Raw genomic sequence first — 287278 nt, forward strand, 5'->3', positions numbered from 1 at the left:
TTGCAGCTTGTGTTCATCCCACCGCGGTCGATTGCAATCGGCACCGCTGTGTGTAACGTCAGCAGTGGTTGTTTTCCTCGGGGGAGACCGCTCGCCACAGCGTGGGAATGTGGCTTTGGGGATGCCAGTGGATAGGAGTGATACCCCCGATTGCTCCTTTGAGCAGTGAGACACGGGGGTCACGGAAGTTCTCAACGCGGACTGGTGAAAGTAGGGGTGCAGAAGTACAGCATAACGGTGGCTTGTTCTCGACTACCATCTGATGTCAACAGGACCTATAGCACCTGCTTTATCCACCAGTGGTTGACCCATGCAAGCGCTATCCAGGCTCAAGCTTGCTTACCCTTCCGAGTCGATTTGATCAAACCCGCAACTGTGGCTATACAGAAGCAGGTGAGATATGTAGCCCTGCGTGCGCCAAACAAAAAATGTAATGTGTATCCCACAAGCAAACCATAACAGTGCTTGTACTTTTAATGCATTATGCATAAAACCATTATGTTTAAACAAACTATCAGTGTTGCCTCTGTGCAACTCCATTTTTAGGACACTAAAATATTAAATTTACATTATTCTGTCCGTATTATTTCCGGGATAAGGAGGCAGAGTGATATCAATCGGTGCATTGATATAGTGTCGGTGATATTCCCTTCAGATGTGTTTTTCATTGGTGTTTTTTCAATGTGGATCAAAGGGTGGAAACTCCTTTGCAGAAGTAAAATTTCTGGAGAACGCGGTGACATTCCTGTCCCGGAATGATTGATTCTAGTTTGTGTTGAATCGGCAGTTTTCATTATAATTTTTCTTTATAATCACAAATACGTGAACAAGTTCCGTGGCTCGGAGGGCTTACAGCTTGGTCGCGAAAGTAGCGTACGAACACACCCAACCTCGAGCTCATTTTTCACGCGTGCAGATAATGCAAAATCGGGCTGATTGCCACAAATTGTCAACAAATTACGTCAAACTGTAATTGCAGGAGAAATAAAACGCAGGCGTGCAGTGAATAAAACATCGGTTAATTATAGCGCAATTACCCAAAGCCAGTTAAGTAGAGAGGACTGTATGCACAGTGTGTCTTCAAGGTCACGTGCATGCGCTGCTCGCTTACAAGAGCGCTTATTTACCGAATACCAGAGCCTCTTCACTCTCTCGTCATGACATTACTATATGTTACTATATATAGTAACGTTACGACGTTACTATATAAATATGTTAACGCGCCCTACGCATTCAAACCGGGACCCGAGGTTGACTTGTCACAGCCGTATACTGTTTATGACATACCAAAGGCGTTCCTGGAATTACATTGAGATAAAGTGGAGCACTTGGGTTGGAGAAAATACGCAGGATATTGACATCGTTCTAACTGTTAGGGAAAGTGGGTACGCTTGGGTAAGAATAGTGACGGAGTGGCAGCCAAGGAGATGGAACGCGTCCGAGAGCACGTCCACAGAGGAGATGGAGCAATGGTATCAAGTGCAGCTGCTGGACGGATTGTTACATCGCAGAAAAAGATATGTAATTGCCCTTAAAAATGTATCAATTCACTCCCTGAATTTCCACAGTTCGAGGTCGCAATTTAATTGAAGACTGAAATATTGCGGCGAATGTTTCCCCTCTTTATTGCTGTTGGATTTCTATGAATCCCCAAAAATGCAGGTGATCCCTTGGGTACGCCATTTGCCCGCCCAATGCATGCACGCATATACTTGCCCCGCAGCTTCATGTACGTTGCAATATATGCACGCGAACGTGCTTAAACGCCACGAAATGGCACGACCGCTTCCTTGCATTGGCAAGCGCGCGAGGGACGATGGGACTGTGGGGAGCCTCCGCGACTTCACGCCGACTGCACGCCGCGGTAACAACTCGCGCCGATCCGAGGGGGGCCTCTGGGGACGAATAATGACGCTGCTGCTGCTGCTGCTTCACGGCACGGAGCCTCTGCTGCACACATCGGGGATCGCCACCCCGGGGTCGGTCGCGTCAGACAACCTGCAGAAATTTCGATTTAAAGCTTTCGTGACTGCAGGGATTCATCTTCTTGGTTCTTTCGTGACTTTACCGAAAGAACCAAGAAGATGAACCTGCAGAAACTTGAGCGTCGTCCTGCGGGTGTTTTACGCAAATGGTCACTGAGCTCCAAAACTGGGAATTAAAAGATGCAGGTTCTCCGAGCGAATGTGATGGACCGATGCTGGTCACCAATACCTCGCAAAAAATCCCATTGTGTACATTTGGCTACATTATGTAATACGTTCACACGAATCCCTGAGACGCTACATTCACCACAGTATTTTAAATGATGAGATGTTTTTATTAAATTGTCACCTCCATTTCGATTTAAAGCTTTCGTGACTGCAGGGATTCATCTTCTTGGTTCTTTCGGTAAAGTCACGTGACTTTACCGAAAGAACCAAGAAGTTGTCACCTCCAGTTGTGATGTGGTTATGAAGGAACACTGCCTCAGTAGAACCATCACCATTGGAGATAGAACAGTGGGAGCTGCCAAAATGAGCCTTGGTTTGCAATGTCTAAACTACACTAAAGTATTTTACGAGGTAAAACCCACTGAGCTAGTAGCTCTTTTTCAGAGGCGACCTGGTAACACGTGATGATAGCTCATCGAAGTGGCTGATTTCATGCCTGATAATTTATAGCGGCAGCCAAATAATCTAAAGACATGTTTGTAAATGTTGAGGGCAAAACCAGAGGAACCCCAGGTGGAGATCACGCAGACTCCAAACACAGGTATACAGACTCTTAGGTTTTTTCGGTAAAGTCACGTAGGTAAAAATAAATAATAAAAATAAATAATAGAAATAATAATAGAAATAAAATAACAAATCACGACGTTTCGGAGGCAACACAAGCTTCCGTCTTCAGGTGAAACCGTCACAGCACAATTGCTGTATCAAGTGAAGAGAAGTCCCAAGAGACCCGACCTTATATACTGGTTAAGGGGGGAGGAGCCAGGATGGGCCGCGGGAAAGAAGTTGTTGTGAGATGGTCAGTTCGGCTGCTGGGACTGAGCCTTTGTAATGTAGATGGCAGAAGTAGATAAGCAAGCTAGGATTAAGCCGCCTTTTGTTATGCTGCAGGTATACAGGCTTCAGCATTGGAATCAAACCCATTGTCTGGAGGGCAGTGGCTGTGACTGTGAGCCAGGCTACAAGCCAACTTCAGTGGCGAGTGAGATGCGAACCTCTCCTGGGCTTCCCCCTTCAACCCACAATACCCACGCGATGTGGGGAGGTCTTCATCCAGCAGTGGATTGAAGTAGGCCTATGCATATAAGCCGATGCGTTACCACCCGTGGACGTGTTTAGCAGCTGTTCTCATTCGACGGCCGACCCGTCCCGGCTTCCCTGCTCCGGTTCGCCGCTCGCTTGCGAGCCCTCCCCGCAGTCGCGAATGCGCAAGTAGCGCACGTCGCGCAGCACCCTCGCCCAGTCGCCCTGCTCCGGTGCCGCCTCGCCGGCCCCCTCGCCGTGCCGACCGCGGCCCCAGAGCGGCGGCAGCCTCGTCCGCTCCGTGATGCGCTCCCTCCTCCGCCGGGCCCGCTCCGCCTTGCGGGCGCGCGCCGCCTCGTCGCGCCGCGCCCGCACGCCCGTGCGAGGCCCCGACGGCGCGCTGGCGCGGGCGGCGGGTGAGCATCCGCGACGCTGGCGGCTGCGGTGGCGGCAGGGAAACGCCAACGGGAGCTCCTCTCGTCCATCGGCCGCACGAAGTTCGTCGCCACCCGTGTACGTTGGCACCATTTCCTCAAGGTCTGCTTGGGCGATGCGGCGATAGCCGTGCTGGAGCCGGGCATGGCGGCGGTTACCACAGTGGTGGACACGGTGGTGGTCGTCGCATTGGTGATCGTGTTTCGTGTCACTGTCTTTGCTCCCAGTTGACGTGTGTTTGTCCTCTAAGCAGTCAGACCTTTGAGTTTGTTCATCACCATTGTGATTAACCGTGGAGCCATTCAGGCAAGACAGGCTGGATATTTCCCCGTGAGGCGATTGCAGTGACAACTTAGTGAGTGGCTGGCTCTGGGAGGTCAAACGATGCTGTGGATAATGATGAGGATAACGGTGATTGTGTCGATGAGGAGCTCCGTGATCTGAGCCGAGTGCAGACTCGCACGAAACACCGGGTGCACAAACAGCAGAGCTATTCGTGTCACTCGCTTCTACGACTTCGCCCGGCACGAGCGAGGATCTCTCCGCTCGGCCTCGCGGCACCGGAGACCGCGTGGTGGCGGTGACAGCGGTGGCGGCAGCGGCAACAGCGGCGGCGACGGGACCGGCCAGGGTGGCGGCCGTGCAGCGGCTCTCGGCGATGGCCGCCAGCAGTCGACGTTCGGCGTCCACGCGGCAATCAAGCTCCCGGACGCAGTGGACGCGCTGCCGCTCCAGCTGCCGCAGCAGGCGGTCGCGCGCAACCCGCTGAGCCCGTTGCAGGTGCCCGGCACCCGTGGCACGCACGGTGCCCTGCATGCCAAGCCCCTCGTTTCCCCGTGCCGGGGGTACGGTGCCTGTGAATTGTGGAATGAGTACAAATAAAACACGGGGGCGGTTGTAGGGTTGCAACCTTTTCCCACTGTAGACCAAACCCGGACCTATTTCTCATTCAAGCCTAGGTTTATGAAACCTGTGCAGTATTCTGCAATCACGTTCAAAGCAATACCGGTACCAGGTCTCGGTACAAACCAAATCCTTGCCACCCGTACACAGATGCCAATTCTGGATAGGTGGAAACCCGAGAGGGCAGTTGGGAGTGTGATCGCGGATTCTCAACACTGGGACCGTGGCAGCTGGGCAAGCTCGGAGCGTGCACCACCGTCACGCCGGTTGGCCACGGAGTCGATGCTTCACTCGTTCCAGCTGCCTGATAATTATGCGGGAAATTATAAAATTATGCCGCCTGCTCAAAAATGGATTTTTAAAAATACTGCGCACGGTGACTTCATCGTTCACGACAGTCGGTCACACCGTGTACCCGGTTCATAGCCAGAAAAACAAACTGAAAAAGAAAAAGTACACGTCAGATGGGATTATAACAAATTCATACATTTGCTTACGTAATTGTCACTGCTCAGGTCTCCCGTGAAAGAGGCAGTCTCAAATCGTTGTCAGCTTGGTAAGCGATGGACGTGCCGTGGGTTGCACGAGCCCGTGTGTACATAAGCACTGCGATGCAGCGTCAGCATCAGGTTCGTGACAACACAGACCGTCGTTAATGATAGAGGCATCAGGAACACTGTAATCCGGTGCGTGACACGCAGCTTTCACGCGTTTGAGAATCCCCAAATGTGACTTTTTGGGCACCGAGCCGGACGTGTACTACGCACAGTATTTCTCAAGGTCATTTAAAACCATTCACCTCTACGTGCATTTCCACTTTCTCCTGTAGTCACGAATGTGTGTGTTTACTAGATGCACACTGTTTGCAATGCTATGCGTATAAACACAGGTCAAGCGCATAATATATCATCGATTTGATTAGCAAGGGCAATTAACCTGCAGTGGCTGCATTTACCGCTCTTGCAAGTGCGACGCGCCTGGCCGTGTTGTGTTTATGAATGAGATAGGACGCGAGGCGCAGTCCACTGACCTTGAGAGACGGGTAGATGGTGGTCACAGCACGCCGCTGTCACCACCACTGTACACGTGGAGAACACGGAGCAGTTTCCCTTGCAAGCAGAAGCCACCTTGCGCAGCTTGATTGCTCATAACATATTTATAACTACGCGATATGATGACGGCACAGCCAACACGTGCGTCATCATCATCCCCAATGTCATTTATTTCCTTATGTACATAATAAACCATTGGACACGTCGTAAATAAACAATCGTCATTCCGAACCAAGCGCAAGCCCCCAAATGTGAAGAAGGCCGACCGAGCTGCTGGCTGGAGCCCAGCCCCAGGTGAGGACGGCACCGCGTGACAGCTGCACGTGGTGGTGGTGGTGACCCCGACCCTGCCTCTCTGTGTCCCCCCCCCCATGCCCGCGGCTAGCGAATCGCAGGCTCAGCAGCAACAGCAGCAGCATCCTGCAGGACACGGTGCGCACCTTGGCAGAGGCGTCCCCCCCCGCCTCCCTCCTGTGGTGTCAGGGTCCCAGGCGGTGCGAGTGTCTGTCCGTGGCAGCCAAGTTGGGCCCCCTGCTCGCTTGGTGGCTCACGGCCACCAACAGAGCTGGGGCCACCGCCACACGCTCGTGTGGGCAGGGAGACACTTTTGAGGGTGCGTGCAATTGAAAGGACAATAGCTACGGATATGCTAAAGTGCTGTAATTGTGGCGGTGCCTTTGGCGTTCCCTTGTTACCGTGGTCCTGTCCACAGCTGGCTTCTGTTTGCCACAGCGGATGGACTATGAGTGGCGTGCAATTATTCCCAGTCTCTCTCTCTTTGCCTCGTCCAAACACGCCATGTGGCACACTCTCTGATAAACAATTGGGCCGTTCTCTCCATGTTTCCCTCTCATCAGGTCAGGACGCTCCCCACTCAAACGAGGAGCTTGCAATTATTCAATTTTATGAAGACAATGTGTCTAGCGCTTTATAGTTCGCATTATTTATATATGAGATATCCATACCAAGGCAAGACAGAGAAAGCAACTAATTTCAGATGTGTGCTGCGTGTACTACGAGAACACCTGGGTCTGCCACATTTACCTCCTCCCAGGGAGCCGTTCCGACACTTCACGTGGCCTCACGGGGCACCTAGCCTGGCACAAGCGCCTTTGGCCACGTCACCGCCACTCAATGCTAAGCGGAAGTTGTTTAAGTGTAGCAGAAAAGTGGAGCGCCCGGAGAAATCCCTTGCTCTCAAACTACACACAGGACAAGTGGCCAGTTGCGTAGAAACCTTCGATTGATGTGATTCCTCTCAACCTCATCATCGGCCACGTTCTTATCCACCGCTGGATGAAGGCCGCCCCAGAATCGCCCATCTCTCATGGTTCTGCCGCATGGGCAGAGTTTTTGGGGGGGGAGCACGAGGGGGCAATGCCCCCTCCCCCTCAAAACTGGCCACCTTTATTAATTTATTTTCAGTAGTTTACAAATAAGATTCAAAATTAACTAATTATATGCACCCGCGATTCCTAATGTGAGGGACAAAACGAACCCTTGCCTCCCAAATACAGAAGTCAAACCCCGCATGTCGTCCCGCGATGTAACAATCCATCTCATGCCCGCGCAACAGCGGATTTGATCGCTCCATCTCTGCACGAGATCGGTGTCGTTCCCTCCTTTGACTGCCGCCACTTTAGTCTCGACCACCGGTCATCATCCCCACGAGCCGTGCCTTGTCCTGCCCAATCCTCCTTTTCCTAACAGTCAATCTGATCTCCTCCTTAACTGGCGCGTGTTCTCTTAATACACGTGTTCCTCTGTCTGCCTGGGCACGATCCAGCGATCCTGTTTGAAGTGGATGACAGGCGTACCCCACCCACCAGGTGAGTCATCCATCAGTCTGCTTGGGCCTTCTTCCAGATTCGTGGTCCCCGCCTCCATGTGTTTGATTGATTACAGCTTTCAGTTTTCTGCCAATAATTTCCAATTTTGGGGAGAGCACAGGTGCAGTGGTTATCACACAGCACGACGAACCAGGCGACCCGAGTTTGATTCCCCTCCACGACTAACGTCTGTGGTGAGTGATGACTATAGGGAACGTGGGCCTCCCTTCGCCAACCCACAATGAACATTGTGGTGAAGTATGGTCAAACACTCACCATGGCCGACACAGGGTGGAGGAGCCTGCGTCTATCAATTCATTGACAGGACTGTTATTCTACATTTCCAATTGTGCTATTGGCATAGTTTTAAGAAAGACACAGGCGCAGCCCTGCAACTCCTTGCTCAACGGCACTGCTGTCGGAAGGGCCTCCAGAGGAGTTCCAGAGATCTCCTCTCAAGAGGTATTCCGGCCTTCCTGTCGCACTGGACGGGTATCTAGGAATAAGTGGGAAGTACCCACACAGTAAACCCAGATGTAAACTAGCATAAACAATGTAACCTCGTGCCTACCGAATGCACTTCTGAACTTATACTAACTTCCTGCAACAGAGTGACAGAGTAGAGTATGTCTGTGGTGCATGCACGTGGGCAGTATGAGACGTACAATGCTGTATGTGTATCAATGCATTACCTGGGCGTCTTCAGCCTACTAGTGGATGTCTCACTTGCTATGCACCTCAGATATATAACATCGTATATAGAGTAATATAGTAATACATGACTTACCACACAAGTGTAGGGTGGCGTTCTTCTCTGGCGAATGAAGAGATTCAAATGGCAAACATTCTAACAAAATGTTGTGCTTTTTCCCTAATGTTTGTAAATCACTTATCTGTTAAACACATAAAAGTTATGTATTTATAACGAATCCAGTTAATGTCTCCTACCTCTCAGATATATATGTCCATCTGTTCTGTACAAGCGTCTTGCGACGCGGTTACATTTAGAAGACTTGGAAATCCAAGAGCATTGAGCTCCTGGCTCTCATTCACGGAGTCTTGGGCGTCTGTAACATTCTCATACACGCCTCGGTAGTTTCTGAGCAATTCGGAATGCTATATATAACTACCTAGATGAGTTACACGAAGAGCCTTGGCAAACATAAAATAACCCACTCTTTAATAAACACCTCGAGTGCCTCTGGTCTCGCTCGGATGGACCCAGCACCACGTGAAGTGTGAAACCTCTCAATGCCCCTAGTCAATGTGCACCCAATGTTACAGCTGGCCAACATGCCAGACAATTTACAAAGTGTACCCATCGGCTGGGTGTCTTGATAATGCAAAATTCGTGCCAAACCTGCAGGGAATCCAGGGTCGGTTGCAGAGGACTTTTCTGGGCAGTGGAGTTTTCAGGATGGGCCCTCATATTCGTGGGCTATCTTCAGACACTCGATTCATTTCACACTTGATAGAAATCGTAAAACCACATTCACCAGTAACACTGTCACGAAATAAGGATATTGTAGAGAAAATAGGCGCTCTGATGGGCCCCCTTAAGAGCATATTAGTGGGCTGATTATTTGCCCAGAATATGATTATATATATGATAATACAAATATATATGCACGGTTAATGTTTATGATTTGTGCTTATGCACCACTGCAATGCAGTCCTGATACCCAAATATAACTTGCCAAACATTTCAAACAGGAGCATACAAAAACATTCGGTGAGGTTCTAGATTTCGGTGAGGGTTTACTGTGATTTTTTGCCAAAGTTATCCGGGTGTATAAATTCTGGATGAAGTTTTTAATCATTCTCCTTTCCATTAGTTAAATAAATTAACATTTATAAACCAAAGAGAAAACTGCAATGGAGGGTGGGAGGAATGTTTTTGGAAAGTGCATCATTAGTTGTATTGTGACACTGTAAATGGGCACACTTTGTAAATGGTTACACTGTGTGTATACAGTGTTACACATCTACAACATGGTACACGGTGCAAATAGTGACACTGTTCGTGGGCAAACTTTGTAAATGGTTACATGGTATGTGTACACGGTGTAAATGGGTACACTGTGTCGATGTGTACACAGTGTAAATGGGTACACTGTGTCGATGTGTACACGGTGTAAATGGGTACACGGTGTAAATGTGTACATGGTGTAAATGGGTACACTGTGTCGATGTGTACACTGTGTCGATGTGTACAGTGTAAATGGGTACACCGTGTAAATGTGTACACGGTGTAAATGGGTACACTGTGTCGATGTGTACACTGTGTCGATGTGTACGCGGTGTCGATGTGTACACGGTGTCGATGTGTACACGGTGTAAATGGGTACACCGTGTAAATGTGTACACGGTGTAAATGGGTACACTGTGTCGATGTGTACACTGTGTCGATGTGTACACGGTGTCGATGTGTACACGGTGTAAATGGGTACACGGTGTAAATGTGTACACTGTGTAAATGGGTACACTGTGTCGATGTGTACACTGTGTCGATGTGTACACAGTGTAAATGGGTACACCGTGTAAATGTGTACATGGTGTAAATGGGTACACTGTGTCGATGTGTACACTGTGTCGATGTGTACATGGTGTAAATGGGTACACTGTGTCGATGTGTACACGGTGTAAATGGGTACACTGTGTCGAAGGGCGGAGGCCGTTGTCGCGGCTCCTCTTGTCATGGAGGGCCTCCCACTCACCGTGCCCGCTGCTCTGCAGACCTCTGGGGTGAGACGCTCCCCTCCTTTGAGCAAACATCACACAACACCTCCCAATCCACGCAGAGGGCCATTGAGAGCCCGGTGCAAAGTTAGTCGCTGAATTTTAAATATATAATCAACCTTTAAGCGGACATGCGCCATAGCGAACACTTTGCATCCACCGCTATTCAACATTACACAGATGGTTTTGTTATTTTTCGTGCTTACCATTGATACATAGCGACTTAGGTAGTCATATAACCAGTGTCATTTTCTTACAGCTCATCAACGACCATAATTGATTAAATTGCCAAAGTGTTGTGTACAATACATTTCAAATGACTATGCATTGTGCAATTTATTGGATTTAAGTGTTATTACAGTTGACATGACATGTTTCATGCTTTTGAGATCCGTCAGCAAGGCACAGTCACTTCTTGAATGCTGAAGTGTTCACGCGGTTTATCATTCGTGACTTAAACTACATAAAAGTACAATGCAACCATTGTCCATGCCTTACTATAGCATTACATTCAACAGCATATTTATGTTTACTGAAATTAAGTTTTATATGAGTGACATGTAAACTTTACAGAACCTGATTTTAACTATGGTATTTGTTCTGAACAAATCCTCAGTTGATCATAACATATGGTACTAATTTAAGCACTTTTTTCTAATTAATAATAGAAATACTGTACATCCAAGCATGAACATAAACATAAGGAAATCTCTTTTCAAATCCACTGCATCCTAAATGCATTCAATGTAAAATAAACATTTTATATTGTAAATGCTTAGTCTCGTCTTACGTGGGATAGTTTTCAAGGAGGTACAGTTTTGTCTAATTGATGTTCCATACCTCTTTGCATGAAGGTAATATCAGTGACATACGCAATGTCAAGTTGATTAGGACGTTAATTGTATAACCAATTTAAATGAACACACTTTCCTTCCAAATGGAAGTCAGACACATTACTCAACTTATATGACCATTCTCTCTTACTGCATCCTAAGTGTAAATCTTTAAAAAAGAGATGTCGTTATCTTGGACTTGGGTGGGATACAATTATTTTCTCCTTGGAGATATATTTAAAACATGTAAATACAATAAAAACCTTTTGTATTTATATATACACACATGAGCACAAAATGCAACTGGAAGCTAATCGAGTGAGGTGCTCGTGTGAGTAAGAGGTCAGAGCAGTGACTTAAACCTGGGTTCAAATTCGGACAGCCACCAATGATTAAACTGGGTTCTAACATACGGTGAGTATATAATCGTGTCAGCCCAGTTCACCCATTACTGCATTAAAACATCCATAAAGTTTTGGGTATAACTTGTCTCAATTTTAGGTCTGAGATTGTTTTAAATTTCGATTTAAAGCTTTCGTGACTGCAGGGATTCATATTCTTGGTTCTTTCGATAAAGTCACGTAGAAGGGAAATAAAATAAAACAGAAACGTCGTGATCATTTTTATGCTTATTTTTATTATTTCCCTTCTACGTGACTTTACCGAAAGAACCAAGAATATTGTTTTAAATGTTAACTGAACTTTCCCACAGTTATCTTCAGCGGTCACACAGGAAGGTCCTGTTCTCAGATATATTTGTTTGAAGGCATCACAGACATGTTTCTGTAACATCTTCTAACCCGAGGGTGATGCAGAAACAGGGCCACCGACTGCCGGGGCAAGTGTTGTTAGCGAGTAGCGCCGAGGGGGGTGGGTGGCCAGCAACACGCCTGCCCGGCCGCCTTTGTCTCCCGAGTGGCGATGTTTACACACCGCACCAGGTACTCATTTGAGGCTGAGTTGACCTAGGGGAGGCCCATGACCGGTTCAGATAATCGTCGTCGGTGTTGGCCGTGAGCTGGAATCCAAATCTGGTCGGCGGGGTAAGGAGCGCGCAGCGTAGCGCCAACCACGACACGACCGATGCTTGGGCAGGGCGGTTGCCACCCGTCCCGGGCTGGTTGCCACCAGTCCCGGGCTGATTGCCACCTGTCCCGCGCTGGTTGCCACCCGTCCCGGGCTGGTTGCCACCCGTCCCAGGCTAGTTGCCACTTATCCCGGGCTGGTTGCCACCCATCCTGGGCTGGTTGCCACTTATCCCGGGCTGGTTGCCACCCATCCCGGGCTGGTTGCCACCCGTCCTGGGCTGGCTGCCACCCATCCCGGGCTGATTGCCACCCGTCCCGGGCTAGTTGCCACCAGTCCCCGGCTGGTTGCCACCTGTCCCGCGCTGGTTGCCACCCGTCCCGGGCTGCTTGCCACCCGTTCCGGGCTGGTTGCCACTTATCCCGGGCTGGTTGCCACCCATCCCGGGCTGGTTGTCACTTATCCCGGGCTGGTTGCCACCCGTCCCGGGCTGGTTGCCACCAGTCCCGGGCTGGTTGCCACCCGTCCCGCGCTGGTTGCCACCCGTCCCGCGCTGGTTGCCACCCGTCCCGGGCTGGTTACCACTTATCCCGGGCTGGTTGCCACCCGTCCCGGGCTGGTTGCCACCCGTCCTGGGCTGGTTGCCACTTATCCCGGGTTGTTGCCACCCGTCCCAGGCTGGTTGCCACTTAACCCGGGCTAGTTGCCACCCGTCCCGGGCTGGTTGCCACTTAACCCGGGCTAGTTGCCACCCATCCCGGGCTGGTTGCCACTTAACCCGGGCTAGTTGCCACCCATCCCGGGCTGGTTGCCACTTATCCCGGGATAGTTGCCACCCGTCCCGGGCTGGTTGCCACCAGTCCCGGACTGGTTGCCACCCGTCCCGGGCTGGTTTCCACTTATCCCGGGCTGGTTGCCACCCGTCCCGGGCTGGTTGCCACCAGTCCTGGGCTGGTTGCCACCCGTCCAGGGCTGGTTGCCACTTATCCCGGGCTGGTTGCCACCAGTCCCGGGCTGGTTGCCACCCGTCCCGGGCTTGTTGCCACCCGTCCCGGGCTGGTTGACACTTATCCCGGGCTGGTTGCCACCCGTCCCGGGCTGGTTGCCACCAGTCCCGGGCTGGTTGCCACCCGTCCCGGGCTGGTTGCCACCAGTCCTGGGCTGGTTGCCACCCGTCCCGGGCTGGTTGCCACCAGTCCTGGGCTGGTTGCCACCCGTCCCGGGCTGGTTGCCACTTATCCCGGGCTGGTTGCCACCAGTCCCGGGCTGGTTGCCACCCGTCCCGGACTGGTTGCCACCTATCCCACGCTGGTTGCCACCCGTCCCGGGCTGGTTGCCACTTAACCCGGGCTAGTTGCCACCCGTCCCGGGCTGGTTGCTACTTAACCCGGGCTAGTTGCCACCCGTCCCGGGCTGGTTGCCACTTATCCCGGGATAGTTGCCACCCGTCCCGGGCTGGTTGCCACCAGTCCCGGACTGGTTGCCACCCGTCCCGGGCTGGTTTCCACTTATCTCGGGCTGGTTGCCACCCGTCCCGGGCTGGTTGCCACCAGTCCTGGGCTGGTTGCCACTTATCCCGGGCTGGTTGCCACTTATCCCGGGCTGGTTGCCACCAGTCCCGGGCTGGTTGCCACCCGTCCCGGGCTGGTTGCCACCCGTCCCGGGCTGGTTGCCACTTATCCCGGGCTGGTTGCCACCCGTCCCGGGCTGGTTGCCACCAGTCCCGTGCTGGTTGCCACCCGTCCCGGGCTGTTTGCCACCAGTCCTGGGCTGGTTGCCACCCGTCCCGGGCTGGTTGCCACTTATCCCGGGCTGGTTGCCACCCGTCCCAGGCTGGTTGCCACCAGTCCCGGGCTGGTTGTCACCAGTCCCGGGCTGGTTGGCACCCGTCCCGGGCTGGTTGCCACCCGTCCCGGGCTGGTTGCCACTTATCCCGGGCTGGTTGCCACCCGTCCCGGGTAGATTGCCAACTGTCCCGGGCTGGCCCGAAGAGTCTGTGCACTGGTGTGTGTTCAGTGGCCGAAATAGATTCGTACATAAGTCTGGACGTTGTTGCCTTGAACGGTGTTGCAGTTTACCGCACAGTTTTGATAAACTCAGGGTGTTATTTTATATTTGTGTGTTATTAAAAAAAAGGATGGTCGATTGAGTGGCAGGCAAAGTGTGAACCAGCCCAGGGGACCGTCCTCTGCGCAGATTATTTTTTGCGTGGCCTTCATCCAGCAGTGGATAGATCACGATTGAAGATGATGATGGTTGATGCTGATGGTCGTGGTGTTACATCTCCCCCATGACAATGGCGACTTTCGCTTACGTCACCGTCCCCTCCGCACGGCCACATCGATTTCGAATCGATGTTACGTTGGAATCGCCCCGCCCCCGTGCGCCAACACTCGTCGATCCGCGCGCGGTTATTTAGCGGCGAGCGCGAATCGATTTCTCATTCTCCTCTGCCGCCATTTCGTCTCCTCCGCTCCTCGCTACCACCACGACGACGACGATGTCGACCACCTACTACGACGGGCACGCGTCCAAGCGTCTGAGAACCGATGCCGAAGGCAACGACATCCAGGCGGGCGTGATGGTGAGCGTTGGGATTGACGACTTGACGATGTTATAACGAGAAGCCGTTTCTTTCTTCCCCCCGCGTTGTGAGGCCTGGGCGCGAGGCTTCCCTCAGGCGAGGCGGCCATTGTGTGCACTTAGTGGCCGCCGACCTCCCCCCCCCTCCGTCTTTATTGGTGATTTTTAACTTGATGGTTTAACTTGATGGTTTAACGTTGTTTAGCGACATCGCGGCGTTATAACTCGCAGATTCCAGTGCCGAGTTGTGTAAAAATATATTGCGAAGAGCCTGTTGGGGTTGTACCACGCGGCCATGCGCCCCTCGGCTCTTTGCGACACGTCGCCTGCTCACATTTAGTAAAACGCGTTTTGGTAAACAAAGATTAATGTTCATTAACTTTTGGCTGTTTCCAGTGTAGTTTAAGACGGCGTTTTCTCTTATAAGGGTGGGTATTCTCTGTGCACTGCACGTTAAAATACTAATTAAATTAAAATACCGAGATGTTAAATACCCCGTGTAATGGCGTCGTGGGTAGCGCGCGGCGTTTTCGCGAGAGACAAAAACCCCCCAATGATTGAAAACTTTGCGGAATAATAAAACATGTACAGGGTCTACAAAAGCGCACCTGGCCGTGGAGATGCGAGTTCCAGAGTTTATAACTCCAGGGCCGTTTAGATTTAAAGTTAAACTTGCGAACGTTCTTAGCGATTACTGAAATGATGTCACCGAGCAGTGGCCATTTTTGCCAAACGGATGCAGATTTAAAAGCCCTTTAATCCAAGTATCTGCTCCGATCTCACTTGCCGCTGATGTTAGCCGTGGCCCGCAATCGCCCGGTTCATAGTGGAACGCGCGTTAAAAGCACTGCACCACTTAGCCATGTCCGTCTTCTCGGTATAGGAGAAAACAACAGCTTTGCAAAATGGACGTATTGAGTGCTTCCTTGTCGACGTGTACAGGACACGTTTGAGGACCCACACAAGCCTCCACCGTCGGCTGTGGTTCACGTACGGGGACTCTCGGACGCAGCCCTCGAGTCGGACCTCGTGGAGGCCGTGCAGCACTTCGGCCCAATCAGGTAACCAGTCGGCGGCAGTTGCCCGCATGGGGGAGGAAGCTGTATTATTATTTTTCGATTTAAAGCTTTCGTGATTGCAGGGATTAATCTTCTTGGTTCTTTCGGTAAAGTCACGTAGAAGGGAAATAATAAAAATAAAACATAATAAAATACAATTCTCACGACGTTTCGGCCACAACACAAGCAGCCGTCCTCAGGTGAAGAACAGGGCCGTTTTGTTGACGCTGTCTTTCCGACAGACCTGTTCTTCACCTGAGGACGGCTGCTTGCGTTGTGACCGAAACGTCGTGAGAATTGTATTTTATGAAAATGTTTAATTATTTTATTATTTCCCTTCTACGTGACTTTACCGAAAGAACCAAGAAGCTGTATTATTGTTTGCGGACGTGGAGTGAACGTAGACCTTGGAAATTCGAGTAATAGCGATTTTCGGTTTGATAGCTCAATAATTGCATAACACGAAAATACTCGGTGGTTCTTAAGCATGGGGTGGGAGATGCCCTTTCTGGGGGTGCAAGACGTGGCAGATTTTTTTTACAAGGTAAATCATCGAAACCCATTAAGCACGGGCACATAAGTACAACTACTTTGTTTCATCAAACCTATATATGTATTAGCATTGTACGTTTTTAAACGATTGAGAACCAAAGGGGTGCAAGGCTGCAGTTTAAGCTCAGGAACCACTTCTCTAAATAAAAGCCGTGACCACGTGGTGGTGAACGAGAGGGCGGTAGCGTTGCTGTCGTCACTGCATAATCGGCGATGCCCGTGCGTGGCTTGTTCGGGGCTTTCCAGCCTTAAGTAACCAACCAAAAAACTTTGTTTTTCAATTTCCCCAAGTCACGAATTCTCTCAGAATTAAAGTGCTACTGCTGCTTTTGTTGTGCATCTGACAAAAAGCAGCACACATTCCACTGATTAGTAACCATGTAAAAAATAATCTTTTGTATTCAAATGGTGCACACATACCTTGTTTATGTATGTTTGAAAAGGCTTCGTTTATCAGTTGATACATCGACAGAAGAGGACTACATTACCGTCAAGATGTATTTTAAATCAAATTATATTGTTACAGTACATTCAATTCTAATGCACTACACTGCCAAACTGAAATGGGATGTGACATCTACCTCATCCAACCAATCTCTACTCAGTTGTATGCGTTGAAACATTTTTCGAGATCAAATAAGGTGACTTATAGCAGACCAACCTTCACTTTCCCCATTTTTTAGGCCATAATTAAACAATGAACATGGCTAATTTGTTTAAAATTAACAATAATAGTCACGTGTTTTAAAGTCAGCCATACTTTGAATAACCCACTCTTTGAATCACCCCCTGCGTATAGTTACGTGGTGATGATGCCCAAGAAGCGGCAGGCGCTGGTGGAGTTTGAAGACCTGGAGAGCTCCCGCAGCTGCGTCAACTACTCGTCCACGGGCTCCATCTACGTGTGCGGGCAGCCGGCCTATTTTAACTTCTCCACCAGTCAGAAGATTTCGCGCCCTGGCGGCCCGGAGGATAACCGCAACAGCAACCACATCCTGCTCTTCACCATCCTCAACCCCATCTACCCCATCACCACGGTGGGCATAATTACACTTATAGCAGCTGGATATTAACGTGAATAATTTGTCGGGTGTGCCACACGTGTTAATTTATACGAGTGAAATTGTCTGTTTTGGATTACATGAATGGCTTTGCTAAGGAAATTACATTGATCCTGTTTGCTTTAAAGTCTACCAATGGCATTGAATAAATTTTTTAAAAATACAATTATATTATAGACCTAATGTTGATTTTGGAAAGCATTGTCCTGTATGGCTCGATCTTAAAAATTCACTTAAAAAAGCTTTTCAAATTTACTTGCAAATATATGCAAAATCACCTCGCTGTGTTTATGGTTATCCAGTCTAAATGTGTGCTCCATGTGGTCTTTTGCAGGATGTGCTTTACACCATTTGCAACCCATGTGGGCCTGTGCAGCGCATTGTGATCTTCAGGAAGAATGGCCTGCAGGCCATGGTGGAATATCCTTTTAACGAGATGCATAACTGTAACAATGACATGTCCACTATGTATTTTATGTATTATTTTGGATATGCTAAATGTATTGTTTTTAAAATTAAATAGTTTTCCTTAATTCTTGGCCACGTTTGATTCGGTTCAAAGCGCCCAGAGAGCGAAGTCGTCTCTGAATGGAGCGGACATCTATTCTGGCTGCTGTACTCTTAAAGTGGAGTATGCAAAGGCAAGTACAACCGATACTTTGTACATTCACAAATGTGTGCACTACACCTGGGTTTTTCACCCACAGACCAAAGATGAATTTAATATTTTGAATTGACCACTTGGTGAGCAATAATGCTGAATACACATACATGCCAATTCATTGCTAGATAAGGGCTTCCGCACTCGATGCCTGCTGTGGGGTTATTTGACTTGTGTGAAGGGTAAAGGTGTGGAGCATATGTGGCAACATAGAAATACAATGCACCCAATGGATTTTACTGCATCGCTCTTTGCTGCCCACCACACAGCCCCACAACCTACAACAAACCATTATTCATGATGGTCATCCTTTCTATTGTCTAAAGTCAAACTTTTCTCAATTGATATTACCGTGAGGGTGGTTCTCATCTGAGCCAGTACCCTTAACCAGTAATGGAAATTTGCATCCAGTGGAAGAGTAGAGTTGGTTTTTAATTCAGTTTTATTTGGTGATCTGTGATTAACATTCAGAATACATAATTTTCATAACGAGGTTTTGCACTTCAACATTTGAAGGTATACGATCAAGGCTAATGCTTTACAGTACATGAGGAACACCACAAATAAATAATACTGAGTTGGGCAGAGCATGCCAAACATATTTGCAAGAAAATAAGTTTGGAATTTAAATAGGCCACTGAGGGAAGTGATTTTATCTGCAAACATGAAGGGAGCTTTTTCCAATAAAGGGGATAATCAACACATGATCTTAAAAAAACTGGTGGCAGATGATGACTGCTTAATATTTATGCTCGTATATTTTAATGGTTTTATAGTTTCTATTTTTCCGAGCATTTATGCCCTATATGTTGGTCATGAATAATGGTTTTTCCCCCCTGCTGTGTCCTCTTTACAGCCGACCCGTCTGAATGTGTTTAAAAATGATTCTGAGACCTGGGACTACACCAACCCTGGCCTCAAGCAAGGTAAGACCATAGCTAGATTGATCATATCAGAGCTGCAGTCTCTCGACATCTGTGAGCCCTCGGTGTGGGGTGACGTTTTTTGAACGCAAGGGTGTGCACGGCGTGATGAAACAAGTATTGACTTTCTAGACACAGCCAGCTTTGCTGTGTTATACTTGAAGATCCGTGCCAAGTAGGGGAAGTATGGAGCGTTCTTGAGAGGATAATGTAGCGTCTGCACTTGAGATTTTGGTGCAGAAAAATGGCACACCTGCACACACTTGGCACATTGGTGTACAGTTTACAATCTACAGTACTTGGTCGCTGTCACAGGAAGTTACTTGAAGCGCCACTCCCTCTTTTGTATAAAACATGCAAACACTGCAATTGTGTAGAGCTGGTCAAGGTATTTTCGTTTATACCTATGCAACATATAACTAAATCTTAGTTTTTTAGCCCATGCTAAGCTTGCATAGTTTACTCTGGGCAGATTGGTTTTAAACTCCTGCTCGTGTACTTTGTTTTTAGAGCTTTTTCTTCACAACAATTTGGCAATTTAAGTGGATCTTGTGAAAAACAGGATTCACAAGGCATATGGCTGGAGTGTTCAATAATCCATTGGATTATTTTTTTACATTTAAAGCTGGTGCCCTGGTGCTAGAATTGGTCCCCCCATCGCATGCAATAGACATTGCCATTAAGTTGATGGCATTTTAGACTTTGATCAGCTTTGAAGATTTTCCCAGCGTAAAGTGCATATGGCCCATAAATGGCACTCGTTTGGTCTGGGTGTGGCAAGGCTGGGCATTTTTATATATACGGCGTTACCAAGGTGTCTGTTGATCAGAAGTAGATGCCAACTTTCACTGGCATATTTGAGGTGGACATTGAACGTTGCGTAGACCACGTTTTTATATTTTGTGGTTGCGAAACCTTGACTACATTTTGTGCTCGTGGTGTCTGGTACCAAGTGGAGAAGCTTAGAGGATGTCAGAAAAGCGATATTTACGATTGAAAATATCACTTATAAAAAGTAACCCTTTCAATCTGGTACACTTGAACCTGAATAGGAAAATGGTATTCTTGTCCTGAGTACATTGTGTACACACAGATATTAGTTTCTGAAAAGGTAAGTCTTGCCACTTTATCAAGGGAGCTTTAGGGACATGGTGGTTTTGTTTTATCATCAAATTTTTGTAAGTGCTTCGAAGAGTGTTTTCGTCACTCCAACATCAACACGACAAGGAGCATCTGCGAGCATTGCCGCACACAGAAGCACACGCACGGAGGCAATTTGCAAGCAACATACAAGCAATCAAGCACCCAGCAGCAACAGCATCAACATGAACAGCAACAACAAGAACAGCGACATCAGCACTTGGAGGCACACGCACCGGGGACCAAGCAACCAACACGCTGCTGTCACGCATGCCCAACCTGCGCCCACGCCTGCAGCGCCACGTCACGGAACACGCGGTGCAGCACACGACCCTGCAGCACACTGCATCCGCTGCACTGCAACCACCACGGACGCTTGGCAGAGGCCATTCGATACCTGCATCCAGCCGCAGACACCGGGGGACACACGGTGCTACAGACCAGGAAACCAGCACTGCCATGAAGAAGCCAGGAACACTTTAAGAAAAAGGACAACAAAACCCCGCATTCACCATGAATGGACTTGGAAATAAGCGGAACGGAATGTGTGCCGATGCATTTGGGGCTTAAAATTGCTTAGTTGGAGAATTTACCTTAATACTCGTATGTTTAAACTTTTGGGACGTACTCTTTGGTTCTTTAGGTAAAGTCACGTAGGTATAAAATTTTGGGACATCTTGCTCAAGTTTTGTTTGTGACAAGGCTTTTACTTTGCAGATGCCAGAAACAATGCATTTTACATTGGTTTATAAGCGGTGATCTTTTTAATTTTAAAGGTTTATAAGGCCCTGTTGCCCACGAGTGTCCAATTTTAAGCCCCAAACCAAAAGGGTCGCCGGAGAGTGAGGTATGGTGGCACGGACAACGCGGGGTGCATTTGTAACGAGTGTGGCTGCTGTGACGCAGGAAAGAAGGCACCAGCCTTTCTGTTGCATCCTCTTGCGATGGGTTATAAGCTGACGCCCAACTCTGAGCAACTTTTTGTTCCTGTCGAAGCGTAGACTGGGTAAGAACAAGCAAGCATTGCAGGTGGCAACCACGAACACTTGCTGACGCCGCATCTCGGAACAATTTGTTGTGCATCTGTACACCTCCAATAAATTATATTTTTTCTTCTTGCAATGAGCATTTTTTTATGCACTGTATTTTGTATGGTTCTTGTTATTAATGTTGTGCCATGTGAAATCTGCATTTTAATATACTTCCGATTGTTTTATCAACAGACGCAGCACCCCCCTTATGGAGTGTGCCCAGAATTTCTTAATGTATTGGTAATATGACTGTTCTGGGTGCAGAATGAATATTTGGATTATGATATTTTGTGCAGCAATGAGCGCTTATGTTTCCTCTGGGTAGATTTGGTGATCGTTTGTGTGTTTAGGTTTTGACATTTTTTTTGTTTTCAGCGGAAAATGCAATGATGCCAGCGAAGCAAACGGCTCTCCTTGGCGACCATCCCAAAGCAAACGCTTACGGTGGTGGTGGCGAATATGGAGGTAATCCCCTTGTTGCAAATGTTATCATTTTGGTTTCTTTCAATTTGCTGTCGGATTGAAAACCTGCCTGTTGAGAACATTTCTTATTTGGAATTGGTATTAAGGTGTATCCTAAAAACCTTTTTGTGATTAACAATCGCAACATATGCTTGTGTTTTAAGAGAAGATATTGCCAACAGTTATCACATGTATTGGGTATAAAAAATATATATGCTGAATAAGAGCTCTAGCTTGGTGGGCCTCAACCTAAAATAATAAATAGTTTAGTCTATTCCCTGGGCCTTTGAGTCTTCTGGACAAATGTTTTCCGGTGTCTCCAAGAAGCAAGGAGTTAGAGTGGTTAATCCTGGGTTACTTGATCTAATTGGAAAGGGCACAAACGTGTGTAGATGATGGCTGTGGTAAATCTGGTTTTCAGACAAGTTTATAGTTTCAGCTGTTCACAACATGTTTCCCCCTCTTATGTTTGCGTGACAGGCTACCAGCAGCCGCCACCACCGGGTGTCAGCTACGGCAACGGATCTGGCGGCGGCCGTATGGGCATGGGTGGGGGAGGAATGGGTGGGGGAGGAATGGGAGGGGGAGGAATGGGCGGTGGAGGAGGAATGGGTGGTGGGGGAGGAATGGGCATGGGAGGAGGAATGGGCATGGGCAACCAGGGTGGGCCTCAGGGCCCCCAGGGCCAGCACATGCAGATGCAGGCCATGATGAACCAGCAGGCCGGCAACAAGGTCCTCATGGTGTACGGCTTCGATGCCGAGCGCATCAACTGCGACCGCGTGTTTAACATCCTCTGCCTCTTCGGCAACGTCGAGAAGGTGCGTTCGCTGGATGTTGTGCACCTGCTTTGAAATTAGTCCCGTTTTTTCCAAAGAGTGAATCGTGGTGCAGTGCTTATAAATGTGTTGCACTTATCGTGTTATATAAAGTGGGAGATTCACATGACTAAATTTGTTAACCGGTTGACAACATACACATTTGCTTTTTTTACAAAAATGGACTCTATGCTAAGTGTCTTTTGTGCATGTTTTATAATGGTTCTTCGGCCAACACTTCGCGTTTTAACAATGCATTACAACCAACTTCTAGATTTTCGTACAAGCTGCACGATGCTGAACTGTGTTACGGGTTGTATTCTTGTAGGTTAAGTTCCTGAAGAGCAAGCCGGGAGCCGCCATGGTCGAGATGGGAGATCCGTATGCTGTGGACAGGGCGGTTTCTCACCTCAACATGTCTCAGATCTTCGGAAAGAAAATCAACCTCTGGTGAGCCTTTTTGTTACGTGTTAAATTGGTAAATTTAACTCGTAATCCTGTTAATGTAATTGGATACTGCTTTCTCTTTAGAGAAGACACTTAACAAATATTTAGTGCAATCGACTAATTTTAGAATGGTGAAAAAGAGAACTGATAAATACCGTCACTAAACACTTGTCACACAGGTCATGAGGACCAATGACTTGCTGTCCCAGAGCCTTTATTCAAAGTGAAATTTGAACATGATTAAAAAAAAGTGTATTTGCCTATTCCCCTCTTCCACCCTCGTCTCGGCAGTGTGTCGAAGCAGCAGTCGATTGTGCCGGGCCAGGCGTACGAGCTGCCGGACGGCACCAACAGCTACAAGGACTTCACAGGCTCTCGCAACAACCGCTTCGCCAATGCCGAGAAGGCAGCCAAGAACCGCATCCAGCAGCCCACCACGGTGCTGCACTTCTTCAACGCGCCCATGGACATCACGGCTGAGATATTCATGCAGGTTCGTGCCACCGCCCTTCAGCCTGCCAGCAGCTCAAAAGGAGTGCATTCGGTTCTGTTAAGTTTTCCCAGATTAAGTTTATAAATATTTAAGTCCAAAGTTAGTGTGTGAAACAAGTATTGATTTTGTGGTGACTGCCATGGTCCCTATGATGGGCAAAATGTAAAATGGTGTAATGTAGTTTCCTTTCAGCAGTTGAAACATAAAATGTATAAATAATGTAGTTGATGTTCCAAAGGGACTCTTTTTTTACAGACGAGACGAACGCCTCGCATGAATTTGTCCTGTTTAATACATTACTATTCATTCGCATTCAAAAGGTTTACATTTCAGTCTTTGAACATTGTTTCTGCAAATGGTTGCATTCCCCCTGATTCTATGCTTGGTGTTAACAATAATCTGAGCACTTTGAAAGACTGCTCCAAGCTGGTGAATGTAATCTTAAAAATGGACAATGGGATTTGTGCCTGCAATTAAAATAACATCTCCCAAGTGCTTTACCAGTGCATCTTAACTGTTACCAACTATAACGTGAATGCTGCCCGTTCTGTCTTTGCAGCTGTGTGATGAACTGTCGATTGCGAGGCCCCTTTCTTTCAAAGCCTTTTCTGGAAAAAGTAAGTCCCGCAAAGTATATTTGTTTTTTATATGACATGTCATGGCACAAAATAAATCGAACGTGTACTGTATTCTCCATACAATCGTCACTTGTATTACAGCACGACACCAGATTATCTGCAATGTGTGATATGAGTCGATGCTAAAGAAACCTTGTGAGAAATTCTCTCCCAAGAGCAATCCTTGGTATTCGCTCGCGCCCAAGCTGACTGGTGCCTTCCTGCTGTGCAATTCACCCACGACTGACACCACCCTTAAACATGGCAAAAGGGTGTTGCGTTTTATGACCCAAGTGACTACATGAGTGATGGTCTATCCATGTGTCCAGGCGATAAAAGCATGTCCGGCCTGATGGAGTGGGAGAACAAAAACGATGCCATGGAGGCTCTGGCATGCATTAACCATCATTCCCTGAAGAACGCAAGTAAGTTGTGAGATGTAGACATTTGTTTGGTGTGATTAACATTTCAGTGGTGCTGCATTATCGGCAAATATTTGGCCATATGCTCTGTTGAGCACCTAATGTTAAGCTTTGGGTGTGCTTGTTACCATAGCACAATCTGTACACTGGGTGCATAGCAGCCTTGGGTGAAATTGCAGAAAGTCAAAGCAGTTTTAGATTGTTGTATTATATTAACAGGTTGTTATTTATGGTCTTTTGGAATTCGTTTTTTTTGTGCATGTACAGAATGGAATTGAAAATTGACATAGAAAGCACTTGCACTTGTCAACTAAATGTTATCTTAGCTCCCTGAACAGTTTGTCAACATTGACAAAGGCCTTCCTAAGAATCGTTTAATTGTTTTACGTTTTTGTGCTCCAGTGAAAACGTAATGTGGATGCCTTGTTTTTGTCTTCTCAGATGGACCATACCCCTACACCCTCAAACTGTGCTTCTCCACTGCCCAGCATTCATAGAAGACAACTCAACATGTTCATGCTGTATTGAACATTGGTGTCATCATTATTGTCACTTTGTATAATTTGTTAATGTCCATCACTCTTAAAAGTTAACCGTGATAGATTGAAAGTGCAAATTTACTCATTTACATTTTAGTTGTCATTTTTGGAGGATGAATGCAGATTTTTATACTGACTGCACCGAAAGGTTTAAAAGGTTGCAGTAAAACATGCATTTGCTGTCTGGAAATGAAGAATGTTGAAATAAAAATAATAAAAACGTTTTTTTATGATTTATCTCCTTAACCTGCCGAGTTTGTCTATAGTGTGCATTGCTATTTTGTCCATGAGCCCAGACCAGATTTCACTTGGCAGTACTCGGGTGCCATAACTTTAGCGGCTCCAATTGTGGCCAAAAACAGTTGTGTGATGATCATTTACAATTCGAGTGTTATCAACTTGCTCATAGCCAAAGTTTTGCTCCCACGAGTATTACTCTCTGCTGTCGCCCATGCACTAATATTGCCCATTTAATTTCATAATGGGGAGCTCTGAAATAAATGCCAAAGACCTTTTGGGGCTCGTAAAAATACGTCAACTCATTTAAAATCCCATTGAAAACATGGGTTGCCATTTTGTACAGTACATGTCTTTAGCAGGTAGTACACTTGAAAACATAAACCCCAAGAGAAAATAGAACGGTGTTTGGAAAAAAAGCATGGAGAGAGATGCATGTTTAAAATCGAACTGAAATAGATTGAACATGAGCTTGAATACATTAAGGAAGTGGGCATAGGACACCACAATGGCCTATGTTTGAAATGGCCAAAGGAGAAGGCCTCCGTAAATGACCAAAGATCCGAGGATCGCTCGTGCGTTCGCTAGATGGATTGCGGGATATGGTGATATCCTGGGGAATGTCAAAACCTGCTTTAAAATGGGTTTGGGGCAAGATTTAGATTTGGTTACATTCTCAATTTCATTCTGATTATGTTATCCGTGTCGGGTCATGAGCCAATCGAATTCAGAACTCGCAAAACGACATTGCACTGCAAGAGGTTCATGGCAGGACAGCGGCACATTTTGAAATTTAAGTGACCTACACACCAGGTGGCAGTATTTTGCCACCTGCTTTGCTACGGATACATTTCCCTCCTGAAGCGTTGATCTCAAAGCTGAAATATAATTGAATGCAAACCCAACTTAATGTTTGAGCAGTCATTTGTGACCAGGCTGAGATCCTCAACTCTACTTAAAATCTCCCAATATTTAAGTACATGTCAGCAATGACAGAGCACCTCCGTTGCATCTGGAGCGGTTTAACAAACTGATAAACGTGAAAGTCAATCGAATCCTCTGGTGGAAAGTGACTCCCCTTTGCTGACCTCCAGCCGGCGTCGCTTGGAAACCAGGTCTTCATTCCATCTCGCTTGAGCGTCTCACAAAGCTGCACACTGCCACAAAAAGCGCTGTGCTCTGTTGGTTTTAACTCGGGCCCCGCTTCCATTCTCCTACCCTCCCATTTTTCCAGCCACGTGTTTGTGAAGACCACCAATGTGGAACTCCGTGCGTGGGGTGGGGGGTAGTGCTTAATTGAGCGCGCCTGTACTTTGACAGATTACATTCCCTTCAATGTTTAAACCCACCTTACATTTTTCCAGGGCAAGGCTGCTCCTTAAACATTTCATACAGTATAACAAATCTCACTCAACCTGTATTAATGAACAGTGTTGTACTTTGTGGCCTTCACCGATGCCCGTGGACGGCACTCCTTCGGATCTATAAAGTGTAGACCTCGTGGTGCTCGAGAATGGATGTTGGCTTGGAGAGAGTACCTGGCTCACAAGATGGACCCAGGAGGGTTGACGTTCAGCCGCAGCCCACCGTGCTGCTGTCGCCCGCATCGCTGAGACCCCCTGGCCAGGCTCCGGCTCACGGTGCTCCACCGCACCGCACCACCTCGCTGTTGCTGCTGCCACCCGCTTTGGTGCTGCTGGCTGAGCGACCGGCGTCCGGCCCGGTGGGTCGGGGTCCCACCGCTGCTGCCGCACAGGACCCTGCGACCGCCACGCCAGCTGGTAACCCACAACCCGGAGTCCTTCTCATCGGCGGCGGCGGTGGCGGTGCTGGTGGAATGAAGGCAGCCATCCCTGCCATGAGCGTGCCGCTCGCGATTCTGTGCCTGCTGCTGAACATTATCCTCCCAGGATCGGGTATTTGCATCTCCGTCAACTTCGCGTACACGGCGTGCACAGGGCGTGGGACGTGACGGCACGGCTGTATTACACCTGCAGACTTTTATACAACTTGAAGTCATGCAGGAATTTGTCAGTTGTCTATTCACATTTCAGTGAATTAAGCTAGATGTAAACATGAACATGGGTTTAGCCCTGTGCAATGTTGGACTCCCTGTATATTGTTATTTTAGCGAGGTGGTAAAGTTTAGAGATGACATGGACGACACAGTCGTCAATTTCGTGGTAATACGATTCCCATTGCCAGAGAGTGGTCCATGTTCAATGTTTTTTAGGAACCTGAATGGCAGAAGGAATCCTCAAAAAGTAATTTCTCCAATGTTTTTTTTACTCGCTAAATTTACATTGAACTGCTTCACATATTCACGGTGATGTCGTGAACATTTATAAGATGGCTGAAGCCCTCGTGTTCCTTGCGAATATCTCACCACAACCAGGCCACGCAGGATCCAGAGAATACCAGATGATTTCGCTCAGTTCAGTAAGACTGCTGTTACATTGCAGATATCGCACCCTCCGATTTTAATCTGTTGGGTCGTTTGAAGAATTTTTTTTATTTTACCAGGTAAGGCCCACTGAGCTATATTGCTCTTTTTTTCAAAAGCGATCTGGCCACAAATTATTATTCGCCCAATAAAGTGGCTTATCATGTGAAAATGTATAGCAGCCAAATACTCGAAACGCATGTTTCTAAATATGGAGGGAAAAACTGGAGCACCCAGATAAAGATCCGCACGACCACGGGGAGAACATTTAAACTCCAAATATTCAGGCGCCAGGCGATATGGAACCCACGACCTCCTGCATACCAGGCGAAGGAGTTGACATCTCGCCACTGCGGTGCCCCATGGCTCCTTGAGAGTTGTAACATTTTGCTGATGAAACCGATGCAATTGAAAATGCGTACGAATTAATATATTGTCTTAAACAGCAGGTAATTGGATGTTTCCGTAAAATATATTAAATAGGCATTGCAACAATTTGATTAATTGTCATGAATCAGTCGTAATTCGATTCAAGGATCAATGGCTTTTCGTTTTGTTTGTATTTTTTCCAATGTTTTCTCATTCGTGCAGCTTTATCTCCTCCAGTAAGCCTCGATGTAATTTGTACACATTGTAAATAATAGATTCCTACACGTGATTTTATACCAGCACTAGAATCAATATTAATTGATGTATTATTAAATCACTAGTGTTCAGTACACGTACACATTTTGCATCGTCAGTAAATGAATGACGTCGGCGTTTCACTGATACTGTCAGGGGTAAACCCGCAGTGTACAAAACAAGGTGACTTACACAACGCACGCTTGTCTAACCACAATGTCCCCGTGTCGTGCTGGGTGGTGCAGGCACCGTGCTCTCAGCCATCAGCCTCTGCGGCGGTGGCAGCGACGCCGCGTCCCTCGCCTGCCTCAATCTGTGGGTGGGCGTCTCGCAGCTGCTGACCGTCACCTTCCTGCTTGTGGGCTGGCTCTGGAGTGTCACCTGGGGGGTGGCCATGGTGGTCCTGGCAGGTGACTGGAGCCTGAGTCGCACGGCAGAGGTTGTGGCCTCGTCTCTCAAAGCAGCTCATGACTTTGACAATTGGCTTCTTAGTTTCGAACTCGGGTGAGCCGTCTTGTGAATACAATGAGCAGTGGGACTGGAATGTGTCAGAGTTAACTGAATTAGCTCTTAGCCCTGGCATAATAACACGATTGCCGTCCCATTCAAAGTGGAAAGAATGAGTGTCGTTGTGTCAAGGAGTCGCTTGTTTCTCGTTGCAGCCGAGCGTCGACGCAAACGCTTGGAAAGCAAGCCGACGGCTGGGCCCAGCCTCAGTCGCCCCTCTCCACCCCGCATCGTCACCTTGGTGTGAGACGACTTCACCCCCCACGCGTGAAGACGTCGCCTCGAACCCAGGAGACATCATTCATCTCCGAGATGACAAAATCCTGGAAATAGGTCCATGGAATGAGATACACGAGATGACGTCGTGAGCTCCCCGGGGCAAGAGGACACCGCCTTCGAATGAGCTGATGAGATGATTGCGCAATGAGAATACATCAGTGGTATCACTCGTCTGTAACCAAATCACCGTGAAAGTGGCTGACATCATTAGAACTCAGAAGAAAGAGTTGAGTTTGGTTCATACTTGGATGAGAGACTACCTGGGAATACCAGGTTGGCTTGGGCTCCAAGATTGTCGGGATATGTATGGCAGACCACCATTGCCTTCTCAGACACAGTTTTTCTGTGCAGATCTTTAAGCTTTACCCACTTAGATGCCTGGGTTTTCCCTGCGTTCTCCCAGATGACAAAACACACGTACGTGGAACTGGCCAAACATCCCAATGCATGATTTTCATGAAAAAGTCTTGAGACATCGGATTTCTTGAGTCCGCCAACGAGCATTAATCGTTGTTAATTCTCATTAGCTTCGCACTGGTTTCGCTGTCATTTGGCAATATAATGCCCCCTGCTGGGCACTCTCATAGGACCCTTATTTTAACTTGAGAAGTGTGTGTGTCCTCACCATCACCACTGTATGCGACATTACTCCAATATATGTGAAGTGGTGTATTCATGAGTTCCATATGCCTTTTTAATTTGCATTCATTCGACACATATTCTTCTTTTGAAATGGTAAGATTGTACGTACAACGTTACTCGAGGTTGATTGAAGCTGATCAACTTCTGGGCAGCACTGCAATTTTTGGGGGCCCACATTTGAATATTTTGGGTATCAGATTTTTTAAAAGTTCTAAGGCTCCAATATGATTCATAATTGGTTTATTTTGGGTTAAGTCATCGCGTAAAAATGTGAGTCGTCTGTTGAGGCTCACGGCACCGGTCCGCTGAAGCAGTGACAAATGTGGCATTTTTTATTCACGTGGCAATTTTATGAATTGGCTGTGTCGAGTGGAAGATGGTTTACGACGCACATTTTTACACGATGACCTAATCCAAATAAACCAATTATGAATCATAATATTGGTCGTGAAAGAAAGCCTCCCTATATAATTAAGCTTAACTATATTTGTGCCAATATAACAATATTTAGCCTCTCACCCTTCTAGAGCATCATTCTAATTTACTTCTGTCACTGAGGCATGATTAAACATAAATAACATGCAGCCTTTTGTCAAACCAATTATGGATGAAGGCCTCCTCATGTTGTTTTAAGTATTGGAGGTTGACCATATTTCACGTTAGACAGTGCGGGTTCGTAAAAGGGCTGCCCAGGACATGATCAGACATGACAATATAGGACCACAGAGCTTGGGAAATGTTGACGCCTTTCCCGTGCATGCTTGTGAAAAAACTGTTACAATTTCTACCACTTTTAATATGCATTAATGACGCTTTATAAAACTAAAACATTATTACAATTATCACTTACCACTGATGCTATGTTAGCCATGGATGGGAATCAAGCCCAGATAAACGGGTTAATGTAGCAGTGCACTAATCACTGTGCCGCTATTAGCCCCAGAACACGATTGTCCATGTGTATGAGATGTATCGGTCACAATACGTGCCAACTACTGTACTATAATTACAGTACTTAAAACATTACAAATAATTATCTTAAATGAGCTTCAGAATTGTGCTTGTGTGTTTGTTAAATGGAAGGTGTTTACTCTGTTATGGCATTGACATGCAAACTGCAGCATAATACTGGTTCTCTTTCATCAGAGGATGGAAAGTACATCCTGTACTATTACTCAGTAAGCACAATTTACTTTCACAGGGCTTGCATGATAGCTTCATGCTTCAGGGCTCAACTCAAAATAAACTACATATCACTCAGCGAGTTACATTCTTGATGTGCACTCCTGTACACACACCAACCCATACACCTTAAATTGCTATGTTGGTGTGGCTTGCTTTTTGTACAATTTGACTTTCGGGTTCATATTTAAGAATCATTGTAATTTACAAGATGCAGATGAAATGACTGTAGCTGATTGGCATAATTAATTAACACATTGCTGTATAAGTGATACATCTGCTGAAAAACAACAGAAGTCATTGCCTATTAGAAGCATTTACAAGCCCATCCCAGCATTGCAGAATCACATTACAATGAGCTGCACGCGAATTTTGCACTTATCATATATTGTAGCAGAGATGAATTCACTTGACATGAATTCTTAAGCCATTTTTGTCTTGGGTGTGGTCACAGTGGTATGAAACCAACATTTAGTTTTACTGCGCTGTTTGTTTTGGCCACAGGAAAACACCCAATATGTGCATGCACATTGTCGATGGCGAAATGGTTACACAACAGACAATGGTGACCCCAAGAAATGTAATCGAACAATAGAAAGACAATTGTACATGGTCAAGTACGGGATGGCAAGGTGGTGGGCAAATGTTGACGGGTGGCAGTGGCCCACGGGGTCCTGAGAGGTGAGGAACCATAGATCTAACTCTATATAGAGATATATATATAGATAGATCTAACTCTATATAGAGATATATCTATCTATATAGAGATAGATCTATCTCTATATAGATAGATTTATCTCACGCTGGTAAGTAAAGTATTTACATTCTCACAAGCTAATCTGAGTTGTGTTCCTTCTGATCTGGGTTTGACATTATGATGATGTCAGCTGCTTCCAAATGTTTCCAGTTTGCACTGAGGCGTGACATTTTGTCAAATTCATCCACAGTAATTCTAGATTTGAAGCTTTCGTGACTGCAAAGATTCATACTCTTAGGTTTTTTCGGTAAAGTCACGTAGGTAATTTGCTAAGTTGTAGTTGGCTAAGTTATTTTGGGTTTTAACTTTCATTTGAAGTTACAGTATTCAGAATGCATCGCCCTATTAAATATTTACGCATTTTCACACAAAATCATGTAATTGCACACATGACATGGCCAGCATTAATGTACCGTTACGATTATTATGGTTTAATATTCAAAGGCACCTTTTTGATGTTTCCTTAGGGTTATGATGAAGGATCTTTAGTTGTCTTAGGATTTAGTTAAATGCCCTGTGGTCAGGCAGACTCAGGTACTGTTTGAGTATCATTGCCTTAGGTACCTTAAGTAATCTTATTATATATATTCAAAGGCACCTTAATTGATTGATAATGAGTCAAACTAAGGCACGTTGATGATTCAGAGTCAAACGGTAATTCCTTTAATTCAGACGAACCAGTGTAGAAGTGTTTAGAGCAGCGTTGTGTAAATCTACATTTCCTTGGCAATCTGACCAAAAAGCTATAGATGTAGGCATGGTTATTGCTAAAGCGCGACTAAAGTTTCGTCAGTCATTGTTTAATGGGTCTTGTGGTGTTCGTAAAACCACGTCAAGTGTGACCACGTCAAGTGTGACCGTACGGACGTAACAGGAGCACGAAGCCGAACGCCTCCCGCAATTTGTTATTTTCCAAAACTCCCGCCAAAAAGCAACGGCGCGCGGTGACGTCACCCAACGTGCCGGACCCGCGGCCACGCTCGCGCGAGATGACGCAATCGCGTCGGGCCGCGCGACGTCATCGCGCACGACGCGTTGGCGTCATCGCGCACGACGCGGTGGCGTCACGCGCACTGTCGGACGAGCAGCAGCAGGAGGAGGAACAGCGGCGCGATGGCGGAGGCGCCGAGCGTGAGGCACCGTAAACACGCGTCCGAGAGCTCGGGTAAGGACGCGCGCGGAGCCGCCCGCGCTCGCTCCCTCGCACCGCCGCCCTCCCCTCGCTCGGGCGCTCGCGGACGGATTTGGGTGTTGCTGCTGGGCTTGTCGGCCCGCGCTGCGGGGGCGAGGGGGGGAGCGTGCGGTGCCGGCCCTCGGTCTTTCGTGGAGGTGGTGGGGGGCCTAGGGTGGAGCTGGGCGCGCTGGGGTGGAGGTGGAGGCCCTAGGGTGGAGGTCGAGGCCCTGGGGTGGAGCTGGGCATCCTGAGGTGGAGGCCCTGGGATGGATGTAGAGGCCCTGGGGTTGAGGTAAGGCCCTGAGGTGGAGGTGGGGATCCTGGGTTGGACGTGAGGGCTGGGACCCTGGGGTGGAGGTGGGGGGCCCTGGGGTGGAGGTGGGGGGGGCCCTGGGGTGGAGGTGGGGGGGGCCCTGGGGTGGAGGTGGGGTACCCTGGGGTGGAGGTGGTGTGATCCTGGGGTGGAGGTGGGGGGCCTTGGGGTGGAGGTGGGGGGCCCTGGGGTGGAGGTTGGGGACCCTGGGGTGGAGGTGGGGGACCCTGGGGTGGAGGTGGTGTGACCCTGGGGTGGAGGTGGGGTGACCCTGGGGTGGAGGTGGGGGACCCTGGGGTGGAGGTGGGGTGACCCTGGGGTGGAGGTGGGGGACCCTGGGGTGGAGGTGGGGGACCCTGGGGTGGAGGTGGGGGGCGCGCTGGAGTGGAGGTGGGGGGCCCTGGGGTGGAGGTGGGGGGCGCGCTGGGGTGGAGGTGGGGGGCCCTGGGGTGGAGGTGGGGAGCCCTGGGGTGGAGGTGGGGGGCCCTGGGGTGGAGGTGGGGGGCCCTGGGGTGGAGGTGGGGGGCCCTGAGGTGGAGGTAGGGGGCCCTGGGGTGGAGGTGGGGGACCCTGGGGTGGAGGTGGGGGCCCCTGGGGTGGAGGTGGGTGACCCTGGGGTGGAGGTGGGGGGCCCTGGGGTGGAGGTGGGGGGCCCTGGGGTGGAGGTGGGGGGCCCTGGGGTGGAGGTGGGGGGCCCTGGGGTGGAGGTGGGGGGCCCTGGGGTGGAGGTGGGGGGCCCTGGGGTGGAGGTGGGGGACCCTGGGGTGGAGGTGGGGGGCGCGCTGGAGTGGAGGTGGGGGGCCCTGGGGTGGAGGTGGGGGGCGCGCTGGGGTGGAGGTGGGGGGCCCTGGGGTGGAGGTGGGGAGCCCTGGGGTGGAGGTGGGGGGCCCTGGGGTGGAGGTGGGGGGCCCTGGGGTGGAGGTGGGGGGCCCTGGGGTGGAGGTGGGGGGCCCTGAGGTGGAGGTAGGGGGCCCTGGGGTGGAGGTGGGGGACCCTGGGGTGGAGGTGGGGGCCCCTGGGGTGGAGGTGGGTGACCCTGGGGTGGAGGTGGGGGACCCTGGGGTGGAGGTGGGGGACCCTGGGGTGGAGGTGGGGGACCCTGGGGTGGAGGTGGGGGGCCCTGGGGTGGAGGTCCCCAGACTCGGGCACTGCACGGTGTTTATTGTTGTACAGTAACTGTAAACTCCGGTCGATTCGGTTCTCATTTGCCTGATCGCCATTGACACACACGCAGACGTGTATTGTCTCCCTGATTTCAGCCTCATTAATTACAGAATGCTCCTATTCATGTATACACGTTCAGAGAGCAAGTCTCTCTTCTATAATGAGCCCCGCGCTAAAAATTGTCTACATGGCTAAGGGTATATTTGAGAGATTGACAGTCAAGGCAAGTGTACCGACAGTAGGACCATTGTTGCTTGGCGAAAACCACACTCTGATCTCTTTTTGCATGTACATAATGCTTACTGTACTTTGTGGAATGTCGGTTGTCAAAGCCGTATTGTTTAGTGAAAAATGTAGATGATTTAACCATGGTCAAGTGACATGCAGTGAGTGTACTAACATGCTTAGCACCAGTCATAAAGTGCTGTTAGATGTACTGTGCTTTAATGAATTATCCCGCGTGTATATACCTGCGGCGTCCTGCACCTGGCAGAGGAACGGAATTAACCAAATGCTTCAATAAGCACATGCAGAGAGTCCGTACTCTACGGGAGCTTTGCCTTTTAACGCCGCCACCACCACCACCACCCATCCTGTAGATCCACGTCTTCGGGATTACGTCGTCGAGGTCAATGCCCCACGCATCTACCACTCATATTAGGTAAAAGAGGAGCATTTCAAGATGCAACGTGGCTTGTTTAATACCTAACATGGGAGAGAGAGAGAGGGGGGGGCAGCTTTAATAAAAAAAATCACATAATAATTCAAAGACTGGCCTTATATAGTGGCGTGCGTGGTATGCGGCCGGCACGAGCGAGCGACGTTGTGACTTGTAAGGCAATCGCCGATTGCCCGCGCTTGGCGGACTCCGTTGGTAACAACATTCTTTTGATAAACGAAGCAAGCTGCTGCAATAGCAGAGGCGAGTTGGCTGCCCATGTGTGTGTGTCCCGTCGTGTTGCTGCTGCTTAGAATGCTGTGGCTTGCGGGCAAACGAGAAGGAAGGGGGACAATCATCATCACCTCTGGACATGGCCACTTAAAATCCTGCGCTTCGGCCTTCTTTTACACGGTCCGCGTTTGCCGGCAGCACTGCTGATCGAGTTTAAATGTAATTTGTACGGTAACTGGTTACGTACATTGTAGGTACCACTTTAATAGATTAATTGCTTCTGATGCAGTGAACAACAACAACATCACAACAATCATTTCCGGGCGTAATGGTGTAATTGGAGAAATTAGTCCTTGGCGTGGTTACTGTACGTTACGTGGATCTCTTTGTAAAATACTTTTCGTCCGAGGGGTATATGGAGATACAATTAGACATGCCGGGACTGGTTTTAATTTTATAATGAGGAGTGTTCAGTGAAACCGCATACACCAAAGATGTTTCTACAGTGCTCCAGCCTGATTTTAGTAAATGAATGAACTTACAATGGTGCAATGTTTCCTCTTACTGGGTAGCTGCCAGTACACAACAACGGGGGGCGTCTGTTCTTTGATGACATTTGAGATGTCTTGAACAATGATTTTCATACGCGGTGATTTTTTTCACTTGTCTAAGCTAATGTTTGTGACGTAACATTAATTTCCGAATTGAATTTCAATAGCACTCAGAATGTTAGTGTTATGTTTCTCCGTTCACCCTAGTTGAGTGTTAGGTGTGGCATGTTTTAGATTTATGAAATGAGATAAACATGAGACCACAATTGACTCAGTAGTGAGCCAATTGCCAAGCGGTCAACAGTTCAGTTCCCTCACCCGCTTGGTGATTTACATGAAGTTTTACCATCGTGTGACGTCTGCCCTAGAGAGATGAACACCCTCCCCCCCACATGGGGTGCAGAGGCCTTCATCCAGCAGTGGATTGCCAAAGTGGTTTAACTCAATTGGTCAAAACTGCCAATTGGAAGTACAGTATTAAGTTGCATATGTTTATTGTCAATGTCCAGTCACCAAAGCCCTATCATTGCATTTTGTTTGTCACTTAAGGCTCTATATATTCCCACGTTGAGGATTACACATTTGAGTAAATTATTGTGCAGTGAATGTCTTGGCAGAGCATGTAACTAGGTACACCGCCTAGCGTGTATAAGAGGCTATTGGAGCGACTAATGAAGCAGTTCTGTGACGTCGTCTTCCGTGGTCGTTATCCACTGTCAGGTGGTACTCTGGACCATCAGAGAGCTCTGAATGCAGATGCATTCACCACTTAACATGATGCCAGTATATTATTATTGAAAATAATGGTGAGAAAGAAATGGAAATATTGCTGTATGAATAATTTTAAATTGATGGATAAATGTAGCCAATGTCTGCCATGTCCTGCAGATCTTGTGGTAGTGTAGTATTATCCCTCATTGGCTTATTAAATACAGCTGCTAATTTTCTGTTAGCTGCTCAAATATGCTTAATATGCGTCCGGATAATTAAAATGGCATTATTCAAGTGGATTGACAAAGGACGGAATATATTATTGATTTGAAGCTTTCGTGACTGCAGGAATCCATACTCTGTGGTTCTTTCGGTAAAGTCACGTAGGTATAAAATAAAATAGATCACGACGTTTCGGGCGCAACACAAGCGTCCGTCATGCACTCCCGCCTGATGACGGACGCTTGTGTTGTGCCCGAAACGTCGTGATCTATTTTATTTTATATTGACCCCTGCCTGGGATCTGAGCTCGCAAATTTCCCACTGTGATGGACTGTCACCATCGAACATGAGAACTTTGCTCAGCAGTGAAAACAGCCATAAGTTAAATGTCTGTCTTCAAGGAGGGGACCTATATTTCCTTTTTTGGCCAATGTGGAAGAGTAGACTGTGGCCTTCAAAGGGAGCAAACACTTCATGTGATCATGTTATGGTGTAAAAACAGCAGTGCTTAACTGTTGAAGTTATGGCTGCTCAACGAGATCGTTGCTTGTTTATGTTATGATGCCATATCAGTCGAGGTGAGTCGTATATCCTTTAGTCTGTCTGCCTTAAGAAGTGTAGTCAGTGCTTGTTGGTGAGTGGCTCTTTAATGTGCAATATGGACAGCTCCCTTCTTCTTCGACCGAACCCACAAGCTGCAGTAAACAGACGAATAAACATTCACTCTGATTCTTTAAGCTTAGTTCGAAGCTCATCTTTCTGTGCTAAGAAATTCACAATTCAGTCCCATCACAATAAAGAAATATAAGATGTTTTAAGCTGTGCATACTTTGAATATGTCATTCCTAAAGACGTTATCTCTGGTTAAAATTACAGAATTCTATTGCAAGATTTTGACTGGTCAACCGTTGCTGCAACACATATTTAGTAACAGTCTATTCCAGTGGAGCGTGGTATATACTGTGTACAGGGTAAACTTGTCATTTCCTATTTAAATGTATAAGTTATGTCGGTTGTCATCAGTCTCTATTCTTATGTAAAAAGAAGCGTCTCCCAGCGCAAACAAGTGTGGGGCATATTCTTGGGTTTTTCGGTAAAGTCAAGTAGATAGGTTCAAAGAAAATAATAATAAAAAATACCAAGAAAACTACTTATAAACAGTTTCCCTTGATGCTAACCCCTCTTTTCCTGAAGAAGACCGCTTGCGATCGAAACGTCGTAGTTTTCTGTGATTTTTGATTATTTTTTTTCAACCTATCTACGTGACTTTACCTAAAGACCCAATAATATGAATTCCTGCAGTCACGAAAGCTTTAAGTCAAGATTTTACGTGTGGGGCAGTGCTTGACTTGTTTCCAAAACAAATCATTTTCTTGTTTCCAAAACAAATGAAGTCAGAAAGAAAGTGGCCTCTGCTAAAATGTGCAGTGGGTGGGTGCTCATCTCTGTCCGTGGTCCTGAGCCAGTAGTGGAATTAATGCAATGCCCTAGTGGGGTAAAGTCTCTCCATTCTAGACTACTTTTAACTTCCCACAAAGTGTTACTTGTGTTATCAGCCCAGTATGGATTATCGGCGATATTTACTGCCATACAGAATTTAATCTCAATTGCCATTCATGCTTTCTGAGCACAGCGACTACCCAGCCAAATTGTGCATGTAAATAAACACGTATTATCATCATTACCATCATAATCACCCTTTATCACGTGTTATATTTGTTTTTTTTCCCTTTAAGCATAAACGTTCACAAGCGCATATTTTATTTGTTATCCTATCGGAGCTGCAGAGGAGTTAACCACATACCGTCAAATAATGCTCTTTAATGAACAAAAACGAAGAACACATTTGCGTCGCTGCACAATACTGGCAAGAACCACGTGTCCATGCTTGTTAAAACAATTCTCTCCAAAAACTTCCTCATGGTTTAACTACCCATGCACCGTAGTCTGGCAGAATTCATTATTCCAACAAGAAGTTAGTCTTTAGGAGAGTGCGGGGTGCACATTCAAGTGAAAAACATATCACTGCTTATAGGAGAGACGTTTCGGGTTGCTCTTTCGGCTCTAGCTACTGCAATTGCATCGCATGTAAAGCATTTCCCTATTTTATAAATGTGGAGTTGGGGAAGTATTTTGCTGAGCTGTAGTGAAAATAAAAATATTAATGCTTCCCAGTGTATCTATGGAAATAAATACATTGTAAGTAGGTGTTGAATATCAGAGTGAACTACTTTGGTTATTTACGCAAACTAACTGGCTATACTCTGACAAAATCAGCGAGGACAGCAGAAGATCAATATAATAATTTATTTGTAAGCCGCCTTCCACTAATGACCGGAGAAAATTAAAAGTTAAAAACACTGGTGTTAGAAACATCCATATTTGATCTCACAACATAGGTAGTGCAGCAGTCACCATTACCGAATAAAACGTTGATGTTTCAAATGTTATGTTTGACTATCCCCTTTGTGTCCCTGGGGTGACGATCGAGGAATAGGTGACTGAGCACAGATACATCTTGCCTCTACACTTTTGGATGTGCCATGCCATGCATCATCCCCCCATTCACTGTGCTGCTGGTGATTACGGTGCTGCGGCGCTTGGCCTGGTGACAAATTGGCCCCCGTTTCTTCCCCCAATTGTTTTACATCGCTGGCTCAAAAAATATGACAGATGTCATGAATATCTAAATAAAACCTAAACTTGACGATGCATATCTTTGTGCTGTCACATGAAGAGGTTTATTTTTAAAGCTTTTAAAATATTTGTGTATTTCTGTATATTTTAACATGCTAAGTTATGGGCAGCATATTGCAGTGCAGAAACATGAATTACTGTCCTTTGCACCTACCACGTCGATATGCTCCTCACCTGTACCATTGGGCACTGACCAGCATGGTCAAATCGTGCCCACAACTCACATGGCATGGGGGAGGCCCTCATCCAGCAGTAGATTTAGCAAAGAGCTGTTACGGGTATACGTACTAATTTACATCCGAGGTTGATCAGAATCTCATTTATGCTTGATGTTAGTTTTAAGCTTTAGCTGACAATAGCAAGTGAATCATATGCTTGTTTGTTGGGGAGCCATGTGATGGTCAGATCTGGACTCCGAGCTTTTTATGATTGGAGGCGAGAATGATATTCGGGCACGTGAGGGGTGATGTGCGAGTGCACGTGGCCATTTGAAACGCAACCAGGATTGAATAGGTCTCTTGAATTGGGGCAGTGGCGTGAGAGGATACTCCTTATCACTAAACGGCAAAGTAACCGGGGCTTGTTTGTGCGTGTGTGTGTGTGCCTGCTACAGTGGTTTGTGAAAATCGTATTTGTAGTCTTTTTCACCTTGTGATTTCATGAAGCTCGGCACATTTGGACCATAAGTGGAATTTTGCGAATGTTTTGTGTTTAATGGATCTTAAATACATCTTTAAGAATCAGTTTTGAAATAAAACACAGTCATCGAATTACATTGTGCAATTTCTGCATAACTGACATCCTATTGGCTCAATGCACCAATTGTTCTGCAACTCTGGGAACCTGGCCTAAACCCCTCTTGCAATCTGGAGGCAAAGGTATGCGATTTTCAACTGATTTGGAATCATGACTGGTCCAAAATAATTTGTCTCTAAACCAGTTATTCAGTCCAGAATGTAAAATGCATCCTCAACAATCACTTCCCGTTGCGCTTTAATTTGGCAAGAGTTTCTGCTGCAAGGCCACAGGCTCCGCAAGGTATGCAGCGTGGTGGCGGGTCAAGTATTGTTCACCTGTGCTACAGTCGACTAATTTATTTAGCGCCAGGTGAGAGCTGTTTGGCGTGAACATCACCTGCTCTCCAAGGACGGCGTGCGTAACTGACGGAAGTCATTGGCTGCTTTGCATTTACCTAAGGGTGTAATAGTTCATTGATTTAAATAAATGTTTATTACACTTATGATAACATGCATCAAATACAATTTAAATGATTTGTATAATTTTTTCCCCAACTATTGTGTTGAAGAAACATTTGTAATAATGTCCCAGATATCTTTAAGAAATTAAACTATTGCTACAATTGAGCATTTTTATTCTCTTGTCCCCCATTAACTAGAACTCTTTGCTCCTATCCTGCAGCTGGTGATGATTGCTGCCCTTGCCATTTAATTAATCACCATGATTCAGGATCACGATTTGATTCAAGAATCAATACCTTATTGCAGTGACGGATGGTAGCGCCTCTAGTGACTGCAAAGGACATGTCAACAGTGGCACAGCATATAAAGAAAATCTAAAGCAATTAAGCAAATTTTTACTCTTGGTTTGGTCCCATTACCGCCACCTGTCATTCACAATCATGTGGCTTCAGCTGCTGGTTGGTGACAGCAGCTCCACGTCTTGCGGGCAGTGCGGCGTTGTCAGACTTATTTTTCGGACATTTTAACTGCGCGGGTAATCATTAGTAATCATGATGAAGTGGCTTTTTACATAGGCATAGTAGGTCAGTCAATTATGACTGTAATTCATATCTAAATATTTTCCCCATCTGTATTGATAAGGGAGATATGTTCATAAAATACCAGTGTCGACGAAATGAGACTGACTTCACGTTGGGATGGTGAAGGTGCATTTATTTTTGTGTACGTGTTAAACCCATTAACTTCATAAATATTTTTTTCTCAAAACTGTAGATACCCAAATGCATTGTTGGGTTTATTTTGACATTTTGACTGGAGTTGTCTAATTTGTGTAACCACTGGCGGAGCCAGTGGGGGGTGGGGTGGCACGTGCCCCCCCAATGATCCGATCGAAATCCCTAATTTTGATCGGATCATTGAGGTTTATTAGTAATAAATCGTAATTTTGCGACCTCCACTGCCACTGTGTAGCATATTATGTGCCAGGGATTCTATGAGATGATAAGACAATAGTCTGAGTCCATAATTGGCAATAAGTAACGGCAAAGCAGTTATAAGTGACTTACAGAATTGTGCGCAGTTGCGTATACAGTACACGACTTCCCTGAAGGCATACCTTAAGCGAGCGCGATGCCGATCACACAACGCGGTTCGAATTCGACCCTCGATCGATGACTGCGCCATTGCCGCACACGCGTCGAATAAAAAGCAAGGGACAAGTCCTTACTTACTAACAACTCCTATCATTTTTCATTGCTGGAGGGGTTGCCCCCCCTACCTGAAAATCCTGGCTCCGCCATTGTGTGTAACTGCCCTTGAACTTCTCCTGTTGTGCATGGAAGATAAATGTATCCCCATTGAGTTGAGTGAAAATATTTAGCACCAATATATCTTGCTCTGAGAATAGAGGCTTGTTCAAAACACATTTAGGTGTAAACATACAAGGTTCCGCTTCCAGATATTCATCACGATAGGGAGGTAATATGAGGCACATTCAATAAATACTGTGCCTTAGCATGACCCTAAAAAGGCAATGACACAGTTGTTCAGCTTAATATGTCTGGCGATGATTCTTGTCATTGTGGTGAAGCTTAAATGTTCCGTCTCCTATCACCAGCAACGAGGAAAATTGCTATGAAGATATCTTCCAGTGATTTCATTAAGATGTGAATGTGGCTCAGCACCTTTGTGTATGGTGCTTTTATTTTTCATCATATGGCCATCTGAGCGTAACACCTTCGTTTGAATGATCAATGCATGTTCATGACCTTGGCTATTGTTGAGGACACTTAGGTCCTCTTGCTAGTGTTGTCAGAATGAGGGTCCCTGTTGGCAGTGCTGCTGAGGCACGTTGTAGATTTTATTGTTGGCACTGGGACCCTGTGAAGAAACTGGGGCCCTTGAAGGCATAAGGGCCTTTAAGGGAGCAGTGACTGGCCGGTTGTGGTCAAATGCGTGACGTTTTTCGGTTGCACACCACATGATCACTCGTGGATGCAAGCCTAAGTATGATCTTTATCCCAGTGGCGTGTTAGGCTGATGTAGTCATCCTGCACAGCATGGGGTGGTTGCTTCAAGTGCAATTGTTGTGAAAATGTGAAGCTCTTAGAATGGTTTCAGAGGTTGAAATGTTGTTCTTGGACATTTTTTGTGTGTTGGTTAATTTGGTTTTGTAGTACACTTTGCTGCATTCCAGTGGTCGTGACACGTATAATGAATGAACACTTGCGTGTTGCAGCTGATGTACAGTAACTAGAAATGCCACATACAGGCAGGACGCTGCTGCTGTTCGTGTTGACGCAGGGCGCAGAGTGGCGCGCTTGCGTGTGCTGCCACGATAGCTACGGGGTTTGGTCAGCTGATGGCTCGTTAATCTCGAGTGTTGTGCTCCACGGCTCTTGGTTTTTTATTTTGAGCGCATTCCTCTCGGAAAGTAACCGTGCTCGCTGTGAGCTGGCTTGGATTTCAAAACAAAATACGATCTGCCTTTAAACATAAACTTGCTTTGTGAGTAAAGTCTGAAGGCATATTATCTACCTGTTCTACCTGTGGCAACCAAGTAGTGTCGTTGTCATGAAGCCGTGAAGCCTCAATCGTACGTTCTGCAGGAAACCGAATCCATTAGATTCTGGAAATCTTCAGGCTAGGGAACACAGATCCTGCCATAAGCAGTATGTGTTTAATGCTGTTTGTTTCTCCTACTCTGCTGTTTGCCCTTCAAGGACATGGCCTCTCCGATACCGCGTCTCACTTCAAAGCTTCTCACTCCATATCTCACTCGTGCACGTGTTTGCTTTTCTCTCCATATAACTCGATACAGTGTCTCCGCTTCGCTTGCTTCATTTGTCTCCCATGCATGGTCTCTCTCTGCTTCTCTCACTCCAAACATCTCCATACCATGTAACGTTCAGCTATTTTCACTCCATATATCTCCACGTTCTTTCTGTCTGCTTTTGTTTGTTCATGCATCTCCACATGGCCCCGATGCTCACCAACGATGCGTGATAGTGTCCACATCATTCTTGAGTGCCTATCTATATGGAGAGAAATTTAGAAAGGCACAGCGTGGGAACGTGCGGATCAAGAGGCCTGAGATGTTTTGGCGTGCGAGGTGGAGACGGGTGCGGTGCGAGAGATGCAGACGCAGCACGGACATGTTACGTGAGAGAAGTGGCGGCGTATAATTAGTGAGCATTGGGGAGGTGGAGACAGACATGCCGGTCATCTGTCCAAGCACCTGTTTTGCTGATCTGCCTCTGCACACCTCTGACCATCTGCTCATTTGTCAATCCACAAACGTCCGCGCGTCCACCCTTTGCCTGATGCACGCGCGCACTTGCCGCTCTCCGTCCCGTTGGCAGACGATGCGTCGAGCCCCAGCACGCCGGATGGCTCGGACATGGAGGTGGTGCAGGAGGCGCGGCCCGTGCAAGTCGTGGTGGCGCAGGGCGACCACACCTTCGAGTTGGACGAGGCGGCGCTCGAGCGCATCCTGCTGCGGCCTGAGGTGCGCAACAAAGAGGTGGTGGTCGTGTCGGTGGCCGGCGCCTTCCGAAAGGGCAAGTCCTTCCTGCTCGACTTCTTGCTGCGCTACATGTACAGACAGGTGCGTTTCCAGCCTCTCCCCGCCCCCCGGTCCCCCACGAGATTTACCCGCAGCAAGATCCATCTATATGGAACGGCATCTGCGCATTTTGTGTTGTCGGCAATTTTGTGTGGATCGGTAGGTCAAAGCGAACGTTTCGTTAAAGCTGCAGTCGAGGCCCGTGGTCAAGCGTTCCATTGTGCCACCCCAGTGACTTCACCGTGATGTCACTCTCGTACAACGGCGGTGTATTTTAATATAGCGGCAATGTCGTTATAGCGCCAGCGCCGCATGGCGGTGTGCTTGATGGTAACTTAAAACATTTTTTCACCGTCACAAAGAATCAACCTCGTGTGTGTGACGGCTCGGGTCACGGCACAGGTGCGTGCATCGACAAGGTAGGAGCTGTTTGTTTTATGGGTTGCGTCTTCCCTTTAATTTGTGCTGTGGTTAACCTTGGACGGGCATCGTGCAGAGCATGGGCGGGAGCTGGCTGGGCGGGGAGGCGGAGCCCCTCACGGGGTTCAGCTGGCGCGGGGGCTCCGAGCGCGAGACGACGGGCATCCAGGTGTGGAACGAGGTGTTCCTCGTCGACAAGCCCGACGGCAGCCAGGTGCGTCCGGCACGAACGCACGTCATGGACCCGTGGGACTCCCTCTTCCGGCAGTATCAGCCAGTATTGAAGCGTGCCCACTGTGGGATCGGTTTCAACTTCAGTAAAGCTCGTCAGCAATCCGTGGCCGCAAACTGTTGTGTTCTCTTGATCTTATGGGGAGGCATAGGATATCCACGACCGATGTAGTAGGCCGCACAGGGTACTGTCTTGTAAGATTGTAGGCCTGAACTCAGGCGTGTGTGTGAATTTTTGATTGAATGCCACAATGAATAAAAAGTCTACAGACGAGGAGAGACTGTGCTACGTTACATGTAATGTAACTGTTTTCACATTAAGCTTTTGCTTCGTGATTATTAAAAGGTCAACGTTGGGACAGGTGTACCGTGTCAAATGCGATGCATTTTAAGGGGTTAATTTTTTTCTAAGAGTCAAATGCCTAAGGTTCTTTTACAAGACCAAATTGAGGTGAAATGAGGTGTTGCCAATGATTGGATTGTATTTTGAAATCGTTGAGTGCTTGGAGCGTTGATTTAACGTTTGTATGAACTGTTGACAGCCTGCTTTGAGTGGGACTGTGCATGTACACGGGGGTCTGGAAAATAGGTCACCGTGCACCTGCTAAGCCAAACGGGGCAAAAATGTACGTTCTTAATCCTGGTATCAGTTGTCAATGTTACAGTTTCCCAAGAAAGGCTTGATGCCTGTGCAGCTGTTAAACATTAGGATCAGTGAGGCTCCCACGCATGTTATTAATGCAAGCGATCATTTCCCATTTTGCGTGTAAACATGTTATTATCCCGTGTCATTGTCTCTTGAAAACCCGTTTGGAGTACACAGCGTGCTTGCGTGGCCAAGTAGCATAGTGGTCAGCGTGCGTGAGCACTCAGCCGGTTCACACGTGGCTAGCAGATTATTGCCCACAGTTTCAGGAACTTCGCTCGCCTTCTACAAAGGGCAAGTCTTACTCGTCAATAAATCTAATGGCCTCTTTACTTAGAGCCTCGTAAAGAATGAACGGCAGTTTCAGATAATGAATGAGATAATTGTAAGGATGATTATCAGCATAAGTTATAATGGGTGAACAATTTCTGCAGGCATGGACAGTGGGTTTGATAGCTATCCTGTGCAGTGCTTATCTCGTGATTGTCAGGCTGTGCGGTGACCTCGTGTTTAGTGTCGCCACAAACTTACGTCTCTGCACCTACCCACAGGGTCATTATCACCATTACTAAGGTCGCCGTGTCTTTTATCGTTGTTTTCATTCAGCTTCATAATTCCATTGATATTGTTTATAAATAGTTGTTGGTACGATCGTTATATTATTATTATTGGTTTTGCTGCCTTGGGTTTTTGGCATTCATCTTGTCATTGTGCGCGACTGTAGTGTCGGTTTATCATCGCTGCATTCACCATCATTGCCTTCGGTTGCCTGCCCCCGCCCGCCTGGCTGTGCCGTTGCAGGTGGCCGTGCTACTGATGGACACTCAGGGAACATTCGACAGCCAGTCGACCATCCGCGACTCTGCCACCGTCTTCGCCCTCAGCACCATGACGAGCTCCGTGCAGGTAGCGCACGCCTACAGGCACGCCGACACGCACGCCGACACGCACTCGCACGGCCCCCTTGTTCATCCACTCAGCAGCCCACCGGTGGCGTCTGGTCGACCCACATTGGTGATTTGTGGGTGCCGAGTGTTCCGGTTTTTTTCTGATGCTTCCATGCTTCTAATTATAATTCTTCTTTCAGAGCATGATGGGACTAAAAACTGGCTGTGAGTTTAACAAAATAGCATTAAACATATTCTCAACCTTGATTATGGCCCTACGATTTCAGGGTTTAATGTTAATGCCAAATCTTTTGTTTATATTCTTTTTTCCCTGCTCAATATATGCCCGTTTTTTTTTACAATTGTAAAATCAAATCGTTTTGTTTTTTTGAACGTCAAAATTGGCACCCATGCTACTGGCCACAAAATAAATTATGAAGCATCTTCACCGTCATCTCCTTCGTCACCCACAAACTTCGATCGTACATGATGAACTTGCAGTAGATTCTCGATTATCCGTACTCATGACGAGGATGACGACCGTGGATAATTGAAAATCCCGGGTTAATAAAAAAAATATCAATTTTCCATGGATCTCTTTGCCACAAAACACATATAGGTATACATTAAGTTTAAGTTAAGACAATGTAGTTTGTTAATTAACAAAACAACATTTTTTAGTAAAGAATCGACTGATCGATGCGAGTGCTCATTGTCTTGCTCCTACGCAGAAGTCTCGGCCTACTAAGTGGATGATAGCAGAGCCACGCCAATCAACATCAATCAAACTCCACCCACTGTTGTAAAGATATGCAACTACTGTACTGTAGTGGCGATTATGTGGATTTCAGATTAACCTGAGCAACATATTTGTTCGGTTTAAGCACGTGACTTGTAATAAACATTTCCAAGAATGACAGTGTATAACTGTTTTTTGATTATTAATGTGGGTTTAAGGGAAAATCCATGAGTTATTAATTTATGCCAAAATTTTAGGTGTGCAGTAAATCTGTTAATCGGATAAACCGCACGTGGATAATTGAGTCTATTCTATTTATTTGGAACGTTTGATTTGCGATGGAGCATCGCTTTGCAGAAGTTCTTCAGCAACAATCAGTGCTGCTTGAGCCTGGAGTCATGGGCGTTCTGTTTTCAGGCATTTGCTGTCAGTTACTACTCAATGAATGCCCTCCAGGGCGTATATGAGAAATATGCACGTGCTCCGTTGCTGTAACGGGAAGTATATAGACACCAAAACATACATGCCCTCTCAGTTTTGCCCTGACATGCACGCAACACAAGCCGTGCTTGTGTTGAACACGAGTGAGTAGAGCACGTGGACACGACCTCTTCTTGACTCGGGCTTCCACCGTCTGACCTTAAGTATACGGGGCATTTGCTGCTGTGATTGAAACTTTGTTGAGCACAGTCTTCGCAGGGATGCACAATCGAAACATGCCCTGCCTTTAAAATGCTTTTGCATATCAGCCTTTGTTGTTTTTCTTTGTTTCGCCGTGCGTTCTCATACGTAGGACCGATTAAAAGTAACTTTTAATAGGCAGATTAGATATAAAAGGCTGTACTTCCCTCCGTGTTATTCCGATGTTTGCCCTTTATTCGTGTTGCTGGAGCTTTCAGTGACGCTAATCATCGCAGCAAAGAGACTGCAGAATCCCACGGGTAGCTGTTGTAACACCGCCTCCCTGCAGCGGGTTTCTCACTGTACTGATGTCAGCACAGCCGGAGTCCTTTAGGTTATTTTACCAAGCGTGGCGGTAATGGTGGAAAACGTCTACAATTTGAGCTTACAAGGCTTTTTTTATTTGTTGTCGATTTTGAAAATGTGTCCGAGTGCTGTTGCACCTCCTTAAACCGTAAATGGTGAGCATGCATGACTGGTGATTATGAAGTCAAGGTGGCTGCGTGGGTAAGGGGACTGATAGCCGTGCAAGAGCGTAGATCCAGCGTTTTGCGATGACCTGGGTTCAAGCCTTTTACTGCCGTTGATGCTGAAATACTGCTCGTGTTGATGGTCTCAGCATGGATAACTGTTAACTTGCACAAAAACACTGTCATATTCACAACGGGTAGATGATGGTGCAACACCTGCAGTAAGGATATGGCAACAGTGAAAACAATTCTTTGGTAAAGAAATGCATTTTAAAATCTCTTCCACATTTCTACGGATCTTTGTGCTGCCTGCATTGGGTTCCCATTGGATGGAAGCTTCGCCCTGTAGCTATTGGTAAACTGTAAGTTTACGTTGGAGAGTAACATGACACCACCGGTCAGGGTAATGACGATGTGTCTATTTGTCTACAGGTCTATAACCTGTCCCAGAACATCCAGGAGGATGACTTGCAACACCTGCAGGTAACTTATGCTGGCGCACACAACACATGTCACACCTGGGGCCAATTACAATTTATATTTGGGTCATAGGTAATGAATTGCGATCGTCGCGTAATTATAATTGTAGCTAACAATACTGATAGAATTATAATTGACCCCAGGTCTGCCACACACACATTCGCAATGCTTCCCCCTCTATCCAGTTTCATCTGTGTTATGCAACGGAGAGCTCTCCCCGCCGTGGAGCTCATTCACATTGCTCTAACGAGTCTCTGTGGCGCGTTGGTAAATCAATGGAGTGTGGTTTATATGCGTTGCACCTGTGATTGATTGCAGTACTTAATGGAACTCAACTTACCGCAGTACACAGAGGCCACAAAAAAACAATGACAACAATTCACTTATTTCTACAAGGTGCAAGCTTGGAGATGTGAAGGGAGGCTTGAGTTTGTTTGTGCTCAAGCCAGAGCTATAGGCACCTTTAAAAGTGAGTCTGCGTTCACAAAGAAAGAAGAAAACAAAGCAAGTTGGTTGTGAATCGTTTGTGTTGCTATTGTGCTTAGATTCGCGGGAAAAAAATTAAGTAGTTTCTGATAATTTGTTTGTGTGCTCCCAGCGCTCGGCTGATTTCTCACTCCCTTTGCTCACAACAGAGCAATCTAAAGTGACATAATTCACCTTATTCAATGCAAATGTCAGGGGGGAAATTGGACGTTGGGTGGACAAGGTTTTGCAGATTTCCATTTGCTTGGCCCATGCTGTTCTAATGTCACGGCAATGTATTATTAGGAGGGCCACATTCAATGATTGAATCTGACTTACGAAGGTTCATGGGGTTTAGCTCATATTGTGAGCCCATGTGTAGCACGTCTGTTCATAATTACCCACGTGTCTGAAAATTACCTGATATTACAATTTCCCTTTTTCAATTTTTTATTAGTACAGGTTTCCTCCCAGATAAAATATCGCACAAATAATCTCACTAATGAAATTTTCATATAGTGCTATGTTTAGTGATTTTTTCTTTTAATGATCACTAAACGTCGTGTTAAAACACTTTTGGCCTGCAGGTTGCTAAAATAGGAATTCATATGGCCTGGAATAAAAAAGTTTGTCTTCATACTAAGTGCTAACCAGTTTTAGTTGACACGACCACACATACCAACATAATCTTAACGTAACCACAAAGGGTGGTTTTGCTCCACTCGTGGTTCTTGCTAATCACTTGCAAGCAAACTTTAATTCATAGAAATGTATTCATTGCTAGCAGATGATTGTTAATTTTACATTCATCGTTACACTAAAATAACGGTCTAGCATTATCTAAATTTAGTGAAAGACTTAAGTATGCTGTTCCATTTATATTTACCACAATTGGACTTTCCCAGAGTGCGTCACACTTCTATTTGGCATAACCCCTTACTCTATTGGGATGGATAATTGTGGGTACACACTGATGTCATTGGAACCGCTGAACACAATTAACACGCACGGCACAATCAGTTCAAGGAGCTGCTGCCAGACAGCAGCTCCTTGAACTGATTGTGTGAAGCCTTCTGGCCACTGGGCTGTAAAGGGACAATGGGTGAGAGGCGATTATATCGCCCAAATATAGTGAAATGGTTATTGTTGGAGCTGCCAACAATAACCATATTTCCGTTTCAGCAAAAGAAAATGTTTTGCTTGCTGGCTGACTGTGTGATTATTCAGTTTTTTTTTCACTACATCTTTAATGTTTGATCTATTTTTTTTAGCTCTTCACAGAATATGGAAAACTTGCCATGGAGGAAATCTTTCTGAAGCCCTTTCAGGTGAATTGCATTTCACTACTAACGACTTATGTCTTGGAATTCATTACTTTAATGGAAAGCCAGCTGACATAAAACACCTCTTGCAAGGGGAGACCCAGGAAATGTTAATTTGCAAGAAAGGAAATAAATGGAATGGTTATGTACATATGTGTAGAAATGCCTTTGTGTATAAGTATGCACACGCGCAGGCAGTCATGTAATTTTATGAATCTGATGCTGTAAAAAAGTTGCAGTGGCATCACAATGTCGGCGTTGTTTTGAATCGCCATATGTGTTAACTAAAAGGATTCTATCACACGTTGCTCAAAAGCTTATGATTTGAATGGCAACGATTTAACCCCTCCACGATGCAGTGGTTTGTCAGGATTTGAGGTCATAATTCCACTCGCAAAGCAATTACAGGCTGTTCCCAGGTTACGGAAGGGTTAGGTTCCCGAGAGGGATCCGAAACACAAATTTTCCATTTGTTGGAAACTGAACAATTTCCCCAAAATATCAAGATAAAATCCTATTGCCAGAAATAGTTGTGAATGACGAAGGGCTTAATTGTTAGATGAGGAAGGAGAGGAGACAGGCATTACATCGGGGTCAACATGGGCAGTCGTAGATTATAAAGGCATGGATGCAGCTTCCTCTGCACCCCTGCCTTTATGACTCGCTCCGCGGTATTCATCCACAATATCACCACGCTGCAATATTTACGCTTACGGAACTAACGCAAATATATCCGCATATTGATTTTTAAAAAATGATTTATGGGAGCATTTCCGTGAAGTCGGATTTCCGTAAGTCGGGTCTTCCGTAACCCGGGGATTGCCTGTCATCATTTCCAGTGCTTGTAGCGCACATGCAGTCTGCCGTAGCTGCAGGGTCTCCATAAACCAATGGTATACTATTGCCAATGGATTGGCGATAATAGATTCTCATGGGATTGAATACATGTATTGTGAGAATAATATAATTAATGAAACATTACATCTTGACTTGTGGCTGGGCGAACTTTTTTTACTTTGAACTTTACCAAAAAATGTTTCATGGTTATGTTTTATGAGTGCTTACACTGCATTCTTAGTTATGTCATCACATTGGCATTATATTTAAGAGGTGTGGCGATGGCTTGGGGAGTAATTCATCCAGATCCTGGCTGATAATGACCCTGATGATGTCATAGGCGCGTCATCGCTTGAGTGCTCTGACAAGATGCTTTAACGTAACTTTCAAGTATTTTTTTCCCTTTATAACAAGCTTCAAATTGACATTGACAAACCTCTGGTGCAAACGGCGTAGGCATGAATCTGCAAGATTACAGCTGGTTGTGTTTTTTTGCTTTGCGTTTTTCTTGAACTTGAACAACCTGGCGCGTTGCTGCACAGTCACTGGTGCTGCTGGTGCGAGACTGGAGCTTCCCCTACGAGTTCGAGTACGGAAGCGTGGGCGGCACCAAGCTCCTGGAGAAGCGTCTCAAGGTGACTCGTTCAGAATCAGAATTGTTATTTAGACTGGAGGAGGAATCCGATGAGCTATCAAGTTTTTTTCGCAAATGTCTAGTAGCATTGGGTCAGAAAGTTACAACAACAACAAACAATAAAAAAACACGACAGGAATACAAAGTACGTATGTGCGTATGTTGAACTTCTTTCGCGCTGTACGTAGCCAACTGTGCTAATCGGAGGTGTAGGAAAGGTAAACAAATCTCTCCCCCCGCCCTCTGCTGCCGCCATCCTCGGTATCGATGACAGATCTCGGAGAAGCAGCACGAGGAGCTGCAGAGCGTGAGGAAGCACATCCACAGCTGCTTCACGCACATGGGATGCTTCCTCATGCCCCACCCCGGCCTCAACGTGGCCACCAACCCTCACTTTGATGGGCGTCTTGCCGGTGAGCCACGCGGTGCCCAGTCAGCATTCTGCACACGGCACACACACACTTGTCTGTTCATTTGTCTGTGTTCCAGTCTGTCTGCCTGTCTGTCTGCTGCCCATATGCCTGTTTACTCATCTGCCTGCCTGCCTCCGTGCCTGTCTCTGTGGGACTGCCTACAAGCCTGCCTGCCAGTCTGCCTGCCAGTCATAACGATCATCCGTGCGTTTGGTCTGCTTGACCATCTACTTAAAATATTTTCCTCAATGCACAGTTCGGCTACAAATACAACATTTTTGTTGCAGTCTCTGTGGTAGCGTAATCCCACATCTTCTTTAGTTTTTAACTTACAGCACAATTTATGTTGCAAATCCCAAGGTATAAATAAAAAAAACCACATAGATATTGTTTACCCCAGGTAAGGTACTTTTTAGCTATGGGAAGACGACCGTGAAAAGTTCCATCATTCATGAGGGTCTTTTTTAACCTCCATTCAAGAGGGGCCACTCGCCAGTTCATCGCTGTCCTTGCCAGGTCGGTGTAGGTGGGACACGCAGCATGGACTCGGTGACCCACATAATAGAGCAAAACAATTCCCAGCCAGACCCAACCGTAATAATTCTGAGGATCCAAGACACAACTGGATTGAGGGCATCTCCTCTGTGATGCAGGGCCTGCCACCAGCCCTTGCGTTTGCTTCACGCTTCCCATTCATCTCAGCATGGTGCTTTGTGCGGTCATTGCTTGCAGGAAGCGACCCACGCTGTTGCACCAGGTACGGGTTTAGTGGCGAAGGGCTCGGGGGATGTGAGAGATCACGGCATAAGCCAACGTTTCGGAATTAATAAGCCGTGCGCGCTCATTGAAGTGTGCATACCCATGGCTCGAATGTGAATAGAAACGTCGCTAAATTCACATACGTCATCGATGTTGGCTTTTTTGCGATTGTTTTGTAAGCATTGTTTGTTGTTGTTTTTTTTCTTCCTTTTAATTTCTTCTTTGTTTTGTTACATTACAGGTGGTTTATTGACGTAGTAGTCGATATTATCCCTTGGGCGGAAATGGTTAAAAAAAACGGGGTGTCTCCAGCATTGACTGCCAAGTGAGTGAGTGGCGTGTGTGGCTCAGCGACGCAACGTGTGTGACTCAGCGTGTGTGGCTTCGGGTGCGTGGCTCAGCGTGCGTGGCTCAGCGTGCGTGGCTAAGCGTGTGTGACTCAGCGTGCGTGTGTGTGACGGCTTCCCCTTGCCGGCTGTGCCGACCATTGCCGAGTGCCGATGCGTGTTGCGAGATCTGCAGCCGATATCTGAAACTTATGGCGTGTGTATTTTATTTGTGAGTTTTCTCTACCCCCTTTGTTCTTGAAAAACAAAAATCCTTTCAGTCTGTTCTCGAGCATCGGCAACAGCCTTGTTTTACACGAAAAAAAACTCAACACATCCGTCAATAACGCCGCCTTAATTTTTTTGTTTTTTGTATGTGTTGGGTTTTTTTTGCATAAAACTCCTGAGATATTAGTAATTGTAATGTTTACAAGGACACAGTCGATATCTGTGTCATGGAACAGACCACATATACCAAACATCGTGATCCTTTACTCGCCATGATGCCCGTAGCCTACGACGTATGCACGGCTGCGGTGGTTTTGTAGCCATTTGAGGGGGAGCGTGAGAGGGATGGCTCCTGGTGCTGGTGGCTCACCAGCGTTGATAACGAGGCACGTGTGGAGCCCGGAGCTGGTGCGCCGCAGCGAGAGCGCGGAATCCCTCGTGGGCCCTGGGGAGGAGGTCTGACGACGGCATCGCTGCGCCTGCAGCACGAGTTGTGAGCGCAAGCTCCGAGTGGCTTATTTATTTAGTGCATGTGTGAACGTGTGCGTGTGTTTAACATGGCGGTTCTCAACTTGAGGGTACAAGTATCCTCTGGAAATGTTATAATGATTTTTAGATACAGGCAGGAAACTTCAAGAGCCTCTCAGCCAAAGCAATATCTGTGGAAAGAGCTCTGCTGCAGTGTTATTCACATGTGCATTCTTTGTTTGCGTTTGCCAGTTAATACAATGAGATACGAGGTTGAGAACCGCCGCACTAGCACTTTTGCTGTCAAGCTTGCCTGCAGAATAATAATAAGGTTCTAAAATATCCTACAGAGAACCACAGTTCAACAGATAATAACCACAGTAAATGGGCACAATCATAATGCTGTGGTTTCTGACTCCATTTTTCTCGGAGGATGTATGGCTTTTGTGTTTTGTCTGGCTGGGAAATAGATTTTAATGCTTAAGTACGTGTTTATGTTATTTACCGTAAAATCTGCCGGTATTGAATAACTAAGAGACACAAGCCCTTTGCGGACGCAGTAAGTTAGCTTCACGTGTGAGAGCTTGTTTGGCAGGTACTTTCAGTGGAGGAGAACATGCAGATAAAATGAACGAGGAAGGGGCTGTTCTGTGGCACCAATGGAGTTTGAATTAATTGGCCAGGTATTTTAATCACATTACAGGCGCTTGGTCATCGAGGCGCCCGCGGCCGTGTTGCGCGATGCGTGTAGACCTGTGCAGTTGAACGGGCACCACGTGCTGTTGTCGTCATGCTCACGAACCCCCGCTCAAGAAAATTGCCCACTGCTTCGCGCTTACTCGGGTGACCCCGTACTGAGTTTGTATCAATGCGCATCTCCTCGGACCTCTGGAGTTTGGTGCATGCCACGTGTACCCATTGCTCTCACGGCAACGGTGCCTACTTCGCGCATTCCACGTGCGTGTCAACGGATCAGGAGGTACCACCGTACTTGTGATGCGGCGCACTCGGCGATTTCTTCTTCACTCCCCCTGCTGGCCGGTCTCATGTTGCCACGAGTCGGTCAATCTCGCGCCACCCTCGGGCCCAACTCACACATTGCTCGTCTTCCAGCTTGAGAGGTCTGCGGTTTATGAATTTCTCCTGGAAAGGCTTAGCAGTCAAACAGCGATAGAGACTCAAGAACCGGGCAATGTTAAGTCACCCTTTTAATTACAATCGGACGATACCCTTGGGTTTTATTTGGTGAAGAAATACACAGGAATCCGTGGAAGCTGTGTGGCCTTTACAGGAAAAAAATATGAAGTCGAGGTATTGTATTTAATGAACAGGTTCAGTATTAACATGCAAATTCAAATTAGATGTACTTTGTGGATATATATAAAACTGGCACACATCAGTTAATGAAGGTTTAAATCAGCTAAAATTGACCGTACTGTATTTTTTATAGTAAAGTTATACATTTAAACAGAGGAGAAATAGTTGAATATATGGGCAGCTGAGTGATAGCCACGTTCTGTCATGTGGAGATTTACTCGAGACTGAAGGGGAATTCGTAGGAGGACGGGTCAGGGGACACAAGTTGGGACTGGGAAGTGGGTGCAGGGCTGTGAAGTGCAGGGATGTGAAGCGTAGTCCAGCTTAGCAGGGGTCTGTCAGACGCTGGCGGAGGGGATGGACGCCAGTGAAGGGATTTTGATAGCTGGTGCAGCGTGGATCTGCCGACGGGTCTGAGAGTGGAGCCGATCAGCAGTGTTGCATAAAAGCTGTACGTCGCTTGTCTTTCCGAGAGGATTTCATTGGATCTAGAGATGATTTGCGCAGGGTAGTGTTTGGTAGTTCACTAATTCCTTCCTTGCAGTGTACTTATCTACATGGGAGGAAACCAGAATATTCTGAGACGTAGGTGTGGTTTATAATTATGATGATGATGACGACGATGATGAAAATCAATTCTCAAATGAATGGGTGACACCTACCTGCTGTACTATCATCTCCTGGCCACTTTGTCGCTCGGCAGACGATCGCCGCGTTTCCTTCGCTCACCACCATGCGTCGTCTGGGCGTTGTCACCGGAGGTGGTGCAGCTGTGCCGAGTCGTGTGGCCCCAAATTCCCTGCCCCCCGCCCCCCCTGTCTGTTCCTCACCACCCACGTGTCTTGCATTGAACATCAAAAGAGACATCCCATGAACGGCCCAGCATTTAACGTTATCCCTGGCGCTCCCCCGACAGTGGGGCATTGTTCGCCGGTGTTGTGGCTAAGCTTAACCAGCAATATGTATTTTAAAGAACAGCGCCTTCCTTGTTAGTGGTCTGCATGAAGGTAAATAGATCTGCCTTGTGCATTGATTTTTATTCAACATAAGTAACTTCGCAAAAACAAAGTGTGCGTGCGTGCTGTAGAGGGAGCTGCTGTTCACAGAAAGGTTCGGCGCGCGTGATCCCCGAGTGGACGGCGCTCGTGAACCCCGAGTGAACGGTGGCTGCAGGAGCCCCCGCCACATGTGGCTGGGTTCCACCCATCTCCCAGTGCGAGGGGTTCAGCTCACTAAACTTTTTTTGCTTGTGTGTCTTTCCGCTTGTTTGAAGATTTGGTTAAATAACCTAAAAAAAATCCATGTTCGCTTATTAAAAAATAACAAAGCCTGAGGTGCAGTGACCGGGTGGCTGAGAGGTCAGTGCACTGAGCTGGCACCGCTGTGATCCCGTGTTTGAATCCTGGCAGCCGCCCGTGAGTAAGCGGAGTTCTCAAGTCTAGAGAGTTGGTGACCTCAGCCCCCAGGTACCAGTGACTAATAAACCATGACTTTAGATTCGTTTTTCCACATAATTTAGCTCAATTACATTTGCTCAGAATTAAATAAATATTGGTTTCACTGTCGTGCAATGAACAATTCTCTCTGTAGCAGACATCACGGGAAACTTTGCTCCTTAATTGGTGGACAAAGAGAGTCGCTCGAGATCAATTTTTAGAAGTTAGTTTTGCGATATCTCATTCCACAGACCGTTCTCTAACACGGTGTGGGGTGCACTGCCTTGCGAGAGGTGTAAACGGATTGTTCGTCACGCGACGTTGCGCCCATTGGCATGCAATAGAGGAAAATGATGAAGAGACTTTCGAGCGAAGTGAAACCGGATGGAGGCGGCGTGGTGTAACTTGGGGGACGTGGTCGTGCTGTGGCGTCGGGGTGCAGACATTGATCCCGAGTTCAAGAAGCATCTGCAGGAGCTCGTGCCCATGCTGCTGTCACCGACCAATCTCGTCGTCAAGGAGATTAACGGCTCCAAGATCACCTGCCGAGGCCTCGTTGAGTACTTCAAGGTGAGTGAAACCCACGAACGCCACGTGTCGCCGACCGGCAGCTGTAAACTGAGAAAAGCGGTGGCCGACGCGCTGCACGATGAGTCTGGCGACCTGGGATAGATTCTTGACCGCGGCTAACGTCCGTGGCGATTGAGATTCGAACCAATCCTCGGCCCTTCCCCCCCCCGTCTTCACCAACCCGCACTCACCAACGTGGTGAAGTATGGTTAAGCAGCCCCCGTAAACTGGCACAGCGTGAGGAGGTCTTTGTCCGGCAGTGGATTAGTAAAGACTGAAAGCGATTACTTACCAAGTGAAGAAAGCTTCGCCACGTTACAAACACTTTATCAGTTGGATCCTGCATTGGAATGTTCGGCCTGTCTACTTCACGTGACAGGAAACCAGAGCAGCTGGAATAACAGCACACGTGCGACAGGATAACGGTTAAGGTCCACAACCTGCCACGTAGGTATTCGCGGTTGTGCCATGTAGCTCAAGTGTGTTTTCGGGTTGTACCATAGAACCGTTCGATGAGCTTGTGAGGAGACAGGCTGCTGAAAAACATACTCGCAAACACACTGGGGGACCTATTTTCTGTACTGAACGATGCTGGCCTGTCAGTGGCTAGCTTATCCTTCTGACAACTTTTTTTATATACACTGCAATTGTTCAACTATGATTACATATAATTATTAATCATGGTCTTGGAATATGTAATGCTGGTCTGGAAATGTATGTATGTATGTATGTTGAACGTCTTTCACACCGTTTGTAGCCAATCGTGCTAAGCGGAGGTGCGATGGCATGAACGTGTTAAAGTCCTGGAGTACATCTGTGCATCTCAGTCCTAGTAATTAAATCCTTTAAGCAAACTCTTAAACTATCAACGTGATTGTATACATTGGCCCTGGCATGCGTATTAAAAGTCTGCCAATGCTATAGTTCTGACGTAAAGCAAGCAGCGGTCAGTCACTAAGCTTACGCATTGGCGTTGTCTCCTGGCTGCATCCTGCCCTGGCTGTGTTTTGGCTGACGACGCAGGCGTACATGAAAATCTACCAGGGTGAGGAGCTGCCCCATCCCAAGTCAATGCTGCAGGTGAGGCGCGTCGCTCCCGCCCTGCCCTCCGACCGCTTCACCCGTGCATCCTGCACGCTCCGTGCTGCCGCTCGTCGGCGCCGTGCGTCCATACGTTTGCCCGCCTCGGGTCTTTTGTCGCGTTCGGTATCGCCGTAGCCCGCCGGCCGCTTGGGGCGAGCGTGCATCATGGTCGAGTCGGTCTCTCGTGTGGCGCGCGCGGTGACGTGTTGCTCGCTCGGGAGCGACACGTCATGCTGGTGTGTGCGTGCGCGCAAAACCCGATGACCCTCTGACGTGGGTCGTGTGGGTCTTCACGCACGTGCATGTTAATAACTTTTTACTCAGACGTCGTATCGTTAAATTAGCCTTCCGTAAGTAACAAATATACATAAAAACACGTGGTGGGGCCGTTTATTGTACTGTATGGCCTTTGGTGGGGGTTGGATCCCGAGACCCATCATCCACAGCGGCGCTCCGCCACTTGGCGGCTCGCACTCTGACGGCCCCCTGTCTGTATAAAACCTCGCGATAAATTACTTCTATTGAAGAAACGTGTTGGGCCTCGCACAGTGTGCGGCCCGTCTAGGATTGTGTATTGTGGTCTGCAGTCAGTGCAACAACCTTCAGGGGCAACTATTGCCCCAACACGTTCTCACGACTCGCCACTCAGCGTTCATAGTTGCTGCATATTTTATTTATTTGCTCAAATCCCATCGCGACGAGCGAGCAGCTGTGTTTTTTTCTCCGCCGCCGTGGGCCTCCGTCGCCACGGTGCGGTGCTTCGTTACTACGACATCTCCTCTTGTCGTGCTCTTTTGGCAGCCTCACTTCACGATTGCCATCGATTGCTGATCGTTGTCGTGCGCATGTTTTGTCGGTCGGTAACCGAGCTTGTTGGGTCTCATTTCAGGCCACGGCCGAAGCCAATAACCTGGCTGCAGTGGCGCTGTCCAAGGACAGCTACGTGAAGGCGATGGAACAGGTGAGGACATCGCGGTCGCTGCCGCTGCCGTCTTGATGGGGCTAAATTCACGTGCGCCAGAGACGATGGCCTGAATAAGGAATGGGAACTTTGGATAAGAATCGCCTGATATAAGTTTTAACAAGCTCGCTGTAATGAAATGTTGCCAGCCAGTCTGCACGAGCCTGTCGTTTCATATCTCACCCCCATTTGATAATGCAGCAGAACATTAATAAATACCCTACCGATCATATCTGGATTTCCATTAACGACATCCATTTAGCCGAGATGATGGCATTCGTTGTGTTTAAGGACTCACGAGAAAACACCTCTTAGGTGGGCTGCGAAAAGACTACCGTTTCTCACCCTGAAAAAGACAAGCCACAGTGCCATTGTGGCCATGCACGCTGAGCTGTGGAACACACAGTGACCCACTATAGTCTGCACTTAGTTAATGGAGGAGGAACAGCAAAACTACACACTCTCCTGAAGCCGTCTCATCGTAGCTAGCAGACATCAACATTGGCATTTAGCTCCTTAACATATTGCTGCTATAAGCAATGCAAAAATAATATTCAAAACACCCTGTATCACCATGTGCAAGAGTTTGCCTTGGTGTTACCCAAATCGCAAATATGAAAATTACTTAGAATGAAGTATGAATTCAATAACAATCATTCCCTTATATTGGCACTTGCCTTGTGAAAAACGTCCTGTGTTTCAGCAGGCCATCATAGTTTTAAATAATGTAATTTATCAATGACCGATAGTCAAATATTGATGGAATGGTAGCCTAGAAATATAACGCATCTGAGAGCATGTCAACAAAGGAGTTGGAGCGATAAAATCGGCTTGTGTGCAGGTGAGAGGTGAATTATCACATTGCAGGATCGGGATATACGTGGCAATAGCTTTGGAAGCTCTTCATCCAGCAGAAATTTGATCGTCGCTGATAATGTTGGATTTATTATTGGACAGATACAGATGAGTAAACCCCTCTAAACTTTTTATAATTTTCAGTTCAACTGCATACTAACGATTAAACTTCCCTTGCACCTACATCTGTTCACAAGTCATTTTCCAATGAACATTTCTGTAATTATTCATAATAAAAAAACACCCGGTGGGAAAAACACCATTAAGCAATGTAGTGTTGCCTCTGGAGACAGATTTGACCGCCCTATCCATATTCTCTGTGTCCCTGCGCTCTTTTGAAAACCTCAAGCTCTGTCATATTGCTGGCTTTGTAGGTTTTTGAAAGGCATGTATAAGTTGAAAGGTGAAACATCGGTCAGATGTGTTTTTTTCCTCTTTTCAATCTCTTTTGATATTTTTATTTTTATTTCTAGTTGGGTGCAAGGGGGTGTGTTGATCAGAGGGCTGCTTTCAGACGAACAGTGGACGATTTTGTAGTCCGCCTACTAAAGAACGTTGGCGTTTTGAGCCTTGCCTTTTCTGAGTAATTCGGAGCCTTTGCCTGCAGACAACCAAGCCACTGCAAAACATGACCATCCCTGCTCGCCGAGTCGTTTGCATGAATGTTTATTTATGCATTTTTTTAATAGCTATGCAAGAATGTGCAGCACAGCTGAGTCATCTGCTTTGCAGTACAGCTAAACGCCTCCATCTTCGTCCAGCTGAAATAGCGTTCTGGACACACTTAAGGTTTTAGTAAATTTGAGCCAGACCGGTGGCACACACGCAGTGTGCAACCATTCCTTGCATGTTGTTGAACTATTTTTATTAGTTTACAATGTTGAATAACTCCACAGAAGTAAGCCTCGTAAATCTTCTTGGTTCTTTCGGTAAAGTCACGTAGAAGGGAAATAATGAAATAATAAAAATAAAACATCAAATACAAAGTTTATTATTTATTATTATTCTTTTATTATTATTTCCCTTCTACGTGACTTTACCGAAAGAACCAAGAAGATGAATCCCTGCAGTCACGAAAGCTTTAAATCGAAATTTAAGCCTCATAAAATTGTGACTTAATGTGCTCACAGGTGGAAAACGGTCATCGTTTCCAAAAGGATGGAGGCATGTTGTTGGTGTGAGTTGTTGCCCTTGCAGATTGATGCCAACCGTTCTATCATTTACGCCAGACTTTCTGATGGGGCGCTCTTTCGAATGTGACTTGGAGTTTCTCATTCAGGTTTTTATTTTTGTTGCAGAGCTCTGGGCTCACGAATGCTGCAAGCATTTTACCCCCCTTTGAGACACAGCCTCGGCGTGTCTCGCGGAATACGCTTTAAAGTATATTGCTTTAAAAAAATACTTTTCTATTTAAGCATCCCCAAAGGGAATGCAGTCACTGTCTGAGCCTCCAGAGACCCATCGCACAATGACATCCATTCAATATTCCCTGGCTCTGTATCCGATGCCCCTCGAAGCGTTTCCTTTGGGCCACCGAGCCAAAGAAAACAACCCGACACCACCACTGTCGCCACATAGCGGTGATTATTCAATGCTGGGTGTGGTGGCACATGCACACATGCGTGCGTGCCGCGTTTTAGAGGTGGAGTTGGTGGGTCACAGACATCTCCGTTTGGCCACGACTGAACCTGTAGGGCTGCAATGTGGCCTGCAGAAGACGGTACAGCAAGTAGGTTGCTGGATTTTTGAGCGTTGGTCACAGTCGCGCATCCTCCCCTGCTCACAAAAACCGCGTTGCAGTTCAACTCGGCCTGAAAATGGGTTGAAGAGTCGGGTAGGGGGGAGGGGTAGCTTCTGGGAGTGAGCGGCCGCCCACTCGTGCTCCTGGCCGTATTGTGCCGACGCAACGGAGTGTGCGGGAGATTGAACGCGACGCGTGTACCCGAACCAGACCCCGTGACGCACGTTCCTCCCGCCGGCCCTCGTTAGATGGGACCGGATTGTTCGACTTCCCGGTCCAAACAATCTGAGGTCCATTAGAGATCCCGCAAAGGGGTTTTTTGCACAAAAACGGCTCTTGTGCAGTTTTGCCAAAATGCGTTTGCCGAAGCGTGTGCCTTGCGTAGCGTGGTATTAAAGTAGTGACGTAAAGAGAAATAAGTAGAAGCAGATGTTATTGGTCGGTGTAGTTATTTATTTATATCTCAATACACGCCGTGGCCTGGTTTTATTTTGCGTGTGTGCGATTTCGCCAGGGCGCGCTGGTGCCTGTGGGGACTTTGCGTCCTCCTTGCAGGGAGATACAACCCAAAGATCCAATGGCTCTTATCTTGTGGAAATGCTCCTCGGCTGAGCATCTGGGGTGGCCCCAAAATGAGTTTAAAGCTTCATGAACGAGAACAAAAAACCTTGATATCGGTCATGTGGTCTTTGCAGCGCTCTCGTGAGGTCACCGCGAGGTCACCGGCGTGATATAATGGTACCCCTGACTGTAACTTTTAGCTTTTCTTTCTCATTAACAGAGCCACAAGCTCACGTGTGTAAGTCTAGAAACCCTCAGCCTAGGAATGTATCTATAAGCTAAGACCCAGGTTGCAATGCGTCTTGGGCTATCGATGCAGAAGGAACGATGAAGCCAATTCTTCTTACTCAATTAGAGAAGTGTGCACCTGAATTGAAGCAAAGTGCCTCGTCATATAACTACAATTGGCTTAAATCTGCTTTTAAGCAAATCCTCTAACCTGCACTGATTAGCATGGAGGTGTATGGTTAAACATCCACCATGTCATGGTAGGGAGCCCTCTATCCAGCAATGGATTAGATAAGTCTGGCTATGTTAGACGTCTGCTGGTGGCCTTGTGCGCAAGGTTTTGTAGGTTTTTTTTCTCATTACACCTTGTGTCATATATATTTTAGTTTGTCATGTATTCTGGATTTAGTATTACATACAGTGTGAAATAAGTTCAACATATATACATTTCTTAACGCGTTTTTTTAAACTTCAACCGATGATGATTTTCAGATGCTGATAACGTGACCTTGGATAGACAATTCAATAAATGAATGCACGTGCTTGACGTTGATGCCGATGATGACCATTCTTACCGATGTAATCGCGACGGAGGTGACCTTGTTGATGCTGCTGTAGCTGGTGAACTGTGTGGTGATGTTGGCAGTAGCTGAGATGTAATCGATGACAGCGATACTTTGGCCGTCACTGCCCGACAGTGCCGACGCAAACGATGCAAATATCGCTAACGACGACATTGACGGGCTTGCAGATCTGCGGCGGCGACCGCCCGTTCCTGGCACCGGCCGACCTGGAGCGCAAGCACCAGGAGTACCGGTATACGGCCGTGGCGCAATTCACGTCCACCAAGAAGATGGGCGGCGAGGAGTTCAGCCGCCGCTACCTGGAGCAGCTGGAGGCCGAGCTGGACGAGCTGTTCGCCAACTTCGTCAAGCACAACGACGGCAAGAACATCTTCCACTCGGCGCGCACGCCCGCCACGCTCTTCGTGGTCATGCTCGTGTTCTACGTGGTGTCGGGCCTCACGGGCTTCGTGGGCCTCGACCTCGTCGCGTCGCTCTGCAACATGGCGGTGGGCGCCGCGCTGATGGCGCTCTGCGTCTGGGCCTACGTGCGCTACTCGGGCGCCTTCCGTGACGTGGGCGTCTGGATAGACCGCATCGCCGAGACCATCTGGAACCAGGTGGGTGCGTGCGTGCGGGAGTATCGCCGCCATTTGCCAAGGTTCGGTCAAGGTGACTGTTGGTCGCTACCTTCGGGAGTGATGGCGGCGGTGGCGGCAGCGGCGTTATTGGCGGGAGCGGTGTTATTACCGTCAGTGAAAGTCAGTGTCCTACTGCTCAGATGACCATTGAGCATTGGTACCACTAAGCCACCGGTGGAAATTCCACATTACTTTAGTGGGGGGGGGGGGCATTGTCTGCATTAGAGAATCACTTTTGACTGCCCACAATGTGGTTCTTGTTTTATGGTGCCGGAGGGTCAGGCGTTCTGCCAGTGCAGCCCAACCTGGAGTTTTATTTTAGAGATAAAATACTTCCAATCAAAGCCCCAGGAGGTCCTAGGACCTATTTATAATAATAATGTCCTATTTGGCGTAATAACAACAACAACCGCCATTCGCCACTAAGTGGCGGTGACTTCACCACGACGCGTAATGATCACATAATCACAAACGTATAGGGAACACGCTCAAAGTACTGGTCTTCAAATTCCAGAATTTCACATTGACATTGACACAAAAGTCTCCACGCCCCTCCCCCCCCCCCGTTGTCCCTTGCACTCCTCCGTCTCACGTCGCCGCACACTACAAGGAAGTGGGGGGGGATGCTCCTCACCTCTCCCTCGTGCTTCGCCTATCAGGAGCCGTTCACTTATAGACGCGCGCCCATCGTTCAGCAGCGGCAATTGGGGTGTCGAACCACCCGTGTATCGCCGTGTAATTGAGAAGCGGGCCATGCATCTGTGTGGCTGCTTCATTAATTGTGGTCGTGGGTTCACAGTAGGTTTCGACGTCTGCATTACTCTGAGTGTGTTGCACAGCATGACCCCAGGCACTGCGGATTACCGTCCATTCATGGGCACGTGAATTCATCATCGCATCTTTGTAGAATCCATTGTGGGTTAATAGATGTGAGTTTTATCAAATCATAATCAGTCCCTTGACCATGGGGATCGTGGGGGTGCCTGTGATGTATGTGCAATCAACCCTCTCCACCTCTTGCTGTCTTTTACGATCCGGATAGCATCTGCCACTATTATCCCTTTGGAAGTCGCTGCGTTCATTGTCATCATCATCATTGTGCAGCTGCTCCTTGGCCAACCTCCGCACCTGCCATTAGCGCGATCAGCACGGTTGACTACGTATAGTGCGAAAGAAGTTCAACATAGCTGCATAGACCCTGTCTTCCTCCTCTCTTCCACTGGGCCCTACATGACAGTGTTGGGAAGTTCCTCTGGGTTTCGAGTGGCATGGCTAACCCCCAAGGCAGCTTCCTCCCTCTTTGCTCTGGCCAGTCGTGGTTCGTTTACCCCGATCTTTTTCGTCGCCTCCTCATTGATTGACTCATTTGCACGATGAGCAGCGTGTGGAGTTGGAATTGTGTTTTGGAAGTACCCCATCTCACGAGCTGCCATTCTATTATTGGTGTCGCTTGTTCGTCTCCATATTCATAGCCATGTCGGGCTATAGACAGTACACTTATTTGTAGCAGAATGTTCTCTTGTTCTTCGTAGCGTTTTACAAAATCAGATTTTAGTTTTTCCTGCACGTTAACTTGAAGTAGGGCAGAAATAGTAAAAGTGGGTCAATGGATTAATGAGTGACCAATTACGCGGATCATTTTTTTTAAGTTTTAATTTCAACGATACACTTGGGTTCACAAGACTACACACAGCAACATCAGCAATTGCATTTATATTTAAATGTGCGGTAGTGACTAAAAAAATATTATCGATTCAGCAGACGCAGTCACATATATGCATCTGATTAGGATGACACAAAAAAAAACAACCTGGAGTCCGTAATGAATCCACGAGTGGATGGGATGATAAAGGGCTCTCGTACGATGGGGTGACAGAAAAAAATGCCAAATAAAAACGAGGCCATTCAGCTTTGTCCTCGCAGACATCTCGGAAACGCAAGTCGCCAATGGGAGGGCACAGGCGCATCTCCACACATGGGAGCGGTGACTCATTCCGTGCTGCCGGTGCCGCTAATTGCTCCTGGGTGCGTGCGCCGTTCGTGCGTGCAACGTGCCGAGCAATAATTGCCGCGGAAGGCAACGTCTTAACGGTTTATTTTTTTCCCCTCCCCACTCTGAACAAGCCTCCTTCAGATGGCGCTTAAACGGCACGCTTTGTCATGATTGTCGGTCGGTTTCCGAAGTGCTGGATGACGATGAAAGGGACGCGACCGCCTGCTGTGGTGTCGCTCATCAGACCACGGCCCCTTGTACACTGGTAGCCTCTCCGTTTGATCATTTTGTCAGCGGAGCTCAAACCAGAGCTCTCGTTGCTTTTTCGTGATGATGGCCTCCGCTCTGAGGCCCCCCGGGCGATTCGTGCGTACACCAATAATGGCAGCGCTTTATATTTGCAGGAAGGTCTTTGTTAAGTCCCCAAACTCGTTTTCCGGATGTTCCCATAAAGGATTTGTGCCAGATTCCTTTATTGAGAGGTTTCTTGGCAGTAGATTAAAACTAAAGTGTCTATCAAAAGAAGCTGCACATGTACATAAGAAGAAACATTAAAACTCCAAACTATATGGCTTGTCTGTAACCTACTTACTGCACTGCATGAGGGTATCCCGCTCACTTGAAGGGCTCCATCGTTGAGCCACAAACCGTGGCTCCAAGTGTGCACGACTGTGCCAACCAACTCGAACTTTAAACATGCAGCAGTAATGTGTCTTAGTATTTTAGTGTTTAATGAGTTTCTGAATTAAAATTTTGGCCTTTGAAGGCACTGAGGTTGATGAGTAGTTTAACGGAGAGCTCGCCCGAGCGTCGCTGGTGCAGCGTCTGAATGAACGAGACCGGGGAAGATGCACACGCATAAAATCCTGCTTGGGCATGATGCACTTGAGCGAATTCATTAAAAAGCGTATAAATTTCACTTTGATCACCCTAATGGCTCGGATTACTTTAAAAAAATCAATCCCGTTGCCGCACCCTCGATGTTGTAGGTTTTTTGGTTCATTCACCAGGTGCTTGCGCTGCGGCTCCGGCAGAGGTTTTTCCCTTCGTCCGCCAATGTCTTGCGGTGAAGCCGAGTAAAGCCCGAGCCTCCGCTCGCGCATCCCGTCACCGGGTTCCTGGAGCCATCAAGTCCTGCGGCATAATGTCTGGGAAAGGAATCGTTGGGCCCATCCATGCATGCAAATCACTGGGATGGTGGCCAAATCCATGGCATTTGTCTTTGAATTTGTCGTTTTCCCACTGGAATTGCCAGAAACTGCATTTTCGTCCGACAGTTGAATTGTGCGCGATTCACGTGGTCACCCGCCCCGCTGATGTTGGTTGAAAGCCTCCCTGAGAGGAATGCGCAGGCCTAGGCCGTGCTTCCCTGGCTATTCAACGCGGGCTTGAAGCTTTGTTCATGAGCGAGAAGACTCAAAAACTACGGTCAGGCGTGTGCCACTTTAGCGCTCCGGTGACGTCACAATTGACGTTGACAACTTATGTCACGGTGACTTCACCAGAGCGCCAAAGCTGTGTGGCTAAAATAACCTTGAAGTGAATTTCTCATGTAAGGCGTTGAAAACATGCGTTGAAGAGCCTGGGATAGTCTAAAGTCCACTGAAAAATGCCATGGAAAGAGACTTCTCCAGGATTAAATGGCCCTGTGCCAAACAGAGAGAGAGGGAGACCCTCTGTCATTCGGGGACAGAAGGCGTCAGAGGTTTTACTGACACTGCACTTCTTGTTGCTCGTTAATGTGTATTTTGTTGCGTTTTGTTAACGGTAGCAAGTGCAGAACTGCCACATTAATCCGCATTCACCGCAGCATTTACTGTGAGACCATGGCAAAATACAGGTGCCACCCGTGCACCACTTTGCTGCGTGTCTGTCGTGTGTCTCTTAGCGATTGGTTTGTCGGCTCCTGCCTGGCTCCAGGGTTTGCATGCGTGCATCCGCTCTGGGAAAATCAACAAACACGCAAGTTCAGGCAAGATGCCGTGAAATTGTTCTTAAAATTTGGACATTGTGGACCAGTGTCGTTGCCAGATTTGGAGAATCGTAAGCATTTAGTATGTCATTCCGTGAATACCAGGCCAAGGCCACATAGCCCCATGCTGAGCCATGTGTCTTGCTGGCACTGTGGGCGTTTAATTATGGTTATGAGTGGTTGATTTAGTTGTCGGAGAGTGACAACGTTTTAACCCAGGCCTTTGCTTCGACCCCCTCCACCTGTCATGTGCTTTGCTCGCTGTGTGCATGCGTGCGGCGCTTTGCTAACTGCCCTAACACCGCGTGCGTGCGTGCTGACCCCCCCCCCTCCAACAGGTGTTGTGTTCGCTCTACAGCATGGCCCTGCAGTGCACGGGCTCCAGCCACGCGCTCTCGTCGCTCGCTCACGGCGGAGTCAAGCGTGCCGCCGCCAAGAAGAGAAATTAACCCTGGCCCTGGCCCCAACCCTCCTGACTCTAACCGCCGTGACATTTACAGCGCCGCCCCTTCTCGCTCTGCAGTCGCAGCGTTCGGCCCATTTCCATCTCATTCCGCTTGTTTGTTTTTTATATTATATTATAAAAAAAATTGGTGAACATTTTCGCTGCATAAGACACCGAGCTCAGAAAGGCTGCCCGCTTATTTTTCCTGCCAGGTGCCTAGAGAGACTGCCAAACGTCCAATCTTGACGTCACGCGACCCCAGTGGGCACCGCTGCGTCGAGTGTTTTCACTACGGAGGCTGTCAAGCTCTCGATGGGACTGGCGTGTGGCCGTCTAACGTTGGGGGCAGTGTTGGATGGCATGGTCTTCCTCCGCGGGGAGCGTTGTCGATCCAGAGCAGAGGCTGCGTCGGGAGAGGTCTTTTCTCTTACAAGGCTGAACACTACGACCTCGCTGAGAGGGTGAACACTACATATTATGCTCCTGAATGCTGAATGGGTGCTGTTGATCGCACTGTCTTTACCCAGAGGAATTAATGCCGTCTCGTCGCGACCCTGTACGTTTTTTTTGAGGCTTTGATTCTTAAAATGACCGCTGTGTTGTCATCACACAGGTGGCTGTGAGTGATTTTTTTCATATCATTGTTGACGTTCAACACAAAGTGGAGCACGAGCAGATCTTTAACATTGGGCTGCCTCTAGAAGTAATTTTGTTTTTTGGGCAAGGTTCGGAGGAGGGCAGCAACTTCCACAAACAACGCGGGGGTCATTTTAATGAAAGTGCAAAGTGTTGTGAAACTGACAGAATGTCATATAGATGTGGTAATACATTGTAACATCGATCATATTTTTTTGCTTAGGCTTGGTGGACACAATTAAGGCTCGGGGAGCTGTACTGCTCCAAATCTGAACTACAAGTCAGCCTTAATTTATCCAAAGTATGTACCATTGTTATTAAGTATAATGTACATATAGCCAGGTACAAATCGTGCGAAGATTGAACACTAAATTCAGACTCTGGGACACCGCTACGACGGCCGCCCACGTGATGGTGAACTCTCTCGTGGGTTTGTTTATACCCCAGCTGCTTTGCTGCTCATTACCATAATGGTGCCAGGACTGCGTTTGGTGGTGTCCAACCAGCGGCAGTTCGCCTGGCCCTTCGGTATTAACTTCGAGGCAGTGTGCAAGCGAAGCATCGGTCTTTGGCCGGTTAGCCAGTCGTGCAACGTGATGTTGAGACTGAAACGTGCACAGGAGGAACCGGCGATGGCATTCATCAACGGGCTGGCGCTGGTTTAGCTCAGGCACTGGCTATGTCGCGTTTTGGGAGCTGCTGCTCGGCGTGCCCTCGGGCCGTGCATGCGGTCCCTGAAGCAGCGGCATGGATTTGGCTCACGCGGGCTCGACTCTCACTCCACTCACGCGGACTCGACTCACGCGGACTGGGCTCACACACACTCGACTCACGGGGACTCGACTCACACTCGACTCACGCGGACTCGGCTCAAGCTGACTCGACTCACGTGGACTCGGCTCATGTGGACTCGGCTCATGTGGACTCGGCTCACGCGGATTCGACTCGTATGGACTCGCAAGCTGCTCGCGCTCAGTTCCAAGCCCGTAGCCAATTGTCAAGCGGGTGGACGTCTGATCGGCGATGCACTCCGGTCCGCACGCATGGTGTCCGAGCCTGTGGTTATTATTCGTGCGGTAGAACTGGCTTCATAGCATTCGGGGAGTGTCGTCTTTTACTGTCGCTGTGACCACTGTAGAATTGGCGGGCGGGGGGGGGGCTTCGCCAAGCGTAGCCGCACCCCCTCGCTGCTTCAGTGTTACTTGGTAACGTCCGACTGTTGTCTTCAATATTAGCTGATCACTTTTTTAAGTCAAACTTTGCCGCATGTTATTACGTAAATGTTTGGCGATATAAGCCTAGGTATGTCTATCATGGTTTCTTGGTCAAAGCCAGCTCTGTTTGAGAAACGGATGTCTCGTCGGTGTTCTGCATTGCACCTGATCAAATGTTGGCACTGCCTGGTCTTTGAAATAATATCATCTGCCTTGCGAGATCATGTCTGTTGGAATAATTATTATGTTTCTTCTTTTCTCGCATCCTCTTCCTGCTGGCGCCGATTGAGAGAACGTTTTAAACATATCGGAGAGTGCGGTTCCACTGAAGCTGTACAATGTTTAGTGGTGGAGGGTTGTGGGGGGTGAGACGGACAGTCTGAAGAGTGTGACTGTGCGGATGTGCTGATGTGTGCAATGCCGTGTTTGACCTCGTGGCTTCTGCAGGTTTCTCTTGCCAAAAAACGCTCTGTCGGCTCTTGCCCGATGGTGAAAATAAAAGAATGTATAATAAATCACGAGCAAGCCGAGCACAGCTCTTGCTGGTTTCACTCCACTGATGCTCTCGCATGCCTGTCTCTCTCTCTGTCTGTCTTTCCGTCTCCTTCCCACCGCCTTTCCCTTTCCTACCATCGCCACGCTCTGGCTTGCACTCCCCCGTGGCTTTGCTGGCCCCGTGTAAACGCGCCCTCCCCGCCGCCCGCATACTCTGCCTCGCCCTCCGTGCCCTTCCGAAACTCCGTACCGTGCGACCTGCGTTCATCTCCGCCCGCCCGCATGCCCGCATGCCCCCCCCCCCGCTTGGATACTCATCGTGCACCCCCCCCCCCTCACAACGCGCGGACATCCTGCTAACACATCTGGTTCCTCACCACCTGAACACTGCCTCCCCACCTGCCCGTCCCACGTCCCATCTGCCGCCCCCGAAACCTGACCCCGTGAGCCGTGACCCCGTCGCTGTGCCGCGTGCCGCTCGTCCCGTGACCCCTCCCGCACCACCCGCATCGTCGCCCCCTCCCCTCCCCGCCCGTGCGGCCTCCCAGGGCCTGGAACCGGTGGGCGGCCGAATCCTGTGGGGTAAGATGAAGCGCTCCATCTCGGACTCGGTGCGCCGGGGAAAGAACGGAGGCGACAACGGTGGCGGCGCAGAACACAACCCCGCCGTGCAACCCAGGGGCAGAGGCAAGGCCAAGATGAACTGAGCCCGAGGAAGGGGACGGCGGTGAGGGCGAGTTAAGGGTAAGGGAGAGGCGGCACGGTGGACGTGCGGGGTCGGGGTGGGTGGAGGGTCGATGACCGACCGAGTGGACACGCACAGGCCGCTGGCCACCGGCCCAACACGTTCGCTCGTCTCGCTGGATGGACGGCTACTGCATCGTCGACGTCGGGTTCGTTAGAAATCCGCGGAAGCACCAGCCTGCTTGTATTTACAAAGTATATGCATCGCCATCATTTGTTTCGCACGAGAGTGATCTTTGGCAGATTTTAATCCAGCTGAATGATCCTGCATAATCCCTGTGGCTTCACTCATGCACTCGCTCCAGTGTTGAACAAACCGCCGTTTAAATAAAGTTCCGTGCTTCCGTGTATTCCTGCTGGACCACAAACGTCGGCGATGGCCTCCCTGCTGGCGGTGGTGTGGTGGGGCTCGTTGATCTCCGGGCCGGAGCAGTCACCAGATCAGATCTGGGTCTCCCCGGAATCGCGATGTGAACATTCATTCAGGTAAAGCTGCAGGGATCTTCAGGTTTTGGTATTTGATTTCAACAACTAAACAAAAAAATAATTATTGGGCCAAAGTGTCGCTTGATAGAAGGGGCATCCTTCGTGTTTGCGGGGCACCAAATGATTAATCAATTATTCAAAAATGCTCCATCGCATTTGTTGGGCATGTGTATGAATTGTAGCCAAATGTTCAAAAATACCCCTCGGATGTGTATAGGAAATGTGAGTAGCTCCTAATTTACCCTTTTTTTAAATCTCCGATCGTAGTGACATTGTTTTACGAATATCGGGCATGCATGCGTTTCAAAGTCTCGACGTGTTTGCTCCCATAATGGGTGGTAGGCGGTGTTGTCATCCTGACCTGGCAACACTGAGACCACAGCCGCGCTTCCCGGCTGTCAGAATCGGTATATATATACTGCAGGAGGAATCCGATGAGCTATACAGCTCTTTTTCACAGGCGTCCAGTAGGGGCACGGGGTAAGAACCTTAAAAACAAACAAATTATCGCGTGCAGACAAACATTTTAATGACAACATCCAAACAAATGCAACTTTAATTTTGGTGCTAATTTCTCAAAAGTCTTAACTTTCACTCCCAACTCGTCGGTTGCACAGCTTTCCCGAAATTGAGGAACGCTGGGGAAACGGCGATGGGTCGCTGCGCTGTGTTCCGTCCGGTTTTGCCGACGCTTGCCAGGACAGAGACGCGGAGGGCAGCCTCGTGCCATTGGGCAGCACGTGGGGGCAGCACGTGGGGGCAGCACTCGTGCCGTCGGGTCATTGAGTCTCCATCGTGGTGTCGGTTCTCTCCGTGCGAGCGTGTTGCGTTGGCACAGTCGGCTTCACGAATGATTTGCATGTTTATTTTTGTGATTTGTTGTTTTGTTTGTTTGTTGTTCTCCGAGTGCTCGATTGTTATGCCACACCAGATTGGTTCCTAACATATTTATGGAATATGTTTGGAATCTGACAACTAGAATATCTAGAGCTGATCTGGCCGTGACATCAGTCAACGTGCAGCATTGGGGCCCATCGATAGCCAACGTCCACCCAATTTTGGGCGACGTTCAGCCAATGTCAATATCTAACCTGTTGCCACTGTTTTTGCGTGCCATTGTCGACTATTGCAAAAAAATATATAGATTATCTGTACATTTACTGCGCTGTTTTGCATTTGTATTGTTAATTTGGCCTTTGCTGAACCTTATGTCAATCTCTTCATTCAACAGAATCCGTGTTACCCGGCAAGGTGACAGTCACATTATTTAAAAGCATTTAATTATGTTCTTGCCGCTGTTATTTGTATACTGTCATGGCGGTTCTATCAGTCAAACAGATTATTTATGATATATAATATATTCAAGTCCTCTACAAGGAGTTTTGGCTACTTTATCTTTTCAAGGTTGTTCAGGCCACGCTGTTTTCTTCCCATATTACTGTTACAAATGCAAGTGGATTTCTATAGGTACGTAGTCTTTATTCGCATCCGTGTATGAAAATACTCCAAATATCACGATGAGTGTACATAAACCTGTACAATGCATTTTTCTATCTTAAAACAAAAAAATCAATACGTGGCAATTGTTTTGCAGATGGCAAATCCGTGGGTGTATTTATAAGCCTTGCCATCACTTCTGTACGTAATCGTGTAGGGAAAACCATGTATTTTTTAAAACAAGTGTATTTAAATATCGCGCACAATGTCGTAACCCCCCTCTCCATCTCCTCTCCCCCACCGCCGTCCGCTGAGCGGCGCTCCCTCCCGCGATTGTTTACAGCCACGCCGGCTCCTTTCTGTTCGCCCCGCGGGGGTTGTTCGCATGCGCTTGTGGCCGTGGTCACGCTCCGTGGACTGTCGTCGTAGTCGTTCATTAAAAGTGCGGTCATTGCCTGCCCGACCACCGCATGTGTGCGCAACGTCGGAGTTCGACGGCGAGGTTCGAGTCCCCGTTCGGTTCGAGCTGCCGCCGCCGCCGCGGGTAACGAGGCCCGCGCTCGCGGCTGGCGCAGACGGATGGCCCCGCCAGATCGAGGAATCGCTGGCGCGGCTTCGCTTGTCGCGGCTTGAGAACGCTCCACCGACAAGGGCCGCCGCCCCCTACACATTTCACACGTTCTGTTGCGAGGCTTTAACTCGTGAAGTCGGTGGTGATGTTTTTTGATTTTTAGAATTGATTTGTACATTTTAATGTTTTCTCTGTTGATGCTTATTGAGCACTCCGTGTTCTTTTTTCAGGAGGGTTCTACGTGGTTTATGTTTTCCCTTTTTGGTGGGTTGGGTTTGCACGTGGGCGAAAACTAAACAGTCTGGAGGAAATCCTGGTATACAAGCCGAGAGCACTCAAGCTGAGAACAAAAAGGTGACACGCCTACTTGCCGTGCTGCTCCGTACGGGTAATGACTCGTACAGCGTCGGGTACATCACCGCAACCACAGGAATGGGTTCTGCCACGCCTTCTAAAGAACACAATGGGATGGTGGTGGGAGGAGAGGCGCAGTGGTTGCGAGCTGTGCCATGAACCTGGCGACCCAAGTTTCATTCCTGCCCGCGGCTCGCATCAGTGGCGAGTCATATCTGAACGAGTCCTGGGATAATCCACAAAACCCGCGCACTTCACCAACCTGCGCTGACCTACGCCATGAAGTCTCGTCGATAACCCCATGACCAAATGCGGCGTGGGGGAGGCCTTCGTCCAGCAGTGGACTGCCCAAGGGCTGCGCAGTGGCGAGTGGTGTAATACGGCACGTGGCTGTAGGCGGACGGCCAAGTATGCGAGCGTCGGTTTAACGTTTGTCGTGCCATGGAGCCAGTTTGTCAGATTTACACAGCATGAGAATCATTAATTCTCGGTCTTTTACATTATTCCTTTTTCATTGGCCAATGCGCGTGATGATTGGCCGGGTCACGGCTCCACGATGAGCCTCTTGGGTAGCGACGGAGCCCTCGGCCTCGCCGTCTTTCCCCGTGCGTCTCGGGGCTCGTGCGCCTCCTCCGTAGCGGCGTGGCCCAGGGCACCGTGCTTCACCGAGGAACGAGAGACGCAGCTTGGGCCATTCAAGCGCCTCGCTGTTTTCTGTCGTTTTGCCGTTATAATGAAAATGACGGACGGGGTCGCAGAGACCCCCCCCCCCCGAGCGACGAGACTCTGCGTAGTCGCGGTCAACGGAGCCGCTCTCATCCCCGAGTCGGGCGCGTTCTCATCCGCTGCCTCCCACGGCTCGCGCGAGCTCGCTCCCCCTGCAAGCGCAGTCACGCACACGGGCGCACTGCTGCCCCCATCATGGGGGGGGGGGGGGTCGCGTTTATGGACGTTCCCACGTGGTCGCGAAAGCCCTCGTGTCAAGTCGATAAATAGACGTTCTGGCTTCAGCAGTTCTCTCAGCTCTGCGGCTCGTGCACGTTCACTCAAAATACATTTGCATTGAGAATGTAATAGCCTCGGGGCAGGCGATTGATTTAATTAAATGTTAACAGTTATGGCTCTATTGTTGACTCGATCAGGCCAATTTTTTTAATTGTCTACTACGAAAAATATAATTGACACGTTAACAACGTGCAGATATATAAAGTTAATGCAATGGTGAAACGGCAGAGTAACACGCCAACGCTATCATTGCCATAATTGGATGCTGTTTGTATGGTTACACGATGTGGCGTTAAGTCGCTCGCTTCCTTCCCCCATCACCTGTGGTAGTTTTGGTCAATTTTACTGTCGTGGACGAATGATTTATACAAGCAGCAGGGTCTATACAGGCAGCAGGGGTTATACAGGCAGCAGGGTCTATACAGGCAGCAGGGGTTTATACAGGCAGCAGGGTCTATACAGGCAGCAGGGTCTATACAGGCAGCAGGGGTTATACAGGCAGCAGGGTCTATACAGGCAGCAGGGTCTATACAGGCAGCAGGGGTTATACAGGCAGCAGGGTCTATACAGGCAGCATGGTGTATACATGCAGCAGGGTTTATACAGGCAGCAGGGTTCATACAGGCAGCAGAGTTATACAGGCAGCAGGGTTTATACAGGCAGCAGGGATCACGCTTCGAAGGAGCGGGTCTCCTCTGTAAGTCCAGCCCCTGATTGGTCATCCTTTAGAGGTCCCAGTGCAATGTCCATGGGTAGAAGACGAACAGCGTCTTTAAGACGGCAGCACGCGAAGACGTCTCAATTCATTTATTGTTTTATTTTATTTTGTAGAGCTTGTCATACATTACAAAAAACTGTCTTTAAAAATATATGAATATTAGAATGCACTTAGTCCTATAAACTGTACAAAGTGTCGCACAATATTTTCTTCATCATCATTATCAACATTGTCCTTAGAAGCCATCCGCGTGGCAAGCAACTGGAGGAGGGCCTCTGCCGAGCCGAAATCGGTGGAAACGAAAGCGAAACCGCTTCCTTGAGGAGTCGGGCAGAGACGGGCCCCGTGGGCTCCAGGAGGTGCCCGGCGCGTGCAGACGGTGCACAGCTGTGCGGAGGGAGACGGCGCTGGTGCGCCGTGCCTGTGAAGCTCACAGCCGCCCCCGACATCGTAATGTGAAGTTTCCATCAGCGGCTTGAGAGCAGTGCCGACGGTGGTGGTGGTGGTGGTCACAACGCCTTGCTCCAGAGAGCGTGGGGACATTTGATTCGGGATGTTTTGGTTAAAATACAAATCTAAATAGGTATATTGCATTTCTCCCAGGAAAACGGGCATGGAATGCGTAACACAATGTGTACATGGGATGCCAAGTGACAGACTGGCCGGCGGGATCGATTTCAAACCACTCCTCGTGAGAAGCACGTTCTGACAAGACGAGAGTTAAGTCGTATATCGCTTGGCGAAATCGTTCACCTCTGCGCGAGCGCTCGACACGGTGAAGACGGCCCGCACGGCAATTCGACAAAATGCGTCGTTGAGCTCGGACAACACCCCCCGTGCTTCCACAGGTTAAGGCAACGCCGAGCTAAGAGCGCAGTCGCTTCGTTTTTGTCAACGTTGCGGCTGTTTAGCAGCATTCAACACAAACATTTAACACGAACATTTATAACAAGTCACGTAGCTAGACTGTAGTCTACTTTGTCACGCAAAAACATGGATTAAATTTAAAGTGCTTCTGAGAAAGGAAAAAAAAGCAAGTTAATACTGCACGGACAACTCAAAAATGTTTGCGGTGGTGCCATGCCCCCTTTGCGATCGCGTCGACAGCCCCGTTCAACGTCAGGCCCGGGTTCGACTCCTGCGCTGGGACGCGCGCCGTCTCCCGCTCACGCCGATGGATCGAGGCGTCACGCAGCCGCCACCTCTGCTGCTCGCGAGTCACCGTGTGGGGTCACAGCGCGGGGTCACTGCGTGAGGTCACCGTGTGAGGTCACCACGTGGTGTCATCGTGTGGGGTCACTGCGTGAGGTCACAGCGTGGGGTCACCGCGTGGGGTCACCATGTGGGGTCACCACGTGGGGTCACCGTGTGAGGTCACCACGTGGGGTCACCGTGTGGGGTCACAGTGTGGGGTCACCACGTGGGGTCACAGTGTGGGGTCACCACGTGGGGTCACCCTGTGGGGTCACCGCGTGGCGTCACCGGGCCACGCACCACCGCGTAGCGCGGGACTCGGGAGTGTTGAAACGTCGCGGTCCGGCATCCACAACCGCGAGTTGAAGCCGTTTACCGAGGCAGTCCGATGCCCTGGGGGAACTACAACGAAGGCCAACGGTGTACGGCAAGCCGCGGGGTGTGTGAAGTAGCAACGCTGCAGTCGTGGTGTTTAGGAGACCGTGCCGGCCAGCGGTTGGACTCCGTCGATGCTGTTTGCTGCTGTTCCTCTAACAACGTGAATCACAAGCTGCAGCCCGCGTTGCCACCCCGTGGTGCACATCTTGGATAGCCATATCATTCATGATGTGCGTGTAGTATTATACACTACGCGCCCTTATGTCATGTGACGCGCGTCCCGCTCTCCTGCCCTGCGTCGTGAGATGCGGTGGTAGTTGGGTGCTCTGTGAAGGGGCGCTTTTGGCTTGGTGAGGATGGCGAAACGTGGAACAGACGGACGGACGTAGGAAAGTGGGAGAGCTGTCAGTTGTTTCCTCTGCCCTTCCACCCTGGGGTGCAGAGAACTTTCCACACTCTGTGCTCGATGCTCTGTCATCATCTTCTGTGGAAAGCTGTGTCTTTCCTCGGAACGGCTTTGTTTGTGCCGGCTGGGTTTATTTTCTTTTCCCAGTTGGCTTCTGGGAGTGTGGCTCACGAGGGGTAGCTGCACCGCCGCTGAACGCAACCCCGGCTCTGTCCCACGCGACGTGGCGAAGCGTCTCTGAAATTAACCGATAGACAGTTGACGTGTATACCACCATAAATCCCGAGGGCGAATAGCTGCGTCATTTAATCTACAGACCAGAGAGGTGCTGGCATTTATTCTTGTCGCAAAATTTTCACTCCGCCCTGTGACGGCTCTTGTGCTCAAGAGCCGTTACAGTACTCCCTGAAGGACTTCGTCTGCCAAAGTTGTTAGGGCTGCGTTTTATTGCAATCCGATCACCGGAGCCGCCTGCCAAGTGGAGGAGAGTCGTGAACGACACACACGGAACGAGGCTGCGCTGCAGAGCCATCTGCTCCCCCGCGCTCAGTCGCGTCGACCGCCCAGGCCCGCTTCGTGTTGCCACCACGCCTTCGGCTCGCGCGCCACACCGAGCTAAAGCAGCGCCGCTTCGCTGCCCAAGCGCCGCTCCGTACGTTGCTCATAGCCGAGGGGAAGAGTTTGAAGCAGACGTTGCTTCCGTGTCAAAGAGTCGGACATCTGGTGCCGTATCACTGTGGTGCAGCAGCGAGTTCCCACGTGAAGAGACGATGCTGTCCGTTTAATTGACATCGCCAGTTGCATCGGATGCAGGTTGATGAAACCCGATGAAGACTTTGTGGTCTGATTCATATGTTGGTGACGATGCCAAAATCTACTGAAAACAATGGACACGACGCAGGCATTTTCTCCCCAAACATTTGGCCCTTTTGACTTCCATGCACTCGTGGACGTTGCACCCAGGTGGGAGCCGCTTGAGACAAACGTCTCGATTGGCCAAAGGCGACCTTCCACAAGCGCCCTTTCTGCCAAGTGGAATTAGGCCCATATTCACATTTTTTGTCACAGAATAAAGATTTTTTGTGTTGCTTGTTTTTGACTGAAAATTAATTAAATCCTAGGACCACTTTACTCTGTTTGAACATTCCACATTCTCTGTGACACGGAAGCTGCAGTATTTTTTGTTGATGAAGTGAAAGGTAATATTTTATATATTATACAAATTTAGCTTTTGGCTGTGTACGGTGAGAAAGAAGTTCAACATACATACGGTACATACCAATATGAGTGGCAATTAATGATGTAATGCAATATATTGTCAATTAATGGGGCCTGGCCAAACCCCTCCATGCCTCTGGCTATAGGCCTGGGCTGTCCTAGCACTGACATTACAAACAATGCACTCGACCTACGGTCAAGTCATCACCAACCCCACCGGCTGCTAATGACACTCGTTTCACTTTGAGCGGCAGTCCTCGTGTTTTGCAGCGGCCACCGTCATTTCTTCATTTCCGCCACTCTCCGTCACGATAGTGATGATGATGATGCCGCCGTCGCCACCGAGAGCTCTCGGGGCCGACCGCGCTCTGCGCCGCGTCGCTCCGAAAGGCAATACAGCGCCGTGTTCGAGGGCTCATTCCTCCTGCTCCGTATTCGACGTCCGATCCACCTCTCCCGAAATGCAGCTGCGGGAACGCCCTCTTTGAAGTAGTCCCCCGTGTGGACAGTAGCGGGAAGAAGAAGAGCCCGCGGGGGGTTTTTTCACGCTTGGACGACCTTTGTGGAGAGAAAAGCAACCCTTTTGTATTTTTATAACTTTTTTGTTATCATTCTCTGGACACTGGCCAGGGATCGCAGCCAAAACAGAGCGCTATCCTTTCCGTGGACGCCTTTCCACGCAGCCGCTCCACGCGTCTGCGCAAGAAGCAGCGACCTCCTCGCGGAGCCGTCTCATGGCGCGCGTGACTCACCACGGCTGTGCTCTGTCATTAATAAAAAACAGCGTGCTGCCCATCTGATACGCGTGCAGATGCGGCCGGCCAAGGGGATGTGTGTTCACGCAGACGTTTTATTGGAACATCGTCTGAGCAGCCTCTGGCTCCGAGAACCCCGACGTTCCTTTGAGATTAAACGACACTTTGTGAACATTTCGCTGATGTAAAAAAATAAATGTGGACAGCAGTGACGCGCCTCGTTCACGGCGATAGCCTCGTGCGCTCCGAGCCAGCAGACGGCTGAGGCCCCCGTGGGGGACGGCTCCGTCTGGGCCGGGCCTCGCGAGGGGCCTCGCTGCGGGGCACGGCCGTTCGTCGTCTGTAGAGCCGCGCTCCCCAAGCCTCGCGCGACTCAAAAGTGCCGTCGCTCGTTCGTAACGGGTTTTTTTCCCCTCTTCAACCAATTCTCCTGCTGCCGTCGATCAACAGCAGCCACGCGGCTCTCTGGCTTGTGTGTGCACTGGCGCAGCTTCGCGTGTGCACCTAGCGTGGCACAAGCGCCGTTGTGACGTCAACGCCACTTCGTGGTGACCGATAGTTGTTGTTGTTTGCGTGTTGTGTCTCGCACTTCTTCTGCACTTTCCAATCCTTGCGTGGGAACACGCGGCTCTAAGTAGAGAGAGAGAGGGAGCAGCGTTCTCGCGCCAAGCACGGGCCTCAGGAACTCGTCCGTCCGTCGAGTGGACGCAAACTTTCCTCTCAACCCCCAACGCCGCCGCCGAGCTCCCCCTCACCCCCCCGGGGTTCCGCCGTCTTCAGGGGTCACGGCCGCCCTCCCGCGGTTTCCAGGCCCCGGCGCCTGCGGGGCCGCAGCCCTTGCTGGCCATCGCCGGCGTGCGCAGGCGGTTGAGCAGCGCCTGGCGGTAGCGCTCGTAGCGCCGCACCACCACCTCCAGCTCCTTCATGAAGAGCAGCTTGAGCATGGCCTGGAAGTCCTCCAGGTCGTCCGGCAGGAACAGCTCCCACTTGAGGATGTGGTCGTACCTGGCGGAGAGCGGGGGGGGGGGGCGTTAACCCGGTAATTGTCGTCGTCTTAATTTGTATCGCATTGTGTTCATGGATTTGTATCGCATTTTGTTCACGGAAATGTAATTATCTGGCTACCGAGCATACTGTAAACCCATTATAATGGGTTACACGATTTTTGTTCATGGGTAGTAAGTGTTATTTTCTAATTGCATATGCCTCAAAAGTATAGACTATAGAAAATGGCTATTATTCCCCACAAACTTTGCTTTTGTGACCAGGACTTTACGTGAAGGAATGACACAAATGCACACCACGTTTTCTCATTTAAAATAGGTAAATTTCAAAATATCACTGTCCTGGTCACAAAAGCAAAGTTTGTGGGGAATAATAGCCATTTTCTGTACTTTTGAGGCATAAGCAATTAGGAAATAACACTTACTACCCAGGAACAAAAACAACATATTTTTTTGTTACACAGTGAATTATCATTCACGTGAGCATAATCTCAATTCTCAACATCATCATCGTCAGCATTCCAATGACCATGTTTTTCCAAATATCACCCCACCTCTTCTTCCCCTAAAACGTTCAAGTCTTCCCCACGTTACGTCCGAGGCACCGTAACAACAAAGCCCCCTTCTCCGCTGCATATATCCTCCGTGTATCCTTTGTTTTCAGCAATGTGATTTCAAGGTTGGGAGGTCCCAAAAGACTGACACGTAAAACGAAACACATTTGTGCATACGGACAGATCCCACTCTTGAACTTCAGCGGACCGAACCAGGAAAACTCGAGCGATTGATGAGCAGTGGTAAAACAGCAGTCGGTGTCTGAGCACGCGCAGCTGGGCGCTCTTCTACTGTCACGTGCTGCCGCCAACACCACAGCGCAGTCCCGTGGCTTTCTCTCACTTGTCTTTTGCACGGCTTGTTTTTACGTTCGGCTCGTTAAACTGTAAATCCCAGGCATCCTATAATCCTGAAGCCCAACGAGGAGGTTCTTTGCCACGTGACGGTCGCCAACAACAACCTTCAAGCGAAACAACGGCAAATCGACGCCCGTCGCTGGACGGAGCGCAGCGTTGGGGACGCACGTCGGCGAGCGAGATTCACGGTTTTTTGTTGTTATTTTTTTACTCCGCCGAAATGGCATCACGTCTGTTCACAGAGTTGGCCATCTGGGGTACGATTCGGAGATTCCTAATCCGTATGGGCATAGCCAAGGAGCGGGGTCACTGCCGCGTTGTGCTCGGGTTGAGGCCGTGGCTGGAGGAGCGGAGAAGGCGGTGGGAGGGTGAACGGGTGGGTCTGGGTGCGGCCAGCGGGGCTGGCCGGCGTCCAGCGACCGAGAACCCCGTGGCGTCGGGAGTTCAACTCGAGCTGCGCGGCCCGGCGACCCGAGCCCACGCGCTTCCTGCCATTGACGGCTACGGGAGGACAATGTGCCGAGCGAGCTTGCTTTCCCACCGGACATCGCTCCATTGTGCCGCCTAATCGCTGCCCTGCGTTTGCTTCCCCGCTTACGGAACCTCTCCCTATCTCCCTACCCCCCCTCCACTCTCGATAAAGCCCTCGTGGGAGGTTTGCAGAGGGACCGTGGCGTGCGCTCCAAACGCCACCGCCGCGCTTTGAGAACTTTCCCAGATGGCACGGCTCAGCGTAGCAGCAGCCCACTGGGTGAACAGGAACACTGAGCAACACGTGAACCCAGCCCTCTATCGTTTTATTTAAAGAATGACGGTTCCTTTGTGATCCAATGAGGACGAATACCTCTCCAAATCACTCCACTGCGTCCACGAGTTATCCGTGGCCAGGAATTGACCTCACTTCTGGCGCCGTGACGGCCACAGCGCGCGCTCGCACCACCCCCTTCACTACCATTCCCGCCTTAATAGGCGCTCGCAAACAGAACTTGCACCAAGAGTCGGTACGCCCACCCAGGGGGTGTTGTCTGTGTGTGTGTGTTTAAGGCGAGTTCCTCTGTGCTGCCTGTACCTTGCAAGGAATAATAATAAGTAGGTCAATATTTGGCGAGGAAGGAAAGGACAATGGAGAGAGGTGCTAAAGGTCGCCAAGCGGGGACATTCTTGGCGTGCTCACGACGGGGTGGGGGGGGGTCATCCGCGAGGCCTCGCCGCGTGTCCCGATCGCGCGGGGCTCCGCTGCGCCGTGCGAGAGTTCGCGAGCGTTTTACGAGAGCAGCTTCCACGCCCCCCCCCTCAATCTGTTGCTTCACGCGCCCCCTAACTCAACTTGGCCAACGTCTCTTCCATCCAATTCAGGGTGATGAAACGAATGCTTATTTGTGGAATTCGTCACGATCCAGAGATTGGCACAGATTTCAAACCACGTGAACCCTTCCCCGGTGGAGGTTTGCGTAGTGGGCTGGCAGTCTTTCACGAGCGTCGTTTAAAACAAGCAAATGTCAACCAGTGGGTGGCTTTCAGGGAGAGAAGCTTGGGAGGAGCGTGGGAACCAGACAAAGACCAAGGTCCCACAGGTAGCCTTACAACGACTGTTGGGGCAAGTGCTGAGTGAGCACTTATTGAAATGGCGCATGAGGGGGGTGGTGCGTCCATCGCCGTGGTCTCCCAGGTGCTGAGGTTATACACCACAGCAAGAACTCACTTAAGGCTGCATTAACCTCTGACAGGTTCGTAACCAGTTCAGACATTCGTCACTGATGTTTGCCATGGCCAGAAATTTAATTCAGGTCGCTGGGTTCATAGCGCAGTGGGCTAAGCAGCACGATGCCACCGCTCCACGCACACACATTCGTTGTTCAGTTATAGCAACGGTGGCTGTTCCGTGGACAGATTGGGCCCTGCCAAAATGCTCGTTTGAGCATGGTGCCACTGTGGTTCACTTCAGCACTTGTAGTACGTATACTGCCCATGGCCCAGCACTCGTACACACGCGCGCTGTATCCCATACATCTATTGCTAAGTAGATCATCTATAACACTAATGATAATAATGCCATGTACTTATGCCGGAAAACCTCAATGAGTCTCGAGACCTTACCAGGATGGTCCTAAATTGCGACGTTCGGCCAACTCCATTAATAAGCAGAGCATTTGGGAGAAAACCGGTGGTCACGGAAAACACCCGTGCGTGCGGGGAGGCGACACTCAGATCTCCGCAAAAACGAATCAAGAAGCCATCTCTGTGCCGCCATCTCCTCGGCACCTCACTGCCCAAGCCTCTGACACCCTCGTATCCCCAGACAGTCGCCAGGCACTAACCAGGCTAAGCGCTTTTTGGTTGTCAAGATCAGACGGGCACTGGGCACGATCGAGGGCCACAAGGCTGGAGGATAATTATTCCCCGTCTCCACGTGCCTCGTACGCGCCAGTGGCCGGCGGTTCCACGCTCGGCGCGATCGGCGATGCCGGGCGAGCGTAGGACGCGCGACTCTGGGCGCTGATCTAAAAGGGGGCAGCCGAAGGCGACTCGCTGCGGCCGGCTTCCTCCTGGTGGCCCCGCGACTCCTCTTTGCCCCGCGCTCAAAGGGGTCGATTGTCCCACGCCTCGCGCGGTTTGCTTTAGCGACGTTCGGGAACACCCACGCCTTGGCGTGGAGAGAAACCACAAACCCGCTCGCCTTCCAGCAAACGATGCTACGGAACACGGCGGGGGGGGGGGGGGTTGGCTCTGCGTCCACACGGTGTTTTTGTTCACGTTAAGTACAATCAAATGTTTAAGTTAAGTATTTACTTAAAACATGGTACTCTCAACGAAGTATGATTTGAAGAGTATCCATTTGGAATTCTCGCAGAGCAGTGCATCTCCACATCTTTGAGAATGGCCTGCTGAAGGCGATATCGCAGAACTACTTTTGAGATGTTCACGCCCTGCTATGCAGATGCTCAGGTCAAGATATTATAGTTATCAGACATTAAAGTTGACCAATTTAAGTAAAATACGGAATTCGATACTCTAGGAGTGTGTTTGTGCCATCGCTGGTGACCAGGCTGAGATCATAAATCGACGACAATTTGAGAGCCTAATGTTACCATGGACGCTGAAACCTGGATGCACACCCCGGGTCTCTGTGACGCTAGCTCAGTGCTGAGCTCTGAGCCACCCGGCCACCTCTTTTAAGATTTTTTTTTACAGATGAGGTCAAGGCAGGATTAGTCGGAGTTTGCGGAGTCCCCGTTCGGAACGAGAGTAGAGCCTCAACAAAAGCGTTGTTCTTACACGGATTTCATCCAAGACGTTCTTCAGGGTTTGAAGTGAGGCCATGTTCTACTCAACCGTTCACAGCCACGCGGTTAACAGAAGAATTTGAAAAGAAAAGTTTCCAATTTCAAGAGCTGCTCCTTTTGCAGTTTGTAAAAATGAGAGGATGTTTATGGGAATTGATAATGTTTTTGTTCCCATTAGTGTCGATGTTTATTTGTTTCTGATCTGGCAACACGGATGCCACGGAAAGCACGTGGTGTCTCAGCCCATTACCCACTATAGTTATTTCTGGACCTTGCTCGTGAGACGTCAGGGTTTAATCCCACTCACAGCTCCACCCTCCCATCTCCACAACACCCAACAGGAAGCTGTTTGCGACCTTAATCTTTGGTACCACAGTGACATCATTTCCTTGCTTTTCCGTTTTCCCAATGATGCTACCTTTCCGGCAGTAACCTTTTAGTTCGTTTAGGATCGGATAAGCAAGGGAACGTGACCGAGAGGTTCTCCACCGTGGAGATGGAGCGAGGAAATCCGCTTGCGTGCAGGTGCCGGATACACTCTCACATCGAGGAGGCAGAAGGAGATATGGTGATGGCATGGGGAGGCCTTTATCTGGCAGAGGATTGCTCATGACCAATGACGATGGTCTAAGATTATTACTCTTGCAGATAACCGCTACATGGAATTGTAGCGTTTGCAGAGACTGCCTCGCCACGCAAGCGCTGCCGCGTCACGGCCTCAGGCTCTGCCAGAGGGGACGGCGTCCCGAGGGCACCGACGACAGCCGCCGTCTGAGACGACTCGGCCTGGACGCTGACGCTGGACAGCGCGGGGCGGGGCCCTGCGGCTTTGCCAGGGAGAAGCCCCCCACGGCTCCCCACGGCCCCCCCCCCCTCGCCCCCCCCACGGGCCCCCCCCCCCCGCCCCCCCCCCCGGCCCCCCCCACCCCGCGGGATTGCGCTCGGTCTGCGGAGGGGGCCTGCCGTGTGAAGCGGCCCGGCCCGGCCCACGTCTCTGATTTATTCACCTCGAATAAAGGAGGCGGAAGTTTTGTCCGCTGATGGCACGGCGCAAATTACAGCCTCGTCAATGTGCGCGCGGGCCCCCCGCTCCACAGTGGCCGATTTACATGCAGCTCCATGCAGCGCCTGTAGTAACGTGGGACCTGATAATTCACTATGTAACACGATTTTTGTCTCTGGGTAGTAAGTGTTATTTTTTTATTGCTTATGCCTAAACAGTACAGAAAATGGCTAATATTCCCCACAAACTTTGCTTTTGTGACCAGGACTTTATGTGAAGGAATGACACAAATGCACGACGTTTTCTCATTGAAAATAGGTACATTTCGAAATATCACTGTCCTGGTCACAAAAGCAAAGTTTGTGGAGAATAATAACCATTTTCTGTACTTTTGAGGCATAAGCAATTAGGAAATAACACTACCCAGGAACACATTTTTGTTTTGTTACACAGTGTTATGTATGTGCGTGTGTTGAACTTCCTTCGCACCGTACGTAGCCAACCGTGCTAACCGGAGATGCGGGGGAAGAAGAACAAACTAAACAGAAAAAAATAGTTCTGAAGAAATGAGTTTTCAATCTAGAAAATACAATCGCTGGTTCGTCACGTACTGCATGCCGTGAGAGCGAGGTGATGCGCGCACCACACAGTGACGATGGTGACGATGGTGATGATGGTGGCGATGGTGATGATGGTGGCGATGGTGATGATGGTGATGATGGTGGCGATGGTGATGATGGTGGCGATGGTGGCGATGGTGATGATGGTGATGATGGTGGCGATGGTGATGATGGTGATGATGATGGTGTTGTTTTGGGGACCGTGTGGGGTGCCTCGTGCGGTGCGGTGCGTTATGTTGGTGTATAATTTGACGCGGTGCAATGAACTGCAATGTGGTATAATGTAGTGCAACCAGCACAATGTTGTATAGCAATGCACTGTGGTGTAGTGCAATGCAGCGTGATGTAGTGCACTGTGGTGTAGTGCACTGTGGTGTAGTGCACTGTGGTGTAGTGCACTGTGGTGTAGTGCAATGCAGCGTGATGTAGTGCATTGTGGTGTAGTGCATTGTGGTGTAGTGCAGTGTGGTGTAGTGCAGTGTGGTGTAGTGCATTGTGGTGTAGTGCACTGTGGTGTAGTGCACTGTGGTGTAGTGCACTGTGGTGTAGTGCAATGCAGCGTGATGTAGTGCATTGTGGTGTAGTGCACTGTGGTGTAGTGCACTGTGGTGTAGTGCAATGCAGCGTGATGTAGTGCATTGTGGTGTAGTGCATTGTGGTGTAGTGCAGTGTGGTGTAGTGCACTGTGGTGTAGTGCAATGCAGCGTGATGTAGTGCATTGTGGTGTAGTGCATTGTGGTGTAGTGCACTGTGGTGTAGTGCACTGTGGTGTAGTGCAATGCAGTGTGGTGTAGTGCAACGAGTGCCGTGCAATGCGCTGCGTGTGGCTCAGCTCGTACTTGCTGGGGGCGCGTGCGTACGCGCGCAGCCACTCGGGCACGCTGGCCTCGCGGTACGGGTTGGCGGGGACGAGCGCGGCGGCACGCCGCTCGGCGGGGCGCGCCCCGCGCGACGTCGCGCCGGGGCCGGAGGTCGCGGGGGGCGGAGACGAGAGCGGGGGCGCCGGCGGGGGCTCCTCGTAGTGGGGCTCACTGTGGGGGGGCAGGGGTGGGTGGGGGGGCGCACGCGGTCACCGACGTGGACAGACGCCGAGGCCACAGTGGGGGGCGTTTTGTTGTGCTAAGTCACGTGGTGTTCAGTGAGAGCCACTGCACCGTGGATGGACTCACCTGGGCAAGCTCACCTGGGCAAGCTCACCTGGGCGGGCCCACGCACAGACTCACTTGGGCAGAGCCGCGCAAGACCTCACACGATTAGCTCACCTGGGTGTGGTCACGTGGGTGAAGCTACAGAAGAGATCACCTGGGCAACGCTGACGAGCTGACACGAATAGTGCCCCAACCCTAACCCCTAATTCCAACCCTGTCCACCGCTTCGTACCCAAACATTATGGGGCAGCCATGAATGTGCCCATTAACACGCCTATCACTGGATCATGGGTTCACTTGTGTAGGTCCGCACGCAAGCTCACCTGGGCGCCCGCGGGTGGCGGTACTGTGCGCGGCGGTTGGCGTGGTCCAGGTAGTAGGTGCCGCACTCGGGCGACTGCACGCGCTCCCAGCCGGGGGGCAGGCCGTGGCGCTCGCGTGGGTGGCTCCAGTGCGTCGTGCCCGTGTTGTGGTCGATGTAGAAGCGGCGCCCGTGCGCCGTGCGCTCCGCCGACCAGCCGATGGGCAGCGGCGGCTCCTCCGCCATGGGCCGACGGTCCTCTCCGCTCGGCGCTGCGCGCGGCACCCGCCAGGGCAGGGTGGGGAAGGGGGCAGGGTGGGGCAGGGGGCAGGGTGGGGCAGGATGGAGCAGGGCGCACGGAGCTCGGATTTTTTGCGGAACGACCGCGTCACTGGTTGTCCGCTTCGTAAACGTCAAAAGGTAATCGTCGCTGCACGTTGTGTTCGTCGCACTGCAGGCAGAGGACCCTCGCTGCCAAGGGCAATTATTCTCAGGTTCAAAGAGGCAGCTTACAAATCCCACAGTTCTTGAGTACTCACACTTTATCCCACCACCAGCAACTCATCAACTATAACCAATAGACCTATGACGAATACTGTACACCCTGAATGTGCCCAGTCTCGTCAGGAGCTAAGCGTGCCAACAGCCTCGTGAGGAAGCGTATGGGAGACTGCCTGTGAATTCTGAGTGTTGTCGACTTGGGCTGTGGGGTGGCGAGGAGATGTGGAACAACAACGGACCCTTTAACCTGTGTGCGGGCTTTGTGTGATTTTCTCCAGGTACTCTGGTTTGATTACACCTGCCACATACTCCTGAATAGAATTGGCCAAACATCCCAGGGCAGCACCCTAATGGAAACAAAGAGAGACTCGCCGAGGCTCTGCTGGATATATCAAAGGGAACGATCATTGAGAAAGTCGCCCAAGGCCGCCACTGACGTTTGTTATTGAATCATGCTCGCTGCAGGCTCCAGTAGCGGTCGTTGTGAAGTGGTTTTTATAAAATCACGAAAGGAGCTTGGAATTGTTTCTGAAGCTGGTGTTATGAGCTTAACGCTGCCAAGGAAAATGAAGCAAATTTGGCAGATGCTAAATCTCGACGGCTGTAGCCTTTGGGTGGCGCTGGCTTCGTGCGCCAACTGCGCTCGCCGTTGGCGCACAATCACACCTCGAGTTCAGCTCTCGAGTTCACGCGGGCGTGGGGGGGAGGGGGCAGTGCTTGGGTTTTACCTTTGCTCACACGCACTGTGTTCATACAAATGGCAGATGTCACACTTCCATACAGCGTCTGACGACGCGCTCAGATTTCGATGTCACGTAAGTCCAGAATCTCCGCCACGAGGAGGATTGTGCTCGAACGTTTCACCCGTGGCCACTTGACCGCTAAAATGACCCACAAAGCTGCGAGCCGTTACATATGCTTCGTGGGATAATTGTGTTAACGAGACGCAACGCGGCGGGGAGACTTTAAACTTTAAACAGGCTTGTGCCCGATCGACGTCGCAGCAGGTAGCAGGAGCCCTTTCCTGCGCTACGGATTGTGCCAAGTGTCTTGAGTTACCTCTCCCCTGGCTCTCGCGAGAGCCTCAGTTACCTCTCCCCGGCACGGGCCACTCAGCCACCTCTTGCCACCACCCCTCTGCCGCCCGGCCCCCCTGGTGAACCACAATGTGGTTTTGAACGCCACAAAGAAGTGCGAAATTCAAATGGGCATTGTCAGGCAATGCCCATTTGTTAAATTTAAAATACAAATGCGTATTCAAAGTGATCTGTCATCCCATGATTATAAGAATGGAAGCCATTTTCATATGATGCCTCGGCTGCAAAGAGATCAGAGTTTATAACGTTTACAAATTTGACACGTGCAAATGACATTGTTTTTTATCACACGCTACAACAACAAATGATATCCCAATATTATTACAAGGGAGATCTGGGAAATTATAGAGAAGCAGCAATACCATCATCATCAGCAGCAGTTATTATTTCTGCAGTTATTTTAGTTACAAAGTGCTGTGTTATACAATTAGAGTATATCACTGATTGTAAAATCTGAACCCTCAGAGGTTTGACCATCTCATTGTGCTTTCTCTTATTTTTGTTTGTCTAATTTGTACCATTTTGTCCTCAATAGCCTAAATGGAACATTAGCATATTATCTTCATACAATCTGCATGAATCGCGTAAATCTGCATGAAAAGCGTAAAAAACACACGATGTTAATAATGCGTTGTTAATCCCTTGGTAGGTGGGGCAACGATAATATTTGCATAACGCGACAACAAAAGTGTACTTGGTGAAGGTTGTTTGAGAGGCTCGCTGTGGACAACTTCTACCTGGCGCTGCCGCGGGGCCTCCAGTAAATCCTGGGGTCTACCCCCCCACCCAGCCCCCTGTCCGGGGCAGGGAGCTTCGCAGCACTGCGGGACCGTGACTCAACCGCTTGCCCAGCTGCTCCAGCGATTAAGCAACGATTTAATCGCTTGCAGCCGCCGTTTATATTAAAGCAGCGTGCTGCGGCCAGCACGCCCGAACGATCGGACCCAGCCCATCCGCCCGGCCCATCGGCGGCCCTGCCCGGCCTGCCTGAGGCGGGTTGGGGCCGGAGATGGGCGTGGTGTCCACGACAATTGCAGCGGCGCGGTCAACGACTTCGCGTACGGTGTCCACAGGGCCGTGCCCACGCGGGCTGCTGCCATTTGCAGCCGCCACGCGTGCCGCGGGCAAGTTGGACGCGAGTCTAAGGGAGCGAATTCTTGAGCGGACGATGAACGTTGGGTGAAGCTACAGCAAAGGGACGCGACAAAGACACGGACGCGCAGACGGATGCGGGCAGCCACGCGATGTCGTTGCGTTGGCTCGACACGGCGAGGACATTTGCGCCGCACACTTCCACGGATGTATAACTCTCGAGGCATTCCCAGCCTTTGTCAATATTACAATGTCCACCGGTGGAGCTGTTTTGGAGGTACGCCATCTCTCTCTCTTTGAAACGATGAAAGTGGGAGTTACCCCACCGGTCCCCAGATTCCTAGAGCCGATCGCAGTTTGCATTCTTTCCAGTCGAGGTGCAGCGCTGACGCCACGCGGTGCCCCCCTCCCCCGATTGTCTTCAGTCAAGAGCCCCGCCGCGAACCCGGCCGCTCGTGCGGCTCCAGCCAGCCGGTTGTTCTCACCGCGCAGGATTGGGAACGTCGTCGCCACGGCGAACGCACAATGCGCAATGATCACACGGCGAGTAGCCGTCGGCCTTGGGACTTACATCATAATGATGACGATGGAGAGAAAAAAAAGAGTGACATTGGCATGGCCTGACGATGACCTTGTTTTTGTGTTGATGTAGACGCGGTGGACGGACGTGGCCGTACCCCGGTGGGGTTGAAGGGGGTGCTAAGAGGGAGGGGCTAATGAGAAGCGGGGGTGAAGGGGCCACGGGGCTGTCGACCGGGCCGCGTTTCCATGTGCACGACTCCGCTCGCTCAAAACCTCCAACTATTTCCAGCTCCTGCCGAACAGCGCTCTGTGCTCTAGGACCACGGTGAACACGGTGCCAGGGCGAACGCTCTGTCGGCTGGGGTATTCGTCAAACACAACTTTCTGTTTTGTCAACAGTGTAAGGTCAGGATTCTGGTTTTGTTTCTCCACGGTCCTGGAATTTGGTCCCGTAATGTTATCGGTAACGAGAGAAGACTGCGTGTGGAAGAACAGTCAACTTGTTGTCATTATGGGACGAATGGCCCTGCCATCACAATGTGTACATTGCACCACTGGGCCAGCACCTCGAATGGATAGGAGCATGGGGACGCGTTGCTTTGTAAAAGTTTATTTTCCCAGGCTTAACTGGAATGTGGTTGTACCATTTCAAAATGAAACGAGAGTAACAATGAAGAGGAAATCGGCACCACAATTTGAGGAAGCAAGGTGTTAACGCGCACATTTGCTGGATCGTATCGGGGAACGTTCTCGCCGGAGCGTAACGCGCCACGACACGAACAATACAGCGCGCCTGCCAAGCCACGCGGCACGTGACGCGAAGCATATATCGCAGACGACTGACAAAATGTTACGTCAAAAGTTAGACGGAGTTTCGTGAGAAATCCAAAGGCAACAAAGGAAACGTTGTGAATGTAAAACAAACCTGTAAAACGTGACCGCTTGGCACGAGTCCAGCAGCTTTACGATATTTATGGATTGCTTTGCTCGATACGAATAAATGCATTTATAATAATGCAAAATAGACTTTTATTTTAAAGGTATGTGACTTTTTTTTAAATAAGTTAATTGCATGTACACTTAAGTGTATGGTGGAGGAGTAGTGCTGCAGTAGTTAGCTCACTGTGCTACTATTTTTGCAAACTCAGTTTGATTTCTGGCTGTGGCTCCGTTCACACAGATAATGGACAGCCCATATGAGGGGATACCGCTCAGAGGTCCGCAGCGCCACGGGTCACCAACCCATCTACTGCCCTGCCATCGTGTGGCCACCTGGCCAAGATTAAGAAATATCCTGACTCGTGGTGCCTGGTACTCACGGGAGCCATGCAGCAAGCCCTGGTTGTGGGGAGGCCCCGGCAGGCGCTGCTGCTGCTGCTGCTGCTGCCGCCTCTCCCTCGGTGCCAGCGCGCCTCTCCTCCCCTGGCTGGGCCCGTGCGCCGTGGCCACCGCGCCGTTAGCCAGCGGAACACTTCCTCGAGGGCCCACGGGCAGCGCTCCATTCCCAAGGCTCCGGCTCCGGGCGTCGCTCCCGGCGTCGGCGCGGCCGAGACGCGGTGACGACGACGGCCTCCCGTGACCCAGTGGAGCCATGAGGCCTGGCGGGCGGCCACACACGCGCGCGTGTCCCATCAGCGACCGTCAGGCGAGCCAAGTGACGTCTCGCAGCACTTTCGGCCCGGATTACCCGGGCCCTCCCTGCCTACACGGCTCAGCATGTGTGCATTGTGAGCGTCCGCTGGGAATTCTGCTGCAGTCATGCTGGCCATTGTAGTAATTGTTCAGCAATTATGCAAATGTAGCTATGACTCTGGTAAAAATAGCTTATTCATTTAGGTCGACAAATATTAGTTTACCACGAAAATAATAACGTGCTTCTTCTATCTCTGTAAACTAACTTTTCGGCCCATGTCTGTTCTTAAATAATGAATGGATTTGCTGTTCGTGACTTTCAGATCACACTGGTGTTGGATGGAAACTGCTGATTCCAAGAACCAGAAGCCACAGGACTCGTGGCTATATTTTTATAGGGGCAGTCTATACGTTTTGACATTAATTCACAATGTTACGGTAAGTTGATGCTGAACATCCATAGCTGTCGCGTACTTTAACTCAGAAATAAATAACCGGCATTGCTTGCTAATTCCGAAGGAGAGCAGTAGCCAAAATATTTTTTTACCATTTTCCGAAATGTATTTTTGGCACTTCAATTAACACATATAATGCTGATCGTAATACAATACATTACAGGAGTACATCTGTCAGCACAGCTTATTAAACTCTGGCATCATCCTACACAATGTCGTATTCAGCACAATGATGGTGTTGCGTATGGGTGCGTTGGGACGGCTGCTGACAATCTGCGGAACCTGTGCAGGCTTCGTGAAATCCTGTGCTCTGAACACTGCCAATGTCCCGTGTAAACGAAGTGCATTTCAAAACAGCTACCATGTGCAGGAGAACTCACCCCTCTTGTCCACAGCGACGCGGGGGACCAACATCACGGCTCGTATTCGCGGGGCGATCCGCGAATTCACTCCACTTTGTGGATAATTATTTTTGCTGATAATTGGACGCCGTTCTGCAATTAACTTTGCAGATGACGGTGGATAACAGGACGAATATATCGCGGATAATAGGGATTATGGGTAATACGTTCGCGGATAAGAGGAGTTCTGTATAAGGACACTTTAAAAAACATATTTAGACAGATATGATCCTGTCATTAATTATGTCTGCATATAATGAATGAACGCTAACTACTTAATGCTATAGTATTCGTCATACCAGTAGTTCAAAATGACACATTCATTCCGTTGATCAATGCAACACAAACTGCACATCAATTAAAAACTCTCCGGTGTGCGACATTGATCACCCAGCACCGACTATGGAACATACAGCGACTCAATGCCCGACTCACGAACACGAAGGATTTTTAGCACACCGCTGCTCATGTGGCCCATCAACCACTTCAAAGTAAAATCACAATTGTTGCTTGACTTCGACATCAGCAGCCGTACGAAGCGCACCACGGCCTCAACGACGACGCCACCGTTATTTAACATCGCTCGCCGTGTCGCGGGCTATTTCGGTATGACCACGACGACCCGTTTACCTGTCGGCATAGCGGTGGCTGCAATCGCTGCGCGCGTCCTGCTGGAGAACTGAGTGGCACCGCGGACCAAAACCGCTGGGGGGGGGGGGGGTCCCCCTACTTTTCCCGCAGTTTTGCGAAACTTTGCCGTGAGAAGGCAGAAGAAGCCGTCCCTGTCACACCTTCTGAGCTGTCACCTCCATTGGGGCGCACTAGAACTCTGGCAGCGGCTCGCGTGACGGGTCGTAGAGCAATGGGGCGGTCACTTTCCTGCCTCGCACACAATGACTATTGACTCCCTCCTGGGTGAAGCAGCAAGCCCAGCGACACAATCGCGCCGCGTGAGTGGTGTCACGCGAGGGGGGGGAGCCCTGCCCCTGTTAAACTCCCCACCACCCCGGGCCCGGCCCTCCTCCTTGTTGAGCGACGCGGGGCTCTGAGCCTTCAGAGAGTTTAGAAAGCCTGGAAAGAGGAAGCCGCCGATAAACCCATCTTGTAAAGTCTCGCAAATTCTGTCTGCAATGGATTTTCAAGGCGAATAATGATAGCTGTTTTTTGTTGTCGATACAATAACAAATGGGCTCTGCTGTAACACCACAATACCTGTTAAATTAACACTTTTTAGAATTTCCTTATGTTTAATTAAAATGTATTACGTACTTAAGCGGCTTTCTATATTTAAGTCTGCACCAATGGTGAGAGGAGACATTCATAATTGAATACTCTTCACTCATTCCCTTCATTTAACCTGTCAATGATCAAATCAACGTCAATGCACTCCATTTCACTCAATCTCAGGAGCCGAGCAGAATGGAGCCCGCATAGCGCTTGGACGTTGAGTGACCACCACGCACTAAACGGCGGCTGTCTGCTGCTGCTGTGAGCAGGTGGCAGCGCAACAAAATACACTGTTGTACTGTACTATGCTCCAACATCTATGCTTCCCGCATTGACCAGCGCACCAGTGGCCAGTGTGAAGAATGGTCGAATGACCAACATGGCGTGGGGATGCCTCTATCCAGCAGAGGATGTTTGAGGGTTGTAATTCATATTATAATGTTATTCATTCATCAGCGGTGTAACTGAGAGGTCAGTCTATTAAGTTAGTCAAAGTGTGTCCTCATACATGCCCGCTGTATTGAGTTGCGAGACAAACAATGTTGGTTGTTTTCGTAGCCAATACAATGATCAATATTTGTTTACGTGGCCAAACCCAAGAACAAATATGGATAAGTTAAGAGACACACTAACACATGCGTTATTCGGTGTTTGCTGTGTATGCGGCAATTCACACCCTAGACACCCTTGCAGACGAGTTGTTCCATCCTAAGGGATATTCCCGGTGAGATATTTCAACATAAAAGGTATTGGTCCTGTAGTTGCATTCGTGGGACACTCAATGAGGGATGGTTTCTCTTTACGAATGCAATGTCTTTGCACCTAATCTTCTGATGCAGTCTCCCCCCTTCCATCGCATGCGTGTAAATTGCTTTTTTATAAATTCTAAAACAACAACAAGTCCACTCCCTGCGATGCGGCTGAAGAGAATGCGCCGAGAAATCACGTGGTCGAGTCGTAATATTACAATCATTTCTTACGTGGGTGGGCCAGATTCCGCGCATATAAAAGTCCCAAACTTTAACGAATGTAACTGAAAGAATAGCCACGCGTGGAGCTCCCGGAATGAATGAAACCTGCTTTGATGACTCAGATCGCGTCAACACGTCGTGGACGTGGGAGGAGGAATGTCTCGCCCCAGACAAGCTGGGACGAGACGCCTGTTTCCCAAGTGTGTGTGACTTCGCATCGGTCTGTCTCATGTCGTATAATGAATGCTCCAGTTACACTGCTGAAGGTTTAACTACAAATTATGTAAGAACGACACAATCAAACAACAGAATAATCTGGATCATTATGTACTCGAATTGCAGGCAGTTGACCCCAATCGGAAAGCCACCCCTGTAAACACAGCTGTCCCGCCTCCCGGCCCCCCTCTACCCCGGGTGCTCCCATTTCGTCCCCCTTCCTGCCCTCCTCTGTCCCGTCGTGTGTCCTCGTATCTCTCCCTTTGTTTTGCTGTCTTCCTTCCCATTCTCGCTGCGCTGTTCCATCACGCCTCCCCGTGCCTCGTTCTGACCCTCCTTGTCTGCTCCCCAATCGATTCCAGCCTCTGTCCCATTGCGTTTCCCCCCCCCCTGCCCTATCCTGCTCTCGCATGTCCAGTTCTTATCTTCTCTCCCTTAATGCCTCCTCTTGTCTTCTTAATCCGCCTGTCCTACCCTCCCTCACATTCGTCTCTAGCCACAGCATCAACTCTAGCTCATTATTGTGTCACCTGCCATTGTGTCATCCTCCCTCCCATCCCAGTCGTCGGCAGTCCTGCGCCACCATATCCCACCCTCGCTCCGTTCCCGTTCTTCTCCGCTTTATTCCCCACCGCCTCTTTCTGTCTCCGGTCTGCCCCTATGCTGAGCCCACGTCTGCATCTCGTCCCCGGGACTCACCGCTCGGGATGGGGCCGGGCTCCCCTCGCTTCACGTAGCGGCCCCTCACCACCTCGCTCGGCGGGCAGATCGCGTCGTGAGCGCAGCGCGCCGCGCTGCGGGACAGCATGGGGCCGCCACGCGACCCCGGGGCAGTCGGAGGGCAGGTGGCCGAGACTCGGGCTGGCGACGCTGGCACGAAGACTGGGTTCGGTTTCCCGACGTATGGTGGAGAACGTGGGTTCCCGGACTCTTGGAGGAACTGATGGATGTGTTGGGGGTGGGGGGTTCAGGAGTAATGGGGGTGGCTAGGTTAATGTCCTCTGGAGTGATGGAGGGAATGTTGGGCAGGTCTATGTCCTGACCTGATGATGGTCTAAGCAGGTGGCTGGGTCATGGTCCCGGCGGTGAGTTCGGTCCCCAGGTCCGGGAACCGGAGGTAGTGGACTGTGCAGAATCGCCAGGCGCTGAGGCACGAGCCGCAAGAATGGGCTGCTGCCCGTGTCGCAGTCCGGGTTTGGGTGTGGTGGTGTTGTGGTGTTGTTGTGATGGTGGTGGTGTTGTGGTGTGGTGGTGTTGTGGTGTTGTCCGGAGCTGCTGCCCGGTCCAGGGCTGGATGTCCGAGCTGGCTCGAGGGAGGGTCGGAGTCCGGCGTGTGTAGTCGGTGCTGATGATGGTTGTTGTGGTGACCCCTCCTGGTGGAGCTGGCGAACACTCGGAGAGCAGGCGGCGGCGGCTGCTGCTGGTAAACAAGGGCTCAATGACGCCTCTGACTCAAAGACTGCGTAGTGACCGCGCTCCTCCCAAGTCCCCGTTATAAGCCCCATGAATTAAACCAAAACAACCGCTTCACCCCCGGCGTCTCGTTTATCGCCTCCATCGCCCTCTCCTCGCCCCCCTCCTCTCGTTCACATCTCCTCGTCTGGGGTGTCCCGAACTCGGCGGGCTGTCAGGTCCACGCGCAGCCGCGCCTCGCTCCCAACGCCGCCAACTCCTCCAGTTGGATTCCTCCTCCCTCCTCCCCCACCCCTACTCCTCCTCCCTCCCCCCCCTCCTCCCTCTCCTCCTACCCCCCCTCCTTCCCCCCCCCCTCCTCCATCCCTCTCCTCCCCCCCCTCCTCCTCCTCCCTCCTCCCCCACCCCTACTCCTCCTCCCTCCCCCCCTCCTCCCTCTCCTCCTACCCCCCCTCCCTCTCCCCCCCCCTCCTTCCCCCCCCCTCCTCCATCCCTCTCCTCCCCCTCCCCCCTCCTCCTCCCCCCTCCCCCTCCTCTTCTTTTCCCCGTCCGCACCGCGCGCGGCTCGCGGTGCCGGGTCCCGCCAGGGGGCGCCACCACGCGGCCGCGTCACGCGGGGCGGGGGGGGCGCCCTTTAAACGTGACGTCACCCCCCTACCCCCCGCCGCAAGTCAAGTTGAAGTTTCAAGTTTATTTATTTGGTATAGCCCTGTGAGCCAATCGGCTCTTGAATCTGGTGCAACCGCAACAAACAAAAAACAAAAACATGAACAAGAAAACATCTTAAAGTGAATATGTGACTAAGTGCAAACAGAAAATCCAAGAAAAGACAGCAAAATATTGCAGAAAAAAACACTGTGCGCAACAATCCCAGTGGGATGCAAGTCAAACAACAACCACAAGACAACTTAGATTAAGGCCATCAGTCTAACTCCGTACTACAACAAACAAACATGGCCAAACCAAAAAACTTTTCGAAAATCACCAAAATAAAGCCATAAAAGCAATGAAACAGTGATCATAGGAACTGTGACCGAATTTTCACAAACAACATGAACAACATGTACTACCAAAACCCTGCAGCCACAGCTGGCTGCATGAGTCACTCCACAACAGTAGGAGCATCAGTCGGAGTATCAACATTTCTCAATGCACCTTTAAGATCAGCGCACTAAATCAAAACACAGATCTTACTTTGCAGCGATCATCCGGAGCGTCAACATCGCGTCAAAGGGATTTGTTGTTGTTGTTGGTCAGATCACGTATGGACAATGAGTGTGCGTTGTCACGCAAACAGCACGTGGCTAGTTGCCGACTGCGTCAGCACGCCCGCAACAACGCTGACCATTTGAGCTGTGACGCGTCGCTGGTGATGACAACCAGCTTCATCAGGCCAATTGCCATCATTGTCCTTATTATTGATAATAAAGACAATACGTGGATAATGAAGCTTGTTATGGATAATAAACACCTTTATTATGGATAATATTGGTCGCGAAAGCCTTATTTGGTAAGATAAAGATATTTCGATGTAAAGCTTTCGTGACTGCAGGGATTCATAGTCTTGGTTCTTTCGGTAAAGTCACTCCCTTCTACGTGACTTTACCGAAAGAACCAAGAATAAGATAAAGATAGTTTAGTTTTATTTGTGTATATATTTGTAAGTGCTTTGTTTACCTTTCCTATACTTTGCACTCCTATCGTGTTTGTTGTACTGTTTGTTATCGCTGTAACGTCCCGACCCCGTGCCCATCCTGGGTCACGTGCGACTAAAGCGCTTCTTAGCTCATCGGATTCCCCGTCGACCACAGACAACCATGCTGACGTCATCCACCGCACGCGCGCCGCAGCCAATCGCGGCGCTCGACGACGGCCCCGCGCCTATCCGCGCTGGGAAATGTGAACGCGGCCGCGCCGGTCGCCTGGCAACGGCGTCCCAGCGGCGGCGGCTCTCGAGGAGGAGGTTTCGGCGACTCTCGTCACCACAAAACTCCGTCCCCCGCGGAGCCGCGTGGAGCTTTGGTGGAGGCTTTGTGGAGGCTTTGAGGAGGCTTTGGGTTCGTCACCGTCTCCGCACGATCGGCGCGGGGCACCATGGACGCGAGCGCGGCGGAGGGAGCGGCTGCGGGCACGGCGAGGCGCGGCGAGGCGGAGGAGAGCGCCAAGGCGTTCCTGCTCAAGGCGGGAGGCGACGGCGCGCAGACCTCGCTGTGAGTGGGCACAGGGGCTGCTCCATCGCCACCACCGCCACCACGGTTACCATCATCAGCACAAACATCACCTGCATCGATGAGATTACCCGCCATGTTCTATCCACTGCTGCGTGAAGCGCCCCCCTCCCCTCCCCTGTGGTGCCGCGGTTCATCTAATCGCGTCTCCTCTGGGCGCGTTCCATCCTTTGGCTGCGATTCTCTCACCAGCCTTGTCCACCGACCGTCATTCCCTGTTGGCGACGTGTCCTGCCCAATCCCGCTTGTCCGAACAGTTCACGTGATCGCTGTCATTGGTGTTTGTTTTCCTGTCCTGCAACGTGTTCCTCTCGGTGCCTGTGAAGTCATTTCGTTGCAGGACCATCGACATTTTCAGCAGGAATATTTACAAAATTACCTTAATCATAATCAGTGTCGACATTATCATCAAAATTGCCAGTGGCATAAAAATCAGTATCATGAACAAGAGAATATTTGTCATGGTTACGAGCGTTGCTCGTGTCAATACGTGCCTCGTGCCACTAACCACCCCCCTTGCACTCACCAGTCACATCACCACCCACCACTCACATCACCACCCACATCACCACCCACTAGACGTACCACCCACCGACACAACCCCCCTTGGACTCACCACCCACATCACCACCCACCACTCATATCACCACTCACATCACCACCCACCAGACGTACCACCCACCGATACAACTCACCTTACACTCACCACTCACATCACCACTCACCAGACATACCACCCCACCAGATATCACCCCCCTTGCACTCACCATTCACATCACCACTCACCAGACGTACCACCCACCCGATACAACACTCACAACTCGCACTCACCAAACAATGACACTGACAAGACGCTACCCATCACTCACCATGCATCACACACTCACTGGTCTGACACTGGCGACCCTTATAATTGGTGGTGCACGGACACTGGGTGTAGAGTAGCATTTTAATACAGTATTTAGATACTTTCAGCATAATAACATTGGCAGCGCTATCAATGTCAACACATTTAATGCATTGTATTATTAACAACGGTTTTTTAAAATCTACGTCATTAACACAACTTTGATGTGCTGATAAACTGCCAATACGTTGGAGGTAGATTTGCTGTCTGCTTCGGTTTGTGATATATCATTGCAAATGCAGCTAAACGAGACGAGGTGAAAACCACAGCCATAGCCACTTCAACGGTCTCAATTAACCACACCTGGTAATAGTGATTGTTTAGTCATGATGTAGACGGCACTCTCTGGCCATGCCACTAAAGGTTCCCCATTCCGCACGAAGGTCTGTTCTAAAGGCTAGGTAGGATGTTAATCGTCTAGATTACGTAACTAAATAGGCGTTTCGTTTCTTTAGAACTGCTTTTTGTGTTTAGTTCGTTGTCCTTCCCCGCACCTCCGATTAGCACGCTTGAATACGTACGGTAGGAAAGACGTTGAACAGACATACATACTCCACAGGAGTCGCTTGTATTGCTCTCTGGAAGGATACAGCCAACGCACACATTCCTGCTTGTGATTGATAAGTACTGCAGCTTGACATGTATGCATTTGACCAAACACTCCCACCAATCAGGTTCGATTTTAACAAAATTACAGTTCTGGAATTTCTCCCTGGTTCAAAGAAATAAAACACAAGCCCGCTGATTTGCTGACATGCTGGAGTAATAACACGAGTCATTATCGGGCATGTCCCAGGAAGAGTGCAGTACAGTATAATTGTACAAACAACTTCGGATGCCAACAGTTTCTGCAAAGTTGGATCATCATAGCAAGCGCTACCACGTGCAGACATCATTTCCTGTAATGCCTGAGTTGTAGGAAAGTTTGTACTGTTTATAGCTCACATTAGTGCTCTGCTTTAACTCTCTGTTAGGTATGAATATTTCATGTAAAAATGCGGTGTGTTTGACCAGCACAGCGAACAGTGCCTGTAAATATAGTTAAAAGCAAACTCTACCTACCATAATAGCTTGTGTAGGAAATAACTCACGTATGCATGATGTTGTTCATATGCCATAGTATGAAAGTATGCGGAGAAAAGTGATAAATATAAATACGTTAACGTGGATGCAGCCATACCCCATAGTTTCCATCGCCACTGATTGCACCTTGATGCAGGTACGATCACCTGGCGAGCCTCATATCGCGTCTGCTGGACGAGAGGCCGAATGGAGCACTGGGCATGTTCGAGGAGCTGAGCCGTGAAGTGAAGCGCTCGCGCACGGCAGGCGTGGCCACCACGTTCCGGGACGAGCGGGCAACCAATGCTCGGGATGAACTCGCAAAGCTGCAGAGAGGCCTCTTTCCAGCCACTAATGACAAGACAGACGACGACCCTGACGACGAGATGGTACTCAGGCTAATCACTCATTCATACATACATCCATCTGTAATCACATTGGGGACTCACCTGGTTATGTGGCAGCTGTAGGATATAATTTGTAAAGAGTTGCGACAAGCCGGTTGCAGTGAATATGGTGTTGGTTGTGCCATGCAGGTGGAGTCTCCGCTGCCAAACCTCCTGGAGCAGGCCTTTTACTGGGAACAAGCCGGCGTAGGGCTGGGCCGGGAGGAGACCTTCCGCATCCTGCTCGCTCTCAAGCAGCTGGTGGACGAGCAGCCACTGCAGCGCTGCCGCTTTTGGGGCAAGGTGCTGGCCACGCAAGGTGCCTACCTGGTGGCCGAGGTGGAGTTCCGCGAGGGGGAAGGTGAGGATGAAGAGGAGGAAGGGGAGGAGGCTGACGCCGAGAACAAAGAAGTGGGGGAGGAGACGGACAGGACGTCGCGGGGCAGGGGGGAGAGCACGAGCGGGCAGAGCGAAGGCGAAGGGAACGGGGCAGCCGAAGATGACGATTACCCCAAGTCCGAGTACAAGCCGCCTCCCGTCACCCCCCGAGAGGCTACGCGTTTCGGTGCTAACAGGTGGGCGTGTAGAGGGTGCACACCTGCAGGGTGGAGGTCGAGTTGGGGAGCACTGTTATTACTCAGTTGCACTGTCCTTGAGTGAATAATTGCTTTTAAAATCATAAAAAAACATTTCAGTATATGCAATAAATGCTATATAAGGGACTTATTCTAATCCATAAATTGATTTGTTTTTGGTGGAGAACACAAGCTCATGAGTATTTAATTCCTCTTCCCATTAAACAGCCATCACACGTTAGTCCTAAGCATTGAGCACGTCTAATAAAACTTCGCAATTATCCCCTACTGCTTTAATTTCCAATATACTACTTGACAGGGAAGGTGTAACTTGATCGCAACCCACACAGGTACACATACTTTGTGACCAACGAGCCGGGGAAGCCATGGGAGAAGCTGCCGTGGGTCACTCCGGCTCAAATCGTGACGGCACGTCGCATTCGCCGCCTCTTCACGGGGCACCTGGACGCGCCCGTGATTTCCTACCCACCCTTCCCGGGCAACGAGGCCAACCTGCTGCGGGCACAAATCGCCCGCATCTCGGCGGGCACGCAGGTCAGCCCGCTGGGGTTCTACCAGTTTGAAGAAGATGAGGAGGAGGGAGAGGAGGATGCAGCAGGCGGACGCGAGACCTGCATAGAGAACCCCGACTTTGAAGGCATTCCGGTGCGGGAGCTGGTGGATAACCCGGCTAACTGGGTGCACCACACCCAGCACATCTTGCCACAGGTACGAATGGCACTCGCCTAGGGAAGATATCGGCAACCTGCAGCTCCGTGACATTGACATGCAATGTGGCTCTTGAAATATTTAATTTTTGTTTTCTCGAATTCGAACAAAAATTCTACTTCTGGTTATATTTGTTCCCAACCCCTGGCCTAGGGGATGCCGTAAAAGGGTGTAACCATTAGAGTATTTTTAAGATTGATGTGATAATTCAATCTCTTTTTATTTAATATAGTGTCAATGTTATTTTGCAAGTAAATGAGGAGTGATATATGAAAATAAATTACCTTGTTGACTGACAGATGTAATAATTTATTTTACGAAACGCATCGAAATTAGTGCAACTAAAATTGTGTGATGTTCAGAGTAGCCACGTTGCAAGCTCGTAATTATTTGCTCTGTAGCTGTCATTGTATTACTGGCTGTAGAGGCACACACCTGCTCTGTAGTGCTTTGGAGGCTAGGACATCATGCAAATTAGTGAAACTCCAAAAACCTACTGATCTGCAAAGTAGCAGGAGATTGCAACACAACACATTACATTGTTAATAGTGTGTAGCCATATCCATTACGAGAAGAGAGCAGCATTGTTCATTGAGTACTCGATTGGTCAGGTGTTCACTTGGCTTAGAATACGTTAACGGAGAGACCTTCTGGTTCGGGGTTGAGAGCCACCCGACAAGGTTAATATAAAGTGTGGTGTGGTTGGTGCGTCCAGGGCCGTTGCGTTTGGATCAACCCAAAGCAACGCAGTGAGGAATCAGAGGAGGAGGAACAGGAGGAGGAGGAGGAAGAAGATAAGGAAGACCCAGATGAGCCAGAGCCGGAGGTGGGACCACCCCTCCTTACACCGCTTTCAGAGGATGCGGGTAAGTGCCAGTTCTCACTTCTGTTTCATCATCACTGTCGTCATAGTAATTTATATAATACACTGAATTCCTGACACATTGTACAGCAGGGTTTTTTAATTAGCGGCCCACAGGCCACATGTGACCCTCAACGGCTCTTGGAGTGGCCTGCCAAGCTCTGGCTCACCGAGACATAAAGAGATCCATTAGTGAGATTAGTGAGATGAAAGACTGGTTATTTTTTATTGTTACCTCTGTATGTGTCCAGTAATTTATTTCTCCGCTAGATGTCGCCATTAGATGTAGAATGAATATAAAAACGAGAGATTGAGCGTGAGACTTCCCGGTTTACCCGAGTTTGGCTTCGTGAGGTTTTACTGAATATTGTGCCTCCTTGCACAATGCTATTACTATAAAAATAGATATGCATTTGTATTCCCCAGACTGCGTCTTTGTTTTAAAGTATCGTGTTTGGGCCCTATAACAATAAAGGAAGGCAATTCTCGAGCTATCCACCGTCTTGACTATGCCCCTGCACTGAGACCATGATTCGTGACAGTCGTACAGGTGATTATATTGCGAGCATGAATCGTTGTTGCATATAGGTTAACACCGCTGTCTGCTGTGTACAGAGATTGAAGGAACAGCACCATGGACAGCCAGGCTGTCAAGCACCACTGTGCCCCAGCATGCCTTTGCTGTACTTCGCTCCAATCTTTGGCCTGGCTCCTACGCCTACTGCAAGGGGAAGTGAGTGTCAGCCTCTGCAACATGTGCTCTTGTGCTGCAGAGTTCGTTTATAAAACATATTACAACACTATGAGATCTCTTTTACCAGTGGCAAAATATGATAGTAGGTTTTTACCCTTTTAACTGGTACAAAACTGACACCTTTATTCAAGGCATCATGTTTGCAATGACCACAACACAAGTAGTCAAAAAAGCAAACAAAAAGAAGCAACTCTGATAAGGATGATAATATGCACTGTCCTTGAAGTTGATTGGCCCACACCCGAGACGGCTTTCTTTAGAGCCTAGTCCCCATTGGTGTAGGGCCAGATGACACCAGAAGGTGTACAACTCAAACACAGTGCAATATCAGAGTATTGAGAGCTCGGGGTAAGCATTTACACTATGAGATCTCTTTTACCAGTGGCAAAATATGATAGTAGGTTTTTACCCTTTTAACTGGTACAAAACTGACACCTTTATTCAAGGCATCATGTTTGCAATGACCACAACACAAGTAGTCAAAAAAGCAAACAAAAAGAAGCAACTCTGATAAGGATGATAATATGCACTGTCCTTGAAGTTGATTGGCCCACACCCGAGACGGCTTTCTTTAGAGCCTAGTCCCCATTGGTGTAGGGCCAGATGACACCAGAAGGTGTACAACTCAAACACAGTGCAATATCAGAGTATTGAGAGCTCGGGGTAAGCATTTACACTATGAGATCTCTTTTACCAGTGGCAAAATATGATAGTAGGTTTTTACCCTTTTAACTGGTACAAAACTGACACCTTTATTCAAGGCATCATGTTTGCAATGACCACAACACAAGTAGTCAAAAAAGCAAACAAAAAGAAGCAACTCTGATAAGGATGATAATATGCACTGTCCTTGAAGTTGATTGGCCCACACCCGAGACGGCTTTCTTTAGAGCCTAGTCCCCATTGGTGTAGGGCCAGATGACACCAGAAGGTGTACAACTCAAACACAGTGCAATATCAGAGTATTGAGAGCTCGGGGTAAGCATTTACACTATGAGATCTCTTTTACCAGTGGCAAAATATGATAGTAGGTTTTTACCCTTTTAACTGGTACAAAACTGACACCTTTATTCAAGGCATCATGTTTGCAATGACCACAACACAAGTAGTCAAAAAAGCAAACAAAAAGAAGCAACTCTGATAAGGATGATAATATGCACTGTCCTTGAAGTTGATTGGCCCACACCCGAGACGGCTTTCTTTAGAGCCTAGTCCCCATGGGTGTAGGGCCAGATGACACCAGAAGGTGTACAACTCAAACACAGTGCAATATCAGAGTATTGAGAGCTCGGGGTAAGCAATCAACTTCAAGGACAGTGCATATTATCATCCTTATCAGAGTTGCTTCTTTTTGTTTGCTTTTTTGACTACTTGTGTTGTGGTCATTGCAAACATGATGCCTTGAATAAAGGTGTCAGTTTTGTACCAGTTAAAAGGGTAAAAACCTACTATCATATTTTGCCACTGGTAAAAGAGATCTCATAGTGTAAATGCTTACCCCGAGCTCTCAATACTCTGATATTGCACTGTGTTTGAGTTGTACACCTTCTGGTGTCATCTGGCCCTACACCAATGGGGACTAGGCTCTAAAGAAAGCCGTCTCGGGTGTGGGCCAATCAACTTCAAGGACAGTGCATATTATCATCCTTATCAGAGTTGCTTCTTTTTGTTTGCTTTTTTGACTACTTGTGTTGTGGTCATTGCAAACATGATGCCTTGAATAAAGGTGTCAGTTTTGTACCAGTTAAAAGGGTAAAAACCTACTATCATATTTTGCCACTGGTAAAAGAGATCTCATAGTGTAAATGCTTACCCCGAGCTCTCAATACTCTGATATTGCACTGTGTTTGAGTTGTACACCTTCTGGTGTCATCTGGCCCTACACCAATGGGGACTAGGCTCTAAAGAAAGCCGTCTCGGGTGTGGGCCAATCAACTTCAAGGACAGTGCATATTATCATCCTTATCAGAGTTGCTTCTTTTTGTTTGCTTTTTTGACTACTTGTGTTGTGGTCATTGCAAACATGATGCCTTGAATAAAGGTGTCAGTTTTGTACCAGTTAAAAGGGTAAAAACCTACTATCATATTTTGCCACTGGTAAAAGAGATCTCATAGTGTAAATGCTTACCCCGAGCTCTCAATACTCTGATATTGCACTGTGTTTGAGTTGTACACCTTCTGGTGTCATCTGGCCCTACACCAATGGGGACTAGGCTCTAAAGAAAGCCGTCTCGGGTGTGGGCCAATCAACTTCAAGGACAGTGCATATTATCATCCTTATCAGAGTTGCTTCTTTTTGTTTGCTTTTTTGACTACTTGTGTTGTGGTCATTGCAAACATGATGCCTTGAATAAAGGTGTCAGTTTTGTACCAGTTAAAAGGGTAAAAACCTACTATCATATTTTGCCACTGGTAAAAGAGATCTCATAGTGTAAATGCTTACCCCGAGCTCTCAATACTCTGATATTGCACTGTGTTTGAGTTGTACACCTTCTGGTGTCATCTGGCCCTACACCAATGGGGACTAGGCTCTAAAGAAAGCCGTCTCGGGTGTGGGCCAATCAACTTCAAGGACAGTGCATATTATCATCCTTATCAGAGTTGCTTCTTTTTGTTTGCTTTTTTGACTACTTGTGTTGTGGTCATTGCAAACATGATGCCTTGAATAAAGGTGTCAGTTTTGTACCAGTTAAAAGGGTAAAAACCTACTATCATATTTTGTCACTGGTAAAAGAGATCTCATAGTGTAAATGCTTACCCCGAGCTCTCAATACTCTGATATTGCACTGTGTTTGAGTTGTACACCTTCTGGTGTCATCTGGCCCTACACCAATGGGGACTAGGCTCTAAAGAAAGCCGTCTCGGGTGTGGGCCAATCAACTTCAAGGACAGTGCATATTATCATCCTTATCAGAGTTGCTTCTTTTTGTTTGCTTTTTTGACTACTTGTGTTGTGGTCATTGCAAACATGATGCCTTGAATAAAGGTGTCAGTTTTGTACCAGTTAAAAGGGTAAAAACCTACTATCATATTTTGCCACTGGTAAAAGAGATCTCATAGTGTAAATGCTTACCCCGAGCTCTCAATACTCTGATATTGCACTGTGTTTGAGTTGTACACCTTCTGGTGTCATCTGGCCCTACACCAATGGGGACTAGGCTCTAAAGAAAGCCGTCTCGGGTGTGGGCCAATCAACTTCAAGGACAGTGCATATTATCATCCTTATCAGAGTTGCTTCTTTTTGTTTGCTTTTTTGACTACTTGTGTTGTGGTCATTGCAAACATGATGCCTTGAATAAAGGTGTCAGTTTTGTACCAGTTAAAAGGGTAAAAACCTACTATCATATTTTGCCACTGGTAAAAGAGATCTCATAGTGTAAATGCTTACCCCGAGCTCTCAATACTCTGATATTGCACTGTGTTTGAGTTGTACACCTTCTGGTGTCATCTGGCCCTACACCAATGGGGACTAGGCTCTAAAGAAAGCCGTCTCGGGTGTGGGCCAATCAACTTCAAGGACAGTGCATATTATCATCCTTATCAGAGTTGCTTCTTTTTGTTTGCTTTTTTGACTACTTGTGTTGTGGTCATTGCAAACATGATGCCTTGAATAAAGGTGTCAGTTTTGTACCAGTTAAAAGGGTAAAAACCTACTATCACATATTACAACGTTTTGCAATTCTATACATCCATAGTTTTCCTTTGGTTATATGTCTCATCTCCAATAATACATGTATTTATATCGTTATAGATTGTCCCTATGTTCAGTTTCCCATTTGTTTGAGTTAAATCATTTGTCTATACCAATTATTACAACTTGTCACATAAATGTCATATCTCCTGAAGAATGAAGAAACATGGTAAATGTGCAAATCTCAGTCACAATGTACTGGTCTAGGAAATGCACTTCTGAGCATGATCCCCATGGTCTAATCAATGTGCTTGCGTGTACACTGTGCGTACAGAATCTTCGAGAACCTGTACATGGGTTGGGGTGTGAAATACGTGGCGGGCGGCTTCAGCCCTGCCCTGGTGCCAATGCCCTGTTCGGAGTACGCGGGCGGGCCGGAGGTGGCAGAAGAAAAGGACCCAAGTGTGGAGGAGGAGCAGGCTTACCATGACGAGGAGGCCCGCCGCGCTGCCGAGAAGGAGGATGGGGAAGAAGAGGAGGAGGAGGAAGATGAGCCAGAGGAAGAGGATGACGATTGAGGCAGCAGCAGGGAGCTCGGCTCCTCTGTGAAAACAATCGCAGTCATTGTTTTCACAATGGTGATGTTCCCAGTAAAACAACAAAATAACAGCCAACAAGAGGAAACATAAATCAGCATAGAAGCAATGAAACACTTAACTTTTTGTATCACTCATGTTCATTCTGAAAGTCACTGATGTAGCAGGAAATTTTGACCAAACTAAACCACTTATGCTGCATTTTAAAACATTTCATTTGAAATATACCAATCTGGAAATGGCAAAAGCAGTTTGTGAAAACAAGTTCTATCAGAATTTTGGGGGTTTTAATGTAAATGAATAAAACAATATTTCCCGTTTAGTTCTCATATGCCCTCTTATAAATAAAAACATCGTAATTTGTGTTGAACATTCATTGCTATGTATTTTGATGTTTTGTTAAATAAGGGAAGGATATGTAATGGCATTTAAATATCGCATGAAAGATAAAAACCTGCATTTGCAGGACTGTCACGTGAGACGTTGCCATGAGACATATTTTAATTTTCTGAAACAATTCAACAGCTTATATTTGTTATGAGAAACCTCGCTGTGCATTCCTGGGTGCAAATTACCAGCTGGCCTGGCAGCATGGGACAGGTGTGATCATTGGGTGTTTGTTGTGCTGACTGCTGAGAAATGCAAATTTAATTGGCTTTGATCTAACAAATTAAACATTTAATCAGACATTCTTTTTGAAAATGCAGAAATAGCATCTGGTACTTTTTCGTAATTCTGGAAACCCGTATCTCTAGTTATTGTATTCTGTGGAATTAGCACAATTAACGGTGTAATGCGCAGTTTAAAAGTAAATGTTTGCTCTGCATTTAGTGACTTGATATTACAGACTGAAAGCCTCCCACGGTGGATAAGAGTTTGGTATTTTTTTTCACAGTAAATGTTTATAAATTATTCAGCATTACCATAATACATCTTTTGAAGAGCATTTGATATCATTTATTTCTTAAGTTATCACCAGCAGTCAATGGATGCGCACACTACATGAATAACGTTTACATTGCATGATTAATATCAACACAGAGCGAGTTCGGCTGTCATAATAATTAAAATAAGATAATCATCCGCAAACTTTGTTGACATAAAATCCCATAAAGTGCAGCCAATAAGAGGTTCAAAAACCTCTGAGCTGGCACCACGGGTGCAGGCCTCGCGGTTCGTCATCAGCCCACGCCTCGCCCCACGACCATACCACAGCAGCAACATCGAGCAGCGTAACAAACAAACATCAAGAACCGGAGCATCGTGGCAATTCACAAACAGCGACGTCTGCGGAAGACGTTCACTCATCGTCCTCCTGCACAGGCAAAGGCGGGCAGCAGCTGCTGCTGCTCGTCGTGCGGTGAGAGCTTTCGGTGCGCCACGCATTGCGCTCTTCGCTGCGGGTTAACGCGACATTTACTGCACGCAGCGCGAGTTGGGCCGCTTGCACACACACAACATGCAGGGTGGTTCAAAACGATGGACCCGAGTTGAAATCGCTACATCTCTAAAATTGGGTCCATCTTTTTGAAACACCCTACGTTTGCGTGTGCGCGTGTATGAAAGCATATCGAGCAAACACAGGTGGAACAATTCGTGAGCGGGCGTTGTTTTCACGAGCCCGTTGATGGAACCTCACTCCGTGTTGATGGTGTTGATACTGGTCACCAATTCAGAACGACACCTTATTTTATCGCAGACTTTGGAGTCAGTCGCGAATCCCCACGCCGTGATTGTGGATGCTGAACATGCAGCAGCTTCCACTCGGCCACTTGCACAGATGGAACTCGGGGTCGGCGTGGAGATCTCGCTCCAATGCCTTGTGAGGCTTAAGCGTTTGTCATTTTGGGCAAAGTCTGTTGTGTTTATATTGTACTGTGCGCGTGAAATGTGCATAGAAGTTGTGGTTGAATCCACAGACACGTCGTTATTGTGCAGTCGTGATACTAATCCACTATCGTCAGCCAACTCACTCAATATGTTCTACGGTACTATATACTGTTTGGTTCTTTCGGTAAAGTCACGTAGGTAGAGACAAAACCGGGACTAGTAGGGTATCTATAAATGGATCGTCCTGTGCTGTCCCTCTGCGTCAATGGCAGAACTTGGCCAGCGTCAATGTCCTTTACAAACTCTGTCGTTGTGGCTGTTGAAATGAACTCAATGCCTTGAATGTTGTGAGGTAGGAGAGCACGGCACCTGGGTAAACAGAGCTGTGTGCTGCTTAGTGGACATGGCGATATTGAGGAACGGCCCCCTATGGTCTATCAATGTGTGTCTGTCGGCGTGTGCAGTGCATGTGGGGAGCGGTGGTGCAGCGGTGAGCGCACTGCGCTACGAACCTGGCCACCCGAGTTCGATTCCCACTCACGGCCAACCGGTCCTGGGCCTCCCCTAGGGGAGACAAAGGCGGCCGGGATTTTTGCTGGCCACCCACCCCCTCGTGTGCCGTGCCGTGCCGGCCTTCATAGGGGCTATTCGCTAACAGCACTTGCCCCAACAGTCTGTTACAGGCTATACGGGTGGTCTTTGTCTTTGTATGCAGTACATCCCAAGTGCGAACACTACAATGGGGTCACGAACACAACCAAAAAACACCGCGGATAAAATAACAAGTGGAAACAATTCAGTACAGACGTGACAGAGCACCCAAAATAGCGAAAGCGGTGCAAGAAAACCCACAACTGGGAAACCATAAAACGTACCTATAACAGCTCCCTTCATCTGAAGCTAACAAAAATACAGCTAAAAGACGACCGAGAGGGCTCATTTGCAGTGTCGATTTATTTCTGGCACAGCTGCCGCGATGATGGAGGTGGAGGAGCTGGGCACGGAGCAGAAGTTCCAAGCGGAAGAGTATGCGGCGGAGGCGATGGCAGCCGACATGGATCCGTGGGAGACGTTCAACTCGCTCAAGAGGCCACTCGGCACGCTGGACGCCTGGCTTGACACGAACCGCCCCTCGGTTGTCAACCGCCACGGAGATGCCAGCAAGGGCTTGGAGCCCGTGGGCTGGATCTGCGTACAGGGCCCCAGCTGCTTCCCATCGAGCGAGGACATGGACGTGTGCGGGCTGCAGGAGGCCTGGGAGCAGCTGACCAGCTGCAGCGAGCACATCACATTCGGCATGGTGCGCAGGCTGGCCCTCGACCACTGCTGCCTCGTTGGGAAGTGGCTCATCCACATGGAGTCTGGCTTTAAGGTGGATTGTGAGCTCTCTTATTCATATATTTTCATCGGTTTTAGGTTTTAATTTTCAAACTATGTGAGAGCCCATCAAGAACATATGTAGTTACTGCTGATGAGCAATTAAATAAAATATCACTTAACATTTGTATTCTTTTCTACGTAAAAATAACATTTTAGTAAGCCTATCAGATGCATAGACTTTTCAGACCAATATTAAACAGCCGTATGTGTTGCTGCATAATAAATTTAACTTTTTAAAACAAATGCTGCTTGATAATGCTGGCATAGAAAGTAAAACAATTATGTAAATGTGAGACGAATCTTAAGTGTATCTGTTCACCCACGATGCTCCGCACCTCTGTTTAGCAAAGTTCATTACAGATATCTATCAACCCATACGGTTTACCCATATTCTTGTACAGGGAAATTTTATTTTCAGGTCCATATGGCGTAAAGCCATTTCAATACGGACAACATTTGTTTTCTGTGTTTCTCCCTTGTAATGGGACTTTATAGGATGAACGTTAAGATTTATAAGAGTACGGGGTGACCAATAAGGTCTGAATTGGTCTGTAATAAGGTAGGGGCACTGATAAGGGGTTGACAGGTATGGTTACGTATGGTGCGAAAGAAGTTATACATACATAACGGTGCATACAAAGTTTTTTTATTTAGTCATAATTTCTTTAAAGTCAATTATGATTATTTTTACAACCACTACTGCTGAAGATATACGACGAGTTTGGCTTCTGTTGGTATTAACATTACGTCTCTCCTACTTTACCTACCTATGTGTGTATTAAATCCCAGGTATCTTGTAACAAACATCACCATACCGTGTACAGGTGGACCACGCCTGGCGGGGCCTGGCCAAGGCGGTAGCCGAGGGATTAATTCCGATGGCCAAGGTGAGCCCGCACGACCCCAGCGGCAAGGAGAGCAAGCACGTGATCTGCGTCTACAGCTGCGACTTCACGCGCGAGGACGACGTTTACGCACTGGACACCGCCATCCGTGCCACGGGCGTCAAGGCACGGATGACGTACAAGCCGGATGTGTATACCTACCTGGGCATCTACCGCAACAACCGCTGGGGTCTCTGCCCAACCATCTACGACAGCAAATTTGACCTGGAGAGCACGCCGCGCCGTTCGCGCATCACGCGCAAGTTCAGCGACGAGTGAGGTGGCTCCTGCGGAATTTGTAAGACGATTTGAGGAAGTGAAATGGAGGCTAAAACTTTTTCCTTGTAACTTTGTATCATGAGCCTGGTTTTTACGACATGCTTCCTGGCGATATGGGAGGGTGGAACGACGCTTTGTCACTTTGAGTTGCCCCAACGTTTGTTCTGAGGCCCCACTCTTTTGAGTTTGTGGGGTTTTCAACCCTCAAATACAGTTTTGTGCAGTTTTGAGAAGACTATTAAATGTCTGAGCTGGTAATTTAATAGTAAAATGCTCACCAGCATTGAGGCTGTGGCTTCAGATGTAGGTAATGAAGTTCAGCACCAAAGCGCTATTTATTTTTGCATATTAAGCTATTAGTTCTATGTACTGAGAAACTTAAATGCCATGGATTAATTACAATGTTTCTGTTTTCATCGTGGCTTTATCCACAAGGTGGGGCTACATTGCTGCCACTGCTCGCCAATAAGCGGACTGAAACCTTCCATCACCAACATGATACAATTTTGAAATTGTCATCTTTTGAGTAATTTTATTTAAGGATTACTACTTTGAGATACTTTCCCAGACATTACTACAGTAAACGAATCGCAGTGGCTGATGTATGTTGCACGGCGATGTGTGTAATTAAAAGTTTGCATTATAATTTTGTGTTCAAGTCATTTTTGATGCAATAAAAATGGGTAATGAATTTGACAAATTGCCTCTATCGTAACGCAAGAACGTCATTCTATAGCCGAGGGAGAGGGGCGCGTGTGACAGCTGGAAAATAACAAAACATCGTTTAAAAAAAATACACGCGGGGGCTACTCGCCATGTGCTGGGAAACCAAAGAAACCGAGGCACGGCCGTTTACATTTCCTACAACGCATTAGGCCCCCCGCGCATGCTGGGGGGAGGGGGGCGGCTCCTCATTGGTCGGAGCGGCGTTCGCCAAAGCCGGGGCCCACCAATAGCGGCGAGGGTCATTGGGGGTGGCGGGCGCGTGCGTGCTGGGAAATCTAACAGGTGGTGCCGCGAGAGTCGCTGCTGTGCTGAGCGTGCCGGCGAGGCGAGGCCGCTTTAGTGTCGGAGTTGTTTTGGTGTCGGAGTTGTTTTGGTGTCGGAGTTGTTTTGGTGTCGGAGTTGTTTTGGTGTCGGAGTTGAGACGTTAAAGCGACAGAAACGTCGAGAAACCACCCCCCCCCACCCGCCTGCAGCAGAGTGCCAGGTACCCGATTGGGACGCGCGGTGTCTCCTGCTGCTGCCGCATGTGTCGAGGCAACGGCGTCTCTGTGCGTGCCGCGGTGTTCACGCAGCAGCAGCAGCAGCAGCGGCAGCTTTGTCACTCTACTGCTGGATGACGAAGGACGCCGTCCCCACGGCGTGCGGGTCGTGGGGGTTGTTTGACCGTCACCATCGCCACGGCTGCTCGGTGCGGCTTGTTGACGGCAATCCGCCCCCGTGGGCCCGAGCTCGGAAGCCAAGTCGGCTTGAGCCCCCTGCTGGACACGGGCACTTGGTTCGCGCAGCAGGGGGCAGTGCGGCAGGGGGGGCAGTGCAGCGGGGGGGGGCAGTGCAGCGGGGGGGGGCAGTGCAGCGGGGGGGGGCAGTGCAGCGGGGGGGGGCAGTGCAGCGGGGGGGGGCAGTGCAGCGGGGGGGGGGCAGTGCAGCGGGGGGGGCAGTGCAGCGGGGGGGGGGGCAGTGCAGCGGGGGGGGGGCAGTGCAGCGGGGGGGGCAGTGCAGCGGGGGGGGGGCAGTGCAGCGGGGGGGGCAGTGCAGCGGGGGGGGGGGGCAGTGCAGCGGGGGGGGCAGTGCAGCGGGGGGGGGGCAGCGGCGTTGTTTAAAAAGCCGTCCCGGGGTGGGGTGCGAACTGAGCCTTGAACAGAGTTCGCCGTGCCCCCCCCGCCCCCCCCCCGCCCCCCCCCGCCCCCCCCCGGTTCGTGGTCTTCTGTGGGCCACGTGCACGGGGTGCCCTGCGCGTGGCACGGATCCGTTTTTGTGAATCCACTGCTGGGTGAATGCCTGTCCCCACCACCTGCCCCTACCCCCCCAAGTCGTTTCCATCCCGCGATGTCACAATCCACATAGCACCTTCACAATATCGGATTGCATCGCTCCATCTCCTCACTGTAGCGTCTCTCGGGCCATTCCTTGAGCAGCCAACTCGGTCATTGACCATCGCCCACCATCAAGCGACAGTCGTATCATTTTACTACAGCATTGGCAAGTAATTCAATTTAACGTCGCTAGAATCGATTACATTGTTATGGATTCTACCCATCATGAGACATCGGTTAATACGACCCTAGGAGGCCGCTGAGATTCATGATCAATTCTTGTGTTGACCTAAATAGGCGAGGTTCTTGATTTTAGAAGGTCAAGGCTTTGGTGAAACCAGTTTAATTCGTTGAGTCTGGTCATATTTTCGATTTTCTCGGTCAGATACATTATTTCAAACTAGATCGATTTAGGTTTTTGAGTTAAAGTATTTGATCAAATCCGGTCCTTGATTTAATAAGGTGTGCTACGTTAGATTTGGCCAAGTCCTTTGGATTAACGAACGAATTAATGAGGCAATACATAATTTATATTTTTATTTCGCCAGGTCAGGTCTTGGGATTTAATCAAGATGAGCCCGTGTCGGATTTCTCCAGGATAAATCAAGATTCTGAATATACCAAAGTTGTCGTTGGTTGAAGCAGCGATATCATAAGCTAAAAACACACACGGCAACCTAATTTACAAGTACGATGAAGAAGGCCCAGTGTCCAAACAGTTGTCTGTAATACTTTTTTAAAGGTGGTATTGAATCTTTCCAGTTATTTGTTAATTAAATTGCAGGCAGCCAGCTGAAATTATGTCTCTTTTTGCATTGATGTATGTGTTGAGTTTGTTCATTTAATCAGGTCAAACCCTTATTACAGCACCGTTTGCTGTAAACAGACGTTGCAAACCCGGGGCATGATCAGCTGTGTGAGAGCAATGTGTGCAAGAGTCATAGCTTCTACGTAGTTAAATCTGAAAAAAGACTTAATCACTCGTTCACACTTGCACGTTGGAACAATTATAAACTGCAGGTGCTTCAATGAGAGGCCTTGAAGTTAAATTCGAAGGCGAGCTCAGGTTGCAATCCTTATTCTCGACACTGATCCAGTGCAGTTCTAAAAAACCCCGATATCAGCCTTTGTCCTCCTGCCCCCTTGTACGTTAATGTCTGGACTTGGTGTGAATCTTGAAGCGTGAGGGCACAGGACGGAGGTGCTGGAGCGAGGTGTGCAACGAGGGGCATGGCCCTGCTGCAGCAGTTGCCTGGCAAGCGCTGGGCGCCCGTGGTGAGCATGCTGCTGAAGGGGGGCTGCTGTCCCCGCTGCGTGCTGCGCCTCTGCAGGGTGGCCGCTCCCGCCGTCTATCAGCAACCCGAGATGGTAGGACGCCGGCCGCCGCGGCCCTCTTGATACCTTGACTCGGGACACGTCTGTGGTCTGTCACGGCACATTATTATATGTGGAAAAGATTTAGCTGTGTCTTGCGCTGAACAGCCCCCAATGTATTTCTATGATTGGCGGTATATATCATTGTTGATAACAGCAGAATTTTCTTAACAGGGCCTGAATGCCAAAGAGACTCAGAATATTGAAACTGGTCCAGAGTTTTTCCTGTTTGAACAAATGCTGCTGGCAAATATTGGTGCCGAAGGCCCACATAGCAATGGACCACAAATACATTTTATGTTATGAAGGGAGGCATATTTTGTTGGGCGGAGTAAACAGTCAACTTCTGCTTCATCCTGGCTTAGATGTAATTGTGGGCTGAGTGAGAAGGAGGAGGAAGTGGCTGCGCTGGAAACTACTGCAGTTGATGGAATATAAATTTGACGTTGGTAGCTACGTCATTGCCTGCTAGCCGGTGGCATGCTATTGGCAGTGGATTGTAGCCACACTGAGGAGTCTGCGAATCACCCTGTCACCGGCGGGTGGCGTGACGTGCGTGACCGCTTGTCACCAGGAGTAGGAGGAAGCTGTTCGTGCAGCTGTGGTGCTGACGTAAAAGGCATGATATTTAGCAATTCGTTTTTGTCGGAAGTTCAACCCACCTATCCCACTCAACTCAAGCACCTTTAACCAGTTCTCCCCCATGCCCTGACACCACCACAAACCAACATTCTGGGGACTCACTGTGCTTTTTCTCTTTGATTCACCCTCGTTCCACGCAGGAGCTGCTGGGGCAGCTGGAGAAGCTTGCTTCCAGCACGGCATTAGAAGGGAGCCCACACGAGACCTCGGATGGTGGCGATGTGGACGAGCGGCCAAGGAAAAAAATGAAAACTGACAACCTGCAAATGGGCATGGAGCCCGACGATGTGCAGTGCCCTTTGGAGAGTGAGGAGAGGAGAGAAAGGAATGGCTCGGCCGAGTCTGAGAAACAGGAGACGGCAGATGTGAACAGAGCTGCGACCAAAGTGCCCGTTTGCTCTGTGTGCCTGGGGGTCATGCAGCGCTTGTGCGAGGATCCCTTCATTGAAGAGGTTCAATATCAATAGTTTTATCAACATTTTACCCCGTCATTCCCATATACTGGACTAAATGTTGCATTGTCTGCTATCCACATGGCCAGATGAAATGTTTGAACCCGTCTCATGAACCACTACATTTATTCCAAAGAGCAGTAGTAAATTCAAATAATATTTATAATAAAACATACTGAATGTGCAGACATACTTTACATACTCTTGATACATGCCGTGATGACTTGTGTTTTGTAAAATTTTACATCCAAGTTTATTGTAAATTCATTCAGAAGCGAATACTCATTTACATGTTAGGATTGTTTGCGTACATTACCTAATCTTATAATCAGTGTGGTCTATGCAGAGCCATATTTGACTAATGTGCCTGTTATTACTCACATCTTTTGAGTGAAATTTACAATCGGGTTCATTTTACATCAATGAAAGTGTGAAATATACAAAGTCACTTTTATTATCCACCCCGTGTAGTATTATTGTATATTTTAGTCTTAAGAGTGAAACCTGGATCCAGCGAAGGTGTGCGTGCATTGAGTGCACTGTGACCTTTTTTCGAGGGCGACCTGAGCCGTGTCGCCAGGTGTGTGCATTTCCCTCTTATGAAAAAGCTATCCAATTTTTTTAATGCATTCGGTCATCTTCTTCAGATGTGCAACAAGGTGAGAGACTCCGACTACCAATTCAGCAGCATGCTGGTGTCCGCCTCCTTCCCACCGCAGCTCGCCGTGCGGGAGGTGAGTGTGTGTCTGTGTATTGCATTGTCATTGAATAGAAGTGTGTATATCAAAGGTAGCTTGTGGGTGTTAGCTTGCTCGGTTACATTATATATATATTTCAATTTACATTTTCGAGTAAACATTTTAGAAGAAAAAAGGGCTCTAACCTTTGGTACAGTAGTTTTGAATTCTAACTTTCATATTCTAAGTGTGTACTCGAAAAGTGTTCTTTTGTTGAATGAGACTTCAAAGAAAATATGTGTGAGTGGGTGGTCTTTGAATATTGTGCACGGTATGTGGAGCTGTGGTTAGCGCACTGCATGACGAACCTGGTAACTCAAGTTCGTTTCCCGCTCATCATTATCTGAACCAGTCATTTGTCGACTTGGCCTCCAATGAGTACCTAGTGCGATGTGTAAAAATCGCCACGAGGGAGACAAAGACGTGGTGTCGGCCACTTGCCCTACCCCCTCGTGTGCCGTGGCAGCCTTTATAGGTGCTCGCTAACAGCATTTACCCTAACAGTCTTTGAAGGCTATATGGGGGCATCTTTGTCTTGTTTGGATTATATACAGCATAACCCTTGTCTATGCCACCTTTATGAATATCCTCACCCCAAATAGATCTGTCAAAAATCATCTTAGCCATGTATCGATTTTTCTTGTTGTATTTGCTTACCCAAAGACATAAAGCAGTCATCTGAAAGTGATGGAAAATTCACCCATTAACGTTTTTGCATAGATTAAATATATATAAATGGAAAGTTTCAGAACATTCATATTGTCCACATTTATTCGTGCAAACGTTTTTATGATACGCACAAATGAAATGATCCACCTAGCACCCCCCACATTCATACGGATACCATAACGTTATAATCTTTGACCTGAGCCAATTCTACGCATTGTTTTTAAATGCCCAACATGCACCGTAATGCTTTCCTTGTGCGGAAAAACTTCTGTGGTTAAGGCCCTTGGGTTTTGAATGCCAACGTGTCATTAACAGCCTTTTATCAATAATACTGTGGTCATGGTGTTTTTTGCAGCATGCTGCCTGGCTGGCTATAAAGGAAAACGAAAGGTAAATAATTCACTCCTATTTTTTTTTATTGAGAATAAAAGTAACTGCACCGCATTTCAGAATTTCAGTGGTGCCGTACAAACGAAACATTCATAGTTTGAGTTGTGTGAACTTTCTGCGGGATGTTTCACTCTGGAATAAAAAAAAAAGTGACGTGGCGATTTGTATACTGTATAGTTGTGCCCTGAATTGTAGATATGTGTAAAATTTTTACATTCGAATATTCCAGGTGATATTTTCCAGCTGTTGCATGTATATTCTCAAATCAGAGTCGGTTCAATATTGACATACGGGTTACTCTTCTGTCAATGGTGTAAACTCTGAAATATTTTGCAGTATCCTGTGTTCACTGATGGTTGAGTTGAATGCATGTGCATAGATGCATAGTAATGTGAGACATTCGTGAATAACATTCTGTGCTAAGTGGAACGTGGTAAAAGAAATCTCCAAATGTGAATATATACCTTTTTGTGCATGTACTTACTGTATGGTTGGAGCGGTGGTGTATACTGGTTTGCACACTGCACTATGGACGTGGTGACCTGAGTTTGATTTCCGGCCACGGATAAAATCAGTGACGAGTGATTTCTGAATCATTCGTGCATACCTCCCATGGTCGATTCAGGCCGGTGGTGTCCAGAAAGTATGGTCATACAACCCCCATGACCGACATGGAATGGGAATGCCTTCATTGAGCAGTTTGTTGACTGTTTTATTTATATTTTAATAATTTCTTTCTAGTGATGAAATTTTCACTGTGGCCCACTCTAATTTTCTTTGTGCATATATACTTGAGTTTCCGTTGCAAGCTGGCGTTTGGCTCATTAACCTGCTTAATCTCCGCTGTCCTCCCTCTTCATCCTCCCTGGAGCCCAGCGCGCGCGGGGCCTGCTTGGAACGCGGTGATGGTAGCGGCGGCGGCACGGGGGTGCTGCTCAAGGAGGCGTACAAGTGGGTCGTGTACCCGGCGCTAGCTAAGCGCTTCAGGGTGCCCGTGGAGGGCAAGGTGCCAGTGACGTGGGGTGCGGGGTGGTGGGGTGATCGTTCAGCTGTGCCACGTTATTGTTTCTCCCGGTGCTTGAGAAATTCCACGTTTAAGTTCACAAATTGGGCGTGGAATGATTCATTGCCGACTGATTCGATGAATTGTCACCGTTTAGGGTCACAATTCATCAATGGATTTTTATATTTTTACCATGTCGTTTGAATGTTTATGTTTTTTTCTGCCTTCCCTCCACTGGTTTGTTCAGTAAGCCTAATTTTATTCTTAGAATGTCATCTGCATTAACTGTAAAAAAACTAATAATCCCGCGCATGATTCATCATGAGTCTAAGATTCAAGTAGAATAGAAAATCATAATATTCCCCTTTCGTATATATTTGGCTTCTGGGTTTTATGTTTACTCTTAATGGGATATTTTACAAAAAAAAGTGCCCAGTTGTGGCCACATGAACCTCCCATACATTCCCTCTTTTCACCTTCATGCTTTAAGGTTTAGAGTAAAGTCGGTAACATTTTGAAGTCTTGTTTAGTGACACCCAGTGCGTGCGCGAGTGTGGATATTGTGCTGTTTGTTTTGTGCTGACCGGGCGTATAACAGCAACCTTGTGTGCATCTTTGCAGAGTCCTTTTGAAGTGAGCTTAAATCTGACGCACAAGGAAACCGACAGCGAATGCCGATTTTTGTAAGTCAACCATCTCTTGGATTCAATTGGCAGTTGAAGTAACATTGGGGTTGTTAATTTTCATGCACAATTTTATTGTTTTGCTATTTTTAATTTTTTTTTTCTGTATTTTTTTTATGCAGGGCATCTGCTTGTCCAGACTGTTTCAAACCATCCAAAAACAAACAAGTGAGACATTTTGTTAATTTCTTCATTTAATTTAAATTACTTTTTTGTTGAACTTGCCTGTTCTTTTACCCTTTTATCTGTGGCTGGCTGCTATATTTGCATGTCTATTTTATTACATTTGCGGTATGGTGGTTCCTCTTTGGATCTAAAATTAACAGGCTCAAAACAAAACTGTGATAAAGTTGTGCGCATTGGACAATTAACATATTCATACGGAGACATCGACATCTTCCACCCACTCATTCAGACACTGTTGGGCTTTCCCTGTTGCAGTCTCTGTTCTCTAGAGCAGCTGTTTCAAAGGCGTTGGAAAAAATCCCTGACAACCAGTTCAGAAGGCAAGTGTTGTGTGTGTGTGCACTGGCCTCAAGCCAATGCCAATCTATTGGCGGGACATTAAGGGGCACTCCTTGTAATTTCTCTTCTTGGTTCTTTCGGTAAAGTCACGTAGAAGGGAAGTAATAAAATAATAAAAATAAAACATAAAATTATTCTCACGACGTTTCGGCCACAACGCAAGTAGCCGTCCTCAGGTGAAAACCAGGTCTGTCGAGGCGACAGCGTCTGAATGAAACAGCACACGCGCTTGGAGCAGACGCTGTCGCCTCGACAGACCTGGTTTTCACCTGAGGACGGCTACTTGCGTTGTGGCCGAAACGTCGTGAGAATAGTTTTATTATGTTTTATTTTTATTATTTTATTACTTCACTTCTACGTGACTTTACCGAAAGAACCAGTCACGAAAGCTTTAAATCGAAATCCTTGTAATTTGTTCGTAAAATTACTTCTTTCCTTCGTGTTTTTGTTGGTTTGTAAAGTACAGCAGCGACAGTAATAATTATGATTGGTTTTCAAACATTTCGGCAGTGTGGCCATGGCATTTCTGAGCTTGACCTTTTTTGCCCTCACACTCCCATATCCATAATAGAGGTTTTTTTGGGTTAGATCACGTAAATATGAATGTGTCGTTAAACCCGCCACCATCCGACACAGCCAATTAGTAAGGTTTGTCACGTAAACAGAACGTGCCAATTCATTACTGGTACACCACACCGGTGTGTCGTTGTAATTACTGGCAAAACGTCGTACTCAGATTGTAAATGTTGTGGATTTATTCTCCTAAACACCGGTGTGCTGTACTAGTAACGAATTGGCATGTTATGTTTACGTGACAAACTTACTAATTTGCTGTGTTGGGTGGTGCTGGGTTTAACGACACATTTACATTTATGCGATCTAACCCAAAAATCTGCATTATGGATAATATTGGTCGCGAAAGCCTATGTGTTAAACTGACACTCCCATTTCTTGAAAGTATTTTTTGTTGTAATTGGGGCACTTGCTGAGATTACATTTCTCCACAAATCATGCATTCACTTTCAAGCGGTAACTAAACATTACATAAGATATATATGTGTCACTACAATTCTTCGGGGCGATATTTATTCTGGCAAAATAAAAATGTGGTAACCATAAGGAATACCCAGACAAGTGTGATTGTAAGGTGGTGGTTATTTAGCAGTTTAGTTGCAGATATTTACAAAAATTCAGATAATTTCTGGGACACTTAACTGTCAGATAATTACTTTCCTCTGGAAGTGAAACAAACAAATGCAGATGGAATGCATTTAGTGCCTGATTTCGTAATGGTCATGCGTTAAATATAGAACTCTGACATTCAGGTTTGTCAGTGTGGTGCATACAGACGTGTCTTCATTTGCCCGTAGAGTGCTGAGCGAGCCTGCGGGCTGTTGTAGACCTAAAGCGGTTGTTTAAAAATGCCCTCAATGGAATTTCCCTTTCTCATTTATATAACCTAAGGGGAGAAGATGTTGCTGATGGCGTGTTCTTCAATTGGTAGAGAACGTGGGGGAAGGGCATGTTGTACTGCTGGACGTCATTGTGGTTGCAAACTGGGGAACCGGTGCAGTTGCTGCGTTTTGTTTACGTGCCATCGAATGCCCTCGCGACCGAGGGACACGCACATAACACGTGTGTGCTGAAGGCGTTGTCTCGGGCTTCGGCAATTGGGCTGACGCTGCGGGGTTGGGAGAATCCCTGGGTACGGCGAGCGAGATGTTCGTGGTGCAGCGGCGGCGGTGTCAATGAAGTTGTTCTCCCTTCCCACTTCTGTTTCAAAATCAGGAACTTTCCATGGCCCCTTCCGCCGCCAAGCCGCACGTGCTTGTGCAGCGACATTGCGTGCACTCACGGGCCCGTCTTTGTCGCAGGTGTGGTGGACGTTTCGCCTGGAATTAGTGAAACAATATTCAAGCACGGATGTGCTAATTAGTTGTTGGATTTATGGTCATTTATTCACACGCACATTGCAAAATGGTGGAGTTTTCTGAATATACATACTAAACCGAAGTTATTTGCCACTTCAGTCATTTGGGATTAATTGTTTCCTCATTCTCATGTCAGAGTGATTGGAAAGGTGCGGTCTATTGAAACCGTGCTCTTGGATACACTGATGTCATTGTACAGGAGCCATTCTTGGGTCACGTAAGACATAAAGCGCTAAGCTGCATGAGCGTAATCCAGTCGTAAGATAAGACGTGAGAATATTTGCACATTCCTCATTGAATGCGCACTCCCCACAGTCCCAAACTTTACAAGGCAGTGACCACATTACGGAGAAGCTGCCCGTTGTCCTCCGCCCCCGACCGTTAGGACGTTACAACAAGTACTCGCGCACGCTGCCGCAGACGCCGTGGGTGATCGACGGCGAGCGGAAAATGGAGTCGTCCGTTGAGGAGCTCATCGCAAACATCCTGGTCCTCGCGTTTCACGCGAGCGGTACGAGCGCACGCCAGCCTCCCTCCTGTCTCCCTCCTCGCTTCCCGTCGGAGGCGGTGTCAGCGTCACAGATGTGTGTCCTGCTGTTTTCGTAACCCGCATTCGCTTGCACGAGCAGTCGCAACAAGCGGAGCCGTCTCATTTGACGCCGTGCTCGCGTGTGCACGACCGTGCACAATTGAAACGTGAAGCGGAATCGTAACAATTTTATGCCTTTGTCTTTTCCCCCTCCCTGTCGTTTCTGATATTAGCTGGTTTTTCTCGAGCCCTATAAATCTCATCAGAGCTGCTGAGTTGAGCCCATTTGATAATCTTCCTCGTATCTCACCAGGTTTCAACTTTTCCTCGTCTGGAAGAGAGGACGTGGATGTGCGGACCCTTGGAAAAGGTATTGTTTAAAGCGTTATGCTTTTTTCACAAATGTTCCAAAACAAAACAATCGCCAGCACGCGGGTTTTACTCTGGAACTGACATCCTCGTGCTCTCGGTACAAGCGAGCTGTCAGGCGCGAGCTGATTTCCTCGCGCTTTGGTGTGCACCAGGCCGGCCCTTCGCAGTGGAGCTGATAAACCCACGCAGAGCCGCTCTCTCCCAGTCCCAGCTTAGGCAGCTGCAGAAAGTAAGTGGCATCTGCTTAAACATGTTTTTTTATAAAAATAAAATAACAAAAACTTTGTGTTATAATGATGTGTCGTATGCTCTTGTCATGCATGTTAATGATTCTTTGCGAGGCTGAGACTAACCCAATGTAAAATTATTTTGAATCTGTGACTTTGCAGGAGATCAATTCGTCGGACAAAATAGCAGTGCGGGACCTGCAGATTGTCAGTCGGTGAGGCTTTATGCTGTAATTTTTCTTCACGGACGTTTTGTTTTGGAATGGAACGATTATCCATCAAACAAACAATGATGCCTTCTTGATCGACCCATTGGTGCCCTTCTATCAAATTTGCACCTGAGTTTTGATACCAGCTGTCTGTGATGAGCGCCTCCTGGAGGGAAGCTCGGCATGAAAATAATATTCGGAGAGGGCCTCGTAGGTTTAATGAGCCCAAAATTACAGCCCTGTTTGTGCTTCTGATGGCGCCCCATCTTCTTAGGCTTGGTGTAGCGCTTCTCCATTTATTAGCACCGTCAGTTGCTTAGCTGCTGGGTAGCCCCGTGGTTGGTGTGTTTGCCGTACTTCTGATTAGTGCGTAAGCAAGGCAGCTGTTATTGTACACTCGGCAATTATCACATGGCGAACTCCAAAAACACACTGCCTGCTGCTGAGCAGCAGACAGTGTGTGACAATGTCACCACATATCCAGAGTGTGAACATTGCAGATTAAAGTAGTAAATCGTCCGGACACAACAGTGAGGAGGAAGGTCATGGGGAGCTTGGTGTGCAGGCGTGGGGTGGAGTAGAGAGTGACCGATGGTGCCCGTGTGGCCACAGGGAAGCGATGGCCCACATGAAGGAGGGCGAGGAAGAGAAGACCAAGTCGTACAGCGCACTCGTGTGGAGCGAGAAGGCCTTGGTCCCTGGCGACCTGGACTTCCTGCGGGACATTAAGGTGAGTGGAGCCGCCTCCCGGCCACAGGCCTGAACAGTCAGACTACGACTGTGTTCTAATGAATGTTTTTTTTAATACGGTTCATGTTATACTTACAAACATGGGGTGGAGTGGTGAGCGACCCTGCACGATGAACCACGTGATCTGAATAAAGTTCCCAGCCATGGCTAACATTCCTTGCGTGTGATATCACCAACCCGCACTGCGTGGGGACGTACTGTCAAACAACCCCTTTGACCAACACGGCGTGAAGAGGTCTCCATCCAGCAGTGGATGGACAAAGGGCCGTAAATTAAAGTACATTACAAACATACGCGTGTAAGGGGGTCACTCATAAATAATCACACTTCTGTATGATGCCATATTCTTTGAGAAGGACGGTAGGTGAGATGCTTCCTTTGCACTTGTTTAACACCAGACAATAAACATCAGACTAAAACGTGATCTTGTGATTTTCTATATTTAAACTGGAGCGGGATAAATGAAAGACGACTGAAAAGCCATGACAATACTCACACGCACATCAATGGAGGTCTTGCAAGGTGGCTTCTCTTTGCTTATTGTTGCTTTCGTGGCCATCATGGAGAGCGTCACGGAGGCATCGTGCAGAGCTGCGTTTGCCTTTCCCCACGCTGCCGGATTTAGTGATTCATAAAAAAAAATGATTGAGTTCTCCGAGTAGTGATTGAGCCATCACTGCCAAGTTCCTGGTTTTGAATCTGGTACTCATCTGCAGTGAGTTGATGGTCTCGGCCTGGTTATCAATATTTATTTAGGTTTTTCGCTTACCTCCAGTTTGGCATATAATGATGCCCAAAGTGTAGAGCAAGGCTATTGCGGTTACTTCACAGTATTCCGTGACGCACTGCTCAGTGTGGAGTCCAACTGGAAGCGTTCACGAAACATTCCGCAGGCAGCGCCGTTCATTATAATTTGTATTGCAAAAAGCAAAAAAAAAAGTCTTTCCTGCATGACCGCAAAACTCAGGATCTGCGCTTGGAGCAGACGACGCCCCTGCGAGTCCTGCACCGGCGCCCTCTGGCCATGCGGCCGCGACTCATCCACACGATGCGCGCCGAGCTGTGCAACGCGCACCACTTCCGCCTCGACCTGCGCACGCAGGCTGGGACGTATCCTTGCGCCCAAGCCGCCGCCGCCGATGCAGTTGCGACCGCACGCACCTCTCCTGCGGTTCCCTCCGCCTCTGTTTGTCTTTTGCACCCATCGTGGTCTAAACTGCATCTAAATGTAAAGGATTAACCGTATATAATATGATGTATTGTCGATCAACATGTATTGATGTATTAGGTCTGACCCATGTATCGTATGTGCATGTATGTTCCCTTTTATCAGTCCACTGCTGTAAGAGGTCCTCCCCCACGTTGTCTGGGTCATTGGACCATACCTCACTTCATGCTGATAGAGTCGGCTGGTGAAGACGGGAAGGATAGACGTGGGAGCATAGTTGTAGCATACAACAATGGATCTTTATTCACTTCCCCTTTCTGCTCGGAATATTGCACAGCACCGCAACAGCCTACGACAGCCGGCTTACACGGTGGTCACCTATCCAAGCACCATGCTGGCTTCACGCTGCGTTGCTTCTGATGTCTGACAAGGCCTGGCATAGAACAATGCAGTTCGGCTGTGCCGACTTGAAAAACATCCAACCTGAACATTCGTGGATTATTCCGCTCGGAGGTTTACTATCACAACTGTCAGAGTGTACAAGTCGGTGACAAGCCGAGAGCCTTCGGGGAGCGCTGAACTTGTTCGCGCGACCTTTGGAGTGTCTGCACCTTGCCGTGCCACCGGCGTAGTCGTGCAAACGTTGGCAAAATAAAAGCTACATTCGGCCACGGTGACATCATACAAGCATGATGCAACGGAGCAAAGTTGACAGAGCATGCTTGATTATTACATGAACCAAATGACTGTTATTCATTTACATGACACAATGTTTGGAGGGTTTCTTTTCCACCGAGTACAAGCCCATTTTGGGGCCATCCATTCGGTACTTACGCATGGAGGGGGGGGGGGGTGAAGCATTGATAATTTGTCATTTGGCCTTCAAATGAGTTAGTCCGGCGGTGGACTGTTTGCTTAAACATGTTAATATTATTAATCCTTGATCGTTTCTGCGTGGATTAAATATCGGTCGTTCTATAGGATTCGGGGGGGGGGGGGGGTGTAAAAAGTACGCGTGCGTACAGGGAGGGAGGGAGGGGTCAAGTTTTGACAGATTTTTGCGTCTTTACTAAATGGATGTCCCCTAAGTGGATGGCTAAAGAGGTCGATTATAATGAGGACATTGAGGTTCTGCAGTCTTTCTCAAGAGTTCTCTCTCGAGACACACCGAGTATCTGCTCTCTGCAGAATGCTTGCATTTGGAGTAAACGCAGTTCTCTTCAAAATTCGCTGACCGTGGAGAAATGGGCCATCCGTTGAGTCGGGACGCAAAAATCTGTCGACACTTGACCCCTCCCACCCTCCCTGTACGCACGCGGACTTTTTACACCCCCCCCCCCCCCCGAATCCTATAGAACGGCCGATATTTAATCCACGCAGAAACGATCAAGGATTAATAATATTAACGTGTTTAAGCAAACAGTCCACCGCCGGACTAACCCGTTTCCTATTCGCACATTGTCAGTAGACCCCCCCATACGCAAGCAAACGCATTTGGATTAACCCCCCCTCCCCCTCCATGCGTACGTACTAAATGTATGGCCCCTTGAAAGTGCGCTCTTGAGGTCGGTTTATGTTTTTTTCTGTGGCTGCTTAATTTTTTTCCAGGGTTGGCATCTTCGAAAATAATATTGGATCGATAATGCTTTACCTGAGCTGTGTTTTCAGAGGCCATAGAGGTTATATTATTTTTTCGCACTGTACGTAGCCAACCGTGCTAATCGGAGGTGTGGGCAAAGGACAACATTCGAAGTTGCTCCCCGTTTGATTGTCGCAAGACTGGGCTGGAATTGAGGATCACAGGGGATGACGGTCATGCGCTCTGGTAAACGGCCCGGCCTCGCAGACAACCTCCGTCGCTCGCGATGTTCAGCAACCCTGGCGGGGGCAGGAGTCTCGTGTCGAATGTGCGGCGGATACGACTCTTGTGGCTTACGGCCTTTAACTGGGGCGGCGCTGCCTCGCGCAGATACATCAAGGAGTTTGTGCACGGCGACTTTGGGCGCACCGTGCCCAACCTGGGCTTGCTGCTGGGCACGCAGACCGACATCCTGGAGCTCGACGTGGAGGTGAGGGGGGTCCGGCACGAACACGACGACCCCGCGAGCACAGGCGCATCTGTCCCGCACGCTGTCGGCACGAGGCAGGATGTGGCAATGTGTGATGCGAATTCCAACAAAAGGAAGTTATTGAGCGCGAGTTGAAAAACGTCAAATTCATTCAAAGTTAAGAATACTTAACACACTCGTTTTAGCTCAAACTGGTTATGTTGTAAAATATCTGTGAACTGTGCAGGCCAACATAGATTTTTTTGTTACGGTGAAATCACTTGGTTACACGTGGATGGTATTTGTTTTAGGCTGGTCTCGGCACAACATTTTGCACGACCTGTGCGTGATTTGACGCCGTTGTCACCACGGCGTGAGGAGGACACGTGAATGTGAAGGACAGCACTTGTCTTGCGCCATCTTTGCCACGTTTTGTTGATTTGGGTGAGAACCCTGCGTGGTGGACGAGCACTGCCTTGTGATGTCCCCTGCGACTGGTTGTGGCCGCCGTTCGCTGGGCGAGCTGACCGCACGGGGCACGGTCACCCTCGCTGTGCGCTGTCTTCCAGTCGGTGGACGTGGCCTGGCCGCCCCCGCTGGATGACGAGGACAGTCCGGAGCAAGCGGAGGGGGTGTAGGGGGCGCGGGGGGTTCTGGGCGTGAGGCTGCTGCTGTTGCTGCTGCCCACCTGCCCCGCCCGCCTGCAACATCATCCCCAACGTCTCTTGTGAAACTTGACCTTTTCGGTCGACTTGAATTAGCGTTTCCTTCCTGTTTAAAATCTCGTTCAATATTTATTGCTACGATTTGCTAAACACGTTGTGAGGTGGAGCAGGATCGGCGTGTGTTTGGTTTTTTTGTATCATTTTTACGAGCGAAACGGCGAACAGAATACACGGCGATTTACGATTCGCCTTGTGTGTTTTTGAGTTATGTAAATGACGATGTTAATCAGGAAAGGGCAAGTGGAACATTTGAATGAAAACATCCGATACGAGTTCGTTGACTCGTGCCAAACACGGTGTAGACCCGGCACGAGTCGCCCTCGATGACACAATCGCAAACGTCAACAATGAAACTGCGCCTGCACACTTCAAAGCGCTTCATTTGCGCCCGAGCCTCGCGGACGTAAATACTTCGTGGGGGAATTCCCCGCCGCGCTGGAGCAAGTCCGCCCAGGCAGCCGCGGGCCCGGCCCACGCGGTGGCCTGCTGTGACGTCGGTAGGTGGTGGGGGAAATACGACGAAACCGCGCCTCATTATTCACGGTGGCGTCCCACCACTCCTCCCACGCCACGCGTGACACCTGCCGCCGACCGGGGCTGCTGGGTGGGCTCGGCATGTCCGCTGCGTGTGGGTGGACATCTTGAGCCTTGGGACTGCGTACCAACGACTCGGGTTTTTTTTTCCCTTTCTGACCAAAGCCTCGTTGAATGCAATTTGGACAAAAAAAACCGACACCCGTGTTGCTCTCCATCGCCCGAGAAGCGCAGCGTCCCAACTGCACAATCACGTTGGCATCTTATCGGGGCTCTTGGCACCTCTTTTGAGATGGCTCTGTTTGTTCACGACGGATTAAACGGAGGGCTCTCTCGCGACGCGTCGCATCTTCTAAGCCACGCGTCGCAAAGCCACCGGCTGCCGTCTGCCAAGCGTTTCCATTGTCACTGAAACGCTTGCGGCAAATGACTCTCGGGACGACTTGATTGGCATAATTGCATGCAGGTAGTCGGAGAATGGCTTCCATGGACGGCGATACACTTCTGTGAAGTGCCGGTCACGTGTCGGGTTGAGGCGTTGCGTCGCGGAGTGAGATGAGGTCACTTTCACCAGCCCACGCACAACCGGTTTCGTGCAGCGTTTATCAGACGGCGAGAGCTGCCTGGCGCCCGTAAGGCCAGAGGCAACGTCGCTGCGCAGGTGCTCATTAGAGACATTTATAGCCACATGCCTCTTAAGTGGCGGATATTAGAACATTTAAGTTGCACTGGCTCAAAAAAACTGCATTGTCAGCGTGTAAAGTCCAAAACAGTTGTGTTGAAGAGTATACAATAATACTGGCAAGGGTAAATGTTTTCCTGTTGTAGATAACATCTCAAGATGGGCTGATGAAAATAACCTGCGATCTCGAGAAATGTGTTCACGAGTTGCAAGGCTAGCGCCTGTGTTACTGAAAGCAGCTTCACAACACGTGTTCATAGTTGGAGCCTTAAGTCTTGACGCGTGGAGGAATGGCATGTCCGTGGTGAAGCTGACAAGCTACAGGTGATACAAATCATTTATATGGGAGCCTATTACCTGCAAGTGGTGATGAAGTCAGCTTGCGAATTCAAATTGAAGCGCATGAGTGAAGGGCAATGTCGGAACTGGAATTGGCGACACGAGGTCCGTGTGACGATGTTAGGGAAAGAAGAGCAAAGCGTCGCATCGATGTGAAGGGGCAATACTCCTGCATTGAGGTCGCGGCAACAGTGAATACTTTAACGCGCCTGGGTTGGCCATGTGCCAAAATGTAAACTATGCCTTGTGAGTACTGTATTGCAACCCGTGATTTAATTAAAAACATTTAGTTAAATAATGCGCATTATGTCATTGCATTCCCGTGGCTGAACATTCGCAATCGTACCGTAGAACTTTCATTGTTACGGCAACGCTGTCAGGTTTGCTGTGCGATCGCATCGTGTCGTCAGATTTGAAAGTGCCAAACATAGTTAGGGAAAACGAACCCCGGCGATGTGGACGAGTGTGCTCGAGGCAGCGACTGTAACATAAACGGCGTCGACGTTTCTTATAACTCTGCTCCGGGTGCGACATCCCGGCGTGAAGACTCCCATCGCGGCCACACCATTCGCTCTGAGCGGTCACAGCTGGGACCACACTCGAGTAAATGAGCGACGTAAATAATTTCACCAGGTAAGGGGCCCACGGAGCTAGGCAGCTCGTTTTCAGACGCGACCTGGCCACAAATAACTCTGCCAAGTGGCTTCTCACGTGGACATGTATAGCAGCAAAATACTCAAAACGCGTGGCGATTCTAAATGTGGAGGGAAAACTCAGAAGACCCGGAGAAAAAGACACGAGCACGGCGAGAGATACGCAAACTCCAAATGTATAGGCGTCAGGGTCGGGATTGAACCCACGACACCTCTCGTATACCAAGCGAAGTAGTTAACATCTCACCACCGTGGCGCCCCGATCCAGACATTACCCCACACACCCCACACGGATTCCTGGCAGACGAACAGATTACACTTTGTCGAAACACTTCCCGTACACACGTCTTTCAGAATGCTTATTTTTCAAAGTGCCATGCGCTGCCGAGCATGGCAGCAACCGGTCTGCCGTTTCTGAGCGAACGCTGCAGGCGCAGGTGACGAGGGCTGCGTTCGCAAACACGGCGCGTTGCTCGTGCGTGCCTGGGCCCAGTGGCCGCGTGGGCGGGCACCCGCTTCCTACCCATGGTCAAAGGTTTCCGTGTTCACGGTTTGGGCACGGTGACTTCATGCACCAAAATGCGAGCCGTGTGCGTATGCTGGTTGGATTTTCCCCCCTCCGAGTCGTACGTATGCAGGTAGCGTGGGCAGGATCAGGTATGGCGGTGGTGACTTGTCGCCGAATCCGCGATTATCGTGTGGTTTCAGGTAGATAGCGATGGCATTCGGGAACTCGCGTGATGACAGTTTGACGATGATGTATTAAATAGTACGAACACTGCCGATCCCACAACGCGTAACGGCGTGTCTCAGAGCGCAGTTTAATAACGATAACAATCACTTTGTCAAATACCCTGCACAAAGCCCTCCTCCTGACACGTGTGGACACTCAGTTGAGGCCCTCCCGGCCAACACTTCAGGTATTGACGTTAATACAATTAATGCTCAGACTCTACATTAATGGCAAATGGATTTAGAGGCCGTGATAAGAAATTCAATTAATGTTTTCCATAAAACCCTGCACCTGCTGCTGCAGGTTCGACATCTCGACTCGCGTCGCGTGTTCAGGGCTCCCAATCGAGCGCCACCCCCTGGGGTTGCCACCCCAATGCCCACCTCAGGCCCATGCACACAACGTTTCTCATCCATCACGACGACCCCCATCACCCTCCGCATGGTCGACATCATGGGTAGCCAACCTGTACCAGACAAAGAGTCAAAAAGGACCCTGGAGTTCTGCAAGAGGCAAGTGTGTATATATATACACACAGTTTTCGTCAGACCGCGGGACACATTAGTCTTTGCTACCGTGATAGTTCTACGTTACACCCCTTCGATAATAATTATTCAAATGTAGAATGCGCATTCCATCATAGGATCCCAATGCGCAATGCATGTAAAGCCAAATAACTAAAACAGAACCAGCAGGGCAACCGAACAAACGAAAGAGGGAAGGACACTTTAAAGAGATGGGATTTCAAATCAGACTTAAATATATCTACCGACTGATTTCCAGCCGCTTGTGGTGGATTAAAGAGCCAGATGTGGCTCAGGAGACACCAGCTGGCCACTGCTGGACTACATTCTCTTCGAATGGCTTGATGAAATGGCAAGATCTCCCACCTGTAGTGATATATATAAAACGTTACTCCTACCGCAACCCGATTCTCTCACGTTAAATTCGGACCTCTCCTCTAAGCGGTTTAAATGGTTTACGTCAAGAAAACAGTCGCCCTACAAACGCAGCAGCCGTCCGTTACGAAACCTCCTTCCTGCCTTGCGCACATTCAAACACGCGGGGGGGGGGGGTCCTCTTCCCTCCTCCCTCGTCTCGCGCTCTGTGTCTGGGCGCACGCGACGAAGCGCCTCGCGCCGAGCGCACGGCGCCTGGAGGCGGCTCTCCGCACGCGAGCCCCCCCCCCCCCCACTGGGGACGGCCGCTCCGGCAGCACCAGCCTCGTCCACCGCTCAGGTCACTGAGACTCAAAGCCACACAGCTGCGCACAGTCGCAAAGATTACAACAACAACATAACCCCCCCCCCCCAACAAGTTACGAACGATGCTCGTTTGGGCCAGTTTCCCATCACTTTTGCTAACAAGTGAAAATGGATAATAAAGGGGTTTGGGTGTGATCGCGTAAGTATAAATGTGTCGTAACCCTCCAGCATTTTCTACAGTTGCAGAGCATGCTTGCCAACAAGGTCATTCAATTGATTTTGATAAGGTTGAAGTGTTGTGCAAGACTAATAATTAATTACTGGCCGAGACTAATTCGAGAATCTATTGAAATTGAGAGAAATATAAACAATTTTAACCGCTCCGACAGCTCCAGGCTTATTGCGGCCTGGAAGCGTATTATTAATACACCTTACAATTGTATTCCTTGTAAATGCAACGCATGCTAATCAACTGTCATTAACAATCTATGGTTGTATATCCATAATACACGTTTTTTTAGTTGAATCACGTAAATATATAAATGTGTCGTTAAACTCGCCACCACCCGACACAGCCAACTAGTAAGGTTTGTCACGTAAATATAACACGCCAATGTGTTACTAGTACAGCACGCCGGTGTGTTGGAGAGCAAATACACAACATTTACAATGATTCACATGAAACCTTTACAAATGTTGTGGATTTACTCTCCAACACACCGGTGTGCTGTACTCGTAACGAATTGCCATGTTCTGTTTACGTTTCAAACCTTACTAATTGGCTGTGTCGAGTGGTGGCAAGTTTAATGACGCATTTATTTTTAGGCGATTTAACCCCAAAAAACCCCTACATTATGGATGACAGTGGTCATCCATAATGTAGGTTTACAATAAACACCCCTCTGCTTTCCGCCGCTGATTGTCTCACAGCGATGACGGTCACCTTGCTGCTGCTGCTGCTGCCGCTCTCTTTAAGACCGGAAGCAGCAGGTGGAAGGCTTCACTCTTCTGGCAAATCGCCCGATGGTGCTGGCTGATGGACTTACCAGCGAACCGTCACGGTACATCTCGAATTGTAAATGTTGTGGATTTAGTCTCCAACACACCGGTGGGCTGAAGTAGTAAACTACACTATACACTACGCACCACTCTATATACGACTATACACTACACTAGTAATTGGCGCTATCTGTTTACGTGACAAACCTTACTGGCTGTGTAGGGTGGTGAAGGGTTACGACACACTAATACTTACGCGATCTAACCCAAAAACCTTAATAAATAATATTGGTCGTGGAAGCCTGCTGCGTGTTAGAGTGAAAATGGAGCCATTCGTGCAAAAATGCATGGTGAAAATATAAAATAAACACGTAAAACAGCTGTTGTGAAAAAACGTGTGTTGTTTTTTGTCCGAGCATTTCCAAAACGCACCGCATTCGTGATAAAACCAGCGAATAAAAACAATTGACCAACGAGCTAAATGTTGTATCGTGAATAAAAACTACCTGACTCACTGCATATGTTTCGCTTTGATTTTGATGAAAGCGTATAAATTGTCTGTGAGTGTAGCTTCAGCTCCTCGGACTGAAATTTGCACCAAACGCAGGCATTTCTCAGAGGGATAGAGCTCGCAGTCGAAATGTTAAACATTTGTATTATTAGGGAAAACAATAACAACAACTTTTTACTCAGTACAATATGTACATCTTTAAAATTCAGTTTCAGAGTAAAACATTAGTTCAACATCAGGCTCAGGAAACAGAAACGCTTTCAAAGTTCCAAAATGAGAAGTAACCCAACCCCCAGCCGCCCCCCCCCCCCTGAAAGCCCCACCCGCCCGTGCAGCAATGGACGTTTCCACGACGTCACAGAGACCGCGAGCGCGTGACTCGTGACTCAGAGGGCGCTTACGAGCGCCCCCTCCCCTTCCCTCTCCCCGGCACCCCACCGCCACCGCCGTGAACACACAACTGTTCAATAGAGCTTCATCGCACAAGGATGTCACATTACACAATTCAGTAACTGAATAACGGTAAATCAGGATTGCTTTGGAAGCAACGGGTAAAAATACACGTACATTTTTAAAAATCCACTTATGGTAATCATAATGAAAACACGAACATATATTACTCTTGTAATTGCAGCAAGGGTTCTTTTTAAAACCCTCAACCGGACGGCTTGGTAAGAACCTCGCACCAGTAACCAATATGCACCAGTGGAATTCGCGCGGATACCAAAATCCCATCGACATCTCAGAAACGAGTAAAAATGCCCCCTCAACGTTCTACGCAGAAATCGTGCAGCCAACGGTAAAAACTTCTACAAAAGCTAATTACATTCAAGCCGCATACGAGGAAGTAAAAAACTCATAAAGTTGAAAAATAATACGTTTGTGTACACAGAGCGCACAGCCAAGTCGAACGCCCAGACGCCGGTGGTGGCACCCAGCGCCGTCAGCCACTGTGCTCCACGTCCACGCCGCCGCCGACGCACAGCCCATAGGGCATGTCGAGCGGCGCCGAGCTCGGCTCCTGGAAGGCGAAGCCCCCTCGCACTTGCCCCGTGAGCAGCTCCGTGTACGTCTGGGGCCTCGCGTGGAACACGCCGCCGCCCCCACCGAGGAACGCCTCTCCCACGTGGTGCTGCTGCGCGTGGTGCTGGAGGTGCTGATGGTGCTCATGCGGTCGCTGCTGGCGATGGTGAAGCTGTCGGAAGACGTGCGGCGTCTCCGTGCCGGCGCTCTGCGGACGCTCGGGCGTCCCGCGCGCGAGGCTGGCGCCGGGCCCCTCCTCTCCGAGCGCGCACGACGAGAGCGGCGGGCGCGGCGGCACGCAGGCGACGGCGTACGTCGGCGTCGCCGCGCCAGCGTGCCAGCCGTACTGCTCGGCGGGCTGCGTGCGCTTGAGCGCCGCGTCGATGGTCGCGAGCGCCCGGTCAAGGACGTTGATTCCCTCGTCGCCGTCGCCGTCGCCGCCACCGCCGCCGCCGTGGCCGCCGGGAACCCCTCCCCGCGTGGCGTCCGGCCCAAAGAGGGAGAGGCTGCCCCGGTAGGTGGGCGCGGCGAGCGGCGGCTCGGGCTCGCCGGCCGGGCAGCAGCCCGTGGGCGCCGCGCCGTAGCCGGCTGGCGACGCCGGGTAGAAGTAGGGCACGAACGCCGGAATGGCTTCCGGCTTCACCGGCATCGGCGGCGACGTCGCGAGCTCCGCCGGCTTCCGTGGCTCTGCAGGACGAAGCGAACGTTTCTTTTAACGCTTTTGAAAAAGCGACGTCGAGGTCGCGTAAAAAAACACACAACGTCGTGAAAGCGGCACGTCGCCTGGCGTGCGTCGCTAGACTTGGTTCGCGTTCGGCGCTCTACCTTTGTGCTGCTGCAGCTTCACTTTGAGCCGGCGTCTCGTCTCGTTGCACGTGGCCACCGACGACTCTCCTGGGTTCGACAGCAAAGCAGAGGCGAATTTAAGTTTAAATGTTCGTGAGATAAGAATCGCGTCTGACGGGGCGTTTGAGAAAACTTTTCAAAAGTTGGCGTTTCGGCTCGACGACATATTGACGACCCGTGGGGCTCGCGATCAGAGTGGAGAGTCGAGTGATTGCCGGGGGAACTCACCGTTCTGCTCACACCAGCTTCCCTGGGAGGCCTCTGCAGCGCAGCTCTGAAAGGCCGAATGCTTCTTCTTGCGCTTCTGCTGCAGGTGGTGAGGATCTGCGATTTGAAATTTTGAGGTGTTTTAAGTGATTGATATGCGATTTCAGCAAATTAAGAGGCACATGAAAAATCCCAAATAATAAAAAATATATAAGACACGTTTTAAAAAGAAGTCCTAGGTATGGGTATATATGGCACCGCGGCCGTCACGACGCAGAACAATGGTGCCGCCTGTAGTGCAGGAGGCAACCTCATTTCTGCAAAGCGTCTGTATGCACTTTGCACGTACGGCAATTATTTCTTTGTTACTAAATCAGCAATGGTATTTAGAGCTGTGAAGAGATAATGAAATTTGCTGGCATTAGCAGAACCATTTATACACCCTGGCGAATTCCTCATCGCCGGTTCCCCTTTTGCTTGCCGTGAAAAGAACAAACGCCCAATTGTTTCCACATCGGCCTCCTCAAATGCGGTCTAGTTGCCCTCCTCTCCGACGTCCACACGAAAGACGAGGCCAACGCGTGTGCAGGGGGCGACGACCGGCTAGACGCACGATGACCGGCCCCCCACCCCCCACCCCCCGCCTCTCCCCCCCTCCCCCCACCGTACCGGCAGCTGGGGAAAGTCGGGACAGAACCGATGGGCCCAGAAATTTTATGGAATTCAGATTTTTTGACTAAATTCTATTTTAACAGGGCCCACGCAGAAATGCAATTCTCAGCCTATATAGTCAAGCGAGTCGAAAATCTGTACGGATTATATGGCTGGGATTCTCGCCACACGACTGGGATTTTCCCGTCCGATATGGATACTTTATTCACAGGTAAGAGCAATACGCGCATTTCTCGATTTCGGTTGCGCAATCACGGTCACCCACAGCGGTATTTCCCAACCTCACGACTACTCCCACGGGAAACAGGTTTCTATGATGACCACCTTCGGATGCATTCAGTGGCTGAATGTGCATACTAGTGTGGTGGGTCACATGGAGTGGAGTTTATAAACAATGACATACGGAGGGAGCTGCCCCACTAGCACAGGGCCAACTGAAAGAGATGGCCGCCACTGCCGCCACAGGGCTTGCCCGGGGCTCCGTGACGGATTGCCGAGTCTAGCACCTGGCTCGCGAAATTCCTCGGCGTGCTGCAGGCCGGGGACTTTCCCAAAAACCAGTGCTCGTGACCCATCGAGGTTCGCGACTTCACGTTTACCAATCGTCTCCAGCCAAATTCGAATGAGGCCGCCACGCACGACACGTGTCTCAAGACCATTAGACGGCAGCCTCGCGTGACGTGGACAGCACCGGTACAAATTACGAGCGCCGTCAAAGTCGAGCGAGACGCACTCGAGGCCTCCACCTTAACGTGTACGTCAAACGTGAGACGCCTTTGGTAATCATCGAGCGCGCGTGCAGCGTGTTAAAAAAACTTAAGTTTGCAATCGAAGGGAGATAATTGGTCGGAACGGAGAAGCAGGCTTGTCAACGCGAAGTAATTCGGCCTCCGACGCAGCAAACATCGGTGTCGGGTCCTCGCACGACCCTCGGCCTTCGTGTCGATGCCGCCCCCCCGCCCCCCTCACCCCCCTCACCGGTGTCGACGGGGGTGTAGTGGAACTCCAAGGGCTCGCTGGTCTCCCCGTCCGAGGGCCGCAGCAGCTGCACGCGCACGCACACAGGCGCGGCCGTGTGCCCGTCGCGGTACGGCGGCGTGCGGAACACAATGGCCACCTGCCGGTGCACGTCGGTCTGCGAGAAGACGCCCCGCGCCTCCCAGGCGTCCTCGTCGAAGAAGCGCACAGCGATGTCCTCTGCGTTACGGGAGGGAGCCAACGACGCGCGCATGCACACGCCACAGACCATGCACACACACCGCACACACACCACACACACACCACACACACACAACACACACACACCACACAACGTGCACACACACAGCACAGACACACCACGCACAAACAAGGGTGGAAATAAGATGAGAGGGATGCATAAGTGGATACATAAACTAGAATTTCATGTAAATTATAGCTCTACGTCAATGCACTGTTGGATGAAGGCTTCCCCATGCCGCGTCAGTTATGGGGGTAGTTTGACCGTATTTGCCTACACTGATAAGTATTTGGGGTTGGTCAACGGGGGGCCTGGGACCGGCTCAGATGTCACTCGCTGATATCTCAACAAATCCTGGGCCCCACTTCCCTCTGCCAACCCACACTGACCAGTGCGGTGCAGTACGGTCAAACAACTCCACGGTTGCCATGGCGCAGGCCTCGGCTAGCAGACGCCTGACAAAGAGGCTGTAAATCATAACTCGTAACTCTTATGATATGTTCCTATTGTAGATCAGCTATAAGCATCTGTAGGATTCGAGGTGATCATTGTTAATGCTCGACATTCACTAACAGAGTTGAAACATAGCATAGCTGCAGGCCGCTCGGTAGCAAATTAATCAAGATAAGGGTTTCACCGGAAAACTGCGGTAAATGTTTTTACAGTGTAAATAAAAACACATTCATAGCAGCGCTTCTAAGAACTCGTCATTTCTGCGACGTTATACGCGTGCAGCAACTCGACTTTGTTTGACATGCATTTTTGGAACGAGTTATCTGGCTGACCCGTAGCTCGGCTGTGCAGAGAGATTCACGCGAGCGGCTGAGTGGCTGAGCGAGCGATGGTCTCACCTTTTTGGACCTTGTCACACAGGATGTAGCGCTCGTCCCCCCCCGCCGCGCAGCCCGAGTGCTCGTTCAGACGGATGATCTTGAGCTCCGAGGTGTTGCACCCCTCTGCACACGGACGCCACACGGCAAGTTGACGTCCCCGTTCGCACGCCCGTTCACGCGCCCGTTCACGCGCGGTGCGGCGTTTGCTCCCGCCGGCGACCGGCTCCTGCGGCTGCCCGTCCCTTCTATAGAGCGTTCCATCTGCACTTTCTGCCGTAACGTGGCCTCGACTCCATCTCTGGCCTGTAGCATTCTACCCGCGCTTCGGATCAGGGACAGCAACCTACGGTTCTTTGACCTGAGGTCTGCGGCCGCACGAAGCCAACGAGAGCACCTCGAAATCACCCAACGAGAGCACCTCGCCTGCACTACCCAGGTTTCAAAACACGATGTGACATTTTCCTCCATGGCTGTTTATAGACGTTTTATAAATTCAAATTATAGCCTTCTAACACATTCCTACTGCTACAGGTCACTAGCACTGACACGCTGCGAGCAGTAACTCACCGCTAGAACACAACAACCACCTGCACGAAAACACCACTCCTCTTTTTATGGCCGTGTTTGCCAACGGTGGCGTTTGCGATTTCTTTTGCAGCCTGTACTGTGCAAAAATGTAATATAATTATTAATATAAAAGCTTTCAAAAGCCCCTCCTAAACTGTTGGAAGAGCGACACTCCTTGAGCCCAAACTCCAAACTGAACGCACAATTGCTTACAGGCCCCACACACGAGCACGGCACGCTCCTCGCCTCCCATCCACACGAACATTTCCGACGGCGATAAAAGCGCGTGGAGATGCACGCCGCGACACGCCTCCGCCTCGTCCCCGTGTTGTTATTGGTGTCGGTCTCGCCACCTTTTCAGAAATTTCATTTGTATGCCGAGATATACCCACACAGTGGAATTCCGGCAAGTGACTAAATGGGGCCACGAGCGCTTTCGAAGTTATCAAGATTGCACGGCAACAAATCACACATTTCAGACGGACATTTCCGCGCGGTGCCGCCACACGACGTGCACAGCGGCGCTCCGGCGTTCAAGCAGGCGCTCGCGCGCAGCTGAGAAGCAAAGCCGCGGCGTGTGCGGACAGCGGCAGTCGCCCCGCAGGCCCGGCGACGGTGCGTGCCGGGCCCGGTGGATGATGCGGCGATCGGCAATAACGACGCCCACGGGCGCCAGGTTCCCGCTCTGCCGCCCTCCTCGACGCCGGTAAATATCGCTAAGTGCGTGGGCACTTCCAGGTTTGTAATTTTTTCTCTGTAATCGGACATCACGATACATAACCGCGTGTTCGGTTTTGGCCGCAATTATCGAGAATCCGGTCATATCGAAGAACAGCCGACTTATTGTAATCGTACAGCACGTATACCGAGTGCGATGAAAAATAGATGTCAATAATTCCTATTATTGAAAGTCACCCCCACCTTCTGGGGGTAGATCATCAAATGTATCATGCAATAGTAATCCAATTTATAATGTGTGCAATATTTCACACACACACAAGTGATCGTGACGCACGGCTAAAAATTATAAGTTGTGATAAGTTGACAATGCCTGTCCGAAATACAGCCTTCTCCTTGCCATGTGAATGTGGAATTTCCACCAGTGGCTCAGGGATGCTAATGGAGAGGAGTATCGTCCTTGCCCGTTTGACAAGGCAAATGCCCCCCGGGTGCCTTCCGCACAAGAGCCGAGCATCTCAAAGTGCTCTTGTTCCAAGTGATGAATCAGAGATGGAGCCTTGAACCTCGCTCCAGGCAACACCACTTCAACAGATTTAAGCCTGGCTCATGCTCGGCCAGAGGAGCCACCCAGCAGCACCAGGGGCCGCAGACAGCCTCCAGGGAGACGCCGAGCGGGCGTGAGGGGGAGGAGCGGCCGTGAGCGACTCACTCTTGTCGTAGATCGGGTTGGAGACCACGGGCGGCAGGGCCTTCACGATGGAGCCGTGCGAGTTGATGAGGAAGGCCTCGAAGCAAAACCGCACGGCGTTGAGGTCCAGGCCCTCCATCTCAAATGCCAGCCCGCCCACTGTGAGCACAGGGGGTACATGCAGGGGGGGTACACACACAGGGGGTACACGGGGGGGTAAATACACAGGGGGCACATGTCAGGTCAATCGGAATCAGCATCGGTGGATTGATATTCACGGAACATAACAGACGGACTCGGCAAATCAACCTTCATTGGAAATGGGCGCGATGCCACAGGTCTGGAAATGTCCCCGCTCCGGTCGGAAACGCCAACCCTGGTCTGGTTTAATAAATCACCAGGGTATTATGCCTGTGGTCATGACGATGCCATTTATGATAAAAAAAAAACATAAATGAATACCACTACAAAGTATTATTACTCAGTATGCACTCCAGACATGATCAAAACCGTTTAATAAAATCTGCAATTGAGCGGCTGTGACGTACGTAGACAATCCCACCTCATTGGAATTTTATGATTTCATGGGATTTCTTGAGAGCCCAGACGTGAAAAAACGTAATTAAGGCAACGCAATACGAATTTGGACAACGTGTGCATCAGGATGCATCTGCAGAACTGTTGTTTCAGAAGCCGCTGGCGAAAACCGCAAAGGCGATTCCCGTCGTGTCGTCATCGCTCCACTCGCGCTCGGCAGGCTCACCGTTGAAAGGGTCGATCTTTTGTTTGGTGACCCTCATTCGGATGGCGCTCATGATGTCTTTCCGCTTGGCGCACTGGATGCCCAGGTTCTGGAATCTGGTGTCACAAAGCGTGGGCGGACGAGAGCACAGGCCCGTCAAGGAGCGCGACGATCGCAGCACTTCAGACGAATGAAACGCGGAAGATCGCCGAGATAACGACGCCGCGTACTTAAAATAAAACGATAAAAGTGGCGCCGCCGCCTTCACGTTCTCAGTTGAATGTGTCCCAGTCCCTCGATAAATACGGGTGGCTGCGACGGGCAATCGGACAACCGCAATGCCACGGCGCCCAGGCCCCTCCTTTGTGTAACCGAGCCGACGGCCCGGTTGGCTCGATCTCGCGGTCCGGTCCCGCCCTTGAGCCCCTGCCCTCGCCACCACTTTGCTCTGCTGCACGTGCCCAGCGTCTGCTCTCTAGCAGTTTGAGGTGGAATTGGGCAGCGAGAGCAATTTTTTTTGTTGCTAAAAGCATTTTTTGTGCAAAGTGCCATGGTACGTGTGCGTGCGCTTACACCGCTGCCTACGAAGCGGCGATTGTGGTATTTATTGTAAACGTGCCCCTCACTCAAAACTGTTTATTTTAATATATGGACATTCCCCGTGAGATGCAGTGACGGTAATAACAAAGACGATCACAGTCAGACAAGCGGCGCTACACCAACAGAAGTAACGCAGTGGCAACACGGCGCGCACGCGCGCTCCAGGACTCTCTCTCTCGCTCTTTCGAGGGACATGTCACCTTGCTTGTTCTCGATGGAAGAGATAGATGTGTACCCACGCTTTACCCCACCATCATTGACCTATCAACTCGCTGCAGTGCAATCCATTTGTTGCTAAGTGGTCGGCCGATAAACGCGCCGCTGCTGCAAGTTGGCCTTGAGAGCGGCGTTGTGACGTTGTCGGTGCCGATAGATCCCATCGTCAACAAAGGGGGCAACAAATGCGAGGCCGCTCCATCAAGGATAAACGTGTTATCTGGTAACCGTGAGCAGTGGTAACGCTAGACTCTCGTTCCCGATGGAGCTGATGCCGCAAAATAAGCGACGAACATTAATAAGGCAAAGTTTCTACTGTGGTCCGGGAGGCTTACGAGATTTTACGCGTTGGTTTTGATTTTATTTAACCTTTAAAAGTAAGATGTAAAAGTACTTATTTATGCTTCTTTTCTCTCTCCAAACTTCTTCTACCGTCCGGAGTGCCCGAGTGCGGCTCGCGTTGCTCAATTGTCACTGCCGGGCTTGCTGCCAGCCATCGCCAACTTCCGAATTCAGTTGAAGGCCCTAGGCCGTGCCGTGGTACTGCCCTCCCCTCCCCAGCAAGTCTCTGCCCCCATCTCCCCCTCTGCCCTCTCGTCGTTTTTTCGCTTATGCAGAGCGTCGTGAGATGCTGTTGCATTCGACAATACGTAAACAGAAGCTGTTATTCTTGCAATGAAGCTTCTCTGTTTGTGGCACGGCTCGTCGTTTGTGTGGACGAGCACGGTGCTTGTGGTGGCGCTTGTGGTCGTGTAGTATCAGAACACATTCACAGTATGCCATCTACAAACAGAAGTATTTCTAGAGAGCCACATCAATAATATTGACTGCTTGCAGAGTATAGATATCAAAGCTTTATTATTTAGGCCACTTTCATGCGTAGCTGCACTCGGGCAATCCATCACGGAGAGGTCGTGTTTCTGCGAGTTCAGCAAAAACTCGCTTGTGTTGGGCTGCACAGAGCTGATGCCGCTTCTGCTGCACGACCTCGTGTTTCCGAACAAGGGCCGTGGGGGTGTTTGAGCACGAGGCGCCCCCCAGCCCCGAACTCAAGTCAGCGCCACGCAGATGCGTTGGGCAGCGCTGCCAAAAAATCCATGTCGAGAGCCCACGACCGTAAAACTGCACCGAAGCCCACAGCTGTTCCATCATTCGGCCTTTCCCAGCAAGAATCCCATTTTGCTGAAACGCCACAAAGAGTCGAGGGAGAAGGAAGGCGGGGGAGTGAACACTCCACATCGACGGACGTCCTGTCTGAAAGCAATACCTGGAATTCTTCCAGAGGAGCACTTAACAGGAAATGATGAATTCCCACAATTAAAGAGCCGTTTACCATATTTACCCACAAAACTCTGCTTGTGGATGGAAGCCTCTGCCAGCAGCGTGTTGAGCACTAAAGCCACTCGTGCACCACTTTAGTGGAGAACGGCCAAAATGTCAAAGAATATTGTATTTGACAAGTTGGGAGAAAATCTGAGTGCCCAGAGAAATCACACAAATACGCGAGGGGCAATACTCAAGAATGTGCACAGCCATCGCAGAAATATTCCACTTTCTGTGCTGCCATTTTGCATCTCACATCTCAGCAGGAGTTTTGGTCTCTCAACACAAAGTCACTTTTGCAAATGAGACTAGTCTGCTCTCTTATTTATCACATAGTTAAACAAATTAAATTTGAAACAGACTATTTGCAGGGTCCAGGGACAACAAATACAAAGGCACGCATTACAGGCGGAAACCAACGTTGTCCGCCAACACGCAACTCAGACCCTGCATCCTTGAATCTTCCCCTCCATGCTGCCGGCCCGTGCGCACGCCGTGCATCAGCGTGTGTGCCCGTGACGGCTCACGATGAGGGAGATGAGCCGTGATGGTGGTGATGGGCATTGCCATGATGGGCAGCGATGGGGGTGCGATGGGGGTGCGATGGGGGTGCGATGGGGGTGCGATGGGGGTGCGATGGGGGTGCGATGGGGGTGCGATGGGGGTGCGATGGGGGTGCGATGGGGGTGCGATGGGGGTGCGATGGGGGTGCGATGGGGGTGCGATGGGGGTGCGATGGGGGTGCGATGGGGGTGCGATGGGGGTGCGATGGGGGTGCGATGGGGGTGCGATGGGGGTGCGATGGGGGTGCGATGGGGGTGCGATGGGGGTGCGATGGGGGTGCGATGGGGGTGCGATGGGGGTGCGATGAGGAGCGAGTCCTCACTGAACACGGAGGTCGGGTGGCTCGAGCGTCGCCTGGAAGATGCCGTCGTTGCAGTCGGTTCCGACGAGTGCGTGCGGGTGAGGCCGGTAGGGCTCCTCCTTGCTGACGAGCGACACGCGCAGGAGAACGCGCTCGCTGTAGTTCTGCACCTGCAGTGCGCACGCGCGGCGGGAACAAATGGACATTTGGATCTTTTGTGGAGAGCAGCGCATCGCTTTGAGAGCAGCCGTGGAATATAACGGTCACGGAACTACCGCTAAAGTGGCTTCAGTCGTCCTCTCTATCCACACAAGGGGCACATGCTGCACTTGCCCTGCAGTGTTCGTCACGTGTCTATTGCAGTATTACTCAGAGCTGGAATACCAAATCAGAAAAGGTAAATGAATGCGATGGTGTTTTATTTTGCGCAGTGATTGGTGACCGAGCTGAGATCACCAACTTGAACCCCGTTTAATCACGGGCAGCCAAAACCTGGATTTTAACCCAGGAACTTCGAGGCGTTGTTTCGGTGACTGATCAGCGGGACACCAGGCCACCTCGGCGCATTTACCTCTGACTCAACGACAGACATGTACATTACAGTTTAACACGTAGGCTTTCGCGACCAATGTCATCCATAATGTATTCTGGACATACATTACAATTGTGTTATTGACATCACCTCATGAGAGGCAGACATTCGAATAATGAGACAATGAATTATAAAATAAGAATTTTAATATTTTCGCAGAAAATGGTCCTGGAAGGGGACTTAAAATACACGATAGATGACAATTTGGATTTGCACAGCTTCTGAATGCGAGTGCATTTCAATGCACCGTGCATGTTTGTTTTTATCGAAAGCGAGAGCCGTACGCAGAGGCAGAAAGAGTAAGATCTTGGAGCCTGGACGTGATCAGGGACAGACAGGCAGTCGACAGCTAGGACTGCTGGGGGAACGGAGTTGCAGACTTAAAGGGCAGCAGAGGAGGATGGGCGCTCCGGTGTTAGTTTTCAAGAGGGAGCCCTCGTCCACCAATAGACGATGTTCTGCCACGCCCGGTGGAGTACGTTCATCACCAGCAAGACTTTACTTGGCATCCACATTTAAACACACGCGCACGCGCAGGGCTAAACCGCACGCTTACTACAGAGGTGAACACAGGTGCATTACACGCGTGAGTACATGGCACGCAAAGCACACACACACGCACAGTTGATATATACACACACAGCTTTATACACTTGCATGCGTGTGTGCGTACGTGTATACATAGATGTCTTTGTTTTTACTAGAACCAGCATGATGTAAAAATTGAGTGCCATTCCACAGATAAGAAACTCCTTTTAATGGTCTATAAAAAGTCCCTCTGTAAACGAGAGCCCTCACTGATATGACAATGATGATGACCGATGAACCACGGCCGGATTAAATGTCTCTCTCTGACGGTGCCAGATTCACGGCGCTGTCGGTTCCAACGGGGCGCCCGCCGCACAATGAGACTTCACAGCCACCGCTCACATCTCCTCCCCACGGGTTGCACCACGCGACGCAGCGCGGGAGACGGGGGCCTTCCTCCAGCAACGGAGTTGACCACCAAGGGCAGCGAGAAGCTTTGCCCAGAGCAGCGGGGGAGGCCGCGCGCACGCACCCGCACACCCGCACACCCACACTCCCGCACACCCGCGGCGCTGTGTAGCGATGTTCACCAATGGGCACGGGTGTCTTGGGACTGGCACCCGAGCGGCAATCGGCTTTGGCACCCCAATGGTTGCGGTCATTCAAGTAAAGCGATCGTCTCTGCCATTCAGAACAACATACAAATAAATAGCGTACAGCCCCATTGTCGATCCACTGCTGGATGAAAGCCTCCCCCCCGCAACGGCGTAGGTCATGGGGGTTGTTTGTCTGTACTTCACCATGCTGGTCAGTGTGGGTTGGCGTAGGGGCGGGGGGTACGGATCCGAGATCGATTGCGATATTACTCGCCACCGATGTTAGCCGTGGCCGTGAGTCAGGCTCGGTTGGCTGGGTTCATCGTGCAGTGTGCCAAACGCCGCGTCACTGCTAGATTCACGTCGACGCAGAGTGCAGAGTAGGGGGAGGGGGTCCGTGGGTGGATGTCTTGTGACGTCTACTGTGGAAGAGGACAATCGGTAAGTTTGCATGAATTTTTTAGAGAACTCCTCCGAGACCCGCTCCACCAAATTCAATGAATGACGAGTCATTGGAAAGCCTGCGATGTGTAGTTTATCCAGCGGATGACAACGTACAAAAAAATTCCCTTTGACCAGACAATTTCGCTTATCGGCCCCGGCGCTGCCCATCTGCTCGATACCAATTACAAAAGCCCGGTGCGTGAAGCAGCTCCATTTCAAAATCACACATGGGATAGGCGTTGTGGCGTTAATGTGGGGAGTGTGTGGGGGTTGGCGGAGCTGTCGATGTTAATGGGCTTCCCCCTCCATCGTATAAATGGCGGGCGGCGAGTATCAGCCAAGCCGATGAACGGCGAGGGTCGCGCGAGCGCCGCGTCGCTCTGCCCGCCGTGTTATATTCGTGAGAGGGCGCCCGCCCGCGGTGTCGCTGGAGGCGAGAGAAGGGACGCGGACGGGGAGAGGTGGGCACTGGCGAATCACCTGCACGGTAGGGTAGGTCTTGGTGCTGGTGTCGCTGCGCTCGCCGAAGATGCTGCCCGTGGCGCGGCCCTCGCACTGGTAGCGGAAGCGCATGCCCCGTTGTTTGGGCTCCTCCATGATCACCAGGGCCGGATCTGGGAGACGCGGCGAGAGGAGAGCGGCACGGCCGCGATCACCACACGCAACACAACGCCCCGTGACAGTGATGCATCGACGTCGCTCGACATCGGAGACCTGACAACAGATTTTTTAATCGGTGGCTGGGAGATGTTAACTACCTCGCCTGGTATTCAGGAGGTCGTGGGTTCAATCCCCACCCTGATGCCTGCTGCTGTGTATTTGGACTTTGAATGTCTCTCTCCCCATGATTGCGGGGATTTTCTCGGGGTTCTCCAGTTGTTCGCTCCACATTTAGAATCAACGTGATGCGTTTAGAGCATTTGGCTGCTTTACATTTCTACATCAGCCACTTCGTCGAGCTATTTCGTACAGTGGGCCTTATATGTTAAGTAAACAATAGTTTAGTTTAAATGGAATTAGATGTTGTTTGTGGTTGAACACCAGCCTGACTTACTCAATGGCGATTGTGCCGTCACTAAGCAGGCAATGTCACAATTCATCCCCCAGGCAAGTAAATTAATTGTCACAAATAGACTCAATTCCAGAAGACTCTTTGTTGTCTTGTCTTTTGTGCCCCGTTATTTGTAAATCGAAGCTAAATGTTCCCCTCAATATATCGTTTACAAATGAGATGCAAAAATAGTTATCAATTCTCACTCGAGTCGGACAGCCGCAGTAGGCCCTTGCGTGGCACACTCACACACACTCGCACCTTACAATCCATCACCGTCCTTCTATGCTCCCACACCTATGCTGCCCGCCATCACCAACCCGCTCGGGCCAGCGTGGTGAGGCACGGTCAAATAACCTGCACGACCAGCACACGGCTTGGGGAAGCCATCATCCAGCAGTGGATTGACGAATTAAAGCTCAGCAGCTGCTGCTTCTGCACTTTAGGACTCCGCGAGCCGCGAGGTTACTGCATCTCAAAGCGCCTCGACATTGGGCGGAAGAGAAGGTGCGAGAGGTTCCTCCTTCCCCTTCTTCGCAGCAGGAAGCTGCGGTGGAGTCGCATCGTGCGGCCCCAGCGTGGTTTACGAGCCGGTTTATCGCTCCAGGCGCCGTGCGAGCGGTCGTTAATCGCGTGTCAAGCGCCCCGGTGGTACGCGCCGGCGTGAACGGCGCTCTACCAGAAACAATTCATATTCTCATTATTGTGGTTGTTGTCAAGCGGCGACGAGGAGATGCGTACACTTTGCGCGCAGCACGCACACAGCCGTGCGTCTTCCGCTCTGGGTAAACACGCATCGCCACCAGCAAGAGAGTTCGTGTCGTCGGTATAGTCAACATTTGGTCTCACTAATGTGGTTACGCGTGTACTGTACTGTCGTGCAGACGCAAAACCAACACGGAACATTTTCCTATAAATTACACCCTTTGAAATGAAGAGCAGTTATTGCAGTCATCCATTGTGCACTATTTTAAATGTCATGTATTGAAGATGTTTTCACCATGCGACTCTGGATGTGGGGTTGGTGGGTCGCGCTGATATCATCCCGATGTTTTCAGCGCTCGTATCAACACTTGCCAAGTTAGACCCAGTGAACAAATGCAGCGGGAAAAACCGCAGCTAAACCACTCGTGCAGCAAATCAGTTGAACCGATCGGCTCCCTAAGCAAGCTCTGTCCCCTCTCTCGCCGACCTCCACGCTCACTACCGCATCCCACTTGGTTTGTGGCTGCGGGGGTGTTTTTCAGATCAGCGGTGGTTTTCACTTCCAAGTGAAAAAAGTGCCATCTTCACGAACTCCACATTCTCAAGTCAGATGCCCGTCTTATATGGCTCCATCACCATTGACTTGTCACAATGCATTTATTTTATCGACACCAAAGTTATGGTGGGGTGAGTAGATCCCCGCCTCCCTCTTCTCATCAGTTAGGCGCGATGCCAAATCTGAAGCGCCGTCTGGACAAATATATTGCGAGCTCATTACGCAGGCCAGATCGTCTCCCGCAGTGACAACAGGCCCCCCTGTTAGAGCGGCATACGTGCACCAAGAAGGCTGCAGGAAAGTACAGAGAGACTCATTTCCTAACCATCACGCAGGGCTTCCCGGAGGAGACTGCGAGCCGGACGTCACGGGCCCCGCGGTGCCCGGGGCACGCGAGGCCGCGTGGGCGCTGCTTGGGCCGCCGCCCCCGCCACACAAACACGGGCTGCTCAAGAGGAACTTGAGATGAGTTTCTTTCTCGGAAAATGTGTTCCAGGTATTCGTCGGCGTATCTCAGCCCTCGCTGACGCTGCATCTGTATGAGCGCCAACCGTTCTGTCTGCACCTAATCCTGACCCTACACCGGTGCCTACCGCTTGCTTAAGAGCGAGCCGTATGTTTTCTTGGAATCAAAATACTGAATTGTGCTTTGCTTGGGATTGAATTAAGGTTAGGATTGTAATTAAGCACGTGCGAGGGTTTATAATTTGAAAATTTTTTTGTTTAAATTGCTCATTCATTAATTCACTGTTGTGGGTCAGCTGAGACGCTGATTCAAAAGACGATGTAAATTTACGCCCCCTTACTACCGACTGGTCAAACAATAAGCTGAGCCGATGCTCAAACACACAGTTCATCTTGAGTCCCGACCCACACGAGACCCACGTCTACCCAGCTCACCTCTTCCGCTCGAGTCCATAGTCGACAATAAAACGCCCTCTACGCGGAATCGTTCCTTCTCAGAAAACGCTCTTCACAGGAAGCGCTCAGAGGTGGGGAGTGCGCAGAGGGGCCACCCATCACTTCCTAGCTCGCCGCTCGGCCATCTCACACGGGAATACCCTGAGGTCAAAGTCGACACCGTGAGAACGGCTTCTCGTAGCTCCTTACAACAACCGGCGGCGCTTCCGCTGCCCTTACGGGATGCGGGGGGACGCCGAAAGGGGAAGGAGAGGGCACGCGCTGGCTCACCCGGGGCGAAACCCACGCCGCCTCGTCAGGATGGGGAAGAGAAGTGAGGAGCGCGGCGCCGAGACACCCGAGCACAGCGTCCAATGCCAGCGGCCGCATTGAAGCCTTCCCGGAGTGGCGCGCCGAGATTAAGTTCCCAGCAGAGAGAGAGGAAGCAGAACTCTCCATGCGCTCGAGGGGTTCCAGAGACCCACAACCGCCGCGGCGTCGCTCTACCCAACGTGCAAACGGCGCGACAGCCCGCGGGTCGCGGCGGTCAAGGCGCTGGGTTAGGCAGAGGGATACGGACATTTCCAGGGCCCATTCCAACCACTGCGACCAACACTGTTTTCCTGGCACGGATTTTCCAACACTGAACAACAACAACAGATGCACCTGCTCCCTGTGGGGGGAGTGATGACTCGCACCACAAGTAGACTGCCACACAGACAATGATGAATACCGAGTCGGTAGCCATCAGCTCGTGTGTGGCACTTGATGGATCGCTGCATCATTTGGCTGCGAGAGATGGTCATGGCCTTGGCATACCTTCATGGCCGATGATGACCATGATTATTATCCTGTCACCACTGGGGAGCCGGATCCAATCCTGAACTCGAACCCACTGGCATTACGCAACGCCTCCGCAGATGCTGCCAGCATCTTTGCACATTGGTTGCGGGATTCTGCTCAGGCACAACGAGCAACACGTAAGGGGGCTGCTCTTGCCCAAGACGTGGTGCTCGGCTCTGTCAGCGACGCGCCATCAAAGCTGCGTGCCAAGCGCTGTCCTCAGAGCACATGGTGAATAGTGAGGTCAAGGCTGTCCAGGTCAAGACCCTCCCCACTCAAACACTGCCGCCGCTGCCGCACTCTGTACGTCTTGTGCACAAAGACAAAGATCCCCCATATAATCTTAACAGACTGTTGAGGCAAGTGCTGTTAGCAAGTAGCAGCTATGAAGGCCGGCACGGTACACGAGGGGGTGGTTGGCCAGCACCACGTCCGACCGCCTTTGTCTCCCCAGTGGCGATGTTTTTACACACTGCACCAGATACTCATTTGAGGCCGAGTCGAGCTAGGGGAGGTCCAGGTCCGATTCAGATAATGGTCACTGGTGTTGGCCGCGAGCTGGAATCGAACTCGGGTCACCAGGTTCGTAACGCAGCGGAGCGCTAACCGCTACGCTACCGCACAAGACACTAACAACACACATTTATACACAAAACGCACATTTATACACAAAACACATTCCCATTGGCACCCATACACACGCGACTCCTGAGTGCACACCATTCTACCACATCTTACATTCTTCGATACCGCCCTTCCTTTACAGGCACACGACTTCTCCTCCTCTATCACATGGACACCGGTGAAAAAGAGCTTCATAGCTCATCGGATTCCTCCAGTCTAAGTAAAGATGCTCATTCTGATCTCACACACATACACGCGCGCGCTGTTCGCATCTAATTCTCCTCGCCTCACACATCCATACAACCTCCGCGAAGAACAAGGACGCGTGTGTGTGCTGCACAGGTACACACACGCACACGGCTACCTGTGCTGCACAGGTAGCCGAACCGGGTGAGCACCCGGCGGCCTGCTACCACCTGGAGCCCCAACCACAGTCCCGCACGACGGAGGCCACGGTGGGGGGTGTGGGGGGGGCACAGCCCCGCCGCCAACGCGGAACAAACGGAGCAACAACTTCGGTCAGAAAGCACGGCGCTCGCTCACTCGCTCGGCACGCACGGACACACCGTGCGTGCCACATGCTCCAGGCAGCCTCACAACCTGGCCACGTGCTCCAAACAGCATCACAACCTGGCCACGTGCTCCAAGCAGCCTCACAACGTGGCCACGTGCTCCAAGCAGCATCACAACCTGGTCACGTGCTCCAAGCAGCCTCACAACCTGGTGCCCCTATAGACACTTGGCATCAGCAGGCAGCTCACAAGCTGGCCACGTGCACCACAGCCCTTTCACCTGCAGTCCGCTCATGCACGACGGCCTCATCGTGACGGTTGTTCGGCCATACTTCACCACGCTCGCTCAGGGAGGGTTGGTGAAGGAGGGTAGGGAGCGTTTGAGGTGCAGTACAACACCGACTTTGTGCTTGCGCTGTCGCATCCACTCATTGGCAACAGCAAGCAGCCTATAACACCTGCTATTCGCAGGGCCTTGCCGTGCCAAGTGCTGTCCAGGCTGGCTCGCTCTTGATTGAGCTTCCGAGATCGCACCGGTGATGTCGGCTTAGTACGTTAACGGGACAGATATAGTTGCGTTCAACATAGCAACTGTGGTAACAACATTTGCAATAATAATTATAATCACTTCAAACAAATATACAGTGCCAGAAACAAACACTTAAACAATGAAAACATAGTACACTACAGTATATATTTTTAACATTAACGCACCTATACGTTTACAATTTCCGATGTAAGTCTGCACAGCAATTAGTACACAACTTATATTGATCAAAGTCAACTTAATCTATACAATGTAACTAAAACAACAGCATTATCAGCAATGCATCCGCGTTCCTCGAACAACGCAGCACCGTATCGAAGACTCACCGAAGCGGCGATATTCCATTGTGATGGACAAAGCCCCTAAGCACAACTATCTTAGCTACGTAAAGGCGACAGCACGCGGAGTGCAGCAGCAGCTGCCGACGAACACCACAACAACAGCAACAGCCTCCTCCTTCCAGCCGCCTCTTATAAACCACGCGCGCTCGCGGCCCTTTTATAGATTGCGTGACGTCACTGAGGTTCCCGCACCCCCCCCCCCCGCCTCTAGACACTCCGTCAACCAATCAACAGCGAGAACGCGAGATCTACCCGATCGTCGATTGGTCGATGCCGGCGTGGCAGGGCGGGGCATTCGGCCGTGGGCGGACGGACGTCACAAGGCGCGTGAGGTCACGCTTGTTTCGGGGGGAGGGGGCGTGGGTGGAATAGACCACCCCCTCCCCCTCTCTCCCAGGGGGGGTGGGGGCGCAACAATAAATGAATCAATCACTTTGACATTTCAGTGGTTTTAAGGGGGAATTTTCGCTCGTTACGAGTTACGTGATGAAAACACCACCAATAAAAACATGTTAAAAGAAGAACTCGGCGATATCATTTTTGTTAAACTACACTGGCTGTTTAAAGTGAACGCAATGAAGCACGTGACCAGGTGCGGGTTGCCCCCCGACGCTGCCGTGCCAGTTGGTTGCGCTCACGGGGGGGGGGGGGGGCGCATGGCGCCGGAAGGGGGACCCGATTGATTGTGAGTGAATCAGAATGTTTATTGATGCTGGAGGAATCAGATGAGCTATAAAGCTCTTTGTCACGAATGACCAGCAAGAGAGGGGGGGGGGAAGAAAGTTACAACAATAAACACAACGAAAACACGATAGGAGTGCAAAGTATAGGTGAAGGTAAGAAACTCACTAAAACGAACGTTTATTTAACCAGGTAAAGTCCACGATTGGCTTCTTTTCAAGAAGCCATCTGGCCACAAATGGTAGCTCGACGAATTGTCTTATCACGTGGAGATGTCGAGCTCTGCCCAGGTTCACGCAGACACGCGGGGCTGGGACATCACCAACACGATGTCGATGATGAAGGGATTCTGGACGCCGGTCAAGCAAAATAAGGGAGTGGAAGCCCACGGAGTGGAACGCGCGTGCGGGGTGATCGTTACATCGCAGAATCGTGACGGATGGCGGCGGCTAGAGGAGGCATTCATCCAGCAGTAGATTGACCATGGCTGATGAGGATGAACACCTCTACAGTGAGCTAAGAATGATAACGTTTTGGTGATTGATGGATCACAGTAATGATGATGATGATGACGGCGATGGCAACGGGCGACGTCTCCCGAGGAGATGGAGCAAAGAGATCCTGGTCCAGCCGAGTGTGTTTGTGTGAGCAGGGTCACGAGACCACGCTAAGTCTCTTTCGCAAGGAAGACCTGGGTCAACAAAACTGCAAAATGCAAAACAAATAGAGCGGAGGAACGCAGTGAAGAGAAATGCAACAACTGTCGCACTTGTGTGGATGGATGGGTGATGTATTGCAGGATTGTGAAAGGTGGCGGCGTCTTGGGGGAGGCCTTCATCCAGCAGTGGATCGACCATAGGTGACGGTGGCTGATGATGAGCCGCGTGTTCAGGAGGCTCGAGTGGTGCCCTGCTCCAGTTAACATTGAGCTGCTCATCGCCTGCCTCACAGTCCTACGCCGTGGTGGCAATGCAACGTCCCCTCTGGACGCGCGTGACTGTGATGGGTGTGTGGCAGTGCAAGTTCTCAACTCTTGTTGGTTAAACGTCCCCCCACCAACCAAGCCCACGGGCCCCCCGCGCCCCCCACACTCCAGCCGCGGCACCCCCTCGCCCGGGTTACTCGTGCCACAAGACACTCATCAAGTGTCCACGACTCTCGTCGGACACGCCGGCAAGTAGGCGATGCGTGTCATGCCGTGCATTGGTGTGTCTGTTGGCGTGAGCACGACATCGACGTCTTGATTGTGGACGGTGTTCGTGTTGATATCGCCGAAGGTGCGGCGCAGACGTTTCCTGTGCGTTGGAAATGTCTCCTGCACGGTATCCACGCCGCAGCCCCGCACCGCCCTTGCTAGGAGGCTGTCGCGCCGGACAGGTTGACAAGTGCTGGTGTCGAGGCGACGGTGAAACAGGTCACGCAGAGCGCGCTGACACGTAAAGTTCCGCGAATGCTTGACGAGGGAAAATACCAACCGACTTAGCAAACTAAATCATTACTGCACGCGAGCACTCCGCCCCCCCACCCCCCACGCACACTCGCTCCAGCGAGACCGCGGGGCCGCGCTCGGTAAGGAGAAACCGACCGTCGTGCCGTGGTAGTGATGATAATTTCCCAACAATGCCCGATTTACAGCGTGCATATTTGCTACGTTAAATGAAGGACATTGAGCAAAATGTTGTTTCTCGGATCGTCTTGTGCCAACGCGATGCTGCTGCACGCATCGCCTCGACCAGTGCATGGAAGGCTCCACAGCTGTTCACAAAGCACGTGTTATTGTGTCTCTATCTGATGGCAGAGGTCTCGTTGTGTTGTGAGTGAACGCCTGTTGGAATGTACGACTAAAACGAACGTGCAGGAGGAGTCTCTGTTCACGGACCGATGTCTTCAGACAGTATATAGAGTACTGCGACCCCTGGAGTTATTTCGCATTGCAGAGTTCGTCAATAGGATCCGATGCAATAGAGTGGCAGAGACCAGAGCTCCGTAGCTATTATCAATCTAAACGGGCGTTTGATTCGGTGGAAAATGAAGCTGTCATCCAAACTCTCGATCCAAAGACACGTAAATGGAGAGATACAATTAAATTTAAACAACCATCCAACCCGTGTTGAAAGAAGGGATCACTGCGATGATATGGCACGGAGGATAGCTATATATTTCCTAAGATTAATAGGACAAAGAGATACACTGTTACCAAGGTTGTTGGTGTTCGAAAATAGTTCTCGGAAAGATTAAGTTGTAGATATATAAAAGGCATACCTTGAGAAATTATCAGCCAAAACAGTTTTGCTGATGACAATCGTTGTAATGTGGCCCAAGAAACTCAGATAAAATAATTTCACACTTCCTAATTCGATATTTGAAATTGAAACGTAGACGCGGACAAAGGCGATGGAGCAGTGCATCCAAACAAATGCGCAAAGATGCACAGAGAGGTACACGTTTGAAATGACACCGAGCGATACAAAAGAGGAAAACGTGGATTATGAAGCAAACGCACATTGGGAAGATCATAATGACTTAAGAAAAGTGGGCTTCGGTAGATGATATATCGAGAAGGAATGCTGGCTGCTCAGAATTAGAATATGTATCTTTCCTGGCGAAATCCGATGAGCTATGAAGCTCTTTCTCACCTGATGTCCAGTCGGAGCGGTGAAGTAATGACGACCAAAAAATGAGACCAGGTCACGTGCAGGAGCAAGAAGGTTTGTGGCATCGCAGTGGATAGTCCATGGCTCACAAATGACATGTATTTAGAGCGTAATAGGTTCACGTGACATTCTGAAGTCACGTTTAACATTAACCGCAATGTTAATAAATAATAAACACTTGAGTTGAATCGTGACCCACAATCACGATCTGAAATTGAATCGCAGTAGGGGGCCGGGCGGGCTTTGGGACAGAGTCTGTAAATTGTTTCACCTCTACAGTTGAAGAAAGCATTTTAATTCCAGAAAACCTCACCGCTGTATTGCTGGAACCCGGGGGCAGATCGAAATTACGACATGATGATACACTTTCCCAAGTTGCCCATGTCAGGTCGGTTTGATAAGGGAAACGCAACCGCTGGTTGGATACCAAATCATTTGCATTGATCATTTGCATAAGATTGTACCTGCCACGGTCTTGTAAACACCTGGATGAGACTACTTGGAGGACACAATTAGGAGGATATTTTGTGGAGCGAGGCTGCACGTGGTGAACACAGTTAAATCGCTTGTTGACGGAACGTCCGTTGGGTCTCTGGTGCACTTGCGTTAAGATCCTGGGAACACTATTTATTCTTCTTATTTTATTATCATGCCATATTCATTATTCTGGGCACAGTAACATTCTCGACACATTTGTTAAGGTCCTCGGCAAAACACGGCAACACACAGCAGTCATTTAAAAAATACTCGTGTTACTGGCGATGCAGATGCTGTTGTTATCATGTTTATCGAGTATTTGCATGAATTAGGAGTTTCAAGGGAACAATCGTAGAACTTAGTCCACACATCGGTTACTGGGATGAGATTAGCAGCATTATCATCATCTCACTCGACTTAAGAATCCGGTTTACCCACGCCTGACTGAAACCAGAATTCAAAGCCAGGAAGTCCGAAGTGCCATCTCACTCGGCGTATGTGACCCGTCTACTTTGTATTGAAACAACACGCGTTGACATTTCAAATCGTGGGTTGATGAGCACTACAGGAGTGAGGTTTTACCGGCGTTAAGTTGCACACACATCAAGAGAAACATTACAGCGATTGCCTTGAAGTGAGCACGGGGTTAACCACCTCATCGGATTCGGGGTTTTCCACTGCTCGGGCATTCGTGACCCAGATTACCGCAAAGCAAATAACCTGGCTTTTTACTTCAACAATTCGGCACTTTGCGCTCAGCCCAACGATAAACCCGAGTGTCAGTAAACCCTCGCTCGTTCAACTGTGTTAACTGCAGCTTGTCTGAGTGAACTCTTTTTGGGAAATCTGGGCTTCACTGAACACTGTGGGGTTTCCAGAAAACCAATCGCACTCACCGTTTCTGAAGGCGTACAGCTGATGAAGCTTCACCCTCTCCGCTGGCCATATCTGGTGTAGAGAATCAAAAAACCCTATGCCAGCCAGATCAGGATGCCATCCAAACATTGTCAACTCTTGACTTTGGCCATTGCTGCGTCCATCCGATGTTGCTGGGTATTTTAATGTAACTTATCATCCTTCCTCCAGCAATTTTGAGAATATTTTAGGCGAAATTGACAAATCGCAGGAAAGATTATGCAAGTGGGGAAAAGTGACCTTTTATATTTCGCGACACATTCTGCATCGACATTTAGGTATATGGATGCTCCGAGCGAATTCTCCTCTTGAACACTTCACGCAGAAGTCACGTCAGGCTGACGACAGAGTTAGCCTGATAACTTTCATATAAATTGTCTCAAGGTTGTTATTGTTTGACTTGCATCCCACTCGGATGTTTGCACGCAGCGTTGAAATACGGTGTTTTTTCTGGAAGACTTCTGTTTTTTCCAGGATTTTTTTGTTGCGTGCAGTCACTTTAAGATGTTTCTTGTTCATGTTTTTGTTTTGTTGCGGTTGCACCCGACTCAAGAGCCGCATGGCTCACAGGGTTTTCCCTAATAAATTGACTGAACTACGGGAGTTACTCTGCGTGTGTGCGTGGGCCCACCAGGAGCGGTGCAATGTTGCACTCGCCGCACAGCCAGCCTGAGGGTTTAGCACGTGTAACACGTGCCACGAGGAACACGTGGATTAGGGAAATACACACAGGTTAAAGATGTCATTCAATTGCTTTCCATATCCACAACGCCAGCATTCTGAGAGGCAGTATTCAAGCGTGGAAGCAGGTCCAACTTTTTTTGTCGCTCACAGCCGCGCTTCCCATCTGCAGTAAAGCTAAGTCGGTTCTGCGCCCATCGCCTGTCCCGACCCACAACGACCAGCGTGCTGCAGTACGGTCAAACTATCATCACAACCGACATGGTGCAGAAATAACTTCATTCTGCAGATGATTATGTTCCTATTATTGATTTTGTAAAGTTGACCTTTGCTTCTGGGCCCATTCCCTTCAGCAACCCTCAGCGCGGTGAGCAGTTGTGGTCCAACGAACCTGTCCTTCCACGCCAAAAAGCAAGCGCACGTTTGACACATCCCGTCAGGTACACGGCCCTTCTTTTTGGGTGTGCAGAGTTGAACCGATGTTGATGAAATCGCGCACTCGCAGATATCCGTGTCGCCGATGGGATGCGTCAAAGAAACTCTGATGTGACGTATGGAGGGACAAGAAGGGTGTCGATATGGTATTGCCAGCCGTGTTTATATTGTCGTTACACGTGAAGGACAGGGCGTGGGGGAAAGCCTTCAGCCAGCAGGGGATTGACAAAGGGGTGCAAATTGCAGGGTTTAAAAAAAATATTCTTTGAAAAATTACTTTCGCATTAGCAGCGACCGACCCGACGCCCTTATTTTGGTTGTACGCGTGCGAATGAGCATGCATGCGTTTGTGAGAGAGGCATGCGTGTGTGAGAGAGGCATGCGTTTGTGAGAGAGGCATGCGTGTGTGAGAGAGGCATGCGTGTGTGAGAGAGGCATGCGTGTGTGAGAGAGGCATGCGTGTGTGAGAGAGGCATGCGTGTGTGAGAGAGGCAGTGTGTGAGAGAGGCATGCGTGTGTGAGAGAGGCATGCGTGTGTGAGAGAGGCATGCGTTTGTGAGAGAGGCATGCGTGTGTGAGAGAGGCATGCGTGTGTGAGAGAGGCAGTGTGTGAGAGAGGCAGTGTGTGAGAGAGGCGTGCGTGTGTGAGAGAGGCATGCGTGTGTGAGAGAGGCAGTGTGTGAGAGAGGCATGCGTGTGTGAGAGAGGCATGCGTGTGTGAGAGAGGCATGCGTGTGTGAGAGAGGCATGCGTGTGTGAGAGAGGCATGCGTGTTTGAGAGAGGCAGTGTGTGAGAGAGGCATGCGTGTGTGAGAGAGGCATGCGTGTGTGAGAGAGGCATGCGTGTGTGAGAGAGGCATGCGTGTGTGAGAGAGGCATGCGTGTGTGAGAGAGGCATGCGTGTGTGAGAGAGGCATGCGTGTTTGAGAGAGGCATGCGTGTGTTAGAGGCATGCGTGTGTGAGAGAGGCATGCGTGTGTGAGAGAGGCAGTGTGTGAGAGAGGCAGTGTGTGAGAGAGGCATGCGTGTGTGAGAGAGGCATGCGTGTTTGAGAGAGGCATGCGTGTTTGAGAGAGGCATGCGTGTGTTAGAGAGGCATGCGTGTGTGAGAGAGGCATGCGTGTGTGAGAGAGGCAGTGTGTGAGAGAGGCAGTGTGTGAGAGAGGCATGCGTGTGTGAGAGAGGCATGCGTGTTTGAGAGAGGCATGCGTGTGTTAGAGAGGCATGCGTGTGTGAGAGAGGCATGCGTGTGTGAGAGAGGCAGTGTGTGAGAGAGGCAGTGTGTGAGAGAGGCATGCGTGTGTGAGAGAGGCATGCGTGTGTGAGAGGCAGTGGGGGGTGGGAGTTGCAACGGTGAGCGCGCTGCGAAACCGGCGACCCGAATTCGATTCCCGCTCACGGCCGAAACCAGCGACAATTATCTGAATCGGTGCTGGGCCTCCTCTAGGTCGACTCAGCCACAAATGAGTACCTGGTACGATGTGTAAACATCGCCACCGGGGAGACAAAGGCGTCCGGGCGTGGTGCTGGCCACCCACCCCCTCGTGTGCCGTATCGGCCTTTATAGGCACTGCTCGCGAACAGCGCTTGCCCCGACAGTCTGTTCCATCTCTACTACGGGGGGCATCTTTATGTTTTGTTGTGAGAGCGGCAATTGCCGCTTGACTCTCTCACACACAGAGAGAGAGAGGGCGAGCAGGGGAACTCCCTGGCCCTGACGCCTCTTGTCGCATGCGGCTCTCTCGCTCGCTCGCATCACTCAGCCTCACCATGTCATCACAAGCGTTGCGGCCATGGAAATACCGCAGAGTAAAATGTGTCATCGCCTCGAAAGGCGATGTTAGCACCCAACGTGCCCAGCGCCCTTTTGCTTTCACTCGACTCTCAGGCGGAGGTCCCATCGTCACGACGGGACGAGGCATCGACACGCTCACAGATTATCTCTCTCTCTGTGAGAGCGCAGGCATTTCCCCTTCGTTTAAATTTGGACCGAAGCCTTTTTAAAATTAATTTCAGTGTTGGACATCTGTGCTCGATCTCTCCATTTCTGCCCTGCTGTAAACAGTGCGGGCATTTCCTCAAACGTCTTTGATATTTGTTATCTGTCGTTGCGTCTGCTCATGGCTTTCCATCGCTCTTTATAAGAAGACCACTTATAGCGGACTGACTTAGAATTCTGCATTAAAATGCTGTAGTTCTGTCATCTGATTCTATTCCAATAAAGTACAGCGTTGTCTACATAATGGGATCATCAATTCTTGCATCTCCACTTAACACAAGTTAATGTGGAGGTGTTGTGTTAACAACCCTGTAACAGTGGTCACAACCCATTGTTGTAGTGCGCAGTTCACTTTTGTTTGACGCGTAGCGAACAAGACGACGACGTGACACGCGCGACTCTGGGTATGGCGGCGCTTGCTGGATGTGTTCGCGCTGGGGAGAGACCCTGACGCCTCAGCCCAAGTGTTCAGTCTGACGAGGACATTGCTGGCGGCACGGAGGGGTCAGGGCAGGGAGACACGGGAGGGAGGAGACAGAACCAGGGCTGCTAGAAGCCGCCCGCCTCCACTTGGGAGGCAAGCTGTTTGGTGCTGGGGTTTGATGAGGGTGCAGGGAGAACACGTGAACTCCACATGTGATGTGCTCGTTGAGAAACACCGTTGCCAATGTTGATATATTGAGATAAATGCCGTAGTGTGACACACACACACAGAGAGCGCGCTCACGTTCAGGATACGTTGGACTCAACCGATGATGCAGGTTACACTTTAAAGGGCATCGGGTTGTGATGAACGGCAATTTGAGTGCCACCGAGCGTGAAACTGCATCGTTGTAATAATCATCGGTGGGCAACATTTGAAAATGACCAAAGAGCGTGAAGATAACGGTAATGATAGTATTTGAAATGCATCGGTGTGGCATGACATCTCTGCTGCGACGCGACAGCTGTTTGTTTGATTGTGCACCCATCGCTGCTGCACGTCTCCCGGCATGACGATGTCGCGACAACGCGCTCGAGGCGACGGGTGTTGTTGGCACGGCGGGGCGCGTGCCAGAGCCGCCAGGCAATTACGACAGAGACACGGAAAACCAGAAGTTATACCAGAAACACGCAACCCTTCCCGACAGTTTTACTTTAAAAGCAATCGTCATGAAAGACGAGTGCGACCTTTCACTTTCAGTCGCCTGGCAAAGCACTCCGCCCGCACGGCTGCGTGGCAAGCGGCGGGGAATTTCCCCATGCACAAGGAGCCTGCCACGCCGAGCCCCATCCCGTGAAGCGGCGCCCACGAAATCGGCGGCGGCTTCCCCCATGCTGCTGCTGATGCTGCTGCTGCTGACACCGTGCGTGGGCAGCTCATAGGGCAGCGAGGGGCTCCCTTGCGGTTGAGTGGGTGGCGGGCGGGCGGCCGCGCAGGGCGTCACAAAAAAACAAGGCTGACATTTTGTGGTACAACGTAGTCGACAGATTTAAAGAAACTTGTGCACGATTCTTATTCCTGCAGGGAGCCGGTGGCGAAATTGCTCACACGTTGCGCAAAGAAGCCGAGTTCAATTCCCGGTCACGGATAACATCCGTGGGTGGAATTTGATGTCTTAATCCATCCTGGTCTACACCCCCTCACCCACCTGCACTGACCGGTGTGGTGAAGTATGGTTAAATCACCACCATTACCTACACGACACAATGGCTGTAATTACACTGTGCAACAATTTTTTTTGTTCCTGGGTAGTAAGTGTTATTTTCTAATTGCTTATGCCTCAAAAGTACAGAAAATGGCTATTATTGCCCACAAACTTTGCTTTTGTGACCAGGACAGTGATCATTTAAAATTTACCTATTTTCCAGAACATTCCAGATAGATTCAGTGCTCAGTAAACTTGGAGTAACTTCTAGAACATTCTAGAACTTTCCAGTAATATAAATAGTAGTATAAATACAGGGGACTTAAGCCTACCAGTTCAGTTTAGTTCGAGCTGCCTAAGTGGATACATATCTGCATTTTCTGAAATGGCCTCAAGAGGTTGCAAGCATCCGGCAGACGCATTTTGCTATGTCTGCGGCCAATTTATCAAGACAAGAGCGAAAAAGTCCTCTGTGGAAGCATCTGCTAAGATGTGTGAGGCCGACAAGGCATATTTCGACATGCCTGTCAGGAATCAAGTCAAACCCTGGACACCTCATTTCACCTGCGAGCATTGCAAAAAAACTCTGGAAGGTAAGATGGACAATTGTTGCTCGGAATTTTATGTTATAAAATGTGTTAAATTGTTTAAAATTGTGAAGTTTTTAATTTTAAAATGTTTAACAATTTTCAATGTTATTGAAAAAATATATCATATGTGAAAAAATTTGCGAGAATCTCTTACAGATTAGTCATGGGTGAAATAAATTTATTTTTGTAGGTTGGTACAGAGGGGAAAAGAGAGCCATGAAGTTCGTTATCCCAAGAATTTGGTGGGAATCCACTGACCACTCAAGCAACTGCTACTTCTGCAAGGACAGTATAACGAGAACATGATGGGAGACTAAATTTGGGGGCTGTTTCGTGAAAGTGATTTCCAGTATAATCGTAAATCTCGAAAAACTAGTAACATCTAAATATTTTGTAGTAATTTTTGTATTACTTTAGTATAAATACATGTACATTTTTATTCATGTTTTTTTTTACTTTATATGAACGAAAATAAAAAAAATTCGCTCGTTTTCTCATTGAAAATAGGTAAATTTCAAAATATCACTGTCCTGGTCACAAAAGCAAAGTTTGTGGGGAATAATAGCATTTTCTATACTTTTTAGGCGTAAGCAATCAGGAAATAACACTTCCTACCCAGGAACAAAAATTGTGTGACATCGTGTTATTTATAGGCATTGCTGTAATTGGTTGACAGATCCCAGCAGTGAAGATGCTCCCCCTTCCACACACACGCTTTCTTGTGAAAGAGCCAACGCAGAAGATCGCTGGGTTCATTCTTTCACGAAGCTCGCGGTCCACCCTACATCGCATCCACTGCACAAACCATGCCAGATGCGGACATCCGATGCACAAGTGGAACATTTAAAACGGTCCGGTGTGCGACTGCGGTCATCCAGAACAGAACTGTGCAACGCGTAACGACGCAATTCCCGATCCACAAATACGAAGGAGACATCGCGGCGGCGACGATGTCGATACACTTCTACTTTTCACCGCTCCCGATGCGGTGACCTGGGCTTGATCACCTGGATGTGAGATCGAAGTCGTTGCTCTCATCGACATCAGCAGCCGTGCGACAGAAGAAGCAGAATGCCAACAAGGGAGTGGATACAGAAACAAATGGAAGACCCCAAAGCGGGACGATCCAATGAATATCAAGGGGAGCGATTGGTTGGACTGTCATCCCAGACACTGCACTTTCCTGTCGAGGTGTCAAAGACAGAACAAATACAAAAAACATTCCCACGAGCACACTTCTACTGATGTGTACCAATTTTAATTCCCCAAAGTGCAAACGACCATGCATCCAGTCAACAGTTACAAACTTGCTGGATCAGATGAAATCCGAGTTGGTATTTAACGAGGCAAGGCTTCCCCGTGGCGAGCCGCTCATCGTTACTGCCGCAAAAACTTTGCCAGCAACTCCTTCCAAAGTGCAAATTGTATCGAGGCGTGTACACACGTTTGTTGTCCAGCGTTTAAGCCATTTATTAGACTTCATTTGAGAACGACTTAAAGTTGAACAATGTTGTCTTATAGTACAAGATGTGATGGCGCGGATATAGTGACCAGCACGGCGATGCGGATAACGGGGGCGTCACTCACGCGGCGGTGTTGCAGAGGTGAGCTTAGAAGGATAGGACGGGACAAGCTATTTGGTTGCTCTGTTGGGCATAATTAGCAATTCAAGGGCCGTTCCATCCCCAAACCCTCTGCGACAACACAGCAGTACATCACGGCCAGAACCTGCCCTCACCTTGTGACTTACGAGTCACTGATAGTTTATTGGTTGCAAAGAAAACGATGTTTTTTTTCATTCATACCACCAGTTCAACCTAAAGCCCAATACACGAAGACTGTTTTTTACGTGAGGTGGTAAAGAAGGAAATATATGATACCACATGTGAGTTATGGGAAATATCTGGGAGCACCAGGTTCTCCTCGGTGCTGTCAAAGCATCTTGGGGGAAACGGAGCCACTGAAACTACCCAGCCACCTCCTGCTGCTGCTGCTTCACAAGGTGTCCAAGTGTTGACGCTGCCTCAGACCCACGTGGTCTCTTGTTACAGTACATCGGGTAACATTTTTGCTTCATGAATTGGAATTGTATCCAAGAGCGCAGTAGAAGTTTAACAAAGAAAACAAAAAGTGGTACATTGAGATATCCCAGAGATGTAATAAAAAGACATCCGTTGCACCTTGTCAGGTTAAAACAGCTTGCGCAGTCTTGCTGTGAGCTTGGCTGTGTGGAAGCACTGGAGTGGCTTGCATATTATACCGAGGGATTTCGCTAATTTAACCGAATGCATGGTAAACTAAGTGGAGACAGTGCAAAATAAAGTTGATTATTTTGCACTGAGGTTAAGGTATTTAAAAAAACACATTCCTGAATGTTTCACCATGACATCGCACACACGCACACACGCACACACACACTCTGCCCTCGATGGCCTGTCAATCCGGACTAGCCACAGGGTCCACTCAAGGTAAATAAAATAAGTTACTTTCATTATTTAAACATTTTACAAAATATATACTTACAAACGACTCTATACAAAACAAAAAAACTAAAGTAAATACTGTATTTCTACATTTTAAAGTGAAACTAATATTTTTTTTTCATTTTTAGATTTTTTTTTCTCTACCCCCCCCTACCCAACCCCTTAAACCCTCACACATCGAGGCCTTTTGCTTTGTGTGCCAAACGCCTGGGGTAGTAACACAGGGGGGCTGTGGTGGTCAGGGGGGTCACCGTTTGTCTTCCTGTAGGCAGTGAGCGCCAGATGCCTGCAGCGACACGGATCACTAAAACACTTGCTGCCACCCCGTGGCGTAAAAAGTCATCGCGTGACGTTCGAGACCGCACCGACCGCGGAAGCGAGCGGCTCCAACCCGCGAAGACCGCGTACACCCCACCGTTCCGTGCGATGCCGTCAAACCAACAAGCATGGCAGCTCTCGTCATCCAATTTTTGAATGCGGGACGACCGAGAGCTGGCCCGTGTGTGTTTGGCTTTCTAATTCCCGGTTTTATATTCCTGCTTTCGGGAGTTATTAGATGTTGGCAAGTGACGGTGCGCCGGCTGGAATGAATCCGAGGTCTCCCGCGACATCCCGTCATCGTCGCACCGCTCGATTCCGTCAGGTCTCCGTCAATCCCCGCGACGGGCGGCGCTTGCGATCCGGGTGGCTCGGCGCGGCGCAGGCCGCGTGGGGAGCGAGGGCGGCGCTCCCAGGGAGGCGTCGTGGCCACGGGTGCCGGCGGAGCGGCGCGGGACGACGGCACTAGCGGTTGAGGCGCAGGCGGATGGGGTTCCGCACAAACTTCATCTGCCGCGCCGGCAGCGGGGACACGAACTCGGGGAGCTCGTTGCTCGCAAGCTGCTGGTGGTGGTGGGAAGAAGAAGAGGGATCCGTAGTGGGGCCGGAACATCTCGCTTGCTTTTCCTCTTTCTATGAACAACTCCGTGGATTACTGCACGTACGGAAGCAATATTCGAATAGCGCAAGATGCTTTCAGTTTCATCCAAGAGGTGGAGACCTAAAGCCATTAGGCTCTTGACTCGGGTGCAACCGCAACAAACCAAACATGAACAAAGAACATCTGTCGAACGTTCGATTAAAACATTGTTAATGGTTAAGAGATTACAATATGCGTGCTATAAGGGAGTGTGTGAACATGCTGCATCGGAATAGATTCCAGAGCGTGAAGAACTTCTAAAACATAAAAGGTGAAGACAATTTAAACATTTCTGTACCCATAATACACTTTACAAATGCACACAGAGTTTTAATCGAGGACTGATTTTGCGTCCCGTCTTGTAGACTGGGTACTCTCACCAATAACATCTGGCAACCCAGCGGTATTTTAATCAATCATCAGGCTTGCTAAAATACTGTAAATGTTGAAATCGATCGAGAATTTGTTTAAACAAATTCACGTATTTATACAACTTAAAAAATGTACAAAACAGTATGTCCTCTCTTTTGTTTTGCATAGAGTAGTTTGTAAGTGTTTTTTTGTTTAAAACACATTCTTCTGTTTAATATTGGTCTGGAAATCCCACAGGTAGATGGGCTTAACATATATTTATATTTTTACGTTGAAAAACAGTATTATGATGCATCTCCCATAATAATCCAGTCAAAATTTAATTCTCTATACATTGCACAATGGATTGGTGCTAAGTGTATAAAAGACGTTCATACACTCTTCCCTTCGACGTATATTGCTTGCAAGCATACAATTAGCAGAAGCAATAATATGGTTGAATAAAGTCCACAAAGTCTCAGGGGAAGATGGTCTAGGCATCACTTTTTAAATACCAAAAACTCAGTGCAGTGGCGCGTGGCGAGTTTTAATCAATCCGAATATCAACGGTCAAGATGGTGGTGGGTGGTGATGGGTGGTGGTGGGTGGTGGGTGGTGATGGGTGGTGGTGGTGGTGGGTGGTGGCATTGCTGCACTGCGACATTCACGAACCTCGCATCGCGTGGCCTTCGTGGCAGGAGACGATGGCGGGGTGACCTCCTTGCCTGGGCTTTTCTGAAATGTAAAGTGCAAAGTTTTACGTTAAACACACGTGATAAAAAGCCATTGGCTTTGACTAATAAAGATTTAAAACTGCACAACTTGTTCTGGGTAACAGCCCACAAGCTTTTTATGGCATGTATAAAACATCTTGCAGTTTTGTTTAACCGGCGATAAAGTACAGGGGGGGGGGGGGGGGATTTCCTGCGACGGCTGCAGGTAAAGTGTACCCCGCATTTAATTGTGCTTGTCCGTGTCGTCGATATATCACAGACAATATGCGATTCTACTTGTTCGGACATCTCGAGTAAGGCCACGAAGCATACATTTGAAGTTTGTGTGTCTCTCTCCCCGTGGTCGTGTGGATTTTTCTCTGGGTGCTCCGGGTTTTCCCTCCATATTTAGAAACATGTGTTTAGAGTATTTGGCTGCTAGAAATGTCCACATGATAAGGCACTTTGTTCAGCTATCATTTGTGGCCAGGTCACTTCTGAGAAATAACTATATAGCTCAGTGGGCCTTACTTGGGAAAATTTAAAAAGTTTTTTTTTGTAAATAAAAAAGTGACACTTTACGTGCTGCCCAGGAAGCTTGAAGTATTATAAATAAACTTGGGCGAATGTGCGATTGCGAAAGTGGAAGGGTATTAATAGTGGGGAATCTCTGCGCGCGAGGGGGCGGCCGTTCCGGTGAGAGCCAATCTGTCACCGTGGCAGCGATTGCGCAACACGCGGCATCCCGATTGTGCGCTCATCTCAACACAAACGTGAACAGATGACAATGGCCTCATCTTCTCCGGCGGTCCTGAGCCAGGATCGAACATTGCACGGTTACATGGCAGGGACCAGAGTCTCAGCGCAAAAATCGACGTCTGACAAAGTGACACCTATTTCATCGGGGGAACGATGGAGTCAAGGTCACGACGAGATGTTCGCAAACCTTCCGGCCGTGCGGAACGCTCTTTCAAGGGCGCCGTGCCCAGCCGAACTCGACGTGCCGCGCCGCATCCACCCCCCCCCCCCCGAAGCTACCGCGCCCAGCCCCCTGCGACCGCCCAGGCGCAAGGCGAACCTGCGGGGTGGGGAAGTCCTGCTGCTTGGGCCTCTTGAAGGGGCTCCGGGGCTCGCCCTCGGGCACGGCGCTGCACGGCCGCTTGAGCGGGGAGCTCGTGCTGACGACAGACGCCAGCGCCGACGGCAACGCCGACGGCGGCGGCGGTGGCGCCGACGGAGAGTGGCTCGCCCGGTCCGGGGAGGCGGTGGCGGCGGCGGGGCCGGGCCGCCCTTCGCGCTGGGTGGGGGGCTCCGGCAGGGACCCCGCGAGGGGCGATCTGCGCCCGGACGCAGTCGCGGGGGGCCCCTCGCGCAGCGCTGCCACCGCCAATTCGGCGCACGGGAAGTCTGACGAGGGGGGGGGGGGGGTGTGTGGGAGCACAGTGCAAACAACGGCGATGCAGGGGGGGGGGCAGCTCCATGGAATCCGTCGCGTCACAGATCTCTCGTGAGGGGGGCTCTCGTACAGGACTGCTCGTTAAGCCGTTTTAAAATAATGATGCCTACAGTTTGCATTTTGGAAATGTTTAGAAAAATCCTTCAGGTGTTATCGTCTCTTTCTATAAACTCTCCATGCCGAGGTCTCTACTGTTGTAAGAGGTGTCACAATGGCGATCGTAAGATTCTCATACATATTGGCCATCGAAAAGGATTCTTGAGAAATATTCTCAGATCGTTGGGATATCTTCACTCGAGATCTTTTCTTTTCGAATCGTCTGTCAGAGTTTGGTCATCAGCCAAACATGCAATAGAAAGGTAAAATTCAAAACAAGGTTAACATTTTAATTATGGTGTCTGGAATGTGTTTTCAAATAAACTAAGGCATGCATGAGCTATAAATATTGATGATGAAATCTAAAATACATTCTACAAAATTTAATCCAGTCAGATAGCTGAGCAAAAGTGTGAGTAACTCAGCAGAAGAGTCAGCCCATCATCTCTCCGGGGTTAATACAATTAGTACCATTTTGTGGGGAAGTCAGTGGTTGTTCTCTGGATATGTCACCTCCTCTACAGCAATGTGGTATTTCAACCACCAGCACACATGTCTGCGAATATGTGATTAGCACCCCATTAATACTCATTTGAGAAATTACTCACTGACGTTTAATCGCAAGGCACAGTAGGCGCGTCGTGTCGCAGGGCGAGTGTGAGCGGCGAGCGGTCGGCTCACCCTCGAGGTCGGCGGCGCACTGCGGCAACGTCGCGGCCGCCTGCGGGAGGCCGGCGGGCCGCTGCTGGGCGCCTTGGACCTTCGCGCGGCGCTCCTTGTCGGCACGGCGCAGCTGCTGCTTGGAGACGGACTTGGGCGCTCCACGCACGCCCTCGCTCAAACCCTACACACGGCCAGCACCGGCAGCACCCACAAAGCGGAGCCAGTCGGCAGCTGCGCTCCTCTCTCCATCTCCGGTCGCTATGTGGCGTCTGGAACGGCGTCTGTCCCCTTTGCTTCCTGTGCCCGTGGCTCCCTCCCACTGCGGGCGTCTGAACACCGATGCCGTGTTTGTAAGCAGGCAGGGGGATTCTTGTTCAACCGCCGACAGAAATTAACATTGAATCGATCGGTCCGTGGGAATTCTAGTTAACGTGTACCTGTTTTACAGTTCACCAAGGCTTCACATCTTTCTTCGAGCCGAGTGCCAACTTACCGCTACCTCTCCTCTGTCTGCCTACGCGTGTACACGTGCAACCGCTGCGTCGTAAACCTCATGAGCACTCACAGCGGCCGACACGGCCCGGTACGAGAATACCAGCCGCACCTCCTTCTGCAGGATGTGCGCGGGGAGGAAGGGGAACAGCTGCTTCCTCTTGAGGTGAGCGGCTTCGATCTTCATGTCCCCCTTGGACACGTTCATGGTCGCCGCCTGTTTGTACACTGAGACGCGGCACGCGACGCGTGGCTCCTTCGACGCGGGTCGCGGCCCGAGCACGACGGGACAAGGTGTGGCCCATTGCATGGAATGCCTTGCAAGGAGACGACCCACGCAGAATAAACGATGCGACTTGGAGATACACTCAATGCCATGGGACCCGGTGGAATTAATATCGGTTCCCTCCACCGTGTATTCCCACCTCCTTAGTTATACCCCGGGGTGAGAGGTGCAGGTTAGGCGCTAGGTTGGTTATGATAAATGTATAGATTTCGTATGAAAGACAAGATTGGAAATTATTTTTGTTGAAAACGCATGTATAGACTTTTGTGCAAAGAACATTTTTCATGACAAAAACAAGTGGCGTAAATACATACAGAACGGGAACCAACATTTCTGAGAATTGGTTTCTGGGAAAATGGATTTAATTAATGGGAGAAGAGGGGAGCGTGGATTCTGTCACCGAGCTGTCCGCACTGAGCTGAAGCTTCGTTACCGAGATAAACAAGAGACTTTAAAAGCACCGCCGAGTGCTCGCCAGTCACATTGTTAAAACGAAATTTTTTTTATTTTACCAGGTAAGGCTGCCTGAGCTATATAGCACTATTTCAGAACCGAACTGGCCACAAATGATAGCCCAATGAAGTGACTTATCACGTGGAAATTTATAGAAACCGAATACTCTAAACGCATGTTGATTCTAAATGAGGGGAAACACCGGAGCACCCGGAGAAAAATCCATGCCACCACAGAGGGAGAGAGACACGCAAAATCCAAATATACAGGCATCAGGATGGAACCCACGACTTCCTGTAAAAATATATAAAAGCATGGCACAGTGGCGCGAACATTTAATCCTCCAGCGTAGGGCAGTCGAGCACCGTCGTTCGAGAAGGGTGCAGACGAGCGCCGCAACGGCGAGAATCCGCGGGGCGGTGCGGCCGTGCGACCAACCAGTGTCCATGAAGCTGTGGATGTCCTGCGTCAGGTCCACGCTGATATTGGGCGAGCTCTCGCTCTTCTTGAACACGATCCCGATGAACCAGCGCTGCACATACTCGCCACCCCTACGGGTCACGGAAAACATTGATAGTGTTATCCACTACTGGATGAAGAGGCATCCCCCCCAAATTTTTTTAAAAATGAGAAATCAAACGAGAAAACACTGGATTGCGACGTAATTATTGCTTTATTTGTTTATTCAAATGTTTACCGAAAGACCCAAAGGATATGTTTAAGCAACGTTACAGAGATGACGTTGGGAAGGGATACACATGTGGGAAATGATGCAAATCACGGTGCTAGGCCTGGCCTTTGGCTTGCCTGAATAAATGTTCTGCAAAGAGAAAGGCAGTAATCTCATGATGAAGTACAACCATTTGGGTTTTATGGAGTAAAAAAAAAAGAGTCCCTGCGCAGAGAGTGGAGTAAAACTAATAAATCATGGCCGGATTTAAATCAAGCGGAGGGCAATTGCGATTGTAATGGAGAATATTATTTAATCGTAACGATTACATTTCAGTGTAATGGTCCCCAAACAGGAGATCTAAATCAGGCCCCGCACGAACCTGTGCTCTCGCCCAAGGCTACTCTCCGGCTAGGAAACGTCGCGTTCCACTCTCCGGCTCATCGCGGCATGCCCAGCCCTTCCATCTCGCTGGCTCCTTGGGGGCACTTGTGGAGTCTCAGCTCTGCAAGCCGATATTATATTCATCGTGGGGAGATCACTCCTCTCCCCACAGTGGCGAAAAACTGCACTTGGGACTTGTAATTGCCGCAAAATTCTGATTGCCAGATCTGGTAACGATGCCTGAGTGAGAGAGTTTATTTGACCAGGTAGGATTTCTCGCTGACGTGGGCCATGTGCCACCAAGCTGGTGAGCCTCGCATCTCGCCCTGCACTCAGACTGGCACCGTCGCCTCTGCCGATTCAAGTATGAATTATCGATTTACCATTGTACACAGATCACCTTTTCACCATTTTGTATTTTCCCAAAATTTGACCGTCATTGCACTCTAGGCAGAATGAGACAAAAAATCCATTTGCAATGCTCGCAGAGCAGCGCCTCTGAAGGAACGGTCCCGTGGAAGGAGATGTCGCACAATTACCGAGACAATATTTTTTTTATTCATCTCTTAACCCCCCCGAGTCCTGCTAAAGAGCTGAATACTGGGTGCTTCAGAAAAGACGTTAATACTGGGATCCATACGATCGTTTGAGACTATTGTGTTTAATGGAAAAAGAACGTATAATACAATGTAACATGATAATAAATGTATGTTAGTAGCTTCAAAAAGTCAAAGTCTGCACTTGTTCGCCATCTTGTCAACACATTGCCTGGAATCTTCTCCAGGTGGCCTCTAGAGCTCGGAGGCAGCACACTTCTTGTGGTTTTGTTGCAAATTCTCAGAAGTGCTAAAACATTTTGAAGCACCCTGTATTTACTGGAATGAACGAAATTTTTTTCATGAAAAACTAAACTGATTTATGGGGTTTTTTGTGTAGCAATTTCTGAATGGACTTAAAAAAAACCTGATTAAAAAAAAATCTCACGACACTTGAGAACTCGGTTTAAATCACCAAACCCTGGATTCAAACCCCGGGTTCTCAGCAGTGCCAGCTTGGCGCGGACCTCCAAAGCCGCCGCACACCACCACGTGAGCACAAACGCAAGGACGGCACTCACGCTTCGTTCTTGACAGGGTCAGGGAAGGCTTTGGGGTTGATGTGAACGAGCGAGATGAAGTCGTTCCTCTCCAGGTTGGCCAACAGGATGCGGATTTTTGACTCGACGAGGCCGATCCTGGGGTCAACGGCAAGCGACGAGGGCGGCGGTCGTTTAAAACGACGGCGAGCTCAGCGATAGTGTTCAACGCGCCCCCTGGCCGTAGCACGGACTACGAACGTTCTCGAGACGAGGGGTCATTTGAGGCCAAGAATCAAAAGCGCGCGAGGCACAACGTGAAATTGTTTGCGACGGTGAATGTTTTGCCGAATTAAGAATTTGTGCACCCGCTACGTAAACAATGCAATCGCTTCTCTTCGGATACAATAACCGATGTGGCGGGCATCGTGGGACCGCACGGCATGTCACCACTGTCGGATGATGAGAAATGGATTCCGTTCGTGTATATTTATTCATTTGTTTTAAATCAGGCGGTGAGAACTCAAGAGACCAGGATGGGAATCTCATTTGCAAGGCTGACGACCCGGGTCACCACAATGACTTGGGCTAAACAAAGTCAAGCCACGGCAACGAATGAGAGAAATCAGACCTAAAAAAACAATGCGAAATCAAATGCTAAATCAAAGCCAAACATTAAATATTCCCCGCAGCGCAAATTTGCTCGGGGATGGATTGACAGCGGCACCATGTATTTACCATTCCAAGTGCTGTTTTTGTTTTGCAGCATGCGAGGTGAGCACGATGAAATGTCTACAAGAGCAAAACAAAAACCACAGACGATGGAAAGGCAATCAGAGATCGCACATGCCACCGAAACAACGACTGGAGATGTAAAAGCAACCCGCTCGCATTCCAACGGACACGCGCCGTCGCTTTCTTACTTGTATTTCTGGAAAAAGTTGGGGATTTCGAACAGCTTGTCCCAGCCTGCTTGTCCTAGAAGGATTTGGTGAGTGACCACCAAGCCTGGCCCACACAAGAGAGTCAGTCTCAGTGCAACGACATGGAGTGACACACACACACACACAACCCCTGCAGTAACACACGCACATACACACACACCCCTCCAATGACACACACACACACCCCTCCAGTGACACACACGCACAGACAGCACCAGCCAAGGCCATCTTTGTCTCTCCAATGAGAATGTTCACATTGTCCCAGGTTCTCATTTTTAGGGGCGGTTTAGGCCAGGATCTAATTGTAATGAAGTAAAATATTTATCCAGCAGAGCCTCAAAGAGTCCAGAGATTCTCGTTCAGGAGGGCCCAGCACAGGGAGTTTGTCAAACTCTCCGCTGTTTGTGCGTGCTAGCAAACTGGGTTGCCTTGACAAGTCCCACGCCTACGATCCAAACAAATCGGTTCACCACCACACTGCTTTGCTCCTCTCCCCTGGCCACATCGCAGTCAGTTTTCCCATCGACACGATCAATCAACCCCAGTGACCGCAGAGTGCTGGAGAAAAAGACGACATGCACCACCGCCACCACCGCCACCACCGCCGCCACCGCCGCCACCGCCGCCACCGCCGCCACCGCCGCCACCGCCGCCACCGCCGCCACCGCCGCCACCGCCGCCACCGCCGCCACCGCCGCCACCGCCGCCCTCCGCACCGAGAGCTCGACTTGCTAACCACGCACGGCGCCCTGCGTAACGACCTTCCCGCAACGCCGCGGTGACGATGGCGCGGGAGGAGACGGTGACGTTGTAGGTGGAGTTCTGCTGGGGGTACGACGGCGTGATGATTGGCATCAGGTGGCAGCGGTCCGTGGGGTTCACCTGGGGGGGGGGTGGGGGATCGGGGGGGGGGACGCGGCGACACGGTTCGGGCGGCGGCCACGGCAAGCCGGCGGCCGGCCCTCGGTCGCTCGGCTCCCCGGCTACTGCGAGTTCCCCGGCTCCCACCCCCCGGCCCGCAGTAGCCCCCCGGCCCCCGCGAGCCGGGGGGTGGTGGGCGACCCCGGTCCCCTCGGACCGTCCGCCGGCTCTGGTGTTCACGCGCAGGCCACGCCGCAAAACATCTCTCGAGCCGGACTCGGCGTGTGACAGCGGCGTGTGACAGCGACGTCGCCTCGACGCGTCCAACGTATTAAACTAGAGAAATATATAAAATATACATGTGTTTTACACGGCACAAAAATACATTTCAGCCGGTCCAAAGAACATTTTTACTTTCTGTCAACGTGCCTGCCATGGGAAGGGCGGCACTCGCTGCCCGGAGGCTGCCCCGGGGCAGCGGCGCGCGGCTCCCTCCTGCCGCCCCCTGGCGCCGACTCGGAGGAGGCACAGCTGCTCTCCGCTCCTCCCCGAGCACGCACGGGGCGTGCATAAAGCTCGCACCCAAGTGGCTGCTTTGTGAGCAAAAGACACATTCTACATTGCTCTTCTAGCCATCAATTACAGCCCTGCACATCTATACCGACTCCATAAGCACTGTTGTGATTCACACTAGAGTGACAAGATTATGGGTTTGTAATCATTTACGGGTTGTTTTGTCACACAGCTGATGAGACTCAAAGTCGAAAACTGGTCCAGGATGTGCCCGTGTAAACGAGTTGATGCCGAAACACGTTGGTTCAGACGGCTCAGAGGCTGGTGGATCTAAACGCGATTTAGTTTCACGTGGTTCGTATGTTACGTTATTAACTTCATATTCAAATCGGTACGCGGTGCGAGGGGGTTTCCACGCGTCACATGACCGCAATGTCGCTGCAGCGCACGGGGGACGCGGGAGGCCCTGCGGTGTGGAGCAGCGACGCTCACCCGGGGGTCCCACACCGGCAGGTTGAGGCGGCTGAACTCCGGCTGCTTCAGCAGCACGGGTTTCGGCCACTCCCTGAGAACCGACACAACACCGACACAACAACAGCAACACCGACACAACACCGACACAACACCGAAACAACGAATCAACAACGACGCAACAACGAATCAACAACAGCAACACCGACACAACACCGAATCAACACCGAATCAACACCGAATCAACAACGACACAATAACGAATCCACAACGCGACGTCTCTCTCCCGCTTTTGAGGCCTCTAAAAATATCCAAAGACCGGTGCTGCCAATCGGTCGCGAGTCGCGCAAACACACACTCGACGGAATCAGCTGGTGCGGAGGAGCCGGATGGTCTGGTGCATTGCGAGATCGCGAGGGATGGCGCAGGCTCGAGGAGCCCTTCATCCAGCAGCGGATAGATTATAGCCGAGGACGATGATGACAACGAATTGAAGCTGAAACCGTGACCCAAAACAGAGCGGTGCTGAGCGAACGGCGTCGTCACTGAGAGGGGGGTGGGTGGCGCACCACTGGGAGAAGACAAGGAAGAACTTGTGTAGGAGCGTGGACGCCGTGGCACAGGGGTAGAGCTGGCAGATCCGGGCCACGAGCATGGACCACGAGACGCCGCCCAGGAAGCCCAGGATGTTCGAGTACAGGCCGTGGTCTGCCGGAGCACGGGCACACAGACCGCGACCCCACACGTCCACACGCTGCCACGCGCCGTGACACGCTGACGCACGCCGCGACGTGCACGGCAGCGGCTGCTGAGCGAGCAGGGGGCACGACCGATATTAGGAAGCCACTGGAGCTATGCGCTTTTAAATCATCGCGATTGAAAACTCATTTCTTTAGAACATTTAACTGGTGACTCAAAATACCCTTGAAATGATATCAGAGTTACTGGCTGGGGAAGGACACCAATGTGATCCGGTGACTGGCCGCCGGTGAGCGCGTGAGCGGATTGAATCGGCGAGTGCCAGCATCACCGATCGTCCCGACCGCTCGACGTGGATTTCTCTCACCGGTGCAACGGTGAGGAAGGAATCAAGTGCTCGACTCCAGATGGTGGCAAGATGTTACGACCTTGCCTGGTATACAGGAGGTCGTGGGTTCGATCCCGACACAGGCGCCTGTATATTTTGGAATTTGCTTGTTCTCCCTGTGGTCGCGTGGATTTGTCTCCGGGTTCTCCGGTTTTCCCCTCCACATTTAGAAACAACGTGCATTTAGAGTATTTGGCTGCGATACATTTCCACATGGCAAGCCACTTCATTGGGCTACCGTTTGTGGCCAGGTCGCTTCTGAAAAAGAGCTACGTAGCTCAGCGGGCCTTACCTGGTAAAATAAAATAGTACAGTTTAGATTTAGACGCGACAGCAGCAGGACTCCAGCTTAGGGCGAGCAGAGTCGGGAGCGCGCCCGGCACGACTTACGCTTCGCCCACAGCTTGACGGCGTGCAGGGCGAGGCGGAACGTTTCCACGTTGGGCACCAGGTGCAGGATCTCGTCCGTCACGCGGCAACCTGCGCACACATTTCCACGTTTCCACAGCAGCTCGGGGCGGGGCCCACAATCACGGCTCTCGCCAACTCTCATAACCGACTCAGCATTGGGGGAGGCCTCCATCCAGCAGTGGGTTGACAGAGGGATGAACATTTACTTTATTATGTTATTTGTGGGGAAGACCGGGAAAAGTGATGTCTTTCATGAAGCTGTGCAGGGGTGGTAAAGTTGTTTGCTACAGAAAGAGTTGCCTCCCCTCGTTTCTTTTCAGACCCCAATGCAAGAACGACTCCACCGCGTGGCCATGCTTGCATGGCCCTGCCGTGCAAATGATTTGTACGTTTGCATGAATGAATGAATGAAACGAGGAATGAATTGCGAATTAAACGGCAGGGGCGGCTCAGCGCTCACCGTTGAGGCTCCGGATGCAGCGGATGTCGAGGTTTCTCAGGATGTTGTCGTTTCGCAAGTCAAGTTTCTTGGGAATGCTCTGCATGTTCAGTCTCGCGAAGAGGAGGTCGATCTGCACAACGAAAGGGCGAAGTCACGCAGTGAAGCGTCTCGAGAACGCCCCTTGTGCGTGGAAACGTTCGCGTCGATTTGGACCACTGTGAACTGTCAACATTTTAGAATAAAGACAACATTATCGTATTGTTGACAATATGGCACCACGGTGGCTAGGAGATGTTAACTCCCTCGCCTGGTATACAGGAGGTCGTGGGTTCGATCCCGACCATGACGCCTGCTGCTGTATATTGGAGTCTTCACGTCTCTCTCCCCGTGGTGTGGATTTGTCTCCGGGTCTTCCGGTTTTCCCTCCACATTTGAAATCAATGTCACGCGTTTAGAGTATTTGGCGGCTATACATTTCTACATACGCCACTTCGTTGAGCTATCATTTGTGGCCAGGTCACTTCTGAAAAAGAGCTACATAGCTCGGCGGACCTTGCCTGGTAAAATAAAAAATAAAGTTTATTTTAAGTTTACTGTAAGTTTAGTATGCCATGACATTGTCATTGTATTTGCACAAGATATGTTTCGATTTATTTTAATCATTTGCACTATAAAAATAACTTTGGAATTTAATGGCAACAACAGAAATCCAACTGATTTGGGCTAACTGGTGCTCCCTGCCTAACAAACTCGGTCTGACGCAGTAGATGTATCGCAGCCGTAATTCATGGAGGTTCAAGGAGGAACGGGGAGTTACAAACACCGGGGTGCCTTTGTGTGCCAAAGACAAAGATCCCCCATATAGCCTTAAACAGACCATAGGAGCAAGTGCTGTTCGCGAGCGCCTATGAAGGCTGGCACGGCACACAAGGGGGTGCCACAAAGACACGCGCTCACCTCAATGCCATCAAACTGAAATCTGATGAGAGGCACAAAGGCATCTTCCACCGCCTGCAAAAGACAACAAAGTACATCAGAATACGTCGTGAATGTCCGTACGCACGTGCGGGAGAGACTGCCAATATATGGAGGCAACGGAAATCCAGAATTAGTTTTTCTATCAAAAGCAAACGCAGGACAGGAGAGCGCCCCTCCTCCTTTTGAGCAGAGGCCCACGCCACTTCCTTTAAGTCCAATAACCATTTTTATTCACTCACAATATATATACATACGCACACATATACATACACACACATATACATACACACACATATACATACACACATATAGCGACATGCAGACACAGATGCCACGTATATAATTATAATTAAAAACGGGCAGGGGGGGGGGGGGAATGAGATCCATCGGTGAGCCCAAGACTGGAGCAGCACAAGAATGGCCGCCAAGCCCGGCAGCCCGCAGGCCGAGCCACCCTCCAAGCGCCTTCTCACCGAGGGTGTTGATACACGTGTTGCAGCAAGTATTGCTTTTAGGCTGAGCCAACCTAGGAGAGACCCGAGGCACAATTATATAATAATTTATCGATTTATCCAGGAAAGGCACAACGAGTCGTGGGAGTCGTTTCCAGGAGGACCCTGCCGCTCTCTCGTTGGGCTTTTATTTGAAGATTATTCAGCCAATGGACGGTGACGAGTGTTTAGGATACACGTGTGGGAGGGAACCAGAGCCTGGAGAAGACCAAAGAGCGCGAGCGGGCAATGAGGGTGCAACACTCCAACTCCGTACAGATGAAAACCGATGGCGATTCGTCCGCTCGCTGCCTTCCTTCTGGCGAGTCAGGGTATGGCACCTCGACGTCAACATTTATGCGATTCACCAACCCTCGCTGCCTCCACAGTGCTGGCTAACAGGCCATGTGCGTAGCCACCGGCGCCCGGTCCGACGGCTCGGGACTCGATCCAGACGGCCGGGATCATCGCTCGGCGCGTGAACCACCGCACCGCCGACGGAGCGCGACGCGAGGAGAGGCGCGTTACCCGTATGCTCGTCACGCCATTCGTCTCCTTCAGCAGCTCGCAGAAGGAAGTGAAGAAGTCGGTTCGATCGACGTGCTGCGGAGCGACGCACAGCGCGTCGATATCTGCGTCTGCAGACGGTACGAGGGACGCTTAGAGAGAGGCATGCGGGGAACGGAGCGATGCGGGGAAGGTAACGACGCGATGGCGGAGTGTGCGACACGCGTGGTGAAGCACATGAGAGAGGCCACGGTGTGGAAACGCCGCCATCTCAAGCTCCGCTTTGAGTCCACCGGTCGTTACTTACGAACGCGAACTCTTTAGCGACATACACAGACCCTCCGCGGTTTAACGTCATGTAGTGTGGGGCAAGCGTCGCTCGCATTCATCAGCCAAGGAAGGTACCACAGGACGATTACAACGGGCGGCACACGGGTCACAAGTACGACACAATTAAACAACAGAGGACTACCTATTTATAGTGGATTAAGAGAGCTTCATGGCACAATTTGGCCAAACTGCTATCACATGATGCGTTAAATACCTAAGTAACTGAAACCTAAATGCACGAGTGTGTGCAACTGTGGCTACCAACTCCTCACCACGGACCACACAAACTTCGCACGCCCCCCAAATGTAAATTCCAGGGCAGTGGATGGGTGGGTCTGCAATTCCCCAACTCTCAGACCGAGCAATGGATTGGCTAGATCACTTACGACTGAACGTCCCGGAAGGGGGAGGTAACAGCGACATCTACTTTTGCCTACGCTGGGCATCGCGGCTTTTCGAGCAGGGCACCACCGTAACATCTCGCACTCTCACGAGATCCTGGGGAGGGCCTCGTGTGACGCTTGCCTTTATTGTGGACGCCCAGCCGGAACGAGCCGAACGTACAGATCTTTGCGGAAATGTTCTCAATGATGCTCGGCGAGAGCTCCTGTGGAACACGGAACAGGGACGTGGCAAATCAAAACGACGGGAACTTAAACTGTGGTCGAGCACTTTGAATAACAACAACAACACCTCCACCACCTCGTCCACAACAAACTGGACACTGTCCCACGTGACAGAGACAGCACCAACTCTGTGAATGATGGCGAGGCCACGGGAGCTGTGCGAATAGACCACAGCGGGGGACTGGAGACGGGCTTGGCGACGAACAAAAACAAAGATCCCCCTCATAGCTTTAACAGACTGTTGGGCCAAGTGCTCTTAGCGAGCACCTATGAAGGCCGGCACGCCACATGAGGTGGTAGGTGGCCAGCACCACACCCGGTCGCCTTTGTCTCCCCAGTGGCGATGTTTGCACACCCCTCCAGGTACTCATTTGAGACCGAGTCGACTTAGGGGAGGCCCAGGACCGGTTCAGATAATCATCACCGGTGTTGGCCATGAGCAGGAATAAAACTTGGGTCGCCGGGTTTGTAGCACAGTGCGCTAATCCGCTGCACCACCACTCCCCACAAACACGCGATGGACAAACGGGCTGCGACTTCGAGTGGGGGCCCATTTCTGTCGTCACGCACGGCGAGCGAGAGCCGACACCACCACCACCACCAGCGTACCTTGGCTTCAGCGAAGTCTTGGACCCACCGGTTCACCATGTGGTTCAGCTTGCCCAAGACGGCCAGCCTAAACATTGAGAAGCCATCACAACAAAAAAAGAAGCTGCTCACAAACAGACTGACGCAGCAACATTATACCCCCGGGCCCTGCCACGAACACTGCACTTATCCATTGCAAAGGTCAAAGGAAAAAAAATTACACGGAACTTTTATCCAAATAAAATCACTTTCTTGTTGTCCTGCATTACCTTCTACCCCACAGCATGCGTCTGAAATTGCCTGTGTTCTTATTGATCCGGTGTGACAAGCTTGCATCAGCATAAATAAAAATGAAAGCTGCTTCAGTGATTTCATCAGGCATTGAGGAGTTTGTCGAGATTTTCAAATGTTTGGCAGCCATGGCTGGCAGGAGTTTGACGTTTTCTTTCATCGAAATCCTCCCGTTGAAAGATTGAGCAAAAAGAAAAAAGTTACCTAAAAAAGATTACAAAAGTAAGTGGTGAAAAGTCCCCTCAAAGGCAAAACGGAGATTAAAATAGATTATTCAACCTGCAAACCAACGAGACGTTTGCTAACGAAATACTAATTCCATCACGACCATCGTGATAGAATTAATGGCGGTAGTATAAATGGACGCGGCGGTGATTGTAGGGCACGTTAATAACGAGGTAGATACAAAAACAATTGAATCTATCACGACAACGCGTACAGCCTTGGATTTCCTATGATCTATAATTTCATACGATCCATCGACCGGGATTAATACTTGCAGAAGACAAAAATAATCGGTGACCAATGGCAATCGAGAAGCTTGACACGAAGTAGGGGCTTACGCGACCAATGTCATCCATAAGAGGGGTTGGGGTTAGATCGCGTAAATATACAAATGTGTCGTGAAACCGGCCACCACCCGACAAAGCCAATTAGAAAGGTTTGTCACGTACAAAGAACATGCCAATTTGCAATTAATATAGCGTACCTGGCGGTCAAATCTGGCTGTCGCCTGATGATGCTAGCTGTAATTACTGATGAAATGTCGTACTCTAATTGTAAATGTGATGGGTGTGCTCTCCAACACACCGGCGTGCTGTACTCGCAACACATTGTCACGTTTTGTTTACGTGACAACCCTTACTAGTTGGCTGCATCGGGTGGTGGCGGGTTTAACGACACAGAAGCTTGGTGTTTACTTCACACGTCAGGGGGAGGCGATGACGATGAGGAGGAGAGTGAATCTCATGATATGCACGCTTGTTGATGGCTAATGCCTCACCGAATTAGCCCAGCGACCAAATCGCTCAAACTTTAGGGAGAATTGTGCAACGGGGAGCGACATCGCTGGGCAGCGCACAGGGCGGAGCAAAATCGTGAAGACGGCTGCATTTATTTTCCTGCAGATTATTAACTGCACTCGTGCTGATAATCTCATTAAAGCGCTGTCTCTCCATGATTAAAATATTCCGGCGATACGATTTTTTTTCCTTCTCTCTAATTTATCCAAATGTTATTTTTATTAAATCTATCAATGTTAAAAAAATTGAAGTGCACGTTAAAAGGGGGAAAAAATAAAAAACCTCGCCATAATTTAAGTAGCGAGCGTCACAAATGAGTCTAACGGTGGTTCATTACGATAGCGCCAGAGCGATCAGCGTGTCGGAGACAGGCACGCGCGCACGTGCCTCGTAATGGGTGGAATAAAGTGTTGCTTTAAAGCAGTTTTCACTTTAATTACGACAGTCACTTGAACATCGAGAGTTGAAGTTTTTTAACGAGCTCATCATCCAAGTTCGATTCCAGCCACTGTGCATGGCAGTCACCGAACACCACACAGCCATATCGCAGCAAGCCTCTTCCACGGACACTACAGTCGGTGAACAAGCCAATTATCCATTGCAATACGCATTATGAAAGCTCTGAATGTCGTGAATATGTTAATAATGCACTACCGTGTTACAATTGTGTCCTAGACATCAGATCGCGGAAGCTAAACTGGGTTCAGCCTGGAGAAGACTCGGATCTGAAGCCACCATGCACCTCAGGTTGCTGTAGGCTGCAGGTTATGCGGTTGACAGCAGAGGGCAGGGCAGGGCAGCAAAATTCACAGCCGTGCAGCATCTCGTACATCCCACACCGATGCTCCACGCGCTCGGCGAAACCCACACCGACCAGCGCGGTGAAGCGCGGTCAAATAACCGCCACGACTTACGCGGCGCGGGATGCCCTCATCCAGTAGCGGATTGATACAAGGCCCGTCGTACGAGTGCGCATGAAGAACGCGGTGGCGGTGGCGACAGTGGGGAGCGGCAGTGTAGCGGTTAGCGCGCTGCCCTCAGAATCCGGCGACCCGAGTTCGATTCCCAAAGGCGGCCGGGCGTGGTGCTGTCCACCTACGGGGTGAGTTATTGGTTGTAACTGTGGTGGCGGTGGTGGCAAGGGGTGACATTGGCGAAGGGAGGGAGGGTCACGACACGAACCTTTGCTCCAGCTCCACGACTTCCTCGAACACATTCAGCTGCTGCAGGGCCTCCTGCAGGAGGTCGCTGGAGCGCACCTCCTCCTCGGTGGGCGTCGTGAGGCTGATGGGCGACGTGATGCCCAGGTAGATTTGCCACAAGTGCGGCTGCGACTGACCGCTCCCGTACCTGCACAGGTGACGCAGCACGGAATGTCAAGGATCATCCCCCCGCCTCTTCCCCCCGCCACCGTGTGGCCGACATGGGCTCTAGGGGCAAGTGCCGTTAGCGAGCGCCTGTTAAGGTCTGGCACGGCACATTAGTCGGGTGGTGTGGTGACAACCCCCACCGCTGGCTTTTGCCGCCCCAGTGCGGATGTTGTGCACGCCATGTCGGGTACTCATTTAAGGCCGAGTCCATCTAGGGGAGGGCCCAGAACTGGTTCAGATATCACTCACAAAGTGGCTGGGAATTCACTCGCGTGGATGGGTTCCTTGCGTAGTGAACCAACCACGAAGGCCACTGCTCCCACAGTTACACGCAAAGACAAGGACCGGTTCAGTTATAATCGTCACAGATGTTGGCCGTGAGCGGGAATCGAACCCGGGTCGCCGGGTTCATAGCGCTAACCACTACACTACCGCTCCCCACAGTTATACACACACACATAAGCCCACATACACAAGAGAATAATTACCACGAGATAAACTTCAACGAAATTGAAAATCTTACATTCTATCCATTTCTGTACGCCACGATATGCCAGTATAGGGTTGAAACTCGTTTGTTTTCTCCCTGCAAATATCTGTGGAAAGAGTCAATTTTTACTTTTTCACTCACTATGGTTCGTCTTTGCTGGAGCGAATGTTCCGAATTAAATGCGAAGTTGCTACTTCCATGGACAGCGCCAACAACAGCGTTCACCTTGGACAAGTCCGTACAACAGGGCCATCTTCCTCCCAAAATCCCCTGTGCTTTGGTGACCCGCGAGTCTCCATCCCGGGCCACCTGTTGCTCTTGCCGAGATAGATTTTCCCTCTTGGCAAAATCATCTCCAGATTTAAATGTTGACCATCATAACAATGCTGATGACACATCCAGCTCTGCGTTACTACTGACCCCCTTGAACACCACCTCACTGCCCCACTCTCACACCCTGCCTTCACCTGGTCTCCTTTTGAATGGCTTCTAACTTTGTCTTGCCTCACGGCAGATGGGGAGCGTACGTTCACAGGAAGTTCCTGTTTTTTTTTATGCTAATGTTGGTCACGTGACCAGGAAGTGACGATGTTAGATTTCCACTGTACCACGCGGGCGTCAGCCATTACACAGATAAGTCAAGATGGCGGCACGCATCGCATCTCAGTGAGACCACAGCCGCACTTGTCCATTGTGGGAGCTTAAGAAGCATTATCTGTAAGTTGTTTATATTCCTATAATATTGGAAATGCTGTTGTGATGTTGGAATGACCGTTATAGCAATGTAAATGCCTTTATGGTGCCGTTAAGTTGTTGTAGTAAATACGAGGCTTAGTTAGTAACGAAGCCTGTGACTTTCCTTATTGTGGATGTTACTTGTGATTTAGTAGGTCGAGTCAGACTTGTGCCTATGTTGCGATCCTGAGAGTGATGACGAAGTATCTCATCCACAGTTTAGTGTTAAGTGTAATGCTGTACATTTGGGGTGCAGTGGGATGAATACACTATGTGCCTGTATGCAACGCACCAGCTTGTGCCTTTGTCTAGTTGTTCAGGGGTAATGTGGGGGCCTGGTCCTTCCAGGATCTATTGTTATCCGAGACAATGTTCTGATGCTGTGGTGTTCATTGTGTGGGTGTTTCCGAATTATAACAGATGCTGTATCTGTGTTTTCTCACCAGTTTTACCTGTTACAATCAATAAATGACGATCGGAGTTGGACGGTCATCCTGGCTCCGAGGGTTTATTGAACACATGGTTATCTACTCGACTAGCGGTGCAACGCAGCGCACAGCGAGGCCGAGATAGTAAAAAGATACTCTTCTTAAAGCTCCCAAGAAGTCCTGCAGCCAGCTCTGCAGCCAACCCTGCAGTCAGCTCTGCAGTCAGCTCTGCAGCCAGCCCTGCAGCCAGCTCTGCAGCCAGCCCTGCAGTCAACTCTGCAGCCAGCTCTGCAGCCAGCCTGCAACAAGCAAGGAGCTCTGCAACGAGTCTACATTAAAATCGTGCTGCAAGCATCGCAGCATGGAAAGCCACAGTTCAGCAGGGAGAGATGCTGAAGAAGGTGAATCAAGCAATCCAGGATCTCCCATCCTGCCTCAAGAGGACCAAGGGAATTCAAGGCCCCAGAGGGAGGTCAGGTTGACGCAACGGGCCTTGGAAAGCTATGAGGCTGAGAAACAGGACCTTGATGCCAGGATACAACGGGCATGGAACCGGGTTGAAGCAGATTTATCTGAAGCTTCAAATGCCTCAGACAGTGGCCTCAATTCAGCGGGCCATCCAGCGAGTGAATGTGAGCAGCTCAAGCTACAAACTCCTGGCAAATAGATACATCTCCCTCCTGATGAAGGTGAAAACAGAAGAGGGCATTGAGGGAGTGCGCAGACAAGAGTACTTCCTCGAACTGCTCGATGATAATGTGCAGGCAGTGATACAAGATGCAATGGACCGTGTGGAGGGCTTAAGAGAGACACGATCTCAGCACTGTCTCATCCAGGTCCACCTCAAAATCTAAAGCCTCAGCACACTCAAAGACATCATCTACTAGTATGGCAGCAGCTCAGGCACGCACAGCAGCAGAAGCAGCAAACGCCCGCATTGCCTACATGGCTGAAGAGGAAGCCATGCTAATTGAAAAGGCCCACATACAAGAAGAAGCAAGCATAGCAACTGCTGCCGCACGGAGGAAAGCAGAGCTCGCAGAGCAAGAAAGTATATTAGCAACTGCTGCCGCACGAGAGCAAGAGAGTATATTAGCGGCTACTGCTGCACGGAAGAAAGCAGAGCTTGAAGAGCAAGAGAGTATATTAGTGGCTACCGCCACGCGGAAGAACATTGAGCTGGATGCTAAGTTAAGCACCCTACAACTCAAAAGGGAAGCAGCTGCTGCAATGGCCCAGGCAGAGGTGCTCGAGGCAGCAGCCAACCTGGATAAGGAAGAGAATTGGAGTGAGTTTGGCACTCAGATACCTGTCAAGGACCGCGATCAACTCACCAGAAAAAATATTTTGGACTGGTCTGAACAATGCATCAATGCTCCTCCACCAAACCATACTGAACAAAGGGTGGACGTTCAGGCATCGCCATCTCCACTCCGAATGAACATGAATGCTGTCTACAGGAATGGTGGAAATGCATATCCTGCCCTGGCAGTTAGTCGCCAACTCAGCGTCGCGCACGTGGGGTCAGACGTGGATGCACCAAGTCAGACCCACATTCCAGACAGTCACATAAAGGGATCCAGCCAACGTGATCGAAACCCTTTGGGCCCACAGTCCAACGCCATCGCAAATGACGGCATGCTAGGCAATACAGCCAATAATGCTGCCTCACAAGTGCCAGTATGGACACACCCTGGATCAGCAGGACTAGGAGACTTTGCAAGGTACCTGGCTCACCGCGAACTAATCAACACAGGACTCGTTAAGTTTGATGACCACTCTGAGAACTATCGAGCCTGGAGATCTACCTTCAGGAATGCAATCCGAAATGCAGACATCTCTGCAAGTGAAGAACTCGACCTGTTGGTGAAATGGTTAGGAAATGAATCTGCAGAGTACGCAAAGAGGATCCGGTCAGCAAACATTGACGACCCCGCCTCAAGCCTGCATGCGGTGTGGGAGAGGCTCGAGGAGTGCTATGGTAGCCCAGAAACCATTGAGAAGGCTCTCTTCAAGAAGTTGCAGAACTTTCCAAAAATCTCTGGTCGAGACAATAAAAGGTTACAGGAGCTTGGAGATCTTTTGATGGAGCTTGAATCAGCCCAGGCTGATCCCTACTTACCAGGTCTCATTTTCTTGAATACCTACCATGGCGTGAACTCCATCGTAGAGAAATTGCCATTTGACGTGCAGGAAAAATGGAGAACAGCGGGTTCAAGATACAAGTCAGAGCATCAAGTTGCATTCCCCCCATTCTCTTTTTTCTCATAGTTTATCCGCAACCTGGCTAAGACTAGAAAGGACCCGAGTTTCATGTTTGGCACCACGGGGATTTCCAGTCCAGATCTCCCAAAAATGGAAAGAGCAATGGCGAAACGAGGAACAGCGAGAGTGCCAATTTCTGTACACAAGACTGAGGTCTCTCCGACGACATTCGCAAACTCTGTCCAGGCAACCACCACAAAGAAAAAGATAGAGGATCCAGAGAAGCAATGCCCATTGCATGATAAACCTCACTCCCTCCAGAAATGCCGTGAGTTCAGGAGGAAGCCATTGGAAGAGCGGAAGAACATGCTGAAAGAATTTGGAGTGTGCTTCAAATGCTGTGCTTCTACTAACCACCTTGCAAGGAATTGCAAGGCAGATATCAAGTGCGAGGAATGTGGCAGCGACAAACACGCAACTGCTCTGCACACATTTTACTCGAAACCCAGTAGCACTAAGGCTTCCGATCCCGAAGCAGAGCACGGCGGGGAGCAAGGCGAGACCGCCGCACTTACTTCGTCAATCACAACCAAATGCACAGAAGTCTGTGGAGAAGGCTTCAAAGGAAGATCTTGCTCAAAGATATGCCTCGTCCGAGTCTATCCCAAAGGACATCCTGAATGGGCAGTAAGGATGTACGCCATAATGGACGACCAGAGCAACAGGTCTTTGGCAAGGTCAGAGTTCTTTGATCAGCTGAGTGTAGGTGGGAATTCCTTTCCATACACGCTCAGAACATGCTCAGGACTGATGGAGACAGCGGGAAGAAGAGCGAGCGGCCTCATGGTGGAAACCATAGATAGCACCATGAAGCTAGCCCTTCCTACGGTGACAGAGTGCAATGAGATACCGGACGACAGGAGTGAGATTCCCACGCCCGAAGTTGCACGTCACCACCCACACCTGAAACCCATAGCAGAGTTCATCCCGCCATTGGATCACGCGGCACAGATTTTACTTCTGCTCGGCAGGGACATGCTGAGAGTCCACAAGGTTCGCGACCAACGCAATGGACCTCACGACGCTCCCTACGCCCAGAGACTCGATCTAGGATGGGTCATCGTGGGTGACGTTTGTCTCGATGGAACCCACAAACCAGACCACATTAGCACATTCAGAACGAGTGTGCTCGTGAATGGATGCACGTCGCTCTTCAAACTGTGCCCCAACCACCTCACGCTGAAAGAGAAACTCGGCGAGAGAAGTCAAGGCTGTACCATGCAGACTTACGAAGAAACCACCACGACTTCGCTTGTACATCCACCGTCTTCGCTGGATTTTGTTCCTCCACGTTTCTCCAAGCCAGCCCTGACTGACGGGAAGAAGACTAAGACGAAGTCGCTGATCGTCGCTCTGCTGGTGGTCGTGGCGGTGGTTGCTGCCGCCGTGGCCTCTCCGTTCCTCGACTCGGAGCTGTCGTCTGAGTGGGAATCCTGGAAGGAGTTCCACGGCAAGGCCCCACAACCAGAACATACCATCCCAAGGCTCGAGCTGTGTGGAGCCGTTCTTGCTACAGAGGTGGCGGAACTGATCTTAGACGAATTTGACGTCAAACTGGACGCGGTCAAGTTCTACATGGACAGTAAGGTCGTACTAGGCTACATAAACAACCAAACCAGAAGGTTCTACACCTACATCAGCAACCGGGTGGAGCGCATCAGGAGATCGACGCAGCCGGAGCAATGGAATTACGTTCCAACTGACCAGAATCCAGCAGATCTCGCAACTAGGTCTGTCCCTGCATCTCTGCTGAATCAAACCATCTGGCTGACGGGTCCAGCGTTCCTGTTACGACGTGACGTTGGCCCATGTACTACCAAGGAGACCTTTGGACTCTTAGAGCCGGAGTCCGACAAGGAGATTCGTCCTCTAGTGACAACTTTCGTAACAAATGTGCGACCAAGAAGTCCACTGAGTCCACACCATTTTGAACATTTCTCGAAATGGACGACGCTCGTGCGAGCGATAGCACATTTAACGCATATCGCAGACTGCTTCCATCGCCCGATGAGAGGCACCACTGGTAGCTGCAATGGATGGCATTACTGCACAGTGCCACGCACTGAAGACGAGCTTTCCAGAGCAAGGAAATCAATCTTCCGCTGTGTGCAACAGGCAGCTTATGCAAGTGAGATCAAGGCCATCAACAAGGGAGAAGACCTTCCTAGGGTCAGCACCCTCAGGAAGCTAAACCCCGGGATGGACAAAGACGACTTGCTCAGGATCGCTGGTCGGCTAGGGAATGCAAAATTAGATGAGAATGAACGAAACCCCCTCATAATCCCAAGCCAGAGCCACATCGCAATCTTACTCGTGCGCCACTACCACGAGAAGGTCAAGCACCAAGGTCGGCACTTCACAAAAGGAGCAATCCGATCTGCAGGGCTGTGGATCGTTGGAGCAAAGAGGTGCATCGCCAGCACAATCCACAAGTGTATCCGGTGTCGCAAGCTACGTGGAAAACAGGAAGAACAGAAAATGGCAGACCTCTCAGCCGATCGACTCAGTGTGGAACCTCCCTTCACCTCTGTAGGGATTGACGTGTTCGGACCGTGGACAGTCATCTCCCGCCGCACCAGAGGAGGGCTCGCGAACAGCAAACGTTGGGCAGTGCTGTTCACCTGTATGAGTACACGAGCAGTGCACATCGAAGTCATCGAGTCCATGGATTTTTCGAGCTTTATAAATGCACTCCGGAGGTTCTTCGCCATCAGAGGGCCAGCCAAGCAACTCCGTTCTGATTGTGGAGTCAATTTCATAGGAGCATGTAAAGAGCTTAAGATCAATACGGAGAATGTCGAAGATTATTCTGTCAGGAAATACCTTAGTGACCAAGGCTGCTCATGGATCTTCAATCCTCCCCACTCTTCGCACATGGGTGGAGCCTGGGAACGCATGATCGGGATTGCTCGACGCATTCTCGACTCCATGCTATGTGATGTCGGGTCCACACGGCTCTCTCACGAGGTCTTGACCACTCTCATGGCCGAGGTCTCAGCCATAATTAACTCAAGACCCCTGATCCCCGTCTCAACCGACCCGGAGTCACCATTCATCTTGACTCCTGCTACACTTCTTACCCAGAAGACAGATGTGCTCACAGCACCTACCGAGGAGGCCAGCACTGCAGACCTCTACAGACGTCAATGGAGACAAGTGCAGAGCTTCGCGAACACGTTCTGGCGTCGCTGGAAAAACGAGTACCTTACGACACTCCAAGTGCGCAACAAGTGGCAGTCTAATAGACCAGACATCCAAGAAGGCGACCTCGTCCTACTGAAGGACAACCAAGCCAAACGGAATGAGTGGCCAATGGGCCGCATCCTCAAGTCGATTCCAAGTGCCGATGGAAAAGTTCGAAAGGTCGAGGTTATGATTGCGAAGCAAGGTGTCGCAAGAACTTTCATCAGGCCCATAGTCGAGATAGTACTACTTCTCTCTCGCAAAGATATGGACAAATAAGTCGACCCGTTGAAGTTGTTATACACTTGTTTATGAGATAGGAAATAAATGCTGGTATCTCCTAGATACCAGACGGGGAGTGTCTTGCCTCACGGCAGATGGGGAGCGTACGTTCACAGGAAGTTCCTGTTTTTTGATGCTAATGTTGGTCACGTGACCAGTAAGTGACGATGTTAGATTTCCACTGTACCACGCGGGCGTCAGCCATTACACAGATAAGTCAAGATGGTGGCACGCATCGCATCTCAGTGAGACCACAGCCGCATTTGTCCATTGTGGGAGCTTAAGAAGCATTATCTGTAAGTTGTTTATATTCCTATAATATTGGAAATGCTGTTGTGATGTTGGAATGACCGTTATAGAAATGTAAATGCCTTTATGGTGCCGTTAAGTTGTTGTAGTAAATACGAGGCCTAGTTAGTAACGAAGCCTGTGACTTTCCTTATTGTGGATGTTACTTGTGATTTAGTAGGTCGAGTCAGACTTGTGCCTATGTTGCGATCCTGAGAGTGATGACGAAGTATCTCATCCACAGTTTAGTGTTAAGTGTAATGCTGTACATTTGGGGTGCAGTGGGATGAATACACTATGTGCCTGTATGCAACGCACCAGCTTGTGCCTTTGTCTAGTTGTTCAGGGGTAATGTGGAGGCCTGGTCCTTCCAGGATCTATTGTTATCTGAGACAATGTTCTGATGCTGTGGTGTTCATTGTGTGGGTGTTTCCGAATTATAACAGATGCTGTATCTGTGTTTTCTCACCAGTTTTACCTGTTACAATCAATAAATGACGATCGGAGTTGGACGGTCATCCTGGCTCCGAGGGTTTATTGAACACATGGTTATCTACTCGACTAGCGGTGCAACGCAGCGCACCGCGAGGCCGAGATAAACTTACTCCACCTACTACACACCTCGCTCTAGATTACTGTTGCCAAAACAACATTCATCTGCTCAAAAGTTCTCAGTCGACTCCGGCGACGCAGGAAAGAAAGTATTTATCCAGCAGTGGATAGACGAGATTTGAACACGTGTACAATCTCTTAAGGCGAGAGCCACGCACGCAACAGCATGATACTTCAATGGCACTTATTTATCCAGGAAGCTCACGCCGTTTCATCCAACTCATGCGTGTTTGTACAAGTGGGAGGAAACCGAAGCAATGGGAGAAAACCCACGCGCGCGAGGGGGTAACACTCAATCCCGTACAGACGGAAACAGATGGCGATCAGTCCACACTTGTGTGTAATGCGAGCCAGGGTGTGGCACCTCCTCGACGACCATCGACCAACCCTCGCCGCCTCCACAGCGCTGGACTACAGGCCACGTGCATAGCCACCACCCCCGCCCCGCTCACACATTGTACATTGCGTGGCCTAACAGAGCACGGTGTTTATATACTCTATGTGCAAAGACACCATAAACAAATATGCGACATGTGTGCGCCTTACCGCAGCAACAGAGGGCCGAGGACGGACACTCACAACAACGGACAGAGTTCCAGGCTGATAAAACGCAGCAAGTTGGCACAATGGGGGCACAGGTGGTTCATCTATCGACCAGTCGTCTGTCAATCCATGAACGTGGGTCTGTCCCGTGACTCCCTGCCAGTGATGAGCCTTCGACAACTACACGTGGGCTAAAAGTGCATGACGTATATTTATGTTTAACTTCTTTCGCACCGGACGTAGCCAAGCGTGGTACAAACCCAGTGGTGGCGTCACCGCCGCTGAGTGGGCGAACAAAGCAGCCACACAAGAGTTGTAAATAAATCCGTGGCTCATTGATGCGATTTCACTTTTTTTAAAACACATTTTTTTTGCGCTGCAAACAACAACACTCTGGGTATAACGTTCACCCGAATAGAGCACCTCGGGTTAGCACGGTTGGCTACGTACGGCGCGAAAAAAGTTCAACATACATACCCTGGTAAACAGACACACACGGGAACCCAGGAGTCGATCCAACATCTCCCTCTGTGCGTGCCATTCAGGCGGACGCACAGCATCGGCAACACTGAATTGTGAGTGTATAAACATGATGCACATTACACACGGACACGAAGGTGAAACACAACTCGCGCGCGCCTCTGCCTGCGCGCGAGTTGCGGTGTTTCAGAGAGCGCGTGCGGGCTCGGGGAAGCCCAAAGTCTCGCTCGCGGCTCCACTCACTTCGCCATTCGGCCAGAAAACAGCACCGACAACCACTCTCCCCCCTCTCGTCGCCTCCCTGGGGGAAGAGCCGATGATGAGCTCCGAGAGCGAGAAGCCGTGACCGCTCGTCGTGGGATCTCTTTGTCCCAAGCCAATATAGACGCCACGACGTCAAATAGGAAACGTTGTGGGGGGGTGGGGGGATCTAGGGATGCGGGGGTTGAATGGAGAGGGGATCGGTGGGGAGAGGGGGTGAGCTGGGTGCGAGTGAATCTGGGTGGAGCTGGATCGGCGAGTCAGTGATGGAGGTTGGACCTCTCCGTGTATGCGCAGCAGCGCAACGCAGCAGTGCCACGCCGCGCTGAGCAGCGGTACACGCAGCCCGGCACATGCGCCCCAGACGTTGGCATCGCATTGTTCCGAGTCTCTGCGAAGCGAGGGCTGGCGCACACCCCGCGCACCGCCGCGCACGCGTGGAAGGGGGTGGAATCGCTCGGCTTCCACCATCCCGCGGTGATCTCCGCATTCTTCGAAACGCTGCTGCGGTTGCTGCTCGGCTTGTCCCGATTCGGGATTACCAGCGCGAGGCACTAGAGTATAAGGTACGCCGATCGATCAAAATCCTGCATCGTTGTTCCCGATATTCCTAGAATCCCTAAGAACAGGTTTAGGGCAACACTAAGCACCGCTTCTCGTGATACCTGAAGGGCGGTGTTCACACGGCTCACGCGCGCAGCACCAGGAACGTGCCATGGCATTCTTACAAACACTGCCACGCCGACGGTGTGGCGAAGCACGCGGTGTAACCTGTGCAGCAGATCACTCACTTCGGCATATGAGCAGCGGTCAAAACACACAAAGTGTCTCTCTCTCGCGCGGGCGCGCTCTTCCGACGGCGGGACACAGCTGATGATCTCGGGGCGCGAGAAGTCGCGTGCGGGATAGGACGCGGTGGAGTTTTGTGCGAAGTTGCCTTCAACCCATCGCCGATATACGCCTGGATGACGTCACAGGGATGGCCACGGCGCTGCGAGGGGAGGGGGGGAGTTCTCCGGGCCTCGGGTCGAGGCCTGGCGGGAGAGCAGTTGGCGGATGGAGGTTGGGGCGATGTGAGCTCTGGGTGGGCGATGAGTGAATGGAGAAGCTGGTTTGGTGGGTGAGTGTGGGTGAGGCTTGGTGGGTGAGTGTGGGTGGGGCTTGGTGGGTGAGTGTGGGTGGGGCTTGGTGGGTGAGTGTGGGTGGGGCTTGGTGGGTGAGTGTGGGTGAGGGTGAGTGTGGGTGGGGCATGGTGGGTGAGTGTGGGTGTGGCTTGGTGGGTGAGTGTGAGTGTGGGTGAGGGTGAGTGTGGGTGGGGCTTGGTGGGTGAGTGTGGGTGGGGCTTGGTGGGTGAGTGTGGGTGGGGCTTGGTGGGTGAGTGTGGGCGGGGCTTGGTGGGTGAGTGTGGGCGGGGCTTGGTGGGTGAGTGTGGGCGGGGCTTGGTGGGTGAGTGTGGGCGGGGCTTGGTGGATGAGTGTTAGCGGGGCTTGGTGGATGAGTCTGGGTGGGGCTTGGTGGGTGAGTCTGGGCGAAGTTTGTTGGGTGAGTGTGGGTGGGGCTTGGTGGGTGAGTCTGGGCGAAGTTTGTTGGGTGAGTGTGGGTGGGGCTTGGTGGGTGAGTCTGGGTGTCTGTGGAGCCACACGTGATGTGTCGCCAGTTGCCACCTCGTGCCGTATTGCGGAACGCGCTCGCCATTGCAAACCTCGCACATCGGAGCCATGATGACGTAGGTGGGACGAAGCTTGCAACGAGCAGTAGATGGTGACGGACGATCATTTAAACACCAGTTTATTATGTTGCCACGGGGTGGTAGACCAACTCCTGCTCGAGGCCGTGGCTGACTGTGCGAGAACGTGGAGGTGATGGGGGGAGGTGATGGTGGAGGTGATGGTGGAGGCGATAGGAATGTGGAGATGAAGCTGCATCACGTATTTCGGGGCCTCTGGGTGAGTGACCTCACTCTGTTCGCCACCACCCCCCACTCGTTCTCCTCATCCCTGCCGTCAGAATTATGGAGGATACGAGTAAAGCAGGCCTGAGTTAGTTGCTTCATCAAATTGGATGACATTACAAAGCCCCACCCCGTAACCTCCCGTCCAGCGGCACACGTGGAAACGGGTGAGACGTTTGCTATTTTCGAGTTACTAGATTAGTCGAGCAAGTGGTCCGGTAAATCGGTGGAATCGTCTCTTCGATGATTGGATAGCCCAGATCCAGGTGCGAGGCCGCTGCGTGCCCCCTTCACCCGCTCTTGTGCAAAGACAAAGGTCCCCCGTGTTGCCGACCCAGACTCTTGGGGCAAGTGCTGTGTATACCCGGCGGATGGACGGCTCTCTCGAGCCCGCGATGTGAGCGTTGGGTGTTTCTTGCGTCATTGCGGGTCTCGAGTTTGTATATTATTTGCTTATTTGTTTTGTTTGACCCAGGGTCACTCTTGCGAACGAGATAGACTATCCTCTTGGCCTCTTGAGTTCTCGCCTCGTTCGCTAAAACAAAATAACCTCGGAGCTTGAGCGGAGCAGGAATCCTGGCATGGCCCGCGAGCGACGATGTCCAATCTCCACTCCCGAGGGTGCTTGCCCGGCGCGACGGACAACACCACGGGGACCCTCGCATCAGCATTCGACCACGCGTGGCTCGGCCACGGTGGTGACAGAATGGTTCATTTCCGCAAACGCTTTTGTTCGTTTCGCATCAAAAATGTTATCTCGCTCCCAAGCCCAGGCACATCTTTATTTGAAAAATAAAAGCACGTGATTGCTCTAACTTTTTTTTTACCCGCTTGCAAACGACGAGCCAATTCGTATTTAACAAGTAGTTAGCGGAATCTCTAAACAAATTACTGATCGAGAAAAGCCAAGCAAATGATGTGTGCAGGGGAGCGTGCAAGGTGCGGGTGAGTGGGCGTGCGGGGAGAGACGATATCTTTACCAATCGGTAATTATTTTCGTTTGGTGCGAACTCCCATTACGGGCTTCGCTTTCAATCGAGCGGCGGACCTCTGCTCGTTCTCATCACACCCAGTGGCCAGGATTACGTGCGCCGCGCTAATTGCTTGAACGTACGCGCCGTTAATGAGCCCCTAAGCGTGCCAAAAATCACCTTCCCACGTGCGCCCACTTCCCCCCCCCCTGCACCGCACACCCCACACCCCCCTCACACACCCCCCCCTACACCCCCCCCACACACCCCCCCACCCCCACTTCCCCACCCGTTGCTCACCCCCCAGGGTCCCCAACCCTTGCCTTAATCCTTAATGGCTCCAAATCAAACTCATTCGTTTCCAACCGCCCTTTATCACGGCAGGGGGTTTATTTGCAGCCTCCGACAGATCCACGTTTGAAATAAAACCGAGCAGAGCCATTTTCGCGAGTTTTGAGCCGAGTTCCCATTTTAACGCATTTGGCAAAAGCTGATGCTTTCCATAATTGATCACAAAGACGTTCCGCTCCCAGCGGAGTGGTTCGCGCGGAGATGGGTCTCGTGGAAACCGCGTGACCACACCCGTGGCGTCTCATCGGCCTGCATCCAGCAGTGGATTGACAGACTACTTACTGCAGACGATTATTGTTATTATCGGTTACATTGTTTCGATTGTCGTCTAAATGTAAAGACGCAAAGCTACACGCGTTTCGAAATGAATCGTGACATTGTGAAGGATGGCGATGAGGTGGGGAGGCCATCTTGCAGTGGATAAAACTCGGCTGATGATGACATTTCTTCAAACCGAATTGGCCGAACATTACAATGCAGGACCCACCTGAGCGATGAGACTCTCAGATAAACAAGTTAATTATTCCAAGCAAATATTTGGTATGAGCACCCATAACAGTTATTTCATTTAGCAGCTGTTAATGCATATAATGTAACAGTGAACCACAGCGCTCAGAGCTGATCTCAAACCAATTTCTGCACTTAATGGAATTGTCGATGTCTAATTTTAATTATTGAATATGTATGTTGAACTTCTTTTGCACCGTACGTAGTCAACCGTGCTAATTGGATGTGTGACATGTATCCATAGTTTAAAAAAAATATATATAAACGTAGCGTAAAAAAACACAGCAAACATATAGTCGTGCTATATTTGTGTCTGTATGTCCCCCACTTGGTGGATGTGTGGGGATAGTACGCGTTTGCCGGACACGTGCATATTGTTGTGTATTTGCTGAATTCAAAAACAACAAAGAGCCATTCAGTGAGCATGCCTCTTCAAGGTCAACACAATCAACTGGCAATTGTGCAATGGAATGCACCTGGGCCACTTATCGCGCTGTCTTTTGAATGTGTTTTTTATCAAACGTTATTCCGATTGTGCCTTTGGTAAATGTCATGAGACAAGGGATCCATCGGAAGAGTCGCAGCAAGGGGATTCGATCATGTTGTGCATTAGAGAACGGCGCGTGCAAGAATATATCACAGAACTGCATTTCAGAGTCCGTGAAGTCACATTGTTGTCTCGAAAGGTAGCACACTTTTCGACATGCCCTGCTGTCGAGAAAATGTCCTCGTAATACAGATGAACCAATCATTTAGAAATCTCCGATCAATTGAAAATCCATTTTAATATTCTGGTTTTTATCTTGATTTGAAGCTTTCTTGACTGCAGGAATTCATACTCTCTTGTTCTTTCTTCACGTAGATATAAAATAATGATAAAAGAAAACACGACGTTTCGGTCGCAACACAAGCGTCCGTCTTCAGGTGAGGTTTTCTTACAAAAGTACCCCCAGCATCTCAGCAGTCCTGGCTTAGTGCTGTGATATTATGAAACTACACAGTCGTCAATTGACTTGCCGTACTCGCATCTCTTGGCCATCTCACAGCCCAGCGGGTTTGGGAGTTTCGCACTTTTGCGCAATCCACCAACCCTCCGGATCGAGGCACGCGCGCCACTGCACCCGCTCACGGCTTCACAACAGCTCAAAGTGTGCATGCGACACGGCTTCGGCGATTGCACTGATAGGACATACGCTGTCTGGGCGCTGAGCAGCAGGGATGTTCTTTATCTGCTTGAACTACTTTTTTTCTTTACCAGGAAATGTGTCTCCTGGCATTGGTAAAAAAATATATCCACGACGATAAGATAAACATTTTTTTTTTATCCCCGGACAAAATAAAACCGTGTCAAGCACTCAAACACACTTCACTGGAAACCTTCACATCCCATGGGTGCACAACGCCAGATACCAAGAACCAAGATTAGCATAAGGCACTGAAAAAATATTGAAGGCTGAGTGATTGTCTTTTACGTTACGACTCTCTACCAGGTCTGCGTTGGGCATTGTACCAAGGGAACCCATGCCAACAGGGGTACCCACAAACAGCACAACCTTTCATGGCCATTGATGAGGATACCGAAGGTACTCAATCTGGGCCAGGAGCCAATGAACGTTGTGCAGTGCTCGTCTTTGAATAGTGATCCTGAGGCAGTGTTGAACATTCCACATTTCTATGGCAGAGGCCAGTCACTCTCTCGAGAATTCACTGCTGATATTCCTTGGGTTTGTCGGTAAAGCCACGTATATAGAAACATAATAAAATAAATAAAATAATAACAATATAAAGTTTCATATTTTTTCCTGCCTCAGCAGCTCTCCCGCTATATTTTTCACCTGATGACGATTGCTTGTGTTGCGATCGAAACGTCGTGATATTGTTATAATTTTATTATTTTGCTATCTACGTGGATTTACCGAAAGACCCAACGAATATGAATTCCAGCAGTCACGAAAGCTTTAAGTCAAGATTCACTGTTGACTTCCCACGTTGCGGTGATCATTTCATGGGCCCCAGAGGGACAATGGCCTGAGTCAACCGTTTCCTCGATTGGGTCAAATTTCCCAAAAGCGAAAGCTCATTTATTTCAATGGATTCACAGGCTCATGGTGGTGAACCCCAAGAAACCGGATATGGGCCCGGGGCAATGCAAACGTCTCGGGGTGCTCTTTATATGCCGATCCGCATCTGTCTACAAGACTCCGGCTCGTTACGTGACGACACACTCACATAATAAAGGTGGCGAATACGTCCAGTGAGTTGTTTTATTCTCAAGCCAACGGCGGCACGGCGCCTGCTCTCCGTTGGGCCACGCTGCGCAGGGCACTACCTGCGGCACCGATGAGCGGCGTGAGGTGGGCAGCCCGAGCGAAATGCCTGGCCGTGGCTAACGTCAGCGCTAACAATTATATTAGCCAGTGTGGTGAAGTATGGCTAAACAACCCCGGTGTGCAAGAGGACATGGGCAGGCTTTCATCCGGCAGTTGATTGACGGTGGGCTGTAACTGGTGGCGACGAGGGTTGGTGGATCGCACGAATGTTGTGAAACCCCATTCCCGTGTGAGCCGAGCTTGCCATACCCTCGCTCGCCAGGAGAAGGGGGTCTCCAGCAAATGTTTAATCCACCCGTATGGGAGAGCGTGTTGTCCCCTGTGCACGCGTGGGGGTTCTCCAGCCGCTTCGGTTTCCTCCTCACACGTATGCACACGGAGGGATTGACTGAAACATCTTGATACATAAAGGACCACTGAGCTTGGGCAATTAGCACTACCTCACCGTCTGGCTGCCTTCCAGCTTGTCTGCGGTTCCTCCTCGCGCCTCCGAGTTGTTCTCTCTCTCTCTCCGCGAGAGCGAGCGACGCGGTGACATTCTCACAACTTGTATGTGGCGATTTCTCACAGGAGGCCATTGCGCAGAGAGGGGCTGTGGGACATCGCCACGAGGTTTGCGAGGAGCCAACACAACGTCGCTCGACGACGGCTTCGCGGCGAGTCGTCGCGCAAAAACAGTTGCCGGCAGAATGACAGCGGCGCGCTCACCTGCGATGCCGAACTTCACCGTTTAATTAAGCGAAAGAAAATCGGGCGGGGGGGGGGATGGAAGAAGTGGAAAAACACGGAGATGATGACAATGCCTTGTGGCAAACACACACTCGCGCTTATAATTTGCACACCGAAACCGTGGCGCGTTAAACTGGTGGTGTAATTTTCCCAATTAGATCTGCTAACAGTTCGTTACGTTTCGAGGAGACAGGAATAACACGTAGGCCCGGAGGCAGGGGGGGGGCGCATGGGGACGCGCGCGCATGTACGCCGCTCTCCAAACCTGAACGTTTGTTAAAAAGTTTATTCCGTTGTATTTACCGCCTCTTGCCTGACACGTCGCACGCCATGGCAGTGGAGCAAGTGGCTGTGGCTTGCCGAGGAACATTGAGAATGCCGAACTCAAGGCCGAATCGCCCTGAATGTGTCCGGTCAGATTCTCAAACACAAGATGGAGTCGGGGGGGGGTTCTGGTTCATGTATGGATGGATGAGCGAGCAGGGCTTGCCAGGTGCTATAGGCGTGGGGCTGCGAGGCGGCCAGGCGCTGGCAGCTCTTGAGTGTCACTCCCTCGCGTTTGTGGATCTTCTCCGGGTACTCCGCCGCTTTCATCGCCGCATGCCACTCATCGATGGAAATGGTCAAACATCCCAGTACAGGGCCCTACCTAAAAAGGACCTTGAATCTCAGGGAAACTTTCCAGGATAAACCACGGGCATCATTTATATATACATATTTCAGACTCTAAGGACATAAATGATGTTTTTCACCGGGTTGGTGAGGTTTGTATGGTATTATTCATGCTTGTAGTTGCACTGAGGGAGGGAGAGACACACATACATGAATTAGAGAACATCTGCGTGCTGAGGACACTCAGTCAAACTGTGAAGAAAATAAAGCGGGCTTGGGCCTAACTCGTCAGGGGAAGGGGGTGATGGTCAAGACTAATGAGAGAGGCAGCTAGGGGATGGAACGCGTGTGACGGCACGTCCAGCGGGGAGATGGAGCGATTAAGAGCTCACGTTCAGGAGGGAGGTGGATTGTTACCTCGCATGATCATGAGAGAGCGCAACCCATTTTGGAAGCCTTTGTCCAGCAGTGGATTGACCATGGCTTCAGATCACGTGTGTTGTATAGGTTGACTCCCGGCTCAAATAAGCATGGGGCAGCACTTGTATCTATTTGTGGCCCGTAGCCAGCGGTGGAAATTCCTCATTCTTATGGCGGGGATCAGTATATCTATAGGACAATTACTCGATTTCTGACAAAGTGGTAGGTTTTGTCAGGACCCTGGAGAGATGATTGGCTGAATTGACTCCTGATCAGGATTGTCTCTCCCAGAGGTGACGAAAGCACTCAACATTTGACAGCGCGATAATATTTCGACCCACGTTTCATGTCGTCACATGTTGAGGCGACTACAAATCGCATCGTTGGTCAATGCATAGGGCGATTGGTGTGCCTCAAATCATCAGCAGCGTGAAGCGGCCTCGACTCACACATCGCCGATCCGCATTTCACAGTTTACCGATCAATACACCGCACGTGTGTGATGCGCGCTGTCTTACTTCATATCCGAACCGTGGTGATTGATAAAACACGACAACGGGGGGGGGGGGGGGCACGGTGATTCTAATCAATAATAATAATTATTATTGGGTGCTGTTCGCCGCCGTCTCTCGGGCGATGTTCTCAGGGCGACGCCACGCGCCTGCCCCCTGCAGAGGGCGCCAGAGGCCCGCCTCGCTGCGTGCTGCGAACCCTTCGCGGTCGCCGCTCACGCCGACGACAAGACCGCGCGTGGAGTGGGACACCCATGGCAGATCCCACACAGGCTGTTGTGCCGCGCACTGATGCTGTAATGGATGGGCGACAGCTTGGGGAGGCCTCCGTCCAGCAGGGGATAGATCATGGCTGATGATAATGTTAACCGAGGCTTGAGGTGTGTTAGGTCTACGATGATGTGTGTGCGAGGCTGGATGCGATGCGCAAGTGCAATGTTGCACAGTGGAGCAATTGCATCAAGCACACGTTTCATTTTCTCCCGGTTATGTAGCAACAGTGCTATCGGTGTCGTTCGAGAGCGTGGAGAATGCCACAAAAGTGCAGTCCCTGTCCAGTATTTGTGACGTTTCCGACTCTCTCTCTGTGATTACCGGCAAGGCGGTGCAGCGCCGAGTTTGTCCCGCGACAGAAGTGTGGGGCCTTGCACGCCAGTGGGGCCCAAAGGCTCCCCCTGCCCTCACAGCTGCCGTGACCCACATTTATATGAACGAGCCACGCGTCGTTTTTGCCGACATCACGCCTTTACGCGTGAGACACCTCACTTTATCGAGGGCGACTGGAACCTGGATTCGAACTCAGGTGCTCGGCGGTGCCAGGCTCCGTGCCGTGTGGCGTTCGATCCCCTGAGCCGCTTGGCCACCTCCTCCGCGTCAACAAGTTCGGGCTGGCGCCGTGCATTTGAATCGCAGCTGTGTCAAAATGTGCGGCCGTAAATATCCGAGGAGCTATTTGATTCCAATAATTTGAAATCACGAGGAGCCGGAGTGGAAATTAATGGCTGATTGATTAGTTCGGCGCTGGCTGGGCAACGCGTTCTTTTGCGCCACGAGACGCTCGTGGAATTTAATTGCATCGGCGTACGGTCCATATGCTGCCCCCGTGGTTTACGTTTTCTTAGCTACTTAAAAAAAAATTCAAGTGAATTCTCATACCCTAAGAGTGGGTGGGATGTGCATGTGTCACCGACGGCATTTCTAATAGAATGCAGCGTTGTTATTGTGTCACGCAATACACAAAACGGTGTGCGCAAGATTACGTGCGGTTAGAATTGATTAACTGGACAAACATCAGGGGATTAATTTAACTTGGGTCTGATCAGAAAAATGAAATTACCAGCACTTTTTCCCGGCACGCGCATTGTGTGCGGACATTTGATTTGCATTTGAATGCGTTTGCGCATAAAGCCACAGTGCGTGCGGGCACGATTTTGTTATCTTGCCTAGATGCTCAGGATCAGTTTTGGGCGAAAATAAATGAATAAAATCGGATGTTTAAAGACAAATTCAGAATTCTTCCAGATCGTTTCCATCACACGTACTCGTGTCAACAACAACAACCCACACGCGTACTTGGCTCGAGAGCCCGTTGGAAACTCCAATCGGCTCGGCGAGGAGCCTCCAGTCCAGGTTTTCTCCCGATCCCTCAGGTGTGGCCATTGCCGCTAATTGAGTAATTGATGGCTTGCCGCGCGATTCCCCTCCGCTCTGTTGGCACTCCGAGCGACGAGCAAACCGTGCTCACCATGCTCCACGGGCTCCCTGTGCTCATCGGGTTCAGCGCGGGGGGGGGGGGGGGGGGAACCGTGCTGGGTGGTTTAGGCGGAGAGCGTTTCGCTGCTGTGCCGCTCACGGCCCGGCTGGCTGGGCCACTGCGTGGAAACCAGCATCGGCACACGTTTCGCGAGTACTTTTTTCGTGACAAAGTCACGCTTCTTATCGGCCTTTGCATTGTTTTTCCATCCAAGTTGTTTTTCAACGTTCCTATCGAGTGATATAGCCAGAGGTGTGCGGTGTTGGAACAATTGGGGCATTGCGAGCGCCACGGGCTCGCGCCACTCAATTACCAAGGTCGAATGCAGCAGACTACCGAGTCCCAACTACCGAGTCCCAACCTTTCTGCACCTGCAGACCACAGCCAGCCCTCCGCGACTATAATTGCAGAGCAGCGTGCACCGACAGCACGTGTCCGCAACAGCTCCCCGCACGGCTTACCCGCGGCCTTGCGGTGCACCAGTGGGCCGCAGGGCTTGGAATTCACTGCACAGGGCTCGACGAAACTAAACCATTTTTATTTCACCAGGTACGGCCCACTGAGCTGGAAAGCTCTTTTCTTCAGAAGCGACCTGGCTATCACAAATGATTGCTCAATGAAGTGGCTCATCGTCACGTGGACATTTATAGCAGATAAATATTCTACAAACACACATTTATAAATGTGGAGAGGAAAAAACCAGAGGACCGCAGAGAAAAATCCACGCGACCACGGGGAGAACATGCAACCTACAAATATACAGACATCATGGTCGATATTGCACCCACGACCTCCTATATACCAGGCGAGGTAGTTAACATCTCTGGCACCCCAGACTACAAATAATGTTTTACAGCCCTTTGTCAATCCACTGCTGGATGAAGGCCTTCCCATGCTGTGTCGGTCAGTGCGGGTTTGTGAAGGGGAGCAGGACCAGCTGAGATGTCGCAAACAGTGGTCGAGAATGTAACTGTCTTCCTCAGGGTCCGCAGTGTAAGCGTGCAAACCGCTGCGTTATCACTCCACCCCCCTGTTTGGCTTGTGTCTACGATCTGTCATCGTAGGCCGAACACAAATTGGCATTGGAATTGGGAAATGTGTTCAAACAAGTGAAACGTGGAAGGCAAATGGCCTACCGCATTCACCTGCAATTGTATGTGGAATGTCAGCGACAGCACGCATACAACTCCCATTGATCAGCGAAGGAAATCCTGCACACAAGTGGTGACCCGCTATTGAAATCTGAGTGAGGAGGGAATGAAGCAGTTTTTTTGCTGTTGCTGTGTTACTGAGAAAATGATTTTTTTTGCTTTAGAAAATGATGATTGGAATGTGCAGGATGTGCAGTTTCATGAATACACAACCTCGGTTTAGCTCCGTGCATTTTCTATTCCGCGTTGCCGTGCGCCCACCTGTCCCCACACTCCGTGCAGGGTACAGATGCCCAACGCAACATCTCAATAAATACGTGCAGGGCTATATTCGTTGGTAATTTAATCCAATGCACATGGAGGTTGTTAGTAACTAGATTATAACAATAATATGTATATTTACATAGTGCCTTTCATCAAAGACCTCAAACAGTTGTACAAGAAACAACAGCAGACAACTTAGCACTCTAATAACTCAAGGAACACGTAAATAACCTCTTGTTGTAACAGCTCTCTCGCTGCTTCAGCAGTTCCACTGCTGGATCATTTGTTCCGCCTGAGGACGACCGCTTGTGTTGCGATCGAAACGTCGTGATATATTCTTTTTATTTAGTTTTGTTGTTCTACCTACGTGACGTTACCGAAAGAACCAAAGAGTATGGACTAAAAGCTATAAAATGGCAAAATAATGAAATAAAAACGGTATGCCATTTGCTGAGTGAACTAAAATTTGTACTTCAAGAACATTTCAGACAAGTAAAAAAAATGTCCGCAGACTCAGAGATCCTGATATCTCGTGCAAGAGAGTTCCGGAGGCTGGAGGCTACGCAGGAAACAGCTCGGCAGCCCGACGACCAGAGCCTTGGCCTGGGAACGCAGAGTATCTCCATCCTTACATCTCCGAGGCCTTGAGGGGTCTATGGGTGCAGCGCATTTCTCTGATGAACAGCAGGTGACGTGCAAACCCAGACCGCGCGGGTAAGCCACCAAAACAAAAAAAAATTGCGAATCCTCGGTGGATTGGGGCAAATCATTGGGCACCCTCTTCCAGCGCGCTCATGGGCACGGCGCAAGAATGCCTCAGCCTTTTGTTCATGGCACCGACTGCAGACGTGTGGGCACACGAGGCGTCTCTCCCAGGTCGGTCCTGCAAGGGGCCCCCTCTAATTACCAGACATTGATTTTTGCTGCGGGTCGATAGCTTCCAAAACAGCGCGGCGCTGTGTGGCCATCAATACCGGCCGTGGAGTTGGTGTGGGCACATGCGAGTCTGCCATTAAAAGTAACCTCATTGGTCAAAGGCAAATTTTTATACTGGCTGTGCAAAAATTCAATTAAAATATATTTTGTTCCCCAAATAAGTTTGCTTTATTTTCTTACGTATTTTTGTGTGCAACCTCCAATTGACCTTTTATTATTAAATAGTATTCTTGATTTTAAGAAAAAAAAGGAATTGATTTTCTTGCAAGAAAATCAAAACACTTCCTCATGGAGCTTTTCTGTTGTTGTAAAAAGTCGTATTCATTTGATTTAGTTTGTGTTTGGCACGCCTTATTGTTCTATTGTGGCAAAAGTAACACGCTTCAACACATATAGGAATAATAATAAGTCCAATTTAGCATGTGAAAATTTGAATCTGAATTGATCAACAGTTTATACACATTAGGAGTTGTGGTGAGAAGTGGCAGTACAGACGCAACCCATGGATGCATATTGAGGCTTCAGTCTTATATATTGGGAGGCTCCCATCTGCCACATGTTCTATTAACATCGTCAGATATGGTTTGTAGAGTTCAAGTAAAAAACGATTTACGTCTGCCGACGCTCGGCACATTGGTTAGAGATAGCAGGCAGGGGTAAATGAACAGCGAGCAGACGGCGCTGCCTCCACCAAAATTCAACTCTGCGCCGCTGCTCACGGCGCTGGCGTCGTCGTCGTCGTAACTCCATCGGCTCCCCGCCGCCCCCCCCTCGTCCCATGGCAAGGCCGGGCGCCCATCCTCGCGGCGTGCGCTCAAACACGACCCATTACTGCCTACAAAATGGACCCGTAATCTGCGCGAGGCTAATTCCGCAGAGCGATGCGCGGGGCATTTATGGAGGCCGCGGTCCTAACGCGGCTTCGCCTCCCCTCCGCATTAGGGGATGCGCGGGCCCGTGTCGGCTGAATTCGTATTTAGATTATGCCCAGCAGGGTAATCTATCGTGAAGGCTGCAGGCTTTGGTGGGTCATTATACTTGGGGGTCTTTAATATCTTTCATTTATTCTACTGATAGGCTTGGCAGGGGGAAATGGCCCTTACTTTATTAATTTCACAGTGCATTGAAACAGTGTAAAAATGTAATCGGCAAAATCTTTGTCTCACGCTGTGATGCTCATTACAATGAAATTGCGTCGAAATTTGATGAGTTTTTTTCATATCCTGCCTTTTGTATACCACTTAATTGACCTTCTTATTATTAATGGGATGCTTTAAAGTCCTGAAAATGTTTGTGGGAGGAAGCTCGTAATTCCCTTGCTAAAGTTGCCACCTTTAGGTGGCCTAACAGCCATTAAGCCCCACTCGGCATAAATTGACTCAAATGGAGGCGCTCGGGGGAGCGATATCGCGGCGCGAGTCGTTTGTGAAACGCCCGGGTTTCTCCTCAAAGAAACGTGACAAATATTTTATGGAAAAATTGAGGGTTCCCCCCACCCCCCCCCCCACTTTTATCACGAGGCGGTTTTGTATAATGCGCTATCCGTTCGAATCCCGGCCATGGCTAACATCAGCGGGGAGTGATATCAGAACCGGTCTTGTGCCACAAGATGACCAACACGGACCACAATGGTGCAGTCCGGTCAAACGACCCCCATGACTGCACTGATAGGGCGTCGTTATTCAGCAGCGGATTCACCAAGCCGGTAAAATATGTCGTTCGTGTAATGTGTGACATTAAACTAGTATTTACTTACTTAATTTGCCCAAATAAATGCTCTTGTTTTTATTTATGAGACATTTTTTTTTTAATTATTAAAATACATCTTCCGCAAATATATTTAAATATGATGACTATTATTTCCACATAATTCATTAATGGTAGGAATAATAGTTTATGCTTGATTGTATTACGTCAGGGCGTTCAGTCACTTATAAATAGCACATTATAAATAGCACATTATAAATAGTACGTTATAAATAGTACATTAAGGTTGACAACATTTGCTCTGTGCAAGGCAGTGGGCCGAGGATTACCGTACAGTGGGCTGTCCGTTCGCTGTGGCCTGGAGGTGCGTCCCGCGCTGCGTGGGTCACGACACTCGTGCTCCTGCAGGTGTCCTGTCATCTAGCAGCGGATCGCTTTGCAGCAGCCGGGGATTGGTGAAGAGGGGAGCCCAGGCCGGTTTCGGATGTCACTCGCCACTCAAGCTAACCATGGCTGGGAATTGAACTCGGGCCAACGGGTTTGTGGCGCAGTATCCCCGCTCCTCCCTTACCAACCCGCAGTAGCCAGTGTGGTCAGGGCGTTCGTCCATTGGTGAAGTGACATGTAGTGATGGCTGTAGACGGTTACATTAAGTTGAATACGCATCGCCTTACTATTGGCTGTACCAAATTGATTCTGCATATTGGTTGTGCCTGTTTCCAATACGTTTCCCCCTGAAAGTATGTCACGTTCTGACCTACCCCTACTCGACATCTTTATAGCTCATCGGATTCCTCCAGTATAAATACATATTATGTCCGGGTTGCACCCCGGTGTTTGCTGGCATCATGATTCTTGCTGCTGCTACTGCCTGCTGCGTGGCCTTATCGCGTGAGTTCGCGTGGCCGCCGCTGCCACTGCAGCAGCTGCACGGGGTGGCCGGCCCACGACCCAGTCCACGACCCAGTCCACGACCCGGCCCACGACCCGGCCCACGACCCAGTCCACGACCCGGCCCATGACCCAGTCCACGACCCGGCCCACGACCCGGCCCACGACCCGGCCCACGACCCGGCCCATGACCCGGTCCACGACCCGGCCCACGACCCGGCCCACGACCCAGTCCACGACCCGGCCCACGACCCGGCCCACGACCCAGTCCACGACCCGGCCCATGACCCAGTCCACGACCCGGCCCACGACCCGGCCCACGACCCGGCCCACGACCCGGCCCACGACCCGGCCCACGACCCAGTCCACGACCCGGCCCACGACCCAGTCCACGACCCGGCCCATGACCCAGTCCACGACCCGGCCCACGACCCAGTCCACGACCCGGCCCATGACCCAGTCCACGACCCGGCCCACGACCCGGCCCACGGCCCGGCCCACGACCCGGCCCACGACCCGGCCCATGACCCGGTCCACGACCCGGGCCGGTTGTGGGGCCCTCGCTCTCCGCCTCGTGACTCCGCGGCCCGCGGCCGAGTCAAGCGGAGGGCGCGTTGCGAGCGTGCGGGGCTCGGCGCGCTCGCCTCGTCCTCCCAAGGGAGCGGGGCCTGATGACCCGGCAGGCCTGGCAGCTGGGGGGAGCCACGCTTCTCAATTCTTATTTTTGTCATTCGAGTTGTAGCCTGTCGGAAGGAGTAAAACAAGATGTAACATTAAAATATTAAAGTGAAATTATACTTCTCGCTGAAATGAGCATTTTCCAGATCAGGAAATGCTTTTCTCCTGTTTTACAACTCTGAGCGAGTGGTGGAAATTCTACATTCCCATGGTAGGTGAAGTGAATCCGTTGGACAACCACTTGAATTCCCCAGAAAGTGGAACCAATTTTACCGACCACGAAACGATGATGGGCTGAGTCAACCACCAACCAGGCTTTAGATTCGTAACCTTCTGATTTCAATCAACCGCTGAGCTAGCTGGCCGGTTATCTATTGAAGGTATACTATCATGAAAGTATTATAAGGATCTTTATATTTTGTGGAAGCGTGTCAGGCATATACAGTACTAGAATTAGGAAATGTCGTGAAGAGGTTCATTGAATTAAAAGTACAAAATATGCACTAATTTAATTAGAAGACACGAGTGATTAATTTGAACACGTGACAGTGGATCTCAGTACGTGGGAGGCACTGCTCTCCGCTGCGTGTGTGTGTCCGCCGCTCGGAGTCTCTACGCGCGAGGGCTCCGCGGCACGGATAACGCGGCGGTGGCGCTCGGATTTATTGCAGCAAGCAAGCAAGAGGTAGCCGGGCGGCTTGGTGGGGGGTCTTGGTTCTAATCCAGACAACGTGCCGGTGATTTTACCTGCTTCTTAAGTGTAGTGAGGTGATGGACCCAGTTCAGTCACCAAAAGCTTGCATGAAAAAAAGACTGCCAAATAAAATTTTATTCTGCACTTAATTTGACTAAATTCCAGCGTTGTGAATTAGAAATATTGGGTTTGGTTTTACCGTCACGCGACGAACGTTACCCACACAGGATTTAATGAGAAGCCACACAATTGCACGGAGTTAAGTGGGGACTGTGTCTACGTGAGTCTGGGTCACCGGACGATGTAAAGAATTTAAATGATCGCATTGCGGATTGGGCCCAAAATATGAGGTCCTTTAACGGAATTCAAAGTCAAGTTTCAAACTCGACACGCGAAAATTGCGCGTGATCGCAACGGGGGAGGGAGACCTGCGCTGAACGAACGACCGTGGGAACGAGGCCAGAACGTGCAGGGAGGGCAGTGACGGGACCCGACTGCCGTGGCCGTGACGGCTGCAGCAGCCGCGGTCTCGAGCGTTGCCCTGCGGGGCACGGAGCGCTGCCTCCGCCGCGCGAGCCAAGCGTGCGCTCCGGTGTGTTCGTGAGCATTGGCGCACAAACGGCATCATGAGCGTCTTGCATCGGGATATATACGTACGGTACAGTTTAATAGGGAGGTCCACGCGAATAGGAGCCACACGACAAGTGGAGCCTTGCAATATTTTCTACTTTCGCAGGAGATTCCCATCATGTAAACTGACGCAATCGGCTCAATTTTGACGGACAACGTATAACACTTTAAGTCTGCATTATTGATTATCCTGAAAAATAAATGCACTTTTCTCTCTCGCTGTGTCACGGGGCGTGCACGGCATGCGATGGAGTCGCTCGCGGCACGGAACGCGGCGCAGAAGCGCTAATCGCAAGAGGGAAATAAGAAGATGAAAACTGCACGTGGCAGATAAGCTGATGATGTTGATGTGAGGATGGCGGAGGTGGCGGGGTGCGGCGGATCGGCGTGGGTGAGCACACGGCGGATGAGCCGAGAGAGAGAGAGCGCGCGCCTGGAGAGCGAGCGAGGAGGTTGCGCTTTGTAATGCGGGCGGCGTCGCTGGAGCCGCGCGCAGGATGGATGTCCTCGTGTTTAAATTACCGCCTGTGCCCGAGCACTACTCAAGTGTGACAGTCTTCTTCTTCTTGGGGGTGTTTTTCAGCTTCAAAGTGGAAGTCCGACTTATTAAATCTCTCCCTCCTGCCCGCGGGCAAGCTGAGATCAATATCGCCGTAAGTTGCTACTTAATTCATCCTGGAGTAGCAATTAATTTGATTTCGTGTAATGAAACCGGCCGCTCTGATAGTTTTGATTCTCCCCGGTGATGGCTGTTATCGCGTTTCGCTGCGGAGAGCCGCTTTGTTTAATGTCGCGCCGCCGCCTGCGTACGCACGCACGCACGCGCACACACACACACGCACGCATACACACGCACACACGCATACACACACACACGCACACACGCACACACACATACGCACACGCATACATACACACACACGCATACACACACGCACACACACACACTCACGCACGCTCGCACGCGCACACACACACGCATACACACGCACGCACACACACGCACACACATACGCACACGCTCGCACACACACGTACACACACACTCACGCACGCTCGCACACACACACACGCACACACACGGACACACACACGCACGCTCGCACATACGCTCGCACACACGCACACACGCTCGCACACACACGTACACACACACTCTCGAACACGCACGCTCGCACACGCACGCACACGCACGCACACGCACGCACACACACACGTACACACACACGCACGCTCGCGCGGTCGCGCCCAGGTGTGGTGTGTGCACCGTGTGCGTGCGCCTGGACATTGGAGCCGCGTGCGCGTTGACGAGCCACGCGGAGCGAGCGATGTTCATGAATCGCAGCGGAGTCGAGACTTTAATCCCGAGATGCGACTGAGAAGCAACATTTTCTTAACATTTGGTTCCCCCCAAAAAAATTGCGATTGCTTTTACTCGTGAACACAGGATCACCACTCTAGTTCTAAATTACTTTTATGGTCCAGCTCAACATCAGTGAACCAAGTAATCTGCCTCCCGTGGAGTGTGAAGCTGGAGCCAATAGAAAGCGGGTGAAGCCGGCTACTCGTTACTCATACTGTACGTGTCTGTGTGTCGATGGTTGCGTGCCTCCAGCTCTACCCAGCAGGCCGCACATATTATCCTATAGAGCTGTATTATATCAACAAATGTAAACGCGTGCGGGCGGGCGTGCGTGCGTTTGTGTGCGTGCGCTGCGTATATTTTTGGTTCTTCGGCATGACGCTATGATAATTATGACCTGGGGTCAACTCCTGCCCATGCACAATATTGGTGGAAATAAGCATCTGAATCTAGCGTGGCCTCGTGGAGACAAAGGTGGCAGGGATGCACGATCCCCTCGTGAACCCATCAGCCCTAATAGGTGTTTGCTCCATCGGGTTCCACGGCTAAATACGGGGTCTTGGTCTTTGTAGGAAACACACAATTATATGCGCGTTATCGTTTTAAAAGGGATTTTTTCCCCAACGAATAAAAGCCGTTTTATACAAAGCTTTGCAAGTCCTGCATATAAAATAGAGAATTATCGACGTGTCCCCAGAAACAACAGGGACAAACCCGCGTGACTGTCCACCACAAGGTTGCAATACGATTGGGAGCCGGATGTCCGTTAGTGTCAAGCCTACCAAAAGTGGACATGTCATAAGGCACCATCAGTCAGTGATAATTAGCGTGGAGCGATGGGTTTTTGTTCAACAAGATGTGCGGTTATTATCGTCGCCCGTGTTTATGTTGCGTCATCATGCGGCACAATTTCGAGAGAAAGAGGACTGGGCGGCGACTCCGGGATGGTGGCGTGGCCGTGGTGTGTGGCCGTGGTGTGTGGCCGTGGTGTGTGGCCGTGGTGTGTGGCCGTGGTGTGTGGCCGTGGTGTGTGGCCGTGGTGTGTGGCCGTGGTGTGTGGCCGTGGTGTGTGGTCGTGGTGTGTGGCCGTGGTGTGTGGCCGTGGTGTGTGGCCGTGGTGTGTGGCCGTGGTGTGTGGTCGTGGTGTTTCCGTGGTGTGTGACCGTGGTGTGTGACCGTGGTGTGTGGCCGTGGTGTGTGGCCGTGGTGTGTGGCCGTGGTGTGTGGCCGTGGTGTGTGGCCGTGGTGTGTGGTCGTGGTGTTTCCGTGGTGTGTGGCCGTGGTGTGTGGCCGTGGTGTGTGGCCGTGGTGTGTGGCCGTGGTGTGTGGTCGTGGTGTTTCCGTGGTGTGTGACCGTGGTGTGTGACCGTGGTGTGTGGCCGTGGTGTGTGGTCGTGGTGTTTCCGTGGTGTGTGGCCGTGGTGTGTGGCCGTGGTGTGTGGCCGTGGTGTGTGGCCGTGGTGTGTGGCCGTGGTGTGTGGTCGTGGTGTTTCCGTGGTGTGTGACCGTGGTGTGTGACCGTGGTGTGTGGCCGTGGTGTGTGGTCGTGGTGTTTCCGTGGTGTGTGGCCGTGGTGTGTGGCCGTGGTGTGTGGTCGTGGTGTTTCCGTGGTGTGTGGCCGTGGTGTGTGGCCGTGGTGTGTGGCCGTGGTGTGTGGTCGTGGTGTGTGGCCGTGGTGTGTGGCCGTGGTGTGTGGCCGTGGTGTGTGGTCGTGGTGTTTCCGTGGTGTGTGGCCGTGGTGTGTGGCCGTGGTGTGTGGCCGTGGTGTGTGGTCGTGGTGTTTCCGTGGTGTGTGGCCGTGGTGTGTGGCCGTGGTGTGTGGCCGTGGTGTGTGGCCGTGGTGTGTGGCCGTGGTGTGTGGCCGTGGTGTGTGGTCGTGGTGTTTCCGTGGTGTGTGGCCGTGGTGTGTGGCCGTGGTGTGTGGCCGTGGTGTGTGGCCGTGGTGTGTGACCGTGGTGTGTGGCCGTGGTGTGTGGCCGTAGAGTGTGGCCGTGGTGTGTGGCCGTGGTTTGTGGCCGTGGTGTTTCTGTGGTGTGTGGCCGTGGTGTGTGGCCGTGGTGTGTGGCCGTGGTTTGTGGCCGTGGTGTTTCTGTGGTGTGTGGCCGTGGTGTGTGGCCGTGGTGTGTGGCCGTGGTGTGTGGCCGTGGTGTGTGACCGTGGTGTGTGGCCGTGGAGTGTGGCCGTGGTTTGTGGCCGTGGTGTTTCTGTGGTGTGTGGCCGTGGTGTGTGGCCGTGGTGTGTGGCCGTGGTGTGTGGCCGTGGTGTGTGGCCGTGGTGTGTGGCCGTGGTTTGTGGCCGTGGTGTTTCTGTGGTGTGTGGCCGTGGTGTGTGGCCGTGGTGTGTGGCCGTGGTGTGTGGCCGTGGTGTGTGGCCGTGGTGTGTGGCCGTAGAGTGTGGCCGTGGTGTGTGGCCGTGGTTTGTGGCCGTGGTGTTTCTGTGGTGTGTGGCCGTGGTGTGTGGCCGTGGTTTGTGGCCGTGGTGTTTCTATGGTGCGTGGCCTCGGCTCTTTGGAAACGCTATTGGCTGCGTTTGAAGGCGAGATTTTATCGCCGCCAGGTTTGAATGTTGCACGGCCTGTACGTATGTATGTTGAACTTCTTTTGCACCGTACGTAGCCAACCGTGCTAATCAGAGGTGCCTGACAGCAGATCTTCGGTGAAGCTCGCTTACAAAACCACAACGTGGCTCCGCATTTGCCTGTCTTGAGGTTCTCGCGGAGTCTACAAAAGCCAGAAGCCATCTCTTCCTGTGCTCCTGTACCACTGCTCACGGACAGAACTTAATCCTTCCCTCTGTGAATGTTAAATAGTTTACACTGATTATATTACGTGTCGAGTCGTAATTTTGTTTTGCAAGACCACGCATTTTTTTCTCTTGAGTTGCCAGTAATGAGCAATTATCATAATTAGTACAGAATTTCCACCACCGGCCTTTATCGAAGTAAAAAACCGAAGACGATACAACCAGGCCTTATTCTGCGAGCGAGCGCGCAGCGTTCTACCTGTAATTTGTTTTTTACCCCACTTAAAAACGCAAGCTCCTACCCCAAACTTTTGCCGTGCCAAAGCTTTCCACAGCAGGGGGTGTGGCTAGCAGGCATCGCAATAATTGCGCGGCGGTGAACGATTATTTATTTATTTGCGTGTACACCGCGAGCTGTAAAAAGAGCGGTCCCTGTACGTGCGTCCGCGGCCTCGGTATCGCAGCGGAGCCCGAGAAGAGCGGGATGAGCTGCGGCTGCTGCTGTTGTTGTTGCTGCTGTTGCTGCTGTTGCTGCTGTTGCTGGTGTTGCTGGTGCTGCTGGTGCTGCTGGTGTTGCTGTTGCTGCTGTTGCTGTTGTTGCTGGTGCTGCTGGTGCTGCTGCTGTTGCTGTTGGTGCTGCTGGTGCTGCTGCTGTTGCTGTTGGTGCTGCTGTTGCTGTTGCTGGTGCTGCTGGTGCTGTTGCTGTTGCTGCTGTTGCTGTTGCTGCTGTTGTTGCTGTTGTTGCTGCTGCTGTTGCTGCCGCTGTTGCTGCCGCTGCTGTTGCTGCTGTTGCTGCTGCTGTTGCTGCCGCTGCTGCTGCTGTTGTTGCTGCTGCTGCGAGGGGAGTGGCGCCACTGCCTTGGCACCTGCGTGGCTCCGCGGCGGCTCCGAGGGCGCGCGATGCAGGGGCGGGGGGGGTGCCGCGCGCGCCGGGGATGAGCCCAGCTGGCGGCGGAGGTGGTGCGGTTTAATTACAGAGCGATAACTCGGGTGGGGGGCTGGGGGTGGTGTCGCGGGGGGGGGGGGGCAAGCGGGTAAGGGGAGAGGTGCGTGTGCGTCCGTGCGTGCGTGTGTTTGTGCGTGTGGGCGGACAGACGTGTGTTCTTTTCAAAAGTGCTTCTAATCAAGACGAGACGCTAGTCCGTTGCAAGGCGTTCACGCCGACTCTCGTTAGAGAGGAACCGTTGGGTTGAGCAACTTTGAAATTTCCGTAATGAGACTCGGATTGGCTTTGGTTCTCTGACAGACCCAGATTCCGCTACATGTAACAATACCTAATTATATTTCGATATCCTTCCCATTTGTTTCTTATTATTCACCGACATCGTAATATCTTTAAATCTATTGTATAACTTGCGTGTAAAGATGGGGGTGGAGCGATGGGACGGTTGTTCGCTTGCCGCGCTGTGAACCCGGCTACCCGAGATCGATTCCCGAACCACGGCGAACTTAGGTGGCGAGTGGCATCTCGAGCTCATCCTGCACCCCCCACCCCCCTTCACCTGCACCCCCCCCCCACCCCCTTCACCTGCACCCCCCACCCCCTTCACCTGCACCCCCCACCCCCTTCACCTGCACCCCCCCCACCCCCTTCACCTGCACCCCCCCACCCCCTTCACCTGCACCCCCCACCCCCTTCACCTGCACCCCCCACCCCCTTCACCTGCACCCCACACTCCCTTCACCTGCACCCCCCCCCACCCCCTTCACCTGCACCCCCCCCACCCCCTTCACCTGCACCCCCCCCACCCCCTTCACCTGCACCCCCCCCACCCCCTTCACCCCCCCCCACCCCCTTCACCTGCACCCCCCCCACCCCCTTCACCCCCCCCCCACCCCCTTCACCAAGCTGCACTTGCCATTGGGGCAAAGTCAACCTTCGTCCGGCAGTGGATCGACGTGACTGACGTGCCCGTTGTTGGTGCCACTTGGTGAAAACTCTGTCTCATTCTCAAAAAATGTCATGACCTATCTTATGGCATTTATATTCTAGTGCAGCACACTTAAACATATATGCAACACACACACGTCACACTTTCTGCATTCTTAATTTGCCCGGCTGCGAATCCCGGCCCTTGCCGTGTGATTTTCCTTGCACGCCGGCGCTTCCGTTGACCCACCAGCAACTTGGGAACGCCGATCCTCGCCCTCGGCCTCACCTCCCAACAGCCCCTGATTGTGCGCCGCACGGCTCGCCACGGCGACCGTGTTAATACATGTCAACAAACAGGTACGCGGAAAGTGTTTTGGCGGCATCCTAATGAGGCGCGTCGCTGCCGGTGTCTGCGGCGAGGCGTCTTCCTCCGAAAATCCACAATCTGCTTTCCCGTCGTGGCGCACGCGCGGTGACGATTTGGCGTCAGGCTCGCCGGCGCGTGGAGTGGACGTGGCTCTGCCACGCCGCTTGATCATCCAGTCACGAGAGATTGTTCGCCCCTCCCCGGTTTTTGCTGCGTGCACAAGTTGCTAGGAATTTTCACGGGAGAGGAGCGGATCAGTGGGCTGCAGGGCTGGAGGATGTGATGAATGTGTAATTAATGCCCTCGATGTGAGCGGCATCTGTTCATTATTATTATGATTATTATTAAAGGCTCTGAAAGGGCTGGGGCGCCCAGTGGGTCGTGCGCTTCTGACTTTGTGGTGCCAGAGTTGGGGAGTGCAGAACGCTTCCTTTGTCTCTCTCTGGGCAAGGTGATGGCGGCAGAGGAGGAGGAGGTGGTGGTGGAGGAGGAGGAGGAGGTGGTGGTGGAGGAGGAGGTGGTGGTGTTGGGGTGCCACACTGGAGTTAGAGGTGTGAGGAGCTGTGCTATGTTTGGGAGGGTGGCAGCTGGATCAGAACATATGGCAATAATTAGAGGCGACATGTGCCGTTTGAACGCCTCCCCTCGCCGTGTCGGTCATGGGGTTTGTTGGACCGTACTTCACGTCGGGCCAGTGCGGGTTGAAGGAGGAGCCCAGCGCTGGTTCAGGTATCGCTCGCCGCTGACGTTGTAGCCGCGGCCGAGGCCAGCCTCTGCGGCGTTGACCCACAAAGAGTGACGCCCCGCTTAGAGAAGCGACGTGCAGGCCCCAGTTCCTCAGACCGTGGACGCGGCAATGGCTCTAGCGCGCGTCAGTGATGATGATGGGACATGCGTCGCATCAGGAAATGTGCGCGTGGAGCGCACGTCTCGGTGTGTCGTGAGGTCGGTCACCCACGGCACGGGAATCTCGGCTCGCACTCGACGTGTAGCGGTGAATCGATGACTTGATTATTAACGAGTCGCAAGCTCAAGATGCGTACTTCGAATTGTTAGTCTGGGAACCGGTGTTTTATCGTTTGCGTAATTGTTACGCGCAATGTGCTCGTGTGACTCCTGCAGTGGCTCGATAGAGGCTGGTACATCCACCGCAATGTAAAAAAAACAACAACAAACATCCATTCTTGAATCGTATCGTGGGACTACCAACAGCAACCGGGGAGAGAACTGCTACACCCGTGGCTTATACAGATGCTCCGAGCTGCCTGCGAATTTCGTGTGACGCCACTTGCAACCACCCAACTCAAGCTGGCGCTTTGATCGGCATTAGCAGCCATGCATGGCGACTGGTGCTCGTAACGGACGCTAGATGGAGCCAGAATCTGAGAAATGAGAGACTTGTGCTTTGTGTTCCAGAGAGTATCCACCGCGTTTCCTTTTAAGGCTCTCCCTGCAGCTGGTATGCGTTTCATGTCCAAGCAGCCTTTTACTCGCTTCTGCCTCGGCTTCTTCTGCGTTGGCACCACTCTGCAAATGTGCTTCCTGAAGGCCGCACGCATCGCCAAACTCGCACCATGCTCATGACTTGAGAAAGAAAAGAATGGGCCACGTGGAGAATGAAATTGAGGCCATCGAATGACTGTCCCCTGTCACAAGAGGTGGAGGGCGTCCATGCAAGAGGTTGGTCTTGACGACGGCATCAAGGAGAAGGGACCTGACGGGGGAGAGCGTGGGTCTGCAGGAGCCGATTGCCACGGCCTTCTCGTGAGCCGCCAGGTGACGAGTGACGGAGGAGGGACAGGAAGAGATGCCGTGTGCATGAGCGCTGCACTTTCCTGAGATTACTGCTGATGGGTGAATTTGCCCGGCGCAGCGTTTAACATAGCACAAATTCAGATGTGCAATGTATATTCATTTGCAGACCAAGCTTAATTGGACAGTTTTGCTACTACTACTATTTTTATTATTTTCAACGAGACAAATGCACGCACACAAGAACACGAGGTCACGCGTTTCATGACTGTCAGCGCACTGCAGGCACGTGTCTGTGTGTGTGTGTGTGCGCATTATCCACATTGTTTTGTCGTGGACATCATGACAATGCCATTTGTTTACCTGGGAAAGCTTCATCGAGCCATAAGATAATTTTTCATGAGGGTATAACTTTGTGATATTTTGGCCACTTCCATCAAATGAAGTCAAGTCAAGTGTATTTGTTCAAACGGAAAGTGAGCGCTCAGGGGACCGGGATGAGTCTCATGCGCGAGAGTGAACCGGGTTACCGAAATGACAACTTTTAATGATTGCCTTCACACAGAAGGAAACCGCATACAAGGAGGGTGACACTCAGAGCTTCCATCTCCTGGCCACCTCACGATCCCGCGCCAGCAACACCTAGCAAGCCCTTGCGATGATCGCCCTGGGCCGCTTCCGAGATCTGACGAGACGGGGCCTGCGCTGCGGGGCGATTGGTTCGCACGTGCCACAGCGTCGTACAGAGGCACGGTCGCGAAGTGCGTGACCACTCTCGAAGCCTCTCGCGCTCCCTCCAGCACGCTGCGGGTTCGGGGTAAGCGCAGCTCGATCCACGCCGCCCGCGGGAGATGCCCTGGGCGGCGTGGAGTGCGGCCGCCGCCCCACGGTGCCGTGGCGCCTCTCGTCCGTGGGCTCCCCCGAGGTGGCTAGGAGATGTTGACTCCCTCGCCTGGTGTACAGGAGGTTGTGGGTTCGATCCCGACCCTGACGCCTGCTGCTGTCTCTCTCCTCGTGGTCGCGCGGATATTTCTCTGGATCCTCCGGTTTGTTCCCTCCGCGTTTAGAACCAACGTGCGTTCAGAGTGTGTGACTGCTATAAATGTCCACGTGACAAGCCACTTCGTTGGGCTGTCATGTGTGATGGCCAGGTCGCTTCTGAAGAAGAGCTACACAGCCGAGCGGACCTTACCCGGCAAAATAAAAATAGTTTAGTTTCGTTGTGTGTGCTGGCTCGTTACACCGGCCCCCCCGTCACACCGACTCCCTGGCCTGGTGCCCATCTCCATTTGTGGCCCTGAGCCGGTAGGGGAATTTGTACATTTCTATGGCAGGAAATCAGTGGCTCAATGGCACAACAACTGTTGACTTCTCGCAAAGGCCTCCGCGTTAATATTAGTGTTGTAATTTAAAAGTGTCGTAACGTGCACGGCCCCTTTGTCAACACATTGCCAGGCGAGGGCCTTCCGGCGCCTGTGCGGGTTGGTGAAGGTGTGGAGCGTGGGCCATGGAAGCATATACGCAGAGTACACCAATGTACTTTCCTGCACGGCCCTCTGCTGATCACCACACAGCCCCGAGGGCTGCGTGAGAGTCCGTTTGTGCCTGGTGGGCACCCATCCCGCTTGTGTGCCACAAACAGCCCACGGTGCTTTTGTTTCGCCCAGGAAGGCCTCGGCGGGCCTCTCAAAGACTGCTCTGAGCAGGGTCGCACTTGAGCTTTTTATCGAATTAATATTCACGTATTACTGCGCCGGTGAGAAAACCCACACTGGTGACCGGACAACTCTCACAGGTCAGCAGCCCACTTGCTGTACTGCCCGTGCGTCTCATCGTGTCTGCGTGTCTTAGGCAGGCCTTCATCTCAGGGCCTTTGTAGTGAAACAAAGCACTGAAGTGAACATGCATTTTAAGTTCTCGCTTGAAGCAGGCGAACCCACGCAGGGGCAGGTTTCTCTTCTATGCAAATAATCTTACACGTGCTCATTTTATACGCGAGCGGTCTTTGGGGCCCCGTTTTTAAATGTTGACGTGCAAATGACACATTTCGGTACACGATGTTTATCCAAATGCAGGCAATGTGCGTGTAAAGCTGGCTAGTAAATGTTTTTGACGGAATCGCTGATTGGCCATGTAAATGTTTTAGGAGCAGATAATGTTGCAGGCAGCTACAACAATTACTCCAGGCATTGTTAATTTGCATTGATTTATTACAGCTCACAGCCGTAATACACTGGGTTTACAGCCCTTTAATCCACTGCTGGATGAATGCCTCCCCCATGCCGTGTCGGCCATGAGGGTTGTTTGACCATACTTCACCATGTTGGTCAGTGCGGGTTGGTGAAGGGGGGTGACCCAGGACCGGGTCGGATATCCCTTGCCACTGATGAGAGCCGGGAACTCAGCTCCAGTGAGGGGTTTGCAGGGTAGCAGTGCGCTAACCACTGTGCTATGGCTGCACATTGTACAGCGAGGATTTTTTTCCCGCATACATTTTATTTTATACGTTTAATGTAAGGGTTTTAGAATGCTTTTTTGTTGTTGTAGCCGCATCATTTTTCGGAGGTCAATATTTCTTTACTGACGTTTGAATGTAATTGTTGAACCCTGTACCGTGGCACACGCGTATGTGCGTGTGCGTGCATGTATGTGTGTGTGGTGGGAAGCGGTAATGCAATGGTTCGCGCTACGAACCCAGCGACCCGAGTTCGATTCCCGCTCACGGCCAACACCAGTGACGATTATCTGAACCGGTCCCCCCCTAGGTCGACTCAGCCTCAAATGAGCACCTTGTGCGGTGTGTAAACATCGCCGCTAGGGAGACAAATGCGGTCGGGCGTGGTGCTGGCCACCCACCCCCTCGTGTACCGTTCCGGCCTTCATAGGTGCTCGCTAACAGCACTTGCCCCTACAGTCTGTTAAGGCTATACGGGGGATCTTTGTGTGTGCGTGTGTGTGTGTGTGCGTGTGCGTGTGTGTGTGCGTGTGTGTATGTGTGTGTATGCGTGTGTGTGTGTGTGTGTGCGTGTGTGTGCGTGTGTGCGTGTGTGTGTGTGTGCGTGTGTGTGTGTGTGCGTGTGTGTGTGTGTGTGCGTGTGTGCGTGCGTGTGTGTGTGCGTGCGTGTGTGTGTGTGTGTGTGCGTGTGTGCGTGCGTGTGTGTGTGCGTGTGTGTGTGCGTGTGTGTGTGTGCGTGTGTGTGTGTGTGCGTGTGTGTGTGTGTGTGCGTGTGTGTGTGCGTGTGTGTGCGTGTGTGCGTGTGTGTGTGTGCGTGTGCGTGTGTGTGTGCGTGTGTGTGTGTATGTGTGCGTGTGTGCGTGCGTGTGTGTGTGTGCGTGTGTGTGTGTGCGTGTGTGTGTGTGCGTGTGTGTGTGTGCGTGTGTGTGTGCGTGTGTGTGTGTGTGTGCGTGTGTGTGTGCGTGTGTGTGTGTGTGTGCGTGTGTGCGTGCGTGTGTGTGTGCGCGTCGTCGCCCTATGTGACCAGGCCAGGGCTCCCCTGCCAGAGACTTGCTGATGAGCAGGCGATACATCTCCTTCACAACTCTCTCCCTCCACGTGAAACTCTAACAATTGTTTACACGTTCCCATCAGCCGTACGGACTGTTTTCACACGCGCAGGTATAATTTTAGCGGCATTGGTTTCACGTGAGCAAACTCTGGAGCGGTTTTGACCTCCGCCGTCTCGTCGGCAGAGTCGGGCTTGACTTGTTGTGTCAATGAGCAGTCGCCCAAGAAGGTAAAATGGAGGTGGCCGACTATTTTCTGATTTATAATTTAATTTTCAACTGCACTTGCTGCCAAAGGCCCGTAATTATATGTCATATTGTAAGATCAGAAGCAGGCACACACTTGAAAGTAATGTGGGGAATAGCCTTTGTAACGTGCATACAAAGGACCCATCTTGCATGCACAGAGCTGATGTGCGCGTGAAGCTGGCTGCGGAGAGTGAATGTGTTTGTGTTCATACGCGATGTTACGTAACGACAAACTGTATGCAAAGAAAAATGAGAGGAGTTTACAACCCTTAGTCAGTCCACTGCTGGATGAAGGCTTCCCCATGCCGTGTCGATCTTGGGAATTATCTTCATACAGTGCAAAAAAAAATGTTTCTCTTATATAACGCTCTTCATGTGGAATATCCCAGGGCGCTGTACAATGAAAGCTGTAATAATAATTTTTATGTTTTTGGATCATACTTAATCACCCTGGTCAGGGCGGGATGGTGACGTGAAAGGGCCCAGGACCATCGCCCAGTACTGGTGGGCGATCCGTGGCAAGGAATCTCGGTCACAGTTTTGGTAGTGCAATGTGCTAAACCACTGCGCCACCACTCCACCAAATAAACCGTACTATTTCATCATGAACGACACTATGTAATAATACTAATAATGAACTGTACCATATAATAATTAACTATACTATATTATAATGAACTATTCTATTTGATAATATTTTTTTTTACAAAGTACTGGGAAACTCAGTAGAATGTATATATTCATGACAATTACTGAAGGCTGAGTGGAGTCTACATGATGAAGTAGAAGTGAATGACAGCAACTTACTGCCATTGTGCAATTCTCTTGTTGTTGAAGTGGCGGATACAACCCGCTATGATGTACGGATCAACAACAGGGACCCTGACAAAGGAAATGGAGCAACAACTGCAGAGTGCACACGGAAAGCACGGAGAGGAGCAATGATGGGAATCACGTGGAGAGACTGTCCGGGTAGCGGGCGTGAGAGTGGTGGACGCGCATCTTGCAAGGTTTGATGCCCAGTGGGCGAGCCTGGCGATGGAATGGCGGCCGAGGGAGAGAGCCAGCCCGAGAATGCGGTCCGCCGCGGAGACGGAGTCCACGGTGGGATCGGCTTGTGCGCGAGCGGGGGCGGGGCGGGGGCGGAGCGGGGGCGGGGCGGGGCGGGGCTTCAGCGTTGCAGGACGGCACGGGATTGGGCCACGGCGTGGGGAGATCTGCGTCCAGCAGTAGACGGAGCTCGCTCCCTGATGATCTCACTCTCTGGCCCCCGTGCCTCCGCCGGACATCTGTGAAAAATAGCTTCATCAGATTCCTCCAGGATAAATAAACATTCTGATGATGACAATGATGATATAATTATGTCAACTTGCAGGCCTTCCATCAGTCCACTGCTGGATGAAAGTCTCCCCCACACACCATGTGGGTCAAGGGGGGCTTTTTGACCCGAGCGCACCGCGTTGGTCATCGCTGTCAGAAGGGGTCAGGAGGCAAGGAGCGGTCCACGTGACCCGCTGTGTCTCTGTGTTGCCCACGCGGCGCCCCGCACACACACGCACACACACACACGCACACACACGCACCGCACGAGCCACGCGCATCGCGGTTGCTTTAATGAACGCAGGTTAATTAATGAATGAAACCTCCCCCCCTTTTTATTGCACAAGAAGCGCGGAGTAAGATATTGGTCGGCTGACAGATCCTTCTCAAGAATGCGCACGTTCCATAGGCGTACACGCACGTCAACACGCACGCACGCTCGCGGCGGCGGTGGCGGATGATACTTTCACGTGAATAATTATTTTTGTGAGTCATTGCGATGGTGGTGGCAGAGATAATGAGGGTAAGAAGGGAGCATTAATTCGATGGGTGCTCAGGTTGATGAAAACCCTCTTGAAAGGTTTATTTTCTGTCCCCCCCCCCCACCTCGCTGTCGCCGGGCGGAGGGGCTCACTCGGCAGCGGCGCCTTGCCGCTGCCGCCGTGGGTGCCGGGCTCGGCGGGGGGAGCCCACGCGCCAGATGCTCCACGTGCCGTGCAGCCGCCCGTAAATTCTCCGTGTCGGGGCCCAACCTGTAAACGATACTGTTTTATTTCCTTTTATTGGGGCGAAAGAAATCAAATCTCGCCGCCGAAATGTCAGGCTGTGACGCGGCAAAGCACGGCAGGACAATTATGCTAATGCGCAATCTGTTGAGGGGAAAATTCTCCGCTCCCCGAGGTCATTTTCACCGCAAGTGTCTATTCATTGCTCACCTTCCCTTCCCTCGCCACCGCCTGTGATGTCTCCGCAGAGTGCCACGGTGCCGCTCCTCGTGGGAAGATCAAGTTGTCTCAAAGTTGTTTTTGAAACCACAATCCTCCTGCATTCATCTCGCTTTCTCCATTATATTAATTCAATTGAAACATAAATTCGCTGCGGTGTCTTTACACGTTTGTTGCGTCCACCGTGCGACGTGATAACCCGAGGATGCCTCGTGGTCCTGTTCAGAATTTAAATTTTATTAATAAATATTTTTGAAAAATGAATCGCTTTGAATGAGACGTCCGCGCTTTGCGGCAGCTCCGTGTCCCCGACAAGACGAGCTCATGGAATTTCTTCTCGCGGGCAGCTCGTTTACATCGCGGGCAGCTCGTTTACATCGCGGGCAGCTCGTTTACATCGCGGGCAGCTCGTTTACATCGCGGGCAGCTCGTTTACATCGCGGGCAGCTCGTTTACATCGCGGGCAGCTCGTTTACATCGCGGGCAGCTCGTTGGCGAGTCGGCGCCGCTTGCTCCCCGAGAATTCTCCCTGCCGCCGTGTGGCGTCGATCGGACGAGGAGGAGGGGGCAGGCTCCTCGCCCCCCCCCCCCCGCGTACCGGGGCCCCCGGGGCGCGTCGCCGGCCGGGGTCGCGTTCCCCGGCGGGAGGGACGGGCGGGGCGGCGCGACCGGTGGGGCCACGTGGTGCCCCGGGCCGTGCCCGGCGAGCGCCATCTGGGCCGGGGGTTCGGTTTCGGACGGCCCCCTCGCCAAGTGAGAGCGCCCTACCTCGGAGCCCACCACACGGCGCATATCATTATACGCTCATTATATAAAAATCTTGAGAGCAGCCACGGTTTTGCAAGTGCTATTTTGCTAATTAAATGAACACCGAGATCTCACTAGATTATGAGCGTGACATTTAAAATCCGCATATCCCGCTGAAAAGGTGTATATACTATTTTGGTATTTTCTACGTTCTGAGGAATGGAGAGGTGGTGCTGGATTTGATGATCTCGCCGGCGCATTCAAAATCCTTTCATTTCCTTCTTCGCATCTCTCTCCTTTTAAACTTGCGTTTCGTTTGTGTGCACGCGCCCGCACCGCGCGCGCCTGCCTTTTGAACCATCCCGCCGTTTGTTGGAATAAATGTTCTTGACTGTTAATATTTTTGGAGGTCAGGGGACCGCGTGAAATAAATAACGTCGCGTGACGCTCCGCGTCCACGTGGAAGTTGCAACCTTTTGTTGTCTCCGTCGCTTTAATTTGTCCGTATAAAGCAAGCTGGATGCATGCTGACAACTCGCAGCTTCTTGAATTTGTATTCCTTCTCCCTCTCATCTTCTTCTTCTTCCCCGGCTTAATGAGCCACTTTGCGCACACGTGAGAGGTGTTATCTGGTGCTCCGCTACCGTGGCTGCTGGGGACGAGATAACCCGCACGACGGCCAGCAGCCCCCCCCCTCCTCCTCGCCCCGTCTCCCCCGCCTGTCCTCTTGCACCCCCCTCCCCCTCGTCCGCGCCCCATTCCTCAGGTGGCCCTGCTCGCCATCACCGGCCATTGAGCGGCCTCTCCATCACCGGCTCTTGCCCGCCGGAGCCATCGACGGGCGAATCGATTGCGACTGATCTGAATGAGCGCTCCGGCCGCGAGATTGCATCTCCCCGGCGTAATGAGCTGCGACTCGGCCAGGAGAGATTGCGGTTTAACATTTTTTCGAAAAAGTTTGCAAAGCGTCTTACTTTTCTCTGGTGTTGGGCCATCGACCTTAGCACGCGGTGGGCTCGAACAAATCAAAAAAGGCTGTTTATTTTGGGTCGGGTTATCTGCTTTTCCACCCTGCGCGGCTCAATACGGTTATTGGCAGCGAGGCTAAGTGATGGGTCCTGGCGTGCCGAGCCGAGGTGCCGCGCTCGCGGATTCGGCGTTCGTTTCCGCGGCCGGGGGAGCCTCCAGGCACGATCCTCTCCCCGAGACATTTCGCCGTTTTGTCCACAAATACTACCCGCGGTGTTCGTGGAGTTGATTATTTCAATCACCTGCCCCTGACTGCTGACACCAACTGGCTCACCGGCACACGTGCACGTGCCACCAGCACCGGCTGTCGGCCACCCAATTCACAGATTTGTGAATTGGGTGGCAGACACACAGAGTCCACGTGGCAGACATCCTTTGGACTCCGGTGAGCAGCTCAGGTGACTGAAGAAGCAGCAGCCATCAAAGTTGTTTTTTTGGACGGAGCACGGCACACGAGGATGTAGGCGGCCAACTTTTAGTAATTTATTTAGCGGCTGGCTGCACTACCGTCACCTTAATTATTAATAGCTCAGTGTCTGCACTCTTCAGGCTTGATTTATTCCCAATGTGATGCTGTTTTTATCATGCAGATTGCCGCGCAACGCCCGCCCGCCCGCGCTCCGCGGAGCCCCCCGCGGGACGGCTCCGCTCGTGCCAAGTCGGAGCGCGACACCAAAGTGGCCGATTCGGAGGCAGCGCCGTTGGGGCCCCAACGTGATGTCTCCGCGCCGGCCCCAACGCGACCCCCGCCGCCAGCGAGTGTCGCGTGTGGGCGGAGAGCTCCGCTGCGAGGCGGCTCGCGTCACATTCTGAAAACGAGCTCCACCCGCGGCTGCATTTTGTTGACTCGCAAATGACACTCGCATTGTGATGATACGGAATAATGAAGTTGCTTTCCACACAAAAAATATGGCACGGACTACCCAGAGTTTTTTTTTTTTCTTCTCTTGCGCAAGGGTGTTTACATTTTTTTGGCGCTTCCAATGAACCATGGTTTAAATTAACTATAGCTGTAAAATATTGTTTTAATAGTAATAATCAAACACTGTATTGTATTGCAATAAACATAGGGGAGAGCGGTGTAGTCGAACATCGCCATATGGATCTCCAACGGTGGGCTGAATGTTGCTTGGCAGTGGCCCCCTTCACCCAATGCTCTGGCCAAGAGCCTTTATTTTGGGTAGAAGGGCCACTGCAAGACAAAACCTTCCTCTCCATGTGCTCCATTCATGCCTCCTCCATTGGATTATTGAATGCATTGGATGTGTACAGCATCACTTCTGCCTAAGCGCGCATTGTATTCACATGGCTAGCATGGGAAGCGATGAACTCGCAGCTCTTCCAGCACACCAAAGCCTCTACCCTGAACCGTTTAACCCAGCGCGGCTCGACGGCCGGCTTTTATTCACGACGACAACATCAAACATCGCACCACAGGCCCGCTCGCGCCAACGCCAAACCGGGACCTGCCACTCATTTGGAACCCGCTCGGTAGCGAAGGCGCTCGCAGCTCGCCACGGCCTCGTGCTCTCTCTCGGTGGCGAGGACGGCGGCCCTGCGTGTGGAGGGGTGCGCGCGCCGTGACCCGGCACGGCCCCTTGGCGCGGGAGCCGACGGGGCGCGGCGCAGGGAACCGTGGCCTCTGAGACCGGGGGGCTCGGCGGCGATGCGGGGATCTGGCGAAGCGGGGGCGCGGGCGGTGGCGAACCGGTCGTCCGGCCGAGGGAACGTGGTGCTCGGTGCTCGGTGCGTGGTGCGCGGTGCGCGGTGCGGAGCGAGCTGCCCCCCCTCGGGTTCGGCGGCGACGCGCACGGCGGGGGAAGTGGGGGGGGGCGACTCCATCACCCGCGAGCTCCAAAGTCAGCAGAGCCCAAAGCTAACAATGGACTTGGCAGAGGTGGGGCACGCGTGCTCATATTTACAACATAAACAACCCAGACAACACTCTGAGCCCGTATAATTTAATTTTAATCAGGGAGTGGGGAAAATTGCAATTGGACCTAAGCTCATTTATATGCATAAATCTCTGATGCATATTATGGTGATTCCTTTTTTATATTTTTTTCTCGATTTCTCCCCCCCCACCGCCCCCCTTTCTTATCAGAATTGTAAGAAACGTGCCAAGTTATGAATGCAAATGTGGAGGCGGGGTAAGTTGTGATGGTAAAAACTAATGAAACATGAAGTGTGAGTGGCAAAGGCGGAGCCTGCATAATGACCAGAGACGAGAAGCTGTCCATATGGACTCTTCACACTTGGATGTACTGTTTTGTTTTCCGAAATGCAAAACAGCAAGTTTCTAATTTCCCTGCAAATGAAATGGATGCAAATGAAATGAAAGCCTCTTAATCTGTGCATAATTTAAGGGGAAAGTCATTATCCCATCGCCGTTATTTTATTAAGCAGAGAAATTCGGGCTGTTGCGCAGGTAATTTCTCACGGCTCGGTTTAATGCATATTTTACTGTTTTTAGAATTAGGGCCGTGCCGTCCTGCGGCGGGCGGCACGGCGAGCGACGCCGCTTGAGCCCTCGGCGGCCTCAAGCGCCGCGGGAACGCAGGCGACCAGCCCCGACTCTCGTCCCTGCTACAGCCCCGACTCCCCGTCCCTGCTACAGCCCCGACTCTCCGTCCCTGCTACAGCCCCGACTCCCCGTCTCTGCTACAGCCCCGACTCCCCGTCCCTGCTACAGCCCCGACTCTCCATCTCTGCTACAGCCCCGACTCTCCATCCCTGCTACAGCCCCGACTCTCGTCCCTGCTACAGCCCCGACTCTCCATCTCTGCTACAGCCCCGACTCTCCATCCCTGCTACAGCCCCGACTCTCGTCCCTGCTACAGCCCCGACTCCCCGTCTCTGCTACAGCCCCGACTCCCCGTCCCTGCTACAGCCCCGACTCTCCATCTCTGCTACAGCCCCGACTCTCCATCCCTGCTACAGCCCCGACTCTCGTCCCTGCTACAGCCCCGACTCTCCATCTCTGCTACAGCCCCGACTCTCCATCCCTGCTACAGCCCCGACTCTCGTCCCTGCTACAGCCCCGACTCCCCGTCTCTGCTACAGCCCCGACTCCCCGTCTCTGCTACAGCCCCGACTCCCCGTCCCTGCTACAGCCCCGACTCCCCGTCTTTGCTACAGCCCCGACTCTCCATCCCTGCTACAGCCCCGACTCTCGTCCCTGCTACAGCCCCGACTCCCCGTCTCTGCTACAGCCCCGACTCCCCGTCTCTGCTACAGCCCCGACTCCCCGTCTCTGCTACAGCCCCGACTCCCCGTCTCTGCTACAGCCCCGACTCCCCGTCCCTGCTACAGCCCCGACTCCCCGTCCCTGCTACAGCCCCGACTCTCGTCCCTGCTACAGCCCCGACTCTCCATCTCTGCTACAGCCCCGACTCTCCATCTCTGCTACAGCCCCGACTCTCCATCTCTGCTACAGCCCCGACTCTCCGTCCCTGCTACTGCCCCGACTCCCCGTCTCTGCTACAGCCCCGACTCCCCGTCTCTGCTACAGCCCTGACTCTCCATCCCTACTTTGGCCCCCTTTTGGAGCCACGCTCCTTCCTGTTTTCATTCGCTCCGTCTTGACGCGACGGTCAAGATGTGTTCGCGTCTCCCCCGGTGAAGCGAGCAGAGCGACGGCGCTCGACGCCTCTGACGGCCCCGAGTCGGTGGTGGAATTTCCACATTCCCATGACGGGTGTCAGTTACACCGTGGGATGCCTACATTTGACTTTTCACCCCCAGAAGGATGATGGTCTCGGTGTCACCCTGACCAGGATTTTAACGCACAATCTTATGTTTGTGAGTCATTTATTCATAGGATGAAGCAGCCCAATCACTGTGGAGCACGGAGGCCAAATCCATAAATGTTTACATGATGATGGGTGAAGCCAGTGAGCTTTGTACCAAGGTCATGAAATAGTCTCAGCGTATCTCTTCTGGTTGTCACAGCGTTGTGACCAAAGGACACCCACTTTGTAGTAAAAATACGACAAGTTTTGTTCAACGCTCGACTAAAGTGGGGAAAGGATTTCCTTTTTTTTTAAAGAGTCTCTTTGTGAAGTGGCCGGGTGGCTTAAGAGTTGAGCGCTGAGCCTGGCACCGCGAAGATTCTGGGTTTGAATCCCGGCAGACGCACGTGGTTAAACCAGCTTCTCAATAACTGCGCACAAAACACCAATGTATTACATTTTAATTTGCACTTAAGTGTGACCGGTGGGTAGTGCTGCCATCTGTTGTGAATACGAAGCCACTTGAAGGGAGCTCGGAAGTAGTTCTCCGAAATCTGATTCCGCGGACGAGTCCCTAGAGAGTCAAGATGGTCCCGAACACGCAGGGCGATGCGCCAGTGGGATTCCCCACCTCGTGAGAGGACACCGATGACGCAATCGGGATAAAATTGGGAGAGAATAAAGAGACACAAATTCTAAAAGAGAGTCCGTTTGTGAAGGGCGTTTACCAAGTGGGTGCCCGCGTCCGGACAGCGACGTCCTGAAGGCGGCGCGGCAGAGTTCCTTCTGCCCCGCATCGCCGCCGCGACGCGAGCACTCGCGTGGCCGTGCAGAATCAAAATCCAGCGGCGGTGATCTCCCCCCGCTCACCGTCACCGAGACCTGCCACCCGAGAGGCTTTAACGCCCCTTTGATGTTAGCTCACTCCCTTCCCGTGGAAGTTTCAAATGCGTTTCTGTTTCTTATCCGCGACCGCTCGCGAGCGTCGGGGCTGATTCTGTGGCGCGTGTGCGCCGGTGCTGAGTCCATGCGCATGATGAGTCCATGGACAGGATGAGTCCATGCACGTGATGAGTCCATGCACGTGATGAGTCCATGCGCAGGATGAGTCCATGCACAGGCCGCCATGTCAAGACGGCACTAAAGGCACAACCGGCGCGTGTGGGACAAATTCTCCGGTGTGAGACGGCGGGAGGCCAATACGAGCCGGACGCAACGGCTCCGAGAGTTTTGTTTTTGTAATATTTCTTTAAAATTACAATTGTACCACTCTCTTGTATGTTCAATGGTGCCCAGTGCAACCCTTCGGCCTATCGGCTTCTCCTCGCGCCGCGCCGCTCGCACGAACGCCTTGTGCGCGTTCATCGCAAAGAGACCTCCTCACAGAGCGCACATTTATTTGCTAATTTGTAAAAGTCATGGCAGGAGCGCTGCAAAGCGTGCGGCGCGGCGCCAAGCTGCGGCGTCTGCGAAACACGACGGGCTCCGAGTCGTGGTGGATTTGGCCACGGAGAAGATTTCCAGCGGGAAGTTCGGGATCGTCGCTCTGCCGAAGCGGCCCTCGGCGAGCTTCGAGCGCTGGTTGAGGCCCCGGGTGGGCACGCGCTCTGTCTGATTGAAGTGCAATGTCTGTAGGCAATGGGCATGTAACTATTCATCGTTTAAAGTCAATTTGTACGCTGATGGTGCACGCACTGAATGATGCGAGTAAGAATAGATTATTTACAATTTCTGAAAATGATATGCAAATGTTGCAGTCGGGCTAATCGAGTGAACGGGACGGCACAAGAGCCAGAGAGCGAAATGAGAAACAATGGCACACGGGGCGGTAAATGCTCAACAACAATGAGAGATGTTTTGATCGAATCGACATGCTGAATTGTGGTGATAGTTTATCAAATGGAGGTGGGGTAAATTGTTGAATGCCTCCATAATACAAGTTTTGTTGGGTTAGACCGCGTAAATATATAAATGTGTCGTTAAACCCGCCACCACCCGACAGCCAGTAAGTTAGGGTTGTCACGTAAACAGAAAATGCCAATTAGTCACTAGTGCAGCACAGCGGTGGTGCGTTGGAGAGCGAAAGCCACCGCGTTCAACTGTTGAATGCCTCCTTCCACTCTTGCCAACGAGCGCACCTTCACCTCGTCGGGCTGCGCGCTGCTTCGCACGGAGTGCCCACAAACAAACAAACAAACACACAAACAAACAAACACACAAACACACAAACAATCGCGAACCAACCTCGTCACCGCCTTGCCCGGCGTGGAGTCAACGTCAGGGATCGACGTTGACGCTCTCCCTGAATTCTCCCATTAAATATTAACGTCACGATTGCGCATACAAAGCCGCGGCACTTGCATAAAAGCTGCTTATGTGGATTAAACAAATATTTGTGTAATCATGAGAAATCATCACTTTGCATGAGCTGGCAGCGGGCACGTTCAGAACGTTCAGGACGTTCAGGACCAAGGCCGCAATCCGAGACCACGCGGTGGGATCGTGACGCTCGCGGTGGCCCCGCGCCGCGCTCGCCGCGCCCCGAGACGCTATCGATCTGTCGTCGCGTCCTCCCTCGCCTCTCCTCGACAACGCGCGCACCCCACCGCGGCGCCACCGCCCACCCCCGCACCCCTGGGCTGCGGTGCCCTCCGCTTGGCCCCGTACATTTCATCGCTTCGTGCGGGGGCCCGCAGACCCCCACTGCACACAGCCACTGAACTGTGCTTTATTGCCAAGCGGGATCCCTGGTCAATGCTAATTTCCCCTATTATTATTATTATTATAATACCATGATCTGGGTGATATATATTTGAATTAGAGTATTCCCAGGACTGCCTTTGTAAAACCCCTTTAATATTTCATATGGTAATAGATGGTGTCACTGTTGGTTTCTCTAACTAATGAAATGTATTACTGCAGTGGCAGTGTATTAACCGTTTCACCCACAATTCCCAAAACGTACAGAAGGAATTAAATTAGAGCAGTCGGAGTTGCACTTGTTTTTCCTGTTTTGCTTCAGGTGGCCCTTGCGAGAACTGCCATTACATTTCAGAAATTTCCCCTCTGGTTTTTTGGCGACGCGAATCCCTTTGCAATCCGACCGTATCCATCCACGGTTCAATTAACAGGAAAGTACAACGTGTATTCGTGTGGCCTGTGCGCGGGCACTCGGATTATTTTTTTCCTTTCAAGAGACGTTATTTACGCTGTTTTTCCGTAAAATATCTGTGGAGTTTAAACTAAATGCCGTCTTTATGCTGCTTCTTTTTTAGTCCGCAAAATAAAACCAGCGGGGCATTTTTGCCAGGTGGAGGGGGGGGGGGGCGAGGAGGTGGTGGTGCTTCCTTTCCTGCAGCCATCGGCGGTGGCGGTGGCTGCGGTGGCTGCGGCGGCGGCTCCCCGCCACCGCGGAGACGAGGGGAGAGTGAAGAAGAGGCCCCGCCGCGTTGGAGGGCCGCGCGGGCACGCCAGGCGGGCTCCCTCGTTGCCACGGGAAATTCATTTTATAACACGTTACGAATTAGTTTCTTATCCGCTATCTTGCACATCGACTTAAATTAACCCCGCGGCTGCTTGCGGGCCCTGCCTCCACGTTGGGTTGTGTGTGTGTGTGTGGTAGACAAAAAAAAAAGCTACGACAACAAAACCGCGCTGTTGTTATTTGTAAAATAATTCGCAATGTTTTTCTGTGTTTTTTTTACGGATCGCTCGTGTGCCATCTTGTTACGCATTAATGTCGGATTTCCTTTGTTTACCGAAATGTCCTGACCCCTTGCAACAAAAAAACCGTAAAGCAAAACACGTTGCGACTTAATGATTTGCGCATTATTCCAGTGTTATTAAATTGTTAATGTGTCAGTTGCCGACCTCTGCTGCTCACCGTAGTTAATTTGGCAGGTCCTCTAAAGAGATTTGGTAGATGTTTGTCAACGGTGCCCTGCTTTTGACTCTATAAATCCTGCATATAAATGCTATGATTGAACACATTCTTTTGTCTGGAGCCAGATGAGAGCCCATTTAAAATACAATATATATCTGCTGCACGGACGACTTGAGCATACATTATTAAATGAACATTGTAACTGGAAACATTTGCATGCCAGAAACAACACCGATAGTGAGACTGCAGCTTTAAAAAAAGCTATTGTTGAAAATCTATGGCTTAATTTATATTGCAATCTCTAAGAATGCTTAACACTTACACGTGTAGAGGCAAATGCTTCAACATGATATATAAAAAAACACGAAAATATGCAATTGGAAACTTTAAATTGCCAACCGTAACCTCAGCCTAAGGCGCACAGGTTCTGAGAAGCCAAGGAATTGATGATGTCAAGACAGGACACAATTAAAAAGTAATTAGTCAGAATGACCGTGAAGAAGCAATGAACATCTGCTCGCGTTCCTTTACAACTTTTAACTGCGACCATTTAAGAGCTCGGAGGTTCCTCCTGCAGGGTCCTGCTGGAGGCGGTCAATGAGGGCTCCTCTTGCAGCAGCGACCCTCGGCTCTGGGGACGGCGGCGGCGGTGGCTGCTGCTGACGCTGCCGCAGAGAGGGGGCCCGGCGCTCCGTGGCGGAAGGGGGGGGGGGCACGGACTTTGCCGCCCACCTATCGATTCGAGGGACACGGACGGGCTCAGCAGCGGGTTCGGACGTACGTCTCGGACGCTATATAAAGAAGTGGGTAATCGCGAGTGTGATCATGAAGTGGAATTTAGTTGGCATTGTAGGTCAACCAATTAGGACTGCAATTCAGATAGAAATAGTGTGTCCACCTTTCTTGATAAGGGAGATGTGCTCGTCAAGTGCCGCGGCACTGGAGGTAATGAGACAAACTTTTTCATCCACGCTGGGACGGTGATTATGAATTCACGTTTGTGCATTTGTTAAACCCGCTGACGTATTGCCTAAATAAGCCATATTATCTGAAACTAGATAATTACCTTCAACATGATGTCCCGTGTGCGTTGTTAGGATTGTGAAATGTTGACTGTGAGGTTGCCTCATTTATAGAACTGAGCACAGACTAGGCTCGGAACAATGAATGCCTCCAGCGATTCAAGGGATCGTCCCGATTGGGGAGGGGGGGAGTCGCGACTTGATTTGAGAATGGATTCGATATTGCCTCGTTCCCTTTCCCCGTCTCGTTTGTCTTGTTACTCTTTTTGCTCATATGCGCCTCTGTTGCATCCACGACCCTCAATGCAACACTGCCACATCGTTCGCGCACCTTATCGATTCTCACTTGCACGGCTGAGTGCGTGTACTGTGCATAGACTTTCGTCGACGAATCGGCGCATGACCTGACTCGTGTGCCCGAGCGCGCAGCGTAACTGCAGAGCGATCGTGACCGGATTGGCAAGTCGAGAGGATCGCTTTGGATGGACTGATCCCCATCTCAGGGCCACTGCGTGGAATGATCTCCGCTCGCTATGAACCCAGTGACCTGAGTTTGATTCCTGGCCCAGGGATATTCGGGGCACGGGGGGGCGGGGGGTGATATCTGAACCGGCCCTCCCACTTCACCAACCCGCACTGACCGGCAACGTTTGACTTTAATCACACGTCCCCTTGCGAGCAACGCGGCATGGAGAGGCCTTCATCCAGCAGTGGATTGAGAAAGGGCAGAGCGTCGCGGGGCGGTGTTGCTGGACAAGTGCCCCCCCCGCCCCCCCCCGCCCCCCCCCCCGCTAGCGTCGACTCGAGGTCAGCGTCACAGCGCGCGAGCTCGCAGGAATAAATACTCCGTACAGGACTTGCGAGTTCAGAAACAAGTTCGTTACCTCTATTTATTTAATTGAAATGCATTTAATTTGTTATTATACTCATGTGACTGTGCGCATTAGCACGTGATTGGTTGCGCTCTCCCCACTTAAATTTGCATGATTTAAGGGATAGGGTCGAGCATACACAGACAAGTACTGTATAATAATATTGGTGCAATAAAAGTAATTGGCTTGTTTTTTGTAATTTTATTGTTTTGTGCCACCGCATAATGTCACTTATACGGCGGTCATAAAACGTGTCCGCTACGGTGACCCTCAACCCGCATCAGGAGCGCGCACGGGGAAGCATCATCACCACCATCACCATCATCATTGTCATTACATCATCATTGTCATCATCATCTTCATCATTATCCTCATCATCACCACCATCATCATCATTGTCATTACATCATCATTGTCATCATCATCTTCATTATTATCCTCATCATCATCACCATCATCACCATCATCATTGTCATTAAATCATCATTGTCATCATCATTTTCATCATTATCCTCATCATCACCACCATCTTCATTGTCATTACATCATCATTGTCATTATCATCTTCATTATTATCCTCATCATCATCATCACCATCATCACCATCATCATTGTCATTACATCATCATTGTCATCATCATCCTCATCATCATCTTCATCATCATCACCAACGAGTTATCACACCTAGTTCACTGGACGCGTGTTCATCATCATAATCAGCCATGGTTAATCCACTGCTGGATGAATGCCTCTCCAAGCCGCCGCCATCCGTCACGATTCTGCGATGTAACGATTCACCCGCACGCGCGGAGCTGATTCCATCGCTCCATCTCCTCCGTGGACGCGCTCTCGGACGAGTTCCGTTCCTTGGGCTGCCACTCCGTGTCTGTTCTTGAACCGTCATCCTTCCTCCGTTCGAGCGACGCGTCTCGTTTCTCGACAATTGGAGTGATAACTTTGCGTCTTTGACCTCGACGCATGTCCCCTGATCCACGCGTCCCTGTTTGTCTCTCGCTGTAATCCCCACCACGGGCATCTCTCCCTGCTTCTTTGCGCACCTCTCAGTGTCTATCCCCTTTTGTTGTTGTTGTTGTTGTCAAAGACCAATTTTATTTCCTGAACCGTATATCACAGCGGGTAGTGCGCAAAGATGGATAACCTCTCGAGGCACGCGTTGTGACGTTACTTGCAATGATCGAGTTCACCTCAACGATAGAGCCCTACTCTCATCCACCTCTTTTTTTGCGTATCGTTTTGATCTCGGTGGCGACTTAAGTCGCTGTTCCTGCTTCGAACACGCTGCTGCGTTTCCCAGCGGTGACCCTCGGACAGACGTCCCCAGTTGTTTAGCGAACTCGTTGCCACGTGAGCTTGGTTTGGCTCACGCGTCGCGAGCCCAGCCTTGTGAAGTCTGTCCCGTGATGAAGCAAGCATTCTATTATATTTAGGATTTATATAGCGCCCATTCCAGGGTATGGGGGTGTGCTCATCTCTGCTGGCTGTCCTCAGCAAGTCGTGGAAACTCCATGTTCCTATGTTGATTGCCACAAAGTGTTACTCCGTTTGTCGACCCTGGAAGGGGGGATGATAATGACGATGGGCTGAGTTGACACCCGTCTGGGATTTGAACTGACGACCTTTCTGTTCGCTAGTTGGGTGGATGATGGTCTGTCACGGTGCCGCTTCAGCCAGACATTATTCCAACGCACTCACGAACGTACGCCAGAGCGTTGAGAGTTACATAAAACCGACCCGTACCTCTGGCGGGGGCGAGTGTCGCGATTGCTGTAAATGGGGAGGCGATGTGACGGAAGGCCCCTTCTACGTTGTGACGGAAGGCAGCAGTGACCGTGTCTCTGTGCCACTGCCAGTGTGCGCCTGTGTGTGTGTGCGTGTGTGTGCGCCTGTGTGTGTGTGTGTGTGCGCGTGTGAGCGCGCACGTTCGTGCGTGCGGCGTGCAGGCATGCATCGCTGGCACATTAAAATTTCTGAATATAAACAACGCCTCCTGCAGATTGCCAGAGAATATGATGGAATGATCGCCAAAGGTGCCGCTTGACCGGGTTCTCCTTTTATATAGATTTTATGACAGCGATAACGGGCCGCAAATGCACCATAATTTACATGTGGAAATTGTAAAATGGCACTTTCCATATGATGCACGGACCAAAATGAAATGATGAGATATTTTATAGGATATGATGAATTTGTGGGAGAGACACGATTAAAATAATATCTTTTCAACGCCTTTCCAAAATGTTGTCCCCGCATTTGGTTTCCGTTTGACGTCTGTGGACGTTGGTGTGATTATGGATGCCACCATGTCCACAGGACTCACGGCGCACTCACGCTCTGAAAGGCTGGCGATAATTTCAATTAATATCAACATGACACTGGTTCATTGATATCGATCACTGATTAAACACTTGAGCGCAGAAGAATTGCACTTTTAATTTTAAAATCCGATCCTGCAGCGAACAGGCAGGGTAAGGCTGATCGCTTGTCTGTCTGTCTGTGAGTCTCTGCGTTTCTGTCCGCATGTCTCTTTGCGTGTCTGTTTGCATGGCCGTATGCCTGCTTGCTAGACGATGACTAATTGAATGATTGTTTCATAGATTGATTTGATTTATTGAACGCTTCTTTAATTTAAAGTGTTAATTTGAAATGGATGATAATTGATGCCCTGCACAGCCAAGCTAAAATAATTAAAATGATTACCGGAAATATATATTTATATATCTTGCGAGGAGAATGGAGCAGTGGCAGAGTGGTTTGTGCACTGTGCAAGTCACGCGGCAACCTGAGTTTGATTCCCGGCTGTGGCAAACATCGGTTGTTGAGTGATATCTCAACCAGCATGGGGAAGTATGTTCACACCGGCCCCACGGCCAACACAGTGCGGAAGGGCCTTCATCTACTGCTGCGAAATAAATTATCGCGTGATACTGTGGTGACCGCTGGATTTAATTGTTTAAAAATGCAAATAAGTTATCTTTATTGGGTAGGAAAAGTTTTAAAATTCATAGAAGTACATTTAGAAATGTCCTTTATGTTATTTGTAATACATTATGTTATGATGCAGTGAGTGAGCAGGACAAATAAGCAACTTGTGACAATTTCCATCCAATCACGGACAGCTGTCATAATGATCAGGCACGCTTCTGTACAAGCGATGCATCAATCACACGACATTGTTTTGGAGGACACATTGGTAGGCATATAACATTAGGACGAAATATCATTCCCAAAAGTCCTGTTATTCCTCTTACCTCCTCCATGGAAACTCAGGAACCCAGTCACCTGGAATTATAATGTCAGCTGAAAACAACTGCTCTGTTAATTGAAATTGATAAATCAATAGGGGCAACATAGGGGGGAGGGGGTTGCTTTGGGAACACCCGAATTGGTGTGAGATGTCAAACGGACTCGATTTGAGACCGTGTCGGGCCCTGTATCCCACAGCTGGGTGGGGTCGTGAACCCGGAGCGATGTCGACGCACGGCGCGCCGGGCTCAGACTCTCGTGCACAGCTCACGGGGACCGCCGCAGCCGCTTTGACGGAGATCGCCGCGGTTCGCTCGCTCGCTCCACCGACGAGCAGGAGGAGGGGCCCGCCGGGCGGTGCGGTGCCCGAGTCGCAACCTTTTTTTTACACATTACCTTCAGCCACACAGCCCTCTGGGAGTGAAGAAATTCAGAGGAATTGGTTCAACGGAAACAAAACTCAGGACCTGTTGCAACATTCAGTGTCTCGACATCAAAGTGAGGCGTGCTTGAGCCAATTCTGGTGAACTGCTCGATGTCTAATATTCGTGCAGTAACACAGATGGCAAGGCTCTTCTCTGTTAGAGATTGGTACATTGCGGACATCACGTGACCGTCAAGGGAAGTAGTGAATGTGCTTGGTAGCTCACATTTGCAACAGGTCTCGATGGATGAGACTGCTGACAGAGTGGCAGTGAAAGGCGTGGATCACACCCGAGGGGACCACCGCCGTGGAGACGGAGCCAAGAGAGGAGTCCATGGGCAGCAGCAGCAGCAGCAGCGTGGATGGATCGTTGATGGATCGTGGCATCGCGGAGCCATGAGGGATGGTGATGCAATGAGGAGGCCTTCAGCCGATGACGGAGAAATGGAAGTCTGGCAAGTGGCACCGCGGTAATGAACTCGGTGTTGGCAAGAGGAGGGCTTATATAGCTACATATGAATTAACTAACGAGTGTGCATTCTCTTGTTATCCTGATTTTGTTGCGTGTTTATCGATATGGTAAAGTTATTTTGCCTCCAAATGTCTAATATTGACGTTTGCAATGAAACTCGATATTTTAATGTTGCGGTACCGATAAATTACAGATATTGAGTTTCAGCGGTAAACTTCATTGTTCCAATAAATTGTGCCTATAAACGATTAAGCAATTACGCGGCTTCTAAAACAATACCGCTTGTATTTGTCCTGGATTGCGGGTCTAGGATCAATAGTTGACTTCGATGCTGCTGATATTCTACAAAATGAATTGTACAAACGCCACCAGCGTGGCGTCAGTAGTGGCAATGTCGCAGTGGAAGACTCTAAATGGAGCCCCAGCCTTTTGAAGAACCCTTCTCGTTGTTGAGCCTCATTTGAAAGATATCCGCCCGCATCCGTGACGACCAATATACACACTTTGAAGGCATCTCCAAAATCTTAAATGCTATTTTATAGATATAATATAGTACCATGTTACGGATAATCATGCACGCATATATATATAAACCAAAGCAAAGTGGGGGGGGGGGGGGGGGGGGCTTTGTATATCCAGGAGATTATGAAAGGGAAATGATTCACGTGGTAAACTTGGCGGAGGTCACCTCGTGAGTGATTTGCCGGAACGTCGCCGGCGTCATTCCTCTAATTGGGGTGTCGTCGTCTGGGTAATGCTGGAGGAGGGTGACGTGCGCGTGAGTGATGCAGCACTTAAACATTTAGCACTTCGTGACGGTGGCGACAACAAACATATCCAGAAATTTACTTTTGCGGTGCCAAGTTCTCAAGTGGGAGAGGCCGAAAAACGATTCCACTCTGACGTATGGCCGCTACTCTCCTTTCTCTCAGGCTCAGGTTAAACCAACGCACGCTATGGTGAACGCGTGGGCAGGCACGAGGGGGCCAATCACGCGGTCAACCTCACCCCATCGAGGCACCAGCACGGGCTGGGTGGTGCCCACACGGCTTGGGATCGCCTGTCCATATTCGCATCATAATTCGAAGCCCTTTGTAAATCCACTGCCAGATGAAGAGCTTGCCACGTCATGCTCAGTCGCGGTATTTGTTTGACCATCATTGACCACGTGGGTCGGTGTGGGTTGGTGTAAAGGGGTGGCCCAGGACCGGGTGGGATGTCACCCGCCACTGGTGTCAGTGATGGTCGGGAATCGAACTCAGTTCGCCGGATTCGTAGCGCCCTGTGCCATTGTTGAATGCCTCGATTATAAACAAATATTTCTGTTAAGAGGTCCTTGGCCTTTACAGTGTTGTTTTTTTAAAAGTAACTTAATGCCGAGGGAAAACAACTGCGGCAAACGAAAGCTGTGGGTGAAGACAGCCTGGGCAAGTGGTGCGCGCGCGTGCGTTCTTTTATTCTTGCGCAAACAGCTAATCCTGCCCACTTGACTTTATTGGGATCAGAGGTCGTATTATTACGATGGAGAGGTGCCGCTCCAGGGTGAGAGTAGGTGAACAAGATTATTGCAAGGTGTTTACTTTGTAACCGAATGCGCCTATAGAACAATGTCAAACGCAGAACGCTATTGGTGTGCTTTTACCCTCGCCACGTGGCACGATTGCAACCAATCGTGCGCCTCCTTCGCACTCCCGAGATGTTATTTTTAGGCCAAAGATATTTTTCTATCGGGGATTTGGGTGGCGCCAGCTGTCCCGTAATGAGATGCATCTCATTCTGGCTTCCGTGAGCAAAAAAGCCGCCTGCATCAGGTGCCATCATCGCGCCGACTTCGCCGCGGGACCCGTGGGAGGAATTAAAACGTGTGCGCAAGGGGAGGAGAGGTGCGGACGTGCACTCGGAGAGACGGCCCCACGAAATCTTCGGCGCCAAGAAACACAAAAACAACGCAAAAACTAACCCCCCCCCCACGCACGCGGCCGATTTACCCATTTTGGACGCCAAAATCGATTGCAGGGTTTAATTTTTCACGTTCACATCATGAATCCATTATCCTCTCAACTTGGCCCTATTTCCAGAGTGTGTGTTAACTATATTGCCGTTATATTTTGTGTTTGCTGCAAATGGTGATAGAAGCTATGTGTATGTGACAAAGTGAACTTAAATGTGATATGTACGTACATTGCTGAATTTATTGTGTTACACGTTAAACACGGCATAGACAAGCTGGTGATATGTTTTTATTTTTATTGCCAGAGCAATGTCTATAACATAAATACAAACTACAAATATAAATAACCTATACTGCGTTGGCATGCGTTGGTAATTTGAACTGTCTGCCGAATTTTTTAAAAATAATACTACGAATAACAAAGAAGAGACCAGTGCATGCAAAAAGTGTTTTTTTACGTGGTGGGAAGATCAAAATAGGTCAATTGTATTTCTTCAAATCGTTAGAATATCCACGTAGGAATATGATGTTGCGATCGTGATTGCGAACAAGTCACCGACGATAGTGGCGTGCGCAGTCGGAGACGCTCCGATCGGCACACCCAGTAAATAGCGACAATTCGTTGCGGATAGAACGCCCTGTTATGCCTCGGCGCTTTACACGCGATAAGCGATTTGCATCGCATCTCAATACAATTGAAAGGGCACCCCCGGTGGCAGCTGTCCCTGTGCCACACAACGTGACGCAGCAGCTGGCCTGCAAGCGGGCCAGCAGGCGGCGTAGGCTTTCACGGAGCAGACTTTTCGGGACCAACATGATTCGTGCTCGATTTGTGGGTCGGATTGCGAAGAGTAAAATGTTGCGTGTCGTAAACCCTCCCTCACCCGACACAGCCAATCAATAACGTTGTCAAGTAAGCACACGTGTCAATGTATGGCGGCTTCAGCACCACCGGTGTGTTGGAGAGCGGTCCAGGACTTTTTCACCATTCTGGCAACAGCCTGATGATGCTGGCTGTAACTACCAGCGACACGTCACCACCCATGTGTTACACGTTGTGCATTGCTCTCCAACACACAGGTGGTGCTGAAGCAGTAATACATTGGCCACGTTTGCTCAAGCTATTTTTTTTTAATCGGCTGTGTTGGGTGCAGGAGGGTGTATGACACACATTTTACTCACGCGATCTGACCCACCAATCAAGTACGAATCCCAGTTGAGTTCGAGATCAAGTTTCATTTATTAGGTATAGCCCTGTGAGCCATGCGGCACTTGAGTCGGGTGCCACCGCAACAAACAAAATGGATGAATGCACCAAAATGCGCCCGTGTCGTGGGCACATTAGTCACTGATTTTGGGCTTTTGGAGCAAAGGCCACTCGCTCGCAAAGTGTGACGAGTTTCCCCGGTCACCAGGTGTCTCCGGTCACCAGGTGTCTCCGGCCACCAGGTGTCTCCGGTCACCAGGTGTCTCCGGTCACCAGGTGTCTCCGGCCACCAGGTGTCTCCGGTCACCAGGTGTCTCCGGCCACAAGGTGTCTCCGGTCACCAGGTGTCTCGGGCCACCAAGTGTCTCCGGTCACCAGGTGTCTCCGGTCACCAGGTGTCTCCGGTCACCAGGTGTCTCCGGTCACCAGGTGTCTCCGGTCACCAGGTGTCTCCGGCCACCAGGTGTCTCCGGCCACAAGGTGTCTCCGGTCACCAGGTGTCTCCGGCCACAAGGTGTCTCCGGTCACCAGGTGTCTCCGGTCACCAGGTGTCTCCGGCCACCAGGTGTCTCCGGTCACCAGGTGTCTCCGGTCACCAGGTGTCTCCGGTCACCAGGTGTCTCCGGCCACCAGGTGTCTCCGGCCACAAGGTGTCTCCGGTCACCAGGTGTCTCGGGCCACCAAGTGTCTCCGGTCACCAGGTGTCTCCGGTCACCAGGTGTCTCCGGGCGCCACACGAGCGGCAGGGCTGCCGCGGTGGCACGGCCTGCGCCTCCAAAGTTTGCCAAGCTCGCAGACACAAAGACGAAGATCCCCCCTGTAGCCTTAACAGACTGTTGGGGCAAGTGCTGTTAGCGAGCACCTGTGAAGGCCGCCACGGCACACAAAGGGGTGGGTGGCCAGCACTACGTCCGGCCGCCTTTGTCTCCCCAGTACTGATGTTTACACACCGCACCCGGTATTCATTTGAGGCTGAGTCGACCTAGACGAGGCCCGGGACTGGTGCAGTTGATCGTCACTGGTGTTGGCCGTGAGCCGGAATCAAACTTGGACAGTCGGGTTCGTAGCGCAGCGTAGCGCTAACCGTTGCACCACCGCTCCCCATACACACACAGGCACACGCACACGCACGGACGAATGTTCAGGGACATGCAACCGCAAATGACGTTTACTTGATAATTACATTATGGGTCTCATTCCTAATGTTGGCAAATAAATCGATGATGATCAACATTTGTGCGTTTTGATGAGGATAATTGAATTGTCGATGTGAGGACGTTCAGGGTTCGTTTACAGGATTGATTATGGGTTGTAGTTTGTTTGTGAAATTTCGATAATAGTCTCTGTGGTGTACGTTCAATGTCAGTGCATTTATTATCGCTCTAGAAAATCCTTTCAGCCAGGAAATAACCATTGTCGCAGGAAGATTCAGGCAGAAATTAATGCGTCGTGCTTGTAATTATAATTAAATACATGCACGGAGAATTAAAAGTGTGTAAATGATGTTTAACTTCAACTTTTGACCTTTACTCTCGCTTGAATGCGACTCTGTCTGTCCATCACAATACAATTGTTGCAGAGGTTGTAATTGTGCGGCTGTAAACAGAGCGCGATGAAAACCTTTTCCAACATTGATTTTGATGCGGACTACAGGGGGTGGGGGGTGGGGGTGGGGGTCTCTGTCATCACGGGCACGTCTCCGTGAAGTGCGCGCCCCAGGGGCTGTCGCTCGTCCCCTTCTCGTCGGCGGTTCAACTCCAGCCTCGAGCTGCTCGCGGCCGAAGCGGGCGTAGCAGACATCAGCTCGCGATGGCGCAAGACGAAAACAAAATGGCATTGAAGCGGAGCGTTTTCAGGAATTGCTGCAAATGACAGAAACCCCACTCCCCACTCCATGATCAGCCCCCACTTTCTGAAATCCAATTCCCCTGCCTCCCCACTCACACCGCCAGCGCGCTCACCTCTTGTCCGTTTGGGGCCTCCCCGCTGCGCATTGTTCATCCAAGCATCGCCTCGGAAGGTATTTAGCGGCAATCTCGCGTCACCCCGTCAAGAGAGGCGCCCACCGCGGGTCGATCCCGCATCGTCCCCGGCCCCCCGGCCCCCCCCCTCCCTCTCCCCCACTCCGAGCGAGTTCCCTGCCTCCACCCCTGGGCACCCGCTGCGCTCATCGTAATCAGGACCCATCGACAGCCCGAGCATGGACAGCAGCGGCAGCGGCAGCAGCAGAAGCGGCGGCGGCATTATAGCAGCAATTGGAAATTGACAGGGTTTGGAGGAGATCCTCCCCTTCTGACAACAGAGGCTGGGGGTGCGGGGATGCAATTTAGCCACCCACCCCTCTCCCCCTTTTCTAATGAGAATAGAATTTTAAAATAATTCCCAGCTCTGGCTTTTCATACCTCGACTTGGTAGCCCTCCGTGCGCGTCGTGACGCTGATAGAAGTGCTGTGCAAATACGCGAGCACAGAAATAATTCTTATATAAATACAAAAAAAAACATCCAAATGAGTGTTAATGAAAAAAATTCCGCGCGTGAATGTGTAATGAACGACTGATTTTGACCTGTATTTATTTAATGGTGTGAGCTTTTGACGTGTGATTTGCTTTCATATGCTTGCAAATTACTCATTCCTGGGCTTGTGCCAGGTCACACTTTCTTGTACATTCCATCTGCTTCTCCTACCCAGGTGAAAACAAATTTAGAAAAGTTGTGGGGCAGGTCCCTTGCGTCTCAAAGTGTTGCGGGGCGGGAAGGCGGGGAAGGGGGTGGAGGGGGGTGGAGAGAAGAAATGAAAAAGCGTTCGATTAGCGTCACAGAGGTTCCTCGTAGCAATTTTTCGGATTTGTCTTGCTCGGGGTGGGGTGGTTTGAATAATTGAACGCTCGCCTGAAGCTGGCACATGAAGCGCACCAAATCCGCAGAAGGCACCGCATGCCGTAATTAGGTCTATATGCCACACCTGGAGCGGGGAAATTTGGGTCTTGGTATGGAGTCGCACCACACTCGCTAATCGAAATCTGCTCTTCTCGTATTATTATTATTATTATCTCGCCTGCACAAGGAGACGGCTGATGGACGTGGAAAGCGGTAACTTTCAAACGCTCGCACGCCGGTGTGTGCCGTTTTCGTTGTCCCTTTGTGGCATTAACAACAGCTTGATAAGGATTAAATACATCGCTGGCCAATTTTGCATTACGCTGAGCTCGAATTTTAAATATGAAGGCGTTCAGGTCTTCATTTGTTTGGCGGTGAGAACGCAACACAAGATTTGATTCTTTTTAAGCTTTCTCCAGTCAAATTTTAGAAATGGACCGCCTGCGTTCTTTTTGCATTCCAAAAGGTGATTGATGCAAATGCCATCAAACGCCTCTTCTGCACAGTTAAATAGAGAAGTGAGAGAAAGTAGAAAACTTAAGAAATGTGTGGGTTTTGTCACTGGGGTTAACTTGTCAGGGCTGGAGATCGGCCGTCCTATTTTTTTGGGGAAAACGTCCGCCGCTGAACCCGGCGTGTCTGGCTAGAGCCGGGCCCCTTCCTGCCAGGTGCAATCCTAACGCGGGCCTCGGGCAGCGGAACGGAAGCTCGCGGCCGCTACAAAAGCCGCCACCGCCGTCACCGCGACCCAGGGCTGACTGGCGGTGACAGAAAAAAAATCCAAAGGGAATTCCTGCTCCAATGAGCAATGAGGCAGTGCTAATGTTCTATATACATCCCGAAGCCAGAGGTGGAAACCCTACATTCCTATAGCAGGGACGAGTCTATAGGTTCACTTCCCCACAAAAGTGGTACCAATTTTATTGACCGTGAAAGGATAATGGGTCAAGTCAGCCCCAACCACAATTTGAACTCACCAGTGAGACACAGAGAATACCATCGCCTCCTTTGCAAGAGCGACCTGGATGCAACCAAATTACGACGAGCCGATAAGTGACCATCACGATAAACGACCACGATCGATTCAATGCTAGATGATGGCCTTCTGGAGCTGTTTCGATGCAACCAGAGTTGCAGGTGACCGAGTGACGTGGATCAGGCTGCATTACGCGACCATACTTCCCCACGCTGGTCAGTGCGGGCTGACCCAGCAAAGGGGGGTGTTCCACTCACACGAGGTCGACAAGAGGGAGAGGCGCTTTGTCTGGCCGTCCACCTGTGTAGGTTTTGGCAACCGCGTCATGTGCCGCTGCCACGTGGTCACTTACTCCAGCCGCGCTTTTCACCTGGCGGCCCGTGGACCCAAAGGCTCTGGCGGGGGGCCCGCCGATCTCTGGCACCGCGGAGAGTTGTGGCTCAGTAAGACAAGGAGATAGAATCGTGAGATGAGATAGAAACAAGAGATAGGGGTTGAGACAGCTGTAGACGAGCGATGAGAATTAGTGAGGTGAAAGCGAGATAAACATGACGGAGAGAGAGAGAGAGAAAGAAAGAGATGGGAGATCTGAAGGCAAGAGGTAAAGCTTAGATGTCACGACGCCATGTGACATTACAACGCCTGTACACGCGACGTAATATGTCACGCGTCCCGCCAGCGCACGTGAATTTCCCCGTGCGGAAAGTGTGTGGCCTGCGGGCGGAGTGCAGGAGGCTCCGTCACCCCGGGGTGCCACTGGATCCTGGTGACGGAGGGCACGGGGCACTGTGTGCCAGCGAGTCGTGGGCCACCGGGGGCCTCCGGGTCATTACCAGGGCCGGCTCCGGCTGCTGCAAGGAGCAACTCTGCGACACGGCTTATTTGGACCCGCGCGCCAGCGACGCGCCACATGTGGATGTTGCACAGGGCAGGGTTAGAGTACGGATTCCATTGAGCCCGTAGCTTCGTCACATTTGTGTTGCTGACCAAGGTACACACCTGTACCTATCCTGGGCATGATGCACACGTCACAACGTTTAAGTGCAGTTAAACCTCTCTGCGCTGGACTCGAGTAATCTGGAACTCGGGCATAAACCGGAAGGTTACCCGAATGAAATGAAGATGAAGTGAACACACACACACACACCGACATGAAGAAAAAAACAATCCAAAGCAACACACAGAGTGTCCGAAGGAAAACGTTTTCACGAGGGCTGTTGAGTTGGAATCACGGGCGTGTAAAGGGAGCACAAGCTGAAGAATGTGCAAAGAAGCGTCGGGAGGCGCGCGCTCGTAATTCGACAGGAAGAGTCGGTGACGTTGAGAGCGTTGGGAATGGTGAGCGGGCCTGAGTTGAGCGGCGTCGCTGGCAAGGCTCTTGAGCAACACCAAGGAGGAGGTGACAGTCGAAGGAGGGAACGCATCCGAGAGGATTGCGACAGCGGAGATGGAGCAATGAAATTGGCCCTTGTGTGGGGGATTGATGACGGATTGTTGCCTTGCGAGATCGTGACAGATGGCGATGGTTAGGGGAGCCCTTCGTCCAGCAGTGGAAGGCATTTGTCTGTGCTTGGCGCGTATCTAAAAGTGACAAAAAAGCAAATGCGAGGTATCGTTTCCCTGACAAAAATCACTTATCAATTTATAAGAAACTTAAATTAATATAAAATGTATTTGTTGACCCTCACAGAGGAGAGCTGTTACCACCACGGATATACACGTGCGGCGATAACTCGAGGGTAACTATAGGCATCTGAAAAGAAATGTCTGTTGTGCGTAGAAGAACAAAAACAACACTGGCCAAGTTCCCTGACTTTTTGTGAACTTGATTGTCCAAAGCGTGTCGGCTGGTCACGACCTGGCATTCCGCAGCCAGACGTGATCGGTGTTCCTCACGCAGATCGTGCGACGCCCGGGCTATGAGGGAGGACAACGCGGAATGTGTTGCGCTGGACGAGGGCTCTCGGGGTTGGACTGCTGCTTTGAAACCCTGCCACCTCGGCTAATCCCTAGTGTTTCCTGCCTTGAGAGGAATGCGACCATTCACTTAGACAGACCCCACCAGTCTCCCCCTCCCACTCTGCACAGCCACAAGCACCCTGCAGCTATTGAGGGTTGTGTGTGTACGTGCGCGCGCGCGTGTGCGTGTGTGCGTGTGCGTGTGTGGGTGTGTGTGTGCGTGTGCGCGCGCGTGTGTGTGTGCGTGTGTGAGTGTGTGTGTGCGTGTGCGCGCGCGTGTGTGTGTGCGTGTGTGGGTGTGTGTGTGCGTGTGCGTGTGCGCGCGTGTGTGTGGGTGTGTGCGTGTGTGGGTGTGTGTGTGCGTGTGCGCGCGTGTGTGCGTGTGCGTGTGTGGGTGTGTGTGTGCGTGTGCGCGCGCGTGTGTGTGTGCGTGTGTGCGTGTGTGAGTGTGTGTGTGCGTGTGCACGCGCGTGTGTGTGTGCGTAGTGTAGTGGTTAGCGCGTTGCGCTACGAACCTGGCCACCCGTATTCGATTCCCGCTCACGGCCAACACCGGTGACGATTATCTGAACCGGTCCTGGGCCTTCCCTAGGTCGACTCAGCCTCTAATGAGTACCTGGTGGGATGTGTAAACTTCGCCATTGGGGAGACAAAGGCGGCCGGGCGTGGTGTTGGCCACCCACCCCCTCGTGTGCCGTGCCGGCCTTCATAGGTGCTCGCTAACAGCATTTGCCCCTACAGTCTGTTACAGGCTACACGGGTGATCTTTGTCTTTGCTGCTATTGTTTTGGGATAAATGCCTGAACAAGTCTCAGTGTCTGTCATTTTCATTTCCCCCCTCCTGCAGATTTGGCGCTGAGACTGAAGGCTGCCGAGGAAGTGAGTACTCGAGTGCGGCGAATAGCGGCGTCATTTTTATACCCAAAAATACGGTCATGAGGAAATTATGTTTTCTTCCTTGCACCCCATCCCCCATCCACAGTCACACCGCCCCCTTTCCCTTTCTGAGAAATCTCCCCGCTCCTCGCATTGAACTTGACCTCGGCCAACCCTGGGCACGGGCGCGCGAGTGAGTTTAATAGAAAGCACGTTTGGTGCGGAATGTGCTGGGGCCGCGCAGCTTGGACAGGCGCGGCGGCAGCGGCAGCTGCGCGGCCCCCCCCCCCCCCCGGGGGTGCCGGCCCGAGCGGCGAGGGCCCCCCGATCCCGGCCCGTGGTGTCCACCCTGCGGCACAGCCGCGCGTGGCTTTTTGTTTGGGGGGGGGGCGGTGGCGATCGGCGAGCCGCCTTAAGATGTCCTCGCATTCACGGCCGTAAGCGAAATCGTTGATAGCGGCCCTTAAAAAAGCACGTGCAGATGCGAAAACGCACATTTTTGCAAAAGTTTCAGAACGATTTGGTAGGCCAAAGGGCACGATCCTGCAGCAGGTAACCGCAGTGGCTACGGAGGGTTTTGTTTCTGTCTCGTGTGTAATTAGTTCGTCGTTGCGTTTGCTGAGGGGGCCTGGGGGCAGGGGTTATAATTGCGTGGTGCCACTGCATTTGACCGGTCCTTGTTGACAAACTTGTGCCAATGGGTAGATGTTACGGATAGCTTGAGGTGGATATCACGCCTTTCAGTTTTGTGTTACATCGATAAAAACGGTAAACTTTGAAAGTAAATAAAAAAAAATTCCCACTTGAATAGGGCCGTTGTGCCCGCTTGCCCACCCGCCAGGGCTCTAGTTAAGACTCCGTGTTTAATCTCCCTGGTCCCTTTATACCTCTCCTTAAACGATATTATTTTAATAATTGTAACAGAAATTATTAATTGAAAATATTTTACGGGCAAAACTCCGTTGGGAGATTGAAATCCCATTCACAAGGACATTGCTGGTTAATTATTATTAATGTATTAAATTAATTAATTTAAAGAAATGTATAGGAAGAATTCCTTTGAAAATTTGAAACAAATCCTACAGGAACTGTTAGAAGGTATCCTACAGCATCCCAAAGGCATTTTAATGTCTTCCTACGGGGCCCATTTAAAATGATCTGTTTTGTATTTCTGCATAGGAGCAAGGATTAATGGACCGATCTCCAACTGGTAGCGCAGACAAAAAATATTTTCACAAAAGAAGCATACATTTTACAGAGTCTATAGAAGTGTCATTCGTTACAACGGAGGCACAGCCCGATGCAGAGTAACGTTACACTCCAGCATTGTGGTCTATTTAATTTTCCGTGATATTTACCACAGCCTTGTAGGCTTTTCCTTCAAACGAAACTTGACTTACATGTAAACGCAGACGTTATTGCGGCTGGTGCTGCCTTTTAGGTGGGCACATGGTACCGGTGAACGGCCATTTCTGCGTGCTGTGTATGGGGTATCGACAGCACATAGACATGCACGCTTCGAGGGCCACCCCATGGTAAAACTGCGGTTTGGAAGCTTTCATTTCATAAGTGGCTCCACAAGGCGGCTGCCGCTGCTGCTGCTGCTGTCTCAGGCACTGCGCCTGCTTCCTTGCTGCGCCGTGTTGTGTCTGGCTCCGAGCTGCTGTTTGTTACATGGATGGGGGGTAGGGGGTGGAGGGGGTTGCCGAGTCGCGGCCAGACGGCTTGATTGGTGGCAGTCCCGTCTGGGGTCTGGGGCAGTTTTGGGTGAAAGTGAAGAGTAATGGGGTTTCGAGATGGCAGGCAGCCGAGGCAAGGGGCGGAGGAGGGGCGGGCTGCTGTGGAGCTGCGCAGGTTGTCGGCAGGAGAGGTCGGCACAATGGGAGAGCCGAGCAAAGATCTCTCTCACTTGGCAGAGTGCGCGATCGCAGCTCGCAGCCCGGAAAGCGCTTCTCGCGGTGATCTCCCAGGCATCGTTTTACCGGGCGGACCCTTCCACCCCCCCCACCCACCCCCAACAGAACCCTTTGCGCTGTTATTGTCGGGGTTGCCGGCTTCAGGGGTGCACATTTGATTTCAATTGTGTGGCATCGACGGCGCGATGTAGCGATCTTCAGTCGTTTCGCCAGTGGCCACGTTTTTATGAACGCCAAACATCGCTCAAATATTTATCAAATTCAGCGCGCCACCCTGGATTTCTCGGTTGACGCAGAGTCGCGCTTGTTAAAATTTAATGGTTTGGAAATTCGGAGGTTATCACTTAATAATAATAATTCTAGTTGGTTATATCAGCCTAACAAAAAAGACAATGTTTTTTACGTTTGTTACAACGCGCTTGTAAATGCCACCACTGCAAGAGTCCGGGGTTGATGTGAAATCTTTTAAAAAGCGGCAATTTAATCGCTCCGTTCATTCTGAGCTTTAACATCTGAAGTGTAAATTGCAAAAAAAAAACTTTATAATAAGGTGCTGCGCGCAGAACAGAGGCATGTAGGGGAAGTACAAAGAGGTTTTTTTTATTGAAATGAGATAGAACTGTTGCCTCAACGCCATTTATCCTCACTTCCAAATCAAGTCCGTCACACACAATACACGTGGAGAGACCGTTCCGTTTGAATTATGATACGTCAGGAATCATCATTTTATGTTTCGCTGCGAGAAAGCGCGGCTTTCCACCGCACACAGTATGCTGCACAAACGACGAATATCACTTTAATCTCGTTTAAATAGCCACCAACAATAGTTTTCAAATTCATTCTATGAAAAAAAAACCGGTACGTCAGTATGTAAATCATTTCTAAATGTGCCGGGTGCCAGCGTTAGCATGGAACATATTAAGTGCTTCTTATGATTTGTATTGTTTTATTTTTGAACCATAGCTGTATGTTTTTGTTTTTGCAGATTGTATTTGAGTAGATGTAGCAGGTGATTATTTTAATGATATAATTATTATACGATTGTTTTACAAGAAATGTATGATTCTTATTGAAATTAATGAAATATATAACAATAAAAAATCAACAAAGTGTGTTATCTCATCGGACACTGCCGTGGCAAAGGTAGGCATTGCTTGCATGGAATCCCAACCTCACGACAAAATTGCCCAAGCCAACACTGTAATTATGCAAACCACTGCGTAATTGTCTGTGCCTTAATGTCTCATTTTCCTGTCATTTGACTTGCCCCGAAGTCCACCGCTGTTTGTGTGTTTTCGTGTCACCCTCAGCCCGACGAGGGGCCACTGGAGGGGGGATGTGCGTGTGTGTGAGGGGATGTGTGTGTGTGAGGGGATGTGTATGTGTGTGTGTGAGGGGATGTGTGTGTGTGTGAGGGGATGTGTGTGTGTGTGAGGGGATGTGTGTGTGAGGGGATGTGCGTGTGTGTGAGGGGATGTGTGTGTGAGGGTGTGTGTGTGAGGGGATGTGTATGTGTGTGTGTGAGGGGATGTGTGTGTGTGTGAGGGGATGTGTGTGTGTGTGAGGGGATGTGCGTGTGTGTGAGGGGATGTGTGTGTGTGAGGGGGGATGTGCGTGTGTGTGAGGGGATGTATGTGTGTGTGAGGGGATGTGTGTGTGTGAGGGGATGTGTGTGTGTGAGGGGATGTGTGTGTGTGAGGGGGGATGTGCGTGTGTGAGGGGATGTGCGTGTGTGTGAGGGGATGTGTGTGTGAGGGTGTGTGTGTGTGAGGGGATGTGTGTGTGAGGGGATGTGTGTGTGTGTGAGGGTGTGTGTGTGTGTGAGGGGATGTGTGTGTGAGGGGATTGTGTGTGTGTGAGGGTGTGTGTGTGTGTGTGAGGGGATGTGTGTGTGTGTGTGTGAGGGGATGTGTGTGTGTGAGGGGGGATGTGCGTGTGTGAGGGTGTGTGTGTGTGAGGGGATGTGTGTGTGAGGGGATGTGTGTGTGTGTGAGGGTGTGTGTGTGTGAGGGGATGTGCGTGTGTGTGAGGGGATGTGTGTGTGAGGGTGTGTGTGTGAGGGGATGTGTGTGTGTGTGTGTGAGGGGATGTGTGTGTGTGTGTGTGAGGGGATGTGTGTGTGTGTGAGGGGATGTGTGTGTGAGGGGATGTGTGTGTGTGTGAGGGTGTGTGTGTGTGTGTGAGGGGATGTGTGTGTGTGTGTGAGCGAGGGGACGCCACGGCCACCGCCGACGTTTTCCCTACGCAGTCGCCGCTCGTCACTGTCGGCCGAGTTCGCGCTTTAATAAACTCGCGCGCGTCACATTGGGCAGCGTATCTCGGTGTCAGCCGCGCTTCAAATAAAGCCAGATACATTCCCATCTCGCTATGCAAAAGATGCCCTTTAAGCAGCGTCCCGTTGCCTTGCCTCGCCGTGTCGGGTCGTCGAGAAAATTGTTTCAAAATCTGTTGGGACATCAGTGTCACAAGGAACAGAGTGGTTTGATGCAGACAGGTGTTTTACTGCATTTGTATGCCTCTCTTCAGATGATCTGTGACAACATTTTTTCTTCCAATTTCCCCCCTCTCCCCCACCACCACACACACTTTGAGCTTAAATCAATTGTTATGGAATATTCCTTTGTTGTGGCTCTGCAGCGCACGGGCTCGCACGAGAGCGCACATTGAGGTTTCCCGTTTGTGATTGCACCCAGTTAGCAGGCTGAACTCTGCCATGGTCAGCCGAGAGAGAGAGAGAGAGCGGCCAGAGAGCGGCCAGAGAGGGCCTAGCGGGTCTGGCCGCTGCTGCGACTGCTGCGGCTGCTGCTCGTGATGTGCCGTGGTGACACAGCGCGCATGATTATTCACTAGATGTCACTGCCTGTTCAAGCTCGGCAGAGTTAGCAATTGGCGAGGCTCACGGCGGCCATGAAATTCGCTCGCGCAGTTGCGGCCCCGCGTTTGCCTCAACACACACATTTTTATTGTTTTCCCCGCCAGCCTTTGGCCAACTGAAACGCGTGTCTCTGCCACAACTTAAACTTGTCCACTGAATATTTGCCTCAGATTAATTTGTCCGTCATCACAGTGCGTCAAGTTGCATTTGCCGGATTGAAATAAACCGAGCGTCCAGAGTGGCACGTCTCTGTTAAAGCTACGCAAGGCGGCTGGCTGCAGGATTTGGTGAGGCAGCGGGGCCCACGGGTTCTGCGCGGGCCCTGGAGGCGCCCGGCTCACTCAGCGGCCCGCGGGGCTTGAGCCAGGCAGCCAAACGTTGACGGTGAGGCGTGCGTCGCAATCGGCTTTGGACCCCGTCACTGGCCTCATGCATGCCCCCCTGGGGGCCTGGCTGACGTGGCGCTGACCCCCGACCCCGGTGAGCCCCTGGCCTGAGCCCAGGTGCTTGTGAGTGGCACCTGGGCTCCGAATTCCTCGGGGAGCGCAGGTAGAGAACCATATCTCATTTAGCCACTTCATCCGTTGTTGCTATTAACTGTTACCATTTAAACATAAATTATTTGTGACAAAGGTGCCCACTTATTATTTTTTATGAATGTGATTGTTTTGCTTTAATTTATTTATAACATTAGTTAATTCATGTGTATTGTTTTTGCTGTGAGTAGAAACTTTTCTGCAAGCATGACGTGAGCGTATGAATGTCCGTAAAGTACAATTCGGAATTATTGATGGCAGAGTGAAAAAACCCCACACGCAACACAGCATTCACAATAAGTGGCTACGCAGTCGCTTCGCGATCTTGGCATCAGTGGCACCACTGTGCGCCTGAGAGTTTCGCGAGTGGCACACACAACATGTTTTTGCAGAGTTGTTCGTAAGCCCCTCGGGAAGCGATTGGCTGAATTGGCAGCAATGGGATGCGACGGAGCCCAGCCAGCTTTGTGAGTTGATGGTTAATCCAATAATTAGACCGGGTGCCCGGCAAGGGATTAGGTGCTCGTTTATAAAATGGCACTCGCGATACCAAATGCTAAATTGCTCTTTGACAAAAGCATCAGAACAAAGCTGGGCCCAGCCTGGGGCCTGCGCGCATCTCTGTCGTCATTCCTCTTCGCTTTCCTCAGAAATCAATTAATGTGCCCACATCTGCTTGGAACAGCTAATTAAGTCCCCTTTTAACATTTATCTTATGATTTAAAATATATAAACAGTATATAAATACTTGGTAAAAACCGGTATTACGCTGTCTCCTGTAACGTACTCTGTTGGTGCATCTTGCGAAAGGTACAAAAGTTAAACATTTCCCAACAAGTACATTTCCTGTCTGCGTGTTTTGATTCTTCAATTGGTAGAACACAGTATAATATATCAACTGTAATATTTAACTGTTTTGTACTGATCGCAATAATTCTACATTTACCCAGGGAAGCTTTCACTTTTTGCGTCAAGACATCGTTAGGATTGTTCTTCTGGAGACATGAAGATGGAGTGTTTTTAATGTTTAAAAACATTCCCTATTTTCAACATTTTAATGAAGAGCCCTACATGGTTAATCCTGCGTAGTGTTTCTGTCCTCTTGACAACCCGAGCACCTGCTTATTTCTCTATTTAAGTCGTCTCATCCATTTCAATCCATTGCAATGGTACAGTAGTTAGCACACTGCACCAGGAACCTGGTCACCTGCGCTCAATTCCCAGCTACAGTTGATATAAATGCATGCCTCCCTCGCATACAAAAGTTCACATTGCCAGCACGGTCAACCCAACATATTACTTCATTCATCAGTGGATTGACAGAGTGCTGTAAATAAGTCCTGTTAATGTAAATGCATTGGCAAATGGATATTTTATGTATTACCAATGTTGCACCACGTGTCCATGATATACCTGGCCGGTTTGTCATCCAATATCACAACCTCAGATGCACTTCAGCATTTTTAGGTCTGAAGCCTGGACATATGAATGTCCAAAGCCTTCGTATAATGAAATAAACTGTTTGGTGAAAAGGAGGCATCATGTCAATGCCAATTTAAATAAAAGTTGATCAATTGGGATATTTCGAATGATCGATATCGACTGCAGGCAATTGAAATTCAGGCGATGCCAGTAGTGCTTTCATCCACATCTGTGACCCTCTCTGGGGCATAACCTCCAAACCAAGGAATCTTGTTCCGTGTTCACATTCACCGCGGTTTCAACACATCACCAGCTTACAGTAGTTAAATAATGCTCATAATAGGTGCTATTTAGAGCTTGTGGCAGACCACGACTCCGTCAATGATAATGAGATTATTCTGCTTTGTTGCTGAACTGTTGATGTTCAAAGCATAGTGTTACATTGCATTGCAGAGATGGACTTGAAATACGTGAGATTAAGATTTAAAAAACAATAATCGTAAAAAGTGTCAGACTTTATCAAGGTAGCTGAGAAGCCTTTGACTCGTGTTCTTCCATCTGACTCCAAGGTTCAACTGTCCAACATCTTTATCTCATCAGCTTCGTGTTCCGATGGTCCTCAGAAACACTATCAAACAAGCGCGCTGTCCTTGGAGGGTTTGTCCCAAGTGCTACATTGCGAACAGAAAACGTCTCAGTGAGTACAACTTTAATGGATAATTACCTACATTTCAACCCCCCTCAACCCCCGAATGATTCAAGCCCTGTCCGAGATGGCGCTCTGCCGATTAACTATCCGCTGAGCTGCTCAGAATAAATGTAATGCCTCTTTGCAAAGTTGATAAACGATAGAATAAATAATCAATGGACATCAATGGTTTTCTAGTACGATGCCTCGCCATCCGTCATCTTCTGGACTCAGGGTAAATAGCCGATACGATCATCTTGAAGAACAACAGGTTTCTCAGTGTCACCAATGACTGTTTTTTGAGGATATACTTTTAAATTGCGTCTTCCCCTTCCACATACGTTGTGCTTGCGATGATCACGACAATCACAGATAGGCATGTGGGCGTCTATTATAAGCGTCCGTGAAAGTTCTTGTTTGCTCGTGACAAGGCGAGGGCAGGTTTGAATGATTCCCGGCAATCATTCGTCCCTTCCGCAAGGGCGGGCCTAGACGAGTTGTCACTCGAACAGCATCACGCAAGCAAGGCCCGGCTCCACAGCAGGCCCGTGGCCTCTTGGTGTCAATCGCTCCCCTTGTGCGGGCCACGCGGAGCTCAAGTGTAGAGGAGGCCAACGCCATTGGAGGCGCGTGGCTCGGGCTGAGAGCACTCGGCCCAGACTTTGTTCACCCACTCTGTGGCCTTCACGCGCAGTCCGCACAGAAAAAAAACAAGCCAGACGCAATCCGTTATCGACATTGATTAAATAAAAGAGATATATATTCTACCCCCCTCCCAAAGGTTATTTTCACATGCTTGCCTATGGCTGACTCCTTAACAAGGCCCTCCTGGCAGAGCCCCATTAGTCAACAGGCGGCGGTGGCCGCCGTCTCTGAGCCGACGGTGCTAAAGGTCGAGCACGGCTCGGGGAGAGGGGGGCTCAGCTCACCGGCCTGGCGCAGGGCCCAGAAGCGCCCGGAGGTTCGCTCGGCGGGGCTGCGATGTAAATGAAAGTCTATTTTTGAGTTGGGAACTGGCTTATTTTGCCGGTATCAGCCGTACAGCTTCCCCTGGATGAAGCTTATTTTTCAGTGCGGTAGTGATGTGTCATCGCAAAGGCACGTAACGCAGGCCACCTGTGCATCCACCAACGGAACGATCCCAATACTCCACCGGGTGTGTCTTTGGAACGAACGCGGTAGAGCTTGGCGGAATAGACTCGGGCAAAGGTCCACACGCAGTTGACTTGTGCGTCGCGGACGAGAAACAATCTGTGCTCGCCGAGTTGTCACGCAAGCGGCAACAGGGGGGCCAATCGGGACCGAGAAAAGGCCCCCTTCCTGCGGCGGTCCGCGAAGCTCCATCGCGTTCAAGGCGGCCGCGGCGTGAGCTGCGTCCCGCCGTCCCGTCGCCTTCATCCAACCACAATTACGCGGCGATGTCCGGGCCGGGGCACCGTGGCCTCCTCTTCCTCTTCGTGCTCCTCGCCGCAGGTGGCAGCGGCCTCCTCTGGGGGCCTCGGTGGCCTCCGGAGTGAGGGCGCAGGATGGAGACGGTTCGCGTTCTGAGGAGTGGAAATGTTCAGGGCGCGGGGGCGATTGTTGGCCCAAGGGCGTCGGGAGCAGGTCGGCATGTCCCTTCCGGGTCCCGCTCTGTCTTGGCAAGTGCCAGACGCGCACCCCGGGGGAGCGTCATCACAACCCTGGCAGAGTAATCTGGCCCTCTGCTGCTTGGATGTGATGTCAGTATGACCTTCGCTAATGGGGCGTCGTCGCTCAAACGCAGGGCAGAGTTGCAGGGGACCGGTGAAGGGCGCTGGGCTGGGGGGACGGGTGGGTGGTGTGGTCATAGTGGTGGGGGGGGGGGGGGTTGGTAAGTGTGGAGTGGCTGGGATTGAAGTTGGCCATCTCTTAGCTGGAAATCAGGGACTCTGCCCGAGCTACAAAGATCTAAAAAAGAAAGTCCCTGTTTGAGGTGTCACGCGCGTCGCGTGTGTTCACACTGCTTGGTCATTGTTGATGGAGTGGTTACTTTTAAGACTCGTCTGTGCAGAGTGTGGTGCAGGTGATCGGCTGCCGGATGTAGACAAACAGCTGCCGATGTGACGGCTTGTGAAGTGACACCCCGCATTGAAACCATCAAACAGCAACAGTCAGGACCGACTCTGTTGCTGCGTTCGGCTACGGAACGCAATGGCACGCAGTGGGGTGCCCGGCTATCCATAGCACAATGCACGAGGCTTTGTAAAATATCAACGTAAGCAAGGACATTTATATATCTGTAACTCTTATAACCTAGGCTATCACGGGTGCACAAAGTGACATTTAATTTTATTGCAGATAAATGTTCATAATGGTGGCGTTTGTGTTTGCATGCACACGACGCACACGGCGGTAGGGAGGGAGGGAGGGAGGCGTGCAGTGGTTTGTGCACCAAGCTACGAACTCGGAGACCCAAAGCTCAACTCCTGGCCACGGCTAATATCAGTGGCGAATAGAAAACCTCGACCAACCCCGGGCCCCGCTCCGTTGTCACCAAACCGCAGTGACCAGGGTGATCAAGTATGGTCAAACAAACCCCTTGACAGGTCGTGGCGAGGCCTTCACAGAGCAGTGGATTGACAAAAATCAGATGTTGACATTGCTATTCACCACTGCCAATGAATTTGCCTGAATGCTTCATGTTAATTTGTCCATTGTGCTGCCTGCAGTCGGGTGTTTTTCTCGTTTTGCGAACACATTGTGGGTGACCTGCCCGCGACGCTCCCTCTTTGTATCACGGTGGAGGGGGGGGGGGGTGAGCAGGGAGATGCAGGGTCAGCTCGCCCCGCAAGGACACGCGGCGCAGATTCTCACCCGCGGCCGTCGTGAAGCGGCAGGGAGCATGGTCGGCGTTGGACAATCTCCATCCAGCCGTGGATTGAGATTGGCCGGCGACGATCGTGGCGGCGGCGGCGGCGGTGATCGTTGTAAGTGTCTACGTCTGAGGCCGCAGACAAAGGAGATGAAAAAAAATCTGTATTGAGAAGAAACAGTGCATCTGCTGCGACTGCAACTCGAATGTGCGCGTAGACAAAGGGCACAGCTCCCCTGGGGTCCACCCTGAACCCTTCCCACCACTCTTCACCACCAAGGCTAATTAATCCCAAACTGTGGCAGCGGATAGAAGAACAACAGGTTAATAGAAATGAACGTGTGCAGAAGCTGGCCCTCCTTATTTACAGGAAGGGAGCATATGGCGAGATGAAAATGTAAAGCATTATTGCAGGTTTTTTGCGGTGAAATATAGAAGCCTGTTGTAAAGGGCTTTCAAGTAGAGCGTGTTGGTTTTCCCGTAACAGATGGCTGAAAGGGCTTCTGTTTTAAAGGTGGAGCGAGTGAGCCCAGCCACACACGGCACTTTATTAGAGAGCACGGTGAACCGTGAGCACCGCTGACTTGAGAAAGTTTCTTGAGCCAGTTTTCTCTCGTTAGAGCCGTAAGAAAAAAATTAAGCAAATTTCGCTCTGACACGTGCCCTTGGCAATCCCGCGAAAAGCACATCACTGGTCAATTTGAGCGATGTTTGCATTGGATGGGAGACATTGGCAATTTTCTTGCAGGAGACGTGCCGGGGATGTTTAGAATAAAATGCCTCCTTGCAGTGGCTCATTTCGCAGCTGCGTTTAATGGGTGGTGCGCGTTTCCACGAGCAATTGCGCCCCATCGCGTAGCGCTTTCTGGGAAATCTCAACAGCCTGCGACTCGCCTACGACACAGACGCCGGAACGACTTGAGACACCTTTTGGCACGGTGCAGCTTACAAAGCACAACCTTAGCATAGACACAACAATGTAAGGCTCTTGGTTGGCGAGGAGAGAAGACAGATTACATCTCCCTGGCCACGGACGACTTTTTATAAAAAAAAAACTGGAGGTCGCAGTAATTCTTAAGACACGATATAAACAGCTCAACATCGCTGACTTCTTTTAGTTTCTTCAAAGTTGTTGTTGTCATTATCATCGGTGGTTACGGCAACTTTGCCATGAGCACATTTGTGATGATGACTACTTTCACCATTTATGTTTGTTCCTTTATATTTCCAATCAAATTTCTTTGGAAAACATCTTCGCATGTCTCTCTGTCGGCCTTGGAGAGAGCGTATCTCCTTGCCCGACTCCTCTTCCGATGTGCATTCTCTTACTTGGTTCGTGTAATACCGGTTTTGACAATTTCTCCCTGTTTTATTGTGGCCTTGGTTCGTGAAGCTCGGATGACTGCGTCCGGTTTGACTCAATCAAGTGCCCCTCTCATGGTCTACAGCAAGCAGGGCACAATCCGTGTTTTTTACTTTCATTTGTCTCTTCTTGGGTATAATTTCCACACGCGAATTTCCGAGGAGAATGCGGATATAAGCACACGTGGTGGAAGCGCAGCTTTCCTTCACTCTCAAGGGTTGTGTTTTTATTTGGCTCCTACTCTGATGCTAAATGAGTAGATTGTCCCAATCGTGCTCCAGAGCTCAAAAAACCCTACGCTCACTAAACTTGTATCAGGCAAAACTTGGCTTAGCATGACGGAAATGATGATGATGCGTGCTCGCTTCTTCTCTTCTCTTTGAAGTAGTGAACCTGAACGAGTGTCTGCGAATGCGCCATTTGTAGAGGTGGCACGGCGCTCCTTGTTGTTTGTTTGGGCGCCGATGGCTCCAACCTTTAGAACGGTGCCACGTGGTCTGAGACTTTGCCAAGCAGATGGCTATTGTGTCTCGTTAAAAATGCCACGCGTTAGCGGGGTCCGAGGGCGGCACACCACCTCTGGAACTCAACCAGCTGTGCATGCTTTTGCTTTAATTGGAATATTTATTTATTTAGGATTTCGAGCCCACGCTATATCCGGTGGGCCGTTGTCACGCTCGAGTCTCTTTAAATTCGCCCAGGCTGATTTCAGAAAGCTTGGTATGACCGCCGTGCTGGCAGCCAGGTGCATTGAATTTATGAGGGTCAGTCAAAATGCGAGTCTACGTAACTTGCAAAGAGGGTTAGAGATTAATCCATAGCACATTTCCACGACCTATGCGCACCAGTCTAAGCCAGGCCTGTTCAGCTCGAGCTCTGGGTCCGCGTCACGTCGTGGGTTGCCGTCCCAACACCCCGCGAGCCCTGAGGCTCTTTTGGCTCAGCTGCTCCCCCCCTCCGCATCACTCCCCCCTCCCTCCCTCCCTCCCTCCCTCCCTCCCTCCCTCCCTCCCTCCCTCCCTCCCTCCCTCCCTCCCTCCCTCCCTTCCACAGTCAGGGAGTGGGGTTCACAATATCTTTGTTCATAAGTGTTATCACAAGCTCGGGTAGGATTGACCAAATGGTTACCAACTTTTCTCGGTTCTTAGGTCAATATGGGCCCTCAAAGTAGATGTTTGCATGCAGACCACGGCACAGCAAAATACACGGAGTTTAGTGAAATGCATCGCACCTGCAACAGTGATGAGGACTACTTTCCACGGCTTTGCAGACCAAGAGTGGTCAGTAGACCACAGATTTGGAACCAACGGGTCAGTCTATACTAAGTTGAAACCTATTATTTATTTTGTGTATAATTTCAAATGTTACTTTGAATCGTTTTTTTTATCAATAACTTTTATTTTATTCCAGTTGTGCTGTTGGCATCATGTAATGCGATGAAGTGTGTTTTCTAAGAGCAGTGAATCACACCGTGTTAGATCAGTACCCTTTGAAGTAGATTTCACAGAACTACTTTTGAGACCCCCTTCAATTGGCTTCTTATGTACACTACAGGTGCTGCACTCTTCAAGGCACCCTTCTGCCGAGATTAACATTATTGGTTACCCTTCTGAATATTTGCATCTTATTTTTTTAGTGGCAATATAACCCTAAACACAGCCAGAAATACATATTAGCTGGTAAGAACGTGAATTATTCCCCTTAGGGTAGAAATATTCAGGAACATACAGTAGATTCTAAATATACATCTCCTTTGGATAGACCCCCCTTGCCATTGGAATGCTGAATTCCAACCACTGATTCAGAGATTGTGAGCAGGAACTTAGCACCGCCTCAATGCTCATTTAAGCAGCAAATCACTCTGATTAAACATTACCACTGCCTCAGCGCTCTGACCCATCTGATGCGAGCCCTTTGACCCCTGGACCCACCTGGCCTCCTCGGCAGCCGTCTGTTTGTGACACGGACAGGGCCTTGAACTTGACCTGACCCAGCGATCCCGTGTGTCGCGACAGTTCCAAGGACGGCCCGGGCAACCTGGTGTGTAGAATCTTTCTCAAAGCGAGCCGCTGTCCCCGTCTGAGATGCCCACTCGCCGTTGTGTTGGCCTGACATGGCTGCTGTGGGAGTGCAGAGGGCCAAGCCGTCGAGCCCGTGAGCAGCGGCACCGGGGCTGGCTCGCTCTTGAGCGGCGGCGCTGGAAACGCAGCGCTCGCGTGCAACTTGTGCTGTGAGAGCACTGGTGAGGTCACCGCTTGATCATTTTCAGATTTCTTGTCGTTGTGCACATGGGTAGGCTATTATGTGGCATGACATGGTTTTTATATATATATTTAATTATCACTTATACTAAATTCTGCATTCGTCATTAGTGAAGCACTTGCTTTGCTGGTGTGGAGTGGGGGTATACATTTTTTTCTCTGAGGGTAATTTATAAATGACCGTCGTGGTGGTGATGATTGGATTAATTTAATTCTGCGTTGCAGCATATAAGAGAGTAAGATCACTAATACTCACAGGTTAACATAACACGCTCAATAGAGCACTTTCTCTTTTAGAGATTGCTTTTTTGATTAGTGTATCAGTTTTTATTCATGTACATGAGCTGCATTTGATAATTGTAACACTATTTTACACGATAATTGGTTCTTTACCCTTCTATCTGGCAACAAAACTGACCCCTTTTTTACAAGGAGTCATGTTTGCATAGACCGCAATACCTGCAGTCATAATACAAACAAAAGAACATTACTCTGATAATGTGCACTGTCCTTAAAGTTGATTGATCCACACCCGAGACAGCTTTCCTTAGAGCCTAGTCTCATATGGGTTGGACCAGATGACGCCAAAAGGCGCACTATTTTACACGTCAATCCACTGCTGGATGAAGCCTCCCTCCCACCAATGTGCTTTTGGCCGTGAGGCTCGTTTGACCATACTTCACCAGGCTCACCATTGCGAGTTAGTGGGTGACGGGGTGATGGGGGGACCCGGGGCTGGTTGGTGTATCCGCCGCCACTGATGTGTTGGCCATGGTTGGGGTCGTCGAGTTCATTGCTCAGTCGACCAACCACTCCACCACCCTGAGATCTGAGCTCGTGTGGCTATATTTGTCTTAAATAAAGCGTTAAGTGTTAATGCTACGTAGAGTTTTTGCCTTTCCAAGTCTTCTGTGGCAGGCATGTAAAATGAAATACCCTCCATGCGTATTCTATTCATTCTTCAAGTATTCGCATTCGTTGATATTGCAATTTTTTGATTTTGCCATTGCAAAAAAAATTCCTCCATTTCATATTTTCTTGCAGATATGTCTCTGCTGACCTGAGCTGCATCAAGGTCCCGGTGTCCTCTGGGGGAAAAGAATGAAATGAAGCCCTACGATCCTAAAGGTTGTATGTCATTAGCCTCAAACATTATGATAAGCGAATGGTGGAACTTTTCTTTGAGTTATGTTGAAACATCTCCCCTTTTGAAATATCCTTGAAAACGAATAGACAGTGGCTTTTTTAAAGACACGAAGTTCACGCCTTTGCCTTCCTTCCTTCAGTCAACCATCTGAGATAAGCTGGCAGGAGACATTTTAATAAAAATATGATGGCAAGGCACAAGCACTGTGGTAGCCTGACAATAAAACGGGAACGTGGAGCTGATTGCGCGTGTGGCTCAGTGGACTGCTACAATATAACCATAACAGCCGTGATTTTTATGAACTCGCCTTCTGAGCGGCTCTTTACAAGAATGCATCGTCCCTTTCAGTTTCTGCTCCTACGGGCCGTTGGAGGAGGATAAAAGTTTTTACAGTCCGCCGTGCGAGTCTGTTTCTGGTCCCGTGCCTTGTGATGGATTGTCCGTGGCACGTTGGCATTCTGCATATGCACGAGCCGCGGACGGAGCCAGCCGGATGGTAATTGATGGCACGCTGACACGTTACGGTTATTCCTTCGGTGGCTAGGAACGCCGGTAATGGATAAGCCCATCTCGCCAACGTGATTAAAAGATTTGTCAAAATCCCGCTCTGAATAGGTCGTTGACCAAAAACAAGGACCCTCGCCTCGACGAGCGGCAGACTGTAGATTAGTCTGCAATACGCGGCAGTATTTAGGGAAATGTTTTATTCATTCTTAATCACATTAAACTGACAAAGGGATCGATCAACAAACGTTTGATGCCGCGGCTGAAAAATGTTCACCTTGCCGCCGCAACTTCTGTCGAGCATCTCAAGGTCACTGGAAATTAACTTTCGGACGCGGGCGGAGGTATCTTGGAGCGTGGCTGGCACCGTAGGGCAGAGATCAAAGGTAGCGCATAATGGCACTGTGCTGCTTAATTAGCAGATGTTTCTGTTCATTAGACAACAAGGTTATTAATATTAAAATCCAATTAAGTTCCTTTGCACAGGTTTATAATTAAGAGGCACATTGTCTAAAAAAATTAATATACAATGTAGCGCATTCTATGGCTTGCTTTGTTTCCGTTATATTTTCGCTCTTTGAACAAAAAACAGTGATGGAAATGCACAAAGTGCTTTTTGCGTTTTATGAATTTGGACAAAAGCTACGGTTCTGAGAGCACTTAATTCTGCGTGACGGAGATGTAATCGCTCACTTATTGATGTTGTCCTTAAAGGGAAGTGCTCACGGGCGCACGTAAACACGTGTTGGGCGTCCCGTCCGCAAGCGCACGTTGCCGCACAGCGCCGATCCGCAGCGTGTCGCGGACTGTTCGTGGCAGAGAGTGGCTTGGAGCTAATCAAAGCATGTCAATTAATGTATTCGTCCGATGCGACGATTCCTGCCGCAGCCCGTGCGAAAGGGCGTGTTTTTTATCCATCAAAATACGTTTGTTAAAACATTTAAGTTGCTGAGGACGGCTGCTTGCGTTGTGGCCGAAACGTCGTGAGAATTATTTTATTATGTTTTATTTTTATTATTTTATTATTTCCATTCTACGTGACTTTACTGAAAGAACCAAGAAGATGAATCCCTGCAGTCACGAAAGCTTTAAATCGAAATTTGCTTTTATTTGTTCCACGGGTGATGCTGTTCAGCTAGCTGCCCAGATATTTTACAGGGGAGATCCGTGGTGAACGTGAGCACAGCAACAACAGGAACATTTTATAGCACGAAACATCCAGCAAAATTTCAACACAGTGTCCACGCATGCGGGCAATGAGTTAGCTTTGCTGTGCTTTCAAGTGAGAATATAGTGCCTACGTTGCCATAGGAATATAACGTGACGCTTAGCAGTAATCCTTGTAGGTTAGATGAATATATCCAAGTCCGCGCCAGCATACGGACGGACGGACGTAGCAGAACGTGCCCACATTTATTTTGTGCAGAAGCCACAGTCCACAGCTCTACGTCCAATCAGCAATGGACGAACGTTAAAATGTCAGGACGGCAAAACTGGGCACACAGTCTGCATCTCTTTGAAAGTGGTCCTCTGCGTGAGTTTACACGAGGAGTGGCGTGCTACGTCTAAATTCTAGCGGTAGACCCATTTGGCAAACGGTGGTCGTGCGATGGCAGCGAGGAGTGGGTGGAGTGGCGGCGCAGGGGGCAGAATACTACCCCACGATGCCACCGGCCCGAGTTCGATCTCCAGTTAGGGTCAACATCGGTGGCACGCGACGTCTGCACCGGTCCTGGCCTCACCTCCTCCCACCCCTTTACCAACATACACTGACCGGAATGGTGAAGTATGGTCAAACAATCCAATATGGCTCACAGGGACCTTCATCCAGCAGTGCATAAGCAGGAGGCTGTGTATTACTATTGTTGTGATGCCTATTTGTATGCAAAAGGGGAGGCCCAAAGGATGAAACCATTCGGTAGCGAAAAACTCCCCCCCCCACTCGAGACAATCCCCATAAATAAAGAAAATGGCATAATATACTTGTTTTTAATCGACCTGCTATTTGGGATGGTTTTTCTTCGTTTGGAAGTTGTCCAAAAGGCAAAATGGTTCCGAAGAGAATGATGTTCGTATACATTAAGTATGAATGATGTCACGCACAACAGGCCTGTGTTTTTCTGCTTGGAGAATGGAAATGATAGCGGAAGTCTCAAAATTGATGGCTGTATCTCCGTACCATATTTAAAATGTTGACGTTAATGGTGATGTTTATAAGTTGCCCGGGCGCGTTGGCCAAACATGTCAATTAATTTAATTTTCATGAACAAAGAGCAACGAGCAATGCATGGCCTTCTGAAAGGAAATTCCACAGATGAACTGCAAAATGCCGCCTCGAGACACAAATTGCATTTGTTATGAGCGCAAACTGTTTTTAACAACTCCGCTAAAGCGTGTTGGAGGGTGCCGTGATTTTTGCGTTGAACCTCTTCGAGAAGGCTCGCCGATCAGACCTTCCACGGCCGCAGAGAGGGGGCATGACTGATTGTAAGTGGGATCACATTACAGTTGCAAGGAACCGTTCGGTTAGGCTCGGTTCATTATCGAGCGATTTGTCATAATTTATTTATTTACATAATCTATTCGGAGAGGACATAAAGCGTACTGTACGCAAAAAAATGCAGCATTTGAAGCAAAAGACTTCAAAGTGAAAAAAGAAGAAAAAAATCTGATGCGCTTAATTGCTGATAAGATTGATGTGGGATTGTTGGTTAACGCGAAAAAAAGACTCAATTAGCAGGCAGACTAATGGCTGGGCAGTTATTAAGCTGCTTAATGGGGCAGTGAGTGACGGATGGGGGTTGAAATCAGCGGGAGGCTAAATGTGGCATCGACAGCAGCCGTGGGGGCCTGCGAGTGGGGTCGAGCCGGGTCGAACCGTCACCCCAGAGCGGCAGCGGCGGCGGCGTCTCCTCCCGCCAGGGCGTCGCCCCTCCGCTCCCTCATTCGCACATCGCCAATGCCGCTCATCTCCTGCAGGCTCTACGAGCGGGGTTGCTTCCACGCAAAAAAAGACAAAGATCCCCCGTATAGCCTTAACAGACTGTGGGTGACTAGCACCACGCCCGGCCGCCTTTGTTTCCCCAGTGGCGATGTTTACACACCGCACCAGGTACTCATTTGAGGCTGAGTCGACCTGGGGGAGGAGGCCCATGACTGGTTCAGATATAATCGTCACTGGTGGTAGCCGTGAGCGGGTTGCTCACGCACAGACGCGCACTCGCGCACGCACGTGCATTGTGGGGTGGCAGCGCCGGGACTCTGCGACATGTCTTGGTGAGCGCCCCAGGTGGCCGCGCAGCGATGCCACGGGCGATCTCGGGCTCGCGACAGCGATTGTGGCGGCGTGGCCTAGACGGTTCTCAAGCCCAAGTATGCTCACCCCCCAAGGCCCAAGGTCTGCTGGCTGGAGGCCTTATCAGCCGATAATGTGTTTTTGGGGAATGTTATCAAGTTAACGTGCCGTCCTTCAGAGGGCATGTCCCGTGCCCTTGCTCGGTCACGTAAAAGATCACACTGTGCTAATTTGAAGAGCAGGACTTTGCGAGTTGGTGTTATTTTTAGTTAAATGTGACCGCTAACCACGTGAAAACTTGCTCAGTGAATTTGCTAACCTTTATAACCTCTCAACACTGCTATTGCATACACGTTGTTTCAATGTTTTCTTTTGCAAAACTAATTGATTTACATTGATATTCTATTTTTTTGTATAAAAATTATGACTCATTGCCGACCAGGGAGATGGGGTCCCTTTAACAATCTCACCTTTGAAGCCTTGTTTTGGCTCTGCTGTTGGGGCTCAGTGTGACGCACGGCACTTGTCAACACAAATGTTCTCTGGTCGTCATCAGCCATTGTTTATCCACTGCCGGATGGAAGGCAACTCCACGCCATCACCATCCCTCACAGCCCAGTGCCGTTACAATCCACGATGGCCTCGCAATACCGTGTCAGTCATCGGGGTTGTTTGACCATACTTCACCATGTTGGTCAGTGCGGGTTGGTGACGGGGGCTCGGAGAAGCCAGCCCCACTTCAGGTAGCAATTGCCACTGGTGCTGGCTACAGCCGAGACTCTCACTCGAGTCTGCGGGGCATAGCGCAGTGCGCTCACCACTGCGCGACAGGCCCCACCCCCAGTATTGCATCGCTTGAGGTCGAGGCCACCTCTTCATTGCCTGCACAATTCTTCCATGGTATTTTACAATTGGACTTCGGTTTTGCGAATCACTATCACGACCACCACAACTATCTTCATCGCCACCACCACCACAAAACGACCGCCAGCGCTCCCATGGTCGCCATCCGTAGCACCACTATTGTGATTGCGCAATAACATTGGCTGATTGCGCAATCACTCTATGATTATTACTGGTGCCACGTGATTTATCACCGGACAAAGCCCCCCCCTTCACCCCCCAGAATCCCCGTATCCGCCAGTGATTAGGGAGGCCGCACTTGAGAGATGATTGGTAGTGCAAGGGGGGTGGGGGGGGGCTCGTCGATGCTTCCGCAGCCCATGCCGTTTCAGGGACAAGTGCCCACGGTGGGTTCCCTGCCAGCCCCCCCCCCCTTCCTGCAGGTCACACGGCACCCCAGCCCCAGCGCCCCCTCCCCCACGAGTCACTCGGATCCTCGCCTACCCCACAAAATACGACGCGGGCTCCAGCACCGCCGTGGTGGCAGCAACCTGGCCAGCAACGGTGCAACGGATTGTCTCCGCGTGCTCTATGTGTGTCACACGAAGGATGGTGAAGACTCTGAGAGCAGTGCTGAGGTTAGCTGTACAAGGCATGGCAATATGCGCACATTAATTTGGTGGCCAAACTGTTGCAAGGTAATAGTTGACATGCAGCAGGCGAGAAGTCGACTCCACCCCTCCTCACCGTAGCATTGCGAAGTTTGTAGCACCGGCTCAGGAGGGCCGCTCATGCAAGTTAACACCCCCAGTGACTGAGCCTGGAGATACCTCGACTTGACTACGACGTCACTACGTCATTTACGTTTTTGTTGTACTTTTGCAATTACGTAAAACCCCTTGTAGGGTTGCTTTGGATTACAACGTTCTGCTGTGCTACAGGAGGCATCATACCCTTTACCGCGGTGTCGTAGAAAGGCGTTACGAGCGCGCAAGAAAAACAGATCAACAAATAAACACGCTAATGGGCGATCGGTTGGTTCCGGATGCTCAGGCGCACCTTGATCAATTGCCGTGTAAACGGCCATTGCCGTCACTTCCAGGAGTTGAAGCCCTCGTCCCCGAGACTTTAAACAAATAACGACAATTTGCAGGCGCGTTACTGTGAGTCCCCCTTGTTTTTTAGCAACCAAAATGGAGAGGAAAGGTGTAAACAATGACCCTCTCTAGACGGCGGCGTAATTGCTGCAGATTGTAATTTATCATGGCTAATTTTGGGCCACCAGGGAAAGCCTGTACTGGAATTAACGGGCAAGTCTCTCGTAAAGAAGGAAAATGTCCTTAATTTAAAACTTGTTTTTTTTACCCTTTATTCCTCTGAAACTAATTAGAATTGATAGGAATGTTGGCAAGTGAAATGTCATTTTTTACCCCAGAAAGCAATATTTCCTTCTCAGCAGAACTAGCATTTAAGTAAATGTTGCATGAGGTGGCGAGCATTTTAGCACTTCCGTTTAACGTGTGCTGTGTTTAAAAATACCACGATTACTTTTTGAACTATTTTTCTCTTTCTACACAAAAAACGCCAATGTCATCATTTCCATTAAAATAAAACACGTACTAAGCGGAATCGTGTACAAAATATTTACCAGTCGAGCATGGGAGTTAGTCTTATGGATTAAAATTACCAGATGAATAGGAATAAAGAGTGCTTAACAAGGAACGTGTTATTTCCAAGCTATTGCCGTGTGTTAAGCCAGCGTTCAAGGTGTAATTTTAAATGGCCGTTCAGCTTTGAGTGTTTTATTACCGTTTCAGATAATACAGTTTAATTATTTTCATTAAACCCTTTTAAACTTATAAGCCGTGCACATTTGTTACAAATGTTTGCAATTACACTTCCCGGCTGGAGGAGTTGCTCGCAAGTTTAGCGAACACAGACAATTACCGGTGTTTAGGTAAACGCGTGTGCGTGTACGTCTTTGTGTGTGTGTATGTGTGTGTATGTGTGCGTGTATGTCTTTGTGTATGTGTGTGTGGTGCTGGCCACCCACCCTCTCATGTACCGTTCCAGCCTTCATATGTGTGTGTATGTGTGTTTATGTCTTTGTGTGTGTGTGTAAGTGTGTATGTGCGTGTGTGTATGTGTATGTGTGTGTGTCTTTGTGTATGTGTGTGTATGTCGGGTCCAAGCAAGAACATCTGCCGGACTACATAGTGACGGAATAGCGGATGCGGGCCCATGTCCTTGACACCGGGACCTACCGTGGAACTGATCTGCCCACTGACCATCGACTTGCCATCTGTAAGATGCGCCTGCCATTCTTCCACTCCGGTGGTAGGTGTACACTCAGGACCCAATTCAAACCCTTAGTGGCATGGTCTCAGCTAGCAGATGAAAGTTGCAAGCGATAATTTCTTCATCGCTTGAGGCTGGGGTTGGCATCGTCCCCCACTCCTCCTTATGTCGAGGGGAAATGGGCGAGGATTAGGACTGTGGCTCATGCAGCTGCAATGGCTGCTTTGGGTACACGTCCAGACCTCCCCAGAGATCCTGGCTGACAGAGGAGGTGTTCAAGCTGGCTGAGAAAAAGCGACAGGCCCACTCTCATCGGCTACAGCATCCCACGTCAGAGAATGAGGAGGCTTACCGCAGCCTTCGCTCGGAGGTTCGGAGAGCCATGAGGCGCTGCAAGGATGGGTGATGGTCGTTGCTTGCTGAGGAGATGGAGTCTGCCTCAATGGCCCGCGATCACAAATCGCTCTTTAATGCCATCAAAAAAGTAACCTGCAGCGCCACACATATTACCATCATTAGGGGAAAGAACGATGATCCAATCTCTGACCCTCAGGAACAGGTTTTCAGATTTTCTGAGCATTTCTGTGAGGTCCTGGGGGAGGTGAAATTCCTCAGCTTGGAAAACAATGTGGGACAAAGTGGGGATGACCCGACCGAGGCTGCGGTGCCTCAAATATTAGAAGAAGAAGTCACCCCCTGTGATTGGCTGGCTGAGGTGCCATCTGTTGAGGAAGTACTGAAGGCGATCCAGAGTCTGAGACCAGGAAAGGCACCGGGCAGAGATGATCTCCTAAGCGAAATGCTGAGGGAGGGTGGCGTTTGTGCACAGACTACCCTACATGAGATCATAACAACAGTCTGGACCACTGGATGGGTTCCGCAGGATTGGAAGGATGCCCTTTTGGTCCCCCTCTTTAAGAAGGGCATGCTGAGGAGAGGCTTGCGGAGCCCCAATGCACATATTTCATATTTTCTGTGCGTCTGCTACAGCAGAAGTGTAGGGAATTCCAACAAGACCTACATATCTGCTTTATTGACCTGGTCAAGGCCTATGATACCATCAGTAGGCCTGGGCTCTGGGTAGTTCTTCGTCCCTGACCCTCTGCTCACGATTATTAAGCGGGCCCGGGTAAAACTACGTGGCTGGGAGTCGGAACCATCCTTGTTCACCTTGGGGTGCGACAGGGATGTCCTCTGGCTCCCACATTATTTAACATCTAATTTGACCACGTAGTTCGTGAAGCCTTCAATAGCTGTACCGGATGAATTTCCATTTGCTACAGATATAATGGGAGGCTGATCGATGCCTGGGTGCGGTCAAGGGATGGCTCCCTGTTGGTCAACCACGTTATGTATGCCGATGATTTGGTAATTGCTGCTCATTCAGAGGAGGAGTTGGAGACCCTGCTGCTGAAACTGGAGCGTGCCACTAAAAGCACATTCCTGGGTATTTTGTACCATCGGACACTCCACCCCCACAACTCCCAATCGGTGATGGGGCAGTTGTGGAAAGAGTGGAGAGTTTCCTATACCTGTGCAGTGCGCTCATGACCGGCTCCGGTTTAGCAGCAGAGGTCTCACTCCGAATCAGTCGAGCGGCAATATCTTTTCATCGGTTGTGTAACACTGTGTGGAAGCTACCTGTTCTGTCGCTCCGCACGAAGCTTCAGGTCTTTTCGGCCACGGTCATTCCCTCCCTTCTCTACGCTTGCGAAACGTGGATCCCCCTAATGGAACATCTTCGCCGGTTAGAAACATTAAGGCTGGCCTGCCTACGATCCATCCTGGGTTTAAACAAGCTGGATTGTGTGAGGAGCTCACAAATCCTTGAAAGATCAAGTCCCATCGGTGAGCTCCTCCGGCAGGCAAGGCTGCGTTGGCTGGGTCATGTAGCCCGCATGCCCAGCCACCTCATGCCTAAACAGCTTTTGTTCGGCCGGATAGAGGGGGCTAAAGGGGCGCGGTACGGGCTAGAGAAGAGATGGAGTGATGTGGTACAGGAGGACGTGGAGCTGAGTAGACTTGCCGATGACTGGTACCAGCGGTGTCAAGATCGGCCTCAATGGAGGAGGCTCGTGAAGGACGCTACTGGGCAGTTGGAGGCAGTCGCCCTCCAACAACAACGGAGGGCGGAGGAGCAACGCTCACAACAACAAGCGGAGCGCCGGGTGGCTAAAGCATAGCAAGTTGGCCCAGTAGGGGGCACATGTGGTGCATCAGCCAGTCATCTCAGTCAGTCAACCCGTGGCACCTGGGTCTGCCCGTGACCTCCTGCCAGCGGGCGTTCGACACTTTATGTGGTCTCAAGGTGCACATATCCTGGCACAAGCGTCGTGGTGACGTCACCGCCACTTAGTGGCGAATGGCGGTTGTTGCTGTATGTATGTGTATGTGTCTATGTGTGTGTGTGCATCTCTTGGTAAGCGCGACCGCCGCGCTGCTGCTGCTGCTGCTGCACGGCGTCTGGGCGCCAATGACTCTGGCGGCGGCAGCGGCAGTAGCGGCAGCAGCCACAGCAGCCACCGCCAGGCCACGTGGCACCGCAATGGGTGACGTCGTTCATAGAAATCAGGCGCCGTTATTTCTTCAATTGAGCGTCATCACTTTGCATCACTGGTTGAGGTGCCCTAACTGCCTCAACGTGCACGGCTAATTTAATATACGGGAAGACGATGGGGTGGAGGGGAACCATACACGCACACACGTTCTATATTACATCTGTAGATTGGTCAAATACGATGGTGGAAATGTGCAGGTAAAAACGAATACGATTTCAACATCAGTGCTTGAGCGGGGTGGGGGTGGGGACCCTGTTTGGACCTCCCTGCGTCTCACGTCCGGTCGGAAGCTGCTTCTGTTTCGCGCAGCATTGTTTCATGAAGCGATGAAGGCGAGCTATTAAGTACGTTTGCATTCAGAGATTTGCAATTTGAAAATTAGCGTTTCCAAAACAAGCAAAATGCCTGCCTGCGGTTTAATACAAAATAGATAAAAAAAAAGTCCATCAATGATCTATCAATGGCTGAAAATGCGCGTCCGTAAAGTTATAGTAATTAAACATTCACATGTTTTTATCGCCATAGAATGTTGCGCGCTTATTCTTTTCGTCTCGAACGTCGCGGCAAGCGGGAGGTGGCGGCGAGCCCGGCGGCCTCCGCTGTCTCCCCGGGTTTGCTCCGTGGAGCAGGAACGCGATCGGGGCGCAGAAAAAAAAAACTGTCAGGTCGGCTGAGACGTGTGCGACGTGTAATTATGATAATACACAATCTGCCAGGGAACGGCTCGTGTATCCCGTAATTTAAACGTCCGTTTGGGCATCTTCTTCCCTTTCCCTTTAGTTTTATTTTATTATTTTCTGTTATTATTTTTTTGTTCACACCACGCCAGGGAATCCGTTATCTATGCACTCTGCCGTTATTGCACAGTTCGTGGCTACCATCCTCGCCGTGATTTTTGTCTTTTTAAGAGTAATTTAAAGTGTAATTTTAAGTGTAATTGTTGCAGGCAGCCTGTCTGCTGCACGGCCGGTGGATTATGAAATAACAGCAGGACAAAGTGGTTACATAGGAGGCATTTGTTGCAAAGTACAGTTGCTCATGAGAGAAGAAAAAACGGTAATTTTCTTTGTATGAAATGCTTGCAATTATCAAATCATGTACATGTTTCTGTAGAACTGAAAAATAATTGCCTGTTTTTGGAAATTGTATTTTGAATGATTAATTACGACCATGAGACGGTGAACGCAAAAACAAATGCTATATCCTGAAGATTTCGCGTCACATTTAATCATTGTCTTTAAGCGTCATAAATAAATATGAAGCGGTCGTTTTGCGAGGTGATCAAAAGTCGCGCAGCAAAATAACGGCGTCAATATTTTCAAGAACACCCATTGCTTGCCGAGACGCTTTGCAGCAGTTGTCTGCGCAGCGGCGGCTGCCATGATCGACGTGCGTTGGTTTGCCGGTGCGGCGGAGGCGGCGGCGGTCCGAGCGAAGGGTGCCACGCGTCCCTGCGCCGCCCGCCTGTGCCGCGTGCCACGGTCGCACCGGCCCCTGGCGGCAACTCGCACGAAGACGCCGTCGCGCGCCCCGACGCACGATGGCCGCTCTCGACGACCGCAGTCGTAAATTCCCCCGCCCCCCCTTGGCGTTGCACAAACGGCGGCCGTGCCTCTCCGCACGTTTGAGCGAAGGGAGCCAGCGTGCTCGATCGGGAGGGACGCGTGCGCGCTCGCGTGCGCGGGCCTCTGATGGGGAAGCCTCGGACACGCTCGGTGTGCGAGAATCGCTTATCGCCACATGTTCGGCCGAGTGATCGGGACCCTTTCTTCTCGCGCTCACTTTTTTTTCTCATCCAGAAGGTGCCTCTGGTGCCCACATTAAAGGGCAGAAGCTCCAGGCATGTTCAATTAACGCTGGCAAACACCCGAGACTTGTAACATAAGATTAATGAATATCGCCCGCAGTCTCTGTAGCATTCAGACAATTAAGGCTTTGTTTATCAAAAACAAGTTATATTAGGCACAGGACACTCTGAGTAATTATTCATAATCCTAACAACTCATGTGTAGCAACCTCATTTTTGCTTTTAATTCTTTCCCTTAATTTCTCTGCATAAATTTGCATAAACTTTTATGCTTGGCTGCAAAGCTTTGAATATTCATTAGCGAGAATAATTAACTTATGCAGCGCATTAATGTCGCGCCGATTTGCATAATTTTAATTTCTTCGGTGAAGTTTTTTTTGCGTGTGAAATTTTTATTTATTTTTTCGTACAAAAAATGTCTTCAAGCACCAGTAACCTTCAGCACAGAGGGAATGGAAGTGCCAGCCATTCAGGTGTCGCCTGGGCCGATCAGAAAACCTGCCGTCGGATCTCTGGGTTCCCAAATCTCGAGGAAGGCCGCTTTCCACTCTGCGCTTGAATAAACGAGCCGCAAGAATTGAGCGCTTGCGGCTTAACAACGCCACCATCGTTCTGCAGCGGCAAGGATTGTGGTTGGGATTGTGGTTCGGATTGTGGTAAGGAAGCGATTGATGGGGTTGGCTAATGTGCCCTGTTGGGCTGTTGGGCCCTGAAGGATGCGCGGCGAGAGAAGCCGGGGAAAGCGGTGGGGAGGGGGGGGATAGAGTTTGGGGCGAAAAGGCTTTGACCGAGGACCCGGAACCTTGGATTAATTTGATTTGGTTTCTAATGTCGCGGCAGTAGCTGTAGAACATGCTTTTCATGGGGAAAGAATCTAGGCAATTAAAAGCCAATCGGTCCCTAAATAAACGCTCTAATGCAGCGGATGGTTCGCTCGGTCAGACTGAACACGGCCGCCGCCTGTAATAATTGGCAGATTAAAAATGTTGCTTTGATATTGGCGCTTCATATTGATTCTCATGCTCTCTGTTCTTCAGAAGCAGCACTTGAGTGAGTTAATTGGATAAACGTTAAATGTTTGCCCTTCATTTCACTTTTTTTTTTAAGTTTGTAACAACAGCGTGGTAGGAGGGATAAGCGTGATTGAAGACGCGAGCCTTCGTCAACGCCGAGGCACATTACCGGATCCTTTCTGCACCTTGTAAAACGAGATTGCAGTGTTTGAAAATTTTGAATTACCTGAGAATTTGTATAACACTTGTGACTCAGTACGGGCTGTAAAGAGAAGCCTGTGTTTATATACCAGAGAGGCTTTATGCATAAAGCATTCTTGCTATGCACAGTCCTGCGGTATACATTACACTCTGAAACAAAAACACATTTTTGTCCCTGGGTAGTAAGTGTTGAATCCTAAATTGCTTATGCCTCAAAAGTACATAAAATGGTTATTATGCCCCGCAAACTTTGCTTTTGTGACCAGGACATTGATATTTAGAAATTTAGCTATTTTCAATGAGAAAACGTGGTGTGCATTTGTGTCATTCCTTCACGTAAAGTTCTGGTCACAAAAGCAAAGTTTTAGGGGAATAATAGCCATTTTCTATACTTATTAGGCATAGGCAATTAAAAAATAACATAAAAAATAACACTTGCTATCCAGGGACAAAAATCGTGTTACATAGTGAATTATCAGTCTGTCAGTTTTTGAATTGTGGGCAGATTGCAAACCTCCACGCTCATCATGAACAAATCATGAAGAGTGGTAGCCAAGCAGTGGATAGATCACTGCCGCTGCTGTTAATATCTCAGAGTTCGGTGATTACCAGTGACTTGGAAATGTCGGCAGTGATAATTCAGCCGCAACCGGCCCCAAAAAATAGTAAATTCAGTAATTGACTTTTTTTGATTGGGTTGTGTTCTCGCAATTGTGTGGTCAGCGCTGTCTCTGTCTTCTTTTACCAAATGTGCTGCCTCCTGCTCATCCCCTGTCTCATTTGTTTGTCTCATCTGCACCATCTACCTCATTGTGTCTCGTTCATAGGAAAGTTTCTACGAAGTTTGTGCCCGAATCGATGCGTGCATTGATTTGATTATTCGTTTAAAATCAATTTAAACAATGAATCCATAGATCACCACATGGCCTGGCAGCCTCTCCTTGTGAGTGACGTCGCAGGGGCTCTCTAGGTTCGTCTGACCGCAGAACCCAACGAAGGTTGGAATTTGCATCGCTGCAATCCTGGAGCCTCACCGAAGCCCCTCGCGTCCCACCAGACAACCCCCGAGCATTCTTCTCCTGATCCAGGAAAGCCACACACTGGCAGGTGTACGGGCGGCACCAGTGGCGTCGTGTGTCACTGGCCATGGGCCCTGGTGTGAGGAATGAAATGGGCCCCACCTCCTGTCCCCCCCCACCCCCTCTACTGGGCCCTTCCGACCCATGGATCCCGGGGTCTTTGTACCACCTGCACACTCGCGAGCTAGGCCGCTGGCCAGCCCTGAGCATTCGCGTGATTGTACGATTTCATGCACCACACAGTTCCCTGTGCCAGTTTGGCAGCAAGAGAGTTCAAGGATGCACCTCACCTGAGAAATTACGGATGTGTTGTTAGGAGATTGAAATGCTACTCTCATAATGATATTTGCATTGTGTGTCTGCATATATATAATATTAATAACTAATTAATGAATGAGTGCTCAAGGGGATATTATTAACAATTTATGGCACTGTTATCTCCAGTCGTAACCTTTAGGCTGCGGGGTATCACAAACACACTAAAGACATTTGAAGGATCGTGTAACAAAATTATTAAATATTTTTACGACCAAACTTTGTTAATTATTTTATGTAAAGATTAAAGAGAATTTCAGTATCTTAACCAATTAATAAACACTCGGTAAAGTTTCAGACACAATAGTTCTCAGACTGGAAGGAAAAGGTGAGTATTGTTTCTGTCTTCAGAGCCTTTTCTATGTCAACTACTTGGTGCAGCTGATGAAGCCACAACCAGCACATTCGTGTAAAATCAATTGAAGACTTTGGGTAAAGACGTGACAAACGGTCAGATTTTTGATAACTGCACTGTGATCTTCAGAAACTTCAGTTTGGATGACACCGGCTTAGAGTATGGCTAAACGTCTACAGTTATAACTAACTGGCGCGCTTGTGATTAAAATTCACGTTTACATTGGAGCGTTGTGGCCAAATTTAGTGTTCACTTTACATATCGGAGTACGAAGCACTTGCCGTAAATTGGTGCATCGTGCACACGGTCATGCGCGCGCTAACACGCGTGTCGCTTTGTGCGTGTGGGCGCGTCGGTGGCCAAACAATGCGACGGCACGAAAGCGGCCAGCTTGTATTATCCTCGGCCTAATGACACTAACGAAGCCACGCTCAGAGAGCGGATCCTGTTTAGCCAGGGACAGGATTATATTTCTGGCCGAGGAGCTGAACGGAGGGGGCGTGACATTTCGGTAATGTTTTAATCAAATTTTCATGAGTGGCTGCGTGCAATTAAAAAGCTGTCACTTTGTTTGAACCCGGCAGCTGTCGGACATTTGAAACCTCCGGATTATGCTTATAATTTCACGCAGCTTGATCGTGGCGTGGGATTTACATAAAGAAGGTTATTTGTATGGATGACCTTTAACCTGCTGTTTGAGGGGTCATCTGACCCGTGCGGGGGATGGACTTGTGCAGCTTATTGTGGCGGCTGTTTGAAATGTGCATGGCATGGCGGTTTTAATTGGTCCGGTTGTCAAGGTGGCCGCAGAGTTCTTGTCATGGAGGGCCCACTGTGGCTTGCAGCCCACCCAGAAGCAAAAACAATTTTCCAAAATTAGCCCACTTGTGCCCCGTTGGCCTTTTGAATCGGCAATAATCCCTCCTGAAGCACTTGGCCAAACATTTCACAATGGGTGACTGTAGCGATTTGCGAATATTACATTTCCATAGGAAGCACATGTGGGAATTTTAGCAGGCTCGCCCAAGTGTTTGCCTTGACCATATTTGTACAAGTTGTGAGCTCCGGAATGTACTGTTACTGCATGGGGCAACTCAATAATTGATGTAATTTGCTAATTGATGCCAAATAATTTTTATGTTTTTAAACATCTTAAATGTCTGAAGCAGCTGACGGGTAACTATGAGGAGCTTGTTTTGTTGAAAACATTATCATAATCATCGGCCATAATCCACTGCTTCATGAGTGCCTCCCCACACTCACACAAGGTTCCATGATGCCACAGATCCATCTCACTCTTGCACATGACCCATGACTGCTGGATCATTGCAGCGGTCATCCTCCCAGGAGTGTTTACCGCCATTTCATCATGGCTTTAATTGATTCACCACCATCCCTTCTGGGGCAAATGGGCACCCCCCCCCCATTTTGCAGCCTACTCCCACTATGACATTCTGGTGGGGGCTGAAACTCACAGACTCAGACCTGCTGCACTAAACCATGTTTTTGTGATCCCCTCTATTTTATTTTCCTCGGTTGCTGGCCTGGTCCTGCCGCTGTCTCCTGGCCCTTGCCTGACTCTGATTCCACGTGACGAGGCCTCTCCCAGGGCCTACCGTGGTCCCATGGTGTGGTGTCGTGCCTCCATTTTCTTTTGGATGTCTTCCTGCCACCATTTTGGTAGAGTTTCTTTTGGTGCTTTTGCAATTAGATGCTCTATAAATACAACACTTGGAAAGACACATTGGGAGTGAATTCCAAAGTCAAGCAGTGTGAGGGAAGAGAGCAGAACGAGAAGGGTTTGACTTGAATGATGGTGGCTGAACAACGTTGATAACATGAAATGGTCTGGCAGATCAAGTACTCAACACACGTGGAGGAATCAAAGAATGAAGTTCACGGAGACGATAACCGTGGTAGTAGTGATAGAAGAGTGATAGAGGCGGCGACTGACCCGCGGGCGAGCGAGCGACTGTGGAGTGAATCAGCGAGTGCTGGACCATCAATCACCCTCCTGGCCGCTGCTTCACGTTGAGTTCTATGAGGTGCAATGAGGTGGGAATTTGCTGCTCCACCCCGGGTATGGCAGCAGCAGGATTTCAACTACACACCTGTCAAACCATACGGTTTACCCGTATTCTTGTACAGGGAATAAAAAAGCGTTTGTTGATTTGCTTGTGTTTCTCCCTTGTGATGGGACTTTGTAGGATGAACGTTGATTTATAAGTGCACGGGGTGAGCAATAAGGTCTGAATTTGTCCGTAATAAGGTAGGGCACTGATACGGAGTTGACAGGTATGCAGCGATGGTACATTGCCGAATGTGTGTTTTGTAAAATGATAATAATTGTTCAGGGTTAAAGACGACGACTGTGGCATGGATAAGGAAAACCAAAGCTTTGTTGATTCCTCCTTAGCCCGATTACTAATACGTACTGTGTGGCTATTTCATGTCAAGTCAGAAGAGATTGTTGTGCCCGGCAGATTAACAGTTTTACTTTGGCAGAGAAATAACATTGGTGAATGTGATGGAAGGGACTGTGCTTTGCCCAACCTTACGCAATAGTATCACTGACTGGGTTTTTAAGAGTGAAACACAATCGAGTTTTTTTTGTGTGGCCCCATTTGAGGATTGTTTTCAAGGCTGTGGTCATTGCTGCCGAGGTATCTGTGAGTTGTGCAGATAAATGTCTATAACAGTAAAACCTTTATAATTTGTATTGATAGTAAACGATGTTATTCACAAATGATACCGCATACTACTGAACAACATGTCATAAGTAAATGACAAATAATGAAATATTTACAATCACAATGTGAAGTAGACAGTCATATTCGAGTCACCAGCAGCGTGAAGCAGAGGTGGGAGGCTGACTCTTCAAGCCAAGAGACGATTTTCGTGCGATTGAAGAGTTCATTTGTTTTATTGTAAAATTTAAATCGAAAAACGAGAATGAGAGAGAGCCCGAGTCAAGGACGTGGACGCACGTGGCGTTCCAGTGAATGGATTCACCCAATTCCATACAACAGATACGAACACACCTCTATATATAGCTTTAGAATTGATATTACAATAGCCAGGGATAGTGTCTTATACTTCCTCGTCACATCGAATGTTCTACATAATATCTGCATAGCTTCACGCCGTGTCCCCACCGTGCGCACATCAGTTACCCATTGATCGTCTTCTAATCTGAGTTATTTTGGGGTATCATTTCCTTTATTTTTTATTGGAATCTTTTCTGTCTTAACCCGACTCTCGCTTACCCCCGAATTCCGACTCATCCGAGTCTGGCTTCGTGAGGTTTCAGTGTACCGTACATTCTGATGATGTAAATTAGTTTGATGCATGAAGTGTCCTGTCACCTGCACAGGAGTGGATCACATCACGAGTTTGAAGATGGTGAGATAATAAATAATGCAGATCCTTGCGGAACGCCAGAGATACTGGATGCAAGTAACATCAGATTGACGACCATCAACTATTGCCAACATTGACCTGTGAGCAAGCGAGAATTACAAGCTTGCAGATTCGAGTAGACTTCAAATGATAGCAGCTTAGCAGGCGGTGCGCAGGGTCAAGGGCTATGGTTGCAGCTCCTCTAAATGAGTTTGAACGTTGACATGATGATTTTCATACACCTTCAAGTTGGGTAAACCAAAAAGAAAAATCAGCAAATATATATTTTTCGCATCCTACAAAGCAGATGCTATAAGTTAAACATCTATTCAGATTTAGTGTGCGTGCCAAAACCGCCCACGCGGACGAATGGTGTCCCCCTTGACGTATATTGTGTAAATGTTGCAAGTGTTGAACGTATTAGTCAAATGACTCGTAAACATTTTATGGCACATTAGTACATGTCTCCCATTAAATAACTTATAAATATTCTCTGATTTACTCTAATATTCAATAAATATTAAAGACAGCTATTAGGTGAGTCTCATGTGTTGTTAAAGTGTGGCCCCGCTCGCGTCTCTATCTGTGACGCGCAAGACAAACACGGCGAGGAGCTGTGAGAGGCAGAAGCGAATTGGGTCGGGCGATTTGCGTGGAAAATTAAACTAGTGACACGTGGACAGATTGCCGCTAACTAACGATTGATTTCACGGATTAAAAACAGAACGGGGCGCTTGGTTAAAAATTCATAGCGGAGGACTGCCATAAATGTCCATTGCGGATGAAGTTTGCTGATGGCTCTGATGGCTTGCATGACGCATTATATCAATGGCCCAAATTTAATCAAGCGGCATGCCAGCAGTGCGCGCCCCATAAATCACACCTGCTTACCATGTTTACTGTAGTACTGGGATTCAAATAACGCGGACGACGGCGACTAGACAAACGGACACTTTTGTGCCTGCGAAATCGCTGACGCCCTGGCCTGCTCCTCATTTTAATAATGACTCTAAAGCGCGTGATATATACGCGCGCTCGCCATTCTCCGCATGAACAATAACGCGCGCGCTCTCGCCGGCGGTGATTTACGTGCGGCGCCGGAACGAGGCCGCCGCGCTCGAGCGCTGGCGACCGGGCAGGGAGGGTCGACTCTCGGGGTGCGGGGGAGGTGGTGCCAGGGGTGCGGGGGAGGTGGTGCGGGGGTACCCGGGGTAGGTGGGTGCTCAGCAAGGTGGTTGGTTGTGGCAATCGCAAGGAAATTCTGGCAGTCTGTTTGGTCTGGGCTGCGCCCTAAATCCGCGGGTACCGTAGGGGTTGAGAGGGTGTTTATTCTCTCCCCCATCTCGTCCTGGTTTTTCTAGAAATGAAGGTGGATTTGCATTGCAGATGCCGGAGGAGGGGGGGGGGTTGCGTGGCACATCAGTCATGGGGAATGGATGCGAGTGATCTTTTCCTATCCTCTCTGCAGGGCCGCATGCCGGGAGTGTGACATTTAGATGGATTACCGACAATACCCAACGCAAACTTCTGCTCCCTTAATTACCGCTTCCCAACCACGTGATTGTTTGCTCAGGATGACAAGTCAATTAAACAGCCGTCACTCATCCCAAAGTCTTAATTTCTGACGGTCCCCCCTTCATATGAGGGATTAGGTTCATGGCCATCTACTTAATTAAGTGCAATTACCATGTGGTAATTGCTGCACTATAAGTCTAATGGCTGATCTGCGATTATTAACAAATGTTTTAATGTTTGGATGTTTTAATATAGTGGGTAGAGGTAGAGATGTGTTGTAAGGATATTATAACCGACACTGTGGACACTCGTGAGGTCCCGGAGAGAACTTTAAGTGGCCGCTGCTCTGTTTAAATCTGGCGAGGCTGCCTTAGATGGCACGGGCACTCGTGCAGCCGTGTTAAACTGTAATGTAACAGTTTATCAGATTCAAACGGTAATTTTGTAATGCCGTTTTCCTTTTAAGCTTAACTTTACAGAATATCGTCAATTATAATATGTAAGTTTTATTAATTTATACGTTGAAATTTAAACAGAAACAAATAATTGATCATGTAACAGATTTTACACAGTCCTGTTTTTGTACTTTCATGAGCATTGACTGATTTGGCCACTCCAGCTGGTCAGTGGACATCCTCTAGGTCAATGGACATCCTCTGGTTGGTGGACATCCTCTGGTTGGTGGACATCCTCTGGTCAATGGACATCCTCTGGTTGGTGGAAATTCTCTGGTCGGTGGACATCCTCTGGTCAGTGGACATCCTTTGGCTGGTGGACATCCTCTGGTTGGTGGACATCTTCTGGTCAGTGGACATCCTCTGGTTGGTGGACATCCTCTGGTTGGTGGAAATCCTCTGGTCGGTGGACATCCTCTGGTTGGTGGACATCCTCTGGTCGGTGGACATCCTCTGGTTGGTGGACATCCTCTGGTCAGTGGACATCCTCTGGTTGGTGGACATCCTCTGGTCAATGGACATCCTCTGGTCGGTGGACATCTTCTGGTCAGTGGACATCCTCTGGTTGGTGGACATCCTCTGGTTGGTGGACATCCTCTGGTTGGTAGACATCCTCTGGTTGGTGGACATCCTCTGGTCGGTGGACATCCTCTGGTCAGTGGACATCCTCTGGTTAGTGGACATCCTCTGGTTAGTGGACATCCTCTGGTTGGTGG

At 50.2% G+C, this 287278-nt stretch overlaps 9 protein-coding genes and 2 long non-coding RNA genes across 18 annotated transcripts; 6 read left to right on the top strand and 5 right to left on the bottom strand.

Annotated features, from left to right (window-relative positions):
• Positions 1-3004: 3004 nt before the first annotated feature.
• On the bottom strand, positions 3005-5678 carry LOC144933671 (uncharacterized). The gene is made up of 2 exons (XM_078858728.1): positions 5605-5678; positions 3005-4525 (listed from the first exon to the last, which is right to left on the bottom strand). Exon 2 carries the CDS (start codon positions 4485-4487, stop codon positions 3342-3344), a length of 1146 nt encoding a protein of 381 aa, XP_078714854.1. The 5' UTR covers positions 4488-4525; positions 5605-5678; the 3' UTR covers positions 3005-3341.
• A 160-nt stretch (positions 5679-5838) lies between these two features.
• Positions 5839-7996, top strand: LOC144933679 (uncharacterized). Its single transcript, XR_013637075.1, has 3 exons — positions 5839-5920; positions 7413-7455; positions 7820-7996. It is a non-coding gene; the product is annotated as an uncharacterized LOC144933679 (long non-coding RNA).
• Positions 7997-14477: 6481 nt separating this feature from the next.
• LOC144933665 (heterogeneous nuclear ribonucleoprotein L-like) lies at positions 14478-25106 on the top strand. Its single transcript, XM_078858717.1, has 13 exons — positions 14478-14637; positions 15579-15697; positions 17046-17283; positions 17642-17727; positions 17852-17948; positions 18825-18894; positions 21438-21527; positions 22005-22345; positions 22671-22792; positions 23081-23282; positions 23842-23899; positions 24229-24324; positions 24763-25106. Exons 1-13 carry the CDS (start codon positions 14554-14556, stop codon positions 24816-24818), a joined length of 1659 nt encoding a protein of 552 aa, XP_078714843.1. The 5' UTR covers positions 14478-14553; the 3' UTR covers positions 24819-25106.
• Positions 25107-32567: 7461 nt separating this feature from the next.
• Positions 32568-73859, top strand: LOC144933666 (atlastin-1-like). 3 transcript variants are annotated; one of them, XM_078858719.1, is made up of 13 exons: positions 32568-32696; positions 43817-44061; positions 44516-44653; positions 46118-46222; positions 48526-48576; positions 50310-50366; positions 51740-51832; positions 52106-52244; positions 57221-57348; positions 58372-58428; positions 59321-59392; positions 63529-63960; positions 71285-73859. In XM_078858719.1, the coding sequence occupies exons 1-13, from the start codon at positions 32645-32647 to the stop codon at positions 71441-71443; spliced, it is 1728 nt and encodes a 575-aa protein (XP_078714845.1). In that variant the 5' UTR covers positions 32568-32644; the 3' UTR covers positions 71444-73859. The 3 variants fall into 3 exon arrangements, with proteins under 3 accessions (XP_078714845.1, XP_078714844.1, XP_078714846.1); XM_078858718.1 differs by lacking the exon at positions 71285-73859 and adding an exon at positions 68604-71278; XM_078858720.1 differs by lacking the exon at positions 71285-73859 and adding an exon at positions 68285-68739.
• Positions 73860-76100: 2241 nt separating this feature from the next.
• On the bottom strand, positions 76101-98054 carry LOC144933673 (protein salvador homolog 1-like). Of its 2 annotated transcripts, none has more exons than XM_078858732.1 (5): positions 97087-98054; positions 92805-93083; positions 88296-88545; positions 87664-87855; positions 76101-81007 (listed from the first exon to the last, which is right to left on the bottom strand). In XM_078858732.1, the coding sequence occupies exons 1-5, from the start codon at positions 97193-97195 to the stop codon at positions 80779-80781; spliced, it is 1059 nt and encodes a 352-aa protein (XP_078714858.1). In that variant the 5' UTR covers positions 97196-98054; the 3' UTR covers positions 76101-80778. The 2 variants fall into 2 exon arrangements, with proteins under 2 accessions (XP_078714858.1, XP_078714859.1); XM_078858733.1 differs by lacking the exon at positions 97087-98054 and adding an exon at positions 94604-94984.
• Positions 98055-99727: 1673 nt separating this feature from the next.
• On the top strand, positions 99728-110520 carry LOC144933669 (radial spoke head protein 6 homolog A-like). The gene is made up of 7 exons (XM_078858726.1): positions 99728-100010; positions 102155-102386; positions 102534-102958; positions 103309-103687; positions 104403-104553; positions 105165-105282; positions 109269-110520. The coding sequence occupies exons 1-7, from the start codon at positions 99895-99897 to the stop codon at positions 109510-109512; spliced, it is 1665 nt and encodes a 554-aa protein (XP_078714852.1). The 5' UTR covers positions 99728-99894; the 3' UTR covers positions 109513-110520.
• A 175-nt stretch (positions 110521-110695) lies between these two features.
• C7H11orf68 (chromosome 7 C11orf68 homolog) lies at positions 110696-114543 on the top strand. 2 transcript variants are annotated; one of them, XM_078858736.1, is made up of 3 exons: positions 110696-110903; positions 112329-112732; positions 113565-114543. In XM_078858736.1, exons 2-3 carry the CDS (start codon positions 112337-112339, stop codon positions 113901-113903), a joined length of 735 nt encoding a protein of 244 aa, XP_078714862.1. In that variant the 5' UTR covers positions 110696-110903; positions 112329-112336; the 3' UTR covers positions 113904-114543. The 2 variants fall into 2 exon arrangements, with proteins under 2 accessions (XP_078714862.1, XP_078714861.1); XM_078858735.1 differs by having other exon boundaries at positions 110696-110890.
• A 344-nt stretch (positions 114544-114887) lies between these two features.
• On the top strand, positions 114888-132213 carry PUS10 (pseudouridine synthase 10). Of its 4 annotated transcripts, none has more exons than XM_078858722.1 (18): positions 114888-115113; positions 117124-117310; positions 118099-118410; positions 119058-119144; positions 120172-120206; positions 121083-121212; positions 121831-121892; positions 122015-122060; positions 122334-122398; positions 124206-124291; positions 124734-124859; positions 125191-125247; positions 125402-125478; positions 125639-125691; positions 126298-126415; positions 127403-127545; positions 129573-129672; positions 130221-132213. In XM_078858722.1, exons 2-18 carry the CDS (start codon positions 117173-117175, stop codon positions 130287-130289), a joined length of 1704 nt encoding a protein of 567 aa, XP_078714848.1. In that variant the 5' UTR covers positions 114888-115113; positions 117124-117172; the 3' UTR covers positions 130290-132213. The 4 variants fall into 4 exon arrangements, with proteins under 4 accessions (XP_078714848.1, XP_078714850.1, XP_078714849.1 ...); XM_078858724.1 differs by having other exon boundaries at positions 114892-114911; XM_078858723.1 differs by having other exon boundaries at positions 114904-114954.
• A 4378-nt stretch (positions 132214-136591) lies between these two features.
• Positions 136592-154873, bottom strand: REL (REL proto-oncogene, NF-kB subunit). The gene is made up of 13 exons (XM_078858043.1): positions 154739-154873; positions 149155-149288; positions 146557-146684; positions 144254-144277; positions 143532-143626; positions 142790-142927; positions 140851-140955; positions 139759-139977; positions 139485-139526; positions 138778-138783; positions 138130-138225; positions 137881-137949; positions 136592-137742 (listed from the first exon to the last, which is right to left on the bottom strand). Exons 1-13 carry the CDS (start codon positions 154755-154757, stop codon positions 136976-136978), a joined length of 1842 nt encoding a protein of 613 aa, XP_078714169.1. The 5' UTR covers positions 154758-154873; the 3' UTR covers positions 136592-136975.
• Positions 154874-167488: 12615 nt separating this feature from the next.
• Positions 167489-185831, bottom strand: PAPOLG (poly(A) polymerase gamma; the record flags this gene model as incomplete). The annotated part of the gene is made up of 19 exons (XM_078858044.1): positions 167489-168178; positions 169278-169340; positions 170397-170725; positions 171552-171714; positions 172138-172253; positions 173203-173315; positions 174936-175052; positions 175632-175685; positions 175817-175901; positions 176599-176719; positions 177704-177776; positions 178252-178390; positions 179160-179249; positions 179641-179752; positions 180580-180633; positions 181620-181729; positions 182448-182535; positions 183164-183230; positions 185638-185831. Coding segments are annotated over 19 exons (2187 nt in total), but the record flags the coding sequence as incomplete, so codon positions are not given.
• Positions 185832-223913: 38082 nt separating this feature from the next.
• Positions 223914-227959, bottom strand: LOC144933319 (uncharacterized). The gene is made up of 3 exons (XR_013637013.1): positions 226585-227959; positions 226256-226401; positions 223914-225618 (listed from the first exon to the last, which is right to left on the bottom strand). It is a non-coding gene; the product is annotated as an uncharacterized LOC144933319 (long non-coding RNA).
• Between the last annotated feature and the right edge of the window lie 59319 nt (positions 227960-287278).

The sequence above is a fragment of the Lampetra fluviatilis genome, chromosome 7 (assembly GCF_964198595.1).
Source record: "Lampetra fluviatilis chromosome 7, kcLamFluv1.1, whole genome shotgun sequence".
Taxonomy (NCBI): domain Eukaryota; kingdom Metazoa; phylum Chordata; class Hyperoartia; order Petromyzontiformes; family Petromyzontidae; genus Lampetra; species Lampetra fluviatilis.

Bases quoted from the DNA above. Each gene is read 5' to 3' on its own strand.
- LOC144933671 (XM_078858728.1), bottom strand. From the start codon at position 4,487: ATGCAGGGCACCGTGCGTGCCACGGGTGCCGGGCACCTGCAACGGGCT.
- LOC144933665 (XM_078858717.1), top strand. From the start codon at position 14,554: ATGTCGACCACCTACTACGACGGGCACGCGTCCAAGCGTCTGAGAACC. The intron at 22,346-22,670 runs GTGCGTTCGCTG...GTATTCTTGTAG, and splicing joins TCTTCGGCAACGTCGAGAAG to GTTAAGTTCCTGAAGAGCAA. The intron at 23,900-24,228 runs GTAAGTCCCGCA...CCATGTGTCCAG, and splicing joins CAAAGCCTTTTCTGGAAAAA to GCGATAAAAGCATGTCCGGC.
- LOC144933666 (XM_078858718.1), top strand. From the start codon at position 32,645: ATGGCGGAGGCGCCGAGCGTGAGGCACCGTAAACACGCGTCCGAGAGC. The intron at 32,697-43,816 runs GTAAGGACGCGC...TCCCGTTGGCAG, and splicing joins ACACGCGTCCGAGAGCTCGG to ACGATGCGTCGAGCCCCAGC. The intron at 44,062-44,515 runs GTGCGTTTCCAG...GGCATCGTGCAG, and splicing joins TGCGCTACATGTACAGACAG to AGCATGGGCGGGAGCTGGCT.
- LOC144933673 (XM_078858732.1), bottom strand. From the start codon at position 97,195: ATGCTGTCCCGCAGCGCGGCGCGCTGCGCTCACGACGCGATCTGCCCG. The intron at 93,084-97,086 runs GTGAGTCCCGGG...GCCGCCCGCCAG, and splicing joins GCCCGGCCCCATCCCGAGCG to GCCTCATGGCTCCACTGGGT. The intron at 81,008-87,663 runs GTACGAGCTGAG...GCTCTCCGCCAG, and splicing joins TACGCACGCGCCCCCAGCAA to GTACGACCACATCCTCAAGT.
- LOC144933669 (XM_078858726.1), top strand. From the start codon at position 99,895: ATGGACGCGAGCGCGGCGGAGGGAGCGGCTGCGGGCACGGCGAGGCGC. The intron at 104,554-105,164 runs GTAAGTGCCAGT...TGCTGTGTACAG, and splicing joins ACCGCTTTCAGAGGATGCGG to AGATTGAAGGAACAGCACCA. The intron at 105,283-109,268 runs GTGAGTGTCAGC...CTGTGCGTACAG, and splicing joins TACGCCTACTGCAAGGGGAA to AATCTTCGAGAACCTGTACA.
- C7H11orf68 (XM_078858736.1), top strand. From the start codon at position 112,337: ATGATGGAGGTGGAGGAGCTGGGCACGGAGCAGAAGTTCCAAGCGGAA. The intron at 112,733-113,564 runs GTGGATTGTGAG...TACCGTGTACAG, and splicing joins ACATGGAGTCTGGCTTTAAG to GTGGACCACGCCTGGCGGGG.
- PUS10 (XM_078858722.1), top strand. From the start codon at position 117,173: ATGGCCCTGCTGCAGCAGTTGCCTGGCAAGCGCTGGGCGCCCGTGGTG. The intron at 119,145-120,171 runs GTGAGTGTGTGT...TGTTTTTTGCAG, and splicing joins CGCAGCTCGCCGTGCGGGAG to CATGCTGCCTGGCTGGCTAT. The intron at 121,213-121,830 runs GTGCCAGTGACG...GCATCTTTGCAG, and splicing joins GGGTGCCCGTGGAGGGCAAG to AGTCCTTTTGAAGTGAGCTT.
- REL (XM_078858043.1), bottom strand. The intron at 144,278-146,556 runs GCCACCCGACCT...CGAGAGAGAGAG, and splicing joins ATCTTCCAGGCGACGCTCGA to TCCTGGAGCGCGCGTGCGCG. The intron at 140,956-142,789 runs GTGAGTCGCTCA...GTCCGTGTGCAG, and splicing joins CAACCCGATCTACGACAAGA to AGGGGTGCAACACCTCGGAG.